The 288,358-nt window shown below is 40.2% G+C and overlaps 1 protein-coding gene across 1 annotated transcript; it reads right to left on the bottom strand.

Moving 5' to 3' along the window:
- Positions 1–73,728: 73,728 nt before the first annotated feature.
- LOC126354688 (selenocysteine lyase-like) lies at positions 73,729–224,265 on the bottom strand. Its single transcript, XM_050004496.1, has 8 exons — positions 223,745–224,265; positions 223,111–223,333; positions 194,315–194,486; positions 140,281–140,425; positions 128,626–128,770; positions 96,347–96,565; positions 95,970–96,150; positions 73,729–74,610 (listed from the first exon to the last, which is right to left on the bottom strand). The coding sequence occupies exons 2-8, from the start codon at positions 223,330–223,332 to the stop codon at positions 74,459–74,461; spliced, it is 1,236 nt and encodes a 411-aa protein (XP_049860453.1). The 5' UTR covers position 223,333; positions 223,745–224,265; the 3' UTR covers positions 73,729–74,458.
- Positions 224,266–288,358: the final 64,093 nt, after the last annotated feature.

The following is a 288,358-nucleotide window of genomic DNA, read 5'->3' as shown; positions in this document are numbered from 1 at the left end:
TAAGTCGAATGTGAATGAAATAAATAATTATATTGTTTTTACTGTTGGGAGGTTACGGAATTTATTTTGTGGGGAGGTTACACTTTGCGTCAACCGGCCAGGATCGTATTTTCTTTGCGAATTTCTGAGAAGTAGTCAGTTGTATATCTGCTCTTATTTACACTATTGTTAAAGGTAGTTTGCATCTGGTGCAACGCATTTACTAACTTGTCATTCTTTCTTTCACAGATCATCGGCAATTTGTTGCTCTTTGTTGTAACTGTATTTGATCCATTTTTGTTTTGTCTTTGTTTGATTTTGTGCTTAACTTTGAGTTGTGAAAATGCCGCGAAAAACTGCTAACAGTACATCGCGATCCGGAATGAGTGAAAATGCCGATTTGAATAATTTGACGACACTCAGTGTCTTAATGATAATCCTCCAGTTACAGATAATCAGTGCGTACCGACCACCAGTAATGATTCTAATCTAAATGATGAGCAAACAAATTCCATTGCGCCCACTGTAAATTTAACGACAATTGATGACGCTTCACTTTCCGTTACAATGAACGCTGTCCAGTTTGACACGCCTGATTTGCAAAATTTACGTAGTGAACAGATAATTGTTTCTAATGAAGGTGAACAATGTACTCAAAGTACGTCAGATTTATTTGATTCCGATGTAGTGACCAACAGTGCACATCCAATTAGCAAACCTTTTCGTGAATCAGACAATGACCAAATAGTTACACAAAACGTGACACTTGCAGATACACTATCACACAGCACAGAAAATAGAGTCGCTAATTTTGTCATGAATCAAGTTATGGCATTATTGCTACAACTTAATGAAAATCTCAAGCAACAACTTAATGAATCGAACAAACAATTTAATGAAAATTTCAAACAGCGGAATGAAATACTAGACAACCATTTCAAACAACTTAATGAAAAACTAGACAACAATTTCAAACAACTCAATGAAAAATACAACTATTTCAAACAACTTAATGAAAATCTCAAACACTCCAATGAAAAACAAGAAAACAATTATAAACAACTTAATGAGAGTTTCAAATGGTCGAATGAAAACCACAGCAGGTCGTTTAAACAAATTAATGAAAAACTTGACACCCCTATTGAACAGCTTAACGAACAGATTACAGCCATTTCCGTGCAATGTAATGATACTTAAGAACAATTACGTGAAGAAATCAAAGCTTGTGCTAGGAATAGTAGCGAAGAGTTACGTAGTACACATGCAACCACAACAAAATCACTTAGAGATGAAATTAGTGCGGTAGGTAAACAATGTTCAGTAAACGCAACACTGTTACGCGACGAGTTTAACTTAATGTCAGCTGAACTTTCACACACTCTGGATGCTAAAGTCGATAACAGAGTTGAACAACAGAACAGCCAAATTGATGAACGTTTTAAAGTGACAGAAATGAAAAATATTTCAGTCTCTAACACGTCACAGCATAAGCCACACCTTGAACATTTGTCACACTCACACAGCCAGTGTCACTTAGGTAATTTAGAGAGAGTACGTGTCTTAGACTCCGAACAGTCACAGACAAACAGAATGTTACACAAACCTGAACCTGCTCAGTCATGTAGAGACGATAACTTTGATTACAAATACTGTCTATCCGTTAGGAAATTTAAGAATGACAGTACACAGATTCACCCTTTTGATTGGATACAACAATTTGCTTTTGAATTTTCACCGGCGTTGCCTGTAACGCTGAAACTAAAATTTATTTGTAGCGCGTAAGTGACCTCAGGGGATTCATTACACTTCGATGACTATGTGCCGTAGCGTGCACAGGGCCCAGAGCCGTAGTAGTGCCAACTTCATCTTTAGTTTTCTGCACTGCTACCTTCTCTTTTACTATCCTGTATATCTGTCAAAACAGCTCTTCAACTATTGATCTGTCTATGATTAGAAGTGAGTACACAAAACCTGATACGACAAGTTTTACCTAAAAGTGACAGTTGTCATTAGACGCTTCAGAAATGACAGCATAACTTTAATAACAGACAAAATTTTAATCAGCAGTATCGTCAAAATTATCAGCAACAGGAAACACATTTTGGTAACAATAGAGGTTTCTCCCCACAACAGCAGCAAAACCAGCCGGTTAGCACACCTAACCAACAATGTGGTTTGCAAGGTCAACCAAGCTTTAATGTTTCGCCGCCTACACGTATAGCGTCGGCCACACCAAATAGTAACGCACAGCAACAAGGAAATCACTACGTACAGAAGACACGTCATTTCAACTCGTATCGCAACGCGCCGTGTAGCAATGACTATTATGACAGACGTAAAAGTAATGAGCACAATTTTCAGCGTACATTTAATAACAGTAGGTTTTACCAGCAGCAGAATCATCCGCAACAACAGATTATCATGAATGAACCAGACAATCGGTATCATCCCGCACCTAATACGTCAGGAAGAAATAACAGAACCGTACAAATAGTCGAAATGCCACAGCATCCTCCCGCAAATAACAGCACGTCGCAAAGAATTTGACTAGATACAGTACAGGTTGCATCTTTCAGCAACGTAAGCAATACTTTTGCCACACAGAATCTTGTTCACGAAAATGTCATTACTTTTGACGACATGCGAGACACACTTTTGCATGAAAAACCAGTTATTCAAAAAACCATTTCCCACCCTGTCATTGAAGTAAAGATTGGATCATCCAAATTTTCAGCAGTAATCGATTCTGGATCACCTATGTCAGTCATAAATGAAGAAACCTTCAATGAATGTAACAAAGAGATTACTTATCCTACGTTACCATTAGGCAGGACTAAAGTAAAAGGAGCAGTATATAGTAAAGGAGTAGATGTAAAATTACTGACACACTTATCATTTTGTATTGCAGGTCATACGCTCCACTCAAATTTTTAGATTATTCCCTTATTGACAACAGACGTTATTTTAGGTACGAATTTTCTGGTACAACATGGCGCAATTATTGACTTTCAAAACTCCTATTTAGTGTTAAAGGATGAGAATGTACAACTGGCATTAAAATTTCAGCAGGCTTTATCTGCAGATGAACAGGCAATTAATCGAACAGAGGTCGTTTCTACATCGCGTAACACGGACTGTCATTCCACATTGTTCACAGATACACCAGACGAAGCTGACTATGACGTTATGCAAATGATTTCTGAGAAAGTAAAGCAAAGCAGTGCAAATACAGACGACGAACGTACAGAGCTACGGAAAATTCTTTTACAGCAAGCTCCGGTTTTTGACAACATCCCTGGTACTACGTCAGATTTTATGTATGAACTTCAAGTTAAACAGTATGACACATTTAAAGCTAAACATTATCCTATTCTCTATATCCGTACACAAAATATTGTAGCAGACGCACTGTCCCGTTCTCTCAGCAACAATCAGCAAGACATCGCAACCAGCATCTGCCAAGTAAATTCTAGCGTCATGTATATTCAACAAGTTGCATTCGAAAATTTCATTTCGTCGTCATTACGAGACATAGCACAAGAGCAGAGCAAAGACAACGTATGGAAAGAAATTAAACACCTTTGGCAAGATAGAAATAATGTTACCATTAGAAACCATTACACTGTACGCAATAATATTCTGTTTCGCCGCTCTCACCCTGACAGCAATAACTGGTTATTATGTATTCCTTACGAGCTTGTTAACAAATTAATTTAGTATACTCATTTAAGTTACGCACATTACGGAGCCATAAAATGTTTTCTTATATTGAGACAGAACTGTTATTTTGCGAACATGGAGAATCGTATTCGACGAGTTTTAGCGTCATGTAAAATCTGCCAGAAAGCTAAATCAGACACGACTTCACATAATCCTCCGTTACATCCCATTGTACTCGTTAAATTGAGACACATGGCCGCTGTAGACATTTTTGGTCTTATTCCCAGATCTAACAGAGATTTTAGTTACATCTTTGTCGCCGTTGAACTCACTTCGAAATTTGTTACCTTCACTCCGTTACGCAAAGCTATTGCTAAATCTGTTTCGAATGCATTTGTAAAACATTTTCTATTTCATGTAGGGCATGTATTGAAAGTAATTTCCGACAGTGGACCACAATTTCGATCTGCGATATGGGCCCGTATGTTACGAGCTAGAAACATTTCTCCGATCTATATAGCCAAGTATCACGCTTCTTCGAACCCTTGTGAACGACTAATGAAATAAATTGGTAAACTATGTAGAATATACTGCCATAAAAAACATATTGATTGGGATACACACACATTCTCATTCCAGGATGTAATTAACTCCATACCAAATGAACCTACTATGCTATCTCCGACTGTTATACTGAAAAATGTTGAACCACCTAACAAAATTAAAGTATTAGTATCATTTCCTACATCTCGTCGACTACGCCACCATGAAATAATTGACATTGCACTCAACAACATCAAACGTGCTCCAGAGCGCTGGAGAAGACAGCAAAAACAGATTTGTACACGCCGTGACTTTCACATTGGACAGAAGATATTAGTAAGCACACACTATTTATCCAACAGAGGAAAGAGTGGGTGCAGTAAATTTGAGCTTCTATACACTGGTCCATGTAGAATTCGCAGCATTCCTCACCCCAGTGTAGTACATATCGAAACTTTGAGAACCAGAAAAAGCAAAGACAATCACCATATTTCCAATATTAAACGCTTTATTGGATGAACATACTGTATGATTTATCATACTGCAATGCCATTCCCAGATATTTACATGACCACTTACTGATGATGAAGTATGTTATTTCTTGGCAAGTGCCCGGCAAGGTAAGATTATCAGGTCGCTTTTCTTGTCGTTAGGCATCAGACCGTGCACATTTTCCATTTTTTGTGTATGTATGTTTGTTTTCCTATCGAAAGTAGAATTTTTCTCTGTATGCACTACGAAATCTTTAAAATGTAACAAACACCAGTTGACTTTGACATTTTTGCCTTATGATACCTCAATATTTTGACTATTCTAGATTTTTTTGGTACTACATTATGATACTGTGTATACGTTTTTTGCACTTGAAAACTCGATAGTTTTGACCTAATACGTTTTCTGTCTGCTATGCTGTATGCTTAGTTATATCACTAGGATCAAGTTTTTATTTAATGAGTATATGATTTAATCGCAAGATATTAATCCTTATTCATCATTTTCAGAAAACAATACCGTGTAAGAAATAAATTTTACAACCACAGTGGTCTACTATGAAATGGAAATTTTATCATCAGAATGGAAGAAAGAAAATGCAATACCGTGTCATGAAGAGTAAATGGATCAGAATTAACAAGCATTAACATGAATATACTATACATACTGTATAATAGCAGTCTTAACTAATTATTTTTCTTTCAGAATACGAGGCGATTATTGCAGGCTGTCAGACAGATCTACACATGTTAATATTAGTGATGAAATATGCTAGAAGTAAGAAACTCTATACTATATGAAGTAATGAATGATAATGAATAGTTGTATGAAGTAAATGGTAATATGAATATGCATAATGAAGTGTCTAATTTTTGCAGATGATAATAATTGATGATGAATAGTTATGTGAAGAATATGGTAATATGAATAATGAACTTTTTCTTTGCAGATGATGATAATGATGAGGTTTATATATTTTGTATTAGTTAAGAAATGCTATGTAGTTATTTAAGTATTTGTTGCAGTTCTTTTTGACAGTATATCTTAAGTCGCATAGTATAATGACTGAATGTTTTGGGAAAGACAGCTACAGTACATACATATTGAGTACACGTTTCATTACCTGTTAATTCGAAGTTTTCTACTTTTCAGCATAATATACATTTTTTTCTTTCAGGTCAGTAGCCCATTTTGTAATTTTTCCAGGAGAAGCTATTCATGAAATGAATGTGCTATAAGCAGTTAGTTATTAAACCTGTTCTAGTAATTGCATTTTTTTACCCAATTGTGTCTATCATTTATGAATGCAATCACACATACTGTACTTGTTTCATAACCTTGCTACAGCTGACAATGACGAATGACGTTATTAATACTTATTTCCAGCAATAAGTGAAAAGCAAATATTTTTATGCCCCAGCAATTAATTATCGATCCCAACGCACTGCACTGATAGCAAAAAAAAAAAAAAAAAAAAAAAAAATACCATTCCCAACTATTACCGGTATACAAGTACATAATACTACCAGTTTAAGATATATTTCGAGTCCTAAATATAATGCAAACTTTTCTGATGTATTGATTCCATTATGTCTATGTATTATTGTACTACAGACCTTGAGTAATAATTACAATGTCTTACATTTTAAATATATCTTATGTCACTTACATGATATATATAAAAACTAGCAGTTTGATGCTACATGCTATAACTCTTGTTTTGAATGACGACTTGTGAATAATACTGAATAATGTTTTGTAAAACTATATGAATACTTTGTAAGTGGCCAATGAGTGCCAATAATTACTGCAGTCAGATGAGTTATGAATAGTGTTTTGTAATACTCAATACTTGCTACATGTTTAGTAGCTGGCCAATGATGCCACTGATTACTGTAATGAGATGTCTTATGATACCAATGATTACTGTAACTAGATGACTTATGCATAAATGATATGCCAATAATTACCTCATTTTGAATGATGACTTCTGAATAATGCATAAAACAATGCTTTGTAACTGGCCAATGAGTGCCAATAATTACTGTGTTGAGATGACTTGTGAGTAATGTTCTGTAATACTCCATACATACTACTTAAATGCTGTGTAAATAGCCAATGAATGCCAATAATTATTTAGATCGGTTGTTACACTAGTGTAATTCTATGATGACTAGCATAAGACGTAATGTATCCTTCACCTTCTGACCTAATTACCAGCAATTACTGCAATATCCGTATGCCCTGTCCATCGTCATGATCATGGAGCACTATATTTGGTTTTTGCACTAATTCTCTGTTGATGTGAGAGTATGGATTCTACAAGATGTGGTGTTGACATATCAAGCTGTCCACCACCTTGAACAATGGAGATGTTATTATGGTTCTAATGTACTACCAAAATGATAACATACAATATTAATGCAACATTTCAGTGTCTTGGCTACACTGATAAATACTTCAGGGAAGAGAACTTCAGATTGTCTCACTTGGTGTTGTGCTTCTGTAGAAAGATATGGATTTTCAGTGCAGCCACATGCAACCCACTGTGCTACAACCATGATGCTATCCTTCCCATCCCTTTCCTACTTCTTGTGGGGGACTGATGACCTTAGCTGTTTAGTCCACCTTAAACATCCCAACAACCACCACCACCTTCCTAGTTCTTGTATAAAATGCTAAAGACTTATACAGTGCGTGTGCACTTTATTTCATTCCTTCATATGTCTAATTCATGTAAAAATGCTAAAGAGTTATACACTACCTGTGCACTTTATGATATTTGTTAATATATTTTGTACTCATTGCGTATACATTTTGTCTTTTCTTAATATGTTATTCACTTATCAATAATATGTATACTCTGTGCTGTAACCTTAGTAAACTAAATAGATTATAGAAAAATTTGTTGCTTATGGCAATTCCAATTGACTCACCATCGCTGCCGAATTTTTGCCCCCCAGTGGAGGGTTACGTAAGAGGTCCATGATTAAGAAATTTGTTGTTAGCGCACTCGAGCAGATGTAATTTCGATGGATTGCTCACGCGCTGCCTGCGATATGTAAGCTATAAGAGGATCTCAGACCAAAGAGCAGTGTTGACTGTAGTAGGAACTGTGTGTTAGTAGCAGTAGGTAGTTGCTAGCGAGCATCCTATATGTATCATGTTGGCTGGGCCGGTCGTGTGGAGCGATGGCGGAGCCTGAGCGTTGTAGTATAAGGTAAAAGCAGCGTCGCGCATATGTAGTATTGTTATATCAAGTCCAATGTAAATGTTTAAAAAATCTGTTAATGATAATCTTTCTCATAAAAAGTAAGTTTTGACATTCATCTCAATTTAAAGAATTCACTAATTTCTCCAATTCATGGTCATCCCGATTATTGTAAAGAAAAATCGGTTGTTTCTTTTTGTACATGACAAATCTATCGGCCAGCATTGCGCTGGGCTGTGCCAGAAAAATTTAGTTTCATATAGGAGCAGGTACATGTGCGTTATCCGGCGACTAGAGTGAGGTAAGAATTTTCAATTTATTCAATATGATCTTTCAGGGCCATGACGCAGCGCTGCTGACTTCCAAAATTTACCAGGTTAAACTGACAGTCAATTATTGAAAGGTTATAAGTGAGTCACATTTTTTTTATTATTGAGAGATTAGTCACATTGTATTATTGGTGGGCTACGAAATTTTACTGTTGGGAAGTTTTGAAGTGTATTGTTGGAAGGTTACGCTGAATGTGAATTATATACTTATATTCTTTTTACTGTTGGGAGGTGTTTTTAACTGTGTTACGCCGAATGTGAATGAATGCTATAATTATATTTTTTCTGTTGGGAGGTTACGGAATTTTTCTCTTGGGAGGTTACATTAAACATGAATATTATTCATATAATATTATTTTTGTGGGGAGGTTACATAATATCTTTTAGATGCGTTTAACCTTCATTATTTGGCATATCATATTTTACCTTTTAGGATCGGCACATCAGTGAAGGCGAGACCTTAAGGATCCATTATCCTTGATGCTAGCTAATGAGGAAAGAACTCTTCAATAGGTCCTTATGCTCCCTCCAATAGTTTGGATTCTACTCCCGGTGTCAACACTTTGACTATAATGGAACTGGGGTGGGATGGTAGCGGGAGGGACGTCTCCCTACACATGCTGAACCCTGAGGGACTGAAAAAAGGCTCTAAACACTATGCGACTTAACTTCTGAGGTCATCAGTCGCCTAGAACGTAGAACTAATTAAACCTAACTAACCTAAGAACATCGCACACATCCATGCCTGAGGCAGGATTCGAACCTGCGATCGTAGCGGTCGCTCGGTTCCAGACTGTAGCGCCTAGAACAGCATGGCCACTCCGGCCGGCTGAGGGACTGAACAAACACTCACCTACTGGTCTGAATATTTATCTCATTTTATTTTGCGATTGTCGGTACAACTAATATTCATTGCGTTTTTTAGCCTCCTCACTTTTATGACTCTCCCATCCAGAAAGCATTATTTATTCGATTACTATCCTTAACATTCATCAGGCTGGCGGGGAGAGTAGGGAGGAGGGTCGGCCAGATGTGGGTGGTGTACCTCTCGCCACATACAAGCCGTTAAGCAGCCCTCGTCTGTTCTCTGGCCTGCATATTGGGCCAACCCATATACTTTAATCTCTCTGTGAACTGCTTCTCATCTCTGGCATCAACATTTCTTTTAATCCCTCAATTATGATGACCTCACAGTTTAGTCCCTCAATCCCCTTCCTCTCCCAAACCCATCAACCGACTAAACGTTACTAGATTTAGTTCATATATTGGGATAAAATCTTGAACACAGGATAGGAGGAGATGGCAAGAACCCAGTGGAAATATTGATAAAAGGTAGGTTAAAGAATCCAAAGTCGAATATGATGGTGGTTTCTTCTCTTTATTCTGATTTTAAAGATTAAGACATTTTTTCAATAAAACTAACACCATCTATTTTCTTCTCTCTGATGAAACCTGGTGAAAATTCATATAATGGCTGTGTTTGGAGTTCTACTATACGCGCGCCGGCAGTGGTAGCCAAGCGGTTCTAGGCGCTTCAGTCCGGAACCGCGCGACTGCTACGGTCGCAGGTTCGAATCCTGCCTCGGGCATGGATGTGTGTGATGTCCTTAGGTCAGTTAGGTTTAAGTAGTTATAAGTTCTGGGGGCCGGATGACCTCAGATGTTAAGTCCCATAGTGCTCAGAGCCATTCTGCTATATGCCGAAGGAAACAGCTGTCACTCGTTTAAGTCCTCTGACAACGAATTGTTTAAGAGGTAAACTGTAAATTCGTTACAAGACCATATGCACCTCTACCTTTGTCGGGGGAGGGGGGAAGGGTGGTAGACGATGTAATGTCATCCATAACGGTTTTTTGAACGTAGTGTGTTACGCATGTGCTTCTTACTTTCATTGTCTATTGGCTAACAAATTGTACCTTATTACACAGTTAAATAGAAATGCAACATTGTGAAGAATGCAACAAGGTTTATTAGGTTTGAGGACCATTGTAGAGGGAGTTTAAACTTTATCTTAGAACCCAGCTATGTTAGTTTTCAAGCTTGTGGCATCTTCTTTGATATTACTACTGCTGCCTTCAAAATGGACGAATTAAATCTATCAGAAAGAATGTTTTGTGTTAAGAATAACAAAAATTAATACGGTTTAAAGTTTCACCCAAACATTATTGTCATAAAATGCTATTATTGTAGTCCAAAGACGCTATAAGGTCTTAAGAACGTAAAGAATTCAAATTAGACAGAGATTTATGGCATTTCTGAGTACAATCCAAGCAGGCCTCATGACTTCAGTAATACAATTTTAGATCGCTGTTGAAATGACACGAAACGGTATCTGCGCAGCAAAGAAGATTTCTAAATTCTATGCAAGAACAGAATTGGACAACGTCATCGTGAAACGAATTGCTTGTACTGTTCCCAGTATTATATACCGTCTTTGTTCTTTGTAAAACTATAAGCTGTAAGTTCTGTAAAAGCTGAGAATGATTATATACAATATTCGAATCCAGCTGGATACAATCTGTATCATCTAGTAGAGGTAATCTTATATTTATTTGGCAACTACCCTAAAAAAAAAACATGGATCTAATCATCTTTGATCATCAAAGTGTAGCACTGACGAGCTGCTTTCTTCCGCCCTCCCAGCGTGAAAATTTAGCGGATCAGTGAGATATACGAGCTCTGTTATCCACCAAGGAACAACATTGTCGTAGCGGCCGTCATGAGTTACCTTGAACGATCGCGATGTTTACGAATCTCAACTGCTCTTAACAGTAACTGCTATCTCGAAGAAGCAAAGGCCAAACACATCTTGTCTCTTCGGCACACCTTAAAAAGTAAGTTACACATTATTATGACACATCAAGTAATTTTTATTGGTTGCTACATTACCCTTCGAAGTGACACTATTTTTAACATAGTCACCAAGTTTCTACATACAACGGTCAGAACGTTCTAACAATCGTTCGGTTCCTCGACGATACAAAACTGCTCCTTCGGCACGGAACTATTTGAGAACCACTCTCTGAACATCCTCATAGTTGGAAAATCGCTTTCCCCCAAGAGTTATTTCATCCTGCTGAAGAGACGGAAATCGCATGGAGTAACATCTCGACAGTATGGCGAATGCTTCCAAACCTCCCAACGAAAACGCTGAAACAAAGCTTGCACTGTGCGTGGTGTTGCACTGTCATGTAGAAAAGCAATGTGTCTGAGTAATTTTCCACGCCTTGCGCTTCTGTGTGCAGATAATTGTGATGGCGGAACCCCGTGTTAGCACAATTTCCGATACCGCTGACGATCTCGGACGATGAAATGAGCACTGCCGATTAAGATAGGAGGTGTGATGAGTGAAGAAATTGAACTGGGAATGGGTGTAAGACAAGGTTGTTGTTTATCTCCGACACTGTTCAATATCTATCTGAAGGAAATTATTAATGAAAGTTTTTATGGAAGGAAAGATGTTTGTATAGGGGGTCGGAGAGTGGTGTGTATAACATTTGAAGACGACGTGGTTGTGATGGCAGAGAGTGCAAGAGAGGTGGAACAAATGTTACATGATCTAACCACAAAATTAGAAGATGTGGACTGAAGATTAACTAGAAGGAAACGAAAAGCATGGTAACTAGAGGAAAGGGGAAAAATGCCTTATGAAAACAGGGGGAGAGGAAATACAGCAAGCGAATAACTTCAGTTACTTGGGAAGTGTAATGATGACTGACATGTATTTCTCGGCAGAAATTAGGAAAAGAATTGTAATGATAAAAGAAGGATTCAAGAGGAAACAGAAATTACTTTGCGACTACTGAACAAAGACCGGAGGAAAAGACTTGCCAAGTGTTAAGGCGCGTGTCCAATAGCACGTAACTTCCGCAAGTAACTTCTGCAAGCACTTGCTGAGGTGCTTACATTAGTACGAAAACTTGTGGAAGTTACCTTCTGCAAGTCGCTTCGGCAAGTTAATTTCATGAACTTGCTGCAAGTACTTGCAGAAGTGTGTCCACTACAGTTCGCGTTGTGAGACAGTCAAGTTGTAGATTACAGTGTCGTGTGCACAAACCAGAGCAGCCGCCAGTATTGTTAAAGAAAAAGCGTGACGAAAAACGAAAAGTTACGAAAAAGATAAGTGTTCGGGTAAAGAAATGGATACAGAGGCGCTCATGCTTAAGTTTCCAAGAAACACTACTGAACGAACTGAAATCAGAGGACTTTGTTCAGATTACAAACTTTCTGAGAATGTCTTTTGCAAGTTTTGAACGCCTCTTGTCAATTGTAGAATCAAATCTTCGGAAACAGGATACAAATATGTGGCAAGCTATATCACCAAGCGATCGTCTTTTAATTACTCTTAGGTAAGAGAATAAAACGCGTGACTTTCAAATAAATATTTATTGTCAATAGTCGTACATTTATATTTATTTCACTGAATTACTGCTTTTTAGTTTTTAGGCGATAGTTTTCACTCTTTGATGTACCTTTTCCGAGTATCCCTATGTACAATCTCTCCAAACATTCGATGTTCAACAACGGGATTGTGCATCGCCTCTATTGACTTGTTTAGAATAGTGTTTCAATTTTCCTCGATATTTTTTTCTGTCCAAAATTGTTCTTTCCTGTGCTTTTTCCTGGACTGTATCTGTCTCACACTAATTATCTTCCCTGGCGCTTTGTGATTCCTAAAATAAACGTTGTAATGTAATATTTACCTTCAAAGGTATGAATTTCAGATATAATTTTGTTTTCTATAATTTTAGGTACCTTCAACAGAAGAAGAGTGATTACAAATCGCTCTGGTTTGGAGAATACGTGGGATTTCCAAAGTGTATTGGTGCTATGGATGGAAAACATTCAAACATGCAGGCTCCCGAGATATAAGGCAGTGTGTACTTTAATTATAAAGGGGACCACAGTGTTGTGCTATTGGCATCGATTGGACATGGCTACAGAGTTATATACTTCGATGTGGGCAGTTAGGTGGTGGAGTGATTCTTCAATTTCTGCAGGCGTATTTTATGACGAAATAAGTCTCGGGTGAACAGCCTGGTATGAGTGTGCATAGGACACAATATTGCGGCAGTCGACCACGTTGCCATCATCAGGTGCGCTGCTGTACAGACCGGCGGTGTGTCGGCGCCAGATATATATAGGACAATCCCCCTCCTCCCTCAGGCGCTTCCTAGGAGCCGGTGCGGTCCGCGCCCCGCGCGCGGTTCAGGTGCAGCGTCCGTTCTGCCGCCGCCTGGGCGCTGCGTCCTAGGTCTTCTCGTTCAGGAGGGTGTGACGGCACCGCCCTCGTTATTCTTCCCTCCTTCCCCGAAGTCGGTACACACTGGGAAATATCCTTTTTCTTATTAATCTGGGCGATCGCGGGTTCCCACGCCTTGCGAAGGATGTGACTGCTGTCACGGTTTAGTTGTGGCTCCCTTACTCTAATCTCTATGGCTTCTTTGATGACACGGTACTAGTATTTGGAAGTTTGTGTCAGGACTTTGGTTTGTTCATAACCCATGTTGTGGAGTTCCGACAGGCGCATCTGGCGCCAGCCCACCGCCGGTCAGTACATCAGCGCACCTGATGATGGCAACGTGATCGATTGCCGAAATATTGGGTCCTATGCACACTCATATCAGGCTGTTCTAATTCTTCGAATGTACCAGTTCCTCGAAATTTACCTGGTAGAACTGTACAGATATCTTACGTCATTGTTGCTGATGATGTATTTGCTCTAAAAAATTATATTATGAAAGCCTACCCTTTTAGAGGCCAACCAGTGCAAAATCGTGTGATTAACTATCGGCTCTCTCGAGCAAGAAATGCGTTTGAAAACTTTTTTGTGCTTATATGCACACTTTTTCGAGTGTTACGAGCACAAATTCTTCTAACCCCAGAGAAATAGGAGCAAATTGTCAAAGCGATTTGTGCTCTTCACAACTTTTTACTCACAGAAGAGAGTGGAAATCCCGTTTTGTCCCAACTGGCACATTTGATTCTCAAGATTTACAGACGTAAGGAGAATGGCGCAAAGACATATGGGCAGAAACGAATATACCGCTGGAACCAATAAACAAACATAATTGGCCACAGATGGCCAAGGAAGTCAGAAATGAATTCACATACTACTTTGTTTCACCAGAAGTGGGAGTAGCTTGGCAATAGAGACGCCTTTAAATTTCAATTGATTTCTGTTGAGAGTGTAAACGTAAACACATCTGTAATAAAAGTAATAATACTATATGCAGAATATTAAATTTGTTTCACTTACCACATTATCTTCGGTTGCTTTTGATGTGAAGGAACGAAACATAAATTTCATGCAATCAAAGAATTCCCATTTACTTTTATATAAGTCGTCTTAACTTTGTCCACTTTTTTCCGAATTTCTGGCTCTGTAGTGTCGAATTCTGACGCAATAATTTCCAATGCGTCTTGTTTTTTTAACCGATTTTTAAAGTCCATGTTTTGTGTTTCCACAACACGGGAAAACACTCCACTCGCTGAATAAGCCATTGTGTTTTTTCACTCGTCCACGCGAACTTCAAGACTGACATTTCGTACTGTATGCACTTCTGCAAGTTCCGGAAAAACGTCCCGCAACTGGCAAGTCCATCAAGTAATTGCAGCAAGCTACGGAGAACCGTTTACACTAGCTTGCGGAAGCTACTTCTCCAAGTTCACGAAACTTGCGGAAGTCAACTTGCTGCGGGGGTTCCGCATGCAAAGAACTCGCAGAAGTAGCTTCTGCAAGCGACTTGCGGAAGTGTACTTGCTAGTGGACACACACCTTTACATCTGGAACGTTGCTCTGTATGGTGCGGAGGCCTGGGCATTGAGGAAAGAAGATGAAATAAGATTGGAGGCACTAGAGATGTGAAGATGGAGAAGAATGGGAAAAGTGAAATGGGAAGACCGAGCAAGGAATGAAGAAGTATTAAGAAAAGTTGGAGAAGAAACATGCTGAAAGTTATTAGAGAGAGAAAAGGGAACTGGATTGGACATTGTTTGAGAAGGTACTGTTTATTGAAGGAAGGGATAGCAGGAATGGTGGAGGGGAAAAAGGGGAAGAGGAAAAAGAAGATACCAAATGCTGGACAATATCCAAGGAGACAAATAAATATTCAGAAATGAAAAGACTGACTATGGACAGACAAAAGTGGAAGAGGCTTAACCCATGGCAAGACCTGCCGTAAGGAAGGAATATCTACTACTACTACGATTGGGATGCGCGTCTACTGAGCAGTATTGCTGATAGTGACTCTGATACTGCTGCAGATTATTTCCTCGTTTGCCAGGACATTGATATCTGTGGTCGATGTCGATGGCTTTCCTTCCTGGTCAGCATCACCCATGTCTGTGCAACCTTGGTCAGACTGTCGGTCCATTTAACTACGGATGGATCCATCCCGCCAGAATTTCATGGTGAAGCTGAGTAATCTATACTTTTTGCCCACAAGAATCGTGATGCCCTTCGTACTTCAACTTTGGTCAACGTTTCCAGTTGTTGCGACATTTCACTCACTCAAGGTGATGCACCTGTCATCTGTACTACATCAGAATTCTGTCTGATGGAAGCCCCAAAGTTTTACTTTCTTTTGGCAATGCATCATTCATGTTGCGCAATGGTCTTAGCGTGGTAAGACATGTATAACCTACTTTCTGAAGTCCCATCGTACATTACTGAATGATGTACCCTGAAACCACAACACGTGTTGCCCCTTTTTACTACTACCTGTAGTTGGGCTGGCAGAATGGTTAGATGTTGTTTGGGATCACTCTGTAAATGTTACGTCAAAATTTTCTGGTGCCAAGCGCCTGCAAACTATGGAGTCCCAGTTAATAAAACAATGTTTTTGATTCTCCATTGTGAAGTGGACAACCTTTTAATTCAGCTCAAGGCAGCTCCAGAAAATATTGTATGCTTGTCAGTGATAAGTTCACATTGATCTGAAGCTTAAATCGTTTACTTATTCCACTGTAAATCGGTTGTGACATTGATTATTGATTACATCGTCTCTCTCTTTTGTTGCATGATATTACATCATTTTGTTCATTACGGTAGCAACAGTCCATGGGCAAAGGCACACTTCCAACTGAAATTAGCAGTGTTCCACAGCCATCATCTTCAAGGTCTTGGGCGCAGGCAGTGCGACAGGTCACTGGTCACCTACTCGTCACCGTACTTCAACCATTTTCCACGGATGCTCACGACAGCAGCATGCATACAGCCCACCAGTTTCTCTGTTTCTGAGTTGCTTGGTCCCAGGCGCCAGGCCATAACAACTTGTCATTCATCAAAGTCGCTTATGTCAGTGGATATCCCCATTTGTGGCATGTAGCGTCGCTAGAATAGTTCCCCATTGGTCTCTGCTCTACTTCATACTATCCTTACTGCCTCATGTGCCTGTGATGCCATTAGGCAGCATTAGATCCTACAGTAGGCACACGTCATTTAATGCAAAGACTTCAACTTCTGTAACGGTCTCAGCCACAGCCAGTGCCAATGCCGTATCTGGAACGCCAGCATCCTGCTAACAGAAGCACCCCTCGCTATGCTCCTGTACCTGTTCCGCCGCTTCCACAGTCAACAACCTGGGACATCAGAAACCTTCTGAAGCTTGACACATTGCCGTCTGACACTAGATGGACGCCTGTCACCGACCCTGTTCCAGATGGATCAAGGAGACACACGAACACCACCCTTTCGCATGATCAGCGCTGATCAACAACATTTAAACTCCGACCTAGCCGAGTATACCAGGCACGGCAGAGAAGGGCTTCTTAAGGCCAGGTACATACAGGGATGCAGCCAAAAAAAAAAAAAAAAAAAAAAGGGCAGGTCAGATCAGCGCAGAGGAGGAAATACTGAGGGCCGGAGTGGCCAAGCGGTTCTAGGCGCTACAGTCTGGAACTGCGCGACCGCTACGGTCGCAGGTTCGAATCTTGCCTCGGGCTTGGATGTCTGTGATGTCATCAGGTTCGTTAGGTTTAAGTAGTTCTCAGTTTTATGTGACTGATGACCTCAGAAGTTAAGTCCTACAGTGCACAGAGCTATTTGAACCATCTTTGAGTAAATACTTTGCGACGCAGTATGTGGGCATATTGGGCTAAATGGGTCCTTCCGTGTGCCGGTTGTCGCCGCGAGGTCTATTGACGCAGCCACTGCCACTGCTGGGCTACGATACATGGACATCTGCCTGACTGCCCTTGCCCTGGTAGCCAGCACGCTATCGCCGTCTCGATGGGACTATTCGCCGTCGCAGGAGTCCGCCAGCCACCTGCCACCGCCCTCCAACCATCGGTTTAGCGTTGATCTCCTGGTAGTGCCACGACCTGTCGCAGTGGAAAAGAAACTGCTGCCTGTCCCATGCCGCAACGCAGCTGAGCCATGTGCGTCGTTACGTACGCCTCTCATGACACATTCCCAGCGTACCTTTGTGATGCCTCGACAGTAAGCCACCGCTGAAGCAGCGCCTATTGTCCGCGCGCTGTTTATTCCTTGCCTGGTGCTATTAGACCCCAATATCACGAGAGAACATTGGACCGTGCTAGAGAGGAGGATGGACTCAAAAACTTCAGTAAACTGATTAGATTATTATCTGTATACCTAAAATATGTCCGTGGAGAGCGTAATTACCCTGAAGAGGAATAGATACCATACAGTGAGGTCTGGTGCTTTTTATGTAGTTGCCTATGAGCACCATAGGAAGCGAATGACTTCCTTATGTTCGAACTGATCTCTGCTGTTCTTGGGCTGTGAGCATCAACATGACTGCCTTGGGCATCCATATCAGTGATTGTCCATGGGCATTCTAGTTAGTAGATCAGGCCGGTCATTTCATACTGAGACAGGTCTATGTACTGGAGTGTTGTATTTCAGGTTGCAATCCAAACACATTTTTATGCCATTAGGACACGTGCAGGCAAACAGCTATTATTGGTGTAGTCCTTTGAAGTCTTTGCTCTAGAGATGAAGGTCTGTGCCTCTACTGCAAGAAATGTATCGCTCCAGACAGATGTTACCTCATCCAAATGTAAATCTTTCACTGGTGTGTGAAATATGGCACTACGTCTTCCTGCCAAAGAAGACCGCATCTGTTGTGACTTTCTACGCTGAATCTCGTAAACGGCCCTGCTATTATAATAATAATTGTTTGATATGACTTGACACTGCATTTCAGTAGGTGACAGGAAAGCTTATTTTACTACTGTGGTCTATACCAGCTACCGGAAACGTCAGTACAGGCTCGTCCTTCTTTCTTGGCACTGTCGTTTACAGAGATGCTGAAACATTTCAACACAATATGAAGTTCGACACAGAGGGAAATGTAACACAGTTCTCATGACATCAGCTTTGATCAGACAATGAAGTCTTTCATGATCAGAATGAAGTTTACACGATCAGATGTTTTAGCCGCCTGCGAGTCTTCTAGGTTGTATGACCATGGTTCACAAAACTTTTCCGTTTCTAGTGCTTCAGCCAAATTTACACTGGACGTCTTCAGAGGAGCTCCTGGCTCCGCTGATTCGGTAAGACTCAGCAGAATGAGCGGCGCTTCTGAAGATGTCCATTTCAGATGTGGACAAAGCACTGAGAATAGAAAAGTTTCATGAACCTTGGCCATACAACATGGAGGAGCCACTTCAAATATCAATTCTACTCTGAAATTTATTCTTTCTCGGGCCGACACCTTTCACAGTCGTCATACAAAAATGTGAGTCACATTTACAGCCAAACCACATCAGCACTATGACACGCCTCCTTGTTCATCAACACGCATGGTCGCTGTAAGGAATACACATTTTTAACATACACAAATTGGCTTAACTTGTGCACTGAACGCATCGTTGGCATTATTACATGGCACACACGTACACTCACCCAAGTAATTGCCTTTTACCACTCAAATAAACTTTTAACTTTGTGTCTGACTCCGCGCTCCGACGAGCGAGCCAAGCTTCCATTATTCTCTATAGGGGAGTCCCAAAACACCTATCTTTTCGCGGCATCCTACAGCGATCGCGCCAAAGAAAGCAGTGCAACGCTAACGGCAGACAGAGGATATATACTACGGTATGCCACTTAAAACCCGGATTCATGTGTGAAGGTAATGGTCCTCCATTCATCTTTAACTAATTGCGAAACAGTGAACACTGTACTTGTGCACTTATTTCCCAAACAGCAAGATCTTTCTGGGCAAAGATACTCACTGTTGCTATGATACTAAGTGCGGGAACCGGCTGAAGGTTAAATTTGCCGAGGTATGTATTTTGCCAATATGTTTTTCCAGCCATAGATACTCATTATCAAAAATCATTTTGAAACATTTTACGACCTAACATAGTGCTAGATGATATTGTTGTGAGTATACATATTTCCAATAGAAATTTAATCTGTCTTTTTAGGTTCCTGGCAAACCACATCATCGGAAACTGTGATGTATTCAGAAACAAACGGCCAAATATTTGCGACAGGCAAGGAACACGAATTTCATTCCTGGTCGTTTCACTGGTAACGTTTAAGCTGTATTCTTACGTTCCTGATTAACCTACCTATGGAAATCGCAACACACAAAAAAACGGCCAAATATTTGTGACAAGCAAGGACAGGAATGTCATTTCACCCACAGCAATTTCATCCTTCGCTTTTTAATTGGACAAAAGTTACAAAACCGAAGAAATCCGTTCCTGAGAGAGCGCACTCTTATACGTAAATTACGAATCATACGGCACAGCACACATCTGTTACATTAATACGGAAGTCCCACACTGCGTTACAAACGCTAAGACGAAAAAACAAGTTAAGACGCAGCAGGTCATGCATCTACTTCCCCACACCACAAAATCCACAATTTACAATACTACCAGCACATTACACTGAAGGTTTGCAATCTGCAGCCGGCCGGAGTGGCCGATCGATTCTAGGCGCTTCAGTCTGGAACCGCGCGACCGCTACGGTAGCAGGTTCGAATCCTGCCTCGGGCATGGATGTGTGTGATGTCCTTAGGTTGGTTAGGTTTAAGTAGTTCTAAGTTCTAGGGGACTGATGACCTCAGAAGTTAAGTCCCATAGTGCTCAGAGCCATTTGAACCATATTTGCAACCTGCAACTTCAGGATTGCTCCTCTAAGAACCTCTTGATGCTTTTACGTCTAACGCGCCACTACTGGCATTTAATTGTGAGAAATCGAGCCGATGGTGACTTTTTTGTGATAAATCCTCAGTGTGCCGTTGCCTTGAAACGGCAAACTATAATAACAAAACTGCGAAATACAACGAATCAACATGGCGTCTGTCGCATGGACGCATCGAGTGAGATGTCATTTTGACGTCAGTTCCTAGTACACTGAGCATGACGCTACGTTCATCCGCTGCACAATCTCTTGGTAAAGAAGCTTTTAACTGAGAAGGCGCTCATTGGCTAATAGCATAGCGAATTTCGTTAGTGGGTAAGAGTTTTACGCTCATGATATAACAACTCCTCCATTGCGTACCTCACTGCGGTCCTGTACAGACGCGTCACTGTCAGCGCAGAAAGACATTACTTGCCTGGTCGCTACAACATGGGCAGGGCGTAGCATTCTTCTCAAGCTAGGTAATTACTTCACTATGGCATAGGGTTCTCCTCACCTAGCGTGAGATGAATGCAACCCATGTGCAGGCCACAATGATACGAGTAGTTCTATACCTCGTACTGGATTACGACAAACATTGATAACTGGCACGCGTCGTATATGTTGGTCATTCTTGGCTGATTCGTTGCGGTACCAAAACCGACATCAGAAATTGTTGCTATAATCTGTGAACAACGGAAGGATAAACTCTTAAACAGCACAATACTTCAGCGTTCGAGTTGTTTCTATTCCATCGATGACATTCCATCGCAGTTTCTCCAGCAAATGTTGTCTCGACAGAGTCCGATGAGACTGACTCTCCTACCCGACTTCCCTTATCGTCACAGCACTGTTGTCCTGTGTTGTTGACCGCTAGTACTGATGACGCAAGAGAGATGAGAGCTGTTGGTTTATACCAGGTAATTTTGTGCAGTACTATTGTAGAAACAGTACAAATAATTTTGTGTTTTCCGAGTGTTTTTTGTGATTTCCAAAAAAGTTATTAAAACCTGTGCATAATGACAATACTATCACAAAGTTACGCTGCGTCTGTTAACCAGGCATGTATCGAGTTAAGTCTGATACTGGAGTTCTGGAAGTTTCCACATTTTTTACTATGAAAAATTACAATCTGTCTGCACTGTAATTCTTCCATAGGTTTCTCACAGCTGTTAATGATCGCTCAAGATCTCTTGGTACGCTGTTTTCGCATGTGGTGTTATCTTCGCCGGAAACGTCTAAGCAGACTCTACCGGTCTTGATAAGCCCTCCGGGTGACTCACATCAGTATTTGGTGCTGTTTATAGCGCTTAGCCGCTTTACGATCTCTCCACGTCCTCCTCCTGATATAAATCTGGAAAGAAAAGAAGCAAAGGTGGTTAGCATTGTCACAATTTATAATACACTAGCTTAGCGCCCCTTGCTTCATTCGCGTAGATTGTATGGTCTCCACAGAAGTTTTTTGTTCCTCTTTAATCGAATTTGTCAGTTATTACGCCCATTGCTCATGTGTAAATCTACACGCTACAAAACTATTAGCGATCCATTACATGGCTGCCAGTCTTTGTATAATTAAAGTGTCCCAACAGGCTCAATTTAATTGCATGTCGCAGGTTAAAGAACGAAAGAGACAAACCGGACAAATGGTGCTATCATTATTAGCGCAAGTCTTACAACTGACACCGAATTCTCTCATCTCAAATGTATGTTCCAGTACATGAAATCGCGTTTAACTATGTTATTATATTTGTCACCAGTAGTGATTAATTTGCACAGTAATTACAACAAAAACTACTTTATCAACATATATTACGCCCCCTGAAAAGCTGGTTTATTTAAGATCCGTTTGCTTTCTTTGCAATTCTGACAAAGCTCATTTATCGTGCTGACTGTCAAATAGCTTTCTTTGATTTAGTTAACAAACTGCAACACGCTTTGAACTTTTCACGCTAATTAAGGCCGTAGAAGCATGTTCTTTTCCGAGTGTATTTCTCACCAAAAAGCGAGACGTTTCATCTTCTATTTCACCCCTTTCGGTGTTGAATTTGGAAAAGCACTGAAAAACGTTTTATTTTTATTTTTAACCAAATGTTCAAATACCAGTTTTCGTGGATATTCCTTTATAATGATTTGGTATTTCTCTAATAATAATTAATTGTAAAAAAAAATTCACGTATTATTTCAGCCTCTAGGGAGCTGAATTTTCAAAACTGCTCAAACACGTCTTTCTTGATTTCTGACCGAGAAACCAAATACCAATTTTCGCAGTTCCAGCTTAAAAATTGCTTCAATTGCGACATATTTTCAAACCCCTATTTCACCTCCTTCGGAGTGAAATTTCGAAAAATCCCTTCTCAAACAATACCTGCAGTATAAGATCAACACCCTTTATGTCTGAATTCAACGAAATATTTAGGACTTGAATTTTCAAAAATTCTGAAACAAGTATTTTTTTTTAATTTACAATCGAAAAGCCTAATACAAATTTTCAGAGATTAGTTTCAAAAGTGCTTCCAGAATGAAATGTTTCCATAAAAAAATTGCATTCCCTATTTCACCACCTTAGTGGTTGAATTTCAAAAAACACTGAAATATGTATTTTTTTTTATTTCTAACTGTCAAGTCAAATACCAGTTTTCATAGAGGTAGTTTTAAAAATGCTTTAATAGAGCTTTAAAAATTTATTCTCAACACAATTTCACACACTGTTTCACCTCCTTATGGGTTTAATTTTTAAAAAATGCTGAAGCACATATTTTTTATTTGGGACAAACAAATCAAATCAAAAATTTTCATTGTCCTAGCTTCAAAACTTTTCAGCCTTTATTTGGTCTCTCACGGGTGGAATTTCGAAAAATCTCTTCTTAAACAATGCCTTCAGTGTAAGATCAACATTCTCCCACAATTTCAAGTGTCTATCTCTAGCGATTTCGGCTGGATGGTGATGAGTCAGTCGGCCAGGAATTTCCATTTATATACAGAGAAGATGTTTCAGAAATATTGATCGGATTTCACGAGAGTATATCATCTACGTGAATGAAAGCGCGAACTAGGGCTAAATTTTCAGATGCGAATCGAAAACGAAAATATAGTTTCGGGGCAGTTGTAAGCTTCTGGTTCGTGTGGTTACCGCTAGGGTTTCCTTGGTATAGCTAACATGCTCGTTCGTTGCCAAGTGCGCTCCGAACTGACATGGCGCTCATACAGCGGCACAAGGCGTTTCGCGTTAACTGATACAACTGGCGCAATCCTGTTACAACTGTACGACGTAAGATTCGTAAAGAGTACTGCAGTGCATATCCTATAGTTCAAAGCATTCTACGATGGCACCAGCGTTTTCAAGACTGGTTGATTATGAAAAGTAAAATCCACAAGTCGCCCGGGTGTGCTCCTGTAAGACGTACAGCACATTCAACAGTTGATGCACAAAGCCCACAGAAGTCTACTCTTCGTGCCAACAGACAGTTAGTCATTCATCTTATATCTGTTTGGGATGTTTTGCCGTTGACATTTGTGTTTCAAACCATACAAGGTACACTTGTTATACGCCGATAGTGATGATAATACACTAAAGTGTATTCATTCATTCATTCGGGATGCAGAGAGGGAAGATAATAGTTCCTCTTAGTGTTCAGTCATGAGGCAAGGTTCCATTTCAGTTGAGAAGTGTATTAGTGCTGTATGTTTTACTAACTATTTCTTTCTGTTAAACGTAAATTTTACTGGTTATTTTCGCAGTGCTGTTCATATGGTGCAATCTGTAGTAAAATTTCTAGTGGCAGATTCTGCGCCAGCCGTGGTGGGAGAGCAGTTCTAGGCGCTACAGTCTGGAACCGAGCGACCGCTACGGTCGCTGGTTCGAATCCTGCCTCGGGCATGGATGTGTGTGATGTCCTTAGATTAGTTAGGTTTAAGCAGATCTAAGTTCTAGGGGACTGATGACCTCAGAAGTCAAGTCCCGCAGTGCTCAGAGTCATTTGAACCATTTGAACAGATTCTGTGATATATAGAGTGAGTCAGGAGGAAAGGTACATGCTTTCAGGGGTGATAGGGTTAGTGATTCTGAACAAAAAACTTCATATGGACATATGCCCTATTCCGAATGGTTTGTGAGATAGAACACATTTAATATCACTTACGTACGTTTTTCTTGAGTAACTCGAAAACCGCACCCTCCAGCGAAAACGTGTCGCAGTTCAAAATTAAACTATATTAAATTTGCTACAAAAAAGGTCCTATTCCTTTTTTTCCTCTAGAACTAATGGTTTGAGCGAAGAGAGCGCGAGAATGTTGGAAAACTCGCCCGACACGCATGCGCTGTAGCTTACGTACTTTTTATAGGCCAGTTGGAGGTAGTTTTCCGACTTGATAGATCCAAACTGTCCCGTATCAAACTGTTCGTCTCAACTTGCTACCTCCATATGCAACCTCATAAATCATTCTGAATTGGGTATACGTCCATATGAAGCTTTTTTTTCAGAATCACTAGTACTATCACCCTTCAAGGCATGTACCTTTGCTCCTGACTCACTCACTCTCTGTTTAATCTCGAGCGATGAATTCCACTCTTTATCTTGAAAGAATGTTCCGATTTATCTTCTACAATTGGACAAGTATTCTCTTACATGTGTGTATATTCCCTTTGTTGCCTGCAACCTTGTAGTAACCTGTGATTGAGTGCATCAGGACGATGCTTAGTAAAAAACGTTTCGATGAATGAAGAGACCTACGGTTATAACTTATTGTATCCACTTTGATGGCACCAACCGTTAACATCACAGTCCAGTCAAATTGATATGACCACCGCTATGTTCGATGTCACCGTGCAATAATCACTCACAGACGGCAGCACTAGCAGTAGACGGCATATAAAGCATGTCGGGGGACGCTGAAAACAACGCGGTCGTTGTCGTGGTACGGAAAATGAGCGATTTACCTGACGTCGAAAGGGGCGTGATCCTTGGCTTTGGGCAAAGGATGGAAGAGTTTCCGAAACCGCTGACTTTGTAAACTGCTGGTGTGCCGCCATGGTTACAGTACTCGTGTAACGTGCATGGCAAACTGTCGCTATCCAAAACCGGCAACGAGGCAACTCTGGTGCACCCCGGCGATAGATCACAGGGTGAACTATGGCTGCGTCGATGTGTATGGGCGAATAGAAGTGCAACTTTTGAGCAATTGACTGTCCAGGGCTACCAAGAGTGTTTCCTCAATTACCGTTCAGCGAAATTTGCTGCGTATGCTGCACCTATGCTGGCTGCTGTTCATCTGCAGCGAAGGCTGGAATCTGCATACCGCAACTGGACGTCAGCTGCGTGGCAACAGGTGGCCTTTTCAGATGAAGCATGTTTTATGCTCCAACGGACGTGAAACGTCTGAAAGCAAACAATCGTCGAAAGTATCTAGGCCAGAGGGTGTTTTTGTGGCGATCCCTAAGTCACCTCGACATTTTGGAAGGCACAATGGGTCAACACTTGTGTGCTCGGGACCACGTCCAACCCTACATATGCCGCTTGTTATTCCTGGGCATAGTGGCAGCTACCAGCAGGGAAATGCAATGTCTCACGCAGCTCACAGTGAATGTGCATGGCTCAAAGAGCACCAGGATCAGTTTAGTGTACTCACCTGGCCACCAAACTCCCCTGATTTGAACCCATCAGACTCACACACAGATGACCAGTCTCCGGCTGCCAAGGCCAGCTTGGCAACCAGAGATTTTGGTCATGTGTGTGTAAGTTGCGTTAACATGTGTATGAGTGTTGTCTAATTCTGATGAAGGCTATTTGGTCGAAACGTTACTTGTTTGATAGCCTTCTTGTTGTGCCTATCTGCGACTCAACACCTCTACCATATGGCGAGTGACAATCTATGCTTTTCATAATATTCTCTACAGATATCAGCTATTCATTACTAGCTCTGTCCCCATCCCCTTCCACTCAGTACCCCGTTCTTCACCACCATCTCCTCCCAGTTGCTTTCCCTAGGTCTAAACCACCAATCTCTCCTACGTGATCATGATACGTCCATCATGATGATGGACATGCGTGCAGTCCTATAAACGATGGGGATTGCTGACGCGATAGCTCCTGCCAATTGCATGTAAGTAATTTAGATTATGACTCGACTCAATGGCATGTTGTAGGGACATTGCGAGGAACGTATGTTTAAGGACCTAACAAGTGAGCCATGGATGTCTAGGTGTGATAAGGTGAGTAGGATACTACATACAAAAGAGGAAAGTGGGATGAAACATTCACCTGGGAAGGGATGGGAAGGGATGGGATACATTACAGTTTATGTGATGAGTTGATTTTAACGATGACTTTATTACGTAAATTGAGATGGTGATAACCTTGAGAAATGACTGAAGATGGTCAGAAAGAAGGATGTGTTGACACATGTGCGCAAAACGTCGGGATTTCTAAAGACTGGGGATACAACACAGTGTTGAGATTCGGGTGTACATGAGGGTAAAAGATTTTCTAAAGATTTAAGGAAGTGTGGGAACTTTATGAACTAGTACAGAGTGTGTGCTGAAGAATAGTATAAGAATGGGATGGATGAAAGTCTTGCATTTGGAGAAAGTGGCTGTGGAGTTTAGAAGCCATGTTAACCTGGTTAGTAGTTTTATTGTATTGTTGAGTTTGAGGTTTATATTGTTAACTTTTCATCTAGTGTCAGTCCTAGGTATTTTAGTAACATGGTTGCAACGACTGAACAGTTAGGTACGGGTCACAGGGGCGGAAAGTTTTGGATTTTTTAAAAATTATGTGTGGACCGCCTGGATTTTCACAGGGTTGATTGAGAACTAGCACTGGTTATACAAAGTGGTGAAGTCTCTCAGGTGGAGTTGCAGGGATTCTTGGAAAGAATGGAAGTAAGGATGGGCAATGAGGAAGGCTATCTTGACCATATCTTAGAGAAGCTGGACTGTATGTGATGGGTTTGTGACAATATGCGGATGTACGAATAGAGTAGTGATGGAGTGAAACCAGGAATGACACTTGATGGATATACACTCCTGGAAATGGAAAAAAGAACACATTGACACCGGTGTGTCAGACCCACCATACTTGCTCCGGACACTGCGAGAGGGCTGTACAAGCAATGATCACACGCACGGCACAGCGGACACACCAGGAACCGCGGTGTTGGCCGTCGAATGGCGCTAGCTGCGCAGCATTTGTGCACCGCCGCCGTCAGTGTCAGCCAGTTTGCCGTGGCATACGGAGCTCCATCGCAGTCTTTAACACTGGTAGCATGCCGCGACAGCATGGACGTGAACCGTATGTGCACTTGACGGACTTTGAGCGAGGGCGTATAGTGGGCATGCGGGAGGCCGGGTGGACGTACCGCCGAATTGCTCAACACGTGGAGCGTGAGGTCTCCACAGTACATCGATGTTGTCGCCAGTGGTCGGCGGAAGGTGCACGTGCCCGTCGACCTGGGACCTGACCGCAGCGACGCACGGATGCACGCTAAGACCGTAGGATCCTACGCAGTGCCGTAGCGGACCGCACCGCCACTTCCCAGCAAATTAGGGACACTGTTGCTCCTGGGGTATCGGCGAGGACCATTCGCAACCGTCTCCATGAACCTGGGCTACGGTCCCGCACACCGTTAGGCCGTCTTCCGCTCACGCCCCAACATCGTGCAGCCCGCCTCCAGTGGTGTCGCGACAGGCGTGAATGGAGGGACGAATGGAGACGTGTCGTCTTCAGCGATGAGAGTCGCTTCTGCCTTGGTGCCAATGATGGTCGTATGCGTGTTTGGCGCCGTGCAGGTGAGCGCTACAATCAGGACTGCATACGACCGAGGCACACAGGGCCAACACCCGGCATCATGGTGTGGGGAGCGATCTCCTACACTGGCCGTACACCTCTGGTGATCGTCGAGGGGACACTGAATAGTGCACAGTACATCCAAACCGTCATCGAACCCATCGTTCTACTATTCCTAGACCGGCAAGGGAACTTGCTGTTTCAACAGGACAATGCACGTCCGCATGTATCCCGTGCCACCCAACGTGCTCTACAAGGTGTAAGTGAACTACCCTGGCCAGCAAGATCTCCGGATCTGTCCCCCATTGAGCATGTTTGGGACTGGGTGAAGCGTCGTCTCACGCGGTCTGCACGTCCAGCACGAACGCTGGTCCAACTGAGGCGCCAGGTGGAAATGGCATGGCAAGCCGTTCCACAGGACTACATCCAGCATCTCTACGATCGTCTCCATGGGAGAATAGCAGCCTGCATTGCTGCGAAAGGTGGATATACGCTGTACTAGTGCCGACATTGTGCATGCTCTGTTGCCTGTGTCTATGTACCTGTGGTTCTGTCAGTGTGATCATGTGATGTATCTGACCCCAGGAATGTGTCAGTGAAGTTTGCCCTTCCTGGGACAATGAATTCACGGTGTTCTTATTTCAATTTCCAGGAGTGTATATTGTTATATACCATGGTCGCTCAGTTGGAAAGGCTATTTGTAGGTAGATGATAGCTCATCAGAAGCACATTCCAATGGAATTTAAAATGGAGGCAGGAATGCTACACAAGGCAGTGGAATTTTTCAATGTCAAGAAATAGGAAGAGGGAGGATCAATGCTTGATACGTTGAAGGTTCAAGCAGTGGATCAGTTGTAAGAGTTAATCACCTGCAGAGAAGTTGAAATGCAAGCCAGACTTGGTGAAGAGGAGATATAACTGGAGTTATCTGCTGATGTATTTGGGGAAGATTTATTCAAGGACATTTCTTAAAACTGAAATCAGAATATGAGCCACTGCTAAAAAGTTTCATTGGGATGTTTATTTGGCTTTATGAAGAGAAGAAGTACTGAGGACTTCCACACCTCTGGGTGAAAATAATTTAGAGTATGATGCTATAAAGGGTTGCTAAGAATTTTAGGAAGGATACAGGACATTTATTACCATCGAAATGCGTGATGAAGTAATGACCAGAATCTGTGTTGCTTTTTCTTTTGTCGTCTGTGTGTTTTATGGCATGAGCTGTAATACTTTTGTATAGACCTGCTTGTGGCATGGAGAGTAAGTGCTGAAAGTTGGGAGACAGAGACCAACAAATGTGTGTGCAGCTGTGAGCATATGAGGCAATGGTGGCATGAAGGCTGAGACTTTGCAGAGATAAGTACTAAAAGATTAGGTAGTCATCAAGGGTTTGATTGCTATGGAAGAGTGGGTAGTGTGGAACATATTATTTCATTATCTTATGTGAGATACAGAGAGCTTCAGTTTCATGGCTGGGAAGGATGGAGGGGGCTGGAAGATAGGACATCTGTGAAGGCTACAAATAGGATTGTGTCGTGGCCGCTTCCAGTTGGGCCAAAGATCTTTTCAGTTATGTGTCCACGAAGTTTGGCAGATGCTGTTATCATTTCACAGCAAATCAAAACTCTGCCTTCTGGATCAATCGATTGCCACGCCACCCCCTGCCAATGACTACATCTGATGCAGTATGGAGGGGCATGGGGTCGGCACACCACTTTCCTGACCGTTGTCGGCTTTCTTGTCCTTGGGGCCACAATTTCTCATCCAAGTAGCTATTCAAGTAGCACCATGAGGCTGAATGCACACTGTACCAGTCTTCCCACTAAGGAAAAATCCATGGCAGTAGCGTGAATCGAACATGTGTGCATACAAGCCAGAGATGCTGACCACTGAGTTATGGAGGCACACTACTTTGATTTCAGGTATGGAGTAATTATGAGGGCAGATGTAGTGGGCTGGATGGTCTATGTCGCCAAAAAGGATAATAATAAACTGATGCCACCAGCCGATTACGTATTTATCTGGCTGATAATAATAAACTGATGCCACAAGCTGAATAGGTATTTATCTGGCTGTGAATACGATAACTGTCACTCCAAACTGACTGTCACTCCAAACTCTTCCAGCGGGTCAGATACAAGTATTTGCTAACGAACGAACGTCTCTGTTCTAAGAGGGCAACACAGACGTAGGGATGGAATGGTGAGGCAGGCGACTCGAGCATATTGACAATTCCTCGAGCTTCTAGTTCTCAAGCAGTTCCCGACAAGCTCATAAGAAACGGCACATCAGTACGGACAACATGGGCAGGGAATGTTATTCAAAGTGAATGCTGATACCAGACAAAGACGCTCGCAGGTCACTGCCGTAACTCCTATAGCTCACGTTTCATTCGAATAAAGTTGTGATTCAAATCGATATGGATACACAGGAGTAGGATTCGCTATGAATAGGTAGCTGGGGCAGGGATTGAATTACTGTGAACAGTTTAGTGACAGGGTTGTCCTCATCACAACTGACAGCGAACCAACACTGAAAATGACAGTTCAGGTGTACATGCCGAAGGTAACAAGATAGAGAAAGTATATGAGGATACCGAATGGGGAGGTACATGGAAAAGGCCGGGAGATATGGGAAGATTTCAGTTAGATCAGGCAGAGATTCCAAAATCAAATACTGGATTCTGAGGCATACCAAGGAGCAGATATAGATGCAGATCACAGTTTAATAGAGATAAAGAGTAAGCTAAAATTTAAGAGACTAGTCAGGAAGAATCAATGTGCAGAGAAGTGGGATATGGAAGTACTAAGTAAATGAAGGGATACTGCGATAAGGAATAGTTCAGTGGGTAGTTCAGTCGAAGAGGAATTGACATCTCTAAAGAGGCAATCACAGAAGTTGGAAAGAGGAACATCGGTACCCAAAATGTTACTGCAAAGGAACCATGGCCAACAGAACAAATACTTAAGTTGGTCGATGAAAGAAGTGCAAAAATGTTTAGGGGAATTCAGGAATACGGATATACAAGGCATTGAGAACTGAAATAAATACGAAGGGCAGAAACCTAAGACGAAATATCTACGTGAAAATGTGTAGAAATGGAAATAGAAATGATTGCCGGAAAGGCTGACTCCTCATGTAGTAGTCAAAACAATGTTCGATGAAATTAAAATCAAGGCTGGTGACATTAAGAGTGCATTGGGAATTCCAATGTGAAATGCAGGCGAGAGAGCGGGTAGGTGGAAGGAGTACGTTGAAGGCCTCTGATGGGCAACGACTTTCTAATGACATAACGGAAGAAGAACCGAGAGGCAATACAGAAGAGATGGGGATGCAGTATTAGAATCAGAATTTACAAGAGCTTTTGAAGACTTAAGGCCAACTAAAGCAGTAGCGATAAATAATATTCCGTCGGAATTTCTAAAATAATTGGGGGAAATGGAAACAAAAAGACTATTAAGTTGGCTGTACCCGTGGTCTAGGGGTAGCGTCTTTGATTCATAATTAAAACGTCTTCGGTCACGGGTTCGATCTCCGCCACTGCCTAAATTTTGATAAATAATCAGCATTGGCGGCCGAAGACTTCCGGCATAAGAAGTCAGCCTCATTCTGCCAACGGCCTTGTCAAAGAGGGCGGAGGAGCGGATAGGGGTTAAGAGCACACTCCTGTCCTAGGGGTGGGAAATTGCCCCTAAAGACGGAAGAATCAGCAATGATCAACGGCATGTGGCCTGTAGTTGAAGAAGTGTCATGATGATCTCTCCATTGGCAAAAGATTCCGGAATAGTCCCCCATTCGGATCTCCGGGAGCGGACTGCCAAGGGGGAGGTTACCATGAGAAAAAGATCGAATAATCAACGAAAGGACAATGCTCTACGAGTCGGGGCGTGGAATGTCAGAAGCTTGAACGTGGTAGGAAAACTAGAAAATCTGAAAAGGGAAATGCAAAGGCTCAATCTAGATATAGTAGGGGTCAGTGAAGTGAAGTGGAAGGAAGACAAGGATTTCTGGTCAGATGAGTATCGGATAATATCAACAGCAGCAGAAAATGGTATAACAAGTGTAGGATTCGTCATGAATAGGAAGGTAGGGCAGAGGGTCTGTTACTGTGAACAGTTCAGTGACTGGGTTGTTCTAATCAGAATCGACAGCAGACCAACAGCGACAACGATAGTTCAGGTATACATGCCGACGTCGCAAGCTGAAGATGAACAGATAGAGAAAGTGTATGAGGATATTGAAAGGGTAATGTAGTATGTAAAGGGGGACGAAAATCTAATAGTCATGGGCGACTGGAATGCAGTTGTAGGGGAAGGAGTAGAAGAAAAGGTTACAGGAGAATATGGGCTTGGGACAAGGAATGAAAGAGGAGAAAGACTAATTGAGTTCTGTAACAAGTTTCATCTGGTAATAGCGAATACCCTGTTCAAGAATAACAAGAGGAGGAGGTATATTTGGAAAAGGCCGGGAGATACGGGAAGATTTCAATTAGATTACATCATGGTGAGACAGAGATTCCGAAATCAGATACTGGATTGTAAGGCGTACCCAGTATCAGATATAGACTCAGATCACAATATAGTAGTGATGAAGAGTAGGCTGAAGTTCAAGACATTAGTCAGGAAGAATCAATACGCTAAGAAGTGGGATACGGAAGTTTTAAGGAATGACGAGATATGTTTGAAGTTCTCTAACGCTATAGATACAGCAATAAGGAATAGCGCAGTAGGCAACACAGTTGAAGAGGAAGGGACGTCTCTAAAAAGGGCCATCACAGAATTTGGGAAGGAAAACATAGGTACAAAGAAGGTAGCTGCGAAGAAACCATGGGTAACAGAAGAAATACTTCAGTTGATTGATGAAAGGAGGAAGTACAAACATGTTCCGGGAAAATCAGGAATACAGAAATACAAGTCGCTGAGGAATGAAATAAATAGGAAGTGCAGAGAAGCTAAGACGAAATGGCTGCAGGAAAAATGTGAAGACATCGAAAAAGATATGATTGTCGGAAGGACTGACTCAGTATACAGGAAAGTCAAAACAACCTTTGGTGACATTAAAAGCAACGGTGGTAACATTAAGAGTGCAACGGGAATTCCACTGTTAAATGCAGAGGAGAGAGCAGATAGGTGGAAAGAATACATTGAAAGCCTCTATGAGGGTGAAGATTTGTCTGATGTGATAGAAGAAGAAACAGGAGTCGATTTAGAAGAGATAGGGGATCCAGTATTAGAATCGGAATTTAAAAGAGCTTTGGAGGACTTACGGTCAAATAAGGCAGAAGGGGAAGTAGCAACAAAACTATTCACGTTGGTGTGTAGGATATAAGAGTCTGGCGACATACCATCTGACTTTCGGAAAAGCATCATCCACACAATTCTGAAGGCGGCAAGAGCTGACAAGTGCGAGAATTATCGCACAATCAGCTTAACACCTCACGCATCGAAGCTGCTTATAAGAATAATATACAGAAGAATGGAAAAGAAAATTGAGAATGCTCTAGGTGACGATCAGTTTGGCTTTAGGAAAAGTAAAGGCACGAGAGAGGCAATTCTGACGTTACGGCTATTAATGGAAGCAAGGCTAAAGAAAAATCAAGACACGTTCATAGGATTTGTCGACCTGGAAAAAGCGTTCGACAATATAAAATGGTGCAAGCTGTTAAAGATTCTGAAAAAAGTAGGGGTAAGCTATAGGGAGAGACGGGTCATGTACAATATATACAACAACCAAGAGGGAATAATAGGAGTGGACGATCAAGAACGAAGTGCTCGTATTAAGAAGGGAGTAAGACAAGGCTGTAGCCTTTCGCCCCTACTCTTCAATTTGTACATCGAGGAAGCAATGATGGAAATAAAAGAAAGGTTCAGGAGTGGAATTAAAATACAAGGTGAAAGGATATCAATGATACGATTCGCTGATGACATTGCTATCCTGAGTGAAAGTGAAGAAGAATTAAATGATCTGCTGAACGGAATGAACAGTCTAATGAGTACACAGTATGGTTTGAGAGTAAATCGGAGAAATACGAAGGTAATGAGAAGTAGTAGAAATGAGAGCAGCGAGAAACTTAACATCAGGATTGATGGTCACGAAGTCAATGAAGTTAAGGAATTCTGCTATCCAGGCAGTAAAATAACCAATGACGGACGGAGCAAGGAGGACATCAAAAGCAGACTCGCTATGGCAAAAAAGGCATTTCTGGCCAAGAGAAGTCTACTAATATCGAATACCGGCCTTAATTTGAGGAAGAAATTTCTGAAAAATGTACGTCTGGAGTACAGCATTGTATGTGTAGTGAAACATGGACTGTGGAAAAACCGGAACAGAAGAGAATCGAAGCATTTGAGATGTGGTGCTATAGACGAATGTTGAAAATTAGGTGGAGTGATAAGGTAAGGAATGAGGAGGTTCTACGCAGAATCGGAGAGGAAAGGAATATGTGGAAAACACTAATAAGGAGAAGGGACAAGATGATAGGACATCTGCTAAGACATGAGGGAATGACTTCCGTGGTACTAGAGGGAGCTGTAGAGGGCAAAAACTGTAGAGGAAGACAGAGATTGGAATACGTCAAGCAAATAATTGAGGACGTAGGTTGCAAGTGCTACTCTGAGATGAAGAGGTTAGCACAGAAAGGAATTCATGGCGGGCCGCATCAAACCAGTCAGTAGACTGATGACCCAAAAAAAAAAAAAAAAAAAAAAAAAATGGAGTGTAGACTGTATGAAATTTACGAAGTACCATCAGATTTTAAGAAAACATCATCCGCACAGATCCGAAGACTGCAAGAGCCGACAAGTGCGAGTATTGGAGTATTGTTGCACAATTTGCTTAACAGCTCACGCAACAAAGTTGTTGACAAGAATAATATGCAGAAGAATGCGAAAGAAAGTTGAGAACCTGATACATGATGAACAGTTTCGCTTTAGGAAACGTAAATGTACCAGAGAGGCAGTTCTGACGCTGCGGTTGATAATGGAAGCAAGACTGAAAAAAAATCAGGAGAACGTTCACAGGATTTGTAGACCTGAAAAAAGCGTTTGACAATTTCAGATGAGGCATTGTCAAGGTAAAGGTAGTATCTCTTTTCTGATTTTTTTATCGAAAAGGTAATAAGACATGTCGCCAAAGGCGTAGAAGTAGCAGAATGTAAAAGTTGTGAGCGCCTACGTTCTTAAAAACGACGCTAAGATGGCGCTTGTAGTAATATCAGGTGAGCTGGCACGCATATGGGAGTAAATCAACAAGACACCGAGTTATCAGCTTTTAACATGTTCCATAAAACTTGTAAGTCATATGTTATGTCCGCAATGACACTTACTTCCTTACATTCAGTGGTAAGGCCTAGTTTTTTGTATTATTATGAAGTAACAGATTCGTATACTTCCCATGTGCAGGCTACTTGTAAATGCGAAAATCACTGCAGTGGATTTGAAGAGCATGACGTACGAAAGCTACACTTAGAGTTTTGGAACCAAAACTGGATAAGTCAAGGTAATTTTCTTTTTGATTTAACCAACATAGTGCTGATAAAACAAAGAATGCCGCTTAATATCGACGAACCTGCTTGGAGCAGAATACAAATCTGTCACATACTGTTCGCCTTCAAAAGGTAGGCGTGTTCAAATGTTTGCGAAGACATTCAGAGATATCTTAGGATTATCAAAAAACTCGTTCTTACACTTAAGGTAAAAAAGAATGGGACGCACTTTTTTATTAGATCAGTGGCCTAAGAGTGTGAGATCCCACACCCACAATGAAATACACTGAACATGACACAGCACATGTAGTCTCATACTTCGTCATTTCCTGCACACGAAAGCCACTGTTCATGGCACAAATCTTCGAAACAATATTTGCGTCCTGATCTAAATACCCAGAGAATGCATGGCCCCTTTATGACAGCGTGCCCCAAATCAGACGTTAACAAGCGATTTTGGCCGATTTTTGAGGATGTCGTTTCCCAAACTTTCCTTCCATTGCCCTTGAACTGCCACTTGTTCGACATGTGACCTTCTGAAAACCGAAACAGTGTGCAGTGGGCTCAGAAAAACTGCGTCTTATTTTTAATAAAGAGTTAGCCTACATCTCAGGAGGGCTGAGGAAGCTATGAAACTTTTGAGTGACGATAATGCTGCTACATGGATGCCCTGAAGTAACACATGTACCATCAGCATGGACATGCAGCAGGAGTTGTTTAAGCCCACGCTCACACTCTCGGACGTTTTGCAGTCGTCACGGGTCGAACTTTAAGCTCTGAATTCACGTTGGAGATAATAGCAAGAGCGACATGTGCTTGTCGCATGAGGGCATCGCTGATCGCGGAGGAAATGAGGTGGCCTCTTGTACTGTAAAGGCGCTCACGTATGATGGGGAACTTTGTCTGTGTGGCGTGACAACTGCGCTGGCCAAAATAAAAATCTGGTGTTTTTAATGAATTTAATCTATGCACTTGTAAACAGTATGGTTGATAATATCAATTCTGGGGGCATTTGTACTTGCCTTGTGACGGAGATGTCGGCATAGTAGAGAAGGGAAAGAAGGTTTTACAACTAATGACTCTTGACGGAATAACTCATACGATCTGAGAAGCAAAGAATGTGCAACCATTCAATGAACGTTGTAAAGATGACGGAGAAAGATTTCTGTTTTCGACTCGGCATGTGAAACGTTATTGCATACAGCACCAGTGAAGGTCAGTTCTGCTTCTTTCATTAGAACTGTGACGGATAATCTGCCCATCACAAAAATAAAAGATTCATTCAGTGAATTGAAACCGTGGAGGGAGCACAAATTTTGAAAAAGGGCAAATCTGTCAAGAACATCTGTGCAGTTCGTTCTCTACTAACTGTTGGACGAAGGTCCATCATTATTCGTGCTCAAAAAAGACTTCCTTGTCATATTCAACTACATGGTCGTCAAATATCACGCACTTTACAGCAATCTCTGTACACCACAGTCATATTTCTTATACAAATATAACAGCTTCCTACAAAAACACGTATATTTATATATTTAATTTGTAATTTCTGTAACCATTTAGTATACACAACTTCGTTTTTCATAGTGTCAAAACCGTTTTCTTGCTTCATACTTACTCCCTTCCCCAAGTCAACGCCTCAAACAGTACAAGACGTTCGAAATTCTGAAAAATAGGGGAAAGATAGACGGAAAGACGAGTAATATATAATATGTACAAGAACCAAGAGTGAACAATAAGAGTGGAAGACCAAGACGAAGTGCTCAGATTAAGAAAGGTATAAGATATGGATTTGTCTTTTGCCCCTATTGTTCACTCTGTACATCGAAGAAGCAACGACGGAAATAAACGAGAGGTTCAAAAGTGAGATAAAAATTCAAGGTGATAGGATAGCAATAATAATATTCACTGATGAGATTGCTATCCTCAGTGAAAGTGAAGAAGAATCACGGGATTTGCTAAAGGGAATGAACAGTCTAAAGCGTACAGAATATGGATTGAGAATAAATCGAAGAAAGACGAAAGAATGAGAATTAGCAGAAATGCAGATAGCGAGAAACTGAATTTCAGGATTGATGGTCGCGATGTAGATGAAGCTGCGGAATCCTGCTACCTAGGCAGCAAAATAACCCATGTTGGATGGAGCAAAGTGGACATAAAGGCAGACTAGCACTGTCAAAAAGGGTATTCATGGCCAATAGGAGTCTATTGTTATCAAACATTAATTTGAGGAACAAATTTCTGAGAATGTGCTTTTGGAGCACAGCATTGCGTGGTACTGAAACATAGACAGTGAAACAAATGGAAAAGGAGAGAACTGAAGCATTTGAGATGTGATGCTATAGAAGAAAGTTGAAAATTAAGTGGACTGATGCGGTAAGGCATCGGCGTTGAAAGAAATGTATGGAAAATACTGACAAGAAGAAGGCACAGAATGACAGGACACCTGTTGATCCATCAAGGAATAACTTCCATGGCACTAAAGCGAACTATAAAGAGTAAAAATTGTCGAGGAAAACTGAGACTGGATTACATCCAGCAAAGGAAGTAGGTTGCAAGCGCAACTCTTGAGATGAAAAGATCGGCACAGGAGAGAAATTCGTGGCGGTCCGACTCAAACCAATCTCAGACGATGACTCATAAAAAAATTTGATATACGAAAACGAAAGTTATGGAAAGAAATGGAAGAACTTTACGGACGATGACGATAACGATTGTTGCAACTTTTCTTTTAATAAACTCCACAATGTTTGAAAAAACTACAGGAGCATGATTAGACATTTTAAATTACACAGTTTACCGAGCATTGCAGTATCACAATGAATTGAGAGTGGAGTGAGATGCATCTAATTCACAGTTTGTAGTTTTGTTAGGAGACTTCCTGTGACACAATGTCTCTCACGTTCAAGCGACCCTCTAAGGTGTGCAGTAACTTTAAGGAAACTCCTAAAGAAACAGTAAGCACTTCATAATAGGAGTAACACAAACCATAGGGCTGTAGATACAGGGTGTTTCAAAAATGACCGGTATATTTGAAACGGCAATAAAAACTAAACGAGCAGCGATAGAAATACACCGTTTGTTGCAATATGCTTGAGACAACAGTACATTTTCAGGCGGGCAAACTTTCGAAATTACAGTAGTTACAATTTTCAACAACAGATGGCGCTGCAAGTGATGTGAAAGATATAGAAGACAACGCAGTCTGTGGGTGCGCCATTCTGTACATCGTCTTTCTGCTGTAAGCGTGTGCTGTTCACAACGTGCAAGTGTGCTGTGGACAACATGGTTTATTCCTTAGAACAGAGGATTTTTCTGGTGTTGGAATTCCACTGCCTAGAACACAGTGTTGTTGCAACAAGACGAAGTTTTCAACGGAGGTTTAATGTAACCAAAGGACCGAAAAGCGATACAATAAAGGATCTGTTTGAAAAATTTCCACGGATTGGGAACGTGATGGATGAACGTGCTGGAAAGGTAGGGCGACCGCGTTTGGCAACCACAGAGGGCAACGCGCACCTAGTGCAGCAGGTGATCCAACAGCGGCCTCGGGTTTCCGTTCGCCGTGTTGCAGCTGCGGTCCAAATGACGCAAACGTCCACGTATCGTCTCATATGCCAGAGTTTACACCACTATCCATACAAAATTCAAACGTGGCAACCCCTCAGCGCCACTACCATTGCTGCACGAGAGACATTCGCTAACGATATAGTGCACAGGATTGATGACGGCGATTTGCATGTGGGCAGCATTCGGTTTACTGACGAAGCTTATTTTTACCTGGACGGCACCGTCAATAAACAGAACTGGCGCATATGGGGAACCGAAAAGCCCCATGTTGCAGTCCCATCGTCCCTGCATCCTCAAAAAGAACTGGTCTGGGCCGCCATTTCTTCCAATGGAATCATTGGCCCATTTTTCAGATCCGAAACGATTACTGCATCACACTATCTGGACATTCTTCGTGAATTTGTGGCGGTACAAACTGCCTTAGACGACACTGCGAACACCTCGTGGTTTATGCAAGATGGTGCCCGGCCACATCGCACGGCCGACGTCTTTAATTTCCTGAATGAATATTTCGATGATCGTGTGATTGCTTTGGGCTATCCGAAACATACAGGAGGCGGCGTGGATTGGCCTCTCTATTCGCCAGACATGAACCCCTGTGACTTCTTTCTGCGGGGACACTTGAAAGACCAGGTGTACCGCCAGAATCCAGAAACAATTGAACAGCTGAAGCAGTACATCTCATCTGCATGTGAAGCCATTCCGCCAGTCACGTTGTCAAAGGTTTCGGGTAATTTCATTCAGAGACTACGCCATATTATTGCTACGCATGGTGGATATGTGGAAAATATCGTACTATAGAGTTTCCCAGACCGCAGCGCCATCTGTTGTTGAAAATTGTAACTACTGTAATTTCGAAAGTTTGTCCGCCTGAAAATGTACTGTAGTCCCAAGCATATTGCAACAAACGGTGTATTTCTATCGCTGCTCGTTTAGTTTTTATTGCCGTTTCAAATATACCGGTCATTTTTGAAACACCCTGTAGATACTGAACAAAACGTGTTTGGCTGTGAAAAGAGCAATGTATGAAGACTTCAATAACTGCTGTAGTAGACTATTGTCAAAAGATCGTTCACAAAACCTGAAGAAATTCTGGTTGTATGCAGAGGCTGTTAGATGCACCAAAAACAAAACCCATGACCTGGATTTTCAGCAGACCCTTAATACATATTTCTTCACAACTTCGCAAAAATTGACAATGACCTTGAAGACATCTGAAATCACTCACCTTAAAACAGATTTATTAGCTGTCTTTATTACATTAATTTTTTTAAATGACCAATTTCAGTTCAACATGAACCACCGACACATCTGTGGACAACAGTAAAACAATTAACCAGCAAATGCCATGATGTAGCCACACATCAAATGCACCGGCATGTACCCAGCTTTATTGGCTATAACAGTAACCTGTCCAACTACCAGCAAAATTTACGTGTTATATCACAAAATGAGATAATGGTTTGATAGAATCCTCATTATTACTGTAGTCAACAAGGCTACTGCCAACAGACGGTGACTGGTACATTTATCACATTTGAATAAAACAGATACACTCAAACTGAATTAGTGATAATTATTGTTTGTTTGTAAGCATACTGTTCTTCGGGGTATATAATTAAAATCTGCAGCTCATCAAGATTAACAGACATTATAAATAATTTTTTTTAATTTAAGAGATTGCCGCATCCACAGCCACGGCGATGTTGTAGGACTGTCTTTTAGTCGCTTACTTCCCCATATGATCGCTGTATTGTTGTTGTACTGCAAGCCAACCAGTCGTTTGCTGACTACCGCCATGGGCAGAGGGCTATGCAAGAATGACCCTGCACCAATGTCATGTGCAGCAAAAATGTTACAGATGTCCCATTCCATACTTCCTTTCATCTGTTGCCCTGTACATATCATCATCTTAGTAAATTGTCATAGATGTTGAAATAAGCATTATGCAGTCTTTCCATCTCATCCTGCCTAGTAACTTTCTCCTGGCCCAGGGTTCTGGTCGACTTTTCTGATTCCTTCCCATTTCGTAAACCTTACTAGTCCTTTTCCTAAACCCCTCTTCCTTCCTCTTCAACCCTTATGCCAGGAGGAGGAGGAGGAGCCGATGGCTCTGAAAGCTTGCAAATTTCCGTACCTTTAAGTGTGTTTCCTTCAGCTGCCACTTGGTGAGTAGATTATTTATCTATCCAGTTACACTATATTTTAAGAAATTAATTACTGTCGTCGACATAAACATTATGATTGAATTCGTTCTGTTCATTCAGAATTAGATTTGGATCTGGTTTTTTGATAGTTTCTTTTTCCTCCAGGCTCTCTAAGGTGTTAATACATCGTCCCTTCCGAGCTCTGTGTAGTATGTCCAAATGTTGCTCAATGTTAGTGACTGAATGCTGTTTTGTTCTGAGAGTTTGTCTGTGCCATTGATTTTTGAAGTTCCTCCCTGTTTGCCCTATGTACTGTTTATTGCAGTCATTACATTTGATCCTACAAACACCTGAATCCTGAAACTTATTCCTGCTATTATGGGTTGTTAGGTTGAGCCTGAATTTTAACATGTTATTTGTACAAAAACCTGATTTAATATTTACTTCACGAAAACATCTTTCAATATTTGGGAGGACCTGCCATTATATTTTTGTTGTTGATATTCATAGTTGAGGCGTGATTTCCATGTGCTTGTTTTAGTTGCCTCTTCTTATTATAAATTTTCACTCCTGTACCCAACTGCCATGGCTACTTGCTTAACATTCAATTCTTTTTTTGCTTCCTGCTGGGTTAGCAGCAATCTTACAAGGGAACCTCCCCACTGCAACCCTCTCAGGTTTAGTGCTAAAAGGACCCAGTGGACAGCCCGCCAAAAACTGAATACAGATCAAGCATGAAACCAAGAAGAAGGTGTATTGAAACATGAAAAAAGAAGCAAAATAGAAACTGTGAACGGTCCAAGCTCAAGATGTGCAACAGCAAACGAAATGCGAGACCCACAGCATCGTGGTTGTGTGGTCATGGTGCTAGACTGCAAAACAGGAGATCCGTATTCAAATATCCCTCGTGCTCCTTTTCTTCCCACAAATTTACGAACTGTCCATTCGGTCACTGATGTGCCTCTTCTTCTTCTGTAGTCTCCTCAACTGTCAGACTATACACTGGTTATAGAATATGAGTCATGTGGTAAGAATATATTACCATCATAGGTAAATGTAATGAACAATGACAACAGGTGAGATGCCGCATACACCTCTCACAGAAATGAAAACAACAAATAAACAAGTGTGAATTATGTTACAACAAAGGAATTCAAGACCTCCAAAATGGAGTGTAAGATTCGTTACACATGGTACTCGTACAGAGCAGATAAGAGGTACGTAAGTCTAGGGGTCCCTCCTTTACACATCTCTGTAGCAACCGGACATTACACTATGACACACAGACAAATTTGAATATTCTGAACAGATACGTCAATGACCGGACAGACTTCTCACATTTTCGTAAAAATTACGGTGCACAACGGAGATTTTAACGCTGATCTCCCCCTTCGCAGACCAACACTGTGACCACATGACCTAACCACAGCGTCATGCCTATTCAAATTTGCTCGACGTTGCACATCTTGACCATATTACTATATCTGAGTGGGGTGCAACGGGGAGTTTCCCTTATTAGTAACCTGTGTACCATTGAACTGAAATATGCTTGTATGTTAAAATTCTGTACACTGTTTCACAGCTGCTGAAATTCAAAGCAAGTTGCCAACCTATGAAATTGTTCTTACTTGCTTTGAACACACATTAACTCTACTTGTCTCAACAGTATTGAACTTACTTACATGCTGCTGCACTTCAAATATGCCTTTCAGACAGCTCACGCCTAATATCTCTCCAACATAAACTCTTAAAATTAAACACTCTAATAGTGGAAAGCAAAAGACACGAAATACAACAAATTCATCTAAAACCGACAATCGCAGCAACTTCATCTTTCATAGGCTCTCTTCTGCTGTTTCTGCAACTGTATACATTTTGTTGCATTGTTAAACCACTATTGTTGGGCGCCTTCTTCAAAGCTTACACTGCAATGAAAGTAAATTTGATCAGCTTTACACAGTTGAATGTGAGGACCTCTTTTCTTTCCAATTTGAAATTTAAATCCAATTGCTCATTGCATGAGTAGTAAGTATTATGCAGTACAAACTTTTAAATTCGCTTTTATGTGCTCAATCAAATTATTGGTAAATTTGAACATTACAACTGCCACATTCTTATGGTGCATTCGCCAAATGTTACTACCCAAAACTCTGGTTGCTATGTCCATTATCTATCGCGAAGCTCAGATAATTGGTAGCAGGTTGTATGATTGATATAAAACAATGTTTTCTTTCTATTTTATGTAACAAAGTCAGGAAGTGCATGTCAGTCTCTTACTTAATGATATACATACACTACGTGATCAAAAGTATCTGGACACCTACGTTTTCCATATTAGGTGCATGTGCTACCGCCTAATGCCCGATGCTCCATATCAGCGACCTCAGCGGTCATTAGACATCGTGAGAGAGCAGAATGGGGCACTCTGCGGAACTCACAGACTTCAAATGTGGTCAGGTGATCTGATGTCACTTGTGTCATACATCCGTTCGCGAGATTTACACACTCCTAAACATCCTAGGTCCACAGTTTCCAATGTGATAGTGAAGTGAAAACATGAAGGGACATGTGAAACTTGGATTTAATGGTCAAGTGGCTGCTCATAAGCCACACGTCACGCCAGTAAATGCAAACGACGCCTTGCTTGGTGTAAGGTGCGTAAACATTGGACGACTGAACACGGGAAAAAAGTTGCGTGGAGTGATGAATCACAATACACAATGTCGCGATCCGATGGCAGAGTGTGGATATGGTGAATGCCCAGTGAAAGTCATCTGCCAGTGTGTGTAGTGCCACCAGTAAAATTCGGAAGTGGTGATGTTATGGTGTGGTCCTGTTTTTCATGGAGGGGGCTTGCACTTCTTGTTGTTCTGCATGGCACTATCACAGCACAGGCCTACATTGATGTTTTAAGCACCTTCTTGCTTCCCACTGTTGAAGAGAAATTCAGGGATGGCGATTGCATCAATCGACATGATCAAGCTCCTGTTCATAATGCTCGGCATGTGGTGCAGCGGTTACATGGCAGTAACATCCCTGTAATGGACTGGCCTGCACAGAGTCCTGGCCTGAATGCTATAGAGCACCTTTGGGATGTTTTGGAATGCCAACTTCGTGCCAGCACTCACCGACAGACATCGATACCTCTCCTCAGTGCAGCAGTCCGTGAAGAATGCAGTCCCCAAGGAACCTTCCACCACCTGACTGAACGTATGCCTGTGAGAGTGGAAGCTGTCATCAAGGCTAAGGGGAGCCAGCACCATAATGAACTCCAGCATTGGCGATGGAGGGAACCACAAACTTGTAAGTCATTTTCAGCCAGGTGTCCGTATACTTTTGATCAGATAGTGTAAAGCAGAAATGGAAGTTGTTTTACAGTAACCATACTCGTCTTTCTATTCGAGTGAAACTAAATGGTTCCAGATACCTTTTCAAGTCTGAAAGATCTATGAGGAACACATGTAGACCAAAGTGACAAATGAAAATTTGTATGAAGGTACAAATAATAATATTAGAGAAGGAAAGTTGCTGCTCACCATATAGCAGAGATGCAGACTCGTGATAGGCACAACAAAAAGATTCACACAATTATAGCTTTGGGCCACTAAGGTCTTTGTCAGCAATAGACACACACACACACACACACACACACACACACACACACACACACACACACACACACACACATGAACGCACGCACGCACGCACGCTAATGCAACTTGCACACATGTCGGCAGTCCCAGACAACTGAAACCACACTGCTGGCAGCAGCACCAGTGCAAGACAGGAGTGGCGCCTGGGTGGGGGTAAAGAGGAGGATGGGGCGGGGAGGGGGGAGGAATAGTATGGTGAGGGTGGCGGACTCTGAAGTGCTGCAATTTAGATGGGGGGCAGGAGAGAAGATGGGGGGGGGGGGAGGGTGTAAGTAGCGGAAAGGAGAGAAATAAAAAGAAATTAAAAGACTGGGTGTGGCTGTGAAATGATGGCAGTGTAGTGATAGAATGGGATCAGTGAGAGGGCTGGACATGTGAGGACAGTGACTAACGAAAGTTGAGGCCAGGAGGATTACGAGAACATAGGGTGTATTGCAGGGAAAGTTCCCACCTGCACAATTCAGGAAAGCTGGTGTTAGAGGGAAGGATCCATATGGCACAGGCTGTGAAGCAGTCATTGAGGTGAGAGATATCATGTTTGGTATCATGTTCAGCAACAGGATGGTCCACTTGTTTTTTGACCACAGTTTTTTGGTGGCCATGCGTGTGGACAGGCAACCTGTTGGTTGTCATGCCTCCATAGAATGCACCACAGTGGTTGCTGCTTAGCCTAAAACCACATGACTAGTTTCACAGGTAGCCTTGCCATTGATAGGATAGGTGATGTTAGTGACCGGACTGGAGTATGTGGTGGTGGGAGGATGTATGTGACAGGTCTTGCATCTAGGTCTATTACAGGGGTATGAGCCATGAGGTAATGGATTGGGAGCAGGGGTTGTGTAAGGACGGACGATTATATTGCGTAGGTTCAGCGGATGGTGGAATACCACTGTAGGAGAGGTGGAGAGGATAGTGGGCAGGAACTGTCGCTTTTCAGGACACGACGAGAGGTAATCGAAACCCTGTGTAAGTTTCCGTATTTTTGCGTGTTATCTCCCACACCTTTCTGGTTCCACACGATCTTGTATTTCTACCTACTAACCCCTCCCCACCCTCCACACTTTCTCCGTTCTATCCCTGTTCGCACCCACTAAATCCACCTCATCCATTCACATCTTCCGGCCCACCTTCTTCACGCTTATCTGCCCTCAAACCTGCTACCCACAGTAATCAGGGTGTTTATAAATGAATATCTGGGTTTTAACGCCTTATAATATTTATTACATTAAACTTAGAGTTATAAAGGACATGTCAAATAAAAGAACAACTCAAACAGTTGTGTTTGGCACCAGTGTTCATGTGCAGCATGCAATGTTTCCGCCGTTGTCCACTAGACAGCGGTAGTAGCGAAGATGGCGACTAGTGAACAGAAATCGTTTTATGTTTTGCAGTTTGCAAAGACCGAATCTGTAGTTACTGTACAACGTGCTTTCTGACTGAAGTTTGCTTGTGATCCTCCAAGTGATTATAACATTCATAGATGGTATCATCAATTTGATGATACCGGCTGCCTTTGTACAGGGAAGAGCATAGGACGACCAAGGGTTAGTGAAGAGACTGTTGAGCGAGTGAGAGAGTCATTCACTCGTAGCCCAAAGAAATCAGTCCAGAAGGCTAGTTGTGAATTACAAGTTCCCGTGTTGACTGTTTGGAAAGTATTGAGAAAACACCTACAAATACGTCCTTACTGTTTACAGTCATTACAGGCACGAAAGCCGGCAGATCATGGATTATGTGTAAACTTCGAAAACAAAATGTTGGTTCATGATGATGAAGATTTTTCTGGATCCTGGTATCTTCAGCGATGAATCGACTTCTCACCTTAGTGGACATGTTAACACTCACAATGTGCGCATCTGAGGTAAGAAAATCCTCATGAGTTGGTACAAATGCAACGAGATTCCCGTAAAGCGACTGTTTTTTGTGCCGTATATGTGCGGAAAGTTTATGGGCCTTTCTTTCTTGGTGAACCTACTGTTACTGGCACTTCTTACCTTGGTACACTAGAGCAATGGCTCTTCCCCCAGTTGAAAGAAGATGAGCCAGAGAATTTCATTTTCCAGCAAGGTGGTGCGCCACCTCACTAAAATAGCGAAGTACACGATTGGTTGAACTTCACTGTACCCGAGCACTGGATAGGCTGTAAGGGGCCCAGTGACAGGGCTTGCTTTGCATAGCCTCCACGTTCACCCGACCTAACACCATGCGATTTTTTCCTTTGGGGCTTCATCACGGATCATGTGTATGTGCGTGCCTCTGCTACCTGCAGACCTCCCTGAATCAAGAAACCGTATTGAAGCAGCTGATGCTACAATCACTGAAGACACACTTATTAACGTTCAGGAAGAATTCGGCTATAGACTTGATGTGTGCCTTGTGACAAATTGTGCTCACATTGAACATTTATAAGGTTCTTGGTAAAACTCTTTGAGTTGCTCTTTCATTTAACATATCATTTATAACTGTAAGTTTAATATAATAAATACTATAAAGCGTTAAAACCCCTATATTTGTAAACACCCTGTATTTATTTATTATTTGTTATTCTCTACTTTGATCCTTGTGAATTCTCGCCAATTTTAGTGAGTTTTCGCCTTGCGCTATCGTCGTCTTCATCAGATTTCATCTCGTTTTCCCCTTGTGAATCTGTTTCGTTCTTTTCGTGATTTTTCACGCGTATTTGGATGTATTTTTGCGTAATTTTTCGGACGTAATTCTACTTTTTTACGAAATTTTTTGCATTTTTTTGCACCACCATGGATCCTTGCTCCTTCCATCTGCGTCAATACAGAAAAGTTTCCTTATCCCTAGCCAGACGCCTGTCCCACAAACTGTTCCTGCGTTGTTGCTTGGCTCATGAAATCCCCCCTAATGGCCTTACCATAAAATTACCCGTCTCTGGTTGCCACTCCTCCTTCCACATCGACCTCTACCTGTTCAGATTACGCCAGTCCTTAGCCCTCGCCATCTTAGTCCTGCAAAACCATATCAACCAAGCCCAATCCTCCTTGCAGTACCTTCCCTCCACCCGCAAAATTCTCCTGTTATGTAATCCAAAATTCCTGGAACCCATAACACACAATGAAACTCTTGCTCTGCAGGAATTTGAGCAACATGCACAACGCCACCTCAAAAAGCTCTCCATCCTGCTCACTTCCTATTCCCGACTCAGAGTACCACTGTCCACCACCTCTACAACAACATCCAAACCTCCCCCACGTCCCCTCATAGCCAACAAACCCTGTCTCACAGACCTACTACACTTACCCCACCTTCCAAAACTCTCTTCCACCACCACACAGAACCCAGAACCTAAAAAGACCCGCAACACAATCATGAACCTTTCCTCCAGAAGCCGTAGTTCCACAGCAATATCAGTCCTGTCCAAAGGCCTCGCCTTTTGCCCCACTCCCAAATTCAATCATGCAGGACTTGTTAAAGACCTTCTCTGCTTATTCCAGTCCCTATAGTGGAAACACTTTTTCGCCACCAACCCAACCAATCAGACTCAACCAAAGACCTATATTGAACCTTGCCTAACTCAGTTCACTCCTCTATCCAACTGTGACCCAACCCATTGCCTCCAAACCACCCCTATTACCTTTCTAGAATGTTTTAACATCGAACATGCCTCACTATCATTCCCCGAATCCCTCAACACGCAAACTAACCCTAGATCTGCAGAAACAACCACAGTCCACCATCTAAAAACTGATCCTGAGCTTATAATCCTACCTGTAGACAAAGGCTCCACCACTGTTGTTTGAACCACAAGGATTACCTGTCAGAAGGACTCTGTCAGCAGTCAGATACTTCCACCTTCAAACCTTACCACACTGATATTATTCCAGTAATCCAGCAGGATCTCCAGTCACTACTCAAATCCTTAGGCCCATCCCAGAACCTCTTCCCAGAGTCCATCTCTCTACTTACCCCTACCACTCTCCGCACTCCCAACTTCTACATGCTTCTTAAAGTCCATAAACCCAACCACCCAACACGACCCATTGTGGCCTCCAGAACCTCAAAAACTTCTCACCCATTTGCTTCACCTGGTCCTACTCAACTAAACAAGCCACCTTTCTAGATGTTGGCCTAGACCTCAGAGATGGCTACATCAGTACCTCCACCCATATCAAACCTACTAACCACCAGCACTCCACTTCAACATCTGCCACTCATTCTATAAGTAGAAGTCCCTTCTGTACAGCCTAGCCACCTGTGGTTGTTGCATCTGCAGCGAGGAGCAGTCCTTCTCAAAAATACCGAGGGTCTCACTGAAGCCTTCACTGATCTTAATTATTCTCCCAACCTTGTACAAAAACAAATCTTCTGTGCCTTATCTTTCGAATCCCACACCATCTCCCAAAGTCCTGCAGTCTGGCCACAGAGGAGTATTCCCCTCGTAACTCAGTACCATCCAGGACTAGAGCAATTGTATTACATTCTGTGCTAGGATTTCGATTACCTCCCGTCATGCACTGAAATGAGAACTGTCCTGCCCATTGTCCTGCCAACCCCTCCTTCAGTAGTATTCCACCGTCCACCGAACCTACACGATATACTTGTCCATCCTTACACAACCCCTGCTCCCAATCCATTACATCATGGCTCATACCCCTGTTACAGACCTAGATGTTAGACCTGTCCCATACATCGTCCTACCACCACTTACTCCACACTAATATCACCTAACCCATCAAAGGCAAGACTACCTGTGAAGCCAGTCATGTGATTTACAAGCTAAGCTGCAACCACTGTGCTGCATTCTATGTAGGCATGGCAACCAACAAGCTGTCTGTCTGCATGCATGGCCACTGAGAAACGGGGGAAAAAAATAAGTGGACCACTTTGTTGCTGAACATGCTACCAAACATGATGTCCCTCACCTCAATGACTGCTTCACAGCCTGTGCCACATGGATCCTTCCCACCAACACCAGCTTTTTTGAATAGTGCACGTAGGAACTTTCCCTGCAATACACCCAATGTTCCTATAACCCTCCTGGTTTCAGCCTTCGTTAGTCACTGTCCTTACCCATCCAGCTCCCTCACTGATCCCATTCCAGCACTACACAGCCATCATTTCTCCGTCACACCCAGTCTTCTGATTTTTTTTATTTCTTTCCTTCCCGCTACTTACCACCACCACCCCCTCCCTCCCCACCTTCTCTCCTGTCCTCCATCTAAACTGCAGCACTTCATTGTCCACCACCCCCACCGTACCATCCCTCCCCCTCCCTGCCCCATCCTCCTTACCCTCACCCGGTTGCCACTCCCATCATGCACTGGTGCTGCTGCTTTCAGTGTGGTTTCAGTTGTCTGATAATGCAGATGTGCGTGCAAGTTGCGTTGCGTAAGTGTGTCTGCTTGTTTCTATTGCTGGCAAAGGCCTTAATGGCCAAAAGCTATAATTGTGTGAATCTTTTTGTTGGGCCTGTTGCGACTCAGCATTTCCGCTACATGGTGAGTAGCAACTTTCCATTACTAATGTTGTTACATTCCATCCTGGATTTTCCATCGTTTGGTACAAATAACAAGAATTATTAAGAAATGTTCATTATTTTTCGTTTAACTTTTTCATTTAAAAAGTTTGCTATCTTATTACATTTCCTTGACTATCTTTTCAGTGTTTAGAGTTCATTTTGTTTTTTGATTTAGGATTTTTTTTCGTCCATCTGTTTTAGGAATGCTTTCAGTCTTTTAGTGAAATTTATATTTGTTGACTTCTTTTATCTCTGTGTATGACTTTGTTGATGGTGATTAATATCAATAAATAAATGATTTTATGTTACTAGAATACATATTTTTATAGAACTCAAATATATGAGCGTAGATTGATCATCTGCACTGCTACCTGTTTGTAGTGGAATCTTTAGTATATTTTGATTTTTGGAGGACTTTACATCACAGCTTGGAAGCCTGTATTTTATGTGGGAAATGTGACAATGCGAATAAAAAACACTTAATGGTCATAGTATGGCTCACTATTTTAACATTATTTGATAGAGAAACATGTCAAATAATGAGAAAGCAATATGGGGAAAACCATAATGAGTCGTAGCTTTGTCAATCACTTCATGTTTATATTGGTTAGGTATCAGATATCAGAGTAGAATTTAGCTTTTTGTATGGGTCTGTTTTACCACAGTAATATTTTTAACACAGATTTAATTTAAGAATGTGGAAATTAATAAAGCAACAAATTTTGCAGTGAGAATATGACAGCGTGTAGCACTTTTTGGCAGAGAGGTGATGATATTCAAATGACATTATTACACAACAAACCTCACACATCTAATCACCGTAATTTGGACATTTTGCAGGGGCTGCGCCCCACCTGTGAAGGGTGGGTGGAGGCAGTGACATCATAACAGCTGTTTGGCTTGCTTGAAGGCTCCCTTGAGGGATATTTGGGGAAAGCTCATGAATTTTGATTTATACCTTTTGGAAACCACAACTTTATTATTTTTATCCCTTAAATATGAAAGTTATTCCTATGTCGTTTTGTGGTTTAATTTGGTTACTGAATACAGTCTGGCCTAAAATCCATATATTATTGTTAGGGTAGAGGAATTTGTACCACGTGTGGTCAGTAACGCTAAGGAGATGAGAAGGTCACGTATAAGAAATATGCATTTTGTTGTTCCTTAGGGCTCCATTTTAGGTCCAGTCCTATTCATATGCTATGTAAATGATTTCCCATGTTCTCTTGAAAATAAACAATTGATCACTATGTATGCAAACAATACATCTGGTGTCTGCTATGCAGACAGTGAGGCCAGTCTAGTTGAGGAGATACATAATTTAAAAGGCATGAGCTCACTTTGAAAGAGACAACCTAAAAGTAAACATAGGAAAAACTAATATTATTCATTTTAAACCAAATGGTCCAAACACGCAAAATACTGTGATTGATGAAATGCTACCAAAAACCTGGAGAGATAGTACATTCTTGGGTTTATGAATAGATGATCGACTTTCATGGAAGAAGCAAGCTGATTATGACTGTAAAAAATGGCACCCATTCTATATGTATTAAAAAGATTATCACCATATCTTAATTATGTAACCCTAAGGACTATATATTATGGTTTAGTGTACCCTTTCTTATCTTATGGAATAGTAATATGGGGTGGGACATGGCAAACTAATATGAAAAGAGTTTTCATACTGAAGAAGTGAGGCTTGAGGATTATAGCAAAAATAAAACCAGAAACTTCTTGCAAACCCCTATTCATTAAGCACAATATTCTCACAGTTTATGCCATGTATATACTAGAAACTATAATGCTAGTAAAAGAAGACACTAAGATTACAAAAATAGACATCAATATTCACAACTATGAAATAAATAAAATAGAAAGAAACTTCCACATGGGAAAAATATATTAAAAACAAAGATTCCAAGACTTACCAAGCGGGAAAGCGCCGGCAGACAGGCACATGAACAAAACACACAAACACACACACAGAATTGCTAGCTTTCGCAACCGATGGTTGCTTCTTCAGGAAGGAGAGGGAAAGACGAAAGGATGTAGGTTTTAAGGGAGAGGGTAAGGAGTCATTCCAATCCCGGGAGCGGAAAGACTTCCCTTAGGGGAAAAAAAGGACAGATGTACACTCGCGCGCACACACACACACACATATCCATCCGCACATACACAGACACAAGCAGACATATTTAAAGGCAAAGAGTAAGGGCAGAGATGTCAGTCGAGGCGGAAGTACAGAGGCAAAGAAGTTGTTGAAAGACAGGTGAGGTATGAGCGGCGGCAACTTGAAATTAGCGGAGGTTGAGGCCTGGCGGCCGCCTGGGAAGTCTTTCGCTACCTCTTAACAAACAAATAACCCTGAGTTAATAACGAGTATCAAAACCGATTCAAGGATGAGTGAAAACAGGGTTGTCGTAGCGAGTTTGAATATTGTAATCCCCAAATCCTAGAAAAATATACCTACTCAAAAAAGCAGATGAAAATTTACTTGATGCCTTCCTGAGAGACAATCTCCATTCATTCCATTTTAGTAATGTAAGTGTAGACCAGATGTGGCTCAGATTCGAAGAAATAGTATCAGCAGCAATTGAGAGACTTATACGAAATAAATTATCAAACGACGAAGCTGATCCTCCTTGGTACACAAAACGGGTTAGAACACTGTTGCAGAAATAACGAAACAAACATGCCAAATTTAAACAGACGCATAATCCCCAAGATTGGCGATCTTTTACAGAAACTCGAAATTTAGCACGGGCTTCAATGCGAGATGCCTGTAACAGTTTCCACATTGTCTCGAAACCTGGCAGAAAATCCAAAGAGTTTCTGGTTGTATGTGAAGTATGTTAGCGGCTAGAAACAATCAATGCGTTCTCTGCGCGATGGCAATGGAGATACTATCGAAGACAGTGCTGCCAAAGCAGAGTTACTAGACACAGCCTTCCAAAATGCCCTCACAAAAGAAGATGAAGTAAACATTCCAGAATTCGAATCGAGAACAACTGCCAACATGAGTAACGTAGAAGTAAATATCCTCGGAGTAGTGAAGTAACTTAAGTCACTTAATAAAATTAAGTCTTCTGGTCCAGACTGTGTACCAATTACGTTCCTTTCGGAGTGTTCTGATTAATTAGCTCTACACTTAACAATCATATACAACCGTTCACTCGACGAAAGATACGTACCCAAAGACTGGAAAATTGCACAGGTCACACCAATATTCAAGAAAGGTAATAGGAGTAATACACTAAATTGCAGGCCCATATTGTTAATGTCGGTATGAAGCAGCATTTTGGAACATACATTGTGTTCGGACAATATGAATTACCTCGAAGAAAACGGTCTTTTGACACACAGTCAACGTGGATTTAGAAAACATCGTTCCTATGAAACACAACTAGCTCTTTATTCAAATGAAGTGTTGAGTGTTATTGACAAGGGATTTCAGATCGATTCCATATTTGTGGAAGGCTTTTGACGCTGTACCGCACAAGCGGCTCGTAGTGAAATTGCGTGGTTATGGAATATCGTCTCAGTTATGTGCCTGGATTTGTTATTTCCTGTCAGAGAGGGCACAAGTCGTAGTAAATGACGTAAAGTCATCGATTAAAACATAAGTGATTTCTGGCGTTCCCCAAGGTAGTGTTATAGCCCCTTTGCTGTTCCTTGTCTATATAAACGATTTGGGAGACAATCTGATCAGCCGTCTTCGGTTGTTTGCAGATGGCGGTGTCGTTTATCGGCTAGTAAAATCATCATAAGATCAAAACAAACTGCAAAACGATTTAGAAAAGATATCTGCATGGTGCAAAAAGTGGCAGTTGACCCTACATAACGAAAAGAGTGAGGTCATCCACATGAGTGCCAAAAGGAACTCGTTAAACTTCGGTTACAGGATAAATCAGTCTGATCTAAAAACCGTAAATTCAACTAAATACCTTGGATTACGTTTCTGAACAACTTAAATTGTAGGGAACACATACAAAATGTTGTGGGAAAGGCTAACCAAAGACTGCGTATTATTGACAGGGCACTTAGAAAATGTAACAGACCTACTAACGAGAATGCCTACATTGCGCTTGTCTGTCCTCTTTTAGGCTACTGCTGTGTGGTGTGGATCCTTATCAGAAAGGACTGACGGAGTACAGCGAAAAAGTTCAAAGAAAGGCAGCACGTTTTGTATTATCATGAAATATGGGAGAGAGTGTCACAGAAATGATACAGGATTTGGGCTGGACATCATTAAAAGTTTCGTTGCGACGGAATCTTCTTATGAAATTCCAATCACCAACTTCCTCTGAATGCGAAAATATTCTGTTGACACCAACCTACATAGGGAGAGATGATCACCACGATAAAATAAGGGAAATTAGAACTTGTACGGAAAGATATAGGTGTTCATTCTTTCCGCATGCTATTCGAGATTGGAATAATAGAGAATTGTAAAGGTGTTTCGATCAACCATCTGCCAGCCACTTAAATGTGTTTTGCGGAGCGTCCGTGTAGATGTAGATGCAATAATGCTATGTCGACTATGTTGCACTGAAGGAATTCCACTAGTGAATTTATTTTTGGCAGAATGGCCACTCTGGCCAGTTCTCCTTGTTTCTGCTTCTGGTTGCTTCTTGTGAGTGGAGAAATTTACTTCTCATCCTCTCACTCCTGCTTCCAATCCTGTTTATGTTTGTTTCTTTTGTGACATTTTGTGCTGTAGTCTTTCTGTGGGACTCCGTTTCGTTTCGCTTTTCTGTTCACCACTTCTACTTCCAGGACGTTTTATTGTGAAGACATCTTCTTTACTTAGTTTTAGTATTTTCATCAGCTTGTTGGTTTTTTCGTCTATATAGTGCTCTCAGGTAAAGTCTGTTGGTGTGTTGTACAGTGCAAACTCTTCTCAACCTGGAATGCACAATGATCAGTGGTGTGCTGTGTTTCCAGGTGGGCAGCTATCAAGTACCCCGTCTCCTGCTCACTAGGAAGATGAGGAGATTAATGTTGAACATCCCATCAACAATGAGGTCATTGGAGATGGAGCACGAGCTTGGATTAGGGGAGGATGGAGACGGAAATTGACCTTGCCCTTTCAAAGGAACCATCCTGCCATTTACCTTAAGTAATTTAGGGAAATCAGGAAAACCTAAATCAGGATGGTCAGACAGGGGTTTGAACCATCATCCTCACAAGTGCGAGTCCAGTAGGCTGACTATTGCACTACTTCACTCAGACCCTGCTCACTGGTCATGTGTGTTAACCACCGTGCCACCCTCGGACAGTGGCTTTGCGAAACTGCACGGACTACCCTAGAATGCCTTTCACATGTCAGCCCACTTCGTATTCCCTCTAAACTTGAACAGCAGCACAGAGGTTCTCCAACCCAGACATAGGTGCTTTGTTCAAATGAAATAATATGGTTCCTGAGACCTTTCCAGGTCTGACAAACCTGTAATGTACATATGCAGACTGAAGCAATGAGTGAAAATGTATACCAGGGCCAGGATTCAAACACACATTTCCTGTTCACTAGGCAGATGCACTAACCACTGTGCCACACACAATGACTTCCCATTATGGCAAGGGCTACCCTAGCATGCCCCCACCCCCCCCCCCCCCCCTCTTCAATCCAAATTCCCATCCCATTACAGTTGGAGTGCCTCTGCAGTGCTGTTGAAGTTTAGAGGGAGCACAAAGTGGGCTGAGTCATGAATGGGAATTTGGATTGAAGAAGGAGGCATGCTAGGGTAGTCTGTGCAGTTGTGCAAAGCCACTGTCCCAGGGTGGCGTAGTGGTCAGTGCCTCTGCCTAGTAAGCAGGAGACCTGGCTTTGAATTCCTGCTTTGGTACAAATTTTCATTTGTTGCTTCCGTCTGCCTATATACACATTTTCTTTAACACCAAAACACATCCCAACTTAGTACCAACTTTCTTAGGCTCTACTACATAATGGGTACAGTAAAAAATGGTTTGCAAATGATATCTTGGGTTGGTTTCAGTTTAGTACATCAATAGTCACCTATTTCTCTTTGTTACATTTCAGCATGCATCAATACACTTCGCGTTGACTGTTCTCGACTGTTAGTAATATTAGCAATATAGCAGTTGTGGCACTATAGTAGTGTGAGGGCTTACTGTGTTATGTGTGTCAACTGAGAAATAAATAAGATACGTCATGAGTGTGTTTTTACAAAAAAAAAAGTCTCTATAATGCAATTTTATTAATGCGACTTCCATGTGTGATTTATACCACAGCAGCTCTATGGACTACAGAGTTGTCAGTACTATAAGACAAACAAGAAAAAATTTGTCACTCTCACATCTCCCATATCTTGATGGCCCACTTCTTCCTCCTCTGCTCACTACATTCCATTGGCTAAGTCTGTACTGTTTTATGTTGCACATTATCGTACAGGCTGTGCATGAGTGGGAACGTAAATTAATTTGAGAATCTATGTTGATGCTTATGGTACTGGTTCAACAGGGGGAAAACATTGCAGCGTTACCCACAGAAAATTTTTTAATGCCAAAGAAGCAATAGAGAGAACAGAGCTTACGATGGGACCAACAGAAAATAATGTTGTTTATAACTTTAACTGAGTGCTAAAAGTACTATTGCGAAACCAATAGGAGAAAATTATGAGCATATAACAATGAACTCAAAATTACTAATTCCCATGTATGAGAATATTGTTTTGCCCATACTGACATGAAAACTGTGGGTGCCCCTGGTTCTATCACAAGCATTTCAAATGTCTTGCTTGCATCCATGGAAGTCAGAACATCACTATCACAGTGATGCCCTGGAATATCACTATTAAGAAACATCATTGTTCCTATTATAATGACTCACCCTCCTCTAACCTTACCTTTTTTTTATATAAATGTAACTGATACCATGTATACTATCGATTCTTATTTAGGTGAATACTATATCTGTTGTCTAACTCAATGAACTTCATATAATTTTGTATGCGAGGTGTTACATTTGATGCTAAAATATGTAAAAATAAATTAATTTGTTAGTACTCTGTATGTACAGTTAAAATTACTTTTCTTTTAAATTAATTGAAATTATGATATTTCCAGCATACTTAAAATTCATATTATTAATTGCACAATCTAATGCTAATTATTAAATTTAATATTGCACAAATTTAAAAACATTAAGATTCTTTTTGTGTCAAGAAAGTCTGTAAGCTCTTTTGCTTCGTAAACTCTTTGGAATGTTGTGAGTTCAGCAGAATGTATTTGATAGTGGGCATGCCTCTGATGGAAACACAAGTATTTTGCCAATCTTGTTAACAACAATGTGAATTAGAGTTCTGAAATGGAGATTGTGAAGTCAGTGTGATTTAGAACAATGACACAAAATAAAATGATATTCATAGCAGTAGGCAATTCTTCATCAGTTAGTCTATCTTCAAGAACCTGCAATGTAATAACATTACAGCCTCAAAAATGTACCCCAAGATATGACAAGATTTTGAGCCAGCAACAAGAAGAGAAAATCAAGATAAGTAAAAAGTTGTTCTTATGTATATCTTATGCCTCTCAAACTTTCTAAACTTTTTGCAGAGACATAGAACATTTATGGTGACTGTGTGGGAGGGTAAGATTACAGGTGTGGGCATCAGCCATGATCTGCTGACTGATGAAGTTTTGTCTGCAGCAGAAGAAGAAAGGACAATTATTTCTGTGCAAAGTTTTATGTAAATGAATGTCAATTACTCAATGAAAGAACACCAGAGAATTGCCCAACAATGTCGTATCAACAGTGATGAGAGTTTCATACGATATCAACAATGACGGACCAGATGAATTGAAAGGGGACTTTACAACTATGATGAAGGACATCAGAAAATAGAAATACAAATCATTTCTGTGTTTTTATTTTATTTTATTTTTTTTTTTTTTTTTTTTTACTCGTATGATTGCTAGGAAAATGAATAGAGATAAGGGTAGTGATGTAGACATGAAAGCTGTAGGATCCAGCCAAGACACATTTAAACCAAGTGAAAGTGTAGGCGTAATGCAGTTTATTTGGGCAAAACTGAGTGCAGTTAATGGAAATGAAAACAGAACAGTCTGAAAACAATGATAATATAGACAGGACACAATACCAAACAGACCAAGTTAGTAAACAGTGGTCCGTCTCAATGAAGGTCTACAGTTTTGGAGCGAGGAAATACAGCAAATAAAGGACCCTCAATTTACACTTGCATTTAGACAATAATAACAGTATTAATAATGTGGTACAGGTATCTTAAGTTGGACAGAAGGAACATCAGATTTCTCATTTATGTTGTGATCAACAGTTTTGGAATGATTTGTTTAATTATAATGACGCAGATACTAATCACAAACCAGAATGTGAGAGTAATGCGAATTTTGATGTAGTATGTACTACTGATCTCTTCTCTTGGTCAGAAAACAGTGTTATTGATATATGTATAACAGATGATGACTGTCTTGGATCTGAATTAGGTGATATTTTTGATTTAGATGTGAATGAGAGCTGTGAAGTGACTGAGGTTGGTAAATCTGGTGCTTATTGCAGATGAATGTAGGTGAGTTGCGTGACTTTGAGGGTAATGGACTTGTGTTGTTAAAGATGTTGTACATGAAATAATTTTGTAAGAATATGATGATGAGTATCAGGTTTTTATGGAGTTTAAGACTAATGAAGTTTCTGAATTATTGGTGAATAAAGGTAACGTAAGTGATGTTTGTGATGATATAGGTGAGAGTCATGGGATACCAGTCCAGTCAAAGCAATTTTTCATTAATGTCATGCACAGTAGTGATCAAAACAGTAAAGGTGAGTTCTTTGTAAGCTTAGAGAATAAAGGTAAAAACTTTTTGAAATTTGTTTGGGATGAAATTGATGATAACATAGATAAATATGCATTCTAGAATACGTTACTTGTGGTTAGTCAAAATTTGTGTCAAAATGGTGGAATGAAGTGAAAGATCTAAGCAGGAAATATAATTTTGACAGTAATAGATTGAGTGTTCCTTCTGTAATAAGTGATTTTAGTTGTGCTATGGAATCGTTCCAATGTGTTCAATATTTACCCGACAACAAGAGTAACCAAACTAATGCAATGGTACCAGTGAAGTTGATAAAACCCTGCAGAAGCAGTGTAGATGTAGCATTTGTTGAAATTGAAAGTGATCTTTTTACATGAAGTGTCTAATAACAAATATGATGATGATAGAGATTTTGGATGTCCTTACATTAAGATTTAGATTTGTGGTATATCTGAACAATTTAGAGTAAAGAAGATTATTGCCAGTTGTGACAGGTGTCAAAGATTGAAGTTAAGTAATCAAACAAGTAGAGGCCAAATGCAAAACATACTTAATCTCATGTCTATGGATGTTAATGGACCTTTATCTAAGTCTAAGAATGGGTTTTGTTGTTTTTGTGATGGTTGATGTAGTTTTGAAGTTCATAAAGTTGTTTCCTCTTAAGAAAGCTACCAGTACGTAAATCATCTCTAAGTTTGAAAACCCGTATTTTCATCGGGTGGGTATTCCAAAAAACAATTTTATCTGACAGTCGTTCTCAGTTTACATCACAAGCTTCAAAAAATATTGTTGATCACACAAAAATAAGGTAAAGTCTAACTTTGGTATACCATCCTTCAAGTAACCCTGCAGAAAGAGTTATGAGAGAGATTGGAAGACTGTTTAGAACATATTGTAATAAGAATCATACCAGGCTTACAACATTCTTCGACAGGTTTTCCCCCTTTTGAAATCATGTTTAAGTGTAGACCAGCTAACTTTATTTCTAAAAATGTTGAGTTTCCACCATGTAAAATTCTGTCACCTCAAGAGTGTGTTAGGAACATATTTAAAAAAAAAAATAAAAAAAAAAAAACAAAAAAAAAAAAAAAAGGGAGTTATAGGCGAAAGCAGAGACATGATCTTAAAGGCAGATTTTCTAAGTTTGAAGTAGGAGATCTTGAGTTGGTGAAAGCCAAACAGAAATCTGGTGTTGACATCTGAGATAAAGAAATTTTTCAATATTTGTATTGGACCATTCGAAATCCTTGAAAATCCACATCCTAATGTATACAGACTTGCGTATATAAAATCTAGGAAGTTGCTTGGATTACACAAAATCACTGAACTGAAAGCATATAGACATGATCCGTAAGTATCTAATTTTTGTTTGTTTGTAATTTTTTCCATTGCCATGAATGTAGTATGTACGATCATGTAGTTTCTGAAGTTCTATTTTATCCATTGACTGAGTTTAAATCTATCTGCAGGTTCATAAGACTACAGAACTATGTTTTGTTTTGTCTGGAATTTGGTATGTAAGATTATGTTAATTTTAAATTTCTCTCTTACCTATTGGCCAAAAGTTTGGCATCACTTCAGTTCCAAGAGTTCTAGGATGTGTACAAAAAATTAGAATAGAGATCAAATAATCATCACTTCCGCTCTTCTTATTGCTCACGACAACAACACACTGCATTTGTACCACCATACAGAGATACCTCCAGAGGTGGTGGTCCAGATTGCTGTACACACCAGTACCTCTAATACCCAGTAGTACGTCCTCTAGTATTGATGCATACCTGTATTCTTCGTGGCATACTATACACAAGTTCATCAAGGCACTGTTGATCCTGATTGTGCCACTCCTCAATGGCAATTCAGTGTAGAGCCCTCACAGTACTTGGTGGGTTATGTCATCCATAAATAGCCCTTTTCAATAGGTTTCATATCTGGAGAACATGTTGGCTACTCTAGTCGAGCGAAGTCGTTATCCTGAAGGAAGTCATTCACAAGATGTGCACGATGGAGCCACAAATTGTTGTCCATGAAGACGAATGCCCCACCAATATTCTGCCGATATGGTTGCACTATCGGTCAGAGGATGGCATTCACGTATCGTACAGCTGTTACGGCGCCTTCCATGACCACCAGCGGCATACATCGGCCCCACATAATGCCGCCCCAAACCAGCAGGGAACCCCCACATTGCTGCAGTCACTTTGTGTCTAAGGCATTCAGCCTGACAGGGTTGTCTCCAGACACGTTTCCGACAATTGGCTGGTTGAAGGCATATGCGACACTCATCAGTGAAGTGAACATGATGCCAATCCTGAGCAGTCCATTCAGCATGATGTTGGGCCCATCTGTACTGCACTGCATGGTGCCGTGGCTGCAAAGGTGGAACTCACCATGGATGTTGGGAGTGAAGTTGCGCATCATGCAGCCTAGTGTTCATAGTTTGAGTCATAACATGATGTCCTGTGGCTGCACAAAAAGCATTATTCAACATGGTGGCATTGCTGTCAGGGTTCCTCTGAACCATAATCCATAGATAGCGGTCATCCACTGCAGTAGTAGGACTCGGGTGGCCTGAGCGAGGCATGTCATCGACAGTTCCTGTCTCTCTCTGTATATCCTCCAAGTCCGAACAACATCGCTTTGGTTCACTCCGAGACGCCTGGACACCTCCCTTGTTGAGTGTCCTTCCTGGCACAAAGTAACAATGTGGACACAACTGAACTGCAGTATTGACCGTCTATGCATGGTTGAACTACAGGCAACACGAGCTGTGTACCTCCTTCCCGGTGGAATGATTGGAAATGATCAGCTGTCAGACCATCTCCGTCTAATACACACCGCTCATGCATGGTTGTTTACATCTTTGGGTGGGTTTAGTGACATCTCTGAACAGTCAAAGGGACTGTGTCTTTGATAGAACATCCACAGTCAATGTATATCTTCAGAAGTTCTGGGAAGGGGTGATGCAAAACTTTTTTTTGATGTGAATATAATTACGTTCTGTATTAGATTTGTGCTTTAAAATTTGATACAAATATTCCATGAGACTATATGGTTAGATCTTTTTTCAATTTTTAAAATGTTCATAATTTGTGCTGCAAAAATCAGGAATAGTATCTGAGCGTCTCTCTGTATTACCTTATTAGTCCTTTTTTAAATTGCATTTAACTCTGTTTATTAATGTTTCATATGTGAACATCTGATGTGAAGTAGATACTGAACAGCATATTTAATACACAAAACAATGTTTCACGACTTGATGTGATTGCTAGACAGGAAGTTACCTACCCTTTGGAGCATGTGATGAGAACTCTAGGGACGAAGCTGAAAGATGTGGGCAGAGGCACTCTCCACACTGCTCTATGGCTGCACCCTGCTGGACCAATAAACTTGCAAGAGATTGTGAGTGCTGAGTAATGTACTTGAGCATCAGTTGACTGGATCAGTGTTGCATCTAATAAAACACTTTTTTTTTAATTGCGGGACTGACTTTCCAATCATTATGTAACTTTAAATCAGTATGTATTTTTTTATCAACTGTAAATGAATCTTCTAAGCCTACATGTATGTAGGTTAGTTGTATGGGCAGTTAGTAAATAGTGGAAGAAATTTACTAGTATGGACAATATAACAAGACATATACATGTCTGCTTTCATACTCTGAGTTTGGTTCCCAAGGTACTGGATTGTGCCACCATTCAAATCTAGTTTATGACTATGTTTACCTGACTTTATCCTAAGTATTGCAATATTTTCAGGTACTATTGATCATTGTCACTGTGTCAGTGTATGTGTGTGTGTGTGTGTGTGTGTGTGTGTGTGTGTGTGTGTGTGTGTGTGTGTGTGTGTGTGTGCGTGTGGGCGCGCGCGCGCGCGCGCCCGCTCTCTAAGCGAATGCAATGCACAACCACTGTTCAAAGCTACATAGCTATATGTTTTTCACAATTACACTTTGCATACCGTATGATTCAACTTACAGCAAAAATTTATAAATTCTAGTAATTTATATTGTATTTGTAATTATTTCTATAGTTTAGTGGCATAATTTGTAGTTTTCACCTTGTTCAAATCAAATGGCTCTGAGCACTATGGGACTTAACAGCTCAGGTCATCAGTCCCCTAGAACTTAGAACTACTTAAACCTAACTAACCTAAGGACAACACACACATCCATGCCCGGGGCAGGATTCGAACCTGCGACTGTGGCGGTCGCGCGGTTCCAGACTGAAGTGCCTAGAACTGTTCTGCCAATCCAGCTGGCTTTGACCTTTTATTATTTATCTTGTGACAGTATGTCCCACAGACTGAAAATCTGAATGTCATATCCTGAGATATGTACAGATTATTATTTGTATAGTACGTATTTTTCTTATGTCCTCTATACTATTATATGCATCAGATACTTCTACACATCTATCTACTATCCTGGGGACCTTTGCTCACTGCTAGGCAAACCTTATAATCTTGTCACAAAATGATGTAAGCACCCTGTTTCCAAATTTTGTGAAGAGGATGATATAATGGGTCAGCCAACTGTAACATTACCTTTTTTTTATATAGAAATAACCGATACCATGCATACTATGGTGAAAATTACATCTGATGTTTAACTTAATGAATTTAATATGATTTCCTATACGATGTGTTATGTTCGAGCTAAATATGTAAAAAGAAATTATTTTGTTAGTACTCTGTATATACAGTTAAAATTACTCTTCTTTAAAAAATAATTAAAATTATGGAATTTCTGGCATACTTAAAATTTATATTAATAATTGCACAATCTAATGCTAATTATAAATTTAATTCTGGATTCATTTATAAAATAATGATATGAATTGGTAAAGACTCTTTTTGTGTCAAGAAAGTTTGTAAACTCTTTGGAATGTTGTGAGTTTGGCAAACTTAGTAGTATTGGTCATGGACTCAGATGGAATCAGATGTGTATTTGATTTTGTCACTAATAATGTTATTTGTGGAATGACAGAAGTGAAAATTGTCAAGTTGGTGTGATTTTGAAGAATGGGATGAATTAAAAAGATATTCATAGCAACAGGCAAATCTTCATCAGTTATGTAATCTTCAGGAACCCAGAACGTTATAAAATTATAGCCTCAAGAACATACTCCTCGACACAACAAGACTTTGAGCCAACAACAACAACGAGATAATGAAGAAAAATAAAAAGTTTTTCTTTTGTTTATCTGATGCCTCTCAAAGCTTTTGAAAATAATGAAGAGAAATTTAATGATGGTGTGTGGGAAGGTAAGGTTACAGTACTCCATTCTTCTTCCGGAACAATGTTGTCTTCAACAGGAATGTATGTACAAAACCTGCCTTTGAGAAATAATTTAACAGTGTTGTGTTACAGGATATGAGGCAGCAACAGACACAGACATAGTCTGTATAATGTTGAGTCTCATCACTTTCTTTATCATACTGAATTAAATTTACCTCTGCCAGAGGCTGTAGATGACTTCTACAGTTTGGCAGAAGGAACACAACATTCACATTCCCCAGAAAAGATTTTTCCTTGGGATGCATATGACATCAGCAAATAATGTGCTCAATTTTCTTCCTGGCTGCACACATCTAGTATCCAAATGCTTGAAACGTCTCAACATTTCCGATATCATCACAGCATTGCTGTCAACTTTATATTACAAGATAGCACTTTTATGTTTTTGAAACACCTGTAAGTTTTAAATTTTTGCATTGTTAGTGAAGGCAACTTTTCGCTTCTATCATTATTTACACACAATAGCGTCACAATCCTTTCTTTATTTTAAATTTTAGCTCCATGGCATTTTCCTCTCTTATTGGAATATATTGCCAAAAATAAGTTATAAGACACACCAGTTTCATCAGCGCTGAAAATGTCTCTGGGCTCATAACTCTGCATCAATTGCAGTAATGTAACCTTCTTCCAATAGTTTACACTCAATATGTCCAAAGCCTCGCATTGTTTGCATAAACTTTGAAAGGACAGGTTACTATGTTTTTAAAATGAGCCAACCAGTATTTGGTGCAGTGAAATTTTTAACTTATCTCTTCTGTGTGGTACCATGAGCCTTCTCTTGCAGAATGTTTCCATTTACAGGAATGCTGCCTCTCCTCATTCCTTGAAACCACTTTAAAAGAATATTTTCCATGCCACTGAATGTAGCCACTAATGTTCTACCTTTTGGATCCAGAGGGATCATTAGCTTAGGCATATATGAATGTTCCCTTACTTTTACAGAAGTCACACAATTAATCTTTCCTAGTTTGTATTTCTTCACTGTGTTGAAAAGTTTTGTTATGATTTTCTTTGACATAATGAATGATCTTCAGCTTGTTGAATTCTAAGGTTTCTACATTTGCAGGCTATAACTACACTGAAACTGGTAACTTTGACACGTTTGTAACAAAACAATTACAGTTCTCTCATTTCTTAAGACTCAGGTCATGTGAGCTGGCAGCACAGTCACTAAGTTACATAGTTATGACCTAAGTTACGTAGTTATGACCTAAGTTACGTAGTTATGACCTAAGTTACGTAGTTATGACCTAAGTTACGTAGTTATGACCTAAGTTACGTAGTTATGACCTAAGTTACGTAGTTATGACCTAAGTTACGTAGTTATGACCTAAGTTACGTAGTTATGACCTAAGTTACGTAGTTATGACCTAAGTTACGTAGTTATGACCTAAGTTACGTAGTTATGACCTAAGTTACGTAGTTATGACCTAAGTAACATAGTTGGCAGGGTGGAAATGGATTTTCAGTTCTTTCAAAGCATCTTCCTGATATCACTATAAGACAGTCAAGTTACTGAGAAAAGGTTATAACCTATTGGATTTTTTTCTTAAAGTTGGACCAAGTGAGATGGTGCAGTAGTTACAACACTGGACTCACATTTGGGAGGATGGCTGTTAAAATCTGCATCAAGTCTTATTTCCCCACATTGCTCCTGGCAAATGCCAGGATGTTTTTTAAGGGTAACAGAAGAAATATTGCATTTAATTGATGAAAGGAGAAAATATAAAAATGAAGCAGGCAAAAATGAATACAAACGTCTCAAAAATGAGATCGACAGGAAGTGCAAAATGGCTAAACAGGGATGGCTAGAGGACAAATGTAAGGATGTAGAAGCTTATCTCACTAGGGGTAAGATAGATACTGCCTACAGGAAAATTAAAGAGACCTTTGGAGAGAAGAGAACCACGTGAATGAATATCAAGAGCTCAGATGGCAGCCCAGTTCTAAGCAAAGAAGGGAAGGCAGAAAGGTGGAAGGAGTATATAGAAGGTTTATACAAGGGCGATGTACTTGAGGACAATATTATGGAAATGGAAGAGGATGTAGATGAAGACGAAATGGGAGATACGATACTGCGTGAAGAGTTTGACAGAGCACTGAAAGACCTGAGTCGAAACAAGGCCCCCGGAGTAGACAACATTCCATTAGAACTACTGATGGCCTTGGGACAACCAGTCCTGACAAAACTCTACCAGCTGGTGAGCAAGATGTATGAGACAGGCGAAATACCCTCAGACTTCAAGAAGAATATAATAATTCCAATCCCAAAGAAAGCAGGTGCTGACAGATGTGAAAATTACCGAACTATCAGTTTAATAAGCCACGGCTGCAAAATACTAACGCGAATTCTTTACAGACAAATGGAAAAACTGGTAGATGCAGACCTCGGGGAGGATCAGTTTGGATTCCGTCGAAATGTTGGAACACGTGAGGCAATACTGACCTTACGACTTATCTCAGAAGAAAGATTAAGAAAAGGCAAACCTACGTTTCTAGCATTTGTAGACTTAGAGAAAGCTTTTGACAATGTTGACTGGAACACTCTTTTTCAAATTCTAAAGGTGGCAGGGGTAAAATACAGGGAGCGAAAGGCTATTTATAATTTGTACAGAAACCAGATGGCAGTCATAAGAGTCGAGGGGCATGAAAAGGAAGCAGTGGTTGGGAAAGGAGTGAGACAGGGTTGTAGCCTCTCCCCGATGTTATTCAATCTGTATATTGAGCAAGCAGTAAAGGAAACAAAAGAAAAATTTGGAGTAGGTATTAAAATTCATGGAGACGAAGTAAAAACTTTGAGGTTCGCCGATGACATTGTAATTCTGTCAGAGACGGCAAAGGACTTGGAAGATCAGTTGGACGGAATGGACAGTGTCTTGAAAGGAGGATATAAGATGAACATTAACAAAAGCAAAACGAGGATAATGGAATGTAGTCAAATTAAATCGGGTGATGCTGAGGGAATTAGATTAGGAAATGAGACACTTAAAGTAGTAAAGGAGTTTTGCTATTTAGGAAGTAAAATAACTGATGATGGTTGAAGTAGAGAGGATATAAAATGTAGACTGGCAATGGCAAGGAAAGCGTTTCTGAAGAAGAGAAATTTGTTAACATCGAATATAGATTTATGTATCAGGAAGTCGTTTCTGAAAGTATTTGTTTGGAGTGTAGCCATGTATGGAAGTGAAACATGGACGATAACTAGTTTGGACAAGAAGAGAATAGAAGCTTTCGAAATGTGGTGCTACAGAAGAATACTGAAGATAAGGTGGATAGAGCACGTAACTAATGAGGAGGTATTGAATAGGATTGGGGAGAAGAGAAGTTTGTGGCACAACTTGACTAGAAGAAGGGATCGGTTGGTAGGACATGTTTTGAGGCATCAAGGGATCACAAATTTAGCATTGGAGGGCAGAGTGGAGGGTAAAAATCGTAGAGGGAGACCGAGAGATGAGTACACCAAGCAGATTCAGAGGGATGTAGGTTGCAGTACGTACTGGGAGATGAAGCAGCTTGCACAGGATAGAGTAGCATGGAGAGCTGCATCAAGCCAGTCTCAGGACTGAAGACAACAACAACAACAGCCAATTTCCTCTCCCATCCTTGAAACTATCCAATGACTGCAATGTCAATGGTTTGTTGAACCCTAATCTTCCTTCCTTAAGGGGACCCGGAACATACTATACCTCCAATGTTAAAAGTAAGGAACAATTTCTTATGAACTATTAACCCCAGAATGATGAAACTTTTACAGTATAATACTACATATATTTAATACCATGTACCATATGGATTTTAATTTATTGGTGTTTTTTTGGGAAGATATTAATAATTTTGTTACTGAAAATAATTGACATTTTTTGGCATAGTATCTTTGAAATAAAATCTGTTATCAACTATGTATCAGAAAAAGGCTATGATACAAGGTGTATATTGGCACTGTTTACATTCCTTGAAAATTTTAAGTCTTTATTTCTAATAGTTTAGCAGAAAATATTCCTCATGTGGCAAAAAAAAAAGTACTTGTGGAAACCGAGTTTCAAAGTTTCACTAACATTTTAGTAGAGTCCAGCACCATAAGAGGGGTTTTCACTGTCACTAGACATCTCCCCATCTAGCCTTCTTTTCACACCTTTCATTCTTTGTCTGGCTTGCTTCTCAAACTCCTTTTCTTTCCTTTCAGCATCCCGTTTCCTCTCATTGTCTACCAACATCATTGCACTCACCATGTACTTTCCGGGCATCACATCCAACTTCTGCAGCACATTGCACTTTATTATGTTACTTTTGTTGTACGTAGCAATGGCATCATATACTCCAAAATGAAGAGTATGAATTTCCACAAACACATTTATTGGGATTCTGGTCCAAATTACATTATTCACACTCTCATTTTGATTTTGTGATTGTCCATGGGGACAGTTGCAGAACGATCTCTGAAAATTGGTTTTATAGCCTTCATGACAGTTTCTGGTAGACTGTGATGATGCTTGTATACACATTCAGATCCTTGATATTTGTTGTACTTGCACCAGGAATTGGATTCCTGTGGGCATAGTCCATGTAGTGGTTCCTAGTCGGTCAGTAAGGTGTGGTAGTAAAGTGCCATTACAACCTTTTCCAGTGCATCAACATTGTGAGTATTTTGTCTTGTTGTCAGTCCATAGTCTCCCTGCAATCTGTTGAATACCTCGTCTGTCAATCTTTCAGCTTCACCCAGAGGTTTTCCATCACTGAGTACTTGGCCTTTCATTGCGGTCTTCAGTCGACGAAGCCTTGTTCCAATACGTTTCTGAACGTGACCTATGTACTCCTGTTTAGTAATGGTAACATCATTTCCATAAGGTTTCAGCCCAGATACAGCAGCAAAAGACTTCGAATCACCATCACCCAGGAACTGTAGGTATCTGACCTTGTACCACAGAAGAGAGCGACTGAAAATGTCTTTCACACCTGAAACTTCCATGGCCCCACTACACCCACTGTAATTCCTTCGACAGTTTTCTGCATGCTCGCCCTTCACTCTTTTAGGACACCTACAATGCTTGGATTTAATTACAACATCTATAACTTTTGTAGTATCAGCACTTGTTGCCATTATTACACCATTATGTGAAGTGTGCCCATGCTTCTGCCTACCATCTAGTGTGACAGTCAGGTCCCAAGGATTCAGAACATCTGGAATTTCTTCATCCACTGCCACAGCCTCCTCCACTGCTTCTTTCATGGATTCTTGGGCAATATCTTCAACACAGGATCCAACAACCAAGTTATATTTTGAGAATTTCGTTGGTGGTGGTGGTAGATTCATTACACCACAAAACATTTGACCAGCAGAGTATCCCTTACCAATTGACCTTAGAGCATAAACACATCTAATATTTACACCATAGTACTTGCTTTTCTCACTATCAGTTTCACCTTGGCCTATTTCGACATATTCTGAGTTCCAAAATGAAACACCGTAATGACAACTAGTACAATGGAGACAGATTTCTGCTGCAAGTCAAATGTGTCGCTTGACATTTACTGACATACTCAACTTGCAACATTCCTTATACAGTACTGAACCCTCAATCACCTTTGAGAGCAATGAAATGTTAATTATTTCATTCACATTATCCTCACTACACTTCTCCAATAAACTGGAGTATTTTTCAGTTGATCCATGCAACTTCTTGCTTGTGCTAGAGACAGGAGTAGATTTAACTTCATGAATAACCTCACTATTTTCAGAATCCTTTCCCAAGGTCGGAGAAATTGTCACAGTTTCACTAGTGTACCCCAGAAAAGGCTTCTTCCTCTTGTAAACTCTGTTACTAAATTGAGGCATATTTGATAAGTTCCAGTTACACAACAGAAATACAACACAAATCGCGCAATAACTGCCAAATGCTCAATGTAAACAACAGTATCGAAAGACTACAATATGCAGACAAAACAATTGCCTATCAAATCGTGTTGCCAACATAATATAAAGTCTTTGTAAAGACCGGAAGTTTTGAAAAACGATGTTTTCAATGAACATGCATCCATGGAAATTCAATGTCAGGACATGCCCTCTACAGTACATTATTGAAAATAATATTTTCAATACTTGGAGTTGAGCTACAGGTAAGATTAATATGTCATTTTAAAGAGGAAGATCTGTAGTATTTTATTTCACAATAAACTGAAAACCCAAAATTTCATCATTTTTAGGTTCCGGGTTCCCTTAAACATTGGTCCATTAAAAGCACAGAGGAATAACATTCTTGTGATACGAGTTTTGCCAGGATACGGAAAGTCAGTTTTCCTTGAAAGAGGGTTCTTTACTACAGGGCTTTGCTCTAACTGCATCATCTGCAAAAAGTCTGAGGTTACTATTAAAACTGCATTAACATACCTGAACAGCAGGGATGCCTGGGACACACCCAATTTTTGGCCTCCTTCTAAACATTTTGATGACTCTCCAAACACACACACACACACACACACACACACACACACACACACACACACAAGAAGACCCTTGCTGGAGCCTCCCTACTTAGAAAACCCCAACAGTCATAAATTTTGTTTGATACTTCAGGTGAAATTTCATCAGTAATTGTAGTACTGAGTCAAGGAATATGGAATCCACCTAATCGCCCTGATATACGTTGCCAGTTGGGGGACAAGGAATATTGAATCCACCTAATTGCCTAAATACACGTAGCCAATTGGGTGACAGTCTGTAGCAATCTTTTGTTGGAAGCAAGGAGCTCATCACTCAACAGTGTCTTAGAAAACTAAAACTGGAATTTAGGAACTGTTTCATAACCTTCCTTGTCATCACATTCATCCTATGTCACAAGTTCAATAAATCAAATTCTCTGTACTTACCAAAATGCCCGGTAATTTTTAAGAAAGATGCAAAACTGAAAACCTGCTGAGTTTAAGCCCCGCAACATTTTAATATTGATCGAGAGACAAGATTTGTAAGTAGAATATTTTTATATGGAAGCAACATTCCAATTCAGAGATTTTTGGCCACTGTCAGTGTAAATGATTTAACTTCTATTTATGAACCTCCTTTTTTTATTTAACAATAAATACTTGGATCTGCAGAGATCTGTTAAAAGGTTTTTTAAAATAAATAACCTCTTTTAGTAGTATCGTAAGTAAACAAATTAAATGTGCCAGACATACCACTTTATCTTACAACATTCATGAAAACACACAGAAAAGTATTCAATTTGTTGCCTGCATCTTCCTCTAAAACAATGATCATATATGACGGAGTAGTATTCCTGTTTGTTGTACTTAACCAAACTTATAACTGCTGAAGGTGCAAGTTTGGAAGTACGATAAACAAGGTATATCCATCTTCTGCACAACCACTTAGAATTTAATCAACCACAATTTCCCTTCCTGTACTTGTTCAGATTCAAAACATTGGTCTTTGAAACCATTTTATTTTTGGAATACTTGCAAATAAGAAGCTACTATGTAAAATATAGATATAACTAATAGTAGTGTTCAGGTCTGTAACTTTTTCCATTATGATGGAGAATGTGAAGTAAAGAAAACCAAACAGCAAACAATGTGTAGAAAATAGGAGGACAAAATGAAACTTCCTGGCACATTAAAACTGTGTGCCCAGCCGAGACTTGAACTCGGGACCTTTGCCTTTCGCGGGCAAGTGCTCTATCAACTGAGCTACCGAAGAACGACCCATGTCCGGTACTCACAGCTTTAATTCTGCCAGTATCTCGTCTCCTACCTTCCAAACTTTACAGAAGCTCTCCTGCGAACCTTGCAGAACTAGCACTCCTGAAAGAAAGATACTGGGAAGACATGGCTTAGCCACAGCCTGGGGGATGTTTCCAGAATGAGATTTTCACTCTGCAGCAGAGTGTGCGCTGATATGAAACTTCCTGGCAGGTTAAAGCTGTGTGCCCGACCGAGACTTGATCTCGGGACCTTTGCAGGAGAGCTTCTGTAAAGTTTGGAAGGTAGGAGACGAGATACTGGCAGAAGTAAAGCTGTGAGTACCGGGCGTGAGTGGTGCTTCGGTAGCTCAGTTGGTAGAGCACTTGCCCGCGAAAGGCAAAGGTCCCGAGTTCGAGTCTCAGTCAGGCACACAATTTTAATATGCCAGGAAGTTTCATATCAGCCCACACTCCGCTGCAGAGTGAAAATCTCTTTCTGGAGGAGGACAAAATGTTAATTACGCTGTAGGTGATGGCAGCTAGAAGAAATGCACTTTAAGAAAGTAAAAATGGAATGCAATAAAAGAAATCAGTTGCAACAATGGTGAAAAAGATGGGAGTTTGTGACTCAGAGAGAAGAAATCAAGAATAATATTGGATATAGAAATTAGGGATGGACTGGTATCTTATGCAAAATCAGTACACAGAGAAGTTAATGAGCAAGTAACTTTACTAATTTCAGTATTTTCAATTAATGTATTAATGGCAAAAGATTGAAGGGTAAAACATAAAAAGTGTGGAAACTATAAAAAGTTAAAGGAATTTACAGCAGAATAAGGAAAGGGGAGGGTAAATGTAATTGATGTGTAAAAGGGAGAAGATTATTAATTTTCAAAATTGGATAATTATTTAAATTTGTTGCCTGATATGAACAACATACATGATAATCGTAACTATAGCTGTCATTCAGATTATGTCTGTTTCACAATGCAGAACTAATTAGTCTCAAATGCATAGTGCAATAAATTTACTATGCAGTTTAAACAATACAGAAGTGCCAGATGTGACAAAACCTGCTATCAGTATTCAAGAAATGCTAAAAGAAGAGTTGACAGATAACGCATTCTGTTAAGGTACTCCCATATGATGCCTCTTTAACAATTTCAGACTTGAGAAATTTGGGAATTTCACAGATGCAAGAATCCACTAGAATGGAGACTGTGTTTATCAGTTTCATACTTTTTGCATGATCAGTGTGCTTCATTTCTATTTTCAGTAATTTGTTGAGGAGCTACATCCCATCACTTCTTTTGTTCAGATTCAGGCTCCACAGATGCTGTGCTTTTAAGTCACCATAGCATGAATATTCATACAGTTTTTGTATATGTAGGCTTTTCATAAATTTTTAATTTGTTCTTCTCAGTTTTTCTTCTTCAAAACTTAAAATATTTAGTCTTTACAGTACTATGACTGGAGACTTTTTATCTAAAAAATGACACTCAGGGCAACACATCTTGAATTTTTATTCAAATAATCTTCAGAAGTAGCATTCCATACAACTTTTTTCTTTGTCTGTAATCATCTATAAACTTAAGTGTGCTTCCTTTGGAGTCAACAGACACTACTGCACATAAATCACTGTACAACATAACCTCATCACGCTACATAAAAAAAACACATATGGGCCCCAGCTGCCTGTCATCAGCTAAAAAGTGTAAAGATTCCCACCAAAGGCAAGTAACAATGTGCTTTACACTTGGTCTCCATTTTCAGGAAATTACAAATGCACAATGTGGATGTGTAGTTGGGTTGCTGGAAATTAATGCGCAAGTGAAAAGTTGAACACAAGAAAGGCATAGTGTGGATGCACCTTTACAGTATCTTCTATCCATATTTTCAATTAAGTATTTGAAAGATCAGCTTTACAACTACTTTTAAGATTAAGCTTTTCAGGCAAGATATTTGTAACAACTTCTGGTTTACACAAAACAGGAACGACAAATATATTCTGTCTCAAGATTTTCCCAAGATTTTTACCATTATCATTCTATACACCAACCCGAAGCTACAACTGTGACTGTAGTAGGCATAATATGTCCCAACATGAACATTCAGGCTGCCTCAAAATACAGAGTTTATAGTGAAATTAATTACAAAAATATGCAGTAACCTTTAAAGAGCTTTCAGTATCACAAAACTGCAAATTTAATAGAAACTAAAGTCATTAATAAATAAGCTATTTAACAACATTAGTCTCCAGTCTGTTAACTGCTTGCCTAAGCTGCTCTACAACAGTTTCAACATCATGCTGAGTTGTCTCTCTTCCAATACTGAGCCGGAGAGTGCAACAAGCCTTCTGTCTCGGAACACCGGAGGCAATGAGGACACCTGCCAACAATAAAGGAAGAACTATTTCTACTGAAAAAGAACAACAATTATGAGAGTACATTACAGCACCTTAATAATTTTGCATCAGACTATCAATAACTATATACCACTTTACATTTTACTGTTGGCCTGAAAACAGGATCCACTCAGTAGACCAAATTATTAGTCATCTGAGTAAGTCAACTTTCAGTTAAAATGACATTATTATTTTGGGACATGGCCATTCTGGAACATTAAGCAAAATTTTGTCAATAATAATGAACTGACCTCTAATAATACAATGTGTTTGGCCTCCCACAAACATTTTCTGAAAACAGTGTATGTTTGCACATACAAGATTCATTTGTAAATACTATTAAAATCCAATGACAATTTATTGTTGAAAATTTTGTACTAGCAATAGTCCAGCAAGACAAATCAAGAACATTTCATTAATATCTGGCAAATACTGAAATGTGTTGATCAATGGTCAAAATCCATCATAAATTGCGTTCTATGTGAACACAGTATGTAGCAAGTAAGATAATCAAAGATGACAGACTCAAATTGCTTCAAATATTCTATTTTTGCAGTGTTGCAAAAACACTGTTATACTTTGATGCAGGAAAGTCTGTGATGAAAGTGACAAAGAAGCCTCAATGGCAACTAGTGCCTCTATCAGGAGAGCTGTATGTAAAGCCTACAATGAGGTCCACTGTCAGATCTTTGTGAAATATCTTTCAAAAAATGCTAAAAAGCTCTAGTTGAGTTTAAAGCCAATTAATGGATCCAATTTTTCCATCCAGTCTTTCATGAAGCAATGTCTTGTTCGATCTTGAGAGAACAATAAGAGCCAAAACATTAACCCTTACAAGTTGTGCCTCTATTTATTCCTTTATTGCTCGCATAGTATACTGTGTGTACCATCCTCTCGATCTGTAGTTTAGGACCTATAATTATGTGGTTGCGGCTATTTATGGTTATTGTAGACATACGGTGAGTTTAGTTTAATTTGAAAAAATAAATATATTATGAATGAGTGCATTTGAAAAGCCTATGAATGTTAATTACTGTCTATTTGGGCTTCAAAACAGCTGCTGCATTGGACTGTGCTGTGATCTTTGCAAGTTAGTTTATTACATGAAATACATGTAATAGTTGTTAATATGTGGTTCACCCTTCTGCAAATGTAGCATCACCCTCTTAACTTTTGGTGGTGTTTCTTCAATGGGCATTTCACTTCCTTTGCATCCAAAACTGTTTAGATATTTCTTTATGTTCCCAGGTAAAAACATGATTTTGGCTGTTGATGTTAAATGGTCCATCATTAACCATAAACTCAAGAGTTTTCAAAAACTCCTAGTTAAACCTGGATGTGAAAAATTCTATATGGTCTCAGCATTGATTCCTGTTACATTCAATAGGTAAGACAATCTTCTGGTTCTTCTGGAAATGGAATAATTGGCGGCCAACTGGTCAGCAGTGTCCAACCACCTTTGTTTGAATAATAGAAGGCAATTATGCCCTGTTTGTGTGTTTCTGGATCCAGTCTGGCCTTGGCAGTGAGGGACAATGGTCATTTGAGAGTTGTATTTGCATGAATGCATGTGTGTTTTCTACTTTCAGCCAAAAGCTTATTGTTTAGCTGTCTTTTTATTGAGTGTAGTGTCTGCAACTCTAAAACTCCATTACACAGTGAGTAGCAATCTATACTTTTCATAATACTGTCATTATTCCATCCTGGATTTTTGATTGTCTGATTTCCCGTTTATATATTACATTTATATTTACATACTAATATACTTTTAAAAACAGGTATATAAAATTGCACACATATTATCATGCAACATTGAGTCAAAATTTCAACCAACTACTTCTCGAGATTTGTAAGCACAAAGATACATAGGCTGAAATGTAGCTGTACAGTTCGAGAGGCCTGAGCTTTTAAGGAGGGGCTGCAGGTCGGATGAGTCCCGATGAGGACTAACGCCAGGTTGCAAATCGACGTCCTATATAGGCCATCGTTCAGTACACGGCGCATGCGCCGCCGATCATGGTTTCTGCCTTCCAAAACAGGGAGGTGGCGCCGCCCTTAGTGAAACACTGCTGACAATGATATATCACAATCAAGGTCGCATCGAAGAACGTTCAGTTTTGATGTGAGATAATACAGGATTCCACGTTTTGCTAAGAGGAAACCCATTGTCTCTGTTGGATAAATTATCAGCCAACCTAATTTCAATCGCCTCTTTATAGACACTGTTCCAAAAACCGGAAATGTTAGCAACCACAACAGTTTCCTCAAATTTCATTTTGTGTCCCTCATTTAGGCAGTGTTCTGCTACCGCCGATATTTCCGGCTGTTGTAGCCTCGTATGACGGTGATGTTCCACACACCTGTCATGCACTGTGCGAATAGAATGGCCAACGTAAGCTTTCCCACATTGACACGGAATTTTATACACCCCGGGTTTCCTAAGCCCCAAATCATCCTTCACAGAGCCATAATCTTAGAAGGTGGACGGAACACACTCTTAATGTTAAAATTTTTTTAAATTTGTCCAATCTTAAACGATTAGCCTCCAGCATAAGGAAGAAACGCCACAGATCTATGTTCCTTTTCTTACACCTCTGGAGATGGCCCAAACTCCATAGCCTGACGAATCTGCTTCTCGGTGTGCCCATTTTCCTTAAAAACAGTCATCAAATGCTCAAGTTCTTGGGTTAAGCTGTCTGCGTCGGAAATGGCATATGCTCTCCACACCAGAGTCCTAAGAACGCCACTATGTTGGTGTGCATGACAGGTGTGTGGAACATCGCAGTCATACAAGGCTACAACAGTTGAAAAATCGGCAGTAGCAGAACACTGCCTAAATGCGGGACACAAAATGAAATTTGAGGAAACTGTTGTGGTTGCTAACATTTCCGGTTTTTGGAACAGTGTCTATAAAGAGGCGATTGAAATTAGGTTGGCTGATAATTTATCCAACAGAGACAATGGGTTTCCTCTTAGCAAAACGTGGAATCCTGTATTATCTCACATCAAAACTGAACGTTCTTCGATGCGACCTTGATTGTGATATATCGTTACCAGCAGTGTTTCACTAAGGGCAGCACCAACTCCCTGTTTTGAAAGGCAGAAACTGTGATCGGCGGCGCATGCGCCTTGTACTGAACGGTGGCCTATACAGGACGTCGATTTGCAACCTGGCATCAGTTTTCAGCGAGACCCATCAGCAGAAGCAACATTTTCCTGAAAATGGCAACTAGTGAAATATCGAGTAAAGTTGATTTTAGGATCCGCCAGCAAACCCTAAGAGTCTTTCATGAGTACAACATTTGTTTGTGAATTATTTTTAGGCACACCAAACAGAAGTGACTCATTTTCAGTTACCTTGTAGTTACCGACTTAAAACTTAAATTTATTTCGTGTTGTATGCTTACTAGGCAAAATCTAGCATTCTGATAACTATGTAGTGTAGAGTTCTGCGATCTTTACTATGGATAGGAACAGTGACTGCTGTGTTTGCTTACAGGCTGAGTTGGTGACCCCTTCACTTACACAGACAGCAGGCAGCAAAAGACCACCTCTCTGATACATCTGATGAATAAGTTTAAGGCACTATATGTGGTTGATAAAGATCCTGAGCCAGATGCAGTCATGTGTCCCATTTCAGAGGAAGCCTCTCAGACTGCAAGACCTGAGCAGTCAGAGGGTGGGATTACTGATAGTTGGGAGCTCCAATGTTAAGCACATAATGGGGGCCCTTAGGGACACAGGTGCCAAGGAGGCAAATAAATCCAGTATGCTTTCTTTGTGCACACTTGGAGGAGTCATCCTAGATGTGGAATGGGTCCCTCTGGATGATATGAAGAGCAGAAGGTGCAGCCAACTGCAGGTGGTGGCTCACGTCGGTACAAAAGGTGTGTGCTGCTTTGGATCAGAAGAGATTCTCTCTGGTCTTGGGTGGCTAACTCAAATGTAAAGACTGACAGTCTTACTTGGGAGACAAAGGCAAAGCACACAGGCAAAGCACACCATCTGTAGCATTGTTGATGCAACTGATTGAGGATATTTGGTACAGAACTAAGTGGATAGTCTGAATCTAAGGCTCAAACAGTTCTGTGACTGTGTGGGCTGCAGAATCATCAACTTGTGCCATAAGGTGGTGGGGGTATCAGGTCCCGCTTAATAGGTTAGGGGTTCACTACACAAAGGAGGTGGCTAAAAGGGTGGCAGAAGCTGTGAGTGGACCAGGTGGTTTTTTTTTTTTTTTTTTAAAATGTTAGAGTGTCGCGGGAAGGAACAAACAGAGTTTCTCTCAAAGGGGGCAGGCAAAAACCAGCACAACATTTGACCTATGAACCATATATATTACAGTACTACATTTTCATAGCTCTGTTGGGAAGGAACCAGAGTTCCAGGTGCTAATGGAAAGCACTAAAGCACAAATCATTATAGGTATGGAAAGCTGGTTAAAGCCAGAAATACGTTCAGCAGAAATTTTTACAAAGGACCTAACAGTGTTCCGAAAGAATACATTAAATACAGTAGGTGACGGCATCTTTGTTGCTGTTAGAAGCAAAACTGAAGTAGATATTTTCCTGCAAGTTAGTATGGATAGAGGTTATACCTGACAACTGGAGTAAGTTAATAATTGGTTCCTTTTACCGGGCTCCCAACTTGGATGATACAGTTGCTGAGCAGTTCATACGGCTTGAGTCTCATTTCAAATAGCTATCCCATTCATACAACTATACTAGGTGGTGACTTCAATTTAGCCTCAATATGTTGGCAAAAATACAAGTTTACAGTTAGTGGCAGGCAAAAATTATTGTCCAATATCTTACTAAATGCATTCTCGATAAATTATTTTGAGTAATTAGTTCAGAAGCCCACTGAAAATGGGAAGAGTCATCCTAGATGTGGAATTTATCCCTATGGATGATATGAAGAGCAGACAATGCAGCCAACTGCAGAGGTGGTGGCTCACGTTGGTACAAAAGGTGTGTGATGCTTTGGATCAGAAGAGATTCTCTCTGGTTTTGGGTGGCTAGCTCAATTGTAAGGACTGGCAGTCTTGCTTGCGAGACAAACGCAAAGCACACCATCTGTAGCATCGTCAATACAACTGACTAAGGATACTGGGTACAGAATTAAGTTGATGGTCTGAATCTAAAGCTCAAACAGTTCTGTGACTGTGTGGGCTGCAGAATCAACAACTTGTGCCATAGGGTGGAGGGGTATCAGGTCCCGCTTAATAGGTCAGGGGTCCACTACACAAAGGAGGTGGCTATAAGAGTAGCAGACACTGTGAGTAGACCAGGTGGTTTTTTAGGTTGGAGTGTCATGCGAAGGAACACACAGGGTATCTCTCAAAGGCTGTGAAAACATACTCAACCTCTCAGAGACAAATAATCCCAAGCAAATAGGGAGCATTTGGATACAGGGATCAGTGACCACAAGGTCACTGTAGCAAGACTGAATACCATATTATACAAACAAAGCATAAATTCAAAATATATCTATTTAAAAATGCACTTAAAAATTTGCTTCATCTTCCCAAGAGAAAGGCTCCATTACTTCTGAACTAACTGTGAATGTTTAAACCAGATGGGGCTTAAATTTGAAGAAACAGTACTGACACCAAAGGAAAGATTTATACCAAATAAATCTGTAAGAGGCAGAACTGGCCTACAATGGTACATTAAACAGGTCAGGGCACTGTTGCAGAAACAACAAAGAAAACCATGCCAAATTTAAAACAACACTACGTCCCCAAGATTGCAGAAGTTTGACAGAAGCTCCAAATTATTGCAAATTTCAATGTGAGATACTTTTAACAGTTTCCCAAATGATTCTGTTGCATGTGAAGCAAACCAGTGGCAAAAAACAAATAATATCTTCACTGCACAACAGCAACAGTTCTGGTACTGTTACTGATGACAGTAACATTAAAGTGGAGTTACTAAATACGGTCTTCCGAAATTCCTTCACAAGAGGTGATGAACTAGATATCCCAGAATTCGAATCAAGAACTGCTGCCAACAAGAGTAACTTAGAAGTAGAGGTCCTCAGTATAGCAAAGCAGCTTAAATCACATATTAAATGCAAGGCCTTCAGTACAGATTGTATACCAATTGCATTCCTTTCAGAGTGTACTGATATAACAGCTCTGTACTTAGCAATCATACAAAATTGTTTGATGACAGATACCTACATAAAGATCAGAAAGTTGCATAGGTCACATCAATACTCAAAGGAATTAGAAGTAAATGCATGCATTACACATCCATATCACTGACATTGACTTGAAGAATGATTTTGGAACATGTGTTGTGTTTGAACATTACCTCCAAGAAAACTATCTGTTGATACACAGCTAACACTGATTCAGAAATTCTTCTGAGACACATCTACCTCTTTATTCTTACAAAGTAATGAGTGCTATCTACGGCAATCTCAAATTAATTCCATAATTCTATGTTTCCAAAAGGATTTTGACACTGTCCCTCACATGTGGCTTCAATCAGAATGTGTGCCTATGGAGAATGATCTTGCAAGGGGAAGGACTGACATGTGGGTAATTGATTTTGATCAATTATTGCAAGGACACTCTGTACTGAAAATAGACAGAGACATGTTTCGGCTTTTTGCTAGACACTCCCTAGATTTGGGAAAAAATTGAGGTCACAGTTGATGTCAGAAAATCATACTTTCAATTATATACATCAGAAGATTGTCTAAAAACTACCAGTATTAATAATACTGGAGCTAATAACATTTTTGTGTTTTCGTGCCATAGCTTGAGTACTAGCCATTCAGAGTGCCTAGTAGAGCGAGTTTAACTTCAAGCAGTAAGGCAGGCCAAACTGGTGGTCTCAGTTTGATTCTTTGTCATGACTTTTTTTCCATTTGATCTTTTCTTGGTGTATCTGATAACATTCTGATAATGAGAAATACCTTTCATTCCTTTTTTTGAAGTGAAACCTTGGGAGATGATTCATAATCAAAAAAGTATATAAATTATACTGACAGTTATTTTCATTGTGATACATGACACAACAGATAGAACATTCGTAGATGACTATGTTCAACTGACTTGCACCGTGAAAGTGATACCACCAATGTGTACCACTCTCTTTCAGCTGTGCAGTGTTCACCTTCTCTGACTTTAAAATCATGCACCATCACAGTGGTGCAGATAATTACAATATAGGAGGAGTGCTACCAAAATTCGCATGTTGGTCCATTATTGTATTTTTATCGACTATAAGACACACTTTTTTCTTCAAAAAATTGCCTTGAAAATTCAGGTGCATCTTATACTCAAAATTAAAGTAAAAATGCCAAGTGTTTGAATTAAAATTCTCATCAATCTTAAAAAATGTCCATATATTTGATGGCGCAGGAAACCTACCTCTATCTGGCAACATTGGATTCAGCTGACAGCAGCAGTGCTGCTGCTAATTGAATCCAACGCACTGATGCAATGAACATGATTTGCGGGGATTCACAAGCTTGCTAACACTGTCTACCTCCTGCCCCACCACCACAAACCCAGAACACTGTCTAGCCAGTGATGCACCATTGCAGTCTACGGTGCCAATTAAGTGGAATCAAAACTGACCTGTGTTATTGGTGAGCCGTGGTGGGATTGCTGGCATTGCCTTTCGAATTCCTGGTGCTACTAGCTCAATCTGCCATATGATGTCCCTATGGTTGAGGCCAATAACATCTATGCTCAAGGTTGTTTATGGGGATGTGAAATGCTAGGGAGTGGTAACGGAGTGAGGACTGTGTGAAAGGTCTGCCCGGTGAGAAAGGTGAGTATTTGCGCAAGCGTCTTTGGCACAGAGACTTATGAGTGGTTGTTGGGCACATTTGTGAGTCGATTTGAATCCATGGCTGACTTTGAGTGCCATCTTTATGCTTAGCCTGGCCAGCCAGCTCTGGGATGTGGCACACTGATGAGAGAGTGGAAGCCAGTTTCACTGTGCTAAATTCTGGGTCCCCAATGGAACCGGCAAGCTCCAGCTTTGAATTGTGAAATTCAGTTAACTTTTGAATTTTGAGGTCTTAACTGTTATTTTCTTATTGATGGCTATAGGTCTCTTGTGAGCATTGCGATTTCTTAGCTGATCTATTTCATCGCCAGTTGGTTCCCTGAATTGTGGCTGTTGTTTGCTTTTCTTGAGACGATACTGGCCTTGGTTGTTTGTTAACAGGATACCTTAAAACTGCACGAGACCATGGTGTTTCCTGAGTCAGAGTGACAATGTGTTTCTTCTACACTTCTACACACACACACACACACACACACACACACACACACACACACACACACACACAATCCCCTCTGTCATCATACCTTATCTAGATGGTTGGGCTTTAGCCGAATTAACCTGTCAAATGTCTTTGAACATCTTTCTCTTGTAATACGGCTGCGCGCCGGTTCTGAGTTACCTTCGGGCGTTGCAGACGTCATCACTCTGTCAATTATATTGGTTTAGGAGGTGCCTTGATCTCAAAATCTGCAATTGCTAAGGCTATGTAATCGGGTTTGGCATCCTAGTTTTCTTTCAATCATTTCACCATTGCTGTAGAGGCGGTATTTTGCAGTGACACGGGTATACCATTTGGCTACTTACTGTTGCTCTCATGTAATTAACTTTGCTGTGTTAATATTTCTTTTGCCAGGCCCTTGGAAGGTCGGTTCTCTCATTGTAATCTTTCTTGGCTTTCCTATTTGGTGTAGTCTTGTGCTCCTTACATGTAAGGCTTCTGATGCATCCTATGTGACGAGGCAATTCAAACTCTTGGTTACTTAACTGAACCAGCTATTTACAAAGGCCTACCTGTTCCTATTTGGTAGTCTCACTTAACTCAAACGGTTATTAAAGAAGGCTTGCTTGTTTTCTATTTGATAATTTCTCTTAACTGAAGTTATCATCACTGAAGACCTGCCTGCTTTCTATTTGGTAGTTTGCAGTAAGTACTGGGAGATGAAGAAGCTTGCACAGGATAGAGTAGCATGGAGAGCTTTATCGAACCAGTCTCAGGACTGAAGACCACAACAACAACAATTTTATTTAACTGAAGCTGTTATCACTAATGCCTGCCTTTTTTCTACTTCGTAATTTTACTTAACTAAAGCTGTTATTATCAAAGGCATGCCTGTTCCCTTTTAATTAAATTAATAGCTTTTTCATAATCTGTGACAGCCAGAATTCTTATTAATCCATGCCTATCTGTTTTTATTGTCCTATTATTGAGATCTGATGTCTTACTTAATCTGTGTCATAATTAACTGAAATTGTGATTGCCAAAGACCTCCCTGCTTCAGAGGTACTTATGTCAATAAGGTAATAACAGGAAATGACACGTAATGGTACGTGGCTCTAACCTTTTGCCTTACATTCCTTTATCCATAATTGTAGGTTTCAATCAGTAACAATACAATATTTTTGTTAGTAGCTACTTTCATAAAGTAAACAAAAAGAAAAAGAAAATAATATTCAAAACACCATTCGTGATTTGCGGGCTAGTAAAGAAGTGAGAAAGACTAAATGGGCAAACAGACGACTGAATGCAAAATGGCCAAAACTACAAGATGACGTATTTAAATGGATACAAGAACACTGTCATAATGGCATTAGAATTAATACAAAAATGATTCAAATACACTCCCGTAAGCTAGAGTTAAAGCGGAACTTACATAACAGATTGTAAGGGTGGAGTTGGTTGGTGCTGTATGTTTACGAAGCGTCATGGACTTAACATGGGAAACAAAACTAAAATATCTCAGAAAATGTCACAAGAGTATGAAGATAAAATATTGTCTTTCCATTGCTTTATTATTCAACCCCAAAACCAAACCATTGTGGATCAATGCCAAACGTGAATATGGACAAAAATCCTCTGACATTTGATGAGCTGTGTAACAGAAATATGGCCATGAATGAGGCTAAAACTGTAACTATAAAAACAATGGGACATGAAAAAAATGCACTACACTGTTGTCCTTTTATGTTGTACTGACAGTACGAAACTTAATCCAATGATCATTTTCAATTGCAAAACAATGCCAAAACCTTCTACAATACCACCAGGGAGGGGGGGTTCAACATGTATGACAAAGTGACATAGGCTGGATCGACGAGGCTGGCATGAAATTATGGATTAGCAGAAAGCAGGAGAGAAGGAAAAGTGCTTTATTGAAGAAGAGTTCTCTTCTTGTGCTACATCAATTTAGTAGCCATTTCAAAAATTATGTGAAAGAGAAATTGAGACAAGGAAACAGAGAGCTTACTGTTATTCCAGGAGGACTTACTTCATAGCTGCGATGTCTTGAAGCCTTGATAAATGAACAATTTAAAGTGTACCTTACATGATAGAGGAATGGAACAAATGGTTAATGGATGAAACCCAACAAGAATTCAAGCTGAGGGGAGCTTTAAAATGACCTACAATCAGACAAGTATGTCAGTGGATAAATCAATTATGGTCTAGATTGAGAGAAGACTTTATTGTTAAAGATTTCAAGAAGTGTAGCAAAAGTAATGCTCTGGATGGCACCGAAGACCATCCTACATATGATGATAATGCTGATGATGATGATGAGGAAGAGGAGGAGGAGGAGGATGAAGACGAAGAAGTAGTAGTAGAAGGAAGTTCAGATGACAACTTTCAGGGATTTTAAAGGTCAGTTCAGCTTTATAGGACTAAGAATTTGTTTTCAGCCTGCCTTTGCAAAATAATAATAAAAATGTAAATTTTTTTTCTTTTTTAATGCTTAAAAATTAAGGTGTGCTTCACAGTGAGTAGCATCTTATAGTCTGTAATACACTCCTGGAAATTGAAATAAGAACACCATGAATTCATTGTCCCAGGAAGGGGAAACTCTATTGACACATTCCTGGGGTCAGATACATCACATGATCACACTGACAGAACCACAGGCACATAGACACAGGTAACAGAGCATGCACAATGTCGGCACTAGTACAGTGTATATCCAACTTTTGCAGCAATGCAGGCTGCTATTCTCCCATGGAGATGATCGTAGAGATGGTGGATGTAGTCCTGTGGAACGGCTTGCCATGCCATTTCCACCTGGCGCCTCAGTTGGACCAGCGTTCGTGCTGGACGTGCAGACCGCGTGAGACGACGCTTCATCCAGTCCCAAACATGCTCAATGGGGGACAGATCCGGAGATCTTGCTGGCTAGGGTAGTTGACTTACACCTTCTAGAGCACGTTGGGTGGCACGGGATACATGCGGACGTGCATTGTCCTGTTGGAACAGCAAGTTCCCTTGCCGGTCTAGGAATGGTAGAACGATGGGTTCGATGACGGTTTGGATGTACCGTGCACTATTCAGTGTCCCCTCGACGATCACCAGAGGTGTACGGCCAGTGTAGGAGATCGCTCCCCACACCATGATGCCGGGTGTTGGCTCTGTGTGCCTCGGTCGTATGCAGTCCTGACTGTGGCACTCACCTGCACGGCGCCAAACACGCATACGACCATCATTGGCACCAAGGCAGAAGCGACTCATCGCTGAAGACCACACGTCTCCATTCGTCCCTCCATTCACGCCTGTCGCGACACCACTGGAGGCGGGCTGCACGATGTTGGGGCGTGAGCGGAAGACAGCCTAATGGTGTGCGGGACCGTAGCCCAGCTTCATGGAGACGGTTGCGAATGGTCCTCACCGATACCCCAGGAGCAACAGTGTCCCTAATTTGCTGGGAAGTGGCGGTGCGGTCTGCTACGGCACTGCGTAGGATCCTACGGTCTTGGCGTGCATCCGTGCGTTGCTGCGGTCCGGTCCCAGGTCGACGGGCACGTGCACCTTCCGCCGACCACTGGCGACAACATCGATGTACTGTGGAGACCTCACGCCCCACAGGTTGAGCAATTCAGCGGTACGTCCACCCGGCCTCCCGCATGCCCACTATACGCCCTCGCTCAAAGTCCGTCAACTGCACATAGGGTTCACGTCCACTCTGTCGCGGCATGCTACCAGTGTTAAAGACTGCGATGGAGCTCCGTATGCCACGGCAAACAGGCTGACACTGACGGCGGCGGTGCACAAATGCTGCGCAGCTAGCGCCATTCGACGGCCAACACCGCAGTTCCTGGTGTGTCCACTGTGCCGTGCGTGTGATCATTGCTTGTACAGCCCTCTCGCAGTGTCCGGAGCAAGTATGGTGGGTCTGACACACTGGTGTCAATGTGTTCCTTTTTCCATTTCCAGGAGTGTATAAGGTAAGGGGGGGGGGGGGGGGGAGAGAGAGAGAGAGAGAGAGAGAGAGAGAGAGAGAGAGAGAGAGAGAGAGAGAGAGAGAGAGAGAGAGGGGGGGGGGGGGGGAGGGGGGGGGAGTTGTCCGCACCTGTCTTTCAAGATATAATTTTATTTGCTTGGTAGACATCAAAATTGATACCTGATAGATGTGTTTCTACTAACATGAATCAGATATGTTTTCCATGAATAATGTAACAAGAAACATGTCAATGGGGCAGGATTTCTTTCATGTTTTGCACGTTCTGTGAGAAATATTTGTGTTTTGCTGTTTCTATGGTATGTTTTCCTGCTGATTGTGAGAATGCTCATGAATAGATTATCAGTTGGCATTACACAATAATATAAATTAAGTGTATTTTTGTACTATGTATCATGATGAAGATAACAATCAACATATTGTAATATATACTTATTTGATCATTCATCAGACCATCTTCAATAAAACACAAAGAAAAGAATTCTGACTACCAGAACACTATACATACATCAACAAAAATTCAATGAAAAAATGCCATGACCAAGAACAAACATGGATTAGCTGTTCAACAGCCTAATGCCTTGACTGCTTGACTACCAACAGCACTCGACACTGAATAACGGGTATCGAAGCTGCAGCATGAAAACGAGAAAATGTTAATAACTCTAATACTATCAACTTACAACCCTGTAAAAAATTTAAAAAAAAAACATTCATTTTTAAAAAGTTTGTTGACGGTCAACCAAGAGATAAATGGTCTCTTGATTTTTTAAATTTATGTCAGGGGTTTAAAACCTGTGAAGTCAAGATTGCACATGATCAAGTGTCATCTTGACTTCATGGGTTTTCAATTCAAAACATAAACAAAGATGTTTAGTATTACATTTTTTTCAAGGTATAACATTGAAAATACAATGTTCTATCATAAACATTGAACTTGATTTTTTCAAAAACTAGGGAGTATCTAGTAAAAAGTCTAAATATGTGTGTCTTTATTTCCAATACAGAACATCCTTGCATAACTTTACCAAAATCAGTGACCCAGATATCAGGCCCTTCCTTTGTCTGTTGCATTACTGGATTTGTGATTCAGAAAGGAAAATAAACCAGTGAACCATAAGTGATATCCAACATAACTCAAGGAACTGTTACAGGCCCTCTATACAAACCATTTAGGAGACAATATGTGCAGTCCTTTCAAGTATGAAGCTGTCATTTACCATCAAATGAAGTCATCCAATTATCAAAGCAAATTGCAAAACGATTTAGACATGATATCTGCATGGAGCAAAAAGTGGCAATTGACCCTTAATGATGAAAAGTGAAGCCATCCATGTGAATACTAAAAAGATTCTGTTGAATTTTGGTTACATGATAATTTACACAAATCTAAAGGCTGTCAATCAACTAAATATCTGGGAATTATGATTACAAACGACTCAAATTAGAATTATCACATGATAATGATGTGGGAAATCCGAACCAAGAATTGCATTCAACTGGCAGAAAATTTAGTAGATGCAGCATGTCTACTAAAGAGAGCGCCTACACTACACTTGTCCGTCCTCTGTTGGATTACTGCTGCGCAATATTAGGAACCTTACCACTTAGGATTGATGGAGGGCATCAAGGAAGTTCAAAGAAGAGCACCTCATTTTGTATTACCACAAAATAAGGGATAGAGGATCACAGATATGATATATGTGTTGGGGTAGCAATCATTAAAACAAAGGTGTGTTTTGTTGCAGCAAGATCTATTCATGAAATTTTGATCTACATTATTCTCCTCCAAATGTAAAAATATTTTGCTGACACACACCTACAAATGGAGATATGATCATTGCAATAAAATAAGAGAAATCAGAGCTCACACAGAAAGAATTCAGTGTTCATTTTTCCCATGCACTATCAAAGAGTAGAACAATAGAGAAAATGTGTCGAAGTGGTTTGATGAACCCTATGCCAGGCACTAAAGTGTGAATTGCAGAGACGTCATGTAGATGTAAATGTAGAGATTTGCAATCCTTGGAGCCAGTGAGGATCCCATGGCCACGCCATTCATCTGTCCATAAAACTTCCAGTTGCAGTTTGAGTATGTGGTTGTAAGTGCATGTTTAAGAAGTGGCTCGAAATTTTACGACAGCAGCATGAAAGAATCTTGCAGAAGTACTTTCATGAATAGTGATATAGCAATGGAACTCCCGAGCAGGTCATCTCTGCGTAGTCACATATCCATAAGTACTTTCATGAACTCGAGCAATTCTTAATATAATGACTACAGTGTCCCACAAAAGCTTGTAGAAGCTCTGCCAAATATTTTGCCAGTCTGCAACTGTGTGAAATAATGGTGTTGAGTGTTGGCCACAGAAGTACCTCTCCCTTGTGGATTTCCGGCAGCTGATAAAGGCATGGTATTGCTAGTGCCCTGGGACACAGCTGCTTCTTCACTGCCTCTGGAAGATCAGAGCTCTTCAACAGAGCCACCATTTCCTTTGTCATTAGTGAGGTTGTATCTTTTGAGCTTATTGTGGGCTGGGTCCTGTAGCAACAAACCCAATTTATGATGGTAGTTGTAGATGCACATCAGTGACTTTGCATTCCTTTTGTCTGTAAGAAGAACTATAGTCTCAGTATCATCTCTCAGTACTTAGGCGGCACTGAATACTGCCACAGTTATGTTCACTTTTGGAAGTCAGTACTTGTCATCGATCCAGTATGTTTCCTGCCTGATATCCTTCCCTTCTTCCTCTAGCAGGCCTAATAATGTCCCATTTTGGTATGGTCCTCAGGGTGGGTGCAAAGTTCAGCCCATTTGTGAGGGGCAAAGTTGTAGCTGAATCTAATAATTTCTCAGTCAAATTTACAATAGTCTGATGTTATTTGTCTCCTTGTTAGTCATTGAGATCCTGACTGTTTGTCAAATTTGCTGAGCTGTTTTGTGGCAGCATGTCATGACCATACCTTGTTGTCAGCATAAGAGCTGCAGTCCACCAACTTCCAAGTGTGTGCTGGCTGTGTCTTTGCCTTATGTAGATGGCATGAAACCAGGGTAAGCACATTCTTGTCCAGCCCTTTCTGTGTGAAGCAAAGTCCTCTCTCAATGTGCCTGCTCATTGTAAAATGAGGTGAGTCATGTTGGATTTCACTGGGTATTGTAGTTCCACAAACCATGGAAGGACGTCTGCATCTCAACACCACTGTAGGAAATCTAATGCGCTGTGAAGTTTCATTTTCCAGGTGAATTCCTTCTGCAATTTGTTGAAGCTCCAGAACGTCTCCTTACTGCAGAGGTGCTGTGTATGTGTGAATGTATACTCTCCTGATGTTTATTGTTGATGAAAAGCTCTTGGGTTTCCAGCTGGATGGCAGTGTTAAGATAACTATGACATTTCGCATTTCTTTTTATTTTACAAGAAATCTTCACATATGAGAATTTGATCAATGACACAAACTGGTTCTTACTATCCACCTGTCCTCAACTCATGCCAACTCTGGTCCCTTTTACTTCCTGTTCATTTTTCCAATTTTGGTCCAATGTCACCATTATCTTACACTTGTTTATTTTTTCCTTTTTTTGTTGTATTTGCACATTGGATAATTTCAGCAAAGGGGAAAATGAAGTAGATGGAAATGAGTTTGAGTTACATTGCTAGAATAATTTGACTGAGCTATGAAAGACCCAAACTGAAACAAGGCACCTGGAGTAGACTACATTCCTACAAAATTATTAGGAACACTGGTGGAACCAGCCATGACAAAATGACTCCAACTGGTATGCAAGATATACAAGAGAGGCAAATTACTCTCAGACTTTAAGAAGAATGTGAAAATTCCAATTCCAAAGGAAGTAAGTGTGACAGTTGTGAATACCACTAAAATGTCAGTTTTAAGAAATCATGGCACTGAAATACTGACAATTTATTTACAGAAGAATAAAAGACTGGTAGAAGCCGACATTGGGGAAGAACAGTGTGGACTCCAGAGAAATGTAGCAATGTGCAAGAGTATATTCTCCATATTCTTTGAAATTCTGAAGACAGCAGAAATAGAACACTAGGAGTGAAAGATTCTCTACAACTTGTCTTTCAACTTTTATAACAGATGTTTGGTTTCTGTGCATGATAGGGAAGCAGTACTGAGAAGGAAGTGAGACTGTTGTAGCCTATGATGTTATTCAATCTATAAATTGAGGAAGCATTAAAGGAAACCAAGGAGAAATCTGAAAACAGAATTGAAGTTCAGGACAGAAAACTTTAAGGTTTGCGTATTACACTGTAATTATGTCAGAGACAATGGAGGACCTTTAGGATTAATTGAAAAGAGGTTATAAGATGGATATCAACACAAGTAAAACAAGTGCAATCAAATATAGTTAAATTAAACCAGGCTATGGTTGGCAAGATGGCACCAAAAGGACAGTGCAGAGACACTTCGATCTCCGAAGGAAAAAAAAAAAAAAAGAAGAAGAAGACGAAGAAAAGATATATATTACATCAACATGTAGAAGTGTGAACCATGTCGTAAAAGGTATACTGTACAGCAAATGCAAGTCGTGGATGCATGAAAGATGTGCTAAAGTCATCTTCAAGTTCATATATAGCATTTCACCTTGGTCATGTCTTGACTACGTATGTGAGAAACCAGCAGAACTGTTAAACACAATAAATTCAAACAATGATACTGAAGCACTTACAGGGGAGATAGTTGCCTTAAAAGAAGGAAACATGAACCTTGCACGAGATAAAATCGCATGTAAGTGGGGAAAAAAAAAAAAAAGGTTCAAATGGCTCTGAGCACTATGGGACTTAACTTCTGAGGTCATCAGTCCCCTAGAACTAATTAAACCTAACTAACCTAAGGACATCACACGCATCCATGCCTGAGGCAGGATTCACACCTGCGATCGTAGCGGTCGCACGGTTCCAGACTGTAGCGCCTAGAACCGCTCGGCCACTCCGGCCTGCATGTAACTGCAGAAGAGTGTCTACGAGTGAACAAAACCATGAAAATCTATATATTTCATATTTGGAAAACAATGCAACAGAAGGTACATCCGATGCTCCTGAAAAAATGATAAATAATGCCAACTGCACAGAAACTACAAACCAATATAAATGGACTACTGTGTAGTGTAAGAAGGAAGACAGGCATCAAAAAGGAGAAAAATGGAGGCTGGAAAAATACTTCCTAATAATTGGTGATTCAATGCTCAACACTTCGTGATTCCAAACTGTGAAGTCGATGTGCACCCAAGAACCAGAATGCATCAGTTAAACAAACACTTCAAGAATACTCTGCTGGTAAAGCAAACTCAAGGAACATAATCAAAAGCATTTATCCGCATTCAAAAATTATAATGAACGGCATACTACACAGAAGACTGGTGAGTGACAAATACACAGACAGAAAAACTGCAGCATCCATGATCAGTGTAGTAGAGTAGGAGCGATGTTTGTAGACTTAAACAAGTTTATCAGCAAGAATTTTATAGCACGTGATGGGTTGCATCTTAATAGGTTAGGTACCATAACTTCCAGCAAAATGTTTATTGACTTGTGCAAAATTATACTACGCGGAGGAAACTAACAGCCAGTGATGGGGCTGGGGTGGGGTGGGATGGGGGGGACTGTAAAAATGAAGAATGATGTTCAAGGAAAGATGTGTTTAAAACTGTAAGAAAGTGTAAGTCTTCATTCTTAATGCACTGGAACATAAATGGCCTCAGTGCAATGTATCCACAAGATAAAATCACGAAAATTGACAAGCTTCAAATTAATCTTTCAGAAGGAAGAAATATCAAAGTCAATTGCCTAAATGAACACTGGCTTAAGAAACATTCAGTCACAGGTTTAAACAAATTAGAAAACTTTACAGAAGCTAACAGTTTTTGTAGGAGAAACGGAACCCATTGTGGCTCCTGTATGGTGGTTAACAACTCTTCAGAATATAAAGAAAGAGACGATTTTAATTTTCTGAATGAAGAACTTATATTTGAAAGTTGCTGTGTAGAGCTGGAACAACATAATACTATTATTACCTCAGTATACAGGATTCCACGCAGTGATGTGACTAAATTATTTTTAGAGAAATTCCAGTATCTCGTATAAAAACTCACAAAAGAAAAGAGGAAAAAAATATTAATTGCTGCTGATTTTAACATAGATTTGATGAGTGAAGCACGTTTGCCAAGTATGTTTATTGACTTTATTGAAGAACATGGCATTAGAATAAATTTCACTAATTTCACCAGAGTAATGGACAACATTTTAACAAATTATACATTTAATGACACTGCCAAATTCTCTTTAGACCTAGGTGTCTCAGATCACTCTGCTTTGCTTACTGAATTTCTAAAAGTAAATAAAGCAAATGAAAGAAAATTGAAGGAGATGTTTCATGAAAAGATAGTTCAGTGGAGAAAAAATACACTTACTCTGTTGTGGACTGAGCGAAAAATTGGTCATTACAACATGAAAGTGCATGTTCAAAAGATTTTGATAAGTTTTTGAACAGCTTCTTACAGGTTTTCAATTACATTTTTCCACCTGTAGTCTGTCACAGAAAGGCACATAATAAACTGAAGTGGACTACAACTTCCACAATACTATCTAGTAATAGAAAGAGACAGTTACATACTGAGCTGAAATTCAATAACAGAATTCAGGAGAATTCATTATGTTAAATCACGTAAAAAGTATATTCAGGAAGGCTGTAAAAGCAACAAAGAAAAGGCAAATACTAATTTTATCATCAAGCACAGAAACAAATCCAAGGCAGTATGGACTGTTGACAAATCTGAACTTGGAATCAATCCTAGCCACTAGGAAAATTCTAAAATAAATATACAAGACAAAATAATTTTAAATCCTGCTCAAACACCAGAAAAATGTAACAATTTTTTTAACAGTAAAAAAAATCTTATGTTGTTGTAGATGTAGACTCCTATCAAGATAATGTACATTTATTTGGGTCAAGTCACAGTAAGAGTCAGCATCTAATTAAATTTGACAAAGTAACAGTAAAAGATGTAGAAAAAACTATTTTAGAACTAAAAAATAAAAATTTTGTGACATGGGATGAAATACCTATCAAAATCATCAAAGCAGCTTCAAACATAATAGCACACGCACTGTCTGAAATAAGAAGGCTACTTTCCAGATGCTCTAAAATATGCAGAAGTGAAACCATTATTTAGAAAAGGTTCTACAGAAGATATGAGAAATTACTGTCCAATTTTCCTTCTTCCTGTGTTTTCTAGAATAGTTGAAATGATCACTGCAATCTAGATTCAAAATTATTGTCACAAATTTAATAAAATCTCAAAAAATAAAGTTGGCTTCCATAAAGGCAGAAGTACAATTTATGCAACTAATGCATTTATAAATAAAGTTAGTTCCATCTTAGATACATCACAAAAAGCTGCAGGAATCTTCTGTGACTTATCCAAAGTGTTTGACTGTAGGAACCACTCACTATTATTATACAAAAGGCAAAAATACAGAATTTCGGGCAGTGCCTTACAGTGGTGTAAGTCATATTTGACAAAGAGATAGCAAAGGGTAGTCATAACACCAGACAAAGGAAAATACTCTTCGAAATGGAGAACTATCTCACTGGGGTTCCACAATTCTAGGCCCAATACTTTTTCTTTTTTACATAAATGACTTACCCACAAATATAAATCATCTTTCAGTTTTATTTGCTGATGACACATCAGCACTGACATAAAATAAAAATGCAGAAGAAATTCCAGAAAGTGCCAAAAAAACTCTAGAAAATCTTGATGTGTTTCCATCTCAATGGCCTAAATCTGAATATTTCAAAAATGCAGCTTATGCAGTTTAAGAGAAAAATATAAAAAAAATAAAAAAAAAAAAAAATAAAAATGATATTTAAACTGTGCATCGAAGTCTGGAACTAAACAAAGCAGAATGTGTTACATTCTTAGGAACACAGCAGGACAGAAATATATCACGGTTGTCTCATATAGACTATTTAAAAAATAAACTGAGCAGCCTGGCATTTGCTATGTCAATCTTAGCCACTGTCACTGCCATAGATATGAAAAAGGTAGTGGATATTGTACCATAGCTATCTTGAGGCAAAAGTGAGATAAGGTATTGTCTTTTGGGGAAATGCTAGCAATTTGACAAAAATATTAATTTTACAGAAAAAAATTAAAAGGAACATGTGTACTGCAAAGCCAAAAGAATCTTATCCGCCACACATTAAGTGTTCCCTCATTGTATTTATATGAAATAATTCTTTTCAGAAATAATAATCCAAAACTGTTTGCTCCACATAACTTCTTAGAGGATGGATATCAAACTACGAACAAAGAAAGTTTCATGCTTCCTACATAGACTCAATCGTTTTGCACAGACCCCACAATATATGGAGATGAAAATATACAGTAAGTGGTGATGATCTGACCATTTGAGCACAATAAAAATTAATAGTATATATATTCAGATATTTTGTAATTCTAATAAATGTTGTAGTCCATGTACAACCTATTATAGTTATAAGCTTGAACAGTCTGCTGCACAATAAATCAATGGTTTGACATGTATCTTATGAGATGACAAAATTCTCATTCTGACAGAATCAGGTTAGGATATAATACACTAAAAGTAGTAAATGTGGATCAGGTAACTAATGGATAGGCACTAAACTGAATTGGGGTTAAAAAGAATATTTGAAGCTTAATCCAACTAAATGAAGGCATTCATTAATAAGGCATATCCTGAGGCTTCACAGATATTCCTAAGTTGCTGTTCCATAACAATTTTTGCCATCTTTTTCTCCCCTGCTGCACCCCATTATCATTAGCATCATCTAGACTTCTACATTTTTTTTTTTTTTTTTTTTTGCATGTAACTACTCAGATTTGCACATTTTTGTCTTCCGTTAGGCCTTCACTGTTGGTATATAACTGACTGTTTATTACTGTAATCCAGGTAATACTTCCTATAACTGTCTCCTCTCTTGAAGGATGATGAAGCCTTTAACTTCACACGCATCAATTTATGACTAACGTTTGATGCTTATCTCAGCTGAAACTTGTTAAAGGAATTTATTATAGCTACATACCTGACAACTGCCCAAGACCATGGCAGGCAGAGCCAGTGCTGGCTCGCAGCAGAGGGCACTCTGCCAATATAGCAGGGCCCGTCATCCCTTGTCGACATACAGAGACACTACATGTATTTGGAAGTCTTAGGGATGTGTCTTTAGGACGACAATTAAATTCAACCATGTTTCCAAATGTTTCCTGAAAATTACAGATTCATTCACTTTCATGGAAGTATAATTTTAGACTGCAAAGACGTCTGGTACTCTTAAATGTAGTATCTACTATTGGAAAATAACTACAGTGTTCCAGTTATTAAAGTCACTAATACATTTACTAGTGTCAGTCGATGACTGTGAAACATTTTACCCATAACCTCAAATGTAAAACAATTTACCTCTAACCTCTGCTCAAGATGGTCTCTGACTTGTTGCATTTTGGAAGTCAGTTCTGGAAGTAATTTGTGTGCAAGTCTAGCAGCTTCTCCTAAACCTACTGCCATTGCAACATTTTCAGTGCCTGGTCTAATGCCTTCTTCTTGTCCACCACCATAAAGTAATGGTTGTAGTGACTTCTTGTCTTTTGCCACTAACGCACCTATTCTTGGTCCATAAAACTGCAAAGATAAATAATCATCATTGCAATGGAAATATTTATGAAAGTTTAACCAAAAGCATAATGGTATCTAAGAATTACTGAGTATGCTACTACAGTAACATAAATCTAAAGCACAAGAAAAGATATACAGACAGCTTCAATCAAATGCAAAATAATTCATGTGACTTGCTTCCAAATAAATCGTTTCTACAAGATATGTCATTTATACTACAAGCAAAATTATACCACTCTGAAAGCCTGTATCACTGAATTGGTAAAACATGCTCAGAAATCTGAGAAGAATGACGACATAATAGAGAGAAGAATACTAACCTATAACATCTACAAAAACTATAGAGGAAGTACACAGAAGTTTAAGGTTAGGTTGCACCTTTCAGCCATTACTGTTTCATTTGTTAGAGAGATCATCAATGCACACTTATGCAATGTCATTTGGGGATGATTGATTCAAATACTAGTGGTGGAAGAAAGTTTCAGCATCAGTGTCAGGTCAGAAGGGGGAACATGGATGTGACATGAAGTCACTGACCCCGAAGTCCTATGTTAAACATGAAACCTCTCCAAAGTATCTCATGGAATGACAGCATGTAACACAGTTTATGACAATCCATCAGTCAGATGGAAACATTAAAATTCAAATCACTGGTGGTGCTAATGCAGACAGAATAGGCCATTGTTGGCACCCCTTCTCTCTCTATGCAGTCATCACAGTCACTCTTGACACACACTTGCACATCAGACACAGTAAACACAAAAGCTGGATAAAGCGGATTTCATTGAAACATTTGTATCACATATTAATCACACAGAAAGTAACATAATACTTGTACACTGAAGAAGTTGTGAAGCAAGAGAGAGAGAGAGAGAGAGAGAAAGCCACAAGAGGAGGAATTGAACTACAGGAGGAACTAATTCTAATTCTATGGTTTACACATGACTTCCATTCTGGCCAAAAATAAGCTTTTAAGAACTGTTGAACAGAATGAAGAGTCTAGTTCACAAAAAAATACTAGTTATGGGTAAGTAAAGCTCAATCAACATGTACAAAGAATAGTAGAAAGGAGAATAATTATTAACTCAACACAAAACTGGTGTAGATATTGTAGTAAGACATTTCTTTCTAAGCAGCAAGATTACACAAAATAGCTGAAAGAAGTGTAGCAGAAATACATTGGCCCAGATAAAGAAAAGGTTCTTCAGCAAAAGAGCTCTGCAATAATGAAAGACAGACACAATAGTTGAAAAAGTTGCCAGAAATGTACCTGTAGACAAAGCACTCTGCTGCTGCAGAAAAATGTTAAAAAACAAATTGACACGTGACATAACAAAATGAGTAGCTACTAGAAGGAATAGACAAGGAAGTGACGGTAGGTAAAAATTTTATCGTAAGGTGAGCAGGTTAGTAGGTTAGTAGAATAAGCATCAAGCCATTCAAGAATAGTACTGGATAGTTCTCCCTAACTTGTGCTAATGCTTTCATCTCTATATTACTACCAAACCAAACACCTAAATAACATTCTACTTATTGTACACTTTGGGTGCTTCGCCAGGCTGCTTAGTACAATGTGTGTACCATACAGTAACTTGAAGTTCAAATATGAAAGCTATACGGCACGCAGGCATAAAATTATATCTCTTATAAACTGAACAATGAAGGCATGGATGAAAGTGATGCAGTCAGGTTCCAGATCATAAATAAAGTGGAACTTTGATTTTACATTCTCCGATTTCGCATTTTTATGATTCTACACCATAAATTTGTAGCCCTTGTGAAATTTTACATTTCTTCCTAGTAAGGCCATTGTGGAGAGGGGAGATGTGAGAGAAGAAATGCTGATGTAATCCATGATCGATGTGCCAACACAATTTGCAACATTCAGCTCCATCGTGCAATTACAATACAACTACTGCTATGTTGCTGCGGCAATGGAAAAATAAAATAGTTGACGTGACGCGTTCTGGACCATGCCAATACGTGACAAAGGGGTCCAGCCATCACCTTATCTTGTGCCACTTATAACACAGTCTCATCTTTTTGCATGTATTTTGAGTGTCTTGTATTCAGCAACAATATCAATCCTCAATGTTTTAAATTCAAACCCTGAGTCTTGAAGAATATGCTCAGTCATAATCGAGGCAACGTCACCCACTGCCGGCTAGTGAACCCTTATTGGCTAGTGACTTGTTAAGCCACCCAGTAGCCAAAACAGCCACCACACCACACCAACACATGTAAAATGAGGTCGTCCACTACATGTGTGGAGAGGGGGAGTGCCCTTCAATGATAGGCATACAGGTACAGCTGAAAGCATTTACTGAAGTGTTGAAAATATACTTTTCATGCATATGATGTGCTATGATCAGAGATGTCACAGGGTAAGAGAACAATGGTTTTGTGATAGCACATTTTAGACTTTCGTGTTCAAATCAGATACAAAACAGTTGCAATAAGTAAATGCACTATTCACGTGTATACTTTGTGTCACACACACCACACACTGTAGATCGTAAAGATGGGCAGGGGTGATACAGGGCATGAAGTGAAACTGTAGCATCTGAGCTTTCTTTCAAATTCACTGAACTGACACCTAATAAGCTTTTAATGCCAACTGAGGAAGCAAACTCACTTTTCGATGTGTCTGTTTCTCTCATCACACCTAAAATAATGCTTTAACGGTGATGAACATATGAAGTGCAGTTTGTGGGAAAAGCAGTAAACAACAACAGCAATGGTGACAAAATTTGTCATTAAGCAGACGTTCGCATTTATGGTTATGGTTTAACCATTTTGCTGCTGTGAGGTCTTTTGTTTAATTCAACATGTTCATCAGTTTCTGCTTTTTTCTGGGTGAGCACAAAGGATGAGCTCTCAAAAATGAATGTTTGGAATGTATAATTTGTGATCATAGCATGTCGGAAAATAGCTCGATTATCTTGTGCGCTGATACCAATTAAATTTTTTTTAATGAGTTTTTACTTGCTATTACACATCCGTGAATTTTTAATAACTGATGAAATTCATTACCATAAATTAATGTATAAACATTGTGTTGTACATTTAATTTCCTTCACTAAGACAGATTTTACACAAAGTATTGGAGAAAATTGTGGTTTTTAATCATATATGCCAATTACGTGTGTTTTTGCTTTTATTCTGGGGAGTTAACATTTTCTTCGATTCTGCATTTTCCTCAATATTGCATTTTGTAAGTCTGGACTACATGAAAACATAAAATAGGGGTTCCACTGTATTTTAATTTTGGTGCCAAATGTTATCCCTGGTGATAAAAGTAGAAAGAAAATACTGCATCCAGGCTCCAATCACCACATGCTGCTTTGGTTTGTTGTTCAGACACAGTAGTACACGGTGTATCGGTTTAAACCAAGAATGAACTGGATAAGTTAAGTACAGCCTTGGAAAGCAGTCCGAGAAAACTGTTGCACCATTTAACACTTCAGACTGATGTATTGGTAGCACCTATTCAGAGGGCTGCACACAAACTCTAATTGAAACCTTACAAAGCATGACCAATTCGGGTACTGCTCCTAAACATCATTACTGAAACTGGCTATTTCAAGTCTGCACAAAACAGAGAGGTTGATCCTGAAACTATCTATTTTTATTAGGTCATTTTCTTGCCTGTCTGTGTGTCTCTTGGGTACAAATTTTGAAATTTATTTTAAACTAGCTTCTGTATGAGCTAGATACTCGAAATTTTCAACACAGCTCAGAAATGTCTTACAATATTAACCTGCTTTTTTGTCTGTCTACTACATCTAGATCCCAGAGGGGAGGGAGGTGGAGGTGAAAACGGCTGTTAATGCCTGAAATCTCAGCTGCCCGGAGTACTGGCATATTCTTAGGCTAAAATCAGAATGCATTACAGACAGCATGATTGGGGTTCTAAGATGGCTGTTACATGGCACTGCTACAACTGTGAGCACTAGTGTGGCTTATAAGGTGCTGGCATCTTGGCTCTGCAGGGTAAGAGCCACTTGCTGGCTAATTCGTGACTGTGACCCAACTGCAAAGTTAGCAATGCCGCAGCCCTGCTCTGCCTTCAATTGTGTATTTCTCCTAGCTGCAAACAGATTCATAACCCCTTGTGGATACTTCTGAAAATCTGTGATTGAGAATTTTTAATAGGTATGAAAGTACTTGTAAGACCTATAACAAAAACATGCAGTACAAGCAATGCATGCAGATCAAACACGAGGGGGCGGCGGCAGGGTGGCAAAATCCCTGGGGGTCAAGCCCCATCGAGAGGCTTATGTCTCAATCGTTCACTACTCTATGGTGCTCACATGGCAATTATCAGACTGCTACTGTATAATAAATTTTGTATCATATAATGAATAAAACAACATTACCCCAACAACAGCATGACCAGTCTAGCTCTTCTTTCCACTTAATTTCTTCACTTTTATTACTCTTGCAGATCAACAGCAAACAATTCTTTTTTTGTTCAATCTCAAATGCACAATACTGTATATTCTTTAAACGCTTCATGCTTAAACAACCTTCAAAAGGAACTGAACACACACTTTCTTTAAATGTTGTTGAAAATCTTATCAAAACATTTCCCCAATAAATGTACATGGAGACAGCTGTGTAACAATGTTATTATTTGGTAGGCTTGTTGACAACATTCGTAAATAAGTTGGTTCTGTTCCCATCACATGGTCATTTCACAAGAAATATACAGCAAATATTTTACTCTCAACACTAAACACAAAATATAATATACCTATTTGTACATAGTTGTCCTGGAAGAACCCTAAAAGTGAAGAAATGAAATGATATGAAAAATGTACATTGGCCATGCTGATGCTCTGAAGCAAAGAGGTAATGTTCTTTTGTTCATCTGTACAATAGCTACTTTACATGGGAACTCCCAAGTTACTTGATGTGACATTATTTCTTGGCCAAAGGAGCTTTGCCTTCAGACATAGATCTCAGAATATTACAGGTCCAAATAATGGATATTTCCTCGGAATATTGCAGTTCTTGAGTCGCTATAATCCAATTCTTGCAACACAATTTAGTAAGGTCAGAGACAGACAAGATGCAGCAAAGGGTTTACAAGAACATTAACAGTCAAGTTAAGCCAGTGCAATTAATATCAATCCTGCATACTAAGATGAAGGGATCATTTTATGATGAAACCAGGAATGAAGTGACAGATTTGAATTCAGACGAGAAAGTGTGACAGTGTTTTTGTTGTGCCTATCTGCTACTCTTCATCTCTGCTATATGGTGAGTAGCAACTATCCTTTTCATAATATTGTTTTATACACACACACACACACACACACACACACACACACACACACACACACACACACACAGCAACAACTGTGAAACAATATTATTTGGTAGGCTTGTTAACAACATTCATAAATAAGATGCTTCTGTCCCCATCACATGGTGATTTTACATACCATAGAAAGAGTCATTACTGACAATCTAATGTCACTACATGAAACAGTGAAGATTTTAGATGACAAATTTGGGTTTTAAGGAAATATTCCAAGATGACAGATGATCAAGTTGCTAAGGAATGCAAGTTATTTGTCAATGAATACTGTATTGATGTCACAACAGACTTCCCCAAAAAAATGAAATTTTAAAATTTTATTTTGTGGGTGTCCATAGCTTCAATACGTTTTGAGAAAGAAAACATTTTCCTAGTAGACTGTATTACATAATGTAATTAGATATATGAAAACAATCCACACTTCAAACTTACAATACCATTAGAACTCTTGAATAAGATGCATGAACTTAAAATTTAAATTTCATTTCTGAATGTATATGTAGCTATGTACATCTTTTACACTCTTCCAGAGAATGTAACTGTAGCAGCAAAGTGATTCAGTTCTCTAGCTTGTGTTAAAAATTGCCCCCAAACAACAATGCATCAAAAACATCTCACAGATTTGGGGACCTTGGCAACTGGATATAACTGGGTGAGGCAATTAGACTTTCATGCTGTGATTCAAACATTTGCTGAATGAAAGCCTCGCAAACAGTCACTGACAGTGTTATACGTAAGAAGGTTATAATATGCTACTCCTTGCACAATTCATTGCAGTTGACATGTGAGTGTGCTGATGTCTGTTTACTGAAATATGTGGGCAAGCGAGAGAGAAGCAGGGACAGAACACTATCACAGTGTTAGTGGCACCAGACATTTCTTCACTGTACAAACCAGTAAAACACTCACCCCCTTGTTCTAAAGAGGAGTTAAAGTATTTTAAATCAATTTAAAAAAAATTAAATTAAAAGGGTCATATGCATAGTTTACAACAATTCATTAGTAAGTGGCATCTGAAGTTGAATTTGTAAGTTCATCAGTCATATTGGTTTCCTCTTTTGGTGTATGGGCCTCAGTCCTGGTGTCATCCAGTTCCCTAAATGTGGTGGTCTTGGGTTCCTGATAACCGGCTTCACCACTACTTTTCAAACCAATATTTATCACTATTCTTTCAATCTCCTATTCCATGAAAGCATCATGGTGCTGGCAAACTTTCTTGATACATTGAGCCTTTGCACATTTACTGATGATTCATCAGATTGGTGTATTAGTTCTTTCAAAGCCACAGTTGGAAGGTGTATAGTAATAATTGTTTCTAGTTTTATGAAATAACAGAGGGCATGAAATTCCACATTCAGAGTCTGTTAATTCTCATCGTGTGGACATAACCACATTGGAAACCTCTTCACACGAATAACCTGAATACAAGAGACAGCTCTGCCAACGCACTGCCCTTTTGTACCTTGTGTATGTGATAACACCTTCACCTGCAGATGTGCGTATCACTATCCCATGATCTTTGTCACCTCGGTGTATATAATTAGTGTTTAAGAAGAAATTATATTTATTTTGTATTTCATCCCAATATGTATTTTTTGTGTATCTCCAATATTTGCCAAATTATGTGTAAATCACGTCAAACCTTCTTTAAAATAACAATAAAATTAAACTGCTATATTTGAGGGTGGTGCCGTTATCACACGTTCCACCCTGGGTCCAGTCCTGGCTCTCAGCAGCCTTGATTGCATATGCCCTATGTTTGTTTGAACCCTTACAGATACTTTCATAGCTGTTAAAAAAGAAACATTCACATATTTTCAGTACTATCCATAAAGGACTAGGAGAATTTATTTTATACTTTTTAGTCTCATTTAAATCTTGTTATAGTAAAAATTTATTGCTATTTAAATAATCATTCTGCTGTAGCATGGTTGCATTAAGTGGGGTACATAAATTCATAGCATAACCGATGTTGACATTTTGAAAATTGTTGGTTACATCGAAGAATCTCTGCACAACGTGAAAACGGAGAGTGTTGTTCGCAGATAGCATAACATTTATTATTGAACAATTCTCACCTTACTAAACTATAACTTCTGGTAAGTATGTGTACAATACACCGCAAACATTTTTTGAGAACTAACAACTAACAAAAAGAGCAACTACTGTCTCATGCAGAACAATGCAAGGTCACATACCATCAACAGTCTATAGCAGGCACTATTACAAGGTGTTTTTTGATGACAGGACAGTTCCAGTTGCCAATTACAGTACTGGCATCAAGCAACAGCACCTGAATTGGTCAGCCGATGCACCACTGCTACTTTGTAAAGTCTCTGTATGAGCTGGAGCATAGCTCTCTGGGCAGGTGCTACTGACCATCAGTCTGACACACTGAATAGTGCAACAATTTTCTCTAAGTTCTTTCTAAGGTCATATTGAACTCACCTAGTTTATTCATGGCTAAATACAATACATAGAAACAGATTAGAACAACAAGAAAGAAAGAGTGTTACCTACAGGCATACTGGTTCCCACGCAGAGCCAGGGAAAGCAATTAATGATACAAGAAATGCCCTGTATTTTCTTTCTTTCTTTCTCTCCAAGTACACTTATTAGCTAGAACATTATGACCACCTACATAGTAGCCAATATGTCCACCTTTGTGGACACATCCAAGATGTGTGTGATCGGGTTCTGATCTGGCTAGTTGCGGTGCCACCACATCATCAAGTGGAACTCACCACTGTGTTTCTTGGATTGCACCATCACACTCCTGGTCTTGTAACATCATGCATTGTCTTGGTGAAAAATGCCACTGCCTTAGGGATACAGGATTGTCGTGAAGGGGTGTACATAGTCTGCAACCAGTGTACAACACTCCTTGGTCATCGTGTTGCCTTGCACAAGCTCCACTGGACCGAAGGATGCCCATGTGAATGTTCTCCAGAGCGTAATCGAGTTGCTGCCAGCTTGTCTCCGACCTGCAGCACAGGCACCAAGGAGCTGTTCCCCTGGAAGACAATAGATTTGCACCCTCCCATCAGCATGATGAACAAGGTATCAGGATTCATAAGACCATGCAACACTCTGGCACTGTGCCAATATCTGTTGCCAAAAGTATTGTGCCGATTTCAGTCATAGTTGTCAATGTTGTGGTGTTAACATTGTCACATGTATGGGTGAGCGGCTGAGAAGGCCCATCATTAGAAGAGTTCAGTGTGCTGTGTGTACACATACATTTGTACTCTGCCCAGCAGCTGAGAAGGCCCATCATTAGAAGAGTTCAGTGTGCTGTGTGTACGCATACATTTGTACTCTGCCCAGAATGAAAGTCTGATGTTAGTTCTGCCACAGTTTGCCACATGTCCTATTTTACCAGTCTGCTCAGCCTATGATATCTGACATCTGTAATGAGAGGTGGCCACCCAACACATCATCTGGACGTGTTTCATCTTGGTTTTTACACATGATGAAGACACTCACTACACCACTCTCTGATCACCTGACAAGCCGTGCAGCTTCCGAAATGCTTGTGGCCAACCTCTGGGCCATCACCATGTGCCCTTGGTCAAACTCAGATAAATTTAAATTTATCCATGTTATATGGATGCTGCTTGAGGTCTGCGACTGTATTATAAGATTATGTGGAATAACTGTATACTGCTGCAGTCACTTCTTACATATATTTTACTAGCCCAATGCATTTAGCAGCATTCTGCCACCATCAGGTGCATTATACAGTTACTTATACATCAGCTGATAGGTTACGTACATTAGCTGTGTGTGCCAGTGGGGTAAAGAATTGAAAAATAAGCCTGTATGGAAGGATAAATCTGTTACAGTGTGCACATTATGTGAATAACATGATTAGGTAATATATATTAATACGTTTACTTACATGATGGCAATTTCATTCTCTGGCACACAGAGCACAGTAACAAGTAAATCACAACTTAGCATTTTCACAAATGTCTTTTTACAACTTTCCAAAGAGTTTTACAATCTAAGATAAACTACTTCCAATTTCAAAGACAGTAATATATACCTGTAGTGAAAATGAAAAATTTTATCTAGATGTATTGGGAATATGGAGAATGTTACATGGATACTTAATGAAAACTATTCTGTGAATGAAATAAACATTTAATGTTGAAGAAGTTTTTGAAGAAGTTAACATTATTTCTTCCAAGCTTATTCCATTTAATAATACATATCCAGATGCTGTGCCATGAATGAAGATTTCCAGTTCTTCATATAAGCCATTTGGTGTCCCTTATCATTTTTATGTAATATATGAAGATCACTTGCAGTATCATGGAATGGGGGCCTGTATCTTTTATGCGTGTGGCTATTGCTAATCTATTGTAATTGTTAGTGTAGTAAGCATTTATGTGTTCATTATATCTCATTTGGTAGTCTCTCCCAGTTTGACCTATTTTACATTTAATAATAAAATCTACATGCAACACAGAGGCGTTACAATGGGCTCAAGCATAGCTGGTACAATTCCAACATACCGGGTGGTCAAAAACTCATTATAAATTTGAAAACTTAATAAACCATGGAATAATGTAGATAGAGGGGTAAAAATTGACACACATGCTTGGAATGACATGGGGTTTTATTAGGAGGAAAAACAAACAAAGTTCACAAAATGTCAAACAGATGGTGCTGGACAGTAAAACCTCAGCGACTGTGTATGACATCATGTATAAAAGGGCCTGTAATGAGAGAGAGAATCAGATGCGCCAGCAGTTGTAGCATGTTGACATTACCTGAAAAGGCACTTTTAGTGAAGCTGTATTATCAGAATGGGGAATATGCTAGTTCAGCATTACGATCCTACTGCCATTCAAACAGGTAAAGGTAAAGGTCTGTTCACAAATGCAGCTTTGGCGAGAATGATTTCGAAGTTCGAAGCCACAGGTTATTTAGACGATAGACCCCCTAGTGGCCAACCGAGCATGAGGCGTAATGTTGCTGACACAGTTCAGGAAGAAATGGAGACTGTAGCGGGTTTGTCTATGCACAGGGAAGTCAGCACTCGTGCAGTCTCACGTCGCACAGGCATTCCATACACTACTGTCTGGTTGGCACTTACACGTACCCTCCGATGCTAACCGTACAAAATCCGTCGGCACCATGGACTGTTACCTGACAATTTAGTGAAGTGGAGGGCATTTGCGATGTGGCCATTTCAAAAGATAGCGGAAAATGATGGTTGGTTGAGTAATGTGTCGTGGACCAACGAAGCTTATTTCACACTCCGAGGGTCTGTCAATGCCCACAACTACAGAATTTGGGCTACCGAAAATCCTAGAACTGTCGTGGAAACTCCATTGCACGACGAGAAAGTCAAGGTATGGGTTGGATTTACGTCATCTACCGTTATTGCGCCTTTTTTATTCAAGGAAATGAATGATTCTGGTTTCGTAGCTGCTACCGTGATGGGTGAGAGGTACGCCAATATGTTACAGAATTGCAACATCCCCAGCCTGGCTGATAAACACCTGCTGGAACGTACGATGTTTATGTAGGATGGCGCTCCACCCCATATTGCTAGACGAGTGAAAGATCTCTTGCGCGCATCGTTTGGTGATGATCGAGTGCTCAGCAGTCACTTTTGTCATGCTTGGCATCCCAGGTCCCCAGAACTCAGTCTGTGCGATTATTGGCTTTGGGGTTATCTGAAGTGGCAAGTGTATCCGACATCTCTACAGATGCCCAAACACATCATCCGACGCCAGTGCCTCACCATAACTCCGGACATGCTGTTCACAACATTATTCCGCAACTGCAGCTATTGTTGTGGAATGATGGTGGACATATTGAGCATTTCTTGTAAAGATCATCATCTTTGTTTCGTCTTACTTTGTTATGCTAATTACTGTTATTCTGATCAGATGAAGTGCCATCTGTCGGATATTTTTTGAACATTTGTATTTTTTTGGTTCTGATAAAACCCCATGTCACTCCAAGCATGTGTGTCAATTTGTATCTCTCCATCTACATTATTCCGTGATTTATTCAGTTTTCAAATTTATACTGAATTTTTGATCACCCGGTATATATTAACCACCTTGAGCACAAAACTCTTGGTAAGAAATCAAGCTCAATGGATAAAATCATTTACTATAAACATTATGTTGATGATACATTACGCCTAGTGGATGGTGATGAAAATGATATTAACAACATACTCGACACTCTCAATAAACAATATAGTAATATAAAATATACAGCGGAATATGAAAGCAACAGTAGCATCAATTTCCTTTATCTAAACATCACTAAAGGAACAACTCACACGCCTTCAAAGTTTACAAGGAGGCAACAGATACCACAATACACAGTTCATCCTGTCATCCCAAAACACACAAAGTTGCTGCATACAGAGCTCTAGTTAACAGAGCCAACAATATACCAATGGATAAATATGCACATTGTGATGAGCTCATCATAATAAAACAAATTGCTTCAGCAGATGTCTATGACGAAGTATTAACTGATAACCTTACGCAAAAACGGAAAAGCAACGATAAATAACCTTCTATACATGAAATGAAAAAGACACCCACGACTTGCATACCTTTCACAGGCAAACTCTCCTACAAAACAGCAAACATTCGCAAATCACATGAGATTAACATTTCCTTTACAACACACAACAAACTGCAACGCACACTGAAACACAATATACACACACAGACTGATAAACATTCACAATCAGGCATCTATAAAATAGTATGTACCACCTGCAGATCCCTTTATATACGCCAAACTGAAAGAGACTTCCAAACATGATATAATGAACTCATAAATGCTTACTACACTAACAATTACAATAGATCAGCAACAGCCACACACATAAAAGACAGAGGCCAAACCTTTCATGATGTTGTGAAATCGTCTTCATGTTGTTGTTGTTGTTGTTGTTGTTGTTGTGGTCTTCAGTCCTGAGACTGGTTTGATTCAGCTCTCCATACTACTCTATCCTGTGCAAGCTTCTTCATCTACCAGTACCTACTGGAACCTACATCCTTCTGAATCTGCTTAGTGTATTCATCTCTTGGTTTCCCTCTACGATTCTTACCCCCCACGCTGCCCTCCAGTGCTAAATTTATGATCCTTTGATGCCTCAGAACATGTCCTACCAACCTGTCCCTTCTTCTTGTCAAGTTGTACCACAAACTCCTCTTCTCTGCAATTCTATTCAATACCTCTTCATTAGTTATGTCATCTACCCATCTAATCTTCAGCATTCTTCTGTAGCACCACATTTCGAAAGCTTCTATTCTATTCTTGTCCAAACTATTTATCGCCCATGTTTCACTTCCATACATGGCTACACTCCATACAAATACTTTCAGAAATGACTTCCTGACACTTAAATCTATACTCGATGTTAACAAATTTCTCTTCTTCAGAAACGCTTTTCTTGCCATTGCCAGTCTACATTTTGTATCATCTCTACTTTGACCACCATCAGTTATTTTGCTCCCCAAATAGCAAAAATCCTTTGCTACTTTAAGTGTCTCATTTCCTAATCTAGTTCCCTCAGCATCACCCAACTTAATTTGACTGCATTCCATTATCCTCATTTTGCGTTTGTTGATGTTCATCTTATATCCCCCTTTCAAGATACTGTCCATTCCATTCAACTGATCTTCCAAATCCTTTGCTGTCTCTGACAAAATTACAATGTCATCGCCGAACCTCAAAGTTTTTCTTTGTTCTCCATGGATTTTAATACCTACTCTGAATTTTTCTTTTGTTTCCTTTAGTGTTTGCTCAATATACAGATTGAATAACATTGGGGAGAGGCTACAACCCTGTCTCACTCCCTTCCCAACCGCTGCTTCCCTTTCATGTCCCTTGACTCTTATAACTGCCATCTGGTTTCTGTATAAATTGTAAATAGCCTTTCGCTCCCTGTATTTCACCCTTGCCACCTTTAGAATTTGAAAAGAGAGTATTCCAGTCAATATTGTCAAAAGCTTAATATAAGTCTACAAATGCTAGATACGTAGGTTTGCCTTTCCTTAATCTTTCTTCTAAGATAAGTCGCAAGGTCAGTATTGCCTCCCGAGTTCCAACATTTCTACGGAATCCAAACTTATCTTCCTCGAGGTCGGCTTTAACCAGTTTTTCCATTTGTCTGTAAAGAATTCGCATTAGTATTTTGCAGCTGTGACTTATTAAACTGACAGTTAGGTAATTTTTACATCTGTCAACACCTGCTTTCTTTGAGATTGGAATTATTATATTCTTCTTGAGATCTGAGGGTATTTCGCCTGTCTCATACATCTTGATCACCAGATGGTAGAGTTTTGTCAGGACTGGCTCTCTCAAGGCAGTCAGCAGTTCTAATGGACGCTGTCTACTCCCGGGGGCCTTGTTTCGACTTGGGTCTTTAAGTGCTCTGTCAAACTCTTCACGCAGTATCATATCTCCCATTTCATCTTCATCTACATCATCTTCCACTTCCATAATATTGTCCTCCAGGACATCACCCTTGTATAGGCCCTCTATATACTCCTTCCACCTTTCTGCTTTCCCTTCTTTGCTTAGAACTGGGTTTCCATCTGAGCTCATGTTATTCATACAAATGGTTCTCTTTTCTTCAAATGTCTATTTAATTTCCCTGTAGGCAGTATCTATCTTACCCCTAGTGAGATAAGCCTCTACACCCTTACATTTGTCCTTTAGCCATCCCTTAGCCATTTTGCACTTCCTGTCGATCTCAGTTTTGAGATGTTTGTATTCCTTTTTGACTGCTTCATTTACTGCATTTTCATATTTTCTCCTTTCATCAATTAAATTTAATATTTCTTGCGTTACCCAAGAATTTCTACTACCTCTTGTCTTTTTACCTACTTGATCCTCTGCTGCCTTCACTACTTCATCTCTCAAAGCTACCCATTCTTCTTCTACTGTATTTCTTTCCCTCCTTCCTGCCATTTGTTCCCTTACGCTCTCCCTGAAACTCTGTACAACCTCTGGTTTAGTCAGTTTATCCAGGTCCCATCTCCTTAAATTCCCAACTTTCTGTAGTTTCTTTAGTTTTAATCTACAGTTCATAACCAACAGATTGTTGTCAGAGTTCACATCTGCCCCTGGAAATGTCTTACAGTTTAAAACCTGGTTCCTAAACCTCTGTCTTACCATTATATAATCTATCTGATACCTTCTAGTATCTCCAGGATTCTTCCAGGTATACAATCTTCTTTAATGATTCTTGAACCAAGTGTTAGCTATGACTAAGTTATGCTCTGTGTAAAATTCTACCAGACAGCTTCTTCTTTCATTTCTTATCCCCAATCCATATTCCCCTACTATGTTTCCTTCTCTCCCTTTTCCTACTCTCGAATTCCAGTCACCCATGACTATTAAATTTTCGTCTCCTTTCACTACCTGAATAATTTTTTTATTTCGTCATACATTTCTTTGTCTTTGAAATTGTAAGTAGTTTATCTTAGATTTTAAAACTCTCTGGAAAGTTGTAGAAACACATTTTTGAAAATGCTAAGTTGTGATTTACCTGTTACTGTGCTCTGTGTGCCAGAAAATGAAATCGCCATCAAAAATGTAAGTAACTGTAATAATATTTATCACCTAATCATGTTATTCACATAATGTACACACTGTAAGAGATTTATCCTTCCACACAGGTTTATTTTTCGATTCTTAACCCCAATGGCACACACACTAATGTACACAACCTATCAGCTGATGTATAAGTAACTGTATAATGCACCTGATGATGGCAGCATGCTGCTAAATGCATGGAGCTAATAAAATATAAGTAAAAAGGGACTGCAGCAGTCTATAATTATTCCACATAACAAACTCAGATAGATTGCTCACCTTCCCCATTCTTCACATAGACAGCATTCTCACTGACACTACATGCACCCTGTGTATGTCTTGACTAGCAGTCATTCTTCACCAGGTGACACTACTATTGCGTGGACAGATTTATATTGATAGTAAGTTGGTGGTCATAATGTTCTGCAAGACCAGTGTATACAATTACAATGCCGCAACATAGCATCACTTTTTGCATATTGCATTACTATTATCTGCATTCAATCTGCCTCAGGTTCAGTGGTAAGCATTTAGGAGGAGTTAAATGTTTGACTACTAAGCCAAACTTCCTAGGTCTCGCATTCAGTAGCAGCTGAGGCTGAGGTTATGAATATCTCAGTCATAAGGAGCCATCTCCATTCTGTCAACAGCTGTATTAAGATTTGGAGAAGGGATTGTAGTTCAAGACAAATGGCCTTGGGATGTGAAACTGCGTTAAAGATCACAGAATTGACAGCGATTAACAGCTTGACGGAGAACAGAAAACCATTTGAGGACGCTATTGCATTAAAGCATGGAAGTTTATAAGGAGACTAAGGATTGGCTATAGCAAGCAGGTTAAAACGGATGTGGATGGAAAGTCTGCACAGGATAAACTAACATGGAGAGCTGCATCAAACCAGTTTTCGATCTCCTTAACAACAACAGCAGCAATTTTATCCACAGGAAATGTAACCTGTAATGGAAAGACTCTCCCCCCCCCCCCCCCCCCCCCCAATTACCCACGGAGGGACTCTCATGAACTGCAGACCTTTCTGTGAGGTGTGGTAGCTTGAGTGCCTCAAGGATACGGACAGCTGTACCACAAGTGCAATCACTATTAACGGTAGTATGTCTAAAAAAGCTGAAGGCTTTTTTAAATGCATGACCTCTTAATTTATTTGTACGATGTCAAAACAATTGTAAGTAAAATTTTGGGAATGTTGGACTTCAGCCACCAATGTTGAGTTATACTGAAATGTATCATGCTGGCAGTATTTGCTAAGTAAGGCAAATGCGCGCTCCTGCAGCAATGTGTTTTTAGCGTTGTTAGTAGCCAGTCAGTGAACGTGTCATTGGCATTATGTTGTAGTTCTACATTGTAGTTCAAAAAAGTGTATATTTTTAATAGGTGTTGTAAAGCATCTAATAAAGGGTTCAAAAGTTACATCTAAAGGACGAGTCATGGCAGTTTTATTTTGTATTATCCGTGAAGTGAATTTAACTGTCAGGGAAAGTGCAAATCTTGCTATTAGTCAATGAAATCTATGCCCAATTGCATGAAGAAACTAGTGAACACATATTAAGGTTTGAGGGAACTAAAAAAATTCACAAAACACTCAAAATGTCTCTGAGCATTGCCTACAAGAGATTGTCAACAAGTTAGATGGTTTGCTAGACATTGTACACACTGATGAACTTCAACTAATGAAAATAAATTGAGACAGAAGCTTCTTACCGCCACAGAGAGGGCCAGGTTGGCCTTGTCACTTAACTGAAGAGGACAAAAAACTGGCCAATAAAGAGGAAGAGTCACGCCTCAGAAGTATTGAGGAAGAAAAGTGACATGCTAAATATTTTTCTATGCTATCTCCTTCAACATCATCTAATAAACCATTACAAAGGGACTCATTTTCTTATTTTAATGAAAATGACATGCATTTACAAGAAGATTTCCAAATGTGATTGAGAAAATACAAGCTGTAATCAGTAATACAACTATACAGAAAAAATTTCATTACTCCAAAATTTGTAACAGCACTAGATACGCTCAGTTGAGTATGAGGGTTTTGTTCTTTATTCTTGAAGCTACCACTGAGGCACTTTGATACAATACTGATGAATTTCATACAAATACTCATCAATTCAAAGTATTCATTCAGAAAAATGGAAAGAGCATGTGGAAGTTATAAAAGCTAATTTTTAAAACAAGGTATCAGGCACTGCGACTGTCCACTGGAGTGGCAAACTTGTGTGCTTTACATGATCAGAAATCAAAAGAAGACTGTCTTCTAATAGTTATTTCATAAGGAAATAAAGAACAACTTACTGCTGCACCAAGGTTGAAAAACGCTTGAGGATGTGAACAGCCGAAAGCTGTTTTGAATGCAATTCTAGATCAGAATCTCTGAGATAAAGTGAAATTTCTTTAATGTGATACTACGGCTTCAAATACAGGTCATATCAATAGTACCTGTGTGCTTCTCGATCAAAAACTTAATAGAAATCATTTATCTTTGCTTGCCTGCATCACATTTATGAACTGGGGTTAAAAAGCGTATTCGAAGTATAAATCAGCAAAGTGGCAACAAATCTCGATATTCCACTCTTCACAAAGTTTCAAGATAACTTGAAAAGAGCTAACCAAGATAAAATACAGTGTTATAAAGAAATGCTCACATTGCACCTGACTGGTTCGGAAACTGACAATCTGCTTTAGTTTTACCTAACTGAACTGCTGACCAAAGAAATAGTCAGAGATGATTATCTAGAGTTGATAGATCTTTCTGTGCTTTTTGTGGAGGAACAGACAAAAATTTACGACCCAACCTCCAGGTGACATGCACCAAGCTTGACAGATGGCAAGGGCTATCTATTCCCTAAAAATACCATTACTTTGTGCTCAGTTCAAAATTACGAGCAAGGATAAGGCAGCACTGTTAAAAATATGTCTGTTATCATGATATCCTGTATCAAGCCATGGCTACAACATGATTTGGCACTAAAGTACCCTACCAAGATTTGTACTTTTTGAAGTCAGTACACAGGCTTACCATAAACTTGATAAAAGGATCTCAAATGCAGCTTTACAGCATATAAACCAACATTTATGTAATTTGACTGATGAAGTGTCTGTTTTGTCACCTTTTGACAATGATATGGTTTTTTTTCTGTTAAAAACATTCTTGATCATGATTTATTAACCAAGGTGACTGGTTTCGACCACTACTGTGGTCATCTTCAGACCACTGAGTAGGAACCTCTTGCTGTTGGAGAATCACTACTAAAAAAATGGCATTCCTGGCCAAGAGCAATCTACTGGTACCAACCACAGGCCTCAATTTGAGGGACAAATTTCTGAAATGTATGTTTGGTGCATAGATTATATGTTGTAAGACATTGATCACTGCCTTTCCTGTAATGTACTCAAAAGTTATTCATAAGCTGTTTCTTTAGTTTTCTGTTTACATCACAATTTAGTTACCTCCCTTTCTTTTTTTAATTAGAGAGAAAAACATCCGTGCCTTCATTTCAGGCAGAAGCAATTCACTGTTCAGTTAATTTAAAACTGATGACAATTTACTCCATTATCATCCTGCCTTATGGCCAAATAATGCTTCATGTTAACAACCCAGAAAGAAGAAGCAGTTCAATGATGAGGGCAATGAATGATACAGCTGAAAGTTGGACAAGTTGATGCAGGACTTTCATGATTTAATCTCAGCTGAGGAGGAGCAAAAGCAATTTTTGTTATGCTGGATAGAAGAACATTGAATGATTTAAGCTGACTGCAGATACTATAAAAAAAATGGCATTCCTGGCCAAGAGCAGTCTACTGTTACCAACCATAGGCCTCAATTTGAGGAACAAATTTCTGAAATGTGTGTTTGGTGCACAGATTATACGGTGGTGAAACATGGACAGTGGTAAAACTGGAACAGAAGAGGATTGAAGCATTTGAGGCATGGTGGTACAGATGAATGTTGAAAATCAGGTGGACTACTAAGGTAAGGAATGATGTGGTTTCCTGCAGAATCAGCACAAAAGGAAATATATGGAAAATATTGACAAGAAGAAGGCATAGGATGGGGACAAGAGACTGGAATTAAATAGTAGGAAAAGGAAGAAAAGGAAAAATAGCAGGAGAAGGAAGGGAAAGAAAAATAAAGGGAGAAAATGGAGAGGGGGAATGGAATGAAACAGGAGCCCGTCTAGTAGAATTTTGCACAGAACATAAGTTAATCATCGCCAACACTTGGTTTAAGACTCATGAAAGAAGGTTGTAAATGTGGAGGAGACCTTGAAGCACTGGGAGGTTTCAAACTGATTAAATAATGATGAGAGAGATATTTATACAGCACATTTTAAACTTTGCAATACTGACAGGGGCAGATGTGGACTCTAAGAGTATTTTTTTTTTTTTTTTTTTTTTGTTTTGTTTACGAACAGCTGATTAAAACTGAAAATTGCACAAAAGTAGGATATTAAGAAGACAGGATCTGGATAAGCTGAAAGAACTAGCTATTGCTGAGAGTTTCAAAGGGAGCATTATGTAATTACTGACTGAAACGAGTAAGGAACACAAAAGGAGACAAGGGGATAGCCCTGATAGATGAAATAAGGAAAGCAGAGAGGGTAAAAAGGTAAAGCCCAGTAGAAATCCCTTGATAACCCCATAGATATTTAATCTAATTGCCGAAAGGAGCAAATATAAAAATACAGGAAATGAAGCAAACAAAAGAGAAGATGGGCATCTAAAAGATGAGACTGATAGGTAGCATAAAATATCAAAGCAGAATGACTGGAACAGAAATTCAATAATGTAGAAGCATGTGTAACTAGGAGAGAGAGATACTGCCTATAATAAAATTGAAGAGAGCTTTGGAGAAAAGAGCAACAGCTCTCTGAACATCAAGAGCTCAGATTGCAACCTAATACTAAGCTGGGAAAGCTGAACAGTGGAAGTAATGAATAGAAGGGCTATAAAAGAGAAATGAGCATCAACTAATATTATAGAAAGAGAAGAGAAAGTAGATGAGGATGAGTGGGAGATATTATACTATAATAATAATTTGACAGAGGACCGAAAGACAAAAGCGAAAATTAGGCCCCTGGGTACACAACATTCCCTCAGAATTATTGAGATCCTTGGGAGACACAGCAGTAACAAAAATTTTCCACCTGGTGTGCAACAGATACACACTAAATACCCTCTTCCTACCATAAAAATTTAAGCAGGTGCTTACAGGTATGAATATTACCAAACTATCAGTTCGTTAAAGTTTGGCTGTAAAATATTTACATTAATTATTTTCAGAAGAATGGCAAAACTGGTTGAAGCCACCTTGGGGAACGTCATTTTGGGTTCCACAGAAATGTGTTGAGCAAGGCAATACGTATTATAGAAGACAGGTTGAAGGAAGGGAGCGTGATGTTTACAGCATTCATAAATTTAGAGAAATTTTGTGACAGTGTTGATTGGAACACACTCTATGAAACTTGGAAGGTAGCATGGATAATATACAAGGTGTGGAAGGTTATTTACACCTTTTAAAGAAACAAGCCTGCACTTATACAGAGTCAAAGGGCATAAAAGAGAAGCAGTACCTGAAAATGAAATGAGACGGGATTGTAGCTCCCTCAGCATTAATCAGTCTGTACACTAAGAAAGCAGTGATAGAAACCAAGGAGAAATCTCAAAAGGGAAGTAAATTTTAGGGAGAAGAATAAGATCTTTGAGGTTTGTCAATGATATTTAAATTCTGTCAGATGCGGTGAAGGACTTTGAAGAGCAGTTTAAAGCAATGGATAGTGTCTTGAAAAGAGGTTATAAGATGAACATCAAGTAAAACAAAGGTAAAGGAATGTTGTCAAATTAAATCAGGTAATGTTAGGGAATTAGGCTATGAAACAAAACACTAAAAACAGTAGACGAGCTTTGCTATTTTGGCAGTATAGTAACGATGAGGGTCAAAGTAGAACTGATATTAAAGAAAGACTGGGTACAGCAAGAATTTCTGAAAAAGAGGAATTTGTTAACATCAAGTATAAACTTCAACGTTAGGAAGTCTTTTCTGAAGATACCTGTCTTGAGTGTAGCGTTATATGGAAGGTGCGCAGACAGTAAGCAGTTCAGACAAGATGAGAATAGAAGCGACTGGTATGTGGTGCTACAGAAGAAACGATTGAGCAGGTCCTCAATCAAACTGGGGAGAAAAGAAATTTATTACAAAACTTGACTAAAAGAAGAGTTCAGATGAAAGGCCACATCTTAAGACATAAAGGAATTTACAAATTGGCAGGACAACAACAATATTCTATGTCCTGTGTAGTTGGCTTCACTGCAGGCCCTCCTGAGCTTACATGTTAGCGAGATAATGTACATCCACACATGACAAGAGTTCCTACTACTTATCATCTTGCCTGCCAAACTCTACCTTGGCCAGCAAGGTTGCTCTATTTCTCCCCAATTCAGAATGTTTGGTGCATAATGGGATGGGACCTCCAGCCAGCTTGAGATTCTGATGGTCTAACATGCCAACTGGACAGAATTCAGCATGTATCCCTCAGGAGCATATCCAACAACTCTATCAATCAGTGTCAAGCCAAATAACTGCTTGCATAGATGCCAAATGTGGACCAACACATTATTTATTTGCTCAATTTGTAAAGCTCTTTCTCTTGATTATGTCACACAATTTTTACAAAACTGAAATCAATTGTTTGTCTGTACATTTACATCACATCTACCCATTTCCATATCATTTGGATAATTCCTTCGTGGTGGGATTTTTTTTTCTTTTTTCTTTTTAGAATGTATACACTATGTACAAGAACAAAGAGAGAACAGTGAGAATGGAAGATCAAAAGACAAGTGTTCAGATTAAAATCAGGGTTAGGTAGAGATGTAGTCTTTCTCCTCTACCGTTCAACTTGTTTATCAAATTAGCAAATAAGCATATAAAAGAAAAGTTCAGCAGTAGGTTTGAGATTCAGGATTAAAGGGCATAGGACTGGTGAAAGTAATAAGTATTACATGGTGTGTTGAATGGGATGCACAATCTGTTGAAAACAGAATAAGATAGAGTAAACCAAAGGAAGAAGAGCTGCACAAACAAGATTAGTAAAAAACTTACAAATATTAGGAACCATGTACTAGACTATTGTTGCATTGGAAGCAAAATAATTCATGATGATTGAAGCAAGGGTGGCAGAAGCAGCACACTAATATAGGCAGACTGTCATTCCTTATTACAAGAAGCCTACTAGTTACAAACATAGGCCTTATTTTTAGAAAGAAATAGTTGCGAATGTAGATCTAGGAACAGCATTGCATGGGAGACACTCAAGGGTTGTGGGAAAACTAAAAAACAAGCTAAGTTTATGTTTGATGTGTGGTGTTGCAAAAGGAAGCTAAAAATTAAGTGGAATGATATCAGAAATGAGGAGGTTCTCCACAGAATCAAAGAAAAAGAAGAGTTGCATAACACTAACTAGAAGAAGGAAGAAAATGATGGGATTCTCTGGTACTAGGTGACAAAATTAGTAGGGAAAGACAGACTTGGATGTGTACAACAAATAACTGAGGCTGTTGGATGTATATGCAATTCTGGGAGGGATTGGCACGGAGATGCAATCATGATGAGTTGCATCGTATTATGAAGAAGCCTGATGGCATAGTTGCGTAACTTCTGCTATCTCAGCAGTAAGCATTTAGATCGTTTGCATTACAGTGCATAATATACTCAGTTTGAATTTTATTTATAGTTTTTACCCATTTAATCCCATTCCTTCATTTTTGGAACGAGAGTTAACAAGTTTTTTCTTGTGCATATGGATCTTGTTTTATGTTCAGTTTGTTGACATGATTGCCTTCTACATGCTCTAAGCTTTTCCAAAATACTGACAGTTCTGGTGAGAACATATGCAGGTGACAACTGTTGATTTATATTAATTGTTGTGTATGGAAAAATTACTTCAAAGAAAGGGTAAGTAATTTTCGTCATATTTTACACTATACAGCAATGATATAGTTTCTAAATATATTTTATCAATACATGAATGTTAGGGGGTGTGTGGTATTTGTTCATAATTAGTTCACACAATTGGTTATAATACAGTACAGCTGGGTGTTCCATTTTTGGAACAGTGAGACTAAATGTGTGCACTGAAATAACTGTCAGCACTTGGTTTTAGGTTGACTGCTGATGAAATTATAGTCTTATTGGAAAAAAAGATGCTCATTTTTCTGAGGCTGATTTATACATAAAGCCCCTGATTACCCATGGCAGTCAGATGACAACTCAGTTGATGAGTGTGAAAGTAATGTAAAACATGCAAGTGGTACCCAACTAAAATCTGTTGCAGAAGCAAAAGTTACAAAATACTGTGATAAAGAAATTGTTTCCCAAGAGGTAAATATTACAGTATGCTATGAACTGAAGAGCCTGGTTATGAAATATGTTTATTTGTGACTATAAACATATGATTTATGGTTGATAGAAAGTTGATGTTTTGCATTAAGATAGGTCATAAGAAGTAATGGGTCATCATGTTTAACTTCCGATACCACCAGTCTCAATAATCTTTCCATTCCAGTCTGCTCTACATCAAGCACTATTCCTGTTACCAGCAGAAGACTGAAGGCCGATAGGTAGTGTACTCAGAGTGATATAAATGAAGTACAAATAAAAACACGAATGCTTCCAGAATTTTTGGCTGAAAAAATGTCACCAGTACAGTTATTTGAACTGTTTTATGATGACATCATTGTGTACATGCTAGCTAATTAGATAAATACTTATGGTCATCAGCATGGGGCAATAAACAATCAATATGTCAAGTGTCAAAAGAAGAGAATTATTGGCCATATTTCTTTTGATAGGTTACAACATACAACCATAATCTAGCTGTGTCAGAAGCAAAGTCAAGGGGAAGATTTGCATGCTTGTGATAACAACAGCTTATTCAAAGATGACAGATTTTTAAAAGGGAGACGTTGTTGGAAACTCTTGAATGATAGATGGCTAAGTTCTTTCAATAATCAAAAGCTACTACATACTGATAGAGTCATGATTCTGTGTTATGGTAGACGTGATACAAAGCAATATATGGTAGGTAAACCAGTAAAGTTTAATTACAAAGGTCTATGCACTAGACTTGGGGTATCTAGTTCAAGTCTAGTCCTTACCAGGATGCTGCAACAGGAAACACTAGGCCTAAGTAGGTGGGTCAGTTGCATTCAACATTGTATCAGAACTTCCTTCCGAGAATGAACAGACATGCAATTTCTACTGGGTGCACTGAAAGAAAATCGCTGCACTGGAACTGAAACAGTTCCTCTCAACAGGATAAACAGGATAGAGGGTGCTCCTCTGTAAGACTCTCTGAAAAAGAAAAAAGCTAAAAGAGGACCATATGATCAAGTAACTTACAATAAATCTAAACCGACTCTAGATTCGCTACCAAGACAACAGTATTGTTACCATGGCCTCAAAAGAAGAATTCAAGCCACTGGAAAATCTGAACACTACAGTAGAATGGAGAGAAAGTAGTGACTCAATTACACCTGCTGCAGTAGTTAGCTACAGCACTTACATGGGAGAGCTGACAGACTTGATGAAAATGTTAGAAAATACAGGATTGATTTCAGAACAAAGAAATGGTACTACCAGCTTTTTGCTTTTCTGCTGAACACACCAGTAAACAATAGTTTAAGGATAAACCACCCACTGATGTACACTATAATGTGCAAGATCATCTGACTGTACCATTTGGCAAACAACAAAGATATGGCCAATGCAAGAAGAATGCAATGAAACAATGTCAAAACTGTGAAACTCCTTTGCATGCAAGAATGTTTTGCACAGCTTCATATACTCAAAGTTGCAATAGAACTAACTAAGATAGTGTAAGGTTTTTATCGCCTTATTTGGTTTAGACAGTGGTCAGGAACATTCTGAAAAGTTTGTAAGGGTGTTACCAGGTATTTTGTGCTGAGAAATTGATTTAAAAAAATCAATAAATTGTGCCATTTCAGAGTTAATTAGTATTGAAGTTAGCCAATCAGGCTCTGCACATCATATTCAAGCAGCCCTTCAGAGATGGGAATTCCTAAACACCTGAACGGCAATCCTTCTTGGGATTAGAGTGGTTAAGTACCGTATTTACTCAAATCTAAGCCGCACTTTTTTCCGGTTTTTGTAATCCAAAAAACCGCCTACGGCTTAGAATCGAGTGCAAAGTAAGCGGAAGTTCTGAAAAATGTTGGAAGGTGCCACCACAACTAACTTCTGCTGTCGAATACATGTAGAGCTACACAGGGATGCTTTGCAGGCACAAAGATAAATAATGGCACCGAAACGTCTACGTTAGCAAATAAATTGAAAAAAAAAAAAAAAAAGGTGGAAGAATGTAAACATTATGCCGTGTATTCTTTCGTGTTTGCTGCTATCACATTTAAATCATGTCTGCCTAATAAACTACGAAACTAGAGTGAGACAACAGCAAACACGGAAGAATATACATGTCATGTCATGTTTATATTCATATTATTCTTATGCTGAATGGTGTTACAGTCAGAAATGAAGCACGGCAACTGACTAGATTTTTAAATGTGAAATGTGTCTAATTTCTGTGCAGAATGTAATCTGCTAAAGAGGCGTCTGCAAAGATTTTCAAAAGGAGAAAAATGTTCGCTATACTCTCGTTCAGAACATCTTCTATCATACGCAGTCTATCATTTGCTTCTTGTTGATCATTATTAAAGAAAGCAGCAATGTAAAAAACAACAAATAGCAGTCTATTGCTTTTGTTTCGCTTTTGAGAACATTCCTCTCTTTTTTTATTGTAAGCGGCGGTAGCGTGCACAAAAGCAAGCAATGCCGCGAGCGGCTACAGCTCGTAAACACACATTATCAGAATGCTACAAACAATGCACGACACAGTACAATAATGCATTTTCAGCTTAGAGTGTCGTAAACACCAATAACAAAGAGAATGGCACTTATCAGATCAAAGCAAAATAAGCAATCGATTCAAACCAGACGAAGCACATGAAAAAGGAAGGGTACCCGTATAAATACGGACGGAGCACCTGACACATAGCAATGGCTACTTGGTAAATATTAACTGTTAAGCTTACGACTGGAACCAAACTACTGTAGCTGTATCTTCATCCTTTCGACCTAAATTGTGTCTCATGCTACAATGGACCAACTCTGCTTCAATTTGGAGGTGCGGTCTAAAACTTTTCTCTACCCTTGAATTTCGAGTCTCAAATTTCAGGTGCAGCTTAGATTCGAGAACATTTTTTTCCCTTGATTTCGAGTTTCATTTTTCAGGTGCAGCTTAGATTCAAGTGCGGCTTAGATTCGAGTAAATGCGGTATACTTTTGTTTGGGAGGTGTTTTGGTCTTATGTTTTTTTGTGGTCTTGCTATTTTTTGATCCCCATTAATGCTTATTAGTTTCTCTTGCTTTTTAATATCCATGTTTTACTGCCTCAACAGAACTATCAGTAATACATTCTTGTTACTAGCTATGAAAGTAACCTTAACAGCACATTTACTGTTTTCTAATGACTTATCAGTATGCTAATGACAATGGAATAGGTAAATGATATGCTGCAGCACAGATTAGAAAAAGGAAGGCAATTCTTTGTTCTCCAGAGACAGTCTATATATGGCACAATGATTGATATATTTAACAAAAATAAATAATAGAGGCTTAATGGAAGACAGAGACAGAGACAAAGATGGGGAGAGAGAGGGAGGGGGAGGGAGGGAGGGGAGAGAGAGGGAGGGGGAGGGGGGAGAGAGAGAGAGAGAGAGAGAGAGAGAGAGAGAGAGAGAGAGAGAGAGAGAGAGAGATGGTACAACATGAAACTAACAAAGTTTTCTCACAGTGGGTCCTTTGTCTGGTGTCACCTCATTGCTCCCAATGCTATGTTTATGAAAAATGATAGAAACAGGCACGATTCGCAACTGTTGTTTGGAGATGCAGTGTAAGAGCTCAGTATTCTTAAATCTATAGTGATTTTTTGCGAAAGCATTTGGCTATTCCAGATTTTTTATTAATTGGTACCAGAAAACACAGCTTGCCATGTTGTAATGAAATAAACTGCAGAAAACTTCAACTAATTTCAAAGCTAATCACATCATAACAGAAAACTATCATTTTCAAATATAGCTGGGAGAAATTATCATCAGCAACTTAGAACAATACAAGAGATTAAAATGCTAGACACTCTTTTATATTTTAAAAAGGGATGATCACCTGTGACAATGCTGTAATGCTATATCAGTAGAAGTGCTGCAGTATGGCCAACTATACAGACTGGGATATATGACTTTGACATCACTTCTAAGTCAGAATGAGTGCCACACAGCAAATAGGCTACCACATGAAGCATTATGAGTATACAATGTGACTGAGACCTTGTGAGCTTGACAATCACTGAAGACTATAATAATTTGACAGCATGTATGTTTTTGAGTTAGACAATTCCATTTTGCAAGCATTATTTTTATGACTGGTATACTTGTCTTCTTTGGGTATTCCAAACCGTGCTTTATGCAAGCTCAGAGCAGCAGAGGAAGATTATTACGTCTGCCATCAAAATAGTATGCATATCAAATGTAATCATTAATTCAGTTAGAAATTTAAAAAAATTGTCAATTACACTCATAAAATATCTTAATTTCATGACAGGTTGATCTGTTTTCTTCAAACCAGCAATAGTTAATAGTGTTGCCTTAAAATTTTCCATGGCCACAATAGATGATGATGATGATGATGATGATGATGATGATGATTGGTTTGTGCGGCACTCATCTGCGCAGTCATCAGCGGCCGTACAAATTCCCGATCTTTACCCAATCCAATCTCGCCACTTTCATGAATGACGATGAACTGATAAGGACAACACAAACACCCAGGTGGAGAAAATACCGAACCTGGCAGGGAATCGAACCCAGGACCCCATGATTGAGAGGCAGCAATGCTAGCCACTTGACAACGAGCTGCGGACATGGCCACAAAAGAGAACGATACCGCTAGATATACCAAATCAGTCAAATGATAAGTACTACTGTAAACAATTCATATGTTGCTCCAAATATACCATACGCCTATTAACCAACATCTTGCTCTCAAAGACATCATATGTCAGACTTCCAAGCCCTTTCACAGCTGCAAGGGCCAAACATCATGCCACCCAAGCAGTCTTATGGGGCCAAACATATTGTGCACCTGGCCAAGAGGCAGCTGACTCAGCCCAATGACAGCTGCAGGCTGCATCCACATGTCAGCATATATAGAACCACTCTTCAATAATAATAATAATAATAATAATAATAATAATAATAATAATAATAATAATAATCATAAAATCAGTACCAAACGTTATAGTCACAATGGTGGTTGTTCTGATAACCACAAAGAAGAGCTTCAAAACTGATCTACACTTTCTGTTACAAGTTTATTCTGCCATGAGCAAAAATTGTTTTAGAAAAATGATAAGAAGTTTATTTTGTAATTGAATAATTCTGTAACTTGAGATTTATCCAATCTATAACCTCCTGTTATTGTTGTGGTCTTCAGTCCTGAGACTTGTTTGATGCAGCTCTCCATGCTACTCTATCCTGTGCAAGCTTCTTTATCTCCCACTACCAACTGCAACCTACATCCTTCTGAATCTGCTTGGTGTATTCATCTCTTGGTCTCCCTCTACAATTTTTACCCTCCACGCTGCCCTCCAATACTAAATTGGTGATCCCTTGATGCCTCAGAACATGTCCTACCAGCCGATCCATTCTTCTAGTCAAGTTGTGCCACAAACTTCTCTTCTCCTCAGTCCTATTCAACACCTCCTCATTAGTTAAGTGATCTACCCATCTAAACTTAAGCATTCTTCTGTAGCACCACATTTCGAAAGCTTCTATTCTATTCTTGTCCAAACTATTTATCGCCCATGTTTCACTTCCATACATGGCTACACTCCATACAATAACTTTCAGAAACGACTTCCTGACACTTAAATCTATACTCGATGTTAACAAATTTTTCTTCAGAAACGCTTTCCTTGCCATTGCCAGTCTACATTTTCTATCCTCTCTACTTCGACCATCTTCAGTTATTTTGCTCCCCCAAATAACAAAAGTCTTTTACTACTTTAAGTGTCTCATTTCCTAATCTAATTCCCTCAGCATCACCCGACATAATTCGACTAGATTCCATTATCCTCTTTTTGCTTTTGTTGGTGTTCATCTTATACCCTCATTTCAAGACAACTGTCCATTCCATTCAACTGCTCTTCCAAGTCATTTGCTGTCTCTGACAGAATTACGATGTCATCATGAACCTCAAAGTTGTTATTTGTTCTCCATGGATTTTAATACCTACTCTGAATTTTTCTTTTGTTTCCTTCACTGCTTGCTCAATAATACAGATTGAATAACATCGGAGAGAGGCTGCAACCCTGTCTCACTCCCTTCCCAACCACTGCTTCCCTTTCATGTCCCTTGACTCTTATAACTGCCATCTAGTTTGTGTACAAATTGTAAATAGCCTTTCGCTCCCTGTGTTTTACCCCTGCACCTTCAGAATTTGAAAGAGAGTATTCCAGTCAACACTGTCAAAAGCTTTCTCTAAGTCTACAAATGCTAGAAACATAGGTTTGCCTTTCCTTAATCTAGCTTCTAAGATAAGTTGTAGGGTCAGTATTGCCTCACGTGTTCCATTATTTCTACGGAATCAAAACTGATCTTCCCCAATGTCGGCTTCTACCAGTTTTTCCATTCGTCTGTAAAGAATTCGCATTAGTATTTTGCAGCTGTGATTTATTAAACTGATTGTTCGGTAATTTTTACATCTGTCAACATCTGCTTTCTTTGGGATTGGAATTATTATATTCTTCTTGAAGTCTGAGGGTATTTCACCTGTCTCATATATCTTGCTCACCAGATGGTAGAGTTTTGTCAGGACTGGCTCTCTCAAGGCAGTCAGCAGTTCTAATGGAATGCTGTCTACTCCCGGGGGCCTTGTTTCGACTTGGGTCTTTAAGTACTCTGTCAAACTCTTCAAGCAGTATCAGATCTTCCATTTCATTTTCATCTACATCTTCTTCCACTTCCATAATATTGCCCTCAAGTACATTGCCCTTGTATAGACCCTCTATATACTCCTTCCACTTTCCTGCTTTCCCTTCTTTGTTTAGAACTGGGTTTCCATCTGAGCTCATGATATTCATACAAGTGGTTCTCTTTTCTCCAAAGGTCTTTTTAATTTTCCTGTAGGCAGTATCTATCTTACCCCTAGTTAGATAAGCCTCTACATCCTTATATTTGTCCTCTAGCCATGCCTGCTTAGCCATTTTGCACTTCCTGTCGATCTCATTTTTGAGAATTTTGTATTCCTTCTTGCCTGCTTCATTTACTGCATTTTTATATTTTCTCCTTTCATCAATTAAATTCAGTATTTCTTCTGTTACCCAAGGATTTCTACTAGCCCTCGTCTTTTTATCTACTTGATCCTCTGCTGCCTTCACTACTTCATCCTTCAAAGCTAGCCATTCTTCTACTGTATTTCTTTCCCTCCTTCCTGCCATTTGTTCCCTTACGCTCCCCCTGAAGCTCTGTACAACCTCAGGTTTAGTCAGTTTATTCAGGTCCCATCTTCTTAAATTCCCACCTTTTTGCAATTTCTTCAGTTTTAATCTACAGTTCATAACCAATAGATTGTGGTCAGGGTCCACATCTGCCCTGGAAATGTCTTACAATTTAAAACCTGGTTCCTAAATCTCTGTCTTACCATTATATAATCTATCTGAAACCTGTCAGTATCCCCAGGATTCTTCCATGCATACAATCTTCTTTAATGATTCTTGAACCAAGTGTTAGCTATGATTAAGTTGTGCTCTGTGCAAAATTCTACCAGGCAGCTTCCTCTTTCATTTCTTAGCCCCAATCCATATTCACCTACTATGTTTCCTTCTCTCCCTTTTCCTACTACCGAATTCCAGTCACCCATGACTATTAAATTTTCTTCTCCCTTCACTATCTGAATAATTTCCTTTATTTCATCATACAGTTCTTCAATTTCTTTGTCATCTGCAGAGCTAGTTGGCATATAAACTTGTACTACTGTTGTAGGTGTGGGCTTCATGTCTATCTTGGCCACAATAATGCGTTCACTATGCATTATTCAGTATTAAACCTACTCCTGCATTACCCCTATTTGACTTTGTATTTATAACCCTGTATTCGCCTGACCAAAAGTCTTGTTCCTCCTGCCACCGAACTTCATTAATTCCCACTATATCTAACTTTAACCTATCCATTTCCGTTTTCAAGTTTTCTAACCTACCTGCCCGTTTAAGGGATCTGACATTCCACGCTTCGATCCGCAGAACGCCAGTTTTCTTTCTCCTGATAATGACGTCCTCTTGAGTAGTCCCCGCCCGGAGATCCGAATGGGGGACCATTTTACCTCCGGAATATTTTACCCAAGAGGATGCCATAATCATTAACCATACAGTAAAGCTGCATGCCCTCACCAAATTATGGCTGCAGTTTCCCTTTGCTTTCAACCTTTTGCAGTACAGCCTATAAACTATTAAAATTTCATTAACATCAGTCAAATATGCTTCATGATAAATAGTTTTGAAGTGAACACTTTCTAGCGAAGATGACCAAAGCCCTCACAATTCTTATTACACTCATAAATAACTAATAATTACTGAACTATAAAATCAAATAATCATATATAGTCTGATGCAGAATTAAACAAGAAAAATATTGGTCTAACACATTTTGTGTCAGGTTGGTTTAACTGTAATTAATGCCTCCATTAAAAAAAAAAAAAAAGACTGAAAATCAGCATCCACTGCCTTCCTGCTTGCCATTTTCTCATTCATCTCAGAACCTTCTGTACAATTCGGTTCAGTGGTTTCCTATCCTCGTTTTTTATGCAGGCTTTGGACTGCCGCAGCCTGAGTTTAAAAACCATTTTTTCCTTTTTACTATTTTTACTTTCCATTTTCCTGGAATACACAAAGTTACTGAAACAACTTACTATTTCTGAAGCGTGTGACATACTGTCATCTGTCACTAAGTTTTCAAACAGGAATTTAAGAATGTACACAGAGGTAACACTTCTCTTATCAGTTTTACCTTGTGGCCAACTACTGTGAGGTAATCAACATCTAGGGTTTGAAAATTTACTGGAATTTTGCCAATACCCTGGGCAGCATCTGTGTGCAATAATATCTGTGGCAAGCAAATATTCGCTCTTTCAGCATTGATCTTTTTCAAATCCCTGAAACCAAGAAAATAAATGTTCTGATTTATACACAAAAATTTCAAAATTAATAATTCCTATAGCAACAAACTATTAAAGGAATTAACAAAAAACTGCAAAAAGTAACACAGACATGGTAAACAGACCACTGCGTTAATCTCTCCCTCGTGAAACATCACTGAAAATGCTTTTGTTTAGAATGTAGTTTAAAATCTGTAGAATTACTTTAAGCTATAAATTTACAATCTGAGATGAATACCCTCTTGTATTCAGTAATTCCTTAAATAATGTTATGTTTCCACCTACTCAACAATCAGAATGGAACCAAAACAGCAGTACTGCAAACAGCATCCATACTGTGTTTAGTGTTTATATATCATGTTTTCAAGTAATATTGAGAAAATATTACAAGCAGGAAGAAAAGGTGAAGAGGCACACAGAAGAGGTTAGAGAATGTAATGAAATATAAATTTAATACAAAAAGGAAATCATTGCATATACTGCCAGTGTTTGACGAATGCCAACCGTGTACTGAAAAGGAAGGGACTGAAGTTTAGAAAGCCCATAAATAATGTGAATCAGCAGTCAGTTGGCTACTTATACTGACACTAAAATGGTACACAAAGACAGAACACCTGACTGATCCTATACTTACAAATACTTTTGGATTAAAGGAGACCACTCATTGGAATGCAACACTGTTGAGTTGTCGACTAGGAATGGGGGCAGGGCTGCTACCTTTCAGAACACTCATCTTTTATGAGCCAGAGTACACCGCAGTTTTGTGATTCATAGTTACTGCTAAAGAATACATCACACTGAATTTAAGTGTACGTCAATGCAAATAAACATACATTTTCGAGAACTTTTGGAAATTACAATTGTCCTGTGCATAAACTAATTCATAATAAATCAGCATTTGCGATTTTATTACTGTAGCACATATTGTAACTCTTTTCATGACAGTTATGTGCTATCTACATTTATTGTAATTAACTCTATTTCTGAGTTTGTTAGCAACTATAACTAACCTCAAAAAGTTTAGGAAACTAGTAATTTTTACCACAGGTTTTCTTGTTGTCTTAACAGCTCGATTTTTGTATTTGCTTCAATTATTTCAGGTAATTATAAATTTTTTAGCTAGCAGATTAAAAGATAGTCAGCAGGGTTGGTTTAAAGTTATTTGTTCACTATGCTGTAAAACCCTGCACCAGCCACAATGCAGCCCAACCGTGAATACTGTTTTCAAACACAGGCTGAGTCAGTTGGCATTCACAAGCAGTTGGAAATTGCCCTGACCACTGTCAAACAATTGGCAGCTGTTGTGAATCAGTGCACCAGAAGAGAATCATGTACCAGGACCTGAGGTACCGAAGTTAACTCGAATACTATCCTCTCCTCTGTATCCTGTCTCCTCTGTGGGCAAATGACACCTGTCATTCCCAAATCACTCCACAAAGGCCAAGATGAAGGCAGCAGTGGCAACCTGATTATCCCTCGGACTCCGGTGGACACGCCAAACGAAATGTATATCTCACCACTCTAAATTGGCATGCAGCTCCTTTTCAGGCTGCAAAAGAAGGTCCCTGTGAACTATGATACCCTGGACCATATTTAGGCTTTTATGGTGTGTGATGGTTGCAGAAATATCCCCTAGCTTGTCACAAGCGAGTAACGCCTGTGACTGGGCAGAGGATGCTGTTTTGATCAAGACTGACCCAGATCTCATTTTGGACAAGCCCTCCACCTCCCCAAACCTGTCCTCTACATGCAGAAAAAAAAAACTGAGGCTTCATCTTCATGAAAGTTTTCCCATCAGCTCTCCAACATACAAGGTACTGGGTCAAATAAGAGCCACTGCCATCCTTAGCCTGAAGTTCCTCCCATGGTGTGGCCAGGGAGGGGAAATTTTGGAGTCATACTTATGTGCATTAAATTGAGCCCATGAATGCTTAGAGACTGCTGGTGTTTGACCACCAGCAAGAGATGATGTACTGTGCTTCATCACGTGTCATCCGCCCTGATGCCACCCACTCTGACCAGGTGTCCTCCCCACGGGTGCCACCCAGCTGCAGCAAAGGCCACCTGGCAGGGTGGCCATTGCTGGGAGACCCAATGCCCCAGGGTGAGGGGCGTCTACTCCTCGGCATATGTGGGAAGTTAACGGCACAGGCATCAGCAGAGCATTCCCTGTGTGGTCAGGGGCTACAACCAACAGGGTACATGGGATGAAGGATGCGACAAGTCTCAGTGCATGATAGACACAATGCACATTGTAAGGCGCCCTTCTACAATTGGCCCTCTCTTTGGGAAAACTGAAAAAAAATGGAAGTCAAACCCTACAGGGGACCATCACGTAAAGGCTGAAATGTGAGAGACTCCATTTAGTCGCCTCTTATGACAGGCAGGAATATCTCGGGCGTGTTCTAACCCCCCGGATCTACAGGGGTCGAGATCAGGAGGAAGTAAACCTTGAAGGGTAGGTGTCAGTAATCATGGGCAGTTCGAACATATGGCAAATTGTACCCCTAATGGAAATGGCAGCAAGGGTGGGAAGAACACTAGGTTCACCCAGTGGGTATGCCTGAGGACCTCATTCAACAAGTTGACAAGGCTATTCTGGTAGCCCATGAGGGAACAGGTGCAATCATATGCAGATTGTGGCACACACTGGAACAACCGATGCCTGTCTTCTGGCCTCCAAGGTAACACTTGGATGATTCCAGTGACTGGCAGAGAAGTCTGGGAAGACCAGCCTTGCACGTGGAGTTTCAACGAAGACATTTTTCAGCATTGTCTCCAGAATTGACCATGCCCCCCCCCCCCCCCCCCCCCCCAGTTCAGAGCCAGAGACTTCAAAAGTTCTATGAAAGGCTAGATTGTGACTTATGGGTTTGCGCAATAAGATTGAGAACTGCAAGGTCCCCACAAATGAGTCAGGTGTGCCCTACACATCACAGGCTACTACCCAGGCAGCTGACAGTGTGTGATGTGTACACAAGTTTTTTTTATAGATTAGGCAACATTTTGTATCCATTCTAGATGTGACAGCTGTAAGAAACTTTTAATTTTAAGATTCAAAAGAAAGTAGAAAGAGACACACACATTCAACAGACTAGATAAAGAAGCAGTAGAGTCATATCTCAATAGGGAACCTGAAACTTTTAGCACAGAACAGGAGCATGTGGAGGAACTATGACTCAAGTTTAAAACAATAGCTGACCACACACTGGATGGATATATATATCCAGTAGAACAGTTCATAATGATAGGGGCCCTCCATGGTATACAGCCACCATAAAGAAACTTCGAAGAAACAGAGACTACCGCACAGTATGTGTAAAAAAAGGTATAGGGCTTATAACATCCCAGCTCCTCCACCAAATTAAAACATCCCAGCTTCCTCAACCAAATTATAACGTCCCAGGACTTTCTGCACCAAATTATAACATTTCAGCTCCTCAACACCAAATTAAAACGTTGCATTAGGAGGTGTCTGCTTCGTGCAAAAGGTCTTGAGTTCATATTGACGACAACAAGTAATTCTTCATTACAGACATTTATTTACAAACAGAACTGACAGACTTCACAGACTCAACAACTGACTCTCCGAGCTAACCGCACTGCATATCCGATCCGAACTGAACTGGCAACTGACAACTCCTAGGTGTATTAATATCTTTCCAAACAATGAGAGTCTTTCACAATGTTTTGTTTACAATACGATAGCAATTCACGACTTAAAACTAAATTAGACATTACAGAATTTTAGTACAGATTAAAGTAAGTAAAAGGATCAGTACATATAAATTCTTACAAGCATAATTTCCAAATAGATTTTATAACATTTTTCTACCAGCTTCTGGATAACCTTCACCAGATTTGTACCGATGTTTCCAGAAATATCTTGACATTTGATTCTGGATATTTCTTGAGTGATTTACAACAACTATCTATATGTAAAATGATTTAAATCGTGTTTCAAAACGCAAACAAATCTTTTTAGCAATATTTCTTGATACAAATCGTCTTTCGAAATTAGATTATGAAACAGTTTTCAAAAGTTTTCGTATTTTTGCGATCATAATATAAAATTTCTCCATAGAAAGTTCCAGAAGTGTGCATTAAACGTTCATTTTCAGACTTTCTCTTTAGCTGGTGAGGTTTTTAAAAGTATCTTGTCCATATTATACGAAATAATTTAGCTCAAAACTGATAATTTATACAATTAATCAGAGCTACAGCAAACAGTGAGTCTTTCTTTTACAAAATGAAATATAATTACAAAATTGAATGAAAATAGGTTACTAACACTAATATATATTTACATTAATTCTATTTTTGTTCTTTCTGTGCAAAATGTCCTAATATTGTCACAGTACAATATTTAAACATCACCAAAGTTTCCCTTTACATCTTGCATATCTGTATCGACATCCCCTAAAAGTCTACAGTATCGAATACTTCAATATGCCCCAATATGTCATGTAATGTTACAGGCTATAGATGGAGAGAGAGGCCGGACAGAATGCATTTGGCTGTCAAGAGGGCAAGGGTGAAGCTTTCATTGACTACCACAGCAAAATACTGTAAAATGATCTTTCACAAAATGCAAATCCTGGTCAAGTGCAACGGCTGTTAGTGGCATCAAAGGTAGTATCCAGTCACTCATGAAGAAGTACGTAATCTAGAATGGACAGTCATCACCAGATATAGAAGGAAATTTGGTTGAGCCCCAGGTAAGTGTGTTGGGATCCTTGCTGTTCATGCTGAGTATTAATGATCTTGCAGACAGCATTAATTACATAAGACTTTTTGCAGATGATGCAGTTATCCTTAATCAAGTACTGTATGAAACATGCTGCATAAATATTTTACGAGACCTTGATACAATTTCAAAATGGTGCAAAGACTGACAACTTGCATTTAATGTTTAGAAATATGAAACTGTACACTTCACAAAACAAAAGATCTGTAATACCTTACGACTGTAATAATAATAATAATAATAATAGTAATAATAATGTCACAGCAGGAATCAGCCAACTCGTACAAATACCCGTGTGTAACTCAATGTAATGTAAACACATGGAGTAACATGTATGCTCAGTTGTGGGTAGACTTTGGTTTATTGGTTGAATACTATGGAAATACAATCAGTCTACAAGGGAGATTGCTTACAAATTACCCTTTCAACCCATTCTAGAATATTGTTCAAATGTGTGGGACCCATACCAAATAGGACTAACTGGTGATATTGAATGTATACAGAGAAGGGCAGTCTGAAACAAGAAGAAACCCTATACCTGGATCAGAATAACAATGTTATCGAAGTATAGCTGTTAACAGGACTATTATCACAGTAACAGCCAATCGAAGGACACGCTTGACACACCACCTGTTCCATTCACCACTGTCAAATCTCTCTGCTACAGCAAATAGTTGCTACTGCAGCCAGCTGCTGGCACGCTCGCAGCTGGTAATGTAAACAATCTTAGTCCACTTCATTGTACACTTTATTTCTCTGTGTTGCGAGTTTATTTTGTGCCACAGAATGTCTGAAGCTTGCAGAGGAAGTGTGCAAAAAAAGTGTGACTGCTAAACAGAAAGTTCAGCGATCTGCTCATGTTTTGTGTGGTCGGACATGTGAGTTTGTGTGCTTGGTGCGGGTGCAACTCTACTGCCTCTAACGAAGGAAGTTGAAGGGGCTGTAGATGCTGCGAAGAGACATAAAAATACTGTCATCAAAGTTTGTAAGGAAAAATACTGTGTACAAGAGGAAGAGCCTGTTTCAAATGGCTATTAGCACTATGGGACTTAACATCTGAGGTTATCAGTCTCCTAGACTTAGAACTACCTAAACCTAACTACCTCCCCCCATGAACCATGGACCTTGCCGTTGGCGACGAGGCTTGCGTGCCTCAACGATACAGACAGCCGTACCATAGCTGCAACCACAACGGAGGGGTATCTGTTGAGAGGGCAGACAAACGTGTGGTTCCTGAAGAGGGGCAGCAGCCTTTTCAGTAGTTGCAGGGGCAACAGTCTGGATGATTGACTGATCTGGCCTTGTAACACTAACCAAAACGGCCTTGCTGTGCTGGTACTGCGAACGGTTGAAAGCAATGGGAAACTACAGCCGTAATTTTTCCCAAGGGCATGCAGCTTTACTGTATGGTTAAATGAAGATGGTGTCCTCTTGGGTAAAATATTCTGGAGGTAAAATAGTCCCCCATTCGGATCTCCGAGTGGGGACTACTCAAGAGGACGTCGTTATCAGGAGAAAGAAAACTGGTGTTCTGCGGATCGGAGTGTGGAATGTCAGATCCCTTAATCAGGCACGTAGATTATAAATGCAAAATCAAATACGAGTAATGCACGAGTAGGTTTAATAATTAATAAAAAAAATAGGAGTGCGAGTAAGCTACTACAAACAGAATAATGAATGTATTATAGTGGCCAAGATAAACACGAAATCCATTCCTAATACAGTAGTACATGTTTATATGCCAACTAGCTCTGCAGATGACGAAGAAATTGAAGAAATGTATGATGAGATAAAAGAAATTATTCAGGTAGTGAAGGGAGAGTAAAAATTTAATAGTCATGGGTGACTGGAATTCGGTAGTAGGAAAAGGGAGAGAAGGAAACATAGTAGGTGAATATGGATTGGGGCTAAGAAATGAAAGAGGAATCCGCCTGGTAGAATTTTGCACAGAGCATAACTTAATCATAGCTAACACTTGGTTCAAGAATCATAAAAGAAAGTTGTATACATGGAAGAATCCCAGAGATACTAAAAGGTATCAGATAGATTTTATAATGGTAAGACAGAGATTTAGGAACCAGGTTTTAAATTGTAGGACATTTCCAGGGGCAGATGTGGACTCTGACCACAATATATTGGTTATGAATTGTAGATTAAAACTGAAGAAATTGCAAAAAGGTGGGAATTGAAGGAGATGGGACCTGGATAAACTGACTAAACCAGAGGTTGTACAGAGTTTCAGGGAGAGCATAAGCGAACAATTGACAGGAATGGGGGAAAGAAATACAGTAGAAGACAAATGGGTAGCTCTGAGGGATGAATTAGTGAAGGCAGCAGAGGATCAAGTAGATAAAAAGACGAGGGCTAGTAGAAATCCTTGGGTTGTTGTTGTTGTGGTCTTCAGTCCCGAGACTGGTTTGATGTGGGTAACAGAAGAAATATTGTATTTAATTGATGAAAGGAGAAAATATAAAAATGCACTAAATGAAGCAGGCAAAAAGGAATACAAACGTCCCAAAAATGAGATCGACAGGAAGTGCAAAATGGCTAAGCAGGCATGACTAGAGGAGAAATGTAAGGATGTGGAGGCTTAGCTCACTAGGGGTAAGATAGATACAGCCTACAGGAAAATTAAAGAGACCTTTGGAGAAAAGAGAGCCACTTGTATGAATATCAAGAGCTCAGATGGAAACCCGGTTGTAAGCAATGAGGGGAAAGCAGAAAGGTGGAAGGAGTATATAGAGGGTCTATACATGGGCGATGTACTTGAGGACAGTATTATGGAAATGGAAGAGGATGTAGATGAAGATGAAATGGGAGATACGATACTACGCGAAGAGTTTGACAGAGCACTGAAAGACCTAAGTCGAAACAAGGCTCCGGGAGTAGACAACATTCCATTAGAACTACTGACGGCCTTGGGAGAGCCAGTCCTGACAAAACTCTTCCATCTTGTGAGCAAGATGTACGAGGCAGGCGAAATACCCTCAGACTTCAAGAACAATATAATAATTCCAATCCCAAAGAAAGCTGATAGAAGCCGACCTCGGGGAAGAACAGTTTGGATTCCGTAGAAATGTTGGAACATGTGAGGCAATACTGACCTTACGACTGAACTTAGAAGAGAGATTAAGGAAAGCGAAACCTATGTTTCTAGCATTTGTAGACTTAGAGAAAGCTTTTGACAACGTTGACTGGAATACTCTCTTTCAAATTCTGAAGGTGGCAGGGGTAAAATACAGGGAGCGAAAGGCTATTTACAATTTGTACAGAAACCATATGGCAGTTATAAGAGTCGAGGGGTATGAAAGGGAAGCAGTGGTAGGGAAGGGAGTGAGACAGGGTTGTAGCCTCTCCCCGATGTTATTCAATCTGTATATTGAGAAAGGAATAAAGGAAACAAAAGAAAAATTTGGAGTACGTATTAAAATCCATGGAGAACAAATAAAAACTTTGAGGTTCGCCGATGACATTGTAATTCTGTCAGAGACAGCAAAGGACTCGGAAGAGCAGTTGAATGGAATGGACAGTGTCTTGAATGGAGGATATAAGATGAACATCAACAAAAGCTAAATAAGGATAATGGAATGTAGTCGAATTAAGTCTGGTGATGCTGAGGGAATCAGATTAGGAAATGAGACACTTAAAGTAGTAAAGGAGTTTTGCTATTTGGGGAGCAAAATAACTGATGATGGTCGAAGTAGAGAGGATATAAAATGTAGACTGGCAATGGCAAGGAAAGCGTTTCTGAAGAAGAGAAATTTCTTAACATCGAGTATAGATTTAAGTGTCAGGAGGTCGTTTCTGAAAGTATTTGTATGGAGTGTAGCCATGTATGGAAGTGAAACATGGACAATAAATAGTTTGGACAAGAAGAGAATAGAAGCTTTCGAAATGTGATGCTACAGAATAATGTTGAAGATTAGGTGGGTAGATCACGTAACTAATGACGAGGTATTGAATAGAATTGGCGAGAGGAGTAGTTTGTGGCACAACTTGACTAGAAGAAGGGATTTGCTGGTAGGACATGTCCTGAGGCATGAAGGCATTGAAGGGCAGCGTGGAGGGTAAAAATCGTAGAGGGAGACCAAGAGATGAATACACTAAGCAGATTCAGAAGGATGTAGGTTGCAGTAGGTACTGGGAGATGAAGGAGCTTTCGCAGGATAGATTAGCATGGAGAGCTGCATCAAACCAGTCTCAGGACTGAAGACCACAACAACAACAACAACAACAACAACAACAACAAACGTAACTAACCGAAGGACATCACACACATCCACGCCCGAGGCAGGATTCGAACCTGCGACCACAGCAGCAGAGCAGTTCAGGACTGAAGCGCCTAGAACTGCTCGGCCACAGGCCAAGTGGCCGGTGAAGAGCCTGTTTCATCCACTGCGGACCTCCAGTAACTACACAGAACTACACATAATGAACTTGGACTCTATTCAACAATATGCTGTTTGTCACCACATACATGAATATCGCAAGATATAAGAAGATCCACAAAAAAAACCTCCATGACGCGGAGTTGTTCAGTCGCATCACGTCTTTTTGAACAGTTGTGAGAGCCATTGGTTTTCAGTACAAAAGAATTAATAAACAAAAAATTATAAGGAGAGAGATGACATCATAGCCCGGTGTTGTGGAATTTGAAGAGGTATTGTTAAAGTGCCAGTTCAAGACACAGTGTGGCTCAACTAAACCTGGATAAACTCTGATCATTCCATCGGAAAAGACTGGACAGATGATAACCTATGTGGAAGTTCCATTGTTTGGTAGGAAAGGGCACACAAATTATTGTCTTGTGTAATGGAACTGCATCTGCGTTCGTGTCTAACATCTCCTGATTTACAAGTGAATACCATCAAGAGATGAACCATGACAGTTTTCTGATGTGGTTAAAGGGCCAACTAATAGGAAAACCTGAATCGGCCGTCACCACACAGTTTCAACAGTATGTTGTGGATGAGGTAGCTAAAGACGTGGGTACAGAGTTCTTAGGCTCCACAACATCACTGCCACTTCAATGCCATCAGAATCATCAGAATGATTTTGGTGTGGATTAGACATTACATGGCAACAAGAGACAAAACCTTCACTGTGGCAGATATTTGAAGACTGTTAGAGGAAGCAGTAGCATAAATAATACCAGAGAAGTCGAATAATGTTGTTCATTACAAAGACACAGTTGTTAAAGAAGTGTGGAACAGTGGAGTGAGTGTAGGCAGTAATACTGAAAATATAATTATATCCTTGGGCAATTCCAGTGACTCACCCACGGACCAGAGCTCAGATAATGAGTGCCGAGGAAGGAAGTGATTCTACACTAAATGGCATTTACCCTTTGCCTGTAATTATATCTTCATTTCTGTGTTTGTATTTCGGATTTCTGACTGCATGAGTGTGTAGCGCATTTGACAATATATCTCATCTTGTTATTAAGGAATGCTCCTCTGCACAAGTATAACACTCTGCAAGCACACTACAGTGACTTAAGTACTCAAACAGTTTACAGTATTTTAGTGTTGTTAGTTATTGCATTTACATGAACAATTCAGATCCAGTTTAACATCCGTTTCCTATTGAATATGACAACTGAACATGATTCATTCTTGTTACTGTAAAGGACAATGCACTACCTGATGCTTTTGTTGAGATATACAAATAATAGGAACATGGGATCATTCTATACACAGAAGCGCATTTATTAAGCCACCAAGATGATATGATCCTCTAATGCGAACTCAGTACGGCAAGTTAAAAGGTGCCATGAAAAGGTAGTTTAGTAAGGAACCGCTCAGCTGTTCGTGCTGCAGCCTTACTGCACATGCACACACCAGTGAACCGACAACATCACCCCATTCCACGCTAAGCTGTGCAACGCTGTCAATCACTTTGTTATTCTGGTCCAGGTACAGTAACTGGTACAATAGGATATACCATCTGTCATGCACTTCACAGTGACTTCCAGAGTACAGATGTAGACAGATCTAATTTTTTTTCTCCTGTTACAAAATTATTTTTAAGCTCTTGTATTTTTTTCATTGGAATACTCTTAATTGTTGAACGTACAGCTTTGGTGAATATTTACAGTTAAACTTTCGTGGTTCTTTAATGGTTGACAGTGTGAATGCTGTATTGATTTGAGGCTTTTCCAGTGCAGAATGACAAAAATGTAGCTATCTGCCAAGTGTGTATTTGAATGTGTACACGTTTTATTACATGAAAGTGGCTTTTATTTATCACTGAACAATTTATTGTTATGAGCTGCAACAGCCAAGTATAATCGTTCAACAGTTTCGTAATTGTAAAACAGTAATAAAAAGGAAGACAACTGTGACACAACCAATAAAATTCAGAACATGGAGGACATTTACAAAAATCAAAATAAAGAATTAATGAAATTAGAAATGACATGCCACAACACTAAAAACTTCTCTGCTATTTGTCACCAAAGTAGCCAAGAGTTAGAACGTATGAAGTTCTACAAATAACTCATAAGGCAGTACCCAACACACACTGTACTGCTAACGCTCAGTTAGAGGTTTGAAATTATTTTTTACACATTATCTTATAGGCCATAATTCAAAATTATATAGGTGCATAAAATGTGAGAGCATAATTATCCATTATTTATTTCAGCAGCAAATGTAAATCTTACAACAAAATGAATGGCACGTTGGTTATTACATTTCTTATTTTCATGTGTGTAAACATTAATCCTACAGTGGCGATAATATGTATATATTTTACATACTTTGCAATTTCTTCAACAGGCTGAATGATCCCAGTCTCATTGTTAGCCAACATGACAGTAATAAGACAGGTGTTTGGCTGGATAGCAGCAACAACTTCCCTAGCGGATACCATGCCTCCATTTTTGGCACTCACCTCAGTAAGGTCTGAAATTAAATAATATTATTGTCTCCCTACTTACTTGTTGTGAATTACTGTCAGTGTGCATTAATGAAACTCAAAATAATGAAACTAGTCTCTCTCTATATGTCAAACGTTTGTTTAGCTGTCACAAATGTAATCAAGGCCACTGAAATTTATTTAGTATGGAATGAACAGGAGAAGATTATAACATGTGAAAATGTACCTGTTAGCAATAACATGTCACTGTTTGCAGGATTGTTCATTTCAATATTATAGGTAATATAATGCCTCGGGTTATATTTAATATATTTTGGATAAATGGCAACATCGGCCATAAATATTGAAATCCTTTATTTTACAGATCGAATTCAGTCGCTGTGTGACCATCCTCAACACAAATTATTCGAACCTTGTAGGCCCATATATCAATAGTAAAACATTTCTTATGAGGTGTAGCATGTACTGTGATGATTACTTAAAACAGATATCTTCACTTTCACAACATACAATAATTTTTTAATTTACAGAAGAGCCTATCTTGTGACCTTAGCAGTTGCCAATCCAACGTTGGAAGAAAACCTGTACCTTTTTGCAAAAAAAAAAACACCTGTGCCCGTCTCAGTGTTTATTAGAGGGCCATGTAAAAATTATAAGAGGTTCTTGCAGTTAGTCGCTCATGTTTAAAGAATAACTTTAACATAATAATAGGTCTACTTCAGTCCATACTCACACTTGTCATTTTCTTTACAACACTATTTTCATTGAAGTTAGTGTCACATTCCTCATGAAAATTAATGAAGCTTAAAGCAATTCTTGTTTAGATCAGTTACTGTTTCTCATCATGAGCGCACAATTGTTAATGTTAAACACTTGAACCACTTGAATCTGAAACTACTTCCATAACTTCAACTTGTGTTGCCTTCCCCACAATTCATTAACTAGTGCACTCCTTTTTAAATGCAACTTCTTATTTTCTGTCAACATTTACTAAACTTTTGAGAAGCACAATATTAAATATAACTGTTTCTTTCAAGATCTTCCTCTACCGCCCCGTTTTGCCATGCTTCCATAGCTGATTATCAGCTCTTAGCCTCTCTCTTCTTGAAAATGCACACACACTCAGCTTGAAAAACTGAATGTCTATCTTCCAAAGCTCTTGGAACTCTAGTCAGTGTGGTACCCTTATGGTTTACAAACTAACTTAAAGTCTTGGAAAGAGAGAGGGTAGTAAACCTCTGACAAATACAAAGTAACGTAAAAAATATAATTATTAGTTTAAAATACTGGGTGCCAGTCTAGTCATTTAAGCATTCGTAAAGTAGGTAGGATATCTTGATAGGCTGGTAAAGGTTAGAGAAAATGCACTGTTCTTAAAGGACTTCCTGTTGGTGTCCCTAATGGAGAGCTATTCTTCAAAATCATCTGACAAGAAACATGCAGCAACTGTTTTACTGTATTTGTTAATAGCTTTGATGTACAAAATCAGGTAGCACTAAAAGAGTTATGGTGGCTACTGGGACATGTACACTTTGTTTGGCTTGTGAGTTTTTAGCAAAATTGCAGATAGTCTACAGGAGTGCTTAGGTATGTGTGTAACAGAATCAGAAGTATATTTTGGACTCACTGTGTACCACAAATAGCATCTACATTACAATGGGAAAACCAAGAACCTGCAACAGCATGATGTCATGAAACACTTACAGTCCCAGTTTCAAGTAAGGAACTGCAATACCTCAAACCAATAGTTCTGAGTGTGTAGGCAGTCAGAGGCATGTTACTGACAAAAAATATAGACAAAATTGAAGAGAGAACTGATATGTTGGAACAGAAATCTAACCACAGCAGGAGTCCCTATTGATTCTGAGAAAAACAATCAATTTTAAAATTGACTGTCAGTAGGTACCAATGAACTAGAATGCATGTGACTACTTTGAGTGACAGAAAGTGATCAGGAGGACAGAAATTAATTATTCACGGTGACCCTACATGAGAGGCTTTGTGAACAAGTAAACTTCGTGTACTTTCACAGAATTCACACAGGACATTATAAATCTGTCTCTCATTAGAAAATAGAGGTAGTCTTTAGCAATAAAAGGAAACTTGCAATGTTTGGAGTGACTGTCAGGGAAGAATTCACTTGCACAAGACAAACATTTTCTAGTACTGTCATCTATCAGCATTTGTAGACTGGACCACAGTGAAGAAAGCAATTAGTTTTGAAGATGAGAGAATGAAATCCATCAAGTCTAAAAAGACGCACATTCACATGTTTATAGTTTAAGTTTCACTTAATCCGTTTTTACTGTGAATCATTATTGATTACCTTTTCCATTTTTACTGTGATCGACATGCATGCCTAGTTCGTAATGACTTATTACTTCAACTGTGCTTTCCATGATATACCATTGTAACTACATAATTTCAACATTCCCTACTACTACTACTACTACTACTACTACTACCACCACCACTACCTTGTTCACATTTAAATGGAAGCGAAAAAGCCTAACTGTTTTATTTCACATTAATTTCTTATTTTGGTTTACCTGTATTCGTAGCAATACACAATTTCAGTGTCACTTCCTTTAAATTATTTAATTTGTTTCAATTAAAGCCTTCACTTCACCATCTATTAATTGCTGTTTACGACAGGCAAATGAAATCCGATGGGTAAGTATGCCTCTAGACTTGTTGGCGACTACTTTTGGACACTGAATATTCTGCTCCTTCTTCAAAGCTGTTTCTGACAGTCTGATAATTGCTAAAGCCAACAGGTTTTCATTAGACAGTCTGGATGAGTGCTTCTTTAGTCAAATCTGACGAATATAGGTCATTCTGTGCCTAGCAGGTAGCAGTTGCACAATAAAGCCTGCTAGCAACCACACTAGAACATACCTCACAATAATATAATGACAAATGATTAAAATTGAAAAGCTTCATCACCTGTTTTTCCAACTAATATACTGTCAGAGGCATGGTGCATACTATGCCCTTCCTCAGGCTGTTGTCTCATGTTTTCTGATTCCTTCTTTCCTGATTTATGTAAATTGCATAAAATACTGCCCCACAAATTCAAAGTTAATTCTATATGCTGACGATACTTCTATTGTTTGCAAGCATGAAGATTATCAATTAGAAATTATATAATTCAGTACTTCCATTAAAGTCAGCACCGAGGTAACAGCATAATACTGATTTTGACCTCACAAGACACATTTTTAAATTCAACTGTGCATTGGAACTAATATTGCCATCAAAGAAAACTATGTAAGATTCCTGGAAATAATAATACTTGAGTTGGATATATGCATGTGCATTCTCTTGCAAGCAAACAGACTGAAAATGTACTTGCATATAAATGTTGTTGTTGTGGTCTTCAGTCCTGAGACTGGTTTGATGCAGCTCTCCATGCTACTCCATCCTGTGCAAGCTTCTTCACTGCCCAGTACTTACTGCAACTAACATCCTTCTGTATCTGTTTAGTGTACCCATCTCTTGGTCTCCCTCTACAATTTTCATCCTCCATGCAGCCCTCCAATCCTAAATTGGTAATCCCTTGATGCCTCAGAACACAATCACGCCTTATAAAATTCACATCAGTCTTTCCATTGTGTGCCCGCCTAGTCTGCTGTAACTAGCTCTGACGTCACAAATATTGCGCAATACTTTAAAATGAAGTAAATAACCTGAAACGTTTCCAGCATGTCAGGAGTAATACAAAATCAATGTGTGTTGAATATCAGTTCAATAACTTTAACCATTTTCGAAATTTGGAAGTTTTTCTATAAAAATCATTGGTGCAACAGAAAAGAGCTAGAAACTTAAAAATTTATATTTAGATTCCTTTTGCATAATAATTTAGTAGAAACAGTATTCTGAATCACACAAATTAAAATTTTAGTTGAAATTCATGATTTTCTGGGTTTTGTCTTAGAAATTAAGTAGGTGAATAAATAAAGCTAGGATGTTTAAATTTAAGTAGAAGGGAGATCCGCTATAATCATAAAAATGTGATAAGTTTCAACAGAATAACTATAAAACTATAGCTATAGCGTATCTCCAAAGAGCAAGTTCACAGCTCGTCTACTGCGTGTAGTGTAATTAAATAAATTCTCTCGCCCAAAATATTTGACTTAACCACATCAGACTTTTATTATGATTACTTACTTGTGTGCTGATTTCACAATTGAATTGAAAGCTTCATCGGCCAAAGGAAGCAATGATTTATTTGATAACTTAAAGTGGTGCATTACTAACCCAGCGGGTAGTCGGGAGAGCAGATTGGATCAGGCGTTCCCTTAGCCGTCTGCAGCTTTGTATGTAATAATGCTGCGCGAGAAGAAAAAGGCCCCAGTTCTCTCCAGACGCTGATTAGTGCACCATCTATGCCGGGAGTCACGTCGCATCGGTATCGTTGATATAAACAGCCTCGGATGCAGTAATAAGTTACTCGGGATATGTGTAACCATGAAATCATTTTCGAATGAAGTGTTAATTTTGGGATGACGTTAAAGATCTATCTTTACCTTGCGTATGTCGTATTTTCACGTGCCGCCGCTGGACAGATATTCTACAATTATTAGCGTGGCGTTTGATGAACATTATCATCAAATTATGGCGAGCATTCACTTAAACATTTAATTTGAACAGTTATAGTTGCATCAGCGCATTAGACTCTGAACTGCTCTGGTAGTTGGATTGTGTAGATTCCTTTTGGTCTGTGACTTTCAGAATATAGTGAACATTTTAGAGAGAATGGTTTTTGATTATGAATCCCAGACAATCTCCTAATTCCTTAGAGCTATAAGCTGTAGCTATAAATGTATTTCTCAGATGAAGTGGGCACTAGGAATTCTAATTACAGGCTTCATGTTTTGCTCATCACTTTCTGGTTGCCAATATTGTAGTTAGAGAGCAGTGTTGAGAACGGCAAATGACAGCATAAACACAAAAAATTTATTCTATTATTCCACCCGCTGGCCCACACTACCAACCGATCCCTTCTTCTAGTCAAGTTGTGCCACAAACTTGTCTTCTCCCCAATCCTATTCAATACCTCCTCACTAGTTACATGATCTACCCATCTAATCTTCACCATTCTTCTGCAGCACCACATTTCGAAAGTTTCTATTCTCTTCTTGTCCAAACTAGTTATCGTCCATGTTTCACTTCCATACATGGCTACACTACATACAAATACTTTCAGAAATGACTTCCTGACACTTAGGTCTATACTCGATGTTAACAAATTTCTCTTCTTCAGAAACGATTTCCTTGCCATTGCCAGTCTACATTTTATATCCTCTCTACTTCGACCATCTTCAGTTATTTTGCTCCCCAAATAGCAAAACTCCTTTCTACTTTAAGTGTCTCATTTCCTAATCTAATTCCCTCAGCATCACCCGACTTAATTCGACTAGATTTCATTATCCTCACTTTGCTTTTGTTGATGTTCATCTTATACCCTCATTTCAAGACACTGTCCATTCCATTCAACTGCTCTGTCTCTGACTGAATTACAATGTCATCGGCGAAACTCAAATTTTTTATTTGTTCTCCATGGATTTTAATAAATACTCCGAATTTTTCTTTTGTTTCCTTCACTGCTTGCTCAATATACAGATTGAATAACATCGGAGAGAGGCTACAACCCTGTCTCACTCCCTTCCCAACCACTGCTTCCCTTTCATGTCCCTCGACTCTTATAACTGCCATCTGGTTTGTGTACAAATTGTAAATAGCCTTTCGCTCCCTATGTTTTACCCCTGCCACCTTCAGAATTTGAAAGAGTTAGTATTTTGCATCCATGACTTATCAAACTGATAGTTCGGTAATTTTCACATCTGTCAGCACCTGCTTTCTTTGGGAATGGAATTACTATATTCTTCTTGAAGTCTGAGGGTATTTCGCCTGTCTCATACATATTACTCAACAGATAGTAGAGTTTTGTTAGGCCTGGCTCTCCCAAGGCTGTCAGTAGTTCTAATGGAATGTTGTCTACTCCCGGGGCCTCGTTTTGACTTAGGTCTTTCGGTGCTCTATCAAACTCTTCACCCAGTATCTTATCTCCCATTTCATCTTCATCTACATGAAGGAATAAAGCAATAAATATGCTTAGCAAAAACTGCAGTGATCCTCATATTTATGAACCGCTTATTATGCACTGGTGTCATCTAATAAAAACTATGTAACAGAAGTATGTGGTGCCACAACTGAAGCTAATCTTCCCAATCTTTCGAAGTTAAAGAAGAATTGGTGCAAAACCAAGAGACTGATGTCATAATCTATTCCCTAAACCTTGGATATTAATGCAGGACAGATACTTGCCAATGCTTTATTGAGTTCAGTCACTTCACTCCACATTGAAAAATTTAAATACAGATTTAGAACAATTTTGATTTCCAACTTACACTACTCACCTAGATGAGAATGTTTCTTTTGGACTGAATAAAGGCAATTTTATACAGGTTTCATTATGTGTGTAAGTTGAAGGGGATTCACTGCTGTCAGCTTCAGCGGGCTATTATGCATAATCAGCGGTGAAAAGTGAAAATGTGTAGCAGACCGGGATTCAAACTCAGGATCTTCTGCTTACTGGGCAGAAGCGGTAGACTGTGCCATCCATGAAACAACATTATCACAACTGCACTGACTATCTCAGTACGCCCTCAACTGATCCACACTCCCACCAAGTGCCACAGGTCCAAAAGAATAGACACCACACATTACTATAATACATTTTATATGTTTAGTATCCTTTATTATAAACACTCAGTCAGCCACAGCTTTTTCTTCAGTTGTTTCTTAAATGACTAACTAAAATAAGAAAACTTTTTAGTTTTTCAGTTAATCATTTCTATTTGGAATACATGCATGTGTGCGTGCAGGCACACATGCATGCTCATGCACTCATATGTGCCCCTAAATGGCAACAGTGAGACACACAATGACAGTGCTGCATTTCAATAAGTGGACTAGTGTGGGAGGTGGTAGGGGTCTGGGGGATGAAGGGAACAGAGGTGGACGTCAGGGAAAGAGTCTGAGGGCAGGCAGCTGGCAGCTCAAAGGGAGGCAGCCGGTTTGCACGCTAAGACTGCAGGATGGAGGGATGGCAAGTGCACAAGCTAAGCACGTGATGCATGAGTGTTAGAACTGGTGGGCTGTGATGCGTGCTGAAGTCTGGAGACATGAAATGAGAGGTGATTACAAGACAAAGGGAGTGGAAACTGTTGGGTGGAGCAATTGGGAACAGAGTGTTAGGTGACGATGCCAGGATGATTATGGAAGAGGAGGATATGTTGCAAGGCTAACCCCAATCTGTGTTGTTCAGATAGACTGATGCTGGAGTGGAGGGTCCAAATGGCCTACACTGTGAAGAAGCCATTGAAATTGACCTTGTTCTGTTCAGATGCATGCTGTGCCACTGAGTGGTCAACTTTGTTCTTCACAATAGTTTGGCAGTGACCAACTGGTTCACTGTCCCACTGAAATAAAAATCTGTGTAGTGTTTGATGCGGAGTTGATAAAACATAGCTGCTTTCACTGGTGACCTGGTCTCCGATTGGGTAGGATAAGCCTGTGACAGGAGTAGGAATTGTGGGGCGCGTGGTGGGCAGACCTCACACCTTGATCTTCCACAGGGATATGATCGCTGTGGCAAAGGGTTGGGGAGTGGAAGTGGCACAGAGGTGTACTAGAATGTTAAATAGTTTGGGTGAGTGATGTAACATTACTTTAGCAGGGTTGGGATGGATATTGGGTATGATGTCTCTCATTTCAGGCCATGATGAGAGATGAAGCCCTGAGAGAGGATATAGTTCAGCTGCTCCAGTACAGGATGATACTGGGTGACAAGTCGTATAACTGGGCAAGGGATTTATCATTACTGCAGGTACATCCTCCACCCCTACTCTCAGCCCCTTGTCACAGGAACTGTATCCCTGTGGAAAATCAAGGAGAAAGACATCCCCAATGCAAACCACCCAATACTACTTATTCCTATCCTGTCATAGGCACACCTTACCCCATAAGAGGCTGGGCCACCTGTGAAAACAGCCATTTGATATACCAACTTGTAGCATACACTGCACAGTCTTTTATGCTGGTATAACTACCAGGAAGCTGTCCGCTAGGATGAATGGCCATATCCAAACTTTTGCCAAGAACAAAATTGACCACCCAAAGGCACAACATGCAGCTGAGCATAATATGCCCTATTTCAATGACTGCTTCACAACCCAGACCATTTGGATCCTTCCCTCTACCATCAGCTTCTATGAATAACCCAGATGGGAGTAATCCTTACAACACATCCTGCACACCTGTAACTGTCCTGGTGTCAATTTCATTTAACCCTCTGTCCCCACACCTTCCATCCAATGGTTTCCCCTCCCTCCTGCACACTGGCACCACCTCCCAATTCACATCACCTTAAGTATGAGCTGCTCCCTACCTACTCCAACAACTACACACTTACCACCCTTCCTTCCCACATTCTTAGCTAGCAGTAGTGTGTGTGTGTGTGTGTGTGTGTGTGTGTGTGTGTGTGTGTGTGTGTGTGTGTGTGATTATGTGTATTTTTGTACTCCATCTTGAGAAAGAATTACTCCAAAAGTAGGAAAGTTTGTTTTCTTTCTTTCTTGTGTATGCCCTTTGACAATTCCATACTTCTGCCTTTAAGTTCATGATCACCTATACTCCTGAAGTATAAACATTTGATCATAAGTTTCCTATGAAATGAATCTAAAATAAATCTTAATTGCTAACGTGTAATGCTCTCTACCTACCTTCTCATATCATTGCTTATCATAAAAAAGTTACATATTAATATTCACTTGTTACGAAATAATGAATGCAGAAAAATGATCCTTGTGCCAGCTGATGTTGAATAAAGTAGCAGTAGTAGTTTATTATTATTATTATTCATTGATGTGGGTTACTTGCAGGGTTGAGAAAAAACTGGATATTTTAAAAAAAATACCCAATGGGTTAATTGTTTTGTTTTTTGGGAGTTTTTCATATTGACAAACAGTTCAACTTCAATTCTTATGATTAATTTATACAAAACTCTAACCCATTCTTACAACTACTTTATTAGTGGAAAAAGCTGGTAAATTAAACAGTCAAAAGTGGTAAATTAAATTTTCTTATGTTGGCAGAGCGTTGCACATTGATCACAGTCCCTTGTTTAAGCACATGGTTGTAAAGATGATGATGATGTGAAAATTCCTGATTTGATCCAGCATTGGACCCATATTATACAGGTGAGTTTAGTTATGCATATTTCTTGCGTTTCTGTTTTTCCATAAAAACAAGATACATATCAATTAATTATAACAGAAAATAACCTCCTCTATAGCAGGATAAACAACAGTAAAATTATTTTCTTACAGATCAATTTTTAACATAATGTCATTTAATGCTGGAAGAAAGGTATCAAGCAGAGTTGTCAGTGGTTATATATTAGTAGGACATGGCAATTAACATCCAGCTTCAACACCACTGAAGAAAAACAGACAATCTGGGTGACATTTTAATTAGAATCAATGATTAACAGAAGTAAGAACTGGATCTATTGATAGCAAAGTTCTTCTATACTAATAACATAACCTTCGATGCAGGTTCAACTCCAGAATACATGGACAAAATTCAAGCACTTTCAACTGGTTATGTTAGTCCTGACTGCTTCAAATTAAGTGGAAAGTTATCTGATAAAGTCGCAGATAAGGTTATGCAAATATAGCATAATAGCATTGTATTACTACAAAATGGGTGGTCTGATAAAAAGAACGACCCAATTATAGCAACCAGTATCCATACAGGCCAAAAAACACTTCTATTAAATGTAACTGATTGTGGAACCAACCAAAGAGCAGCTAATTATTTTGCAGATTCTTTGAGAAAATCAATTAAAATGCATGATGCTAAATTTCAGAAAAAAAGTATTTGCTGTTGGCAGTGATAATGAAAATAAAATGATAAAAATGTGATAGCTTTCAAAAGAATACCTCTCTTACTTGTTAATGTATGGTTGTTTGGCTCATTACATTAATCTACTCAAAGAAGAAATGACACCTACGAGTGTAATAAAGCATATTGGTGAAGTCCATAATTACTTTCAGAACCATCAACAACACGTAATCGGCTAAAGGAAGAAATGCTCTTATGCCACAACTCCTAAATCCTACTAAATGGATTTCCCAACGTGATTACCTATACAACTATTCTAAATATGTGACAACTGTAACAGAGCACTACAAAAAAGTCTCTGATAGCACTGGCAAAATCTTGGATAATGTTATGATTTATAAAGATGCCACTCATCTTCTCCAAAAGCTATCAGAGGTTTCTAGAGTCCTCGACCTCCTTCAAGGACATAGGACAAATATTCAACAAACTGTCGAACTATGATTTGTCTTTTAGGAGGTCCTGATATGGAACCAAATAAGAACATAACCAAAAAACAGTGTATTGCAAGTGCTATGTCTCTTTAGGATTGTTGATTCTGGTTATTTTCCTGCCATTATGTTTCCTGATGCAATTGTAACAGTTCTACCAAAAAAAATTGGTGGAAGATAATGGAGCTAAAATTGCCAAAAAAAGCAAACTTACCAACAGGATTTATTACTTTTGTGGAAAGTCTTACTTTTTACTCTGACAGCACTGCATCCATTGAGAGAATTCCTCCATCTATGGGCTTGTTTGGTCAAATAAATAAATAATTTAGGAGAGAAAAGAGCCAAGAGATTAGTGAAGATATATATATATATATATATATATATATATATATATATATATATATATATATATATATATATATATATATTTATGCATATTTCCAAACAGGACTAAATTGTGATTTACAGTAAGTAGAATTCTACATCAAGTTAAAGGTTTTTTTTGTATAAATGTTATTTAACTGTTTTTCTTCCACTGCAAGAAAAGTTAGAACACAATCCTAATAAAATAAATTCTTGTGACAGTAAATAGTTGCCTTCGATAAATATGACAACTCTTTTTAATTTGAGAAAGCTTACCCATGTAACGTTTGGTATTTTAATTAAATCTTCATTATTAAATATAGTTGAGGTTTTTTTTTTTTAAGAAATGTTTAATCAAGGCCATCTATTGCCCACACCAAACTGGTGTAGTAGTATTTCCTACTCATGTTGCAATAAGTGTACATTATTATTCCCTCTGCAGATAACTTGAGTAAATGGTTCCAATCTGATATAAGCATTATACACCTAGATTCAATCTATCATATACCACAGAGTCATACTCATTAATAGGTGTGATTTTCTTCAAGCAATATGTAGGCCTATAGGGGAAATTAAGAAAATAGTATCACCAGCAGAAAGATCAAGATAAGAAATACAGAAATATGGTCTTTCTGCCTATCATATTGTCTTTATGTCCCCTGTGCACATTGCCTGAAGAAAATCATACATAATAATGTATAACAATATACACTAATCTGAAATCTGCAAACTGCAAAACATGCTACCTCAAGAACTGTTTTTCAGATATTAAACGGTAGTAGACTGGCAATAACCTTCCAATACTGTTCAAAAATTCACCTGCTAACTTCCTGCTCTTTAAGATCAACTTGATAGTTTTTAAGCATTCAGTTAAGGTAGAGAGAGCCCCTGTTTCTTGCCTGAATCCAGAATTATACCAAATGATGAATAAACAAGGCTCTGTACAAAGAAAAATCAAGCAAAACTCAGCATCTGAACTTTATGGAGTACACAAGCAAACTGTGGAACAGAGACATGCAACATGTGCAAAAGCCAGTATCAGGCAGGCTTGTACTATTGGATTCAGAGAGTGAAAAGCTGCAACCCCATGGAAAATTGTGCATCTCCAACAAAAAATAAAGAGCACTCTGTCTTCAGGCCATGAGTGGCCTACTAGGACCATCCGACCGCGGTGTCATCCTCAGTGGAGGGTGCGCATAGCATGGGCATGGGGTCAGGACACCGCTCTCCCGGTTGTAAGATGGTATTCTTGACCAAAGCTGTTACTATTCGGTCAAGTATCTCCTCAATTGGCATCATAAGGCTGAGTGCACCCCGAAAAATGGCAACAGCACATGGTGGCCCGGATGGTGACCCATCCAAGTGCTGGCCACACCCAACAGCACTTAACTACGGTGATCTCACGGGAACTGGTGTATCAACTGCAGCAAGGCCATTGCATCATGCATCTTCAACATAAGAATGATAAAGTCTGATGCCGTTTCACACATCTCCACAGATTGATTTAACATTTTGTCAATGCTAGTCAACTTTAAGCACGAAAAGTCATTGGTAGAATCTCTTCTGAGACAATCTGTGAACACAGAGTGAGCATAGAAATGATTAAGAAGTTGCTCTAATTATTATCTCAATTTTTATAAACTTTTCAACTTCTCTCCTGTTGTTGTTGTGGTCTTCAGTCCTGAGACTGGTTTGATGCAGCTCCCCATGCTACTCAATCCAATGCAAGCTTCTTCATCTCCCAGTACCAAATGCAGCCTACATCCTTCTGAATCTGCTTAGGGTATTCATCTCTTGGTCTCCCTCTACGTTTTTTAACCCTCCATGCTGCCCACCAATACCAAATTGTTGATCCCTTGATGCCTCAAAACATGTCCTACCAACCGATCCCTTCTTCTAGTCAAGTTGTGCCACAAAATTCTCTTCTCCCCAATTCTATTCAATACCTCCTCATTAGTTATGTGATCTACCCATCTAATCTTCAGCATTCTTCTGTAGCACCACATTTTGAAAGCTACTATTCTCTTCTTGTCTAAGCTATTTATCGTCCATGTGAATCAATACTCGACGTTAACAAATTTCTCTTCTTTAGAAACGCTTTCCCTGCTATTGCCAGTCTACATTTTATATCTCCTCTACTTCAACCATCATCAGTTATTTGCTCCCCAAATAGCAAAATTCCTTTACTAGTTTAAGTGTGTCATTTCTTAATCTAATTCCCTCAGCATCACCCGACTTAATTCGACTACATTCCATTCCATTATCCTCGTTTCGCTTCTGTTGATGTCCATCTTATACCCTAATTTCAAGACACTGTCCATTCCATTCAACTGCTCTTCCAAGTCCTTTGCTGTCTCTGACAGAATTACAATGTCATCAGCAAACCTTCAAGTTTTTATTTCTTCTCCATGGATTTTAATACCTACTCCAAACTTTTCTTTTGTTTCCTTCATTCCTTGCTCAATATACAGGTTGAATAGCATCAGGGAGAGGCTACAACCCCGTCTCACTCCCTTCCCAACCGCTGCTTCCCTTTCATGCCCCTCGACTCTTATAACTGCTATCTGGTTTCTGTACAAATTGTCAATAGCCTTTTGTTCGCTGTATTTTACCCTTGTCACCTTCAGAATTTGAAAGAGAGTATTCCCTTCAACATTTTCAAATGCTTTCTCTAAGTCTACAAATGCTAGTAACGTAGGTTTGCCTTTCCTTAATCTTTCTTCTAACATAAGTTGCAGGGTCAGTATTGCCTCACGTGTTCCAACACTTCTAGGGAATCCAAACTGATCTTCCCCGAGGTCTACCTGTTTTTCCATACGTCTGTAAGGTATTTGTGTTAGTATTTTGCAGCTGCAACTTATTAAACTGATAGTTCCGTACTTTTCACATCTGTCAACACCTGCTTTCTTTGCGATTGGAAATATTATATTTTTCTTGAAGTCTGAGGGAATTTCGCCTGTCTCATACATCTTGCTCACCAAATGGTAGAGTTTTGTCAGGACTGGCTCTCCCAAGGCTGTCAGTAGTTCTAATGGAATGTTGTCTACTCCTGGGGCCTTGTTTCGACTCAGGTCTTTCCAGGTCTTCCAGTGCTCTGTCAAACTCTTCACACAGTATCATATCTCCCATTTCACCTTCATCTACATCCTCTTCCATTTCCATAATATTGTCCTCAAGAACATCGCCCCCGTATAGTCCCTCTATATACTCCTTCCACCTTTCTGATTTCCCTTCTTTGCTTAGAACTGGGTTTCCATCTAAGCTCTTGATATTCTTACAAGTGGTTCTCTTTTCTCCAAAGGTCTATTTAATTTTCCTGTAGGCAGTATCTATCTTACCCCTAGTGAGATAAGCCTTTACATCCTTATATTTGTCCTCTAGCCAAGCTTGCTTAGCCATTTTGCACTTCCTGTCAATCTCATTTTTAAGACATTTGTATTCTTTTTTGCCTGCTGCATTTACTGCATTTTTATATTTTCTCCTTTCATCAATTAAATTCAATGTTTCTTCTGTTGTTGAAGGATTTCTACTAGCCCTGAAACTCGGTACAACCTCTGGTTTAGTCAGTTTATTGAGGTCGCATCTCCTTAAATTCCCACCTTTTTGCAGTTTCTTCAGTTTTAATCTACAGTTCATAACCGACAGACGGTGGTCATCGCCCACATCTGCCCCTGGAAATGTTTTACAATTTAAAACCTGGTTCCTAAATGTCTGTCCTACCATTATATAATCTATCTGATACCTTTTAGTATCTCCAGGCTTCTTCCATGTATATAACCTTCTGTTTTGAGTCTTGAAGCAAGTGTTAGCTATGAGTAAGTTGTGCTCTGTGCAAAATCCTATCAGGCGGCTTCCTCTTTCATTTCTTAGCCCCAATCCATATTCACCTACTACATTTCCTTCTCTATTTAAATGACCATAAGTTACTAAATAGGAATCAGCATGGCTTCTAGGCAGGTAAAAATACAGAAACAGCACTAATGTGCGACACTTAACAAATAATCAAGAATCTAGCAAAAGACAACTCCGTAGTAGGAATAAATTTATATCCCTCCAGAGCATTTGACATTGTCAATCATGGCATTCTTTTAGAAAAACTGGAAGCATTAGGTGTTCATGGGACAGGGAAAAAGTGGTTTGAATCATAGCTACAAAACAGAACACATTGTAGGACTGATGCCAGATTACTCCAACCCAAAATAAATTTAGTATCAGGTGGAAAAAAATGGAAGTAGGAGAGCCACAAGGTAGTATTCTAGATCCCTAATTGTTTGTCGTCTACGTAAATGTCATTCACACTTCAGATGGAGTAGCAAAGTCCATACTATTTGCAGATGACACTAGTGTGATAATAGGTGCACCAAAGTAAATGCTGCAAACAACTACTGATCAAGTAATAAGGAAATTAAACACCTGGTTCAATGCAAACCAGTTGACATTAAATGCAAATAAAACAAATTATATGCAGTTTGGGAAAATATGTCAAAATATAAATCTTGATCTGTTGTTGGGTGACAGGGCCACAGACAAGAGTGGCATCAACAAAATTGCTGGGGATTCATGAAGATGAAAATCTTAATATTAATCACCACGTAATGAAACTTGTGCAGAAACTTAACTCAGCCTGTTTTGCTCTTAGAATTATTGCAAATGTTTGTACTACAAAGGGTGCCAGGATGGCATATTTTGGGTATTTTCAGTCAAAAAATGTATGTGAATTCCTAAGGGACCAAACTGCTCAGTCATCGGTCCCTAGACTTAGACACTACTTAAACTAATTTATGCTAAGAACAACACACACGCACCCATGCCTGAGCGAGGACTTGAACCTCCAGCAGGAGGGTCTGTGCAATCTGTGACCTGACGCCTCAAACCACTTGGCCTATTTTCAGTCTCTTGCAACATACGGAATATTATTTTGAGGTTCTACCACTTGCCGTCTGAAACAAATCTTTCAGTTACAGAAGAGGGCTACCCGAATAATACCACACACTCACGCAAACCCTTATTCAACAAGATTAAAGTTCTATCAATACCTCCCTTACATGTGTATTATATTTTAGGGCCCACCTTGCAGATTTTCAGACAAATGCCTACCTGCACAACTACAGTACCCGAAGTAGCACAGCACTCCGTACTCAATGGGAAAAACACACACACACACACACACACACACACACACACACACACACACACACACACACACACACACAGGCATGTAAGCCATATTGGTGCAAAACTTTACAACAGACAGCTACCAAACATCAGAAAGTTAGAAGATGAAAAGAGAGAAAGAGAGTGAAGGTAGAATTTAAAGAATTTCTACTTGAACAACATTTTTTCTCAGTAAATGGTTATTTAGGCCAATAAATGATTCTGATAATGTTTACATTAAGGTGACACTGAAAACACTGTCTTTCATCTCTGAAAGTTTCTGTTCATTTTGCATATCTGACGGACAGCCGTTGAGTGTGGTAAAATCTTTACTGAATTATTACAGTGAATATAATGGCTTCCTGTTTAAGGAAGACAAAAGTAAAGCCTCAGGGCAAATAGACTATGCAGTTACAATACTGTTAGTATATACGTGTAAAAAGTTGTATTACTGTATCTTGTATGACCAAGTGTTATCCTGTGTAATTTTTTTTTGTTACGATGTTGTAGGCTATGTATTATTCTTTGTACTACTTAATGTAATATTTTGTATCTTTCTTTTCCATAAATTGTTTCTCATAAATTTGCATGTACTTTTGGACAACATCCATACAATATTTACTGTCTACAGATGGATAAATAAATAAAATAAAATAAAAAATAAAGACATTCCATTCTCCCAGATAACTGTAGCACAGAGACGTGATATTAAATTTAAACCATTATCCACTAAATAGGACAAGCAACTCCGCCTCCTGCAAGACACCTGTTCAGTTTCGTTTTACCCAGACATGTTTCAGCTCTTTTTGTGCTATCTTCAGTGGGTTATTTTATTTTCTTACTGTAAAATTTTTGTTACATATTAACATTTAGAGAAACTTTTGCTACAAAATATATGTGATTGTGAATGAATAATTGTAAAATATTATACATCACTTGTTTACTGTTCACAGTTGAGACATGTATTAACAACCTTATGCACTGTATATTGTTTATTACTTTATGTGTGAAGTTCTAGTTATAGCTTAATTGGCAAAAGAGTGGATACATGCGTTAGTTTACACACCTTACATGAAGCTATTGTGTATTTATGTTGGTAGCTACACAATCTACAACTTGTCATCTGCAAACAGCAAAATGTAATTTTTATTTTCCTGTTTATTATACATTTATGAACAGAAATGAGTACATATCACTTCTTTTGTGTATAACTTTTGGCTTCTATGTTGTTGGTTTTCTTATACGTTTTGGCGAGGTGAATACGTTGATTTCTGTGACTTACGGTCAACTGACAATGTACTCCTACATATTTTCAAACATGGGCAGAGGTTTTGCTGGCATTATGAGTTGTTGTACCTGTGTAGTATTCATTTATTCTGTGGTGTGTTTGTCTGGGTGAGGCGCACAAGTTTCAAGTGTATTTGGCATCTGTGGTGTTTGGTTTGTGTGTGCATGTGTGTTTGGTATTGGGGCAGGGAGAAATATATATATATATATATATATATATATATATATATATATATATATATATATATATATATTCGTGAGTAATTTAGTGTGGGTGTCATTTGTATAGTTCTTCAATTGTGACCAAAAAGGTTTTATTTCACAGTGATGTGTATTCATTTGAATAAATAATTTGGTCTAACCCCTGTAGTAGAAGAAACTGTTAAAAGGAACCAATTTTTTCAATGTATTCAGTTAATTTAATGAGTTAAGTTTTAATTGTAAATTCTGTACATTTAACTTCAAACGATTTGTAGTTTCAGTACCTATTATTGTGATCATTTATAAGGACATGATTTTTGGTCCTGAGACAGTCAGCCCATGGCTAAGTTTCAGAAGAGAAACCAGTGTTGGTTAGATCAGCAACAACGCATCCGTGAAATAAGTGTAACACAATTAGGTCGTGTGTTAAAACAATGACAGTGTCTGCTCCATAAGTACCTTGTTATTCTTCAAGAACTGTGTGGTTAGGTTTTTACTGCTCGTAGATGTTCAACAGTAAACTATTGTAGCAGGATGTGAGCACTCGCCTCCAAACTATTAATGACACTTATCGAATGTTAAACAATAGAGCAATGGCCATATTAAATGTGTATATGGGGGGTTGTGAACAGTGAAAGTAAACAACTGTGAAACGCACGTGTGCACCTGTCAACTACATCATTTAAAGTAGTCCGTGTTTTACTTCCAGGCCCCGATTTTCCAGCCGGTATAGCAACGCAGTATGTCAACACCAAGGGGGGGAAAAAAAAAAAAAAAAAAAAAAAAAAAAAAAAAAAAAAAAAAAAAAAAAAAAAAAAAAGAGAGAGAGAGCTGGTGAACGCCAAATTTGCTGCCCCGACGTGAGGACTATTGTATGTGGGCACAATAAATTAGGACTCTCAAACTCTGACAGTGAAGTGTGAAATCTAGCAGTTTGCAGTACGGATTTAAATGGAAGAGATATAACAGCCAATCAGCACTGGGGTTTCTTGGCCACAGTCGGACAGCACCCAATCATTGAGCAGGTTCTACGGAAGCAGCCATTGCGTACAGGAGCAGCCAAGCAGCATGGAGGTGGATACAGCTGACTGAGATAAACAAGACACCTTGCCAAGAGAATTACAACTAGCAGCAGCAGCAGCAGCAGCAGCAGCAGCAGCAGCAGCAAGCAGCAGATGAGTAATCAAAAAACACGATAATTTCATAACTAAATCCGTTTCATATAAGTTATACGTAATGAGTAGCTTTAATGAACAAGGCAGTGGGACGGGAGATAAGGCACAAAAGGGACCTCATTCAGTAGATGATAGTGCTTATAAATCAGACATGAATATAACTCTGAATAATGGGGACAAAAGTCCTATTGTAGATGAAACCCTGGCAGATTAAAACTGTGTGCTGGACCGAGACTCGAACTCGGGACCCTTGCCTTTTGTGGGCAACAAGTGCTCTACCATCTGAACTTCCCAAATACGACTCACGGCTCATCCTCACAGTGTTACTTCTGCCAGTATCTTGTCTCCTACCTTCCAAGCTTCACAGAAGCTCTCCTATGAACCTTGCAGAACAAGCACTCCTGGAAGAAAGAACATCGGGGAGACATGGCTTAGCCATGTTTGGAAGGTAGGAGATGAGATACCGGCAGAAGTAACACTGTGAGGACAGGCTGAGAGTTGTGCTTGGGGAGCTCAGACGGTAGAGCACTTGCACGTGAAAGGCAAAGGTTCCGAGTTCGAGTCTTGGTCCGGCACACAGTTTTAATCTGCCAGGAAGTCTCATATCAGTGCACACTCCGCTGCAGTGTGAAAATCTCATTTGAGAATCTTCTATAGAACCAAAAAACCAGCAAGATGAAAAAATTGGACCTTCACATTGCAACAATGAGATTGACAACACTGAGCCCAGAAAAATAAAAGCAGATGCAGCATTAACAGCAGTAGTGGAAGAAGCAATGTCATCATCTACCTACTCAACAGCAGAACCACAACCACCATTGGCAACAGCAGCAGAGTCACAGTCACCAGTGCAGCAGCATCCCCAGAATCATTATCATCAGAAACACAGGCAACAAGAAAAGAATCAACACCAATAATGGAAAATGCAACATCTACACTGGTAGAAGTAATAGGAACCACTCATCCCCTTAACAAAACAAGAACTTTACCATCATGCCATCTGAAGTAGTATTCCACAATGGAAAACCCAACGAATGGTCATACACTGAGGAAGAGGAAAGCAGCAGTTCCATCCGATCTCAATGATTTTTTGCTGAAGGGCTACAGGAAAACCACCGTAAGATAAGTACAAATGTAATGTTTTTACATATTAATATTCAGTCTGTTAAGAACAAACTTAATGAACTTCAGAATTGGCTGGAAAACTTAAACTGCACTGTGATTTCAATAAATGAACACTGGCTTAGCTATGAGTAACTAAAATTAAGTGTACCATTTGGATATGAACTGGCAAGCAACTACCGTAGAACAAGTATTAAACATGGTGGTGTACCTGTATATGTTAAAAATAGTGTGAACCTAATCTATGAAGTTATAAGTGGACTGTGCATAGAAGCAAAATTTGAAGCTGCAGCCATAATGCTGACAAACCAGAAAATTATAATAGCTTCAATATACTGCCCCCCCAAAACACAATGAAGACCTGCTTGTGGAGCTTCTGGAGAAACTGAAACTCTTGCTACTCAAATACAAAAAGTACAGAATACTAATATTTGGTGATATCAATATAGACATTAGGTTTAAGAATAGAAAGGTTGATCACTTGCTAAATACATTAAGATAATTAACTCCATTTGCGTAAATGACAAACCCACAAGACAGGAAGCATGTCTGGATAACATAATTTGTAATTTTCATCTAAACAAAACAGAATTCGATACAATCAAGCTAGACATTTCAGATCATGAGGGACTATGGCACAGACAAACTCTTACAGTAAAGCAACTGAAACTTCCACAGACTGTAGAAAAATAATAAGAGACCATTTAACGAAACAAAGCTAAACAAGTTGATACATAAACTGAATTTAATCAAATGTGATAAAATAATAACCACTGCAGGTCCAAATGAACCTACCAACAAATTCCTAGAACTGTTAACTGAAAATTTTGAAGCATGTTGTCCTAAACAATGCAAGAAAATATCAAAGCAAAAGTCATTACACGAAGCTGCAAAATCTAAAAAGCTACACACCCCACATATAAGTAGAATAAGAATCATAATGCTACTCTATCATGATAGGTCCAAGCACAATAATGCTGACAAGGAAATGTATATGAAAGTGAAAAAGATTTACAGTTCTGAAATCAAGGAGGCTAAATGCAAAGCAAATGATACATATATACTGAGCTCAGTGAATAAATGCAAAGCTGCATGGGAAATTATTAAAACAGAAACTAACTGTGATGATAAAGTATACCAGACATCAATTCGACCTGGTATTCTAAATTCGCATTTTGTCAGTCCTCAATCGAACAATACCATAATGGAGAATGTGAGTAAGGCAGAGGCACTGCTGCCAGAAATTAACAGTAAGCAGACAGACAGCTCACAGTATGGTTTCAGATCCAGCCTTTCTACAGTCAAAGCAGTTAAGAGTATGAATAGCAAAAATGTACAATTGTTTTGAAAATAAAGATATTAAATGAGCAACACTGTTGGAGCTCAGAAAAGCTTTTGATACGCTCTCCCACAATATTCTCATTTTAAAAAACTCTACCACAACAAAGACAGAGAATGCTCTATGCCTAATACAGTCATACTTGGACAATAGATAACAGTTAGTTAAGGTAAATAACCTAATGTCAGAATGTCTCCCAGTTGTAAAGGGGATACATCAAGGATCTGTTCTTGGACCTGTCTTTTTCATTATTTATATAACTGATTTACCTGCATTTATGTCATGTGATGCAGTGCTATATGCTGATGACACAACACTCATCACATGTGATACCAATCTTGAAAATGTGCAACACGGTGTGGCAGTGGCAATGGAGAGGTACACTACTTCGTTTGAGGCAAATGTACTGCAGAAGAATGGTAGTAAAACTCAAGTTATTGTGTTCAATCTGAATGCTCCCAGTAATAACAACAAAACAGTAAAATTATTAGGATTTCATATAGACCAAAGCTCAGCTGGGACACCCAAACATGGAAGATATGTGGCAAATTGGTACATGCCATATATCTGCTATACAAGCTGAGAAGCAGTGTCAGTAAAGAACTTCTGTAATATGCATATTTTGCATTCTTCCAATCGCACCTGAGTTGTTGTTGTTGTTGTTGTTGTTGTTGTCTTCAGTCCTGAGACTGGTTTGATGCAGCTCTCCATGCTACTCTATCCTGTGCAAGCTGCTTCATCTCCCAGTACCTATTGCAACCTACATCCTTCTGAATCTGCTTAGTGTATTCATCTCTTGGTCTCCCTCTACAATTTTTACCCTCCACGCTGCCCTCCAATGCTAAATTTGTGATCCCTTGATGCCTCAAAACATGTCCTACCAACCGATCCCTTCTTCTAGTCAAGTTGTGCCGCAAACTTCTCTTCTCCCCAATCCTATTCAATACCTCCTCATTAGTTACGTGAGCTACCCATCTAATCTTCAGCATTCTTCTGTAACACCACATTTCGAAAGCTTCTATTCTCTTCTTGTCCAAACTAGTTATCGTCCATGTTTCACTTCCATACATGGCTACACTCCAAACATATACTTTCATAAACGACTTCCTGATACATGAATCTATATTTGATGTTAACAAATTTCTCTTCTTGAGAAATGCTTTCCTTGCCATTGCCAGTCTACATTTAATATCCTCTCTACTTCGACCATCATCAGTTATTTTACTTCCTAAATAGCAAAACTCCTTTACTACTTTAAGTGTCTCATTTCCTAATCTAATTCCCTCAGCATCACCCGATTTAATTTGACTACATTCCATTATCCTCTTTTTGCTTTTGTTGATGTTCATCTTATATCCTCTTTTCAAGACACTGTCCATTCCGTTCAACTGCTCTTCCAAGTCCTTTGCCGTCTCTGACAGAATTACAATGTCATCGGCAAACCTCAAAGTTTTTATTTCTTCTCCATGAATTTTAATACCTACTCCAAATTTTTCTTTTGTTTCCTTTACTGCTTGCTCAATATACAGATTGAATAACATTGGAGAGAGGCTGCAACCCTGTCTCACTCCCTTCCCAACCACTGCTTCCCTTTCATGCCCCTCGACTCTTATGACTGCCATCTGGTTTCTGTACAAATTGTAAATAGCTTTTCGCTCCCTGTATTTTACCCCTGCCACCTTCAGAATTTGAAAGAGAGCATTCCAGCACCTGAGTTATGGAATACTATTATGGGGCAATTCCGTAGGCTCAAAATTGGTGTTTAAATGGCAAAAGAAAGCCATAAGGTGCATAGCAGGACTTATATGAATCATGTCGAGATTATTTTAAGGAACTAACTATAATGACAGTACCTGCCCTGTATATTTACAACTTTCCTTGTCTTCGTAAAAGAGAATCTGAGTAAATTTGACTTGAGGAGAACAGTTCATGACCATAACATAAGAAGTGGACATACAATTAATATGCCATATGCTAGGCTTGCAAAGACACATAACAGCTACAAGTATCTTGGTCCTGTCTACTTCAACAAATTACCTGAAAATGCCTATACAGTGCCAGTAAATAAATTTAAAACTAGTCGTTTGAGGTGGATCAAAAATAAAGTAATTTACTCTGCTCAAGAGTTCCTTGAGTATGTGACAAATGATCCACTTTCCTTACGAGAATGAACTATAAATTAAATGCAAACTATACATATGCCTCACTGTGGAACTATTTTATTATGTTGCATGTACTTATTGTTAATTATCTGTTTCATTATTATTTGTCATTCACTGAACTATGTAGTTAATTTGTCTTGTAGCTGATCTGTTAGGAAACTTCTTGTTTGTTATTGACATTTGCACTAATATGTACTGTATCCACCTTGTATTATTACATTGTAGTTAGTAAAACCTATCATGTCGAATTTTATATAATAATAATAATAATAATAATAATAATAATAATAATAATAATAATAATAATAATAATAATAATTGCATCCCTTGTTCAAGATGGCGCCGGGTAAACCCTCCTCGTGTAATGATGTCTCAATTTCCATAAAAAGTGATAGTGATATGTGCAAAATTTGTGTAAAAAAGGTTAAGCGTGGTATCCTGTGTATCGAGTGCAAGTCGTGGTACCACGATAAATGCGTAAAAGTGAATCTGAAGTATATAAAAGACGATCATGATTGGACATGCCGTCAGTGCCTTACGAGTGCCGCGAAAAACGAAACACTGTACACACTAAAATCAAAAGAAACAATAATAAGGGTTCTATCAGACGATTTAGTGACTATAACAACGAAATACCAAGAACTCCAGAAGAAATATCAAGAACTGGAAATAAAATACCAAGGATTGGAGCAAAATCATCGCCTAGCGCAAGATGCCGTAAAAGATCTTTCTACGCAAAAAAAGTGGCGAGTGCCGACGCCGACTAAAGCATGTAAACAAACAGTAAGTACAGCTTCGGTGATACCACTATCAAATAAATACTTGGTTATAGACGAAGACTGTAATAAAACCGCAAGCCTAGCACAAGATGTCGTAGAAGATCTTTCCACGCAAAAAGTGGCGTGTGCCGACTAAAGCATGTAAACAAACAGTAAGTACAGCTTCGGTGATACCGCTATCAAATAAATACTTGGTTCTAGACGAAGACTGTAATAAAACAGCAAATAGGGATGAACCAGAATCAGTGACTAAACGTCCAATAAAGTGCACAGTCAGGAAAATTTTTACAACTAATAAAACAAGGAACTACAAAAAACGAGTTCTTGTGCTTGGAGATAGTCACGCCAAGAGAATCGCCGAGAAAATGAATGAATACAGTTCATCATTTACGGCCGCAGGAATAACTAAGCCAAGCGCGCCTTTGACCAAGATAACGAAAAACAGTAATTCACTAAATGAGTTATCTAAGAATGACACGGTCATAATCATGGGTGGTAGCAACGATGTATACCGAAACGAGGGTAAATTTGCCACACAATGTCTAAAAACAACACTACTGAACCTCAAAGTGCCGAATATCGTAGTCACAAGCATGCCTCATAGAAACGACCTGCAGGACAACTCAATCGTAAATTTGGAGCTTACAAAAATAAATAGACAATTTCGTAAAATATGCAAGTATTATCAAAACGTAACATTCTTTGAGCTTCCCAATTCAAGAGAACTGTTCACGAAACATGGTCAACACTATAACAGCACTGGGAAGTCGTGCATTAGCAAAATGCTGACAAAACTAATACAAAAAGATGACCACGCTGTAAGAAATACAATTGCAATACAGCCAGTTTCTATCAATGAAATACGAAAACACCTTAACAGCTGCATAACTAGTAAGTCAGTCGCAGCCACAGCATCAGTGCAGCCAGGATCATTACTTGAACAAGAAGAGGCAGCGCCAGAATCATCTTCAACAAAAACAGCGAGAAAATGTGAGGATCCAACGGAAGAAACAGTGGCCAGTCCATCAATCAGTAGGATAACCATAACACCCCATCACCAAAAGGATTTTTTAGACCAAGGCAAGAGAAACGTAAAGACTACAAGGTAAGCAGTGCTCAGTGCTTCTCAGTCTTCCACCAAAATATGCAATGCATAAGAAACAAAGTGCAACAATTAGAAGTGGAACTGCAGTCTATTGACAGCTCACTTGTTTGCTTAACAGAACATTGGTGTAACGGTTCAGAATTATCAAATGTAGCACTACATTCATACATTCTAGCCTGTCATTACAGTAGAAACACTATGAAATGTGGTGGATCATGCATATACGTGAAAGAGGGGATTATGTATAAAATTAGGAATGACGTCATGGCATTAAGTGAAGATAAACACATAGAAATATCTGCTTTAGATATAAAAAACCTAGATGTATTCCAAAGACTAACAGTACTATGCATTTATCGTGCTCCCAGTGGTGACATGGACACATTCACTACAAAGTTAACCCAAGCATTAGATATGGTCTCCAGCCCCAAAGGCAAAATTATCATTTGTGGAGATCTAAACATTAACATGATGAACCCAGATATGTTGTACAATAATTTTCTGAACATTATGTATGCCTATGGTGTATCACCATTAATTAACACTGCCACTAGGATACCCGACATTCAGCTTCAAGTATTGACCATATGCTAACAGACATAGAGAAAGATAGATGTGACGTTGTCATAGATGACCTTGGCATCGCAGACCATTCCAGTCAGTTATTAAAATTGGGTATAGAATTAGATAATAACACTAAAATACACAAGTACAGTAGGGTTTTCTCTAAGTCAAAAAGAGCTCTATTCGCTGCACTACTTAACAGTGAAACATGGGAGGAAGTGTACAGAGAACCTACTATAAATGGGAAGTTTTCAAAGTTTCTGTCAGTATTTAAATTCAGGTTTGAAGAAGTGTTCCCTAAAGTTCTAAGAATAACTAAATCATGCAACAACAACAGCTGGGTAACCAATGGGATAAGGAAATCTGCTGAAACGCTCAAGCACCTCAGCTCAATGAAAAACTACCGTAATGATTCAGCATTTCACAACTATTATCATAGATACAGAAAGATCTATAGAAAGGTATTGTTAGTGGCTAAAAGGTACCAAAATGACAAATTTATAGAAAAAGCCAGTAATAAAATCAAAGCAGCATGGAAAATCACCAAACAAGAAACTAATAGGAAAAAATTAAAGCCAGTAAACATACAGTTTCAGCACAATGATACCAAAATAAATGATCCCAAAAAACTAGCAAACTTTGCCAATCAATATTTCAGTAACATAGCTACCAGACTGCAACAGAAGTTCAACAAAACAAAGCAATCACAAACTCTGAACAAAATAGCACACACAATGATGCTATGACCAACCACAGCAGAAGAAGTATCCAATGTTGTGAGTAACCTAAAATGTAAAAATTCAGCAGGCATAGATGAAATACCTGTGTGCTTACTGAAGGACTGCATAGACAACATCAAAGACCCATTAGTGCACATCATCAATGAATCCTTCTCCATGGGTTGCTTCCCAGAAATACTAAAGCATGCAAAAATCATACCTATATATAAGAAAGGTGACCCAGAAATCATAGAAAACTACAGACCAATCTCATTACTGTCATCCTTTTCAAAAGTCATAGAGACCATAATGAAAAACAGGCTCATGGGGTACTTAACAAAGTTCAATCTTCTGAGTAAAGAGCAATTTGGTTTCCGGGCTGGCAAAAGCACAAATTCAGCTGTAGCTCACTTCTCAAATGTTATCCTCGAAGCACTAGACAAAGGAGACCACATAACAGGGATCTTCCTTGATTTGACCAAAGCATTTGACACGGTAGACCACACAATTTTGCTAAACAAACTAAATGCACTAGGAGTAAGAGGAGTAACAAACATGTGGTTTCATTCATACCTGCAAAACAGGGTCCAACAGGTGGAGATCACTCAAACCAACTCCAATCACACCTTTTCACACCTTTCAAACCCAGAATACATCAACATAGGAGTTCCCCAAGGAAGTGTGCTGGGCCCAATCCTCTTTTTAATATACATAAACGATTTTCCACAAAGTGTCAAACATGGTGAATCAGTACTGTTTGCTGATGACAGTAACATCTTAATCAAAGCTGAGTCGCCAAGTGCACTCAATGAAAAAGCTGAGGAAACACTTAAGCATGTATGCCAATGGATAGAGACTAATAAATTAACCCTAAATGTAAAAAAAAACCAACAGTATTAGCTTCCACTTAAACAGAAAACCGAACAGTAGCAAGCTAAAAGTTAATGACGAGCACATAGAATGTGTACCATCAACAAAATTTTTAGGCATGCATGTTGACTCTCAACTAAATTGGACCAAGCACACTGCGGTACTTGGAAAGTGAATAGCTTCAGCATGCTATGCACTTAGGATTATAAATTCAGTGTGTAGTAGCCGGTGTACTAGAACTGCATATTTTGCGTATGTCCACTCTATAATTAGTTATGGCATAACCTTCTGGGGATCAACAGAGCAGAAAGATAAACAATATTTAAGTTGCAAAAACGGGCTGTACGAATCATAACAAAAAGTAGCAGTAGATCCCATTGCACAGAGTTATTTAAATCTTTGGGTATATTGACAGTTCCGTGTGAATATATTTTGCAGACAGTAATATACATAAAAAGACACATTGACCAGTTCCCGATAAACAGTTCCATACATGCACATGACACCAGACACAGACAACACTTACACCTCTATAGGAAAAACAAATCAAAAACTCAAAATAGCATGTTATATAATGGAATTAAATTATACAATAAACTTCCACAAGGGATCAAAGACATAAGCAAAATAGATAACCCGAGGAAATCGCTAAAAAAATATCTCTCGGAAAAGTGCTTTTATACTGTCAATGATTACTTGAGATGATGTGAATGCATAGAAATATGTAAAAATTAGCAACTGTGTCATTAAGTGGTTTAAAAATGCATCTTGTTATAATATTCATGAATTCCGATTGTGACAATTATAAATTTGTGTACCTATTGTATATACTCATGTTGACAACATCCATACAATCCTGATTGTCTACAGATGGATAAATAAATAAATAAATAAAATAAATAAAAAATAAATAAATTATTGTGTTAACACTGACAACACCAATTGCATGCAAATATGCTCAACAGTGGGATAAAACATAAAATTTGTATTTGTATTCGAAATATTTGGACAAAGAGCTAGGTAGTGGAAAAATAATTATAGGTTTAGAAACTAAGTTGCCTCAGGAAGTTAGAGAAGAGCTTGTACCTGCCCCTAGGAGTAATATTAGTGACTTCTTGAATTATTCTGATAAAGTGGAGAGGGCGAAGCCTTCAGTGAAAGGTTGTAGGGGGAATTTTAATGACAATAATCAATCAGGACAAGAGTTTTTGGTAAATAGGATGAACATGACTAATCTTTATATGAATAATTCTACTGTACGTGTGTATGTCACTGAACTACTAAACGGCTGAACCGATTTGAATGACTTTATTTGTTTGTGTTTGGGTGGCACCCTGGATGGTTTAGATTCACAAATCAGCCCGGCAGATGGCGCTTCAGTTGGTATCTAGGTTATTTATCTATACTGCAACTAAATGGCTGGATCGATTTGAATGAAATTTTGTGAACGCATTCAATTGGGGGCCTGGATGATTTAGATTCACAAATCAGCCCAGCAGATGGCACTGCAATGGGTATCTAGATTACTTATCTATACTGCAATTAAACGGCTGGATTGACTTGAATGAATTTTTGTGTATGCATTCAAATGAGGGCCTGGAAAATTTACATTCTTAAATCAGCACGGTAGGTGGCGTTGCATTTTTGTGTGCAATATTGAGTGTATTATATTCAGATGTAAGTTACGTGCGTAGGATGTACTTTATATTACAACATTTAAATTTGAGTGTATTATATTAAGTGTGTTTCGTTTTTCTGACATTTTAAATTTTTTGTACGGAGTCTTGATATTTCAGGTGTCACATTTCAGTGAATATTAAGTGTATTATATTCACATATAAGTTACGTACATAAAACAATGCCATGTCTTCGTGGACGAAGAGGAAATATTGGCCGACGAACTTGGAATTCACAATCAGTCCAGAACCTTCAATTAAATAGATTGGCAGAAGATCAACTGACAAGACAATGAAAATTTAAGAAACCAATTAGACATGCTAAGGAAAATCAAGAGCAACGCAATGAACACCTTCGAGCTAATGCTTTGAGACAAAGACATGCCCATCAACGTGTCACCAACACTTGAACAACAGCGTTTACAAGTGTATCGCACATTGACACGTGCATCACTTCTTCACCTTGCATTTGAATATGAGTCAGACATAGACTATTTGTCACATTCACAAATTGTAATTGGTGCTATGAACAAACAATGCAAACACTTTCATGCAATCGAATACAAAGATGAATTGGGCGGTATCTGCTGTGCATCTGGAAAAGTTGTATTGACACAATTGAATTAGCTGCCAGAACCATTGAAAACACTATTAGCTGAAGCTACATCTCAGTCTAAATCGTTTTTGGGTAAAATTCACAAATTCAATTCATGCTTTCAAATGACATCATTTGGAGCAACAAAAATTGTTCAGAATGAGGATGGTTGCAATTTTCAATCAAAGTTTAAGATTCAGGGCCAAGTGTATCACCAAACTGGTTCTTTAATGCCGATGCCTGATATCGATCCAAAATTTCTGCAAATCTACTTCATGGGTGATGAGGAGCAGCAAATAAATGCACGCTGCCAGTACAACCACAATCAAGTAGATGGAGGAGCAAGAAATTGTGGCTATTTTAGAACCGTTTTTACAGAATCACGACCAGTTGGTCAAGTTGTTCAATACCGTTTCAAACAGACTGCAAAATGACAACTATACGATCGTCATCAAAGCAGACAAAGTACCATCTGGGCAGCATGCGGGCCGATATAATGCAACAACCATTAATGAAGTTGCAGTTGTTATGGTTGGCGATGCATTTGAACATTGAGATATACGAAGCCAACGCAGAGAAAACACAGTGCACATGATTGAAGACATTCATCGCTCTTACGAGGCTTTGCAATATCCATTGATATTTTGGGAAGGAGAATAAGTATATCATTTAAATATCAAACAAAGAAATCCAGCAACAGGTACAATCTACACATGTCATTGCCTAATATTTTATTTCTATGCACGATTAATTTCTTTATGTCTTAATTATATTTTTACTTTGAGCGATTACGATACATCAGGTATAATCAAGCGAAACTTCGAGCCGAGGAATACACTCATTTGCATGATGCTATTGTTGGTAACGTAGATGGAATAACTAATATCAACGACGTAGGCACTTCATATATTCTTCCATCATCATATATTGGTAGCCCATGTCAAATGCAAGAATATATTCAAGATGCCATGACTTGTGCACGCATACGGACGACCAGATTTGTTCATTATATTTACGTGTAATCCAAAATGGGATGAAATTGAAATTGTGTTATTGCCAAGTCAAACTGCAATAGTTCGGCACGATATCACTGCATGTGTCTTCAGACAAAAGTCGAAATCGTTCATGAACTTGATTATACATTCCTCTGTATTTGGCAAAACACGTTGCTGGCTGTATTCTGTTGAATGGAAAAAACGAGGTTTGCCATACGCACATATTTTGATTTGGTTGGTCGACAAAACACAGTCTGAAGAAATTGATAAAATCATCTCAGCAGAAATTCCGAATCTGAATACCGATCAAGAATTGTATGAGATTGTTATCGCTAACATGATCCAGGGTCCATGTGGTGCTATAAACATGATGGCGCCGTGCATGGACAGTGGAAAATGTACGAAACATTTTCCAAAAAAATTGTATAAATGGTACAATCGCTAATATTGATGGTTATCGATTGACACTGACCATGGTGATCAATCACATCAATTACGAATGTCAAATGGTACAACAGTCGACACCGACAATCACTGGGTGGTTCCATATTCACCACTGCTGTGTAAAATCTACAAAGCACACACAAACATTGAGCTCTGCAGTCTGGCGAAGTCCATAAAATATATATGCAAATATGTCCACAAGTCTTCACTTAAAACTTCCGGGCTGATAGGCCGTGGTCGAAGTATAAAACTCTCTCCTGACATTTCGTCTCCGACTGCGGGAGACATCCTCGGAGGTAAAGCGGCAAACTGTCCACAAGGGCAGTGCTATGGCTGTATTTGCTGTTCACAATGTTAACGAAAACGATGAAATAATACAGTATCAAATGGGCTGATGCATCAGTAGCAATAAGGCAAAATTGGGGCATTTTGGGTTTTCCAATACACAAAAGAGACCCTGCTGTTATACGTTTGGCCATGCACCTTGAAAATGGACAGCGTGTTTATTTCACGGAAGAGACTGCTCTACAATGTGCATCAATTGCCCCAAAAACCACGTTAACTGAGTTTTTCAAACTATGCAACTGACCAGGTATTCCCAGTAAATTCGCAAAGACTTTAATGTATACTGATGTGCCACAATATTTCACATGGAACAAACAGTCAAAACAGAGGGAACCACGAAAGCGAGGTGTTCCGGTTGAAGGATACAATGGCATATATATGGAAAATACATTAGGCCGATTATGCACAGTCCATCCAAAGGAACGCGGATGTTTCTTCTTGCGTTTACTGTTGGTTAATGTTCCTCGACCAACGTCCTTCCAATACTTGTGAACAGTCAATGGCATTTTGTACGACACATATCATGATGTGTGTCGTGAATTACACTTGCTGGAAGATGACAACCACTTGGATATTACACTTGCAGATGTAGCACACAGTTCCTCTCCTCATCAAATTCGCCAATTATGCGTCACATTATTGACATGTTTTCCATCTCAAGCTTCTGTCCTCTGGGACAAATATAAAGATTCATGAGCGATGACATTCTGCATTGCATTCGGATCGCTGATCAAGATCACAATACCGATTTTTCGCCGGAAATATATAATGAGGTGCTAATAAAGATAGAAGATATTAGCATTCTGATTTCAAATATGCCAATCATTCTTCTGGTATGCCCTCACTTAACCACCCAGCAACAGACATCATTAACAGCGAGATTCAGCACAAAAAACAGTTCAATATAGTCTCTTTAACTACTTTCATTGAATACAATCAGCAACTACGCACTGATGAATAAAAGAATGTATACGATCGAATTCATTTGGCAACTGCAGCAAAACATGGTGGATTCTTTTTTTTGGATGCACCAGGTGGCACTGGAAAAACGTCTCATCTCACTAATACTTGCACGCATTTGATCACAAAATCATATTGCGTTAGCAATTGCTTCATCAGGTATTGCAGCCACTTTGCATGGTGGTAGACAGACTGCACATTCAGCACTCAAGTTGGCGTTGAAAATTCACCCAAATCCAGATGCAGTGTGCAACATAAAAAAGCATTCTGGTATGGCTAAAGTTCTGCAAAAATGCAAAATTATTATCTGGGATGAATGCACTATGGCTCACAAGCAATCACTTGAAGCTCTCGATAGAACGATGAAAGATCTAAATAATAACACCAGGTTTTTCGGTGGTGCCTTACTGCTGCTGTCCGGTGATTTTAGACAGACATTGCCGGTCATTCCACACGCTAAATATGTGGATAAAATTAACGCATGCATAAAAATTTTTTATCTATGGTGAAATGGTAGTACATTACATCTTAACACAAGTATACGTGTTCAACTGCAAAACGATCCATTGGCACTATCATTCTCCGAGCAATTGCTCAACACTGGAAATGGAACAATACCATTGCATGGAGACACACAATGCATCAAATTGCCAGACAATTTCTGCAACATGATAAATACAAAAGATGCTTTGATTGAAAGCATATTTACAGATTTACAAGCTCATATTAATCATGGGTGGCTTCGTGAACGAGTTATTTTAGCTGCAAAAAATATCGATGCTGACACTATTAACTTCAAAATACAACAGTCGCTGCCCGGAAACGAGATATTGTTCAAACCGATTGACACTGTTACCGATCTTGACGAAGCAGTCAACTATCTCATTGAATTTTTGAATTCGCTGGATTTACCACGAATGCAACTACTTAACTTGGGATTAAAAACTGGCTCACCTATCATTTTGCTTCGGAATTTAAGTGCACCTAAGCTATGCATCGGTACAAGATTAGTCGTAAAAAAAATTATGGGCAATGTTCTTGAAGCTACAATTTTGAACGGCAAATTTGAAGGTGAAGTTGTTCTCCTGCCACGAATCCCAATGATTCCTTCAGACTCACCCATTCCATTCAGGTGACTGCAATTTCCAATTTGCTTGGCATTTGCCATGACTATTAATAAGTCACAAGGTCAAACAATGTTGATTTGTGGGTTGGATCTATAAAAATCCGGTCTTTTCACATGGCCAATTATATGTGGCGTGTTCTCGCGTTGGAAAACATTCAAGGTTATTCATTTATACTCCTCAGGAATTTACTAAAAATATTGTTTATCAACTCGCATTAAGATAAAATTAAACAAACATTATTCAATGTAACGAATTGTTTTTAGAAAAGTTGATGTTATTTCAAAATAAAGAACAATGAAATTATTATATTATTATTTGTCTTTCATTTCATAGTTTTTTTTAATATCCTAATCGCTTGAAATATCATGCAGGACAAAGTCTGTCAGGCCTGCTAGCTACAGTAGAAATTCAAAGAATGGTTGGGTGAAGGATAGCCAGAACGAGTACGGAAATGCCAGGAAAAATTCAAGTAAAAGAAATGGAAGAGATGATTTTAATTCTGGATCAAACAATTTAAACTAGATAATACTCTAGTTTTGGCTCGCACTAGAGCAGGTAGTGATGAAGAGCCAAATGTATACAAATAATGTAATGATAGTAGTAAGATGGGTGCAATTACTAATTCTGGTGAGAGGTTGAATGCTGGTGTGGGTAGCAATGTTTATCCAATAAAACAAGAGGAGGAACTTACTATAATGTGCATTCAACCAGAAGTAAGACCTACAATTCTGTGTTGGATTCATTATGTAGCGATAATGCTTCCCCCAGCTATCTGTCTCATTTTTTGTTTCCTGAGGCATTCAAACTCTTCTCCTATCCTATCTGTAGTTTATAAGTGAATCAAAGACATTCTGTCTTCGACTTTCACATGATTTGGTACAGCAGCATACTTTAGTATATAAATATTTCAGAAACGGTTTCTTTAGTGTTATCTATTTATATTCTGTTGTGTTAGTTATAAGTAGTGGAACCTTAAGAGAATGGAACAAAGTAAATTGGTACCATGTTTATAGAATTTATGTCAAACAAAGAATTAAGGTAAACTGAAAATGACAGGCATCAGCATGTGTGGACTATAATTAACATCTGAGGTAATCAGCTCATTGGTGCAGCAGCTGAGGCAAAATGCAGTACAAACCATCTTGGATACTAGGTCTTACAGGGGTTTGTGTTCGGTGCAATCAGTATATGTGAGATAACTGTGTCGTGGTACAGCCTCTCCTAAAATTAAGGAATTACAAATTTAAACACAGTTGCGTGCAGTAATGTGTGGAAAGAATCAGCAAGATTTGTATGTATATCACCCTTCAGGTTAGATTCTCAAGAAATTTGATAGAATACAGTGAAATAATTGTTTTTCTAAGTGGTAATTTCATCTGATCAGTAATGCCTTTGCATAAGGGTCTGTTACTGTGGAGTGTTTTTCTGTAGAATCAATTTTGCATTAGACAAGCAGAGCAGGTGTTTATTTCTTAGATAATGAAACAACAATGAAATAATAAAATAATGAATCATTTTAGGGTCTTAATGATTAGGGAGCCTGCCAATGCAGCAGGGATATTTTTCGAGAAAGCACTCCACTAGTTAACGAGGTAAGTAAAATAATGAAGCGGACAGACCACCTTGAGTAATTAAAAAGGTAACTGTAAGCAAACAAATGTGTTTTAACTGTATTGAGGATCTAAATTTTTGAACTAGGCAACATTGGGTGATGTTTATATTGTGCAATCCACGAATCTGCAGCTGCGAATGAGAACTTAACAGAAAGAGCAATATTTTAGTGAAGTACAAGTCATATAATGATGCAGCATTGGATCTACACGTTATCTAAAAACATCTATTTGTATTCTGAGGAATTAGAGAAGAAAAGTTGCTACTCACCATGTAGAGGAGATGCTCAGTGCCAAAAAATCGCACAATTCTAGCTTTCGGCAATTAAGGCCTTTGTCAGCAATAGACACACATACACAATCATGCAAACACAACTTGCACACACATCTGCAGTCTAAGACAATTGAAACCAGACTGCAAGCAGCAGCACCAGAGCACGATGGGAGTGGCGACTGAGTGGGAGTAAGGAAGAGGTTGGGGCAAGGTGAGAGAAGGATAGTAAGGTGGGTTGGCGGGCAGTGAAGTGCTGTGGTTTAGACGGAGGGCATGAGAGAAGGTGGAGAGGGGGGGGGGAGTAAGTAGTAGAAAGGAGAGAAGTAAAAAGAAATTAAAAGACTGGGTGTGGCAGTGAAATGACGGCTGTGTACTGCTGGAATGGGAACAGGGAGGGAGCTGGATGGGTGAGGACAGTGACTAATGAAGGTTGAGGCCAGGAGGATTACGGGAATGTAGGATGTATTGCAGGAAAAGTTACCACCTGCGGAATTCAGAAAATCTGGTGTTTGTGGGAAGGATCCATATGGCACAGGATGTGAAGCAGCCACTGAGATGAGGGATATCATTTTTGGCAGTGTGTTCAGTAACAGGGTGGTCCACTTGGTTTTTGGCCACTGTTTGTCGGTGGCCATTCATGCGGACAGGTAGCTTGTTGGTTGCATGCCCACATAGAATGCAGCACTGTGGTTGCAGCTTAGCTTGTAAATCACATGACTGGTTTCACAGGTAGCCCTGCCTTTGACGGGATAGGTGACGTTAGTGACTGGACTGGAGTAGGTGGTGTAGAATGATGCATGGAACAGGTCTTGCATCTATGTCTATAACAGGGGTATGAGCCATGAGGTAAGGGATTGGGAGCAGGGGTTGAGTAAGGATGGACAAGTATATTGTGTAGGTTCAGCAGACGACTGAATACCACTGTAGGAGGGGGTGGGAAGGATAGTGGGCAGGACATTTTACATTTCAGGGCACAACAAGAGGTAATCGAAATCCTTGTGGAGAATGTAATTCAGCTGCTCCAATTTGGATGGTACTGAGTTACGAGGGGAATGTTCTTCAGTGGCTGGACTATGGTATGTTGGGAGCTGGTGGGAGACTGGGAAGATGAGGCATGGCAGATTTGTTTTTGTACAAGGTTGGGAGGATAATTACGGTCAGCTAAGGCTTCAGTGAGACCCTTGGTATATTTAGAGGGGGATTGCTTGTCACTGCCGATACAATGACCACGGGTGGTTACACTGTATGGAAGGGACTTCTTGGTATGGAATGAGTGGCAACTGTCGAAGTGAGGTATTGCTGGTGGTTATTAGGTTTGATATGGACAGAGGTACTAATGTAGTCATCTCTGAGGGTGGCTTGTTGGATGCAGCAGAATCAGGTGAAGCAAATGGGGGAGAGGTGGTTGAATTCCTGGAGGAATGTGAATAGAGTGTCCTCACCTTCAATCCAGATAGCAAAGATGTCATCAATGAATCTGAACCAGGTGAGTGGTTTAGGATCCTGAGTTTTTAGGAAGGATTCTTCTAGATGGACCACGAATAGTTTGGCATAGGATTGTGCTCTATGGGTGCCCACAGCCGTACCCCAGATTTGTTTGTAGGTAATGCCTTCAAAGGAGATGTAATTTTGGGTGAGGATAAAGTTAGTCATGGTGCCTAGGAAGGAGGTTGTTGGTTTGGAATCCATAGGGCATCATGAAAGTTAGTGTTTGATAGCAGTAAGGCCATGGGTATTATGAATGTTAGTGTAGAGGGAGTTGGCATCAATAGTGACAAGCAGGGCACCGTGTGATAAAGGGACAGGAACTGTGGAGAGTTGGTTGAGGAAATGGTTGGTCTCTTTTATGTAGGAGGATAGGTTACGGGTAATAGGTTGAAGGTGTTTGTCTGTGAGAACAGAGATTCTCTCAGTGGGGGCACAGTAACTGTGTACAATGGGACGTCCTGTGTGGTTGGGTTTATAGACTTGAGGAAGCATGTAGAAGGTTGGAGTGCAGGGAGTGGTAGGGCTAAGCAGAGAGATGGACTCTGGGGAAAGGTTCTGGGATGGGCCTATGGATTTTAGTAGTGACTGGTAATCCTGTTGAATTACTGGAATGGAGACACTATGGCAAGGTTTGTAGGTGGAAGTATCTGACAGCTGATGTGGTCCTTCTTGCCACGTAATCCTTGCGGTTCAAAACAATGGTGGTGGAGCCTTTGACTACAAGTAGGATTATATGGTCGAGATCAGTTAGCTGTGGCTGGTTACTGTGCCTTCATTGAGAAAATCTACTCTTGTAGACCAACACCTTCAACCTATTACCCGGAACCCATCCTACTATTTCAAAGATACCAACCATTACCTCCACCGACTCTCCACAGTTTCTGTACACGATGCCCTGCTTGTCACAATTGATGCCAACTCCCTTACACTAACATTCCTAATACCCATGGCCTTACTGCTATCAAACACTACCTTTCAAGATGCCCTATGGATTCCGAACCAACAACCTCCTTCCTAGGCACCATGACTAACTATATCCTCACCCAAAATTACGTCTCCTTTGAAGGCATTACCTACAAACAAATCTGGGGTACGGCTATAGGCACCTGCAGGGCACCATCCTGTGCCAACCTATTCATGGGCCATCTAGAGGAATCCTTCCTAGAAACCCAAAATCCTAAACCCCTCCCCTGGTTCAGATTCACTGATGACATATTTGCTGTCTGGATTGAAGTTGAGGACACCCTATTCACATTCCTCCAGGACCTCAAGAACTTCTCCCCCATTTGCTAGTATTACTGAAACCAACAAACCAACTTCCTAAACGTTTACGTCCACCTCAGAGATGGTTACATCAGTACCTCTGCCTGTATCAAACCTACTAACCACCGGCCATACCTCCACTTTGAGAGTTGCCACTCATTCCATACGAAGTCCCTTCCGTACAGTCTAGGCACCTGTGGTCGTCACATCTGCAGTGATGAACAGTCCCAAGGGTATCACTGAAGCCGTCACTGACCGTAATTATTGTCCCAACCTTGAAGAAAAACAAATCTGCCATGCCTTATCTTCCCAGTCTCCCACAACCTCCCAAACTCAAACAGTCCGGCCACTGAGGAACATTCCCCTCGTAACTCAGTACCATCCAAATTGGAGCAGCTGAATTACATTCTCCGCCAGGATTTTAATTACCTCTTGTCGTGTCCTGAAATGTAAAATGTTCTACCCACTATCCTTCCCACCCCTCCTACCATGGTATTAAGCCGTCCACTGGACCTACACAATATACTTGTCCATCCTTACACAACCCCTGCTTCCAATTTCTTACCTCATGGCTCGTACCCCTGTTATAGACCTAGATGCAAGACCTGTCCCATACATCCTCCTACCACCACCTACTCCAGTCCAGTCACTGACGTCACCTATCCCCTCAAAGGCAGGGCTACCTGTGAAACCAGTCATGTGATTTACAAGCTAAGCTGCAACCACAGTGCTGCATTCTATGTGGGCATGACAAACAACAAGCTACCTGTCCGCATGAATTGCCACCAACAAACAGTGGCCAAAAACCAAGTGGACCACCCTGTTGCTGAACATGCTGCCAAAAACTATATCCCTCACCTTAGTGACTGCTTCACAGCATGTTCCATATGGATCCTTCCCACCAACACGAGCTCTTCTGAATTGTGCACGTGGGAACTTTCCCTGCAATACATCCTACGTTCCCGTAACCCTCCTGGCCTCAACCTTCATTAGTCACTGTCCTCACCCATCCAGCTCCCTCCCTGTTCCCATTCCAGCAGTACACAGCTGTCATTTCACTGCCACATCCAGTCTTTTAATTTCTTTTTACATCTCTCTTTTCTACTACTTGCCCCCCCTCCCCACCTTCTCTCCTGCTCTCCATTTAAACCACAGCACTTCACTGCCCGCCAACCCACCATACTATCACTCCACCTCCCCACCCCAACCTCTTCCTTGCTCCCACACTGTCACCACTCGCAACATGCACTGGTGCTGCTGCTTGCAATGTGGTTTCAATTGTCTGAGAGTGCAAACATGTATACTAGTTGCATTTGCATCATTGAATGTGTGCGTCTGTGTGTCTACTGCTGACAAAGGCCTTATTGGGTGAAAGCTATAATTCTGTGAATCTTTTTCTGTTGTGCCTATCACGACTCAGCATCTCCGCTTAATGGTAGCAGCAACTTCACTTCTCTAATATTGTTACATTCCATACTGGATTTTCCATTGTTTGATTATTGTTCTGAAGAATTATGAGCTTAAAGTGGTAATACTGGAACAAAGAACAATAAGTTTGCTGATTAACTGATAACTGTGGTGCTAAACTGATGTGAATATTCTGACAGGTCAACTATTTGGTAACATTTAGTGATTTTGTGAGGATTTAATTTTCTGTTTGATGACAGCAGTGCTCAGAGTTGAGTAGGGAAATGGGGCAATGATTTGGTACAACTTCCATCCCCTTAATTTTAAGTCGAATAGTAATTAAATTATGTGATTGTGTCTCTATTCTTTTTCTTAAAACGTAATGATCAGTAAATCTATGCTACTGAAAATCTTGAGTTTTTTCTAGAGATAATGTAGATATTTCACACACTAAGGTGATATTTCGAAAATGGGAAAGAGAAACAAAAGTCTTTCAAGTTTAATCAGTTTGAGATGGAGTTATGACCTACAGTAATGTTTTGTAATGCAATGTGTACTAGATTTGAAAATTTTTACTAGTCATCACCTTTCATACGATAGTCAGTTTTAGTGCTAATTATTGTAATGTTATGGAAACTATGATGTAACGACTATCATTTTTAGTGTGAAACATTTTTCTTAGACTAAATTAGAAGTAAAAGTAAGTGTACTAAAGTAGACTATTTTGTCTCATTTTTTCATGTACTGTGGCGGAGGAGAACCACCTCCGAGGGAACTGATAGCAGTGCATTTCCTTACTAACTGACACTTGGACCCGTTGAATGCATGAACAACTTGGTGAGCAAATGGGTAAAAGCTCATTAAAAGTGTGAAAGAGCTTGTGAAAAATACTAAAGATTGAGCAAGTGAACTTTTCTGTCTAAAAATGAACTGAAATGCACAGTGTATTTGAACTTTTTGCTACCCATGAGGATTAATTTTTTGTTAAGCAAGTATCTTTAAATGCAATTTTCACTTACCCAAAAAGGACATCTTATGATGAAGATACATTCTTTTTGTTAAAAGGTTAACTTGTGGATATTTTGTGACATTGTACAAGGCACTGTATACAAGTATTTTGTATGGGCATTTTCGTATGGACAGATCATGTTAAGTTAGAATTTGAAAAACATATGTACTGCAGTTTCGATAAGATTTCTTGCGTAATATTTTTCTGTTTGTAGAATTTTAACCCACTGTCTGGGGTCATTTGTGCTCACTGAATTGCCCAGTAAGCTATTTGCAATATAAATCTGGTCAATCCAATGAGGGGGTGATGTGACGAAACAAGATGGGATATTTTTACCTCCCCTCTTGTTTTTTCATCTGCCTTCTTAAATTTCATATTTCATTTTTGACTAACTGTCATTAATACAAGTAAGTATAATCTGCATTTTCATAAAAGAGAAAGTTCACCCTCAGTTTTAAAGGGTGTAACACCACATTTAATTTAGTGCTTAGTTTTATGTATGTAATTGATTTTTCTAATTTCAACTACCCTAATTAACACCCCCCCCCCCCCCCCCCAAGAAGCAAGGACCTTGCCGCTGGTGGGGAAGCTTGCGTGTCTTAGCGATACAGATGGCCGTACCGTAGGTGCAAACACAATGGAGGGGTATCTGTTGAGAGGCCAGGCAAATGTGTGGTTCCTGAAGAGGGGCAGTGGCCTTTTCAGTAGTTGCAGGGGCAACAGTCTGGATGATTGACTGATCTGGCCTTTTAACACTAACCAAAACGGCCTTGTTGTGCTGGTACTGCGAATGGCTGAAAGCAAGGGGAAACTACAGCTGTAATTTTTCCCGAGGGCATGCAGCTTTACTGTATGATTAAATGGTGATGGTGTCCTCTTGGGTAAAATATTCTGGAGGTAAAATAGTCCCCCCATTCGGATCTCCGGGTGGGGACTACTCAAGAGGACGTCATTATCAAGAGAAAGAAAACTGGCGTTCTGCGGATCAGAGCGTGGAATGTCAGATCCCTTAATCGGGCAGGTAGGTTAGAAAACTTAAAAAGGGATATGGAAAGGTTAAAGTTAGATGTAGTGGGAATTAGTGAAGTTCGGTGGCAGGAGGAACAAGAATTTTGGTCAGGTGAATATAGGGTTATAAATACAAAATCAAATAGAGATAATGCAGTAGTAGGTTTAATAAAGAATAAAAATATAGGAGTGCGGGTGAGGTACTACAAACAGCATAGTGAACGCATTACTGTAGCCAGGATAGACACGAAGCCCACACCTACCACAGTAGTACAACTTTATATGCCAACTAGCTCTGCAGATGATGAAGAGATTGACAAAATGTATGATGAGGTAAAGGAAATTATTCAGGTAGTTAAGGGAGACGAAACTTTAATAGTCGTGGGTGACTGGACTTCGAGAGTAGGAAAAGGGAGAGAAGGAAACATAGTAGGTGAATATGGATCGGGGGAAAGAAATGAAAGAGGAAGCCGCCTGGTAGAATTTTGCACAGAGCATAACTTAATCATAGCTAACACTTGGTTCAAGAATCATTAAAGAAGATTGTATACCTGGAAGAATCCTGGAGATACTAGAAGGTATCAGATAGATTATATAATGGTAAGACAGAGATTTAGCAACCAGGTATTAAATTGTAAGACATTTCCAGGGGCAGATGTGGACTCTGATCACAATCTATTGGTTATGAGCTGTAGATTAAAACTGAAGAAACTGCACAAAGGTGGGAATTTAAGGAGATGGGTTCTGGACAAACTGATTAAACCAGAGGTTGTACAGAGTTTCAGGGAAAGCATAAGGGAACAATTGTCACAAATGAGGGAAAGAATTACAGAAGAAGAAGAAGAAGAAGAAGAAGAAGAATGGGTAGCTCTGAGGGATGAAGTAGTGAAGGCAGCAGAGGATCCAGTAGGTAAAAAGACGAGGGCTAGTAGAAATCCTTGGGTAACAGAAGAAATATTGAATTTAATTGATGAAAGGTGAAAATATAAAAATGCAGTAAATGAAGCAGGCAAAAAGGAATACAAACGTCTCAAAAGTGAGATCGACAAGAAGTGCAAAATGGCTAAGCAGGGATGGCTAGAGGACAAATGTAAGGATGAAGAGGCTTATCTCACTAGGGGTAAGGTAGATACTGCCTACAGGAAAATTAAAAAGACCTTTGGAAAAAAGAGAACCACTTGTATGAATATCATGAGCTCAGATGGAAACCCAGTTCTAGGCATAGAAGGGAAAGTAGGAAGGTGGAAGGAGTATATAGAGGGTCTATACAAGGGCGACGTACTTCAGGACAATATTCTGGAAATGGAAGAGAATGTAGATGAAGATGAAATGGGAGATATGATACTGCGTGAAGAGTTTGACAGAGAACCGTAAGACCTGAGTCGAAACAAGGCCCCCGCAGTAGACAACATTCCATTAGAATTACTGACGGCCTTGGGAGAGCCAGTCCTGACAAAACTCTACCATCTGGTGAGCAAGATGTTTGAGACAGGCGAAATACCCCCAGACTTCAAGAAGAATGTAATAATTCCAATACCAAAGAAAGCAGGAGTTGACAGATGTGAAAATTACCGAACAATCAGTTTAATAAGCCACAGCTGCAAAATACTAACGCGAATTCTTTACAGCCGGATGGAAAAACTAGTAGAAGCCAACATTGGGGAAGATCAGTTTGGATTCCATAGAAATATTGAAACACGTGAGGCAATACTGACCTTACGACTTATCTTAGAAGAAAGATTAAGGAAAGGCAAAGCTACGTTTCTAGCATTTGTAGACTTAGAGAAAGCTTTTGACAATGTTGACTGGAATACTCTCTTTCAAATTCTAAAGGTGGCAGGGGTAAAATACAGGGAGCGAAAGGCTATTTACAATTGGTACAGAAACGAGATGGCAGTTATAAGAGTCGAGGGACATGAAAGGGAAGCAGCAGTTGGGAAGGGAGTGAGACAGGGTTGTAGCCTCTCCAGAATGTTATTCAATCTGTATATTGAGCGAGCAGTATGGGAAACAAAAGAAAAATTCGGAGTAGGTATTAAAATCCATGTAGAAGAAATAAAAACTTTGAGGTCCGCCGATGACATTGTAATTCTGTCAGAGACAGCAAAGGACTTGGAAGAGCAGTTGAATGGAATGGACAGTGTCTTGAAAGGAGGATATAAGATGAACATCAACAAAAGCAAAACGAGGATAATGGAATGTAGTCGAATTAAGTCAGGTGATGCTGAGGGAATTAGATTAGGAAATGAGACACTTAAAGCAGTAAAGGAGTTTTGCTATTTGGGGAGCAAAGTAACTGATGGTGGTCGAAGTAGAGAGGATACAAAATGTAGACTGACAATGGCAAGAAAAGCGTTTCTGAAGAAGAGAAATTTGTTAACATCAAGTATAGATTTAATTGTCAGGATGTCGTTTTTTAAAGTATTTGTAAAGAGTGTAGCCATGTTTGGAAGTGAAAATGATAAATAGTTTGGACAAGAAGAGAATAGAAGCTTTCTAAATGTGGTGCTACAGAAGAATGCTGAAGATTAGATGGGTAGATCACATAACTAATGAGGAGGTATTGAATACAATTGGGGAGAAGAGGAGTTTGTGTCATAGCTTGACAAGAAGAAGGGACCTGTTGGTAGGACATGTTCTGAGGCATCAAGGGATCACAAATTTAGCATCGGAGGGCAGTGTGGAGGGTAAAAATCATAGAGGGAGACCAAGAGATGAATACACTAAGCAGATTCAGAAGGACTTAGGTTGCACTAAGTACTGGGAGATGAAGAAACTTGCACAGGATAGAGTAGCATGGAGAGCTGCATCAAACCAGTCTCAGGACTGAAGACCACTACATAACACCCTAATTAATACTATTGTTATAGGGTGAAATCAGTAATTGATTCGTAACTTAAATTCTGTTGTTGACTTATAAGCAAATAGAAATTCTGTACTGATTATAAACATTTGGAGGAACAAAAAAGGATATATTTGGATCTATTTGGAAACATGTTAGCAGTGCCAGCCGTTAATTAATTCCAAAGTTATTAACAATTTTGTCAATAGTATTGATTGCATAATGACATTTGTTAACTGCATCATTTAAACAAATAATTTGGCCTAACCCTTGTAGTAGAAGAAACTGTTAAAAGGAACGAATTTTTCAATGTATTCAGTTAATTTAATGAGTTAAGTTTTAGTTGTAATTTCTGTAAATTTAACTTCAAACAATGTGCAGTTTCAGCACCTATTATTGTGAGAATATATAAGGGTCCGATTTTTGGTCCCGAGACAGTCAGTCCACGGCCAAGTTTCCGACGAGAAACCTGTGTTGGTTAGACCAAAAACAATGCATCCATGAAATAATTGTAACACAATTAGGCCGTGTTTTATAACAATGACAGTGTCTGTTCCATACATACCTTTTTATTCTTCAAAAATTGTGTGGTTAGGTTTTTACTGCTCATAGATGTTCGACAGTAAACTATTGTAGCAGTATGTGAATGTTCGCCTGCAAACTATTAATGAGGCTTATCTAAAGTTAAATGACAGTGCACTGGCCATAATAAATGTGTATATGGGTGTGTTGAGCAGTAGAAGTAAACAACTGTGAAACGCAAATGTGCACCTGTCGGCTACATCATTTAAAGTAGTCCGTGTTTGACTTACAGCCCCCATTTTTCAGCCAGTATAGCAACACAGTGCATTGACATCTAGGACAAAAAAAAGGCAAATGTCACAATAAGTGACACCACTGTGTTTATCTTACGTGTGGGACTGCTTTTATTTGATTTATCAATTTGGCGAGTTCCTTTTGTTCGATTGTATGTTTTCTGTCTATTATGGTGTCTGTGTTTGTTCTAATCCTGTACATTAAATCATCAAAAATGGTGGATACTTTATGTGATTTGCTAGTTCTATATGCAATATGTACAGTTCAATATTCAGAGCCTGTTTTTTTGGAATACAAAGACTGGATTTCTTGCTTTATCCACATGATTTTAACCTTACGTTTGTCTGTTGTACTGCAGATGACATGTTGTTTACAGTTATGGTTACACAGTTGGACACCATTTTATAGGTCAAACATAGTTTGTTGAATTTTTTGTTGAGTATGGTTTTTTGAAGTTTGATGGTTGTGTTCTGGAATTTGTTGAAGAGCTGCGAAGGAAATACCTGGCTTGGCGTAGAAATAATCGTCTTATGGTGTTGCATTTCTTCTTATGTCCATGCTTGCTATCAAAGTAGTATGAGGAATTTTGCCTCATGCAAGACACCTTTTCAGTTTCGTTTTACCCAGACATGTTTCAGCACTTTCTGTGCTATCTTCAGTGGGTTATTTTCTTACTGTAAAATTGTTGTTACTTATTAACATTTACAGAAACTTTTGGTACAAAATAGTTACACTTGTGAATGAATAATTGTTGTAAAATATTATACATCACTTGTTTACAGTTCACAGTTGAGGTATGTATTAACAACCTGATGCACTGTATGTTGTTCATTACATTGTGTGTAAAATTCTAGTTATAGCTTGTTTGGTAAAAAGAGTGGATGTATGGATTAGTTTATATACCTTACATGAAATTACTGGGTATTTATGGTAGTAGCTAGTCTACTACACAATCTAAAATTTGTCATCTGCAAACAGCAAAACGTAATTTTTATTTTTCTGTTTATTATGCATTTACTAACGGAAATGAGTATATATCACGTTTTTGTGTGTGTAACTTATGACTTTGATGTTGTGGGTTTTCTCATATGTTTTGGCAAGGTGAATACGAAGATTTCTGTGACTTATGGTTGTTTACAATGTACCTTTCTACAAATTTTCAATCAACAGAGTTTTCACCGCCATTAAGTATTGGTGTAGTAGTCATTTATCCTGTCGCATGTTTGTCTGGGTGTGGCGCACAAGTCTGAAATGTATTTGGTGTGTATGTGTGTGTGTGTGTGTGTGTGTGTGTGTGTGTGTGTGTTACCAGGACTGGGGCAGAGAGAGAGAGAGAGAGAGAGAGAGAGAGAGAGAGAGAGAGAGAGAGTGCATTTCTTTTTTAATGAGTAATTTTGGTGAACTGCAACACCACCAAAAGATGATTATTATCCACCAAATTCAATGAGTTCTTTCTAACAATAGTTGACATCATGGGGAAGAATGGACCAACTATAGCAAATTCATTGCCTGAGAATACAGACACCTATACTGTTTAACTAGTTTCCTCTCATTAGCAAAAGAAAATACATTGAGCAATCCAGTTTGATATATTATAAGAAATCTGCAACAACCACGGACTCACTCAGCGAATTTATTTCCATTACCAATAAGGGGTACCATTATACTTACTTGGACATAAGTTTTACCAAATCAGTTATTAGGGAGACATCAGTGAATTATTAGTAACTCTGGTGGTATTTCATCCCAGGTACAAAAATCTTATGCTACCTTCAGAATTCCCCCTTCAGTATTCCTTGAACCAGTGAACGAGTCAAAACATATTTTTAGAAAAACTGAAGTATGCAGTAATTATACCCATGAAAGGTGGTGAAAAACAAGCATCGTGTAATTACACACCTATCTCCTGCCTTTCCACATTCTCAAAATTTTCTGCAAGGTAGTTTATAACAGAATACTGAACCAACTTTCTGGGGATAATTTTTTAGCAACAGCTGTATTTGGGTTCCCTATAGCAATATATATCACACTTATTTCTGTTAGAATTAAACATTGAAGTTACCCTTTTGACATTTTTTATCTTCCAAAGGATCTTAATATTTTAGATAACGAAAAGTCTACCGGGGAAATTAACACTACATCTTTAAAAGCATTTCCTTGGGTGGTTGTAGTTGAACAGGAAACAGGTCATATTAGATTCATTCCTGTTACAGAATTTGGTTGGTTGGTTGGGTGGGGGATTGAAGGGACCAGACTGCTAAGGTCATCGGTCCCTTGTTCCACGATAAAATCACACGAAATAAAAACTGTCAGTCGTTAAAAACGGAGAACTGAGACAAGGGACGACACAATACAAGAAAGACAGACAAAGACCAGACAAACGGAACCAAAATCACACCGAGTGTGAAGGTGGTTGGCCGACCATGAAAATAAGGAAAAGCCAACCACCAAATGACATTAAAACCCACAGTTTAAAACCACAGGCCAAAGGCCCAAGTCAATACAGGAAATAAAAGAACAAACACTCAAATCATACGATAAAAACCCCCTGCCCGAATAAAACTCAACACGAGGTCCGCCATAGCAACGTCATCACATAAAAGGGCAGGGAGGGTATCAGGCAGCGCAAACGTCTGCCTGAGTCCTGTTAAAAGCGGGCAGTCCACCAAAATGTGGACCACCGTCAGAGCTGCCCCGCAGCGACATAGCGGTGGGTCCTCCCGGCGCAACAAATGGCCGTGCGTCAGCCACGTGTGGCCAACACGCAGCCGGCAGAGTATGACAGAGTCCTTCCGAGAGGCCCGCATGGAGGAGTGCCACACACCGGTCGTCTCCTTCACCGCTCGAAGTTTGTTGGGCGTGGGCAGGGTGCGCCACTCGTCACCCCAGGCACCAAGCACTTTCTGGCACAAAAGCGACAGGAGATCACACTCCATAAGGCCGAGTTCCAGAGCCGGTGAACTCACTGCCTGTTTAGCCAGCGTGTCAACCCGCTCATTGCCCGGGATGCCGACATGACCTGGGGTCCAAACAAAGACCATGGAGCGGCCGCAACGGGCAAGAGCATGGAGCGACTCGTGGATGGCCATCACCAGACGGGAACGAGGAAAGCACTGGTCAAGAGCTCGTAAACCACTCAGGGAGTCACTACAGATGACAAAGGACTCACCTGAGCGGGAGCGGATATACTCTAGGGCGTGATGGATGGCAACCAACTCGGCAGTGTATACACTGTTCCCGGGTGCCAGCGACCGTTGCTCACAATGATCCTCTAGAGTAAGAGCGTAACCAGTGCGACCAGATACCATCGAACCGTCGGTATAGGCCACGGCAGATCCGGGAAACTCGGCAAGGAGAGAAACAAAGCGGCGGCGGAGAGCCGGAGGAGGGACCGAGTCTTTCGGACCCTGTGCCAAATCCAGCCGAATGCATGGTCGGCGCACACACCAAGGGGGCAGACGGAGATTGGCCCGGAAAACAGGCGGGAGAGGAAAAAACTCGATCCCACACAGTAGAGCCCGGATGCGAACCGCGATCGTACACCCTGACCGGTGCCGCCTGTCTGGAAGATGGACATTCGAGTGCGGGAACAGGAGACGGTAGTTGGGATGCCCTGGCAAACTACAAACGTGGGCAGCATAAGCGGCCAGAAGTCGGTCGCGCCGGATCCGCAATGGAGGAACACCAGCCTCCACAACTAAGCTGTCAACAGGGCTTGTCCAAAATGCTCCTGTGGCGAGTCGGATCCCGCAGTGATGGATGGGATCCAGCAATTGCAATGCTGATGGCGATGCCGAACCATAAGCCACACACCCATAATCAAGGCGGGACTGGATCAGCGCTTGATACAGCCGGAGAAGGGTGGACCGATCGGCACCCCATCCGGTGTGGCTAAGGCAACGGAGAGCGTTTAAATGCCGCCAGCATGTTTGTTTAAGCTGCCGAATATGAGGCAGCCAAGTCAACCAGGCATCAAATACCAGTCCCAAGAACCGATGCGTCTCTACCACAGCAAGAGGTTCACCGTCAAGGTAAAGGCGTGGCTCAGGGTGAACCGTGCGACGCCGGCAGAAATGCATAACGCAGGTCTTAGCGGCCGAAAACTGGAAGCCGTGCGCTACAGCCCACGACTGCGCCTTGCGGATAGCGCCCTGCAGCTGGCGCTCAACAACTGCAATGCCAGCGGAGCTGTAGTAGAGGCAGAAGTCGTCTGCATACAACGAAGCTGCGACGGACGATCCCACCGCCTCAGCGAGTCCATTGATCGCAATTAAAAACAGGGAGACACTGAGGACAGACCCCTGTGGGACCCCGTTCTCCTGGACCCGGGAGGAACTATGGGACGCAGCAACTTGCACGCGGAAGGAACGATACGACAGAAAATTCTGAATAAAAATCGGGAGCGGGCCTCTAAGACCCCACCCATGAAGTGTGGCCAGGATGTGATATCACCAAGTCGTATCGTACGCCTTCCGCATGTCGAAGAAGACGGCAACCAGATGTTGGCGGCGTGCAAAGGCTGTACGGACGGCAGACTCTAGGGAGACCAGATTATCGACGGCAGAGCGGCCTTTACGGCTGGCCGCCAGCAAGAGATGATGTACCACGCTTCATTGCAGGTCATCCGCCCTGATGCCACCTACTCCGACCAAGGGCCCTCCCCACGGGCGCCACCCAGCCTCAGCAACGACCACCTGGCAGGATGGCCATTGCCGGGAGTCCCAATGCCCCAAGGAGATAGGCATCTACTCCTTGGCATACGTGGGGAGTTAACGGCGCTGGCATCAGCAGAGCGATCCCTGTGTAGTCAGGGGGCTACAACCAAAAGTGTACATGGCGGCCCCACCACAACGGACTGGCTACCGTGCTGGATTTCAGGTGATGTAGTCCAATATCGTCATTGGCGCATAAAGCGACACAGCATAGCAGATTGCAATAAACTGCACCCAAGAACAAATCCACGCCCAAGAGATGGTAGGTGAGCGGGACTGCTAAGCGATGACGACAAACCTGGCTAGAGATGGTAATGCATGATGGACACATCGCTCCTTGTAAGGCGCCCTTCCCCAATCGGCTCGCTCTTCGGAAAATTTAGAAGGATGGAGGTCAAACCCGTTAGGGGACCATCTCACAAGGCCAAAACGTTTGAGACTCCTTTTAGTCGCCTCTTACGACAGGCAGGAATACCGTGGGCCTATTCTTACCCCCGAACCCACAGGGGGATTACAGAATTTGCTAAATTGAGTTCAATCTCCTGCAAGGTTGAGTACCTGTTCCACTCTAGTTCTTGGTCAACACAAATGATTAACCTATATCACTGGAGGACCCTGCAAGACATGTAGTGTTTGCAGATGACACAAATACTGGTGAAATGGTCAAACATCTCCACCCTTTATCTCGCAAGGATGTAGCCTTTTATGCAGTTCCAAACAAAAATGACTTACTGATACCAGATCAATGGGCAAACACTGAATAAGGTTTAATATGCAAATTTTCCTATGGGTCCACGTGGACCATAAACGAATTGGACATAAGCATGTGGGTAAGTTAATGTAGAAGACCATTTTTTCTTGTTTTGCATTTAGCAATTTTGTGTTGAGCTACAGACAGGGCTGCAGGCATATTTTCACTCAGTATTGTGCTATGGCGTAATACAGCTAAGGTAATTTAAGTTTTTATGATACAGAAAGATATAATAAGCATATGGTATAAAGCTGGTAACCATTTATCTTGCTTCAGGAACCTAGGAACCTGTACTTGTAATCGATAACAGAAGTGAATTTAAGATGAACTGTACAATTTACAACCACAATGCTCGAAGTAATTTTCATAGAGACCAGGCTGTTCTAGCTTGCATGCCAACTGATGGACAGCAAAGGACCTACAAGCACATGTGGGCAAACAGTTGACAAGCAGGCAGTCAGAGGCCCAGCCATAGTGTATGGACACACAGATGAACGCACAGGGCTAGGAGTGACGAAGTGGGTGGCACATATGCACAATGTGTGCAACTGGGCAGGTTTTCTACACTATTTGTACCTGCCTGAGTGCAAGCTGAGGGGCACTTGACAGTGCTCATGTCCACTGGAACAGCCTAATATGGACTATGCATCCATCTATAGCATCCAGAAGGAAGTTTCATATTATGGTGCAATAGTCTACAGTGTGTTCACAGTGGTCATCAGGAAGGAAATTAAAAATTCCCAAACAGTCAAAAACAACGAAAAGAATAACTTGTCAGCCACTCATACAATTTATCTGAATATTTGGATATAAATTCATATTTGTACTAAAGAGATCTTTATAGTATGCAGAAACATGTCAATGGTCTGTGCAAAGTTGCAGAAATGCTCTGTTTGAACTATTAGATTAAAAAAGCAGCTGAAAAATGTAAGGGTAGTGGCATCCGATTTTTCTCAAATTACCCGGTATTCTCCTAGTATACAAGCACAAAGTAATCGAAAAGCAATTCTCATAACTGTCAGTGAAAGTAGATTAGCACTAGTCATAATTCATTGTTGGTATGCTTCACAGAACTACACAACTACACTGCTTGTCAAGAAAAGAGAGAAAGAGAGAAAGAGAGAGAGAGAGAGAGAGAGAGAGGAGAAGCACCTTGATGCCATGGTCTGGTGTCAATGTGACTTCGTACACCATCAGTCGATAAGTAAGTACTCGGTTAAGAGTTACAATTCTCTGTAACAGGTAGAACAGCCACTGAAGTGCTTAGTGTCGTCTATGTTTATTGTTAATACTGGGTTTGGTAGGGAATATAAGGGGTGTGGACAGTGTAAGATGCTGAGTGATCACTACAGAGGACACAGAGATGCTGTGTACTTTTGTGAGACAGCATTACCAGCACATGACAGGCTCAAAGAAGCCTCGTTGTGGGTTTTCATTTTGCCAGCTGGTCAAATTGGGAAACATTCAGATTTTTGGGGTAGTCTGCTGTGACAGTGGTATGACGTTGGACTGCAAGGCTACACGAGGGCAGATAAACACATCACAAAGTTCTGGTTGACAATATCTGACCAGCACTATGGAGGATCATTGCATTGTGCACCAAGAACATGTTAAACCCCTTCAAATCTGCACCTACAATCCGAGAACAAGTAATAGACTCCATCCAACGGTTTATGTTGTCCTGCACCATACGTCAGGGACTAGCAGCACCCACACTAAGGAATTACCACCCTACATATAACTTGCCATAAACATCACAACACAAATGGCAATCATCAAACAATTGAAAATCCAGTATGGAATGTAACCAGGATGGAATCTAACCACTGAGCTGCTATCTATGTAGGCATGAAAACCAACAAGCTGTCTGTGCGCATGATTGGCCACCGACAAGCTGTAGCCAAGAAGTAAGTGGACCACCCTGTTGCTGAATGTGCTGCAAAAAATGACACCATTCATTTCAGTGACTGCTTCACAACTTGTGCCATATTGATCCTTTCCACCAACACCAGCTTTTTCTGAATCGTGCAGGTGGGAACTTTCCCTGCAATACAGCCTATGTTTCTATAACACTCCTGGCCTCAACCTTTGATAGTCACTGTCCTCACCCACCCAGCCCCTCCCCTGTTCTCATTCTAGCAATACACATCCATTGTTCTACCATCACACCCAGTCTTATTATTTCTCTCCTTTTCTGCTACCCCCCATTCACCTCCCCCCTACCCACCATCTATCTTGCAGCATTTCTTTGTCCACCACCCCCACAAGACTATCCCTCCCCTTCCTGCCTCAGTCTCCTTACCCCTACTCAGTCGCCACTCCCATCATGCACTAGTGCCGCTGCACACAAGTGTGTTTTCAGTTGCCTGAGACTGCAGTCTGCATGTGGGTTGCATTTGCATGAGTGTATGTGTGTCTATTGTTGTTGAAGGCCAATGGCTGAAAGCTTTAACGGTGAAAATCTTTTTGTTATGCCTATATGCAACTCAGCGTCTCCGCTACATGGTGAGTAGCAACTTTCCTTCTCAAATATTGTTACAACACAAATGGCTCTGTTTGAAATGGTGTCAGGACTGGGAAACTTGGACTGTTGATACATGGTGTCCCAGTGTGTTCGGTGATGAGTTCCGGCTCTCCACTACCATGGATGACCATTGTTGGCAAGTATGGTGGTAACCTAGGAAGGGGACCAATTATTCTAACATTCTGAAGAATCACAGCAGTAGTACCGCTGACATCATGACATATTGGCCACCTGGTGTGACTTCAATACATTGCTGATAGTGATTGAAGGAAATGATGGCATAATGGCACGTCACACACATTCTGCATCCTCTCATGCAATATTATTGTGGTACCATTTTTGAACAGGCCAACATTCGTCCACACATGGCATATGTACATATGCACAGTCTACATGAAATAGACTACTCCCATGGCTAGAAGGATGCCCAGATCTGTCCCCAATGGAGCATGTGGAACATCGCTTTATGGCACCCTTCTCACCCTTCCGATTTTGTAATCATTAAAATAAAATCACATACACTCTTTATCTATTAAATTCCATTTTATTTCAGCCTCCCTTTTTTTGTCAGGCAATGAAGTTTGCAGTGGCTGCTTTTGTCTGTTAATGAGTGAATTCACTCTTTCTATATCCATGAATGTTCCGCTGTATAATGGGATCTATGCAACATGGTGTGTGAATGAATACAGAGTAAGTGTTCACTAGTTGGTGAGCAGAAGAAGAAGAATATCACAATGAAGTAAATGTACTGTCTACTTCCTCTCAATAAACATGCAATGCAATGTATCACAACAAGCTTGTTAATTTAATAGCCCAATAATTTACTTACCAACAAAACCGTCTTCCTTTAGTTTCTTTAGTGGCAAAATGACAGAGTCATGCTCAATGTCAGTAGTAATTACATGGGGATTTGATTTTTTTAGGTCCCCATCAGGGTAAGAATTTTCCTGAATCCTCGACTTGTACATATTGACGGTACTAAATATTACCATATTGTTTGCCTACAATCAAAGAAAAGATATGATGATCAACTTGGAAAGATACTGTTCTACATATGTTTATGATTCAACTTTTGTGAAGCCCAAATCAGCATAAACACACACACACACACACATACACACACACACACACACACACACACACACACACACTATTCTGCACAGAGCAATGATCTATAATGGTATGTGTAGCACTACACAGCAAATTAATATCCTTGATCATTTACTACATATCTTAATATATGGGGACACAATTTGTGATACCATATGACTCACCTAGAAATGCTATAGGACTAATTTTAAGAACTTTAAAATTTGTAAAATATTATGTAGACCTACATTAGTTTAATAAGAACCACTATGTCGACAACTGACAACATCCGCATAATATGCATTGTACTAAGAATGAATAAAATGATCAATCAATTGCATAAACACCTAGCTTGTGGGTGGAAAGTGTGATTATAATACTCATGAAAACTTGATTTTTGATTATATCTTTGGTTTTTTTTTTTGTGTTCGTTTCCACATTTTAAATACTTTTTGCAGTATATGTGGTAAGCATCATATTATGGGATTGCATGTACAGTGAATGTTCAATACACCTTTCATAAGTCTGACTTTCGTTTACATACTGAACATGACACTTGTAAAAAACTGTATACATTCATATGTATTTTATAAACACCTTCTCCGATGAATGGTCGCACTATTGTCTTTTTTCAATACCAGATAAAGGAAGTTGCTACTCGTCACATAGCGGAGATACTGAGTCATGATAGGCACAACAAAAAGATTTCACAATTATAGCTTTCGTCCATTAAGGCCTTTGTCAGCAGTGGACACACACACACACACACACACACACACACACAGAGAGAGAGAGAGAGAGAGAGAGAGAGAGAGAGAGAGAGAGAGAGAGAGAGAGAGAAATGCAACATTCACACACGTCTGCAGTTCCAGAGATGGTTTCAGTTCCCTAAGACTGCAGACGTGTTTGCATGTTGCGTTTGCGTGAGCGTGCACGTGTGTGTGTGTGTGTGTGTGTGTGTGTGTGTGTGTGTGTGTGTGTGTACTGCTAACAAAGGCCTTAATGGCCAAAAGCTATAATTATGTGAATATTTTTGTTGTGCCTATCGCGACTCAGCATTTCCACTATATGGTGAGTAGCGACTTTCCTTCCTTGGTATTGTTACATTCCATCCTGGATTTTCCATTGTTTGATTAGTTTCTTTTTCCCATCACACAAGGGAAGTTTCAACATCTCTGTGTTAGGTTACAGAAGTACTGTCGTAAGTGGGTATCGAGATTTACTGTGGGAACTGTAGTACATGGCTTCACAGGGGAAATGTAGTGAAGAGGACTCTGGGGAGATCGCCGAGGCTCTTTCATGGACTGCAAAATTTTCAACAGTAAATAAGGTAATAGAACAGCAGGAAGGGAAGATATGTGCCCTTCAAGTTCAGCTGGATCAAATTACAAGGGACATTCAATAATTAAAGAGACAAATTGGTCCGGGGGAAAAACTGTTAGTAAGGCAAGTTTGGTACTTTTATGGCTTTAAGCTGACATCGCTGGGATGAGCCCTGATCAGCTGATGTATAAACATTGTTTTTCAAAAAGACATTTCAAGATGGCGAGTCAAATTGAAATGTCCACATTAGTTGAACAACAATCTGTTATTCGCTTTTTACTTGCTGAAGGTGAGAAACTGGTGAATATATACTGTAGAATGTCCAAAGTTTACGGTGAAGGTTGTGTGAACCATGCAAATTTGGTAAGTAGGTAGAGCAATCCAAAAGTAGTTGCGACTCAGTGACTGATGAACACCGTTCTGGCCGAGCAACTGCAGTTTCAACTCCCTCACTTGAAAGTCGAATTGATTACATCATTCATGCCGACTGCCATGTGACTGTGGAAATGATAGTTGATCTGTTTCAAGGTAGTACTGGTACAGTTCATAACATTATCTGTAACAAGCTGAAGTACAACAAAACATGTGCAAGATGGGTCCCAAAGGAGTTGATGCGGCTAAACAAGGAAATAAAGTTGAGTGTGCACAAAGCTAAAGAAACTTTATGAAAGAGAAGGTGAGCCCTTCCTCAACAAAATTTTAACTTGTGATGAAACTTGGTTTCACTATTATGAGCCAGAATCAAAGAGAAAGTATGGCGTGGAAGCGCACCAACTAACATGTCCAGAAAAAATTCAAAACTCAAGCATCGGCAGGAAAAGTCATGTTGATGATGTTTTGGGATGCCGAAGGTCCACTTTTTTTTGTAATTATCTCGAAGAGCAGAGTACAATGAACAGCCAATACTATTCAGATTTGCTTTTAAGAGAGAGAGAGAGAGAGAGAGAGAGAGAGAGAGAGAGAGAGAGAGAGAGAGAGGCGTGGATCTCCGAGGAGAGGTGTGACTCTCCAGCAAGACAACGCACGTACTCATATTGCTCAACTAACCTGTGAAACCATCAATAAAATTGGCTGGGAAGTACTGCCTCATCCTCCTTACAGTCCTGATTTAGCACCTAGTAATTTCCATTTGTTTCCTGTACTGAAGGAGGCATTACGTGGGATGAGGTTACAGGACAACAAGGGCATAAAAAGGTTTGTGGAAAATTGGTTCAAACATCAAGATAAGGAGTTATTTGCAGCCGGAAGAAAAAAGTTTGTAGCCCCTTGGAACAAGGGGAAGGAGGGGAAGAAATCCAGTGTGCACTCCGTGTGCAGTCCGGGTGGAGTCATTCCTGATATGGAAAGGGTCCATCCGAATGCCATGAAGAGCACAGGGTGCAGCCAGCTGCAGGTGGTGGTACATGTTGGCACTAATGACGTGTGTTGCTTTGGATCTGAGGAAATTCTCTCTGGATTCCAGCGGTTATCTGATTTGGTGAAGGCTCCCAATCTTGCTTACGAGATGAAGGCAGAGCTCACCATCTGCATCACTACACTCAGCTGGCGGCTACACGGGTAGCGGAGGCTGGGCTGGAATCTCAAAGGGTGCATGGCAAATACAGGATGTGCTTGGATCAAGGAACAGTCGGAATTGTAGTTGTAAATTGTTGTAGTTGTGCTGGGAAAGTCCCTGAGCTTCAAGTGCTAATAGAAAGCACAGAAGCTGAATCGTTATACGTGCAGAAAGCTGGCTAAAGCCTGAAATAAGTTCTGCAGAAATTTTTACAAAGTCTCAAGACAGTATTCAGGAAAGATAGATTAGGCAGAATTGGTGGTGTAGTGCTGGGTTTGTCAGTAGTGGTAGTGAAGTCAAAGTAGATACACCGTGCAAATTGGTATGGGTGGAGGTTATACTTAACAGCTGAGCTTAGTTAATAATTGGCTCCTTCTACCGACCCCCAGACTGATTATATAGTTGCTGAACAGTTCAGAGAAAATTTGAGTCTCGTAACAAATAAATACCCCACTCATACGGTTACAGTTGGTGGGGACTTCAACCTTCCCTCGATATGTTGGCAAAAATACTTGTTCAAAACCGGTGGTAGGCAGAAAACATCTTCCGAGATTGTCCTAAATGCTTTCTCCGAAAATTATTTTGAGCAGTTAGTCCACGAACCCACGCGAATTGTAAATGGTTGTGAAAACACACTTGACCTCTTAGCCACAAACAATCCAGAGCTAATAGAGAGCATCATGACTGATACAGGGATTAGTGATCACAAGGTCGTCGTAGCTAGGCTCAATACCGTTTCTTCCAAATCCACCAGAAACAAACGAAAAAAAATTTTATTTAAAAAAGCGGATAAAGTGTCACTAGAAGCCTTCCTAAGACACAATCTCCATTCCTTCCGAACTGACTATGCAAATGTAGACGAGATGTGGCTCAAATTCAAATATATAGTAGCAACAGCAATTGAGAAATTCATACCTCATAAACTGGTAAGAGATGGAACTGATCCCCCATGGTACACAAAACAGATCCGAACACTGTTGCAGAGGCAACGGAAAAAGCATGCAAAGTTCAGAAGAACGTGAAACCCAAAGATTCGCTAAAATTTACAGATGCGTGAAATTTGGCACAGAATTCAATGCAAGATGCCTTTAATAGGTTCCACAACGAAACATTGTCTCATAATTTGGTAGAAAATCCAAAGAAATTCTGGTCGTATGTAAAGCACACAAGTGGCAAGACGCAGTCAATACCTTCGCTGCGCAGTGCCGATGGTAGTGTTACCGACGACTGTGCCGCTAAAGCGGAGTTATTGAATGCAGTTTTTCGAAATTCCTTCAACAGGGAAGACGAATGGAATATTCCACAATTTGAAACACAAACAGCTGCTAGCATGAGTTTCTTAGAAGTAGATACCTTAGGGGTTGTGAAGCAACTCAAATCGCTTGATACGAGCAAGTCTCCAGATCCAGATTGTATACTGATTAGGTTCCTTTCAGATTACGTTCATACAATAGCTCCCTATTTAGTAATCATATACAACCGCTCGCTCACCAACAGATCTGTACCTACAGATTGGAAAATTGTGGAGGTCGCACCAGTGTTTAAGGAGGGCAGTAGGAGCAATCCATCGAACTACAGACCTATATCACTGACGTCGGTTTGCAGTAGAGTTTTGGAGCATATACTGTATTCAAACATTATGAATCACCTCGAAGGGAACAATCTATTGATACATAATCAGCATAGTTTCAGAAAACATTGTTCTTGTGCAACGCAGCTAGCTCTTTATTCGCACAAAGTAATGGCCGCTATTGACAGGGGATCTCAAGTTGATTCCGTATTTCTAGACTTCCGGAAAGCTTTTGACACCGTTCCTCATTTACATCTACATGACTACTCTGCAATTCACATTTAAGTGCTTGGCAGAGGGTTCATCGAACCACAATCATACTACCTCTCTACTATTCTACTCCCGAACAGCGAGCGGGAAAAACGAACACCTAAACCTTTCTGTTCGAGCTCTGATTTCTCTTATTTTATTTTGATGATCATTCCTACCTATGTAGGTTGGGCTCAACAAAATATTTTCGCATTCGAAAGAGAAAATTGGTGACTGAAATTTCGTAAAAAGGTCTCGCCGCGACGAAAAACGTCTATGCTGTAATGACTTCCATCCCAACTCGTGTATCATATCTGCCACACTCTCTCCCCTATAACGTGATAATACAAAACGAGCTGCCCTTTTTTGCACCCTTTCGATTTCCTCCGTCAATCCCACCTGGTTAGGATCCCACACCGCGCAGCAATATTCTAACAGAGGACGAACGAGTGTAGTGTAAGCTGTCTCTTTAGTGGACTTGTTGCATCTTCTAAGTGTCCTGCCAATGAAACGCAACCTTTGGCTCGCCTTCCCGACAATATTATCTATGTGTCCTTCCAACTGAAGTTGTTCGTAATTTTAACACCCAGGTACTTAGTTGAATTGACAGCCTTGAGAATTGTACTATTTATCGAGTAATCAAATTCCAACGGATTTCTTTTGGAACTCATGTGGATCATCTCACACTTTTCGTTATTTAGCGTCAACTGCCACCTGACACACCATACAGCAATCTTTTCTAAATCGCTTTGCAAGTGATACTGGTCTTCGGATGACCTTACTAGACGGTAAATTACAGCATCATCTGCGAACAGTCTAAGAGAACTGCTCAGATTGTCACCCAGGTCATTTATATAGATCAGGAACAGTAGAGGTCCCAGGACGCTTCCCTGGGGAACACCTGATATCACTTCAGCTTTACTCGATAATTTGCCGTCTATTACTACGAACTGCGACCTTCCTGACAGGAAATCACGAATCCAGTCGCACAACTGAGACGATACCCCATAGCTCCGCAGCTTGATTAGAAGTCGCTTATGAGGAACGGTGTCAAAAGCTTTCCGGAAATACGGAACCAACTTGAGATCCCCTGTCGATAGCGGCCATTACTTCGTGCGAATAAAGAGCTAGCTGCGTTGCACAAGAGCAATGTTTTCTGAAGCCATGCTGATTACGTGTCAATAGATCGTTCTCTTCGAGGTGATTCATAATGTTTGAATACAGTATATGCTCCAAAACCCTACTGCAAACCGATGTCAATGATATAGGTCTGTAGTTAAATGGATTACTCCTACTACCCTTCTTGAACACTGGTGCGACCTGCGCAATTTTCCAATCTGTAGGTACAGATCTATCGGTGAGCGAGCGGTTGTATATGAGTGCTAAGTAGTGAGCTATAGTATCAGAGTAATCTGAAAGGAACCTAATCAGTATACAATCTGGACCTGAAGACTTGCCCGTATCAAGTGATTTGAGTTGCTTCGCAACCCCTAAAGTATCCACTTCTAAGAAACTCATGCTAGCAGATGTTCGTGTTTCAAATTCTGGAATATTCCATTCGTCTTCCCTGGTGAAGGAATTTCGGAAAACTGCGTTCAATAACTCCGCTTTAGCGGCACAGTCGTCGGTAACACTACCATCGGCACTGTGCAGCGAAGGTATTGACTGCATCTTGCCGCTTGTGTACTTTGCATACGACCAGAATTTCTTCGGATTTTCTACCAAATTTCGAGACAATGTTTCGTTGTGGAACCTATTAAAGACATCTCGCATCGAAGTACGTGCCAAATTTCGCGAGTCTGTAAATTTTAGCCCATCTTCGGGATTTCGCGTTCTGCTGAACTTCGCATGCTTTTTCCGTTGCCTCTGCAACAGCGTTCGGACCTTTTTTGTGTACCACGGGGGATCCGTTCCATCTCTTACCAATTTATGAGGTATGAATATCTCAATTGCTGTTGCTACTATATATTTGAATTTGAGCCACATCTCGTCTACATTCGCATAGTTAGTTCAGAAGGAATGGAAATTGTCTTTTAGGAAGGCTTCTAGTGGCACTTTATCCGCTTTTTTAAATAAAATTATTTTGCGTTTGTTTCTGATGGATTTGGAAGAAATGGTATTGAGCCTAGCTACAATGACCTTGTGATCACTAATCCCTGTATCAGTCATGATGCTCTCTATCAGCCATGGATTGTTTGTGGCTAAGAGGTCAAGTGTGTTTTCGCAACCATTTACAATTCGCGTGGGTTCGTGGACTAACTGCTCGAAATAATTTTCGGAGAAAGCATTTAGGACAATCTCGGAAGACGTTTTCTGCCTACCACCGGTTTTGAACAAGTATTTTGCCAACATACCGAGGGTAGGTTGAAGTCACCACCAACTATAACCATTCCTCATAAGTGACTTCTAATCAAGCTGCAGGCCTACAGGGTACCATCTCAGTTGTGCAACTAGATTCACGATTTCCTGTCAGGAAGGTCGCAGTTCGTAGTAATAGATGGCAAATCATCGAATAAAACTGAAGTGATATCAGGTGTTCCCCAGAGAAGCGTCCTGGGACCTCTGCTGTTCCTGATCTATATAAACGACTTAGGTGACAATCTGAGCAGTTCTCTTAGGTCGTTCGCAGATGATGCTGTAATTTACCATCTAGTAAGGTCATTCGAATACCAGTATCAGTTGCAAAGCAATTTAGAAAAGATTGCTGTATGGTGTGACAGGTGGCAGTTGACGCTAAATATTGAAAAGTGTGAGGTGATCCACATGAGTTCCAAAAAAAAATCCGTTGGAATTTGATTACTCGATAAATAGTACAATTCTCAAGGCTGTCAATTTAACTAAGTACCTGGGTGTTAAAATTACGAACAACTTCAGTTGGGAAGACCACATAGATAATATTGTGGGGAAAGTGAGTCAAAGGTTGCATTTCACTGGCAGGACACTTAGAAGATGCAACAAGTCCACTAAAGAGACAGCTTACACTATACTCGTTCGTCCTCTGTTATAATATTGCTGCGCGGTGTGGGATCCTAACCAGGTGGGATTGACGAAGGACATCGAGAGGGTGCAAATAGGGCAGCTCGTTTTGTACGAGGGTCGGTCAAAAAGTAATGCCTCCCATTTTTTTTTCTACTTAAAAAATTAAGTTAAGTGAAAAATTTGAATTTGGCGCCATTCCTCAAACCTTCTTCTGCAATCCACTGCAGTAGTAACTTTCTGTGCCAACAGGTGGCAGCACAGCAGAAGTTTGTAAGATGGCCGACATCGATGTTCGTTTGAGACAGCGTTGTGTGATTGAATTCTCGAATGCAGAAGGTGAAACGCCCATACGCGTTCATGAAAGACTGAAGAAGGTGTATGGTGTTGCGACAGTGGATGTCAGCACTGTTAGACGATGGGTTCGTCGTCGTAAGGAAGCTGAAGGGCAAACACCGTTGACTGACGAAAAGCGGAGCGGCAGGCCGGTGAGTGCAGTGACTCCACACAACATTCAGCAAGTTGATGACATCATTCGTGGTGACCGTCGGGTGACTGCAGATGAAGTGTGTCGCATTATTTCTCTTAGTAAAGGCAGTGTGATCACGATTATTAAACAATTGGGGTACTCAAAAGTTTGTGCACAGTGGGTTCCAAGAATGTTAACCGATCAGAATGAAGAGGCAAGGAAAACAATAGCCTCCCAACACTTGCAGCGCTTCCGTTTGGAGGGAGATGAGTTTCTGAAAAAAATTGTGACCGGGGACGAAACATGGGTGCATTTTTTTGAACCCGAATCAAAGAGGCAGTCAATGGAGTGGCGTCACACAAGCTCGCCGAGGAAGAAAAAATTCAAAACTGTGCGATCGGCAGGGAAAGTTATGGCAACAGTTTTCTGGGATACAGAGGGTGTGATTCTGGTTGATTTTTTGGAGCAGGGATGCACAATAAATTCTGTTCAATACGTCACAATCCTCAAAAAACTTAAAGCACGTCTTCAGCGAGTTCGCCCAACAAAATCAATGGCAGATGTTCTTCTTTTGCATGACAGTGCAAGACCACACACCAGTCGTCACACCTCTGACGAGATTGTCAAAATTGGATGGGAAGTTTTGCCTCATCCCCCATACAGCCCTGACCTGGCACCATCAGACTTCCATCTGTTCGGGCCACTAAAAGAAGCTCATCTTGAGATTCATTTTGAAGATGAGGAGGCCGTCAAAACATCCGTGCGTCAATGGCTTAGGAAGCAGAGCTGTGATTTTTACCGTGCTGGGATACATGCCCTTGTTCCAAGATGGACCAAAACTGTAGAGATGGGCGGAGATTACATTGAAAAATGACAAAATGATCCTCAATGTTGTGGTTTTCAACCTATGTAATTGCATTTAAATTTCCTGACAATTAAACGTAGAAAAAAAATAGGAGGCATTACTTTTTGACTGACCCTCGTATTATCATGTAATAGGGGAGAGAGTGTGGCAGATATGATACGCGAGTTGGGATGGAAGTCATTAAAGCAAAGATGTTTTTCGTCGCTCCAAGATCTATTTACGAAATTTCAGTCACCAACTTTCTCTTCCGAATGCGAAAGTATTTTGTTGAGCCCTACCTACATAGGTAGGAATGATCATCAAAATAAAATAAGAGAAATCAGAGCTTGAATAGAAAAGTTTAGGTGTTCATTTTTCCCGCACTCTGTTCGGGAGTGGAATGGAAGAGAGAGAGAGTATGAATGTGGCTCGATGAACCCTCTGCCAAGCACTTAAAATGTGAATTGCAGAGTAATCATGTAGATGTAGATGTTAAAGGGGATTATGTTGAAAAGTAGAAAAAGTATTGTTTAGTAAAAATTAATGCTTTTTTTTCTCCAGGCCAATTTGTCTCTTTAATTATTGAATGACCTTCATAGAAGAGATCTTATAAGGACGAGAGAAGGTAGTAGTTGTGGGGATGGTGGGGAGAAGGCTAGCAGGAACAGAATGCAGCCTGACAATATTGTTGTCATTACCAGCGATAGATTTCAGCTGCCAGAGATGCCAGGAAAGGAGTCTTACATGATGTAAGAGTAGGATGTGTGCAGCACATTGCCTGTGATTAGGAAGGTTAACAGTAACACGAGTGTTAGGAAGAAGAGAGTACTGCTGCTAGGTAACAGCCATGGCCAAGCGCTGTACTAGGTCAGCTGATTGCGCGTTTAGGGCCTTTGTGTTAGGACATGATCAGGTAGTGACAGTGGGTGGGGTAGAGAAAAGCCTGGAGAGGGACAGGGCACACAGCATAGAGTGTGACCTGAATAAGAAAGCTTCCCTAACTGGTGGCACCAATGTGGGCATGGTAGCACTGTTACAGCAACTTGATCGGACTATCATGGCAGCACTCTAAGGCATGTCAATGCAGAGCAGGAGATGGTGCTGATGACTGCTGGCCAAGTGCACACTGTGATGGTGCCAGTGGAAACTATCAGGAGATGGAGTTGCACTAGGCATGATCTGTACCTCAACACGTTTGGGAATGTGAGGTAGGTGGATTTGATTAGTGAGACTATAGTAGGTGGGTGTGGTGTCACACATGGTCAAGCATCTGTTGTCATTTGTAGGCGAACTAGGGCTCTTTGGGATAAACCATGGAAACAGGCTCCCTCCCTCCCCCCTCTTGAAAGGATATCAACCAGCTTAAAGACTTCTGAATCGTGCATGTGGGAAAAAGAATGTGCCACACTGGAGTGTGCAAGCACCATGGAATTTTGTCCAGAATCATTCATTATTCATCAATATGTGTCGTCCATTAAAAATAAAGTACACCAGCTTGAAGTTGAAATACAGTCTTTGAGCAGCATGGCAGTATTCATTACAGAGCACTATTGTAGAGATGATCAATTGCAGCATTTAGTGCTATGATCATGTCAATGTGCAAGTTGTTACTTTGGTCTACCTTAAAGGGTGAGGGATCATGTATTTATAACAGGGATGGCACACATTTGAAAGTGAGAGAAGAGCTGATCACAATCAGTGTAAACAAACATTTTGAATTGTCAGTCACTGAAGTAACAAAGTCACATGCCTATAAGAATCTAACCATTCTGTGTGTTTACTGCTCTGCTAGTGGTAATGTGGAAAATTTCTTCAACAAATTAACTGAAGTTGTGGAAGGTGTCTTGTGGCGACATACTATACCTACACAAACTCAGTTCTTTGCTATTTGGTTCATTTCTGGGGATCAAAGGCACAAAACATGGACATTGTTTTTAAAGTGCAGAAGGGGCCACAAGAACAACAACTGGAAGCAGTAGTCGGGCTCAATGTAAAGAGCTGTTTAAAAACTGAGGTATCCTCAGTGCATCAAATGAATACATATGTGGTACATATCAGGGAAAATACTACTAAATACTGCACTAATAAATCTATTCATAATCATGGAACAAGGGCTAGTCTGGAGTTACATTTGCCCAACTCAAAATAGAATTTTATACCAGGGGTAAACTTGTATAATAAATTGCCACAGTAAATTAAAATGATTACTAGAACACATTTATTTAAAAAAGGCAGTGCCAGAACACATTTATTTAAAAAAGGCAGCTAAAATCTTCTTCACAGGAGGTACTGCAAATTACACAGTTGAAGATTTATTACAGGACTCAACATAATAAGTAGTAATGAAAGGGAATGCTACAGCACCCTGGCACATTTCAGTACATGGTTATGGTTTACTGTTTTCACAATGCTCATGTGTCAAGATATATAATGCACGACAGTAATGTCCGTTGGCATAGTTTTTCAGGTACACTGTTGAGTGTGAAGTCCAGTATTAAGGTAAGGGACACAGCAGCATCTTCTCAGTCAAGGAATCATCAGTGGGTGTCTCAGTGTGAGCAGCAGTAAAGAGTGGAACAACATTTTACTTTGCCAGTGATCGGAAGCAGATGAGCAGAAATCAATGGGTGTCCTCAGTGCATGGGCAAAGAAGAAGGAAACTCTGCTTGATTTAGCAAGTTATTAGAAACAATTAATGCATAAATGAGGGGAAATTATGCACCAGAGAATTACTTAATAATGTAGTTTGTTGTTCGGTTTAAAGGGGGGGGAGGGAGGGACCAAACTGCTTGGTCATTGGTCCCTCATTCCTGCTAAAACAATATCACAAGGGAAAGAATAAAACAAACTAGATGAAGAGAACAATACTGAAAGGGAGGAAAAACCACAAGAACGACAGAAAGGCATCAAACACTACAAGGAACAAAAGAGGATGAGAAAACCACAGAGACACACAGGAAACAGGAAGAGAGATTAAAACAAGAAACCAGCCTAAAAGCACTAGGAACAAAGGACATGCACTAACACTTAGATCAAATGATAAATGCCAACCTCACATATAAAACGTAAAACTAAATCAGCCGATGAGGTGGTGTCAAAATTAATGGCGATGAGTCCAGTAACCAAAGATTTCGTCGCAGGGCAGCCAAAGAATGACAGCACAATAGAATATGGGCCACTGTCAACTGGGCGCCACACTGACACTGAAGTGGGTCTTCGCGGAGCAGGAGATAGCCGTAGGTGACCCTTGTGTGGCCAATGCGGAGCTGGCAGAGAACCAGAGTCCCTGCGAGAGGACCGCATGGAAGACTTCCACACATTTGTAGTCTCCTTAATGACACACAGTTTGTTGTGCATACCGTTATGCCATTCTGTCTCCCAAAGCCAAAACCCTAGTAGCGTAATAAGAAATGCAGGTCAGTTACAGGAATGCCAATCGCCATAGGTGGTTTCTGTGTAGTCTGATTGGCCAGCCTGTCAGCAAGTTCATTGCCTGGGATGTCGACATGTCTTGGGGTCCAGACAAACACCACTGAATGACTGTACCATTCCAGGGCATAGATGGACTCCTGGACGGTCGCTACCAAAGGATGATGAGGGTAGCACTGGCCGATAGCTTGTAGACTACTAAAGGTGTCAGTACAGAGAAGAAATGACTTGCCAGGGCATGACCGGCTGTGCTCAAGAGCACGAGATATGGGCACCAGCTCTGCAGTGAAAACACTGCAGCCATCTGGCAAGGAGTGCTGTTCAATGTGCTCTCTGTGAACACAGGCAAAGCCAACATGACCATCAGCTATCAATCGTCAGTGTAAACCACTTCAGAGCCCGAGACATTTCAAGATTTGAAAGGAAGTGACAGCGGAGAGCCGCGGGGCTAACTGAGTCCTTAGGGCCATGCGAAAGGTCCAGACGAAGCTTCAGCCTAGGTTTACGCCATGGAGGTGTCCGTGAATGGACCTCGAGTAGAGGCAGTAGGCAGAAGGATCCAGCTCAGACAGAAGAGATCAGACGTGACCCGCAATCTTAAGCCCTGACCGTGGCTGCCGATGTGGGAGATAAGCTGCCATGGATGGGAAAAGGTGACAGTAATTTGGATGCTCAGGAAAGCTACAAATGTGTGCAACATAACTGGTGAGCAGTTGTGCATATCTGATCTGCAATGGAGGACTCCAGACTCCACCAGTACATTGGAGCTAAAAGCTCATGTCGCTACTTGAACTTCCAAGTGGTGCACTGGGTCGAGTAAATGCAATGCTGAGGGCACTGCCAAACGACAAACCACACTCCCATAGTCAAAGCGGGACTGAACAAGGGCTCTGTAGAGCTGCAGCACCGTAGAGCGATCTGCACCTCAGTTGGTGTTGCTCAGGCAGTGGAGGGCATTGAGGTGCTGCCAGCACTTCCCCTTAAGCTGACAAAGATGAGGAATCAAAGTCAATCGAGTGTCGAAAACCAGTCCTAAGAATCGATATGTCTCCACTAGTGTGAATGGATCGTCATTAAGATAAAGTTCTGGTTCTGGATGAATGGTATGACGCCAACAGGAGTACATGACACATGACTTTGTGGCCAAAAACTGGAAGACCTGGGCTAGAGCCCATGACTGCACCTTGTCAATGGCTCCCTGTAGGCACCCCTCAGCAACACCAATACTGGAGCAGCTGTACAAAATGCAGGGGTCATCTGCATAGAGAGAAGCTGAGGCCCTACAGCTGCTGCTAGACCATTAATGGCCACTAAAAATAGAGAAACACACAATACAGAGCCCTTTGGGACTCCATTCTCCAGGATGTGAGGGGGGGGGGGGGGGGGGGGGGACTATGGGAGGCACCCACTTGGACATGGAAAGCATGGAGCAACAGGATGTTTTGGAGAAAAATCAGTAGTAGGCCTTGGAGACCCCACTCATATAAAATGCCAGGTTGTGTCAAACGCTTTCCGCAAATCAAAAAACATGGCGCCTGGAAAAGGCTCTTCGGATGGCAGACTAGAGTGGCAGAAGATTATCAGCGGCAGAGCGACCATGGTGGATACTGCCCTGGCATGGAGCCAGTAGGATCCATGACTCCAGAAGCTAACACAACCACCGACTTATGTTCTAACAGCTTCCAAAGAACATTGGTGAGGCTGATGGGCCGATAGCTATCCACATAGAGCGGGTTTTTACTGGGTTTGAGCACTGGAATGATGGTGCTCTCTCGCCATTGCGATGACAAGGAGATGTCAGTTGTAGTCGGACGAGAGATTTTTAATCATCTGACTGTGGATCCAATTTGGCTCAGGAGCTGTGTCGGGGCAATGTGCAAGGGTGCTGTGGAGCTCCCACTCTGTAAATGGGGCATTATAGAGTTCAATGTGGTGTGTAGTGAATGAGAGGACCTTCCCTTCCATCCGCAATTCGAGGGTGCAAAAGGCAGGGGGGGGAATTCTCTGACGCACAGGCTTGAGTATATAGTGCTCGGCAATGGCATTGGTAGATAACACGCCATTGATGTTAATGCCAGGCATACCTGTTGGGGTCTGGTATCCAAAAACAAGTCTGATCTTCGTCCACACTTGGGAAGGTGACATATGGCAGCCAATGGTCAAGACATACCTCTCCCAACTCTCCTGTTTCTGTCTTTTTATAAGCTGACAAATGCAGGCATGGAGACATTTAAAAGTTATTAGGGGCTTCAGGGAAGGGTGCCACATATGTCGCTGTAGAGCCCACCTACGCTCTATGGGCCTCAGCAATTTCTGGCAACCACCAAGGTACTGTCTTTCCCTGGGGGCACCCAAAGGAATGAGGGATCACATTTTCTGCCACAGAAACGATCGTCCTGGTGACTCTCTCAACCACCACATCGATGTCACCATGTGGGGGAGATTCAGTGGTGACAGCAGAGGTGGAAGCTTCCCAGTCTGCCTTGTTTAAAGCCCATTTGTGTAGGCATCTGTGGGTATGACACAGGGGGGGGGGGGGGGGGGGGGGGTGACAGGAAGATGAGGAAATGGTCACTATCACACAAGTCATTGTGGGCTCCCCAGTGGACAGAAGGGAGAAGTCCTGGGCTGCAAAGTGATAAATCAATGGCTGAGTAAGTCCCATGAGCCACACTGAAATGTTTGGGGGCTCCAGTATTTAAAAGGCAGAGGTCAAGTTGAGACAGTAAATTTTCAACATCTCTACCTCGTCCAGTAATAATGGTGCCACTCCACAAGGGGTTATGAACGTTAAAATTTCCCAAAAGTAGGAAAGCTATAGGGAGTTGATGAATCAGGCCACCCAATATGTTCAGGGGTACTGTACCACCTGGAGGAAGATACATGTTGCAGACAGTGATTTCCTGTGTCGTCCTAATACTGACAGACACAGCTTCATAAGGTGTTTGAAGGGGCACTAGCTCACTACAAACCAAGTTCAGGACATAGATGCAAACTCCACCTGAGGCTGTATTATAGTCACTACGAATCTTGTAATATCCCCTGCGGAGGGCAGGGATCTGCATTGCCGGGAACCAGGTTTCCTGGAGGGCAATGCAGAAAGCCGGCATAAAGCTTAAGAGTTGCGTAGCTGAGTCAGGTGGTGGAAAAAACTGCAGCAATTCCACAGGAGTATGACATTATCATGAGGCTGGGAAGGCATGAAGTGTGCAAGGAGGCAGTTTATGCCTCGGGGTCATCTACTGCCTGAGTATTGGTACCCATTCCTATTGCAGATGAGGCATCAATGAGATCCAGATCCTAAGGGGGTGCTAGAATCTCCACCTCATCATCAGATGCAAAACCAGTAGGGAGTGGTAGTGTTGGGGCCACGAGAGAGTCCTGTTTCTTAGCAGTCTTCTTCCTTGTTTGCTTGCCCTCTTGCTTCTCTTTAGGGGCTTGCTGCCAGGACTTCTCTAAAGTAGCTTCAAGCATGGAGGAAAACCATGAAGCTCTTCGGCCAGCAGCTTTTGGCTCCTTTAAGTACTGGTGAGTGTCAACTGTGGCATTAGTGGAGACCTTGGAAGAGATAGTCCCAAGGGACCCTTTCCACATGGGGGGGGGGGGGGGGAGACCAATGGCCCCTGCGTTTGAGGGGGTATTGCTATTGCTCCCAAAGTAGGTGCTTTGGGAGCAATGGATGAAGATTTGCTCCCTGCCACCAAGGGGCAGATGTATTCTGGTAGCCCGAATGGCTCACTGTTCATGGCACAGAGTGGTGAACAACTGGCACTTGGGACGGCGATGGTGAAGTAGCTGCAACATATGTGGGCCTCAACAGAATGGGGTGTAATCTTTCGAATTTATGATTAGCCTCTTGGTAAGTCAACCGGTCCAGGGTCTTTAACTCCATGATTTTCCGCTCCTTTTGGAGTACTCTGCAGTCTGGCGAGCACGGAGAGTGGTGCTCTCCACAGTTGATACAAATGGGAGGAGGCACACATGGAGTATCTTGGTGCAGTGGACGTCTGCAATCTCGACATATGGCTGTGGAACTGCAGCGAGAAGACGTGCTTGAATTTCCAACACTTAAAGCACCACATAGGGAGAGGGATGTATGGTTTAACATCAAAGACTAAAAACTGAGGCAAATATATGGTTCTCTTCTTTCTGTAGCCGTATGTTCCACCCATGGTGTAGCGAGGAAGGCAAATGATTTAGGGTCATACCTGTTGGCACCGTATTCGATCTTTCCCTTCTTAGAGATTATAGAGACTGCTGGCGCCGTTCGGTCACCAGCAAAAGATAACTTAGTCTGCTTTATTGTGGGTCATCTGCCCTGATGCCATCCGCTCCGATCAGGTGCTCTCCCCATGGGCGCCAGTCAGCCACAGCAAATGCCACCTGGCATAATGGCCTTTTCCAGGAGTCCGGATGCCCCACAAAGACATGTATCTACTCATGGGAATACAAGGGGAGTTTACAGCTCAGGCATCAGCAGTGCGATCCCTGTGTTATCAGGGGGCTACCATCAAATGGGTACATGACAGCCCCACCACAACAGGCTAGCTACCATTCTGGATATTGCGCACAGAGGAATTCAATACTGTCATGGAGGCTAAAGAGGACAGAAGACAATGGAAGATGATGACGTACTCCGGAAAGTGTCCTCGCCCAAATTGCAGGTGAAGATGCAAAGCCATGATGAGAAGAGGTTAAGGAGATATATTTTAAAGGCGCTATGGTTAACTCATGCACCACGTAAGGCGTCCTTTCCCGTATGGTCCACACTTCTGAAGAATTTAGAAAGTAGCAGGTCAAACCATAAAATGGGACCTGAACTTGTAGGGCCGAAATGTGAGAGACTCCTTTTAGTCGCCTCTTACTAAGAAGAATGACATCAAATTCTGGAGGATGGAGTTGCTTTGTTTGGCCATTCTGATTTGGATTTTCTGGAGTTCTTCTCGATTGCCAAGGTAAATGCTGGGATGGTTTCTCAGTCTAGGCCACAGCTGAATACCTGTACTATCCCCTTAATGCATGTTATGTATTATATTCTGGCCTACTGATTGCCACTGTATTACCTTGACAAATTCTATATCATTGTGCGAAGGTCATTGGATGAATAAAGATAAATAAATAAACACACTTCCAATAACACACACACACTACAACCCCCCCTCAAAGCCATGCACTCTAGGCACTATAGCCAAACATAACTGGAATAGCCAATTTAACTTAAACAGGGTGCATATGATTTATTACAAATTAAGTTTCCAGGGGGGGGGGGGGGGGGGTAAAAACACCTGCAGAAATCCTGTCACAGTCTTAAAACTGCAGTAGGCTACACTGAACACCTCCAGTTAGGCAAGAACCAATTGCAGGTTCAAGTTTTCGCTATCTATTCTTACTTGAAAATGTGAGTAATCACATCAAACAATTTTCACAAATTAATGAAAGTTTCATAAACAATGTGTAATCTGTCATACACTATCAACCAAAAAAATTAATTTGTGCTGAGATATGCAAATTGATAGTTGACAGTTTTTTTGTTTACTTCTTTGAGTTTTAATTACTTAGTGGTAATTATGGGTTCTGAGGTATGTAGTAGTAGTTATGAGCATGCTGATTAATTAATAAAACATTATTTCAGAAATCTTTCACATTTATATTAAAAAGTGTTCAATAAAAGGTTACAGGCCTAGGCACAAGTATGAATGAATGGTTTTATAAATATTAAAATCGAAGTCATATGCGGAAATCTAGAGCTAGTTCGGAAATTACACATCTCTATCTCTCGTTTTTTGTCGACTGATTAGATGTGTGTGCAGACTGCCTTTTTTTTTCCCCCCCCCCCCCCCTCGCTCAATGTTAAAAATGAGTGGTACTGGACTTCCAGTGGTTGGAAAATATTTGACGTAGAAATTTGCCATTAAGATGTATTCTGCCCATGACGAACTGTGTGGGATGTTGTTGGAATCCCTCCTTCGGATCAGATGAGATAGGATGATTCTTGGAGAAAGAAAGACAAAAATGCACATTCCTGGATTATACTTTTCTTCGACAAGATGACTTATTCCCCTATAAAGGGACACAAATGCAGCACCAGAAGCTTGGATGGCTTTGTCAGGGTTTACACATGCTTAGATCACAACCAAATTAGATAAACATAAGTCAGTAGATGACTACTATGATTGAGTAATAATGACTGCATTTAAGTTAAATGAAGTGTAGTTTCCAGAGAGTGAATAGAATCCTGGCTGGATTATCTGATTATCAGCCAATGATCATGGCAGCTGAAAACAGTGGCACACATATCACAGGAGATGCTATTAAAGTGAAAGAAGATGCAAGTGAAATTAAGAATCTGCTCTATATACAAACAAGCAGAGGCCTACAAAATGCATGATTAAATGCTTCAAGTGCAACAAACCAAATCATGTTGCTAAATACTGTTCTAGCAAGGACATAAAGGAGAAAGCTCGTCAAAACATAACAATGACTGATATGTATTTAGAAACAGTCTAAAGAAAAAAGAGCTTTTCTTGCAGCTGATGTTAAACAGTCTCTCAGAAACGATACATGGTATTTAGATTCCTGTGCCTTGACTCACGCCACTAATGATGGAAGGAAGCTTCACAGTGTCAAGCCACATACTAGTTCAGTGGCCAGTGTGGGAGGTGATGGCTTAGTAGGAGAGACTATTGGCATGTTCATCTGATTATCTGACCTGGTTATAAAACAACAGAAGTAGAAGCATCTGATGTCATTCATATCCCAAAATCAGCGGTAAACTTGCTCTCAGGTAGTAAGATTGTAAGCAAAGGGCATAGAGTGACTTTTAGCAAGAAAGATGGATTCGTCTACGATGCAGAAGGTGAACTAATCGCCAACACATTGCCTAATAGCAGTGTCTATTGTCCGAGTACAACTGAAACGAAACAGTGCTACTACACAAAGATAGTGAATTCTTATGGCATCACAGGATAGAACATATGAATTGCAAAAGTATGCTGAAGTTGTCAAAGTTTTCAATGGAACGAAATGAAGATACTGTGATTAAGGATCCCTGTGAGATGTGCATCATGGAAAACAGTCACGTCTTCCATTCAAACTTAGCAAAGAGTATTCTAAACACACCTTAGACTTAGTACATTGTGATTTCTGTGGGCAAATGGAGACAGTGTCTATTGGTGGAAACCATTATTTTCTCACATTCACTGATGATCTTTCAATATTAAAGTTCGTTTATTTCTTCAAGAAAAAAAAAAAAAATCACAGTAATGCAGATATCTAAAAACTTCAAAGTCATGGTGGACAAGCAGACAGGCAGAAAAATCAAGAAGTTGAGCTCTGACAATGGAAAGGAGTGTGTCAATGATGAACTAAAAAGAATTCTGACTTCCTGAATGTATCATCCACCAGCTTACAGTATGTTACAGTCCACAGAAAAATGGTGTTCCCAAGAGAGCTGACAGAACATTGGTTGAGAAAGCTTGTACCATGATGTACAAAGCTAACCTACCAAAGGAATATTGGACTGAAGCTGTGTCTACGGCTGCATACCTATCAAATTGTTTGCCTTCCACCACACTTGGAGATATGACAACTTATGAACTTTGGCATAGGAGAAAGCCTTGTTTACAACATCTGAGAACTTTTGGCTGCAGTGCAATGGTTCACATCCCAAAACCCCATCACAAGAAGTGGGATAAGATGTCATCGGAGTTGACATTTGAAGACTACTGTCAGGCAATAAAGACTATAAATCCATTAGTAGGGAGCATCTAGAAGTGTATATAAAAATGGATCTCAGTAAAAGTAAAGTGGATTTATTCCGCAGTACATTAAGTATAATAAGCTGGCTTGTAGGCCACAATAGTTCAAGCTCGATAAACTATGACAAATTCTTAAATTGTTTCTAAGACATATTTAATGAATCATTCCCTTGTAGATCCAAGCAAAAGAAAGTAATTGATAAATTCAAATAAATTACAACAGGAATAAAAGTTTCTAGTGCCACAAAGAGAGCTCCACAATGGGTTCAAATCAAACAGAAATCCAGATTTTGTTACTTATGTCAAACAATATAAAGCTGTATTTAGGAAAGTTGTAGTGACAGCTAAAAAAATTGCAAATAATAAATTCATACGAGAACACAGAAATAAGACAAAAGCAGTGTGGTCACTTGTTCAGTCTGAATTAGGAGCCAAAGCAAAAATTCATGAGCTTTTGAAAATTATATGTGATAATGAAATTATAGTAAACCCTGTTCAGATGTCCAGTTTTTTCAATGGATTCTTCCTAAATGTAGTAAGATCAGATGTCGATATGACATTCTATCAAGGCATCACAAATTATGAAAAGGCCAGAAAACATCTTTTAAACAATTTGAAAAAAATCGCCTAAAGGGATGAGGAAAAGTTAATATTGTCTCTAAAAACAAAACCTCACATGGGCGGGATGAAATAACCACATCTGTAATCAAGTGTGTGATTACGATATTATTTCTCAACCACTGTCAATTATTATAAATCAATCTTTTGAACAGGGATGCTTTCCAAATGTATTGAAATATGCTGAGAACAAACCTCTATTCAAAAAAGGATCGGCAGAAGATATGGGGAATTACCGCCCTATCTCTCTTTTGCCGGACAAAGGATATGGGGAATTACTGCCATATCTCTCTTTAGCCGGTCTCCTATAAAGTATTTGAAAAGAATGCAGCAAAACAAATTAATTAATTTCTTACTGTAAATGATATAATTTTTAAAAACCATTTTGGATTCCAACAGGGTAAAAGCACTGTGAGTGCTATAAATGAATTTATCCAAAAAATATGCTCCACATTAGATAATGGTAGAAAAGTCACAGGAATATTCTGTGATCTAACTAAAGCTTTCGATTCAGCGAACCATGCATTACTCCTGCACAAATGATGCATGGGATCGAGGACACTACTTTAATATGCTTTAGCTCTTACCTGTCAGATAAGGAACAAAGGCTAATTTTAACTTCAAATGGAACCATTATTCCTCAGACTGGAAAACAGGTCCCTAAGGAGTCCCACAAGGTTTGATATTGAGTCCCTATCCGTTTCTTTTTTACGTAAATGACCTAGCGCTTGCTACTGATGTTCATTCAGTTTTATTTGCCGATGATAGATCAGTTCTAATTGAAAATGAGATATCTGAAAGTATTCCAGAAAAAGCCAAAAATACTTTAGAAAAACTCGATTATTGGTTCCATCAAAATGGATTAAAACTAAATGTAACTAAAACCAAAATGATGCAATTTGAAGCTAAATCAGTAGAAAGGACTGAAATAATGATAACTTGCAATGATCAGGATATCACAGAAGCAAACCACGTGAAGTTCTTAGGCCTAAATCTTGATAAAAATTTTAATTGGAATGTACACATACATTACTTAGCAAATAAACTGAACAGCTTGACATTTGCAATGTGTATTTTTTCAGTCGCCACAAACATAGATACCAGAAAGATAGTTTATTACTGCAACTTAGAGTCAGTTGTTCATTATGGCATAATCTTGTGGGGAAATTCAGCAAATGTCACTAGCAGAAACAGACACAAGGTTAATTATAATTCTTCTTGATTGCTACCAACGTAAAAATGTCACTAGGACCCTAGTACTACAAAAGAAAGTAATTGGAAACGTGTGTAATGAAAATACATATATGAGGTGGTGGTGTTTTTATTTAAAAATCAACATACACTAGACACTTTCCTTTTTGACCACAACTACAGCACTTGCCACAGAGATAATTTCAAACTTCCTACACATTGTTTAAAACTTTATGCCCAAATGCCAGAGTAAATGGGGTTAAAAATTTTCAATAAAATAAAAGGCAGTAATATATTTAAGATGGAGCTTGGTTCACAAAAAGACATCTCTTTATTCTTCTGGTGGAAAAGTGTTGTTATTCTGTCGAAGAATTCATTGAGGACAGCTTCAGCTTCACAGTCTGAACACAGGGATTGTATTACATGTATTATTTTATGTAATTTTGTAGCTGTAACTTAGAAATGTAAAATATTAAGTAAAATTTTGTATTTCTCTTAAAAAAGAGAAAAAAGTTGCTTTTTGTAAAGTCTGACATGTCTCCTGTACATCAAATCAAATGCTTTGAAAACTGTACATAACGAGATGAATAAATCACATATCACTGGCCAGTTAACTGTGAGCAGGGATGTAATATTCCTGGAAGATAAGAATTTTTCAAGATCAAAGAGGATGCTAAGACCACAAACTCGTTAGGAGTGGAACAAGAAGCAGTTCTTCAGGCCATAAATACTTCACAAGCTGAAGGAAAAGTTACATGAGATGACAGTAATAATAAACCTTTTTATGGCTTTTATAGTGATTCATAAAACCTGAAGCTCAAGACAAGGGTCATGAGAAGAAAAACATAGTTGAAGAGGTTACACCTCGATGGTCAGACAGACAACCAAAACCCGAGACAGGGCCTGAACATGTTAGTTACTATTTGAAAGGACTTTAGAGTGAAGACACGGATGTGAAAGAAACCTTGGAAAGTACGAATAATGAAGAATGACAAAAAAATTCTCATTTCTAGTTCATGACAACACATTTTAAGAAGTAGAGCTACCCAGGGGACACAAACCACTCAAGACTAAGTGGGTATGAAAAGTATAGTGGTCAAGCATGCATCCATTAGATATTTCTCATCTACGGCAGCTTGAGAGAACATGGAGATCAACCCTGTTCATATCACTACTGCTTATCTCTCTGGAGGCTTATATGAAGACATTTGTATCATTCTACTGGAAAATTCTGCAACTCCTGGCTGAAAAAAGGTATTTATAACTCAAACAGGCTGGTAGGAACTGGAATCAAAAAATTGATGACGTGTTAAGAAAATTGAAATTTAACAGATCAAATGCTGATCATGTATTTATTTTCACAGACCTGTCATCAAATGACAGAAGTGTTTTGGATCAATTCAGAAGTTCTTGAAGATCAAACAGATAAGCCAATGCCTAGGCAAGTAAATTGCATGGGACTGTGAATATGAAACAATTTGTATCTCCCAGAAATCTTATGGAAAAAAACACTAACTTGGTTTGGATTTTGAAGCAGTTGAGTCAAGTGATATCAATGTACCTTATCAAGAGGCAATATGAAGCCTTTTATATCTATCCCAAATCTCCAGACCTTATGTGTGTATCTAACAGATATAATCACTGTTTTAAGAAGGTCCATTGGCTGTCAATAAAAAGATTGTTTAGACACTTAAAGGAACAATGGACTATAAGCTAGAATTTTCTAGAGATGATAAGAGAGAAATAATGCCCTCCAGTGATGCAGGTTGGGGAAATAAAATCAATGACACACACACTGTAACTGGTTCAGGCATAAAAATGCAAACTCTAATTCTGTGGCCTAGTAGAAAAAAATGTCACTTTCTACTTTTAAAAAAGAATATATGACCTTGGCATCAACTATTCAAGATTTACTGTGGTCAACTTATGTCTGAGGTAGATCCAAGCAGTGTCATAAGGTCAATTACAGTATATCATGATGATAAAGGAGACATTCAATTAGCCATGAACCTAGTAACAAACTCTGGATCCAAGCATATAGTTATAAGAATGCACTCTCACAACGTAAACCCGCACAGAATTTTCAATAAGTTACCAGTCTTTGCTCGGACCATGGATAAAATTAGTTTTAAATATAAGGGATACAACTGTTTAACAGATTACCCTTTTTATAATATTAAAGAATACTTTAATTTACCAGATTATATTAACTTTTAAAAATTATTACCTTTAATTGTATTATTATGTACAGCACAAACTTTGTAGAAATAATATTTAATGCTACACATTGTACTAATGCACATTGTATATACTTTATCTTGTATCAAATTGACGAAACCCACATCATTATGAACAGATTTATGGTGAATAGAGAATCTTGACTATTGTTGAATCAGGTGTTGGAACTCTTCCTTCTCAAAAAACTTCAGCTGGTGCTTTCAACAAACAACTTTGCAAAGCCAGACATGAAACATGTAAGAAACTGTGGCCTTGTGAAATAAGTGGAGGAGTGGCTGTGCATTTAGATTTCATACTGTGTGTCAATGTCAAATTAACAGGACATGTTGATACCATGGACCTTGCTGTTGGTGAAGAGGCTCGCGTGCCTCGGCGATACTGTAGGTGCAACCACAACGGAGGGGTATCCGTTGAGAGGCCAGACAAACGTGTGGTTCCTGAAGAGGGGCAGCAGCCTTTTCAGTAGTTGCAAGGGCAACAGTGTAAATGATTGACTGATCTGGCCTTGTAACAATAACCAAAATGGCCTTTATGTGCTGGTACTGCGAACGGTTGAAAGCAAGGGGAAACTACAGCTGTTACTTTTTCCCGAGGGCATGCAGCTTTATTGTATGGTTAATGATGATGGTGTCCTCTTGGGTAAAATATTCCGGAGGTAAAATAGTCCCCCATTCGGATCTACGGGCGGGGACTACTCAAGAGGACGTCGTTATCAGGAGAAAGAAAACTGGCGTTCTACGGATCAGAGAGTGGAAAGTCAGATCACTTAATTGGGCACGTAGGTTAGAAAATTTATAAAGGGAAATGGATAGGTTGAAGTTAGATATAGTGGGAATTAGTGATGTTCGCTGGCAGGAGGAACTAGACTTCTGGTCAGGTGACTACAGGGTTATAAACACAAAATCAAATAAGCGTAATACAGGAGTAGGTTTAATAATGAGCAGGAAAATAGGAATGCGGGTAAGCTACTACAAACAGCATTGTGAACGGCTTATCGTGACCAAGATAGATACGAAGCCCACACCTACTACAGTAGTACAAGTTTATATGCCAACTAGCTCTGCAGATAACAAAGAAATTGAAGAAATGTATGATGAAATAAAAGAAATTATTCAGATAGTGAAGGGTGACGAAACTTTAATAGTCATGGCTGACTGGAATTCAGTAGTAGGAAAAGGGAGAGAAGTAAACGTAGTACGTGAATATGGATTGGGGATAAGAAATGAAAGGGGAAGCCGCCTGGTAGAATTTTGCACAGAGCACAACTTAATCATAGCTAACACTTGGTTCAAGAATCATACAAGAAGGCTGTATACATGGAAGAACCCTGGAGATACTAAAAGGTATCAGATAGATTATATAATGGTAGGACAGACATTTAGGAACCAGGTTTTCAATTGTAAAACATTTCCAGGGGCAGATGTGGGCTATAACCACAATCTATTGGTTATGAGCTGTAGATTAAAACTGAAGAAACTGCACAAAGGTGGGAATTTAAGGAGATGGGTTCTGGACAAACTGACTGAACCAGAGGTTGTACAGAGTTTCAAGGAGAGCATAAGGGAACAATTGTCACAAATGGGGGAAAGAAATACAGAAGAAGAAGAAGAATGAGTAACTCTGAGGGATGAACTAGTGAAGGCACCAGAGGATCAAGTAGGTAAAAAGACAAGGGCTAGTAGAAATCCTTGGGTAACAGAAGAAATATTGAATTTAATTGATGAAAGGAGAAAATATAAAAATGCAATAAATGAATCAGGCAAAAAGGAATACAAACGTCTCAAAAATGAAATCGACAGGAAGTGCAAAATGGCTAAGCAGGGATGGCTAGAGGACAAATGTAAGTATGTAGAGGCTTATCTCACGAGGGATAAGATAGATACTGCCTACAGGAAAATTAAAGAGACCTTTGGAGAAAAGAGAACCACTTGTATGAACATCAAGAGCTCAGATGGAAACCCAGTTCTAAGCAAAGAAGGGAAAGCAAAAAGGTGGAAGGCGTATATAGAGGGTCTATACAAGAGCGATGTACTTGAGGACAATATTATGGAAATGGAAGAGGATGTAGATGAAGATGAAATGGGAGATACGATACTGCGTGAAGAGTTTGACAGAGCACTGAAAGACCTGAGTCGAAACAAGGCCCCCGGAGTAGACAACATTCTATTGGAACTACTGACGGCCTTGGGAGAGCCAGTCCTGACAAAACTCTACCATCTGTTGAGCAAGATGTATGAAACAGGCGAAATACCCTCAGACTTCAAGAAGAATATAATAATTCCAATCCTAAAGAAAACAGGTGTTGACAGATGTGAAAATTACCGAACAATCAGTTTAATAAGCCACAGCTGCAAAATACTAAGACGAATTCTTTACAGACAAATGGAAAAACTAGTAGAAGCCAACCTCGGAGAAGATCAGTTTGGATTCCGTAGAAATACTGGAACGTGTGAGGCAATACTGACCTTATGACTTATCTTATAAGAAAGAATAAGGAAAGGCAAACCTACGTTTACAGCATTTGTACACTTAGAGAAAGCTTTTGACAATGTTGACTGGAATACTCTCTTTCAAATTCTGAAGGTGGCAGGGGTAAAATACAGGGAGCGAAAGGCTATTTACAATTTGTACAGAAACCAGATGGCAGTTGTAAGAGTCGAGGGACATGAAAGAGAAGCAATGGCTGGGAAGGGAGCGAGACAGGGTTGTAGGCTCTCCCCGATGTTATTCAATCTGTATATTGAGCAAGCAATAAAGGAAACAAAAGAAAAATTCGGAGTAGGTATTAAAATCCATGGAGAAGAAATAAAAATTTTAAGGTTCGCCGATGACATTGTAATCTGTCAGAGACAGCAAAGGACATGGAAGAGCAGTTGAACGGAACGGACAGTGTCTTGAGAGGAGGATATAAGATGAACATCAACAAAAGCAAAACGAGGATAATGGAATGTAGTCGGATTAAGTCAGGTGATACTGAGGGAATTAGATTAGGAAATGAGACACTTAAAGTAGTAACGGAGTTTTGCTATTTGGGGAGCAAAATAACTGATGATGGTCGAAGTAGAGAGGATATAAAATGTAGACTGGCAATGGCAAGGAAAGTGTTTCTGAAGAAGAGAAATTTGTTAACAGTGAGTATAGAGTTAAGTGACAGGAAGTCGTTTCTGAAAGTATTTGTATGGAGCGTAGCCATGTATGGAAGTGAAACATGGACAATAAATAGTTTGGACAAGAAGAGAATAGAAGCTTTCGAAATGTGGTGCTATAGAAGAATGCTGAAGATTAGATGGGTAGATCACATAACTAATGAGGAGGTATTGAATAGAATTGGGGAGAAGAGGAGCTTGTGGCACAACTTGACTAGAAGAAGGGATCGGTTGGTAGGACATGTTATGAGGCATTAAGGGATCACCAATTTAGTATTGGAGGGCAGCGTGGAGGGTAAAAATCTTAGAGGGAGACCAAGAGATGAATACACTAAGCAGAATCAGAAGGATGTGGGTTGCAGTAAGTACTGGGAGATGAAGAAGCTTAAACAGGATAGGGTAGCATGGAGAGCTGCATCAAACCAGTCTCAGGACTGAAGACAACAACAAAAACATGTTGATATATGTAAATTGATATCGATAGTTTTTTTTTGTTTACTCCTTTGTTGTGTTGTAATTACTCTGAGGGATTATGGGTCGTGTGGTATGTAGTAGTTTTTATGCATGTACCGATTAATTAATAAAACATTATTTCAGAAGGCTTTCACATTTAAATTAAAATGCTCAACAATTAGCAACAGATTTTGGGAAAAAGCAACTGTGTTTCAACTTAAGAAATATAAATATTTACTTGTTCTTGAGCAGGGCCTATTCTGTTTTATCATCGCAAGAGCCACTAACTGCCTAATACTTAGCAGGTGCGAAACCCACTATGTAATTACCTATAGTACATTCTACATTCTGGCTGCCAATGGATCTACATGGCTTTGCTTTCTCTTTAAGTGTTCTGTTTGTATTATTTCATATAAACAGCTTTAATGATTTAAACATATAAAAAATTTACTTAGTATTAAAGGTTTATTTCTGGGCAATTTAAATTTATTCACTTTATTTAAAGCAAAAATTAAAAATGTGTTTCCCAGCTACTGATGCATTAAAATGAGTTACCTGTATCTACTTCTGCGTTTTCATTGTTTCACAACTACTTGCATACTATAAAATGACCATAAGCTGATGAAATGTTTGTCGCAGCAAGCAAACAATTCCAACTGACCACATAGGTAACACATTTATGCAGCAGAGACAGTAAGGTATTTAGTATCTCACAAACCTCTGTACCACCAGATGTAAAGACAATGTTATCTGCTTCACAATTAAGGAGCAATGCTATATCTTTTCTGGCTGAATTCAACGCTGTTTTTGCAGCCACTCCTTCTGGATATGAAGAACTTGGATTAGCCCACACATTTTGGAGGCTTTCTGTTATTTTATGAACCACCTCATGGGCTACTGGTGTCGTGGCATTGTAGTCCATGTAAATTATGTCATTCATCCTGAAAGCACAATATGTGGCAATACAAAAACAACCCTTTGTGTAATTATCAAAGCAATAACATACTATTTCCGACAAGCACAAACAGGCACTATATGACACACAAAGAAACTGGGTATGACGATTTTAGGGCGCAATAATGTCCACTGTTGCTTAACAGAAAATTCTTGGATTTTTATATTTCGTCTGCGTCGTTATTCAGTCAGCAAACCGGCAGTAGCGTTTTCCTTTACGTCGAACGCGAGACAACAGTTCAGAACCATGTTTTCTTCAAGGTCAACTTACACAAAACATATAATAACTCAACAGAAGCATGATACTCCTCAAGTCACTCATATCAACAATTTTCATTGGGTGAGAATTACAGTGAAGTGTGTGTCAATAACTCAGCAATTAAAGACTATAATATCACCTGTTTCAGGGTCGTGCCTTCGGATCAGTCAGTTTCAGTGAAATCCAAGTCAGATGTAACTATATTTCGGCAAATTTCAATTATCTTTTTAATACGTAACTTATTTCTTTTGCTGATTTTGTTTGCGTGTGACAGTTCAAACCCACGCATTGGTGGATGCCAGTGCTGCCAACGCAATTGTTGTCGTGATAGGTTAAATTATCACCACGGCTCGAAACGCGGCCGTGCTCGGCTGCTTTTCCATTCAAGCCTACTTTGTGCTTCAAAATGACGAATTACTCATGTACCTCCATATAAGAAATTCAGTCTATAACTGCTTCTGCGTTTCAAGAATCGAGATTTACTGACAATTAGAAACACAATCCGCTTCCTAAGGGTTGATTAATGCTTGACGTAATGAAATATCGAAACATTGCGCAATACATTTCGAATGGCATCACCCACACAGTATCTCACTGTAACGGGACATTACCCTTAAGTTTTCTCGGCAATGAAGTTTTGTATTGACCTTTGTGGGAAAAGGAAGTATGGCGTCGTCGATATAGTAGTCGAATCATCCGAAGATGAGTTTTACACGGATACGGTTCTGAACATGTTATGTTATCAGAATTTAAGAACAATGAAAATATAATTCATATAAACTGGTATTACACAAAACCCTTACAGATCTAGTTTGAAAAAAAATGGTACACATAGTCGACAGTAGCTTTATGAAAGTAATCATTCCTGAATTTGTCTGAAGTAATTAAGGAAAACTACAGAAAATCCAAATCATGGTGGCTCGAAACTTCCACCCTCCCTCATACAAGGCCAGTCGGATTAAAACAGCTCTGCCCCATTCGGCTTATTCCTGCTGTATAATATTGTTCACAAAGTTTTATTTAACAACGAAAAGGCTAGTACTAGTAATACGCTATATTGCTATTTTCCAATATTAGTGATTTCTGTGAATGCTGCCTTTCAGTATCTGTTATTCTTAACCGTGATTTGTCGCAGGTAAGAGTCGCAGTTAACGAATTCAGATCTTCTATCCATCCGCACACTGCCACTGCTATTTCTACGGTTTCTGTGCCTTCTGCGATTTCTGGGACCCATGCGATTTCTGCGATTTATCACCACATGAAAAAGTTACAATTATCCAAACAGAAAACTGCATGTCAAAAAAACTGTCAGTAGTAAGTATGTTGTACTTTTGTTCTTCTATTGGCTATTATTTTGTATTAAAGAAACAACTGTGAAAATATTAATAGTGTAATTAATACGTAACTAGCCATACAGTACCGCAATAGTTCATGTTTAGGAAACGAATTCTGGCGTATTGCTATGTTCAGGGGCACCTGAGCTTGTTTTAGTCAATTAGTATAGCGATAATTCACAATATCTTTGTCGACAGACCTGGAGAAACTGCCACTGCGTCTTTAGACTCTCTTCGTCAGACGAGAGCTTAGTTTCTCAGTGATTCGATTAACTTAATTACTTAAGTGAGATCGTTCTTCGAAATGTAAAACATCGCCCATTGAGTGGGTTTCATTACAGGAAATATCAGCAATACTACTCTGTCAATTACATTGTTCGTAATTAGTGACAGCAAAAATGTTTAATAATCCTTGTGATTTTGCAGACGCAGTTCCGACTTTGATTACTGGTTGCTGTAGGTATTTATCCACATCAAGGCTCTTGAGAGAGAATCGTGAAGATTGAAGACAGCTCTCAGAGCACTTGCAGCTTAAAAGTACCATAATTATGGAATACGTGTGCAGAATGAGTGACTGAACTGTGTTTAATTGAAGTTATTATGCTATCTTAAACGAATGATAAATAAATGTTAAATACAGCGAGTGAATAACGAAAATTTCATTTTCCCCATGTTAAGCCGTCCTATATTCGTAAATTTCCTGCCATTTAATTATTATTGGTAAAAACTTGTCGGAAAGTGGCATGACCCCCCTCCCCCTTCACACGCAATCTTGGTGTGGTGACTCTGACCTGTAACATAGTGCCCGACGTCTAGAGTATGCGTTTTGAGGCTGTTGATATGAAAGTGGGAAGTACAGGTCTTCCAGTTAAATCAGGAGCATTTTAAGTGCAGTACTTGACGGTAACACAGAAAAAGTTTACTTGTGTAGGTGGTTGTAACGTCGGCAAAAAGTTCTTGTGTGTGCAGTTGACATGTAGAACACCATGTGTAAAAAAATTTTCCAGTGTCTTGAACTGTGTCGGAACAAAAGCGAGGCATTCATATGACCAATAATATTGTTTTCATTTCATTACACTTACACAGATATCTGAGTTCTGCTGTGTTAACATTGCAAAGTCCTGTAGACATGTTGAGTATTAAGCACAACTATCATATTGGAAGTAGAATCAAACACATTTTTTAGGCTACTTGTCTCTAAATGATATTTTCTGGAGAAAAAGGCAATATTTCTTCTTACTGATATAATGCATCCAGAGCCACAGCTGTGTTTGACCAACTATACTGGTGCTGAATGTGCATGTCGTCATATAGGATGTACACACGGTACATTGATCTCGTGAGGCACGAGGTTCTTATAACGAAGTACAAACGTCGGTTAACAGATGGCACTAGGCAAAGAATGTCAACTGCTCTTTTTAGTTGCTACTTGTGACTTCTAGTTGCGGTTTGTCACATAAATTTCAGTTGGACTCGATAGCGAATCGCAGAGAAAGAGCGTACTATTAACTTTGGCCAACAGATGGCTCACAGCGTTGACTGTTAACTGCACTATTTAGTTGCTACTTGCGACATTTAGCCGCGTCTTACATAATAGTGATGGCTTTTCACTGAAGTAGCAGCTAATTTCTTAGCACGACACCAGGTTTACAGAAAGCAGTAAGAAAACTGACAAGCAGATGACACACGGCGTTGAATGTGAAAAACTTCTTGCGACTTCTAATTGTGACTGGAATCGCAGTTAGATTCTGTAAAGTTGTTATTGTGATATCAGTGACTTCTCAGTCACTGTGATTTGTAACATATACGCGATTTCCTGCTCACTACTAGCCTAGTACTACTGTTCATTCAGTTTTTACCCTCAGTCACTGCAACAGCGTGCAGACAGTATTTCAGATCATCAGCTGACAACAGTACAATAGCGATGATGCTAGAGTTCCATGTTGTGTCCCACAACTTAACATTTGCTTGCCTGAAAAACTGAGCTCAGAAAGAGGATAAGTTGTTAGTGTTATTGCACACTGCATATCTATAGAAGTAGATTTTTTGCAAAAAAGCTGAAGAAAAGTGAAGGAAGGAACATAGTATGAAAAAGTAATGACAAATAATATTTGTTCTATAATGTTGTTATTAAATCATGTTAATTTTTTTGCCAGTCTCTTCTCTGTGTTATCTACACAATCCTGCATTGCATAGAATGTATTGTTTAACAGGTCCACTTTCAATAAGTTTGTTTCACTAATCTCCTTAAACTTACTGGGATATTAATTGTTCAGTTTTATTAGAAGAAAATACTGTTTCTAGTTTTATACTTTTTTCCTTGTGATGAATGTAATTTCAGTCTAGATCTTGGTCCATGGTCATGGAAAGAACTGTTTGTGCAGTAATTATCAGAGTTATTTTTTATGTTCACAACTGATTGCTTAATATACTCACATGGTACAGCTAAAATCCCCATAGTTTTGAACAGATCTTTAGAATGAGCTCGACTTCATTTTCAATGAAAATAGAAACACTCAACAAGAATATACATATGAAATATCTTAATAAATATAGTTTACTAACGAAATCACATTTGGAGTCAGACAGGATAATACAGGAGTGGCAATAGTAGAATTTACTAAAGACATAATGGAGCTCCTGGACGGAGGCGGCTTTGTACTGGAGATATCTTTCGATTTGTCCAAGGCCTTCAACAAAATGTATCACAAAATACTTTCACACAAATCAGAGATAGTGGAAATAAGAGTAGTAGAGACATTGGTAACAAGTGCATGTAGTGTAGCAAACATCTTAAACAAGTACTATGTTCCTGTTACTGACAGCTTGGGGTTATCAGAAGCATTAAGATCAGTCATTAGAAATAACTTCAGTAAAATGCAGACTCTCATGCCTCCGAAAAAAGTAGTGTCCATTATAAAAATCTGTAAAATCTAAGTATTCTAGTGGTTATGATAAGAGATCAACAAAGTTAATCAAAGAGTGCTCATGTTAGTTGAGTTCTATCTTAAGTTATTTGTATAATCGATGTCTTAGCAATGGAACATTTCCAGACTCGCTAAAATTCACTGAAGTTAAGCATCTTTACAAGAGCGATAATGAGACACCATCAACCTATCGACCAGTTTCACTTTTGCCAGATTTTTCAAAAATATTTGAAAAGGGTGTGTTCAAGCAGCTAACTGCAAATAATATATTGTCCAAGTCACAACTTGGGTTTCTTAAAGGATCTGATACAGAGGAAGTTATTAACACATGCAGTGAGAATGTAATTAATTCATTAGATAACAAATTTGTGTGAACTGTCAAAAGCCATTGGGTGTGTGAATCAAGGCATTCTCTTAAGTAAATCAGAATACAGGGGTCACTGGCAGTACTGTGAAATGGCTTGAGTGTTACCCAACTAACATAAAATAAAACAGCTGTGCTGTAAGCAGTCAATTTTCATATGATTAGGAATTAATTTCATGTAATGTTCCTCAAGGTTCCATCTTGGGTCCATTGATTTTTCTTGTGTACAGTAATGACTTCCCTTTCACTGCATTGCCAGATGCTAAGTTTGTTTTGTTTGAAGTCGATACAAACAATGCAATAAGTAGCAAGTTGGGTACGCATTTAGAAATTGCTGCTTATAAAATTTTCACTGACATTAATAAATGTTTTAAAGCTAATACACTTTCATTTGAAGGGATCCATTACATGCAGTTCAGAACCAGTAAAAAATTTCCTTACAGCATGTGCATAGTGTCTGAAGAAATGCAGATGTAAGATGTTTACAGTGATACATTTCTAGGATTACAACTGAATAACAAATTCAGTTGGGAAGGGCAAATTACAGAATTGCTTAAGTGCCTAAACAAGTCTGTATTTGCATTGAGAATGAGGTCAGATGCTGAAGACATAAATATAAAAACACTTGCATACTTTACTTGGTGTCATTCTATTAGGTCATACAGACAAAAGTTTTTATCATGCAAAAGCGTGTAATAAGACTCATTTGTTGTGTAAATTCAAGAACAACATGTAAAAACCTGTTTGAGGAACTTTGCATTCTAACCACTGCTTCTCACTATATTTATTCCTTTATGAAATTTGTTTCAAGTAATAGATCAGTATTTCCAACCAACAGCTCAACACATAGTATCAGTAATAGGAATATGAACAATCTACATAAAGACCTCAAATCATTATCTTCGTCCAAAAAGGAGCCAAATATTCAGTAATACACATTTTTAATAAGTTGCCAGCAACCATAAAGAACTTGGTTTAATATAAAACACAATTTAAAAAGTGTCTGAAAGACTTTTTAACAGGCAACTTCTTGTATCCTATAGAACTCGACACCTGGTGGACCAGCTCAAGTAAAAATGTCTGTTACATTTCAGTTTAGATGACACTTGGGCACAACAGTCAATATTAGGCATTTTGCGCCTGATAAATTTATTAAAAGTGCATAGTTGTGTTTTATTCTGATGGTGTATTAATTCTGTAAATGTTAGCAGTTCCAGTTTACTGCAATGTATTCATCTATTTTGTGGTCCTCCTGACAAATGATCAGGGTAGTGAGATGTTTTACATTTTTTATGTCACACTTTCTCACTTGTTCCACACCCTTGAGAGTAATGTCAATTTTGGGTGTATGGAACGAAAACTGAATCTAATCTAATATAATATAATCTTGTAGGAAACAGGTGCTTACAGTCATATCTCACAAATACAGCACGTAGACATTTTACAGGCAAATAGAAATATCAGTTCTATGGAGATGCTAAAGGTATCAACATAGGAGGCCCGTAACAGAGTATTTTGGGCCCAGTTTTTTTATTGATCTGTATTAATGACTTTGCAGAAAGAGTCATGCAGGGAGACGAAATCCTTTTGGCTGATGACAGCAATGTAACAATCACAGATAAGACACTAGAGCTACAGGTAAGCAATGCAGATAACATGTTAAAAAATGCACGCAAATGGTAAGATGAGAATAAAGTAACACATAACATAAAGTAGCACAGAGAGCTGCATCAAACCAGTCTCTGGACTAAAGACCACAACAACAACAACATAAAGAAAACAAACTCTTTAAGTTTGCATATGAATAAAAATAATAACAATATTCAGTTAAAATTAAATGGTGGCTTGGTTAGCTGTATACATAACACAAAACTTTTAGTGAACAATGTAGGAAACTGAATCTAGTGGAGAGAATGTGCAGCAATGATAGCAAAAAGAATTTCAAATTTCATCTGTATGCTATGGTCTAAGTATAGTAGCAGCAGTGTGTAATAGTAATTATCTCAGAGTAATTTCTTATGACTTGTATTTTTTCAGTCACCAGATATGGTATGATTTTCTGGGGCACAAATACACAAAACATAGGAAAATGTCTGATATTACAGAAGAGATCTCTTAGAAAAAAAATGAAAAAGATCATATGGGTTCACTGCCTGGAATTATTTAAAGAAGTAGATATCTTGACTGACCCAGGTGAATATTTTTTCGAAATATTAGTATACAAGGTGCACCAATAAAGTAATGAGACTGATTTTCTTTGCAAGTTGTGGTAACCTTGCAGGCTTATACAGGCACAATTTCTTTGACCTTGGTCTATAAGCTTCTTCCAGTCCAAGCAGTACATTGATACAACTGCTCAGTCGTGAGTTGTGCTGTAATAAGTTAACAGGTGTTTGGGTCTCTCATCAAGGAAATGGAACTGCGTAATATTGCGCAACAGTATGCCATTTCTTTTTGCATTAAATTTGGTGAAAACGCGATGACAACTTACAGCAAGCTTCAGAAGGCTTTTGGAGAGGAGGTTATACCAAGAGCTTAAGTTTTTTGTTGGCATAAAATGTTTAGTGAAGGCAGGACGAATGTTGAAGATGAAGACTGCAGTGCACGGTCGGGTGTCAACTTGGCCAGGGTGCGTGAATTCGTGAAATCTGATCGAAGATAATCCGTGAAAATGATTGCAGAAGAACTGAACATCAATTGACAAATGGTTCGTCTAATAATAACTGGAGCTCTTAGTATGAGAAAGATTTGTGCAAAAATGGTCCCCAAAAATCTCACACCACAACAGTGGCAGCTGATCCGTTAGAGCAAACAGAAATCAGTCCAGAATTGTTGAACCATGTTATCACTGGTGATGAATGTTGGTTTTTCCAGTACGATCCAGAGACAAAACGCCAAAGTTTGCAGTGGTGCTCAAAGGGATCATCAAGACCAAAAAAATCTTGAATGTCAAAGTCAAAAGTGAAATGCATGCTTGTGTGTTTCTTTGATTGCAAGGGGATTGTTCATAAAGAGTGGGTGCCTCCTGGAAAAACAGTTAACCAATATTACTACAAAGAAATTTTAGACAGACTTTTTAAAAGAGTTCTTCATGCCCGTGCCACCATTGCTGATAATTGGATTCTGCTTCATGATAATGGCCCATCCCATGCTGCTCTGTCAGTACAGCAACTATTAACCTCAAAACAAATTTCAGTACTACCACAGCCACCTTATTCACCAGATGCCGCTCCGTACGTCTTTTTTCTATTTCCAAGAGTCAAAACAGCGGTCAAGGGACACGATTTTCGAAGAACACAAGATGTCCAAAAAGCTGTGACGAGGGTCTTGAAGGATGTTACAGAAGATGAGTTCCAGAAATGTTACTGTCAGTGGCAGAAGCGCTGGAAAAAAGTATGTGCAATCAGCAGGGAACTACGTTGAAGGAGACAACACTAAACTTGACTAAAACAACAAGCAACATTTTTTCATGTCTGTCTCATTACTTTATTGTTGCACCTCATGTATCAGCACAAATATATATCAGTATGTCACAAACTGCTCTGTACACTACTATAACACAAGAACCAGTGAAGTCTTGCATCTAGAAAAAACACACAAGGTCAGGACACATAACAGTATCAAGCACCATTTGTTAAAACTATGTAACAAATTATATAAAGACATAAGGAAACATCAGAAATGGATAAATGCAAAAAAACGACTCAAGCATATCATCTCAAAAAAGTTACTATACAGCTAAATACTATTTAATAAAATGTACAATAGGGAATTAATTATAATACCAATTTATGAAATGTATGTAGCCCTACGGACCTTTTTTTTTTTTACTTAAATGGGTCGCTGTATATTAAAGTGCTCATCAATTATGACGGCAGCCGAGTTTAGTTTCGTTCTGCACATGTGACGTCAGAAAACACAGTCAGCCAATGAACAGAGAACGACGTTGCCAGAGCTCGACTGCATTGCAGAGCATGGACGACTGCCATCAGTTTTAGAAACGTTCAGTCATAAATAAAGTAATTGAACAAAAGCAATGTCTTGAGGGCAAATTTTCTTTTATAGAAAGTTTGGAAAAAGCATTCTTTATACCAATTGCTTCATATTCTATTAATTAATTAAACCAAACAAGCAATAAACCTCCTAATTCAGGCGATAGCAAGGAAAGGTGTTTCTATCAATCTCACTAACCGCTTTTTCGCAATAAAGAACTGCGGTAATTGTTTCTTTCCTATTGTACTTCGACGAAACTTGAGTAATTCATAGTCGTACCAACAGTGTTTGCCGGTATTTTGCGTGGTATTTTTAAGTCCTCCGGGAGTTGCATTGAATGACGAGGTATGTTAGTGTAATGGTTAATGAGTATTGATGCTAAGCAAAACGTTCTAAGTTCAAGTCTTCTTCAGTGCTTAATATTTTCTTTATTTAAAAACAATATCGAAGTGTCTCACTTCATGAATTTTATTCGTTTGAATGCAATTTCAACTAAAATCGACCATACAGAAAGTATATGCTATGGACTTTTACCTCTGCAAAATCTTCAAGATTTCGTGCAATGGTTTACTACATCTAATGCTGCACAATGACTGCATTGAACATTGAAACAAAATTCAGTCATATATATATATATATATATATATATATATATATATATATATATATATGTGTGTGTGTGTGTGTGTGTGTGTGTGTGTGTGTGTGTGTGTGTAAATAAAAAATCGCTACAAAAAGGATTGTGCATATTTGCTTCCAGCCTACAATAACTTCAGTGGTGAAATGGTAAGGGTCTTTCATAAAGAATAACACTGGTATAGCAGGTTAATGTATATTTATCGTCAATAACAACGCCATTTTTTTGCGATAGCCTAAATTATTCATTTATTTATAAAAATCTGTCTAAGAATCACACATTGGGAGAGTCCTCTTCTTGGCATTAACAGTAATATACTCCTTCAACCAGCGATGCCCACTGAATATGCCATGGGTGCTCCTAAGAAATCACATCACCAAACTGAGACACTGCTGAAGGTTTCTGCAGTATAGAATGTATGTGTGCTTATTCCCAGAGTCGTCGTCAGCTTGGGGATGAAACCAACTCGCTGGACTAGATGCTCTGGACACAGCAACAAAGCCCTGTGTGCATCATGCAAATGGATGGGATATTCCAGGTGTCCCTCTAACATATTCCCTACCATCATTATGAACCACATCTTCGAAGCCATCTGTCAGTCTTTCGATTTCATCTTTCAGCAGCCATTGGATCCCTCCAAACAGCTGAGCTTGTGGTGTGGTGTACCAATAGAGATTCTTTACAGCCTGAAATCGTCAGATTGCCTGTAACCCTCCTCACTCAGTTGAGGATTATTCACCTAACGGTATCTGTGGACCCACTGGCAGTAGCCTCCATGAATACCACATTCTAAAAAAAGTAACAAATCAACATCAGTCAACAGTTTGAGTCTGATACAAGTTCTTTTTAACTTTGTGTCCCACTAAAGCCATGGTGCTGTGAAACAGCAGGCAACATCCAGAGTGTATGGGCCCAGGCTCATACTATGGAATTTCTCAAAACGGCTGGGAGAAGTGCAGATCTCTCTCCATGTACAATTTAGTGCATCATTCTAAGTTATAACTCCTGCCAATATTCATTGTGTGCCTAAGGTCTGTATCCATTATGGTTGTCACTGTGAGTTTGCTGGTGAATGTGGTTACATGGGTTATGTGGCTTTGTGGAGTATTTCCATCAACTCCACGTATTTGTATGGGAAGAGCCCTTTCTTTGGCACAATTTGAAACTTCACATAATCAGTATATGTGACTCTGGTAATATGCATATCCTTGTGACACATTTTCTCAGCAACATTCTGGAGATGTGCACACATGAATCATAATAAATCCAGGGAGCAGAGCGATATTCTAGATGTGATTCGCTTGGAAAGTGAAATGTATGTTTTTAAAAATGAAATGATACTGTTTCAGAGACTTTATTGGTCTCATGCAGACATGATTTTATCTGTATAGACTGAAGTGGCGAGTGAAAATTTATACCAAAGCCTGGGATCAATTCTGTGTCTCATGCTCACTAGGCATGTGCAATAGCCAACAAACCACCTTCACATAGTGGTTCACACAACTGCCCAGGTTACCCTGGCAAGCTTCACTCCTCAATCCAAATTATCACTGTCATTGTTACTTTAAATTCCTTCTTACATGGAGAACCTCGGCAGTTCTGTTCATGTGTAAGGTATAATTTAATGTACATTGGGGTGACAGTGAGAATTTGGATCGAAGAGGGAGGCATACCAGGATAATCCGTGCAGTCGTGTGATCCACTGCACCAAATTTTGTTAGAGGTTAATGCGTCTTACTAGCAAGCAGGAGACACAGGTTTGATTCCTAGCCTTGCACTCTCACTTGCCGCTTCAGTCTCGATATGTATTTTTTTAAACTGTGTGGTATGACACTGACCATAACTTTTTCGAAGCAGAGATCATCTATGTGCTCAGCAACAAAGTTAGCATCACAGCAGATCGAATTATGGAAAAAGATGGGTATGTGTTGTGTAGTTTGTATTTCAAGTTGCATGCATTGTGAGCTACACTGTGAAACATCCCCGTTAGATGACACCTGTATCTACGTGGGGTTGCCATTATTCTACTTAAGGGCTGTCCAGAAATATGGCAGGCAACTGCCTGCATGTATAGCACATCATTCTCCTGCAAGCTGGTCGTTGGAATGTTGTTGCCAGAAAGAACATTAACATTCAATGTAAGTTTTGGATTCAGAGAGCATCCATTCTGCAGGATTATATTAAATGTATGATTCAGATGTGCTGTTATCGAAATCATATGAGCATACAGCTTGATACACAAGCACTTATGGTATGTGTCGTTCTGTGACTGTGGCATGAGGGGTTGTGAGATCATTTTCATTATGTGCCACATTAACCAGCAAGTGCTCAGAATCAAGGCATACAACAAAGGGCTAGCTTTTCTGGAGGCTGGGATTGTTTAACTTTCAGAACTTTTTATCCTCAGTGAGCATTACCACACATACCAGTTCCTAGCTCGAGCAATTAATCAGGTGTCTTTCTAAATAGTCACACTTTGTAAAGTAGTTGTAGTTGAAGCATCTGCAGCAAAAGTGGCATTTATACTCATTTTTACCCATTGGGCCAGAAAGTAGGTGGAACACGTTGCTGATACAGATATAGAGATGCTTTTTGCCTTTGGAGAGTAGCAGTAAATATACACGTTTAGGATGCAGACAGGCTACTTTGGAAAAGTAGAGGGGTCCAACTACTCTATGCTTCACATCACCTGACTTACGTTTTCCTTATCTACTACCAGATAGTTAACATAAACTGAATACTTTGGCACGTCTGGGATTCCAATGGGGAATGAGATGCCTTCAAAGTTATAATACCTGAAGAAGTTAGTAATCCCATACATATCTGTACAAGATGTATCTTTTGAGTAATTCCTGTCAGAAGCCAATAGCGATCATATGAAGTAATATTTATCCCATTTCTGGTGTCTGGGATATTAATATACGCCTTTTTAGTGGCAATGCCTTCCAAAAGAGGGATGGAATTGTATCTCCTATGAAGTGGATCAAAAATGTGCGAGTACACATCAAGATGAAACCCATGCCTAAGTACCTCATCAGATGCTCTTCCGTTCATACCAAAAAAAACTCTTCAGTGTGACACTCTCAGGAAAGATTACATACCACTTTGCAGTTGACTCATTCCATGGTATCACAACACTCTTCCCCCAAATTTTGACGATATTTATCTCTGCAGTATCATTTCTGCCCTCTTTGGGGGAGGAGGAGGCTTGTGTGCATCAGCTGACAGTAGAGAACTTCTTTGCACTTAATGGCAGACTGCTGGTTATTAATGTTTTCAGGAAACTTCCCATCCCAGCGTAACGACAAGCGCCGGCACGAAGATGAAGAACGCAACTGCAGAGAAGGCTGTGAGATGACGTCAGCCAAAAGCACATTGACTGGAACGTCACTAAGACAGGGCTCCTATACAAAGATAATATAAGCGCTGCTCCTGCCAGACTCGAGGAATGGTAGAAGACGATCACTAGTAGAGGCACTAGCAGACCGAGACTAGAAACCATGTACTAGAAGAGAGGCACTAGAAGGGCCATGATTAGCGATCCATATGAATTTGTCTGAATTACTTGTATGGACATTGTATATAGCGAACAACTATGATTATTTGCTTGTTATCATTTGCTTATGACCCAAAGTTAAGTATTGTCAATCAACTTTATTGTAATAAAACTGTTAATGTGATTTGCTTGAATTGTTGTATAGCTATCTGAGAAAGCATCATCCTATAGGCATCCAACAAGAGATGAGTGGGCAGAACACCACACTTCCATTGCAATAATGCTTGGCATGCATGAAAGAAGGTAGCTAGATCTCGATACCCCACATTGGTGTCATCAATGGGGGACTGTAAGACCATATCCCTTAAAGCACTGCCAAGCACAGAGTAGTCTAATGTGGCTACATGATCTACCTGGTGTCATTAACAAGAGGGTCTGTGTGGCTGCTACTGCTAGACTGGGGATGATAGCCAGATGGGCCTGGATGAGGTGGTGACGACATAGAAATCAATGTCTGCATCAGTGACGGCTCTCACAGCATTGCTGTTGTTGGCCATGAAGATGTGGCCAGTAGGGGTCAAGGTGTAGCAAGCCTGCCTCTGGGAAAGTAATTCTGCAACACATACATCACAACAGTCTATAAGTATCATATGAACTTACACACACACACACACACACACACACACACACACACAAGTGAAGATTATCAGATAGTTACTAAAAGATTCTGCCTCACCCAAATGGACATCCTCGAACCCACATTCTCTTCATCTGAGAGCCTCATCGAGGATGTTGCAGGTGGAGGTGATAGTGAGTGGTATTTAAGATTTGTTAAGCAATAATGATGCTTGCTAAATAAACATGCAACAACAACAACACTTGCCTTCTATGTATAAAACACATTTATATATCATGAGTCATTACCATTGTTGGCAGATATCTGGGATGGCATGGCTGACATATCAGTATATGGTCTTATGTATGCAGCTGTTATGACAGGTGGTTACATTGAATGGAACATAGTGCTATGGAATCGCGGAAGTAAATGGGTCTCTTCCACGGTATTGCAGAGTATGTTCAAGGGATAGGAAAATAGCTGAACAGGAAGGGAAGATTAGAGACATCAAGGCTGAACTGGATAGTGATAGGGAGGAACTGATGAGGTTAAGGGGGGAGAAGGGCGAAGACAGGTGGGAAATGGTAGCAAGGAACACGGCCACAGAAAGATAATAGTATCTGACAACTTCATCATTGGCATAAAGAACAGATTTGCTTTGCTACCTCAGTTAACTAAAGAAGAGGTTCAGGTGTAAGTGTAGTCAGCACTCAACAGACATTCACCAGGAAGTCAACTGTTTAGAAAAATTAGAAAGTAGGAGGAAAGTTCTGTTGTTAGGCAGTAGCCATGGAAGAGGTGTGGGTCAGACCCTGCACGAAAAATTAGGTGACAGGTACCAGGTAACAAGTGGTTTTCAAGCCCAGTGCATATTTTAGCCAAGTAATAGAGGATGTAGGATCATTGTGCAAGTGTTCTACAAAGTAGTATGATGTGGTAGTGGGTGGAGCAGGAAACCGTATTGATTGGCACCAGGGTTACAATATTGAATGTGACCTGGTAAAAATAGCATCTGCAATGAGCAATAAAACATTGGCTTGGTTCTTGCTTTCATGCAGTATGATCAGCTCCAACTGAGCAGCTCCATCAAGAGGATCAATGTGGAGCTAGATCAGCTGCTTCAGGCGTTTACTTTGTCAGGCATAGGTTTAGTTCCTGTTGATGGTATTGGTAGGTGGGACTTACAAGATATGGCCTGTGTCTCAGTAGCAAAGAGGAGGGTAAATTGGCTGGGATGGTAGCAAAATCTTTATGGGAGGGGGCCACTGAAACTCATGGAAATATCTCCTTTTTAGGCTCAGATCAGTGTCTAGTGATTCAACATTTAATGAAATTAAGCTTAATGAGAAGCTTAGACAGGCAGGTACTAGAGATATTAAAAACCACAAGATTCTCATAAAAATACATTGAAAAATAATGTTAGTATGTCACAAGATTCCCATAAAAGCTCAGTGACAAATAATAATGGTATATTGCATCAGAATATCAGGGGGAATAAAAAATAAAGTAGATGAGCTTCTTGTTTGTTTACAACATTTAGAAATTGAGGGAGGAATAGATGTACTATGTCTGTCTGAACATCATTTAGCCACAGATATGGAAAAGGTAAATGTAGGTGGATATAAGCTTTCAGCACGTACAAGTAGAGACACTATGGAGTGAGAAAGAGTTCCCGTATATTTTAAAATCTGTCTTAGAAACAAAAATTTTTTATGTAGAGCAACATACAGAAGGATGTGAGTGTGAGCTTAAACTAAATAATGGTACTTTTTAATTGTAGCCATTTATAGGTCCCAAGGAAAATTTTTAACTGTTTTCGAAAAAATAGAACTTTTGGATGTGCTACCTAACAGGCAGAGGGAAGGAAATTATTGTTTGTGGAGATTTCAACGTAGATTTTCTGAAAGAGTGTGATAGAAAGCTTGGTTTTGAAGTATTACTTGGTTCTTTCAATCTGATGTCAGTTATTGGTTTCCTACTTGGGTGGTACATGAAAGCAACACGCCAATAGATATTGTTTTTATAGACCAAGATAAATTTAATCAAATAAAAACTTTTCCTGTTAGAATGGTCTGTCTGATCATGATGCACAGCTAGTTACAGTATACGACATAGATATATTCAGTAATGCAAAACAGTCCTCCAAAATATTGCATTTAATTAATGATTTAACAATTGAAAATTTTAGGGAAAGCTTACAATTAGACCGGGGTGAGGTTTACAGAGCACCTGATAGTAATTTAAAATTTAACCTATTTCGTGCTAACTTTGTGAGTATATTTGAAAACAGTTTCTCTATGAAAACATCAAAATGTAATTGCAAGACGACATAAAAAATCCTTGGCTTTCTAAAGAAATAAAACTATTTTGTTAGCAGAAAATGGAAATGTATCTTGTAGGTAGAAGGAGTAACAATCCAGACACAGTCAAACATTTAAAAAATTATTGCACTGTATTGAGGAAAGTTATTAAAAAGTCTGGAAGTATGCACATTACATCTATAATTAGCACATATGATAACAAAATTAAAACAATTTGGAACACTGTGAAAAGGGGAACAAGATAACTGAGAGAAGAAGAAGACTGTATTTCTATCAAACACAATGAAAGTTTATTAACAGAAATCAGAAGTATAAAATATTTTTAACAATCTTTTTTAAGCTTTGTAGGGGAAAATAGGATCCAGCTATTCATTAGGAAATGGAAGGCAATATATGGAAGAGGCAATACTTACGGAGTTTGATAAAACTTAAATTCAACCCACCACTCCAACTGAAGTCAGGAAAATAATAAATTCGTTCAAAACTAAAAGCTAACATGCTATCGCTGGCATTTCTAACAGAGTACTAAAAACTTGTTCACAACAGTTAAGTAGGGTTCTCAGCCAAGTATGTTGTAGCTCACTGATATAGGGTATTTATCCAGGTAAACATAAATACGTTATCATTAAATCATTGTATAAAAAAGGGGGTACCACCCAATCTCACTTCTTACAACTTTGTCCAAAATTAAGTACTATCAAATCTCAATCTTTATTTCAGAAAGACTTTTGAACAGAAAATGCTATATATACTTTCGTTGATTAAATATTGAATGCTTTGAATAACCAAACATCACCGATTCGGATATTTTGTGATCTCTCAAAGACCTTTTGCTGTGTGAATCATGAAATTCTTTTAGGTAAGCTCAAGTATTGTGGTATGAGTGGGACACAGCACAAATGGTTCAGTTCATATTTAACGGGAAGAGTGCAGAAGGTTGAAATTAACAGAACAGACAGTCTGCAAAAATCATCAGAGTTCTCTAATTGGGGAGGTATCAAGACTAGTGTCCGACAGGGTTCAATCTTGGGTCCCTTATTGTCATCAATACACTCCTGGAAATTGAAATAAGAACACCGTGAATTCATTGTCCCAGGAAGGGGAAACTTTATTGACACATTCCTGGGGTCAGATACATCACATGATCACACTGACAGAACCACAGTCACATAGACACAAGCAACAGATCATGCACAATGTTGGCACTAGTACAGTGTATATCCACCTTTCGCAGCAATGCAGGCTGCTATTCTCCCATGGAGGCGATTGTAGAGATGCTGGATGTAGTCCTGTGGAATGGCTTGCCATGCCATTTCCACCTGGCGCCTCAGTTGGACCAGCGTTCGTGCTGGACGTGCAGACCGCGTGGGACGACGCTTCATCCAGTCCCAAACACGCTCAATGAGGGACAGACCCGGAGATCTTGCTGGCCAGGGTAGTTGACTTACACCTTCTAGAGCACGTTGGGTGGCACGGGATACATGCGGACGTGCATTGTCCTGTTGGAACAGCAAGTTCCCTTGCCGGTCTAGGAATGGTAGAACGATGGGTTCGATGACGGTTTGGATGTACCGTGCACAATTCAGTGGCCCCTCGACGATCACCAGAGGTGTACGGCCAGTGTAGGAGATCGCTCCCCACTCCATGATGCCGGGTGTTGGCCCTGTGTGCCTCGGTCGTATGCAGTCCTGATTGTGGCGCTCACCTGCACGGCGCCATACACGCATACGACCATCATTGGCACCAAGGCAGAAGCGACTCTCATCGCTGAAGACGACACGTCTCCATTCGTCCCTCCATTCACGCATGTCGCGACACCACTGGAGGCGGGCTGCACGATGTTGGGGCGTGAGCGGAAAACGGCCTAACGGTGTGCGGGACCGTAGCCCAGCTTCATGGAGACGGTTGCGAATGGTCCTCGCCGATACCCCAGGAGCAACAGTGTCCCTAATTTGCTGGGAAGTGGCGGTGCGGTCCCCTACGGCACTGCGTAGGATCCTACGGTCTTGGCGTGCATCCGTGCGTCGCTGCGGTCCGGCCCCAGGTCGACGGGCACGTACACCTTCCGCCGACCACTGGCGACAACATCGATGTACTGTGGAGACCTCACGCCCCACGTGTTGAGCAATTCGGCGGTACGTCCACCCGGCCTCCCGCATGCCCACTATACGCCCTCGCTCAAAGTCCATCAACTGCACATACGGTTCACGTTCACGCTGTCGCGGCATGCTACCAGTGTTAAAGACTGCGATGGAGCTCCGTATGCCACGGCAAACTGGCTGACACTGACGGCGGCGGTGCACAAATGCTGCGCAGCTAGCACCATTCGACGGCCAACACCGCGGTTCCTGGTGTGTCCGCTGTGCCGTGTGTGTGATCATTGCTTGTACAGCCCTCTCGCAGTGTCTGGAGCAAGTATGGTGGGTCTGACACATCGGTGTCAATGTGTTCTTTTTTCCATTTCCAGGAGTGTATGTATTTATGATTGGCCACTTTATACTGATAAAGATGGAAAGCTAGTTCTTTTTGCTGATGATACAAGTATAGTAATCACACCCAACAAACAAGAATCAGATGAGAAACTTATAAATAATGTGTTTTAGAAAATTATTAAATGATTTTCTGCAAATGGACTCTCACTAAATTTTGGGAAAGCACGGTATATACAATTTTGAAAAGTAAGTGGCATGACACCACCCATAAATATGGACTTTGAACAAAAGACTTTTGTTAAGGCAGAATACAGAAAATTTCTGGGTGTGTGCATTGATGAGGAACTGAATTGTAAAAACACATTGATGATCTGCTGAAACGGTTAGGTTCAGCTGCTTATGCTATTAGGGTTATTGCAAATTTTGGTGATAAACGTGTCATTAAATTAGCCTGCAACACCTATTGTCAGTGACTGCTTTCATGTGGGATCATATTTTGGGGTAATTCACCATTAACAGAAAAAATATTCACTGCATAAAAGTGTGTAATCAGAATAACAGCCGGAGCCCATCCAAGATCACATTGCTGACATTTATTTAAGGAACTTGTGATATTCACATACCTTTGCCATATAAGGGGTATTCAAAGAGAAACGAGCTGGAGGCATGATTACAAAAACCAGTACCTGTATATTATAACTATTGACCCTGGCTGTTGAGACACTTGACCCACAGTAACACAAGACAATGAACCACTGTCTCATAAAATTCCCAGAGATTCAATGTTAACCAGTCCTGCACTTACAGCTGGATGTCGTTGTCCGAGGTGAATCGTTTACCCCTCAGAGCCTTTTTAAGGGAACCAAAATTGGCTTAATCACAGGGAAAGAGGTCTGGACTGTATGGAGGGTGGCCGAGATCCTCCAATTTTAATTTCTGCAGGAGTGCCATGACTTTGTTGGCTGTATGAGGCTTTGCTTTGTCATGGAGCAGATCACTTGACGGAGGGTGGTCAAGGTTTGCGAGCAGGCATTCACTGTTGTCCCGTGCTACAGGAAGTGAATCAAAAGGGAGCCATCTTGGTCAAAGTAGAACGTCAGCCTAGCCTTTCTTGGACTCGTGTAGACGATGATATCCAGCTGTACATGCAGAACTGGTTAACATTGCTGCCCAGGGAATATTATGGCAGAGCCATTTACCGCCTTGTGTCACAGTGGGACAAGTGTCTCAACAGCCAGGGTCAGTACTTCTAGCATACAGGTACTGGTTTCTGTACTTATGCCTCTGGATTATTTCTTTTTGAACACCCGTTATACATATATTAACTTATGAAATTTGCTGTTAATAACACATGCCATTCAAAAAGAATAGCAAAGTGCATAGCTACAATACTAGTAGAAAGGATGATTTTCACTGTTCTGGGTTAAATCTGACTTTGGCTCAGAAAGGGGTGAATTATGCTGCAACAAAAATCTTCGGTCGTTTGCCAAGTACCCAAACAATATTTGAAAACACATTAAAAGAATTTCTGAATGACAACTCCTTCTATTTAATAGATGAATTTTTAGATATGAAGCACTAACTGCAAAAAAATTAATCATATTGTGCAAAGAAAACATATATTAGAATGAGCTGTGTGGATGGGGCATGAGTAGTGCTTGGGTAGCTCAGTTGTTAGAGCACTTGCCAACAAAAGGCAAAGGTCACGAGTTCGAGTCTCAGTCTGACACACAGTTTTAATCTGCCATGAATTTTCAAAACTTATCTTAAACTGACACATTCCATATCATTATGAAATGTCGTATTCATGATCTATGGAACAAGTAAGAATGTAATGTAATGTATCCACAAACCATCCCTCTGATTCTGTGACAGCTGAAAGTGGATTATGAGATATGGATTCTAAAAAACATACAGAAAATACTGCCTAAGTAGGGAAAAAATACAGGCATTCACACATATTCAGATTTGTATTACATCTAGGATCGGTTACATCTGATCGCTCTCGCATATCTGTTGGGCGCAGTGAAAAATTTACAACGAAAGCCGGTGGTGTGGCGAGCGGTTCTAGGCGCTTCAGTCTGGAACCGTGTGACCGCTACACTCGCAGGTTCGAATTCTGCCTCGGGCATGGATGTGTGTGATGTCCTTAGGTTAGTAAGGTTTAAGTAGCTCTACGTTCTAAGGGAGCCCCCTAGTGCTCACAGCAATTTGAATCATTTTTTTGACAACGAAACCTAAAAAAAAACATAACAGTGAACAAGAATCGAAAGAAATTATAGACACACACACAAAATAACTGCTGCTTATATGCCATATTCTCAACTCGCATTAACTCTGCATATAATGCATCATTGAGAAGGGCTTATGGTGGGTTGCAATCGTCATCGTCACCTCCTATCCGAAGCAAGGGCACTTACACACTTCATCACCATCAGCATGTACAGATCATTTCATTACTGACGCTGATCAGACTGAAGTGAGAAGGTGGTGTTCAGCAGTGATTATGTATAGGTGCCTGTCAGGATCTGGTTTGAATACACATGTATCAAGAGAAATTATTTCATCATCAGGCCAGCTGCTTTTACCAGCAATGTATTTCCTTGGAAATCGCTGTGTGGTGCTTCTTTCTGCATACTTGTTGCTAATCTTGGTGTGATTGGGAGCTACCACTCATTCTTTACGGCCATTTGGAAGTTTACTCTTGTAAAAGCACTGATGTCATGCATTTTTCTGTGATTGTGTGTACACATGTCTGTAGTGCGGCCAGGGGCTGTCATGGATTCCTGTGAAACAATGATATCACACATTTGTGTGCAACTCTTGCTGTGTATGCTAAATGTGTGCGGCCACCTGCAGTGGAACCCGAACTGCTTTAGGTGCAGCTGCACTGCCACACAGAAAAATAAGTGGAGAATGACTCAGCAAGTTTCTTCCAGCTATCAGCCAAGGCTACTCTAGGCACAACAGCACAGCGTCTACTGGCACAAGAAATATGGACACCAGAACAACAGTAAACTTTCCAAATGTTGTATGTACCTCAATTCATTTATTGGATGATTGGCATTATACCATATACACAGTGGCTCGCAAGGACACCTGGATGCAAAGCGCAGTCGATCACTGGTGTCTCCATTGTCATATAGACAATGTCTCCAAAATTATTCCTACTATTCTCCAATAGGACTACAGACAAAGTCTGTGGTATGTGCAGCTACTAACAAGGTGTTAATTATATTCTTAAATTGTCAGTCTTTGATATGTTCCCATTTGGATGCATGTTAGTATATGTAGTATTTCATAACACATTTTTGTCTTTTTGGGGAAATACTTTTTGACATTTGAAGTTTTTAAGAATATTAACTCTAATGCACCAGACGCTTTTTGAAATTCTTCATCCCCAACATGTATCACATTCTCAGTTAAATGTTTTGAGTGCTTACCTAACATATTTTTTTCCCTAGTGACACTGTATATTCTGTCTAGCTCATCATCGCTATGATCTTCAATGAAATCGGTAATATTACATACCCCCTCCTCTTCTTCTTTGTCCGCAGCTCGTGTTATAGCGGTCGCGTTCTCGCTTCTCGAGCATGGGGGTCCCAGCTTCGATTCCCAAGAGGGTCAGAGATTTTCACCTGCTTCAAGCGAATGGGTGTTTGTGTAGTACTCATCATTTCATCATCATACATGTAAATGGCGAGTTTGGACTGAGCAAAGGTTGAAAGGTTGGGAAATTGTATAGACCATGAAAACCACACAGTTAAACGCCCCAAAAACCAAACATCATCATAATCATCTTCTTCAGGCACTTCTTTATTCACTTCTTCATTCATGGCTGCATCCATTTTATGGGCAACCTTTTCAGACTTTCAGTTATTGGAAGTTTCCATCGAATAGCTTTCCACACTTGAATAATTTTACACTTTGTCGTCAATATGCTGAGGCAACTGGTGGTGACGGGAGTCAAGTGTCTTAGATATCACCATCTCTGAGATATATCGAAGCGTATCTGTTAGTTTTTTATTGACTCCTTCAATTATCTCATTGACATGTAGCAGACATTGCTGAATTCTAGCTAGCCGGCCGTGGTGGTCTAGCGGTTTTAGGCGCTCAGTCCAGAACCGCACGACTGCTTCGGTCGCAGGTACGAATCCTGCCTCGAGCATGGATGTGTGTGATGTCCTTAGGTTAGTTAGGTTTAAGTAGTTCTAAGTTCTAGGGGACTGATGACCACAGATGTTAAGTCCCATAGTGCTCAGAGCTCAGAGCCATTTGAACCATTTGATTTGCTGGATTCTAGCAATCAATCGCTGCTTCACCACACTATTTCTAGCAACTGCCTTGATAAGACTTTCCAGTTCAATTAATTTAGCGTTGGTTGCTTCGATTTTTGTGTCAACTTAGAGAGAATGTACGTTGCACCTTCGGAAGGAGTGTGTGTCACACATGCAAATTTGTTGATACTGTACAGTACACTTTTACAGTTATGTTTTGGTACACTGCTTTTCATGCAGAATCTCATCCAAGTTTTGTTTATATCAGCCCTCATTTAATTTACTAGTTTTATGAGCAACCAGAAAGCAATACTGTGAGTTATTCCTTCAACCCCTGCATATAATAACGAATTCATTGAATAATGTCTACATGTGCATGGTAAACATGCTTTAAGTTCAGAGTATCCTGTTTGAGAGCAATTATAAGGTTCACATTATCCCAGACCAAATGCTTCAGGATCCTTGAGTATGGATGACACAAATAAAATATGTCAACTTGCATTTGGTGGTCAAAGCAGAAATATTCCCAGATCTCATCCTCGCTTTTCACTCTGATGTCATCAATTAGGATGTTTGCCTGAATGATTCCAGACATTGGAATATCGCTGCCTTCACTGAACATCCGGTAGATGCCATGCAAAATATCCTGCAGTAGATGATATTTTGTCTGAAACACGGTTTTTTAATGTATATTAAAAAACCGTGTAGATATATACATGCTTCAGTTAAATTCCTCAGAATATGTTAAAAGTGTTAAAAGAAGATTAGTTTTCCTGCAATCTGAAGGTCTAATAATTAAATTACATATATTGTTGGGAAGCAATGTTCAATTCTTCTTCTACCACTTTCTAGCATCGTCATTGGAGGGGCAGTCACTTGTTAGAAAACACTTGTGGTGAGTTTTTTTTTCCCACACTTGGTGTTGGTGGTAGCTGTTTGTTTACATTAGGATGTGGGGGATGTTATAGAAAAATAAGTAAGACACATGAAGATATGAAACTGTTTTAGAAATTTATGAACCCTTACATACATCTGGGTATATAAATAAATTTAAATAGGAACATAGTTGTGTATCCACACCAAGCACATTTGAATCATGTATGGATGTACAGAATGAATCATGGAGTAGTGATATTGTTACATCCGGTGAGAGGAGATTTTGGCAAGCTAACTCTTGCAGACTGCTTCACAATGTCTCAGAGACTCAGTGGACATGTCGCTGTCAGCTTAGTCAACACTCTAGCTCATGTTGTGTTGCATTGAAGGCATAAATTACATTCTTAAAAGCCTGTTCCTGTGGATGTATGCTCACACTGTTTTCAAATTTCTTAAGTATTGAATGTAAATCACCTGCAGAGACTATGTGATCATCCAATATAACCAACAGGAAGTGAGCAGTTATGTGAAACAAGGCTGAAATCTGCGGTGCCAGAATACATAGTCGACACCATTCATCCATGGACGATATTACTTTGATGACACTAAATTGAGGGTTATCAAATACTACCACTAGAGAGAACTCTCAGTTCATTCAAAACTGACATGCTTATAGCCATTGGTGATTAAACAGTATGTTCGATTGAAGAGAATTATTCCCAAAACAGGCGCTGGAATGACTTTACCTTATGTGCAAGAAAAAAGAATTGTTAGTAGACCATATTTTTTAAATATTTTTTTCACCTGCATTCTTATTCATCACCTTTGACATTGATATTTACAGTGCCTTGTGCCACGGAGTATTTATATAAGTCTCGACATCTTTACTCTTTGCTGGTTGTCTCACAGATGGGTGAACTATTTATCGATTTCTGTAAATGTATAGCCAAGCGGGATTAGCCGAGCCATCTGAGGCGCTGCATTCACTGCTGGTTGCAGTGGAGGTTTGAGTCCTCCCTCGGGCATGGGTGTGTGTGTTTGTCCTTAGGATAATTTAGGTTAAGCAGTGTGTAAGCTTAGGAACTCATAATCTTAGCAATTAAGTCCCATACGATTTCACACATATTTGAACATTTTAACATTTGTAAATGTATACTACCCATGTCCTTTCTTTTTCTTTAAGAAAGACGATTACACTGACCTTTGCTGCCAGTTCATCATCACCATCAGTATGAATAAGATAATTCTTGCCTTTGACACTAAATAGAGAGTGATGGTGCTCATAGTTGTCGTTGTTGTTGTGGTCTTCAGTCTAGACACTGGTTTGATGCAGCTCTCCATACTACTCTATCCTGTGCAAGTTTTTTCATCTCCCAGTACCTACTGCAGCCTACATCCTTCTGAATCTGCTTAGTGTATTCATCTCTATGTCTCCCTATACGATTTTTACCCTCCACATCAATCTCATGTTTGAGACGTTTGCATTTCTTTTTGTCTGCTTCATTTACTGCATTATTATATTTTCTCCTTTCATCAATTAAATTCAATATATCTACCGTTACCCAAGGATTTCTACTAGCCCTTGTCTTTTTACCTACTTGATCCTCTGCTGCCTTCACTATTTGATCCAGCTACTCATTCTTCTTCTATTATATTTCTTTCTCCAATTCCTGTCAATCGTTCCCCAATGTTCTCCCTGAAACTCTTTACAACTTCTAGTTCTGTCAGTTTATCCAGATCCCATCTCATTAAATTCCCACCTTTTTGCAGTTTCTTCAGTTTTAATCTACAGTTCATAACCAATAGATTGTGGCCAGAGTCTACATCTGTGCCTGGAAATGTCTTATAGTTTAAAACCTGGTTCCTGAATCTCTGTCTCACCATTATATAATATATCTGAAATCTTGGAGTATCTCCAGGCCTCTTCCATGTATACAACCTTCTTTTAAGATCCTTGAACCAAGTGTTAGCTATGATTAAGTTATGCTCTGTGCAAAATTCTAACAGCAGCTTCCTCTCCCATTTCTTACCCCCATTCCACATTCACCTACTACGTTTCTCTCTATTCCTTTTCCTACTATCGAATTCTAGTCACCCATGACTATTAAATTTTTGTCTCCCTTCATTGTCTGAATAATTTCTTTTATCTTATCATACATTTCATCAATCTCTCCGTCATCTGTGGAGCTAATTGGCATATAAACTGGTACTACTGTTGTAGGCGTGGGCTTCATGTCTACCTTGGCCACAATAATGTGTTCACTATGCTGTTTGTAGTAGCTTACCCACACTCCTATTTTTTTACTCATTATTATACCAACTCCTGTCTACCCCTATTTGATTTTGTATTTATAGCACTGTATTCACCTGACCAGAAGTCCTGTTTCTCCTGCCACCGAACTTCACTAATTCCCACTATATCTAACTTTAACCTATCCATATCCCTTATTAAGTTTTCTAGCCTACCTGCCCGATTAAGGGATCTGACAGTCCATGCTCCGATCCGTAGAACGCCAGTTTTTTTTCTCCTGACAACAATGTCCTCCTGAATAGTCCCCGCCTGGAGATCCGAATGGGGGACTATTTTACCTCCAGAATATTTTACCCAAGAAAACGACATCACCATTTAACCATACAGTAAAGCTGCATGCCCTCGGGAAAAATTAATGCTGTAGTTTCCCCTTGCTTTCAGCCATTCACAGTACCAGCACAGAAAGGCCGTTATGGTTAGTGTTACAAGGCCAGATCAGTCAATCATCCAGACTGTTGCCCCTGCACCTACTGTAAAGGATGCTGCCTGTCTTCAGGAACCACACGTTTGTCTGGCCTCTCAACAGACACCCCTCCGTTGCGGTTGCACTTACCGTACGGCTATCTGTATCGTTGAGGCACGCAAGCCTCCCCACCAACGTCAAAGTCCATGGTTCATGGAGTAATAAATCTTTGTATACAGTTGGAATTAATTACCCATGTCTATGTATGAGTAGTTAAAACATTTTTAAGACATGAATGTGGAGGGTGGTCTTCTGAAGGCAATGACGCGATGATGTCAGGATTTCCAGAATGTGATGGTACAAAAGTGGTGATGTGTGTTGAGTCAGTGAATTTTGCGAGAACCGACAATGATACACTACTTTGTGCAATATTAACTCCGAAGTTGACTAGGCCTTTAAGTAATTTTACACACGGAAACTTGTTAACTGTTATTCACATTCTATTGTTATGTTAAATGACATGGCTAATACCGTTGTGAAATGTTCTGTGACAGTGCGCAACAGAATTAAAGGACCTCTTTTACGAAACACCTTAATAGTCTTCCATTCTGAGAAATAACTTCGAAAATTGTGTCAAAGTTGCATACAACCTTTTTCTGTAATGGTGTGCAAGTGTGGTGCCCTGCTATATCACACTCAGGTTCGACGACGCTTCCAAAGGAAGGCGTCGGCAAATCCGGGAAGAAAATTCCACAGCTCAGAAGTCCATGTGACGTGCAGGATGGGTTACTGACGTCCCACTGGCACCAACCTTCACCACAATTCTGCCCCACGCCGCCGCGGATGTGTCACGCAATGGGAAAGTCGCCACAGTCCTTCTTACCCGAATTTCATCCCTTCTTATGACGTCTCTGCAATGGAGGTCAGAACAGCGATACTCAGCATTGAATCACTCGTTTTTCTTATGAGTGGCTGAGGAAAACATTGTAGCCACTCCGCCGTTCTGCGTCGGCACGAAAAGACCTCAGTGGGTGGCATAAAGAGCGTCAACAGAATCACTTCTTTCCCTGTGACGTTGATCCCCACACATTTCGTAGTGGGAAACGAGAGTTCGCACTGCGCTGAACAACAGGACAATATTCTCGACAAACTTTCAAACTGACGACGCCCCCGGACATTTCAGTCCTTCGCTAAGGACACTTCGATGGAGCATCCCCTTCGAACGTGATTGCACACCTTTGGACTGCAGCTCGACCGCGGTTTTCGATCTCGTGAATAGGTTGGAACCACTAGGAACTGTTCAATACTGTTAGACGAAATTTGAACGTGTACCGAAACAGCAAATGGTGCTTATCCAGCCCTCCTGTTTCACGCCATCCTGTGATGTGATCACGACGTGTTGAGATAACGAAACTTACATGAACAAAGCGAACAAGGGCCTCTCTAAGATCCGTCATTTCGGAAAAATCCTTGGTGTCAGCTGCCCAACCTTTGCCGAGAATTTTAAAAAACGTGTACAGAGACAAAGAACATGAAATGTATTCGCAGTTGCTACTATTGACCACCATCAGCTGTATAATGGAATGACGACAATGAAAATTTGTACTGTACATTCTAACCTGAATTATAGTCCAAGGCGCCTGTAATTTGACAGTACTTTGACATCCTTGTGATTACAGTTGTAATATAGAGTACTTTGTCCATTATTATGGATACGAGCAGAAATCAAGCACAAGAATGCAACACACAAGACGTAATCAGAAACACAATACGTTGAAACCAGCTTCTGTGTACTATGAAACGAAAACAAATATGGAAAGCTTTAAATTACTCAATAAGAAAACAAGGTGATGCAGCGCTCCAAGTGGTCTGACAGTGAACCAAGGTTAATAAATTAATCAGACAGACAAGTTATTACCAGCCTGGGAAAAAGTGAAATTTCCGTTAAATAGCGTGCCAGAACTACAATGGTGAATTTTTTGCCAATAAAAATTAGTTGTCCTTAAAAGTCATGCATTGATTTGAAGACTGTTGAAAACAACTATGCGATTGATTTTAAAGTAGTTCGAGCGCCCAGTATAGTGATTAACGCACTTACAATATAAAAATAAACAAAATGAAAACAGCTAGAAAACGTAGACAATGTCCACAGCTAGAAGTTAACTGAAGCTAAATCTCATACTAACTTGCGTGTAATATGAGTGTAACCGACACACAATGCAATAACCTACTAAGCGGCGTTTACTAGCAGTCCCTCACTGGGGAAGTGATCTGAAGTCCAGACTCAGGGCACAAATTCAGCGTCCAAAATAACTCCACACGAAAAAATACAATTTCTGCTGAACATCTGGCAAAAATTAATCGAAGTCCAGACTAATCAGAATAATTCTAATTCTCGACGAACTAAATGTTACGATTGATGAGATGAATAATTTCCGTCACCTAAAACGCGTGTGGCTGTTTCACCGCTCATATCAGCAAAGATGTACCAAACAGTTTACCTCTACAAGATGGCTTCCCGTCATGGAAAACTGTATATCTACTTGACGTAATGGCTTCGTACTTTGACCTAATCCACAACTTTTTATACATAAATGATATCCAAAATCTAATTGCGCCAAAAGCTGCACTCTAGAATTGTAATCGAAGTTGATACCTTACACTTAAGTTTATGTGCAGTAGTTGACGCAAACCTTAAACGAATGTCAAGTTTTGTTGCCGTAGCAATCAGCAGCACATACTCTCTGTGTCATCAAATATTACAATAAATATAGACATGGCATCACTTTCTGACTGGATTTATTCCTGTCATAGTTTTCATGCGATGGACGAAATTACGCAATTGATCCAAAACAACACAATAGAAATATAATTCTGAAGAACTGTTGGATGTGGAGCGTAATAATGTCCTCCAATGCATAGTGCCTTGCTGACTGCATACCTGTTTTGAATCAGATTTTCAATTGAAGTTCAATTAAAAAGCGTCTCACACCATAATTCATTATGCTACAAAATGTGGAAGTATCTCAGTCGATACGTGTCACTGAGAGCTACAATTCTAGTGCTTGATTTTTTTTTTTTTTTGCACTGTAAGTAACTCAAAAGTTATTAATGATTTGCTGAATTATACTTACAAAAAACTTCTCTGTGTTGTATTTTCTCATGTATATTAATCACAGTTTATATCTGTGTACTGGCAGAATCGTGTTGCTTCCCTCGTTAATTTGACATATTGTAGAAATTCTTCCAATCCATACAGCAAACCAGTGCTTAACAGTATAGGTTACCTTAAAAGTCCTAAAGGAGGCGAAACGCGTCGTTGAAGAATAAAAAACTAAAATTACAACCAAGACTGTTTTTAACCAATATTGACATATTGTCCTTCAATGTATCCATTACGGTGTACAGTTCAAACGCACAGATGCAAACAATGTATAAAATCTCTTGTGAGTGGTTGTGACGGGACTGACTTATAAACGTCGGGGAAACGTTTTTAACAGAAGTCTCAAAAACTTCTTGACCAATTTACATCAAATTTTCACGCGATACTGTGTGCACAATAACCGCCATTGATGTGACCGCATGTCACCCGCCACCTTGCTTATCAAGTTCGCTTTGGCATTAGCGTCTGGACCGGAATATTGAGAGACAGGAGTTTGGGTCCCCACGTGTTGCCTGACCGGTTGACTGCAGGTTGTTACCACGCGTTCCTCTCAAACTATTTATCTGACGCGCTGGAAAATGTTCCACTTAATGTTCTTCAGAGGTTATGGGTCCAACACGATGATGCATCTTCACGTTTTGGAATTAACGTGCAATGGTATTTAGACGGAACTTTTCCAGGGAAATGGCTCGGATGGGGAGTTCCTGTTATATGGCTTCGGTGTTCACGTGACACAAATCCCCTGGATTTACTCCTGTGAGAACACTTGAAGGAGCACGTGTTTTCTACTCCACCGACACATGCGGAAGAACTGATAGCGCTTGTTAATGCCACTCTTGTATCTGTTGATGCAGCCATGTTGCGAAGAGTCCAGAGTTGTATGATCCAGCAGGTCGCCCAACGTTTCGACGTGCAGGGGTTCAAATGGTTCAAATGGCTCTGAGCACTATGGGACCTAACATCTATGGTCATCAGTCCCCTAGAACTTAGAACTACTTAAACCTAACTAACCTAAGGACATCACACAACACCCGGCCATCACGAGGCAGAGAAAATTCCTGACCCCGCCGGGAATCGAACCCGGGAACCCGGGCGTGGAAAGCGAGAACGCTACCGCACGACCACGATATGCTGGCGGGGTGGAGGGGGTGTGGTCGCTTTGAACATCTGTTCTGAGGACAGCGTATTCTCCTGTAAACGTCATGCGGTCATTAATAAGGAAATTATTATTGTCAGTGGTTGCTAAAGTGTTACGTCTGAGCCAACGTGCCGCATGTAGTGTAAATGAGTAGTAGGTGCTGAGTTATTTAACTATGTAATCGTCTCTAGCATCTCGAAATTGATATTGTTTTTATAGTTATCCTGTCCTCTAACAGGTTATTTGTTTCAAATGTCTATTTCTGACGTCCAGTGAACACATGGTGTGTCGTGGGGCGATCACTTTTTTTAAAAAAATAATTGAAAAGCCACGATCGCTTCAATATCGTTTACTAGATGACCGGTTTCAGCACTCTGAAGATGCCATCATCGGATCTGTGAAGGTATAACACAACAGGTTTGAGGGAGGGCTTACATTAAGACTACTGCCTACCGCGACAGTGGATGCCGTCTGGTGGCGTTGCGGGCACATGACGCGCTAAAAAATATTTAGAAGCAGAGCAGAAACGGACGCGGGATCACCCTAGCGAAGATATGGACTGCAAATGGGGAAATACATTGAGTGACTTTGACAAAGGACAGACTATTATTACGCAGAACCTGTGAACGAGTACCTCGAAAACGGCGAAGGTGGTCGAAAGTTCGCTTGCAACTGTCGTGATCGTCTACAGAAAGAGGCATAAGGGCAATAAAACTGCCACTACACGCTCAATGGTTGGACCTCCACGACTCTGAACGGAACGTGGAGTTTGGAGGCTTGTCTGTTCTGTAAAGCAGGATAGGTGGTTATCTGTGGCATCTCTGCCGAAAGAGCGCAATGTTGGTGAACGCTCTTCTGTTTCGGAGCGCACCGTTCATTGTATGTTGTTGAACATGGAGATTCGCAGCACACTATCCCAACGTGTTCACTTGTTCACCCAAAGACAAGGCATCGTCAGTTACGACTGAAATGGGCACAGGGCCATCGGGATTCGACCGTTGATCAATGAAAACGTGCTACACTAGGTCGACGGCCGTCTCCATAAACGCCGTCATCGAGGGGAAGGGCGGCTCAAAACGTGCGGCGCGCCGCAGACACTGGCTGGCGGGAGCAGTATTATGCTTTTGTCTTGTCGTCATCCATTTGACTGGTTTGAAGCAGCACGCCACGAATTCCTCTCTTGTGCGCATCTCGGAGTAGCACTTGCAACATACGTCCTCAATTATTTCATGGAGATATTCCAATCTTTGTCTTCCTCTAACCATTTTTGCCCACTACAGCTCCCTCTAATACTTTGGAAGTCATTCCCTCATGTCTTAACAGATGTCCTATCATCCTGGAATTCCTGTGTGATTGTCTGGATTGATGTCTGTCTATTACACATTACGACCCTCTTCAACTGTCGGTGGTTTTTGACAGTCAACAGACGAATTCGCAAGTCGCCGAAGTGGCGTCAACTAAAAAGGACTTGCAATACGGCGGCCGAACTTCCCCACACGGGGCCTCCCGGCCAACAATGCCATACGATCATTTCATTTCATTTTTTCACCTTTCCTGAAGCCAGATTGTTCGACATCCAGCGCATCCTCAGTATTATTTTCAATTCTTCTGTGTATTATTCTTGTAAGCAACTTGGATGCATGATCTGTTAATACTGGATCCGCTATATCTTCTAAATCAACTTCTGTTTCTTCTTCTGTCACATCAGACAAATCTTCCCCCTCATAGAGGCTTCCAATGTACTCTTCCCACCTACCGGCTCTCTTCTCTGCATTTAACAGTGGAATTTCTGTTGCACTCTTAGTGTTACCACCCTTGCTTTTAATGTCTCCGAAGTTTGTTTTGACTTTCTTGTATGCTGAGTCTGTCCTTCCGACAATCATTTTTGATGTCTTCACATTTTTCCTGCAGCCATTTAGTCTTAGCTTCCCTGCACTTCGTAATTCCTCAGCGACTTGTATTTCTCTATTCCTGAGTTTCCCGAAACATTTTTGTACTGACTCCTTTCATCGTTCAATTAAAGTATTTCTTCTGTTACCCCTGGTTTCTTGGCAGTTGCCTTCTTTGTACCTATGTTCTTCTTCACAACTTCTGTGATTGCCCTTTTTAGAGATGTCCATTCCTCTTCAACTGTACTGCCTTCTGAGCTATTCCTTATTGCTGTATCCATAGTCTTACAGAACTTCAAACGTATCTTGTAATTCCTTAGAGCTTCCGTATCCCTTTTCTTTGTGTATTAATCTCCCTGACTAATGTCTTCAACTTTAGCCTACTCTTAATCACTACTATACTGTGATTTGAGTATATGTCTGCTCCTGGGTACTCCTTACAACCCAGAATGTGATTTCGGAATCTCTGTCTAACCATGATGTAATCTACCTGAAATCTTCCCGTACCACCCGACTTTTTCAAAGCATACCTCCTCCTCTTGTGATCTTGAACAGAGTATTCGCTATTACCAGCTGAAACTTCTTACAGAACTCAATTAATCTTTTTCGTCTCTCATTCCTTGTCCCAAGCCCATTTTCTCCTGTAACATTTCCTTCTACTGCTTCCCCTACAACTGCATTCTCCCACGATTATTAGATTTTCATCCCCCTTTACATACTGTATTACCCTTTCAATATCCTCATACACTTTCTCTCTCTCTTCATCTTCAGCTTGCGACGTCGGCATGTATACCTGAACTATGGTGTCGGTGTTTATTTGCTGCCGATTCTGATACTAACAACCCCATCACTGAACTGTTCACAGTAACACACTCTCTGCCCTACCTTCTTATTCATAACGAATCCTAATCCCGTTATACCACTTTCTATTGCTGTTGATATTACCCTATACTCATCTGACCAGAAATCCTTGTCTTCTTTCCACTTCACTTCACTGCCCCCTACTTTATCTAGATTGAGCCTTTACATTTCCCTTTTCAGATTTTCTAGTTTCCCTATCATGTTCAAGCTTCTGACATTCCACGCCCCGACTTCTAGAACATTATCCTTCGGTTGGTTATTCAATCTTTTTCTCATTGTATAGTTCTCCTTGGCAGTTGCCTCCCGGGGATCCGAATGGTGGACTATTCTGGAATCTTTTGCCAATGGAGACATCATCATGACACTTCTTCAACTACAGGCCGCATGGTTCAAATGGCTCTGAGCACTATGGGACTTAACATCTGAGGTCATCAGTCCCCTAGAACTTAGAACTACTTAAACGTAACTAATCTAACGACATCACACACATCCATGCCCGAGGCAGGGTTCGAACCTGCGACCGTAGCGGTAACGTGGTTTCAGACTGAAGCGCCTATAACCGCTCGGCCACACTGGCCGACTAGGCCACATGTCCTGTGGATACACGTTACGTGTCTGTAATGCAGTGGTTCCCATTGCCTTGTGCGTCCTAATGCCATGATTATTGTTGAATCTTCCGCCTCTAGGGGCAGTTTCCCACCCTTCGGACAAGAGAGTGCCCTGAACCTCTGTACGTTCCTCCTCCCTCTTTGGAAAAAAAAAAAATGCAAATGTGTTGAAATCTTATGGGACTTAAGTCCCTAAGCTTACACACTACTTAGCCTAAATTATCCTAAGGACAAACACACACCCATGCCCAAGGGAGGACTCGAGCCTCCCCCGGGGCCAGCCGCACAGTCCATGACTGCAGGGCCTTAGACCGCTCGCGCCCTCTTTGACTAGGTCGTTGGCAGAACGAGGGATGACTTCTTACGCCGGAAGTCTTCGGCTGCCAATGGTGATTATTAATCAAAAGCTAAGCACCGGCGGGAGTTGGACCCGGGACCGACGCCGTTTATGATTATAAATCAATGACACTACACCTATACCACGGGGGCAGTGATATGGATGACATTCTCCCGCGCTTGCACGGACCCTGTGGTGGTAACCGAAACCACGTGACAGCTGCTAACCACTTGCATCTCTTCATCTTTGATGTCCTCCCCGACGGTGACTTCATCTTTCAGCAGTATAGATGTCCATGTCTCGAAGCCAGAACGGTGCTACGGTGATCCAAGTAGCATTATGGTGAACTCACGTTGATGTCTCAGCGACCAAATTCGCTTGAAATAAATCCTATGAAATCTATCTGGGTCTCTATCGGGCGCCGTCACCTTGTGTGCAAATCAGTGGCTCGTTATTTACGCCAATTGCATAACCTGTGCACTGAGATCTAATGCCACATACCTCCACAAAATTAGCAACAAACTGTTGGATCCATGATGCATGCTATCAGTGCTGTATTTCGTTCCAAAAACAGACAAACAAGCTATTAACCAGGTGCTGAAAATTTTTTTTTATCATCAGTTTATGTCTTATATATAAAGGGGAATCGTCGTTACGAAAATCTCGAAATATTCTTGACCGATTTACTTCCAATATTTACACGATACTCTAATGAACACATGGAAGGAAATAGGCTATAAAATGTTTTAAATAATAATGGTCAGGTTTCTTGTTATTGTCGACGACGAGAAAAAAATTATGTGCTGTCCTATATTACGAAAATGTGCAGTTTTGTTTCCTTCCTCATCTTCGTCCGAACAGGTCTTGGAAGACCCAACGGTACCGACCGGCCGCTGTGTCATCCTCAGCCCACAGGTCCTTCCTCATTGTCATTATTAACTACGATAGCAAGGAATTTAAACCACCAGACAAATTATTTTCCCCACATATATTATTTCACGTTATATATATTTTAAACAAAAAGTGATTACGCCACAATCGTCGCAGTTGGTTTTCACAGAAAACAAAAAAGTTGTATTTATAGCTTATCGGCGTATCATTAGAATACTACAAGCGTATCTTTAATTTGCAATAACTATAAACAAGGCCTAAGATCAGAGAGAGAGAGAGAGAGAGAGAGAGAGAGAGAGAGAGAGAGAGAGAGAGGAGGGAGGGATGGAGAGGAAATGGACATATAGAGGTGAAAGGAGGAGATGGAAAGAAGAGAGGAAGTAGGAGTAGATGGAGAGAGAGGTGGAAAGGAGAAGATGGACGGGTAGGGGAGGAAGTGATAGTCAGAGAGAGGGGGGAGGATGAGGAGATGCACAAAGAGAAAGGAAGGAGGAGATCGACAAAGAGAAGAGTAGAAGGAGACTAGGACATATATCCAATTCCCATACATATTTAGGAATTTCGAGAGCATTGTCCGGTTCGCTAGTGTATATAATAAAATGAAAATGAAAAGTAGAGAAATAGAATAAAATTTCACGACTTACTATTTGGCTGTGTGGACCCACAATATTGCGGCCACATATGCCCATTCCTGCATCAATGAATGCACGTCCCAGAACGGGTGCAAAAATTGTTTAGAGATTTCTCATTCGACTAACTAAAAACTAAACTCCGTCCTAACAGGCGCTGGAAGGCCCAACGGTACCGACCGGCAGTCGTGTCATCCTCAGCCCACAAGCGTCACTGGATGTAGACATGATGGGGCATGTGGTCAGTACACTGCTCTCCCGGCCGTATGTCAGTTGACGAGACGAGAGCCACTACTTCTCAATCAAGTAGCTCCTTAGTTTGTCTCACAAGGGCTGAGTGCACCCCGCCAACAGCACTCGGCACACCAGATGGTCACCCACCCTTAACTTCGGTGATCTGACGGGAACCTGTGTTACCACTGCCGCAAGGCAGTTGGCTTCCCATTCCACAGGTAATTTTATTCATTTAAAACTCTATCAGATTGGTGCCTTGGATGGATGTAAATCTGTTTTCTCCATCATGTCAATGACAGTACTTTCCTGTACCGTATGCAAGATCTGTAGTGGTTCATTAATACCAGGTACCTTGCGGTTGGCGCCTTGTAAGTGTGAGCTAAGGTGAAGGGATTTATGCGACTTTTTTGTGTGCTTCTTATACCAGATGCTAATCTTCCTTCCCATTTGTCCAGTATAAAACTTGGAACAATTTTATACATTTTCATGGCCATGAAAAAGGATTACATCTATCGTTTCTGTAGCTCGTTTTCACTTTTGTATTCTTGAAACACTGAACTATTTTATCGTAAAAATACCTAAGTATGAGCACACAAGAACTTTGATTTTCTTCTGTCCCCACATACCCATGACTGTGGTGTTTTTTTTTTTTTTTTTTTTTTGCTTTTAATTTTAAATAATACGTCCATAATGTCCTTAGGAACACCGTTAGTTGTAGTCCCACTCCAGAGAATGTTTAGCTCTTGTTTAAATATTTTCTGTTTGCAGTAGTAAATTCACCAGTCTACGAATCATAGCGTAAGAATATGCAGTTATATGTGCCCTATGTTGTAAAATTAATCGGCATTGCATTAATCATTTGTAGCTCCTTCGAGCTATTTCACAATCAGATGCCACATGTATCTGTGTGACACTCATTTAAAATCAAGGAGGAGAATGTTAATGAATGTGAAATGAATCAAGATATTATTTAAAAGGCGGAAATGACTGCTAAGAACTACTTCTGTAGTTTGAACTAACAGTTCCTAAGTTTATTGAACTGAAATATTCTTTTATTTTACTTACACAGGGCATACATAAATCGTAATGAAATTTGTAGGGAAGTAAATTTGTTGACATGAGTTACTGCGTCACCAGCTGATTTGGGTATCTCCTGTTCATCGACTACTATTAGCATAAGATTCACTGGCAAATATCTTCTTTCTTAAAATTTCAGTTCTGTAAATGCTGTGAGGATGGAATATTGTTGCTTGTCTGGTTAGTATAGTGGTATTTTATACTTGAATCTAGAAAGTCAGATGATGTGTAGGAGTGCACAGAGTATTTTTCTTTTTTGAATTAGTTATTGCATTTCCAGGACTCCTCATTTTCTTCCCTTATGTCTGTAAGCAACTTGCTAAAGACTTACGTTCGAAACCTGACTCTGAAAGCTAGGCATTGAGTCGTAGCCTAGGTGGAAATTTATGTTTTATCCTACATTGTGCTTGTGAAAATCGCGTCTCATTTCCCAAATTCATTTTAGAAGTATATGTGCTGTTTTACAACGTCTCTCTCTCTATATATATGATCTACAGTATCAGAAATTGGGCCGTAATTTGCGCTGACACAAGAAAAGGAAGATGATGGCCAACCATGTCTACCTTAGCTTCATCTAAGTGATTTTAATATTTCGTTTGTAGGATTCCATGACTCAATTTGTGAAAACGGAAACCTTACGGGATCACTTTGTTTTTTGTCTGTCCGACTGTTAAGAACCATTTTTCCCAGGACTGGTGGACACGTCATGTTCAAATTTATGTCAGATATTGAGATTTAAGCTTCTAACTCAATTAAATCAAAATATACGGTCATTTACATCACATATTTTGATACTCGAAAACCCACTCACCAAAACCTTTAGGTTTCTTCTCGTTGATCTATAATCATGACAGTTGGCAACGAGCAAGGTTTCACAGTAAGACTAAAGGAAAATATCAAAAATTGTTAATCTGTAATTACATACCACGACAATATTTTCTTTCATTTTTCCTATGTGCCTGTTTGTATTTCCGTCTGTTAAGAACCCTTTCGCTCTTGGATAGGTTGGTGTGTCAAATTCCTATGTTACCACTAAACTCTATGGTCCCTTGGCGGTGTAATAAATTTAAGCTTCTAAATCAATGCAATGAAAAGATACAGCCATATATGTAACATATTTTGATATTCGGTATTCATGAAGTTTGCAAGAAGCAAGGCTTCACAGTAGAAGTAAAGAAAAGAATCTGGAAACTTTTAAATTGTAATTACATGACATAAAATATCTTTTTTGCAATTAGAAAATACATTGCATTCACCATATTTCAAAAGCATAATAGCCGAACATTACCGCACGCAAACATAAAAGGTAAGTTGCAGTCACATTTTGGTTGTTGTTGTTGTTGTTGAGGTCTTCTGTCCAGAGACAGGTTTGATGCAGCTCTCCATGCTACTCTATCCTGTGCAAGCTTCTTCATCTCCCAGTACCTACTGCAGCCTTCATCCTTCTGAATCTGTTTAGTGTATTCTTCTCTTGGTCTCCCTCTACGATTTTTACCCTCCACGCTGCCCTCCAATACTAAATTGGTGATCCATTGATGCCTCAGAATATGCCCTACCAACCGATCCCTTCTTCTGCTCAAGTTGTGCCACAAATTTCTCTTCTCTCCAATTCTATTCAATACCTCCTCATTAGTTAAGTGAACTACCCATCTAATCTTCAGCATTCTTCTGTAGCACCACATTTCGAATGCGTCTATTCTCTTCTTGCCTAAACTATTTATTGTCCATGTTTCACTTCCATACATGGCTACACTCAATACAAATACATTCAGAAACTACTTCCTGACACTTAAATCTATACACGATGTTAACAAATTTCTCTTCTTCAGAAATGCTTTCCTTGCCATTGCCAGTCTACATTTTATATTCTCTCTACTTCGACCATCATCAGTTATTTTGCTCCCCAAATAGCAATACTCATTTACTACTTTAAGCGTCTCATTTCCTAATCAAATTCCCGCAGCATCGGCCGATTTAATTTGACTACATTCCATTATTCTTGCTTTGCTTTTGTTGATGTTCACATTATATCCTCAAGACCACGTCCATTTTGTTCAGCTGCTCTTCCAGGTCCTTCGCTGTCTCTGACAGAATTACAATGTCATCGGCGAACCTTAAAGTTTTTACTTCTCCATGGATGGCAATACCTACCCCAAATTCCTTTATTGCTTGCTCAATATACAGATTGAATAACATCGGGGAGATGCTACAGCCCTGTCTCACTCCCTTCCCAACCACTGCTTCCCTTTCATGTCCCTCGACTCTTGTAACTGCCAACTGGTTTCTGTACATATTGTAAATGGCCTTCCGTTCCCTGTATTTTACCCATGCCAACTTCAGAATTTGAAAGAGAGTATTCCAGTCAACATTGTCAAAAGCTTTTTCTAAGTGCTAGAAACGTAGGTTTGCCTTTCCTTAATCTGTTTTCTAAGATAAGTCGTAGTGTCAGTATTTCCTCGCGTGTTCCAACATTTCTACGGAATCCGAACTGATCTTCCCCGAGGTCCATTCGTCTGTAAAGAATTCGTGTTATTATTTTGCAGCAGTGGCTTATTAAACTTACAGTTCGGTAATTGTTACATCTGTCAACACCTGCTTTCTTTGGGATTGGAATTATTATATTCTTCTTGAAGTCTGAGGGTATTTCGCCTGTCTCATACATCTTGCTCACCAGATGGTAGAGTTTTGTCAGGACTGGCTCTCCCAAGGCCGTCAGTAGTTCTAATGGAATGTTGTCTACTCCCGGGGTCTTGTTTCGACTTAGGTCTTTCAGTGCTGTGTCCAACTCTTCACATAGTATGATATCTCCCATTTCATCTTCAACTACATTCTCTTCCATTTTCGTAATATTGTCCTTAAGAAGATCGCCCTCCTTCCACCTTTCTGCTTTCCCTTCTTTGCTTAGAACTGGGTTTCCATCTGAGCTCTTGATATTCTTGCAAGTTTTTCTCTTTTCTCCAAAGGTCTTTTTTAATTTTCCTGTAGACAGTATCTATCTTAGCCCTCGTGAGATAAGCCTCTACATCCTTGCATTTGTCCTCTAGCCATCCGTGCTTAGCCATTTTGCACTTCCTGTCGATCTCATTTTTGAGACGTTTGTATTCCTTTTTGCCTGCTTCATTTACTGCGTGTGGTCAGAGTCCACATCTGCCCCTCGAAAAGTCTTACAATTTAAAACCTGGTTCCTGAATCTCGGTTGTACCATTATATAATCTATCTGAAACCCGTCAGTATCTCCAGGCTTCTTCAATGTATACAAACAACGTTTTGATAATTACATAAAAACATTTCATAAAATCTTCTACATATACATGTATAAACTGAAGTCTCACGCTCACTTCTTTTTGTATGTCCAGTCTAGTTTGAGGAACTAAAGTAGAGATTATGACACAGAGTTGGAAATATCGGGTTTGATATCTTGCTGGTATCTGCCAGGTGGTTATAATTAAACTTTCCCTATTTAACCTGTTATAACACTGAAACTAATTAGCATATGAGTACCAAACTTGTTATCATTAATGTCCAGAGTATGAGGTGCATGATTTCCATGCGTCACAGTGTCACCGACCCGTTCCAACTATGGCCACCAGGTGCCGTGGTCAGTCATCGTGATTCATAGTCTCTCACATCTGGCCAGTCGCAGTGCACTTGTTGACATATCAACATGAGCTTGGGCAAAAGGAGCAGGGCATTATTGGTGGCGCTGTATTATCAAAACAACAGTAATGCTGCAGCTGCACTTCAAGAATTTTGCCGGCTGGAAAGGATTACGGAAGGGTCCTCCTTTCCACCTGCTGTGAGGAGCGTGATGAAGAAGTTCGAATCCATTGGAGGCATGGACGTCGCTCTGGGAAGAGGCCGACGACCGGTTGCACCACAGGAGGTTGATGAAATCAATGTTATTATGGCAGACAACGCTGCACGCAATTCCCGATCGTCAGGTAGAGCGCGTGATGCGTCACGACAATTGAACATTCTGTGATCCACTGTACGGAAGGTGCTTCGAACAATTCTCAAATGGTATCCGTACAAGATACATATCGTATAGCAGCTCGCACCAGAGGACGCACAACGAGGTGTTGACTTCACTTTCCCGCAAGAAATGAAGTCGACGAGGGCTGATTCTGGACCATCTTATGGACAGACGAAGCTCATTTTTGTTTAATGGGTGAGGTGAATACACAGAATTGCCGGGTGTGGGTTAAAAAAATGGCTCAAATGGCTCTGAGAACTATGGGACTCAACATCTGAGGTCATCAGTTCCCTAGGCTTAGAACTACTTAAACCTAACTAACCTGGCACCACACACATCCATGCCCGAGGCAGGATTCGAACCTGCGACCGTAGCGGTCGCGCGGTTCCGGACCGAAGCGCCTAGAACCACTCGGCCACAACGGACGGCTGCCGAGTGTGGGGATCACCTCCAATCACTGTGCATGACGTTCCTCTGTATGGTGAACGTATCACCGCACGGTGTGGCTTCACGGCTACATTCATCATTGGCCCATTCTTTTTTGAACAGGTTGGCGTTCAAGGACCGAAGATGTGCAGTGTGACTGGCCAGCGTTACTGCGACATGCTTCGTCAGCATGTCATACTCACCATACAGGAGAGAAGCCCATTGAACTCAACAGTTTTCATGCAAGGTGGCGCCCCACCACACATCGCTCGTAAAGTTCATCTGCTTCTCCGAAACGCATTTGGAAACGATCGAATTATCAGCCGATCGTTTCCAAATGCTTGTCTGCCACGGTCATCCGATCTCACTCCCTGTGATTTCTGACTGAGGGGCTGCCTGAAGGTCAGGGTTTACCAGGGGAACATTTACACATGTGCTGATCTGAAGTACAGCATATCAAGAGAAGTAGCCAGCGTACCTGCGGACACGCTTCGTTCTGCTGTGCAGAATGCAATCCTGCGCTTTCGGACTCTTCTGGACACTGATGGGCGCCATATTGAGCCACTTTTGTAGCAGTAATGGCACCGGTATGTAATGCATGATGTACCTTAGCAGCACATTAAATATGATACTGCATTACGTCTCTTCGCCATGACCTCAGCATTAATGCTAACAAGTTTGACACTCGTACGGTAATTAGTTTCCGTGTTATAACGTGTTAAATAGGGAAAGTTTAATTATAACCACCTGGTATATAGAAAAAAAGCAAAAGTCGTTGAGATTTTCGATTTCCAGAATGGACAATTAAATTTGCACGGAATCCTGTGTCCGCGAGTCTTACAGGCAGATTTTGAGTGCTAGAGTGAAAATTGTAGTAATCCACTCCGTTACACAATATGTATGAAAAGTAACTGGAGGGAAACGTGCTGGTGACTAATAAACAACTGCACAGTGCGAGAACTTTGCTCTCGGGCGGGATTTCTGGCGGCTTCTATTCTGCAGGTTAATAGGAAGATCAGCACTGAATTTATACCGCACCGACAGGGCTTAGCAGAAGCAAGTAAAGCCCATACAAAACTGGAATGGCGCAACGACCATCAAGAACAAAGGACCAGTGGCGCCCTATTACACGTGGGTAGACCGGCGGAGTAGCCAGCCTCGCTGTCTGCGGAATACTAATCCCCGCATTTTTCTTTCCTTTTCCGTATACGCTGGACGCAACAGGAAGCCAAGGGAGCAAGCTTTACTCCACTACCTGCAACTGAATGGTACTGACTTCGTAAAGTTATGCCAAGAAGAAGGTGGGCCTCCTATTACGGATATTACTGGAGTATCCAGCAACGTTAGAAGTGATGTGAAGAACTGACGTATACTTCAATGTTTCATGTTATAGGACCTCAAAGTGAGTACCTGTGACGTACAGAAAACCGTGCCTAGTAGTTGGAAGAAAGCACAGAACACCCGTTTACAAGAACGATAGTATAAGTGATTCGCAAAACCACCGTCCAGTATCTTTGGCATCGATTTGTTGTAGAATCTTGGAATATCTTCTGAGCTCAAATGCAACACAGATTAACAAGATTTTGCTTAAGTCGTTACAGTTTTTGACCCGCTGAACACGAATCCGGTACTAATTTTTCTGTACTGTCAGTATTTTGAACTATATTGACAGTTTTACTATATGGAAATCCAGATTTAGGAGAAAGAAATCGTATGAGTTCCTGCAACATCCGCTAGATGGCAAGTAGCTTGTGTCTTTAAATAGATGTTCATAAAACACATTCATCGTGTTACATTAATTTCTCTGCAGGTGACTGTTTGTATAACCCGAATGCCCTTTGAAAAGAGTTCGACAGCTGTAAAATATACACCGCAACGTCTTATCAGCTGAGATATATCTGTGTGGCATATAATATAGCTATGCATTACTTTCTGTTTGTATTTGAATGACCCTGCAATCGTTATCAGAACCGTTCACATTTCCTGTGAGTACAAGGGTATGCTTAATCTTTATTTCAGAATATTTCAGAACTAAAAAGCAAATTACAGGCAAACTCTTTCTTCTCTGGGTGTGGTTTAAATTGGACCAAAACAAGTGATGGACAGTTGAAATCACTCTTGAACGATATAGGGAACTTCGTTGTAGACCGTCTCTCAAACTGCACAAGATTCAGTCACACCTGTATTTCTTTAAGGAAAAAATGAGTTACAGAAGTGAAGAGCATGGAGAACGCTTTCACAAATACCTTCAGACAATGGAAAGCAGATATCAAGGAAGATATGACTGTAAAATGATTATATTTGGGGATTAGTACCCCCGTAAAAAAAAGAGGACTACTAATCTTAACTTCTGATTATGAATTTACAGTTTAACTGTAATTACACTGAGAACAGTGACAATCAAAATTACTATACGTATGTGTGCTGTGCTTACAGTGACGGTTTAGAGTTTTTATTAGCAAATTACGGTAGTAGTGACACTAGAATTAATGATTTCATTATATTTAATTACCTTATATACTCTGTAAACAAATCGCTTATATTTATTAAACTATTGACACTGTGGTAAATCGTTTGTGATACCCACAATCATTACACAGAGATTGCCTGTAAAATGCTGAAAAATGAATATAAGCAGAAATTTGGTTAAAATTTGTGTATTTTTGTTGATGAGATATTTCGAACCTAATGACCTCCTCCATGCTAGCGAGCATGGATTTTGGAAACATCGATCATGTGAAACCCAACTTCCACTTTTCTCAAATGACATATTCACACCTTTGGATCAGGGCTGTCAGATAGATACAGTATTTCTCGCTTTCCGCAAGCATTTAACACAGTACCACATCTACGATCGTTTGAGGTATCAAGTGAATTTTTTGACTAGAGTGAAGATTTTTTTTTTAGTACAGAGGACACAGCTGTCTGTTGTTCTCCAGGTAGGTAGTGGGAAACCTTGTTGTTAATGTTATGAATTGCAAAGAGTGACAACGTTCAGAAATGTAAAATTGTGCTCTTCAGAAACCGAGAAAACTTGGTATCCTACGACTATAGTATCAGTGAGTTATGGACGGAAACGGACAACGCATACAACTGCCCGGGTGTCATACTTTGTAAGGATATGAAATGGAATGATCACATAGGCTCAGTCGTAGGTAAAGCTGGTTGTAAACTTCGGTATGTTGGTAGAATACTGGAGTAATGCAAGCAGCCTACAAAGGAAATTGCTTACAAATCTCTCGTACAACTAAACCTGGAATACTGCTTATGTTAGTGGGGCCCGTACCAAATAGGACTAACACAGTATATTGAACGTATACAGAGAAGGGCGGCGCGAATGGTCAGGGGTTGGTTTGATCGACAGGAGAGTGTCACAGAGATTCTGAACAAAGAGAGTTGGCAAACTATTGAAGATGGACGTAAACTATCCAGAGAAAGTCTACTTACCAAAGAACCCTAATAACTAGTATAGTGAGATGTACCGTCTGCCAAGCACTTCACAGTAGCTCGCAGGGTAAAGGTGTACATGTGGGTGTAACTGTACCCATAGAGTAAAAATATCTATGGAGTGAACATTAAGATGCGCACAACAGGATTTTTGTTGCTAACACACATCGACTGCGATGGTACGTGACTGTGATACACAGCTGTGAAAAGTAACTGTTTTTCCTTTCACGTATTTTAGTTCGTATTCGTAGCAGATAAAATTAGTCATCAATGATCTTATTAATAAATAAGTGTATAAAAAGATTCAAACAATACGTTTCAGTCTTACCGCAACTTGTAAACAAACAGGGGTATAGCGAAAATGACGCGACATTTAAAGTCTGATAATGGAGGCATACTCAGTACGCTTTTGTTAATCCACATGTATTACCAATTTATAGGTGTAACAGAGGGTACCTTCTCCCTTAATGAACCTAAAAGAGTTTCATCATTCGTTTACTCACAAAATGAAATACAGCAATCGAAACTCTTTACAGTACCGGTAGAGAAACAATTAAAATCGCTCAAAAGAGGAAAGGCCGCTGGTCCTGATGGAATACCAGTTCGATTTTACACAGAGTACGCGAAGGAACTTGCCCCCCCCCCTTCCCCCTTCTTGCAACGGTGTACCGTAGGTCTCTAGAAGAGCGAAGCGTTCCAAAGGATTGGAAAAGGGCACAGGTCATCCCCGTTTTCAAGAAGGGACGTCGAACAGATGTGCAGAACTATAGACCCATATCTCTAACGTCGATCAGTTGTAGAATTTTGGAACACGTATTATGTTTGAGTATAATGTCTTTTCTGGAGACTAGAAATCTATTCTGTAGGAATCGGCATGGGTTTCGAAAAAGACGGTCGAGTGAAACCCAGCTCGCGCTATTCGTCCACGAGACTCAGAGGGCCTTAGACACGGGTTCACAGGTAGATGCCGTGTTTCTTGACTTCCGCAAGGCGTTTGACACAGTTCCCCACAGTCGTTTAATGAACAAAGTAAGAGCATACGGACTATCAGATCAATTGTGTGATTGGATTGAGGAGTTCCTAGATAACAGAACGCAGCATGTCATTCTCAATGGAGAGAAGTCTTCCGAAGTAAGAGTGAATTCAGGTGTACCGCAGGGGAGTGTCATAGGACCGTTGCTATTCACAATACACATGAATGACCTGGTGGATGACATCCGAAGTTCACTGAGGCTTTTTGCAGATGATGCTGTGGTGTATCGAGAGGTTGCAACAATGGAAAATTGTACTGAAATGCAGGAGGATCTGCAGCAAATTGACGCATGGTGCACGGAATGGCAATTGAATCTCAATGTAGACAAGTGTAATGTGATGCGAATACATAGAAAGATAGGTCCCTTATCATTTAGCTATAAAATAGCAGGTCAGCAACTGGAAGCAGTTAATTCCATAAATTATCTGGGAGTACGCATTAGGAGTGATTTAAAATGGAATGATCATATAAAGTTGATCGTCGGTAAAGCAGATGCCAGACTGAGATTCATTGGAAGAATCCTAAGGAAATTCAATCCGACAACAAAGGAAGTAGGTTACAGTACGCTTGTTCGCCCAATGCTTGAATACTGCTCAGCAGTGTGGGATCCGCACCAGGTAGGGTTGATAGAAGAGATAGAGAAGATCCAACGGAGGGCAGCGCGCTTCGTTACAGGATCATTTAGTAATTGCGAAAGCGTTACGAAGATGATAGATAAACTCCAGTGGAAGACTCTGCAGGAGAGACGCTCAGTAGCTCGGTACGGGCTTTTGTTAAAGTTTCGAGAACATACCTTCACCGAAGAGTCAATCAGTATATTGCTCCCTTCTACGTATATCTCGCGAAGAGACCATGTGGATAAAATCAGAGAGATTAGAGCCCACACAGAAGCATACCGACAATCCTTCTTTCCACGTACAATACGAGACTGGAATAGAAGGGAGAACCGATAGAGGTACTCAGGGTACCCTCCGCCACGCACCGTCGGGTGGCTTGCGGGGTGTGGATGTAGATGTAGATGTAGATGTAGTTCAGTTCTCACTGCTACTTATTTAATCGATCACAAGTGTTGCCAAGTGCTCGCGACAGTTCTCAGTTTAGGATTGTCTTGCTGTATGGTAACCAAAATACTTAAAATAATGAGAAATTTGTGTGTATAAACACCATTAAAGTTTGTACCTGTAACTTCATCTTGAAATCCTTAACTCATGAGGTGTGGTGCATGAAACTGCGCGAGAATTTTCGAAATCGTTCTACAGTTTCAATTCTAGCGAAGTGCTTCTATCCCTCCACTTCCTCACCCCCCCCCCCCCCTCTACCCTCATTAAATCTCCAATCCTACAGTGTTTTACTGTCGACTTCATTATCGCCGTACTTTTTTGGTGTTGACACGTTTTGGGGTTTCCTAGACCGCTCCCCGTGAACTGTGTAATACGTACCTTTTTTCTTCAGTATGGTACAATATGTGTTCTCAGGACTACGGAAATTTTAACGATCCTATATTTGATTAAGTTATTGGCCGGTGGATGAAGGAAGATGTCGGTGATATACACTACGTGATCAAAAGTATCCGGCCACCTGGCTGAAAATGACATACAATTTCTTGGCGCCCTGGATCGGTAATGCTGGAATTTAATATGGTGTTGGCTCCCTCTTAATCTTGATGACAGCTTCCACTCTCGCAGGCATACGTTCAAACAGGTGCTGGAAGGTTTCTTTAGGGACTGGGAGCCCATCCTTCACGGAGTACTGCACTGCGGAGAGGTGTCGATGTCGGTCGGTGAGGCCTGGCACGAAGTCGGCGTTCCAAAACATCCCAAAGGTGCTCTATAGGATTCATGTCGGGACTCTGTTCAGGCTAGTCCATTACGGGGATGTTATTGTCGCGCAACCACTCGCAACAGGTGCTCGATCGTATTGAAAGATGCAATTGCCATCCCCGAATTGCTCTTCAACAGTGCGAAGCAAGAAGATGCTTAAAACGTCAATGTGGGCCTGTGCTGTGATAGTGTCACGCAAAACAACAAGGGATGCAACCCCCGCCATCAAAAACGCGACCACGCCATAACAGCAACGCCTCCGAAACTAGTGTTGACACTAAACGCGCTGGCAGATGATCTTCGCCGGGCATTCGCCATACCCACACTCTGCCATCGAATCGCCACACTGTGTACCGTGATCCGTCACTCCACACAATGTTTTTCCACTATTCAATCGTCCTTACACCAAGCGAGGCATCGTTTGCATTGACCGGCGTGGTGAGTGGCTTATGAGCAGCCGCTCGACCAAAAGTTTTCTCACCTCCCTCCTATCTGTGATAGTGCTGCCAGTGGATCCTGATGCAGTTTGGAATTCCTGTGTGATGACCTGGATAGACGACTGTCTTCAACTGTCGGCTGTCTCTGTCAGTCAACAGACGAGGTCGGCCTGAACTCTTTTGTGCTGTACGTGTCACTTCACGTCTCCACTTCACTATTACATCGGGAACAGTGGACGTATGGATGTTTAGGAGTGTGGAAATCTCGCGCACAGACGTGTGACACAAGTGACATCCAATCACCTGGCCACGTTCGAACTGCGTGAGTTTCGCGGAGCGCCCCATTCTGCTCTCTCACGATGACTAATGACTACTGAGGTCGCTGATATAGAGTACCTCGCAGTAAGTGGCAGCACAATGCAACTAATATGAAAAACGTACTTTTTTGGGGGTGTCTGGATACTTTTGACCACATACTGTAGATCAAGAAAGAGACAAAAAAAAAAAAAAAAAAAAAGACAACGATTTTACAATAGCAAGGAATCGCAGTTCTGTTAGCGAATATGAGGATCATTCAGAGGAAGAACTTCAGTACATTAATGATGGGCACCTTTCAGTATCAGTAATAAAGTACTTAAAGAATTAGTTAAAATCAAATGTTTTCTGAGCGAGAGCAAAGAAAATGTAGATCCCAGCAATGAGCGCCGATTTTGCTAACTTTCTTTCTGCACCTACCGAGTGCAATTTTATTTGAAAATTTACTTGTTACAGAGATGCTATGATTTTCAGGATGTAAACATCAGTTCTCTAACCGTTTGCTTGTATGCGCTATTTAAAAAAACGCACAAAATATGATTTTATGTAACAATATATATTGCTGCAGGCTTTATTTAGTACAACAAAATTAACATGGAGTATTCAAAGAACACTTAAATAATTGTAAAAGTAAAGTTATATCAATCGACTGACATTTTTCACATGACTTACACGTCAAATCTAAGTTTAAATACAAGGGTCCCAGAGACCACACTTCATACAGGTTGTCCAGGAAGGAGTCCCTGATTTCAAAATTAAATGTCTAAAACTAAGAGTGCAACAAAAGGTATTTTTATTGTCACAACTGTAAGAATTTTATACAGAAGTTTCGAAATAGTTCGAAAGGCTGCTAACAGATAGCACTGTACGCTGTGCAGCTCGTAAGGTATCAGCGTGCATAATTAAATTCGTCCTCTGCAGGCAGTCTCTGCAATCACATTACAGTCTCTCCGAAATGTCCACCGTAGGCAGTAAACTAAACTAACGATGAAAAAAATGGCTCTGAGCACTATGGGACTTAACATCTATGGTCATCAGTCCCCTAGAACTTAGAACTACTTAAACATAACTAAGCTAAGGACATCACACAACACCCAGTCATCACGAGGCAGAGAAAATCCCTGACGCTGCCAGGAATCGAACCCGTGAACCCGGGGGTGGGAAGCAAGAACGCTACCGCACGACCACGAGATGAGGGCAACTAACGATGAAATTTGTCATCACATACTGTTGTGCCTTAACGGTAATGCACTCAATACCACACAGATTGCCAATTCAAGCTCGTCTAGCGTATTGGGATAGCTCTGGTAGACAGTGTGTTTCAATGTGCCCCACAAAAAGTAGTCACAGGGTGGTAGTTCGGGCGAATATGGACGCCAGTCCATCTCTGCTCCAGTAAATTAGGAATAATCTAACGCCCTACTCTATTTCCGAAGAATTCATCACGAATGCGAAACAACTGTTCGGTGCGACGCGGTCTGGCCCCCATCTCGCATGGATCACTCGCTTCGTGGTCGATACTCCAAAGCTGGCTACGTGATGACAAATTGTTCTAAAATTGCAACGCGACGTTCACTAATACCTTTGCTACAAATAAAAGCGCAAACAGTAACTTTGGAAGACAACAGTGGTTTGACTTCACACAAATGGTGATTTTAGGAACCCCAAAATCGCCAGTTTTGTTTATGTACGACATCATTCAGGCGGAAATGCGCTTCATCTGTGAACCAGATTCAGCCAACATCAAATCCTTCACTATCAATCATTGTGAGAATCTGGTTCGTAAAATTCAGCCCTCTGTCACACAGCTCACATACGTATGACCTGGTGGTTTTGTATTTTGAATGGAAACACGTGTACGGTCTATCTTAGTATTTTCTGCGCCATAGAAAGTTTCAAACCAGTTTTTGCGGCAGTTCTTCGGACGGACATCCTTGGATTTTGCTAAACATTTCAGAAACCATGGCGACAGTTTCAGGAGTAAATACATTTTACCTGGGCCAACATTCCCCAAATGGCTCTGAGCACTATGCGACTTAACTTCTGAGGTCATCAGTCGCCTAGAACTTACAACTAATTAAACCTAACTAACCTAAGGACATCACACACATCCATGCCCGAGGCAGGATTCGAACCTGCGACCGTAGCGGTCGATCGGCTCCAGACTGTAGCGCCTAGAACCGCACGGCCACTCCGGCCGGCCCCAACATTCCCCCCTAGACCATCAGCCACACGGTCTGTCCATTGGATTTTTTCTTTTTTTGCGAGACTGAGAGAAGCGAAATCTTCGTGTGTACGAGTTGGTGGCTTTAGTTTACAGGGATCCCCAAAAAATCATTGCCTGGGATTACCTGCTGAGGCCATGGTAGCAGAATGACTTTTTATGAGTTGAGTGGTCAACGAAAAATTCTAGAGGAAACGTGAGCAATGTATCGGGCCCATTGTTTTCGATCTGAGAGTCAACATAAAGTCGAAATTTCTGTACCGATTTTCAGCACAAATTTATGAAATTTTCTAGTACCGTGTACAATCATACAAGGTAAAGCTTTCCTCTTAATATTCTATTAACACTCCGATAAAATCTGTTCTTATTCAACAACACAAGTAAAGATGCTTCTCATGGAATTGTAAACAAAGTAAAGCAAATTTCAGCTAAATGTAGTTTCAGATGGACTTAAAGCTTACGTTCAAGCAATTTACACTTACGTTTAACAATTTTCTTTTCAATGATGTCAATAAAAATACAGATAAAATGTAATTTGCATCTCACAGTTCAATACAGATGACACTCCTTGGTCATTTCTCTTAAATGGGGCCGACGCATGATGAGATTAATTAATGAGTTCGAAATATTTGTACATAAATACCATTTCTACCTGGTTGGTAACAAAGTCACACTTTACTCTCCGGCTATAATGTAGTTAGATGACCTGATAATGTTTTGAATCTCGTATGGCATATATTTACGGACATGTATACTCGAAAATGCATGTATTGCCTAAATTCGCCAATAGTGGTTCAAACAACAATAAAAGTACAGTTACGGCGAAAATAATGTTTTCCTTTTAAAATGTATGAAGGGTGTTCAACAGATAATCCAGCTTATTTTTTATTCAGGATTCCAGTACACCGTATTATCCCCCACTCTTTTGGGTACGAAACTCTAGTTTTGAATATGTCAGTTCAATGCGGCGGCTTTACGCCGCCATACTGGGAAGGCCTGTGTGCCCACGTGGTGCCACTATATGGGTCAACGACAGTGCTAATGTCTTGCTGCAGCAATAACCTCCCTGCCATCCACGTACCGCTTCCAGCGGAGCGCATCCTTCATTGGGCCAAATTCATTGCTCATTGAGGTGTTCTGACGAGCAACGATTGACAATAGCAGCGGAAAGGAATACAGTAAAAGAAGAATGGTTAGCTTTGAGAGAGGCAATAGTGAAGGCAGCAGAGGATCAAGTACGTAAAAAGACGAGGACTAGTAGGAATCCTTGGGTAACACAAGAGGAACCCAGCGGACACACGCCTTTGAGTACCCCAGCTTGTGGTCGATTATGTCACTTTAGCAACAGAGACGTCCTATTGTGCACCGATGTGTTTCATTGTGATCCGTGGGCCACCTCGAATGAGAGAGTCCGCACGTTGCACTAACTGTAACGCACCTCCATTACAGAAGCAATTTTGAAGGCTGCGTATACCGTCACCACCTATTGGAACTTAATGGAAGTATAGGGGTTGAAGCGGGAATAATCTACGGTGTCCCGCAAGGTATTCCGCACTCTTTCAACTCAAACTGGCCGAGAAAAACAATATGTTGCACTACTTATTGAAGGCCCCTGTTAATATCTTAATCCCGAAAACGGATTAAAAAGAATTCGGTAGTTTTAAGATCAACTGATCCGTGGAACGAAATACACTCCTGGAAATGGAAAAAAGAACACATTGACACCGGTGTGTCAGACCCACCATACCTGCTCCGGACACTGCGAGAGGGCTGTACAAGCAATGATCACACGCACGGCACAGCGGACACACCAGGAACCGCGGTGTTGGCCGTCGAATGGCGCTAGCTGCGCAACATTTGTGCACCGCCGCCGTCAGTGTCAGCCAGTTTGCCGCGGCATACGGAGCTCCATCGCAGTCTTTAACACTGGTAGCATGCCGCTACAGCGTGGACGTGAACCGTATGTGCAGTTGACGGACTTTGAGCGAGGGCGTATAGTGGGCATGCGGGAGGCCGGGTGGACGTACCGCTGAATTGCTCAACACGTGGGGCGTGAGGTCTCCACAGTACATCGATGTTGTCGCCAGTGGTCGGCGGAAGGTGCACGTGCCCGTCGACCTGGGACCGGACCGCAGCGACGCACGGATGCACGCCAAGACCGTAGGATCCTATGCAGTGACGTAGGGGACCGAACCGCCACTTCCCAGCAAATTAGGGACACTGTTGTTCCTGGGGTATCGGCGAGGACCATTCGCAACCGTCTCCATGAAGCTGGGCTACGGTCCCGCACACCGTTAGGCCGTCTTCCGCTCACGCCCCAACATCGTGCAGCCCGCCTCCAGTGGTGTCGCGACAGGCGTGAATGGAGGGACGAATGGAGACGTGTCGTCTTCAGCGATGAGAGTCGCTTCTGCCTTCGTGCCAATGATGAGCGCCACAATCAGGACTGCATTCGACCGAGGCACACAGGGCCAACACCCGGCATCATGGTGTGGGGAGCGATCTCCTACACTGGCCGTACACCTCTGGTGATCGCCGAGGGGACACTGAATAGTGCACGGTACATCCAAACCGCCATCGAACCTATCGTTCTACCATTCCTAGACCGGCAAGGGAACTTGCTGTTCCAACAGGACAATGCACGTCCACATGTATCCCGTGCCACCCAACGTGCTCTAGAAGGTGTAAGTCAACTACCCTGGCCAGCAAGATGTCCGGATCTGTCCCCCATTGAGCATGTTTGGTACTGGATGAAGAGTCGTCTCACGCGGTCTGCACGTCCAGCACGAACGCTAGTCCAACTGAGGCGCCAGGTGGAAATGACATGGCAAGCCGTTCCACAGGACTACATCCAGCATCTCTACGATCGTCTCCATGGGAGAATAGCACCCTGCATTGCTGCGAAAGGTGGATATACACTGTACTAGTGCCGACATTGTGCATGCTCTGTTGCCTGTGTCTATGTGCCTGTGGTTCTGTCAGTGTGATCATGTGATATATCTGACCCCAGGAATGTGTCAATAAAGTTTCCCCTTCCTGGGACAATGAATTCACGGTGTTCTTATTTCAATTTCCAGGAGTGTATTAATTTCTTTCACATATAGGGAGCATTCAAAAAGAAACAAGCCGTTGGCTGTACAATGAAAACCGCTGAAAGGATCCTAGTGCAATTCTCTACGGAAGAAGCGGTAAGGCTCCAGAATAGCCGCTAGAGAGACATGGGCGCACACCGACTTGGCAGGACAGGCAGTCGCATGCATCGATCGTGTTCTGGACTTAGTAGTGCTGAAAACAGAGAAATGCAGGCGTCAGAGGAATGTAGTACAGGGATGCGGCGCGTTTCCTTACAGCGGGTGAGGGGAACTGAAAGTTATCGAAGAATGGCACAAGTCTACGAAAAGCATTGCGTGCCGATTGCGGTTCCAACGCGCTATTCGACCTCTCGGGCCACAGAAGTTCGCCAGTCTTTAGCAGTAAGGACTGCTGGACTATGGTATCAACATTACGGTGTCGCGTTACAGATCGGGCGTCATCGGCCAACGACATTTGTCCTTCTTTCAATCCCTTGTGAAACGCCTTGAGCCTTGCACTAGGCAAGCAATGCTTTTCGTCCACTTGCGTCGTTCTTTGATGAATTCCTGTTACCTGCATTCCTTCCACTGCAAGGTAATGCAGTAAACAGCTTTGATCGTCTTTTGAAGCTTCCATTTCTCTGTTTTCAGCACTACTGAGCGCAAAGGACAATCGACGCTTGCAGCTGAAGCTTGCTCGGTCCGTCGGCGCGTGCTTGGGAGCCCACATTGCTCTAGCGGCGGGACGCTGCAGAAAGGCCGGAATTTAAGGAGTTGCGACCTGAATAACCTGTAAGAACCAGAGGTTGTAGAAGGCTTCAGAGGGAGCACTAAGGAACGATTGAGAAGAACAGGGGAAAGGAATACAGTAGAAAAAGAATGGTTAGCTTAGAGAGATGCAACAGTGAAGGCAGCAGAGAATCAAGAAGGTAAAAGGACGAGGACTAGTAGAAATCCTTGGGCAACACAAGAGATATTAAATCTAATCATGAAATAAGAAAATATAAAAACGTAATAAATGAAGCAGGCGAAAGGGTATGCAAACATCTTTAGATGTTTTTAAAATGAGATCGACATGAAATGCAAAATGGCTAAGCAGGACTGGCTACAGGATAAATGTAAGGAAATAAAAACATATATCACTAGGGGTATGGTAGATACTGCCTACAGGAAAATTGAAGAAACCTTTGGAGAAAAGAAAACGACCTGTGTGAATGTCAAGAGCTCAGATGGAAGACCAGTCCTAAGCAAAGAAGGGAAAGCAGAAAGATGGGAGGATTATACAGAGGATTTGTACTAGGGAGATATACTTGAGGGCAATATTATTGAAAGGGAAAAGGACAAAGGGGCAGATCAGAAGGGAGATATGATACTGTGTGGAGAATTTGACAAAGGACTCAAAGACTTAACTCGAAACAAGGCCCCAGGAGTAGAAGACATCCCGTTAGAGCTACTGATAGCCTTGGGAGAGGCAGCCACGACAAAACTCTTCCACCTGGTGAGCAAGATGTATGAGACAGGCAAAATACGCTCAGACTTCAAGAACAATATAATAATGCCAGTTCCAAAGAAAGAAGGTGCTAACAGTTGTGTAAATTACCGAACTATCAATTTAATAAGTCACGGCTGCAAAATACTAATACAAATCCTTTAAAGAAGAATGGACAAAAACGCAGAGGCCGACGTCGGGGATGATCAGTTTGGATTCCGGAGAAATGTAGGAACACGCGAGGCAATACTGACGCTACGACCTCTCATAGAAGATAGATTAAGGAAAGACAAGCCTACGTTTATAGCATTTGTAGACTTAGAGTAAGATTTGACAAAGTGAACTGGAGTACTCTCTTTCAAATTCTAAAGGTGGCTCGGGTAAAATACAGGGAGCGAAAGGCTATTTACAATTTGTACAGAAACTAGATGGCAGACATAAGATTCGAGGGGCATGTAAGGGAAGCAGTGGTTGAGAAGGGTGTGAGACAGGGTTGTAGCCTATCCCCGATGTTATTCAACCTGTATCAAAGCAAGCAGTAAAGGAAACAAAAGAAAAATTTGGAGTAGGGATTAAAGTACAGGGAGAAGAAATTAAAAACTTTGAGGTTTTCCGATGACATTGTAATTCTGTCACAGACAGCAAAGGACTTGGAAGAGCAATTGAGCGGGATGGAGAGTTTCTTGAAAGGAGGATATAATATGAATTACGGAATTAGATTAGGAAATGAGACACTTAATGTAGTAAATGAGTTTTGTTGAGAGGGCAGCTAAATAACTGATGATGGCCGAAGTAGGCAGAATAGAAAATGTAGACGCAAAGGCAAGAAAAACATTTCTGAAGAGGAGAAACTGGTTAAGATCGAGTATAGATCTAAGTGTCTGGAAGTCCTTTTTAAAAGTATTTTTATGAAGTTTAGCCATGTATGGAAGTGAAACGTGGACGCTGAACAGACTAGACAAGAAAAGAGTAGAAGCTTTTGAAATGTGGCCCTGTAAAAGAATGCTGAATATTAGATGGATAGAGCACATAACTAATGCGGAGGTAATCAATAGAATTGGGGAGAACATAAATTTGTGGTACATCATGTTAAAAGAAGGGATCGGTTAGTAGGACACATTCTGAGACATCAAGGGATCACCAAATTAGTACTCGAGGGAAGCGTAGAGAGTACAAATCGTTGAGGGAGACCAAGAGATGAATACAGTAAGCAGATCCAGAGAGATGTAGGTTGCAGTAGTTACTCGGAGATGAAGAGGCTTCCACAGGATAGGGTAGCATGGAGAGCTGCATCAAACCAGTGTTTAGACGGAAGACCACAACAACAACAACATTTGACCAATTAAATGAACACTACTCAAGAAACGAAAACTACCCGTTAGCTTTTCCTTTTATAATTTTATGGAGGTAGGAAAAAAACAAAACCAGTTTATGAATAATAAGTCGCTGGATCGTAATGGTTAAATAAAATTTTTGGACCACGATTTTTGGTTACAAATAGACCAAGTAGTAAGAGTATTAGTTGTCACTAAATGCGAAGAGTAAAGGACCCTTTACACGATCAAATATTTGCACCGACTTGCCTATACAGTTAGGGTTGTGTCAATGAATCGCCGACTGAATAATTTATCTCTGTTACTGTCTGTGCTGGGTCTTTGTGAAATCTGGCAGTGCTCGAATTGACGCAGACCAGATGTACACGCTAGGTGAAGTGCTATACAGGTATTACTTCATATATGGAACGACATGTTTCCGGAATGATGTGGCACAATGGTGTAGGTTATATCTTAGCAGAAAATTGCAGATCAGCGTAGCTTCTGCCAGTTGCCAAGTACCTCAATGTTACTGCCTCAGTGTTGCTGTATATCCTACGTAAGCACTAATCGATTTTCTCATTTCAATCTCATATCTCCATACAAACAGTTTAACATACTGCAACTGTTGCGCGTTTTTGCTGTCGTTGTGAATTATTGCCTTGTAAGACTGGCAGCTATTTGCCACTGCAGCGCTTACTTGTCCACTCTTAAAACCGACTGTAAACAAGTATAGCTCACGTTAACATGTAAGATTCATCTTTTATTTCTTCAGTCTTCTGACTCTTCTGATAGGGCCTGCCACGATTACCTCTACTGTGCCAATCCACTAGTAACAGTAGTTCTATTCATCTGTAGATCACTTTTACAAGGATATTGGACATGTATTGGTATTAAAATGTAAGAACAAAAATCCGACATAATTCAAATATACTGGTGCATAAATACTTACCGAGCGAGGTGGCACAGTGGTTAGAACACTGGACTCGCATTCGGGAGGACGACGGTTCAATCCCGTCTCCGGCCATCCTGATTTAGGTTTTCCGTGATTTCCCTAAATCGCTGCAGGCAATTGCCGGGATGGTTCCTTTGAAAGGGCACGGCCGATTTCCCTCCCAATCCTTCCCTAACCCGAGCTTGCGCTCCGTCTCTAATGACCTCGTTGTCGACGGGACGTTAAACACTAACCACCACCACCACAAATACTTAAAAGTCTAGCTTTACAAGGATAGGGTAGGTAGACTGCCGTAGCTTTATACTAGGAACAATACCGGCATTTGCCTGAAGTAATTCAGGGTAACCACGAACAATCTAAATTAGGATGATCATACGATGATTGGAGCCTCTACCCTTCCGAATAACGCCGGTATTTCATGACGCACCTAACGTGTTCAAGTCAGCTGTAGATGGCCTGCCATCTAGCGGCAGAACAGGTGAAGCTGCGACTTTAGCAGCTCATCTGTCGTGGAGAAACACAAGTCTTTCTGTTCTGCCGTGAATCCGCGCGTTTGAGATGTTGTTCAAGCGCATGCACAGATTGCACCATTTCGAGCAGGATTTCTGCTTGTCATGGTTGCACCTGTGCTCAGCCGACTACATATACATGAGCTCTTGAGGACCTTTTTAGCTGTTGAAATGATAATTAAATCAATACCCTAAGCTTCGACATGCTTTGATATAAATCAACGGGGACAGTCGAAAATGTGTGCCCCGACCGGGACTCGAACCCGGAATCTCCTGCTCCCATGGCAGATGCTCTATGCATCTGAGCCACCGAAGGCACGGAGTATAGTGCGACTGCAGGGATTTATCTCTTGCACGCTCCCCGTGAGACCCACATTCCCAATTTAATGGCCACACATTACATTCATAGAGCCACTGTCCACTACACTCTTTACTCGTAGCAGACAATCTTACCAAGTCCCGTAAGAGTTTGGGCAATGCGTGTGCATCCGCACAGAAGAAGAAGGTCAATGGCCGGTTAGTCTTAACTATATGGAGATGGTACCTGTTCTTTCGGAAATGTGCTATATTATTAAGCCTCCCGATCAGTGCATTTGGGCTAGGTGTTGGCAGCTGTGCTACATTCACAAGCAATTTTAGAACACAGAACGAGAGGTTTTGTCATAATAACATGGATAGATCTGACATAAAATCGACTGAACTGAGAAAAATGACGAGGGCCTAGGTATAAATTGACCGAATATACACCGAAATGCGGTGAAATTGAGGAAGTACTTGTGTATCTTCTGGTTCGCGCTGAACAATTTGTGCATGGGAACAAGTATGCGGCAGCAAGAGGAATCCGAGAAAACGTCGACATCGAAATGGAGGGAATCAGGGAGGCAGTCAATTTTTGTCCGTCGAGGCAGCATTATACTCTATGTCTTTTAAGGTACCAGTGATACATGCGAGTTGACTGCTGTCTTTCATGCTTTTCAGGAAGACAGAGAACCATTCACCTCTAAACTTACTTGCAACTGCTTAAAGGATAACAGAGTGTGGACGGGGTGATCGATTGAGATGGAGCTGTAACGAGGTACGATTTAATGGTTGACTGATGCATTTTAGAGAAGGAGAAGTTGCTGCAGGTCAAATTTTCCACTGTTCTGTCCGGATGTATCAGTCGGGTGACATAGCCTGCATTCTACTCATATACAGCCACGTGTTTTGTATGTGGTTTAAAGCGCTGTCTACTTGCGATCGTTAACGTTAAACCTGACGGTCATCAGAGGACTTCCATCTCATGTGTGATGAAACTTGACACATTCCTCTAAATGAACTTTGATTATGTCTGTCACATCTTGGGTGTAACATCGAGACTTCAGCGTCATAACTAAGTTAGCGATAGGTGCTTGTGAGGCATTGCAATCCCCGTGTACACATTTGTCTGACATAAGTGCTGTTGGCAGTCAGTGACGGACTGACTTGTAATTTTCACATGTCGGACGCTGCTGCTATGCGTTTATATGTTTCCTTCTAGGAGATATCCCCCACTGCTAACGATCATTTTGTATAGGCATCGCATAATTTCTGAACCGTGAATGGATGTGGACAGTGGACACTATACGTCTCCGGAAAGCTACATTGTGCTCGATTCACGCAGAGCAAATGTTTTAGGGAAGTAGGTTTTTCGTTTTACGGTTCGATAACATAGTTTATCGTGGAGAAACCGGAAGAAGGATGTATGTCCTGCGCTTGAAATACATTTCTTACATCGAAATATTAACAGTGCTACATTCCATACGTCTGATAGGTTGGAAACGCAAGTGATCTAACATTATAGCCCGTTTTAAGTGGAGAACGTTGTAGCCTTAGGAGTGCATGTTTTTATGTTCTCTCTTACTAATACCTTCCAGGTAGCGATCCTAGACTCTAGAATAATACTTTAGAGTTGATAGCTTGGTTGATTTACGTAAAAATGCGTCGAACTCCAACCATCTGGAGCTCCATCGTGCCTAAAAATCATTCGTTTTTTGTTCTTCTTAACCGTCTACTATTACATGTCGACACTTTGAAATCTGTTACTATACATCGATAAGGAGTGCTAAGCTCCTCGACATGGGCGCATCTCGAGAAATCTCATGCACTTGGATGGGTGAGGACTCGGAAAGTCCACTCATTCGTGGGACATGGAGCGTAGTGGTCTTCTTCTGGTCGGTTGCAGATTACTTCGGTAACGGCGCTGCAGGGCAGGTTAGTCAATGACAGTGTGAGTAGGGTCTTTCACTCTCTAATTTTACCCTAAGACTGCGAGAATACTCTGTAACTCCCATGCGCACAGAGATAGATCATAAATTAAGCACTGTGCTCGAGGTGTTAGAAATAAGTGGAGTGCTGTCTGGTATACTTTGATGATTTATGCGTTCGAGAATTAACAATGAATGGACATACTGCACAGTCATCTATCCACGTTTGCATTGATACTCGCAAAGTGGAGAAGGGGCGGTTTAGCTATGATACTGAAACTGAGGAACATGCTGTCATATCATTGGCCGGTATTGAAATTATAGTAAAGTTTTCGCACTATCAACTGTGTTGCTTATTATTAGAGTACATCGATGGTGTCTTTTCCATTCCATCTGTGCACTGGCACACTGTTGGTTACCACATAATGATTGACTGATGCCGCTTTTTTGAGTTGGGGAAAGAGTTTTGGTGGGTGGACAGCACCTTCTGGGGTGATTATCACCGAAACACTGATCAATTAGGTGACTGCAATATGATGAATCAGTCGAAACTGAGCATAGAGTCATCAGCTATTCCATGACTAACACATATGAGTTTATATGTAGTTTGGAAACCTACGCCAACGCCGTAAAACTCTTCCAGTTTGCTTATGTTGTAACTCTCTTTTATTTAAAATCATCCAGTGTTTGTGTCGTGTTATGGTAGCCACAATAACAATATGATTTACATTGTGCGATGTCTAGTTTTCTGCAAGAGGCCTTGGATCAAAGTGTCTTAATGTCAATTTAGGACCTGACATAGACATCGAAGTCACGGCAGAAAAACAAAATGTATGAGAGTGTACAAAGAGTGTTAGAAAACAATATTTCAAACAATGACACAGGGTCACAGGGAGCGTCTCTTGTGACTTACAGTACAGTCTGAGGGATACGGCCATCCTCCTATAGTACGGGTAATGAAACCTTAAAGTGCCCTCTGCAATGGATCAAAAGCTGTATATTTAATAGGGACGCCCTGCATTACCAGCAGCAGCAGTTTGACAGTTAAATTCAATGATGGATGGGGTGTCACATTAGGAATGCTATTCTGGGAGCATTGCAGCAACTCTCTCTCTCTGCACTGGACCCGTATCGCAGCTATGCGTCATCGCGTGAGTTATGGTGCCTAGGTGAGTTCTATATTGGATGAAGTTAGTGGAGCAGCAGTTCGTAATTTTTCTCTGTTGGATGGACAAAATAATGATGATAGCATGTTGGGAAGGTAGATGTGAATGGACACAGATCTGCTTCAGTCTGTAGTGTCTGTATCTAGTTTGGAAGCACAACTACAATACACACATTTCCGTGGAATCGTCAAAACACGCTCCTGTTGCACTAACTCAGGTTGTTCTGTTGAACATGTGTTGCAGAAGGTGGCAGATATGTCTTTCTCCGACTTCTGCTCAGTTCTGACTTAAATTGGAACGATCACATTCGCAAAGCTGTAGAAATGGGAGCAGTTGCAAGATGCGTAGAGAGCTAACTAAAACCAGGTTGGAATTTTACTGTAGGAGAAAGGTTTCTCGTTTCGAGTTATAAGAGTGCCAGAAATATGATTCACTTGTGGGTGTGATCCGACGCAGGTATGTGGTTGAATGGAAAGACTTTATTCCAAATAATGGACATCATTTCTACCAGATAGTGTAACACGAGAGATCTGTAAAGCTAGTGTACATTTTCTTACGACCTCAGTCAGCACCTCATCTACTACTACTGTTTGTGTTCCTTTCAATCAGTCATCGCCTATAACTCAGTGTATATATTGCAGAACCTCTGATATGGTATCGAGTAGGATATGTTACTAGTACTATAGAAATATCTAGCTGGAGCGGTGTGAGGGAATCGCAAATACCGCTTACATATCGCATCCCTTAGCCGAATTACTTTCAAAATTCAGCGGTTTTATAACGAGATTGCATCGTTGGCTACGTGCTGGTCTGATAATATACACTCCAGCAATCACCGTTTTGGTATTTGTCCGGATAGAAAAACCACCTCTTTCAGAGATAATGTCGTACCTCAATTTATAAAGCCAGTATAGTTTTTAACATGGATACTTGTGTGCATCTGTAGAACCATAACTGCTTGTGACAGTAACATACAGTAGTTGTTGGGATCGATTTTTTTAAACATCTGGCCGGTTACGTATCTCTTTCTAGGACACGGTGGTAGTACTTTCAAGAAAAACTCATGAGACATGTCCATCCATGATTGATTTTCTCTCACTATTATTTCGTATTGCCAGTGATCAGTTATTGACGAAGTATTATACTTAGTAGTAGGGGGTGCATGATATGTTCACATTTTAGCATCAGGCTTATAAAGTATGTGTTTGTGTTCCGACATGTGCAAAGGAAATGACTATGTCCAGTCGAAAGGAAGGTATGGATTTGACGTGGAGTACTGTGATAGCTTGGGAAGAGTATGTCAAGTCATAAGAATGGTACTGATATTCCTATTTCCAGAGCCATAGCGGTCAACAGAGTGTATTTCCGATACTTCACTCATTCTCGAATATCGTTCAACTGAGACTGTGATCGTGACATTTAGTTGTAAGTACAGGGATAAAATATATATGTGACCGATTTATTAGGATAAACATTCTACCTGTGCGCGTTCGGACTGCAGTGCCGGTGACCTGTGCGGGGGTAAGTCAAGTTTCCCGTTAATGGAAGGAGCTGTCAGACTGGAGATGCCTGTTGGAGAGTAGGAATGTAGATGAATTAACTGTGTTGTCCTCTAGACGACTGAATAGCGAACTAATACTTAGTATGTGTTGGATAGCTTTCGTGACTACATGGAAATCTGAGAAGATTGAATATGGAGGTGCAGTTGCGCTGGACTGTTATTCCCTTCCATGTAAATTGTTTGTTTGACTGCTTCTGCATATTTCGCTCCTTCATTTAATTGACAGAAGATCGATTGTGGGGTGTACATCTAACATGTGGAAGACACATTTGCTATTTCTCTAGACATGAGAAACAGATTAGTTGACCCTGTAAATTATAGGGATGATTTCGAATCTGTTACATCATCGAGATCGGTATTTGTGGGTGGAAATTTCATTTTTCTTCGGTTTGTTTCTAGTTACTCAGTGATCTAGAGCACACTCCACCTAGGTAAAGTTTCAGGTTTGTATAGAAATAGTTCCCAGTCTATATCTTCGGAACTACGTTGCTTGAGCGATCGGTAGGATACTGCTGTATGCGAACCACGCGAAATTAGATGTGTTCTTGTAATCCCAGAATCTGGAGATGGGTATAGAACCGCGAGCAAGCAGGCAGGTTCAGACCAGAAACAGTAATGTGTTTGTACTGACGAGGGGAAACGAGCCAGTCTTTGCACAACAGTTCTGAGAGTGACTTCGATCCACTGATGGCTTTCTGAAGTAAAACGGGTGATTTTGTATGGTGGAGGATGTGAAGTGTATGTTTACTACATCGACATGATATGCAGCGATGTATTGCTAGGTTGGAGATCGGTTTCACTCTCTAATATTCAATCTTCTGTCCTCAGTGGGAGGGCAGTGTAATTGAGTAAGAATCTTTCCGTATTTGGCAATATATATGGCACTTTGAGAGGTTTAGTTGTCGGTGCAATTTGGCGATTGTTGTAAAATAGTTTATTGCCACTGAATGTCACATCTGTAGAAAGAAAGAAAGAAAAGGCAGATGGTGCATCCCCAGGACTGAGGAGCATCGTGACAAACAGCTGGTGTGAGCGTAGGCATACCAAAATTTTTTCAGGTGCTGTGCAGGTATAAAAGATAACTGCACTGTTTGTGAAAAATGTGTATATGTTGCATTGTTAAGTTACTGTGGCTTATGTTGTGTAAAATGTGTATATATTGCAAAGTAAAGGTAGTGTGCTTAATGTTGTGGCATGACTAGAGAGGATGACTCTGTGTCCTATCATGAGGGATGCACAGATTGAGCACATTGATAACTGCAAGGGTATGAGAGAGATTTTTTATGTGGAAAATTATCTGCGCTCTAGATACTGGGATTCGTTCCAGAAGCAGAGTCGTCAAGAGGAGACATTACCTGTACATCGATCAGTGTCTGTACCAACAATCGTAATATTTCGCAGGAGAGCTTCTGTAAAGTTTGAGAGGTAGGAGACGAGGTACTGACGGAAGTAAAGCTGTGAGTACGGGGCGTGAGTTGTGCTTGGGTAGCTCAAGTGGTAGAGCACTTGCCCGCGAAAGGCAAAGGTCCCGAGTCCGAGTCTCGGTCCAGCACACAGCTTTAATCTGCCAGGAAGTTTCATATCAGCGCACACTCCACTGCAGAGTGAAAATCTCATTCTGGAATCGTAATATTTAATTGTAGCTACACTGGTAAATATGTTACTGCCTTCCAATATTGTTGTGAGTATCGTATGTATTTGATGATCTGTAGACAACTTTGTGGGTTTAACTGTCAATGCAATTTAGAGATCTGTGCAAAATAATTTTACCACTGAAAGTCCTGTCTACTGAAAGAAAGAGAAGGTGGATGGTGCTTTGATACCAGCGGTATCAGTAATACAGCGGGTAAATTCGATAAAAGCCAATCATAATGCTCGATTCATTCACATCCTTTGTGCTGGGATATAGGAGCCTCTACATAGCGGTGGGAACGTTTGTGTGTGTTGAAAGCAGGAAGGGTAACACGTGATGGAC

Source organism: Schistocerca gregaria, chromosome 3 (assembly GCF_023897955.1).
Source record: "Schistocerca gregaria isolate iqSchGreg1 chromosome 3, iqSchGreg1.2, whole genome shotgun sequence".
NCBI classification, from domain to species: domain Eukaryota; kingdom Metazoa; phylum Arthropoda; class Insecta; order Orthoptera; family Acrididae; genus Schistocerca; species Schistocerca gregaria.
The sequence above is the reverse complement of the archived record's forward strand: the minus strand, read 5'-3'. Positions and strand labels throughout refer to the sequence as shown.

Bases quoted from the DNA above. Each gene is read 5' to 3' on its own strand.
- LOC126354688 (XM_050004496.1), bottom strand. From the start codon at position 223,332: ATGAATGACATAATTTACATGGACTACAATGCCACGACACCAGTAGCC. The intron at 96,151-96,346 runs GTAAATTGTTTT...TGTAATTTTCAG, and splicing joins ATCTTGAGCAGAGGTTAGAG to GAAACATTTGGAAACATGGT. The intron at 74,611-95,969 runs GTATGTAGCTAT...TATTGTTGGCAG, and splicing joins TGGTCTTGGGCAGTTGTCAG to GTGTCCTCATTGCCTCCGGT.